This window comes from Ahaetulla prasina, chromosome 3 (genome assembly GCF_028640845.1).
Source record: "Ahaetulla prasina isolate Xishuangbanna chromosome 3, ASM2864084v1, whole genome shotgun sequence".
In the NCBI taxonomy this organism is placed as follows: Eukaryota; Metazoa; Chordata; class Lepidosauria; order Squamata; family Colubridae; genus Ahaetulla; species Ahaetulla prasina.
This window is the reverse complement of record NC_080541.1, coordinates 43,217,273-43,505,630: the sequence shown is the minus strand read 5'-3', so window position 1 is coordinate 43,505,630 and position 288,358 is coordinate 43,217,273. Positions and strand designations below refer to the sequence as shown.

The following is a 288,358-nucleotide window of genomic DNA, read 5'->3' as shown; positions in this document are numbered from 1 at the left end:
GAAGTATGAATCATTCGATTTAAGCAATATTGGTTGTTGAATCAGACCAGAGGTGATTCTTCCAAAGTATAAATGGCAACAGAAATGCTGAAAATGGAAAACAAAAAAGGAAATTTTGGAAATATCTAGAAGAACCTCAAAACTAATAACAACAGAAATAGTTAAAAACTGAGTGAAAATAATTAAACCATCTCCTGGAAATGAACAAAGGCATGGCATTTGACTCAAATATCTGACCAGCTTACATCCAATTATATCTAAACAGCTTAATGAAATATTGCATAAATATTTCATTAGTGATTGGTTAATAAGTGGCAAAAATGTATCAGATACAAAAGGACCCAGCAACATAATGCAGTTGCCAAAATGATTCACTAGCTTATCCATTAAAATTAGCACGTGACAATAACAAAAAATTGGTGAGAACATAAAGTTGAAAAAGTAGTCAAAATCAGCAGAATAAAATACTGTGAGATTTCAAAAGACAAACTGATAAAGTCTTAGCTCATAACACAACTGATTTAACTGTGATTGAAAGGAAGAAAGTGTGGATAATTGATGTGGTAATGCCAGAAGATAGAAGGAAAAGAATTGGAGAAGATGACATAGTATCAAAATCTGAAAATTAAAACTGGAAGGTTATGGCATAAACCATCTGTGGACAAAAATCCGATTGGTTCAGTTACCAAAGATCACACTGCTTTGATTTCTACATATACTATATGTAGTATACTTATATTTTAAAACATCCTAAGTTCTTAGAAAGAACTCGATGCATATGAAAGCCAGTATTGGCTTAAGAACTGGCAGCTGTGATTTTATACTATTGTGTATACAAGACAGTGGAATAGAAAAATTGGGAGGTGGGAAGAATCGTAAAACATAAAGACCTACAAATAGAAGTGGAAAGACGAATAAAGAAAATAAAAGTAATACCAATAATAATAGGTATATTAGTACAACTCCAAAATATCTGGAGCATCACCTGAAGATCAGAGGCATTGATAAAATCACTATTATTCAATTGCAAAAGGCAGCTTTACTTGAAACAACTTCCAGCCTGTGATATATATGTTTAACATCATGAAACATCGGACCATCTGAGGTCCTTGAGAAAGACTTGATATTGAGATAAAAAATGTCAAAGCCAGTCTAAACCTCTGGCTGAACGTCTAATAGTTGAAGAAAAAAAAGGACACCTTTTGAACCTGAAAGCAGCAGCCTAAAACTCTTCCAGAGATTGTTGCTGTTAAACAGTAACGTAAAATCACACTCCACTCAACAGGTATAAAATTATTGTTCATAAATGTCCATTGGATGTCACTACATCATCACATAATAGCTTGCAGTAATAATGATAAATATTGGTGCAGAGATGGGATTCTTAAATTGTAAATACTGCCTTTGTCAACTAATACTTTTAAAAACGTTAATTTTGAAGTTAGGATGATATAAAGTGAAAATAAGAGCCCACATTAAAACTGGCATTAAATGTTGTATTATGTAATATTACAGATCATGAATAAATATAACTGATAGATTAAAACACAGGCAATTTGACTCATACATAATAATTAGCTAATTATGAAAACCAGATGTAATTGAGCTGAGCAGCAACAATATACTAAATGAGGTAGTAGCACTGTATCCATATTCATTGCATTGATTTCTGCAGCAAAATTATTTTGGATCAGAATGGCTTCTTCTACTATCCTGCTCCCCAAAAAAACACTTTCAGTTTGGAATAGTACAACAAGATATGACATAAAACACCACAAAGTTAAGTCATTTTTATTTCAAAATGCCAAGCACTGAAGGTTCATTTGCAAACATATATTTACACATATTGTCCATAAAGTTTTACACAAGCTTGTACTTAAGAGTTTGAAAACTGGTCTTAAGAGATAAATATTAGTTCAAATCTTCACAAAAAAAAAAAAGAACAGTCCAAAAATCCCCATTTTATTTTTACAGATGCAGTTTATAGCTCCCTGACTGACACACTTAAAAACATTTATCAAAACTAACATTTTAACTAGTCTGCCCCTTGATTAATAATATTTTCCCTCTTTCAGGTATATTAGGTTAAAACAAAATACAATATGCAACATACTGCTATTTTCCTGAAATCAATGGAAAAAAATACACAGTCTTGTCTATATATTAATAGGGGAGTATGTGAAGTATAAAAAAGTAATGATTCAAAATTGCATATTTAAGAATATTAAGTTCAACCCTGGATTCTTTTGGAACAGTATTTTTTTTTAGATTCTTCAACATACAGTGTATTTTTAATTACACATGGTTTTGGCTAACAGTTCTGTTTTGAAAGTTTATTTTTAAAGTTCAAAAATCAAAAGGACACAATTCTTTTGTCTTTGCCACCACAGTTCAATACTAACCAAATGACTCAGGGAGACGATAATCTCGGAGTAATCAAGGGTTATCTATTGTACATTTTGTGTTCATTGAACAGGTACCATAGTCTGAAACACTGGTCATAATACCTGCAGAACAAAACCTTCCCTACTAAGCTGTTCCTCAGCTGCACCAAATTTTGATTCCTAGACTTCCAAGCCACTATAGCTAAAAATAAAACAATTAGCAACTTTGGCAGGACACTGGATCACCATGTCTTTGGCTATCGCTACGCTCTGCCAGAAAATTGTTTCCAGATTCAACAGTTAAAGATTTCCAGTAGCAAATGAGAGCCAATTCTTTCAGTTAAAATATCTAAACTAGTTCAAAGTTGTGCCGCCTCATGAATATTTGTGGAGCAAGAGTGTATTGCAAACTTACCATTAAGCTGATAGTCCTGCAAGATAAGCACATGAGCAGCTATTCGAAGTATTTTTCAGCCTCGAGGGAATTCTTTTATCCCATTAGCACCAGTTGGATCAGTTCAAAGCTAATCCATAGGGTCACTCATTTACATTAGAGGACCAATGTACATTTTCTGGTACACTAATAATACTTTAAAAAAGACTTTGGGACGACTGCACTCTCTAGAGCACTCTCCATTTTATGATTACATTGCAAAAAAACCAGAACAGTACCAATGCTTAAATGACATAATGAACTGATATGTATATGTAGAAGCTCCATTCAAAAGTTTGTCAGAATACATGGTGAGCTCAAAGCTAGGCCCACCTGTTTCCTATCTCCATAGATACAGAAACCAAGTCTGAAAAGGAGCTATACTCATATTTGCTATAATAGAAGTAAAGCTGTCAGTGTAAGTTAAGACCTTACATTACACTAAGGTACATTCAGAGAATTGTACTTCTATTTAAGCGAACATGAGCAGTGGTCCCCTTCAGGCCCAAGCAGTTCTCTGTCCTCCTCACTTTTGAGTTCTCTCTTTTCCTTCTCTTGGTAGACTACAACTAACCAACAAATTGGATAAACTGTCTGCTTCCAAATTTCAAGTATGCAATCAATACTGAACGAATAATGACACTTTTGAGGCAATGGTAGGTTTGCATAAATAATCTTAGTATTATATTAATAAACTTGTATTAGTATTTATGGCAATCTACATCCATGTCCATTATTTACACTATGAAAAGTTTTAACACTTATTCTAGGATGGAACAAAGAGATAACAAAATTCTTCAGTTATAAATTGAAGTATTACATTGGTGCATGCTCTCTACTTTCTCTTCCACAGCTTAAAAAAATGTAATACCTAAGTTAGGAATCAGAGCATGGCTAAACTTCCTATTGCTCTTTTAAGCTACTGCAGTGACATTGCTCAAAATGAAAATACATAGACATGCACAGTACTTGGAAGATGTATGTCTGAAAAGAGAGCAACTGAGGGCCTTAGCAATTGAGCTTTGATTGCATACTCATTGCCTGAAATGAATGAAATATTTCAATTTTTAAATTCCGTACTAATCAGCATTTCCTCTCATTGGATTACCACTCTAAAGATTTGAGGGATGCAGAAGGGCTTGGGACCTCGCCATATTCTCATTTCAACTTTTGGAAAGCCACACGTCAGGAGCCCTTTTTGAATTTACCCTGAACATCAAATTGGTCCTGCCTAGGGAACTGCTCTTCAATGTGTAACTTAAGTCCCAGAATAAGTCCCTTTAGTCCCAGAATAAGACAACAGAATGTAACAAAATATTTTAGATTCAAAAATAGAACAGTGCAGTTGCATAAGACATAGCACTTCCAAAACAGATCTGAGAAAGGCTTTTGTGACCTCATTAGGAATACACCCTGAGTATTACCTATGAATCTCACTCATTTAAAGTGTATTAGCATATCTATGAAATGGAAAGCTAACTTGTACTTTTGATTTTAGCAATATGTAAGCCTCAATGGCATTTTCCCTTAATGAATTTTTTTTTTTTACAAAAAGATGAAATAATTCTGGCAAGTGAAAAAAGCAATAACTATGGAATCTTTATTCTTCTTGCCATTTGACTCTTCGTAACTCCTCCTCCTCACCCCAGAAGAACAAGAGTGCTAACAATATGAAAAAACAGTTAAAATGTATAACTTTGAATGGACAGATGGCAGGATGGGCAATCTATAAGCATCTGCTTACCTTGCAAATGTTCCACTCTAGCCGGTAGATCTTTTGCATTAAAAATCCCTAGTGGCAGGACAAACTGAGCATTATAGGTTGAGTTTCAGTCTCAGGTGCTCCAGATATTGGCATCTATAAACACACCCCCATTTTTTCCCAGTAATGAAAACGTGTGATCAGATCAGGATGCCCAAGACAATTTCTATTGCTGACAAAGCTAAATAAATGTAGTAGATGCCAAATGCTGAAATATAAGCAGGTCTGTATAAGCCTTTAATATGAACTGGATTGTTAAGACCTGTAATTCTCCATTAAGAAACAGTAGGAGCTTAAGAACAGACAACTTGGCAAAGCAATCATTTGACTGTACCAGCATATGCTCAGATTGATATTTAGGGCATGATGAGGTATGTAAACAGCAATCTGAGCCATGTGTCAGAACAAATAACCACTGTACCATACCAGCAGAGGATTAGATACTAGAGTCATCTCAGTTTGCCACGCTAACAAGGTTAGTTTCTGTATGCACAGAAACAAAAGTAACCTTAAGTTTGGATTTGATGAACTCAATAGTTCTGCAGCTGATTGTTCCTTCTTGCAAAAATATGCAAATACAAACCAGTAATTATGGTTTGTCATGAAGGTTGTTATGCTTTAAGGTTATTACAAAATAGTACTGAAATCACTAATGAGTTATAAATTCGCAATTAAAATGAAAAATACACTATCGTATTAAAATAAAACTAATTATCAATAACTTATCCTGTTACTGATTTGTCTTAAAATTGTTTTCATCTCTTAAAATAAAATGCTTAATTGGATATTTTATTACTTCAAATAGCCTCTTTTCCAAGTCAGATGATTGAAAATTTTGATTTAAAAATACACAGAACCAAACAAATTATCCAGTTCATGTTGCATAGCTAAGTTGTGCTTTGAAATAGAATTAAAAAGAATTACTGATTCTCCCCTAGTTCAAGAACCACGGTTGCTTTAACTTCACCAGTGGCATACATTTCTATCAGAACTGATTTTCGCAGTAGAGAATCTATTAGCATTTACCTGGAACATGCAACTTGAATAGACATACCTAAAGGACTTGCAAACCTACTTTAACATTCCAGTTCCTAAAAAGAAGAAAGGCCTATCTAAGCTGTTTGGAAGTAACCAGCCCTCAGATATGCCCTGGCTCTATGCATTAAGCTGTTCTGGTTTATTATCAGTGGCAGATCTTATTAGGAAAAAGAAGGCACAGGCGTTTCAAAAGGCCCCATACTTAATATGTATGAATAAATAATAATCTAAAGTTACTGCAAGGGCCCCTCTATTTCAGAAGTGACTTCTTGTGAAGGCTTCTCAACTGATGTAGTTATTGCTTCTATTGTAAGGGGTCCAGGATACGTTTGTGCTGTATAATGCATTGTTGTTGTTAGATTGACATCGTTACCATGGTCACCTTGAGAGCTAAAAGTGGGACAGGATCTAGTCCTTGCATAGTTTTGCTGAGCAACTTTGTTACACATCACTTCGCTCACAGTGCTGACAGGAGCATCTTCCCACATCTGCCTTTGCTGCTTCTTTTCTTTATACTTAATGGTGTACCAAGCAAGGAAAATGAATAGGAAGCCAACAAATTTGAGACCGGCTGCCAGACCAAAGTACACAAAACGAAATGACGTCACATCATATTCCCAACATGAGCCTTGAACACCACATTCCTGTTGCCACAGCATGCAGGTAGTATCAATGACGGCACCAAAATAAATTGGGGTAGGAATGTATGCTGTAATAAATAGGAAAAGTGAAGTCAATCAAAAGTGAAGTCAATCAAAACAGTTATTGGGAATTTTTTTTGAGAAAGTACAGAGTAAAGCTAAACCTATAATATTTCTATTTTTAAACAGTTTTGGCTAGGACATACATCACATCACATACAAACAAACAAAATGAGACAGATTTTTTGTTAAGATGCTTATAAATGACTTGATTTAGAAGTGATGAAGAGAATACTTAAATTTTAACTCTTTCCAATAGTACATTTTTATTTATTTTGAATTATAGTCAATAGAGTGCTAGGTATGTCTCATACTGGTGCATGATAGACAATTGTTGAGTTTTTAAGAATTCTGTGAACTTGTTAAGAGCAGAGCCATGATGCTTGTGTGCTGATCAACTATTTGGAACCAGCAAAGCTAGCTGATAATACATTTATCACCACACCATTAGACATATCCCATATAAAACTCAATCCAATAATATCACTCTTAAAATATTAGAATTTCAAATGTTAAAATAACTTTAAAGTATTAAAATATTAATAAGATATTTTAAGTCAACTAATAAAATTATTCAAGTTTCAGAGAATATCAAGGTAAACTGGTTGGTCATATTCCATAAATCCAGAATAAGACCCTACATCAGGTTATTGGTAGTTTATTCCAAACAACAGCTACTAAATAACCTCAGTACTTAGTAGCTGTGCTTGATTTCATAGTGAGTACCATAGCTAGTACAACCTTGTGCCTGACCCTGTCCCTGTTTCTTTTACAGAACCATATATTCCATTTTAGTATTTGGTGTATACAATCTGTTATAAACGAATCAGGTTTAAAATTAAGAAAAACGTTAACAAGAACACATAAGAATTCATGGTTACCCTAAAATGAAAGTAAACATTTATGGAGTTCTCCCCTTTATTACGGTAGAGAAATATGGAAGAGGGAATGGTAATGTAGCCTCAAATCAGATTAGCATGAGTAGATAACTGATATATCCACCCCAGCCTCTGTAGAAGGGCAAGGCTGTGTGCGTGGATTTAAAAAAACTGAGAATCAAAATAAAAGAAGGAACCAATTAAAAGAGGGCCTCTTTTAATTAAGACCCCACCAAAAGTGTCAGATCATAGGCAGGGAAACTTTTTTTTAAAGTGCTATTTTCAGCTGCCTTGACAATTCCTCTACCAATTCACATAATATTTCAATATAGTCAATGTAACCAACTATGAGGCACTAGATCTGCCTCTGCACTTACCAAGAGTTCTTAATAAAACAAATTGCATGCCAAGGGCAAAAGGCCGCTCACCCTTTTCCACAGACCTATGAAAAGATACAATATATTTTAAAGTCTTGAACGGGGAAAATGGTAGGAATGACTACTTAACTATTATTTGATATAACTCTTCTCCTTAGCCATATCCCAGGAGAGTGACTCAATGCTAGTCACCAACCATGCAGAAGCCCGGTGTTCAGGAGAATCAAAATCAGAAGTTCAGAGAAACAAAAACTTTATCCAGGAAGCAACGTGAGAAATTTTCCTTACATTTCTGATGACAAATAGATTCAATCAAATCTAGATTGACAAGTAGATTTATTTTCTAAGTAAAATGTCTTCCCATTCTCCTTAGCATCCTGCAACTTACCCAATAACAAATATCCTCTCAGACACAATTACCCTCTCTGACTTCTACAATGCTAAAACATGTTGATTCATATGTTAATTATTATGCACCATCAATGAAAAGATGAGTGAAATCAAACTTTGTAAATCCATCTATCTCTACAAGTAACATTTCATCATCAGAAAAGTAAAGATGAATTATGTTCTGTGGAAGATGACAAAGAAACTCAATTATAATAAAGCATGCTATGCTAGTAGACAGAAATGATCCAGGCAACTTCTCACCTGAGAGTAACTATGATTGCTGATGGTTGGGCACATGCTGTGATAAGTGTTACTATGAAGAGAAAAATGAGGAAAGGGATGAGTGTGTTGCAGGTTCTATCACACTTTCCTGAGACAGCATAGCCGTTCTCATTGAGATATGTTTTGACGATCACCACTCTTAGCTGGCCACGCTGTCCGACTGTGGGTGGTGTGATAACTTGCCGGCTTTGGACACAGGCACAATCTGTATAATTTCTTATCTGTAAAAGATTTAAAAAGTGTAAAACAATCATGATTCCTTATCTGTATTTTTTATCAAGAATGCTTGCACCTGGTACATGTGCTTCATCTTATTTATGACTCTAAGTAAAGCACAATACAGCCAGGACAGTTACAGCAGACAAGAAATGCTCTTCATCTGAAGGCAAAATATTCTATAGAGAAATTTTTTTAACAGTATTTCAAAATATCTAAATTGAGTGTTTTAAAAGGAAGCTTTAAGAAAGGCCTTCCTGGTCTAAAGTTGTTGTTTTGCAAACAGCAAGCTAAATACTGAATTAAATGCAAAATTTTATAAATTGTTAATTACCTAGTCTTGAAGAAGTACACAGAAACAAGGAAAATGCATACATGAAAGGAGAAGACAGTATCAAAATTCTATGTCTACCGGTCCTGGATTGGCTTTAGGCTAAGGCCAAATAGGTAAAACCAAGGGCACAAAGGTTAGGGGCACCAACACTTTCCCTCCTTCTGAATCATTGTAAAAATACAAATCTTTGCATTAGTGGGGAGGTGGCACTGTCTAGAGATGGCACCATCTGTCAATGTGGCCTTGGGTCTCAGCCCACACAGTGAAATGCTTCGACAAATAATCAGGCTTTAAATGATTATTTAAAGGAAGAAGAGGGCACAAACATAAAGATCTCTACAGATTGGGCAACTCCCAAGATGATTCGTGCTCCTTTTACTTCATACAGGATAGGGATCCTCCATAACTATAGATTAAACTATAGATTAAAGAGTTACAGAAAACTTGATGAAATATTTCCATTCCTTGTAATGGAAAAATTGTTGGGTTTTAATAATTTAATTATAAAATCTTCTGACTCTAGCAGACAATCTGCTGAAAATGCTGATCATAGCAGCCATCATATTACCAGTATTTATTACATTTATTTGCCACCCATCTTATTTCGAAGTGACTCTGGGCGATGTACAACATTAAAAGCATTCAAATTGTAAGATAAATATTTCTAAAATGATAAAAATGGAGTTACAATAAAAAAAATAAAATTATAGTTAAGACATGGGAGAGAGGTGCTGTGGTCCACCAGCAGCCTGAGGAGCTGGCAGTGGAGTCGGACAGTGAGGATGCTGGGGAGGAAGAAGGGACAGTCCTGGAGTCTGGGGAAGACCTGGACGAGGGCTCTGCATCAGAGGCAGAGGTGGGGCCAGGGCCATCTGGGAGTGATGCACGGACACTAGAGCCCCCAGAGTTGGACAGCAGAGAGGCAGAGGAACAGGAGGAGCCTGTTCCTAGTGCACACATGCACAGAGTTGCCAGAAGGCAAGAGCAGCTAAAGCAAAAGAGATGACTTGGGAGTAAGGCCAGGAGATGATTGGCCCCTCCCATAAGGCTTAAAAGAGAAACAAAGGCACTTGGGCCTTTTGCAGGAAAGCAATGTTGCTAACTCTGTTTTCAGTTGGCATCTCTTGTTTGTTTCTGAACTTTGTGGGCTTTGCCAAGTAAGGCCTTTGGGAGGGTGTCAAAGAAGATAAAGGTCGATGATTATCCCAAAGGACTTCTTCCGAAGGACTTTTTTTGCAACTAATTGGGACTCAGCTGGGAATGAACGTAATTCTCAGCAGTTACAATAAAATAGGTTTTTTGAAACTAATTGTGTATAGTAATGACTCAGTAAGCCTAGGTCACAACAAGAGGGAGCAGGAAGATCGTGTGTGTGTGTGTGTGTGTGTGTGTGTGAGAGAGAGAGAGAGAGAGAGAGAGAGAGAGAGAGAGAGGTGGGATTATCTCTTAATTCATCAACCACTTCCAGTGTGATGCTCACCAATAGGGGCCCCAAGCCATCTGGCAGAGCCAGGTGTTCAGGCCCTTATGGAAGGTCAGAAGGAGGGAGGCTATCTCACCTCATAAAGTAAGATGTTCCAAAGGACAAAAGCCATGGCAGAGGCGGCCCTTCTACTGGACCCCACCAGCTGAAATTCCTTGACTGACAGGGCCCACAGCATGCCTGCTCTGCCAGTGCAGTACTGAAGTTGCCATTTCATTGAGCTATGCAAAAATAATCTCCACAAACAATTATCTTTATCGCAGTTGAGGAGAAGGCAAGGAGAACCTAGAATTCTGCAAGCCTTTCTAATTTGAGGGAGTTTTACATGCTGATATTTCCATTAGCACATGCTTTCTGAAACCGTCTCACACAAGAAAAAACTTTGATTACATAATCCATGGGAGTTCAGGGCATATAAGGACTTTTGTGGGATTTGCAAGGGACTGATCAATAGGGGATGACTATTGAATGACTATGATGTTCAGGCCCTATATCCACAGCGTCTTTGGCCCATAACTGAACTCAGTATTTATTTATTTATTTATTTATTAATCAAATTTTTATACCGCCCTTTCCCGAAGGACTCAGGGCGGTTTACAGCCAGATAAAAACACCAAACAAAATAAATATAGAATAAAATACAATTTAAAAAACTGATTCCATTTGGCCCAGGTTAAAAATGCGATTAAAAGAATAAAACCCACTCAAATTAAAACCAGATAAAATCAAAACCCTATGCCAGACCTGCGCGGATGAACAAATATGTCTTCAGCTCGCGGCGGAAGGTTCGAAGGTCCGGAAGTTGGCGAAGTCCTGGGGGAAGTTCATTCCATAGGGTGGGAGCCCCCACAGAGAAGGCCCTACTTCTGGGGGCCGCCAGCCGACATTGTCTGGCGGACGGCACCCTGAGGAGTCCCTCTCTGTGAGAGCGCACGGGTCGGTGAGAGGCAATCGGTGGCAGTAGGCGGTCCCATAAGTAACCCGGCCCTAAGCCATGGAGCGCTTTAAAGGTAGTAATCAACACCTTGAAGTGCACCCGGAAGACCACAGGTAGCCAGTGCAACCTGCGCAGGAGTGGTGTTACATGGGAGCCACGAGACGCTCCCTCTATCACCCACGCGGCTGCATTCTGAACCAACTGGAGCCTCCGGGTGATCTTCAAGGGGAGCCCCATATAGAGACCATTGCAGTAATCCAAGCGAGAGGTAACCAGAGCATGAGTGACCGTGCATAAGGCATCCTGGTCAAGGAAGGGGCGCAACTGGCGGATCAGGGAAACCTGATAAAAAGCTCTCCTGGATATGGTCGTCAAATGGTCTTCAAGACAACCGTCCATCCAGGAGAACGCCCAAGTTGCGCACCTTTTCCATCGGGGCCAATGACTCGCCCCCAACAGCCAGCCGCAATTGCAGCTGACTGTACCGGGGTGCCGGCATCCACAGCCACTCCGTCTTGGAGGGATTGAGCTTGAGCCTGTTTCTCCCCATCCAGACCCGTACGGCTTCCAGATACCGGGACAGTACATCGATAGCTTCGTTGGGGTGGCCTGGGGTGGAAAAGTACAGCTGCGTGTGTTCAGCATACAGTTGGTACCTCACCCCCAAACCACTGATGATCTCACCCAATGGCTTCATATAGATGTTGAACAGGAGAGGCGAGAGAATCGACCCTGCGGCACCCCATAAGTGAGGCGCCTCGGGGTCGATCTCTGCCCCCCGTCAACACTGTCTGCGACCGGTCAGAGAGATAGGAGGAGAACCACCGATAAACGGTGCCTCCCACTCCCAAACTCTCCAACCGGTGCAGCAGGATACCACGGTCGATGGTATCAAAAGCCGTTGAGAGGTCTAATAGGACCAGGGCAGAGGAATAACCCCTATCCCTGGCCCTCCAGAGATCATCCACCAACGCGACCAAAGCCGTCTCCGTACTGTATCCGGGCCGAAAGCCGGACTGGAATGGGTCCAGATAGACAGTTTCATCCAGGTATTGGGGTAATTGACGTGCCACCACACTCTCTACAACCTTCGCCACAAAGCGAAGGTTGGAGACTGGACAATAATTACCTAAAACAGCTGGGTCCAGGGAGGGCTTTTTGAGGAGAGGTCTCACCACTGCCTCTTTCAAGGCGGCAGGAAAGACTCCCTCCAACAACGAAGCATTAGTAATCCCCCGGAGCCAGCCTCGTGTCACCTCCTGCGTGGCCAGTATCAGCCAGGAGGGGCACGGGTCCAGTAAACATGTGGTGGCATTCAACCTCCCCAATAACCTTGTGATCACCTTCTTGTAATCTGGGCATGTACTCACAGCCAATGAAATTATAATTTATTTATAAAGTCAATTAATGTTATATGTGCCTTACCAGGAAACTATAAGATTGGTGAATGTATACAGTGCTCATAATTATATCCAGAGATCTAAGTCCCATATCAAAAGACAGTAGAGGATAATCTAACAAGAGGAATAGCTGCCTAAAAATTCTTACACACGCCTCTGTCGGAAACAGATAAATAAATAAATAAAAACATCTAACAGCTGCAAATCACTATTATATAACGATTATTTTGGTTACCCCACATATATGAATGCTTCATAACGTTTGATGCCTAAGACTTTTTTATATGCAAAACAAGCATTTTACTACAATGTTGCTGTCCAGACTATTAAGAAAACAGCTTTGTGATGTACATATAGAATTTATCTTTGGTACATACGTTGCTTTTCTAACAGCAACAAAAGTTATCACTTTGCTTGTAAGGCATACTCACTCCTGTGCTATAATTTCCACTGGTAATGCAACCAGCAAGACAAGGGTTAAAATATGTGATCCCATCTGATCCACACACAGGTTTGTATTCATGAATTTTGCAGCCACAATTAACATTACAGCTTCCAGTCAGATTCCTATGTGCCATGGTGAGAGTAGGTCTAAAAAAAAAAAGATGGGGGGATAGGTTTCATTGCAGAAGATAAATTGATGGCACAATATACAAACTCTAAGAAATATATTTTCTAATATCATATACAGTAGTGGCCAAAACTGTGGAAACATTTGGGAAAGGTGTATTTTCTAAAACTAACTAATAATACCACTTTTTTTTGCAGTAGTACCATAAAATTATATATCAATGGAAAGATAATTTAATCAAGAATGTAATGCAATAACTTTTATGAAGGATTTGTTATCAGAATAGCAGTTACAGTATAAAGAAGAAAAGTGAAACACACAGGAAAAAAAACAAGATATACAAAAATTACCACCATGTCAGTTAATATTTAGTTGGGTCACCTTTAGCATGAATTACGGCCTTACAAAATCTTCCCATGGAGTGAACAAAGTCTTTTAGTTCTGCAGCTGTTATAATGTGAAACCAAGATTGAATGATTGCTTCTATTAACTGGGTTTTATTGCTGGGTTGCTTCTGACTAACAAGTTTCTTTAGTCGGCTCCATAGATTTACAATTGGGGTAAGGTCTGGGCTATTCCCAGGCCATTCCAGCAGTGGAATATGATTATCTTAAAACTCAAAAAAAAAAAAAAAAGGTGGTGTTATTAGCCATCAAACCTCAAAAATACACTTTCTCCAAAAGGTTTTCACAATTTTGGCCACTACTGTACTTTTCTCTTAATAAATTTAATCCTATTCGGATATGCAAGTTCAAGCTGTTTAATATTTCTGGCTATGTATCCTCTTCTAAAAAATATACTTGATGGTTATTCATTATCTCTTGGTTGACTCATTTACTGTGTATCTGAACAAATCACTCTAGAAAAAGGATGTGATATGTCCCTCCTCCAGTGGTACTAACCCTGCCTGATACCCCAAACATTCCATTTGTCACATTTTTGTATGAGTACAGGCAGTCCTCAACTTACAACAGTTCATTTAGTGACTGAAGTTATAAAAAACAGTGGTGTTATTAGCCATCAAACCACAAAAATACACTTTTCCCAAAAGGTTTCCACAATTTTTGCCACTTATAAAGATACAATATACAATTTTTGTACTTATAAAGATACAAATCAAGCTATATTTTTTAGGCAGACAGTCCATATATGATGTGATGCAAGAGAAACACCAGCATTTCTTGCACTAAATCCCCAAACCATCTTTTCTGCAGCTGCTAGAATTCTATCTAACTACATTATAAATTTTAGTTTTCTAAAATAGAAAATACATAAAAACTATTATGTTAGCCTAGATAGGTTAAGCAACCTTTTAAACGGGAATCAGTCTGGTGGCGTGGTAAAACCCCCACTCACTTCAGTTGTTATTGTGGAAAAATAGGAGGATGGAGTATTATATTTGTCACTTTGAGTTGTATATGAAAAAAGGGATAGGATAAAAGCCTTTAAAATTGAGTGAGGGGGGCGAGCACCCTAATCTCTTTTTAAAAAATCTTGGTTCCTTCTATATATGTATGATGCATCCTAATCACTTGGACGCTTCATTTTATCCATTATAGCCCTGTCCTTTCTCTGACCATTAAATTCAGCCCTGATCACCATGATTTCATAGCCCTTCACTAAATACACAGGTAAACTCTAGACATCTTATCTGCTGCTTATTGGAAGATCTCTATTATGCTTTTACATTTTGTTTTGATACATTATATGAATACTGGCTTTTTATTTAAAAAAATATAACGTATTATCATACATCTACAACTTGATGCCTCCATTATTTTGAATTGTAATTCCCATCATCCCCAGCTGGCACAATCCCAACACAATTGAAAAACTAGCTGGGGAAGGTTACCAGTATATCAAAACTTTTCTAAACCCACTGCATGTTTCAGAATTCCTGAGATACTGTATTTTTCTTTAATTAGCTGAAAACTGAGTATTTCCAGCTAAATGACACCAAAGGTCATGAATACTAAGAATCATTACAAAAACTCCCACCAAGCACAGAAAAAACATTAGAATTTCATACTTATTCTATGGATGTTTGAATTTTTTAAAAAATATTTTACAATTATTTTATCCAAACATCTACGTTCAGTTAGTTATAATGGCTAAATGAGATCATAAATTTATGTTCTGAAAATATATTTCCTCATCATTAACTTAAAGTTCTTGGGCCAATGGTCATTTGCAGTATTTATATATTATGGAAATAAATATTGATGCTGTATAGGAAGGTAATAGATGTGTGTGAGGGGGGACAGGATACTGATTGATTTTGGATTCATTCAAACAAATGTCAAGATCTGTTCTAAAAATACTCAGATTAGAGAGAAAATAGAATACTGAAAGCACTAAATATCCTTCAAAATCCATGTATTTATGTTTTCCAAGGTCAACCTTTCCAAAACATTCAGCTGTGAAGGCTGGCAAGGAAATAGGGAAATGTCTTAATATCAGATTTCTTCCATTAAAATTAGCTTATCTCAAACTCAGAAGATCATAAGCCAAAAAAGACTATGATCTCCAAAACAATATCCCATGAATAATGGAAATGACCCTTAGTAGCCTTCCTTCAAATAAATAACTTAGAAGTGGTGTGCGTATATCTAAAACATTGTGTATTTTCGTATTAGGTTCTTTGCATTTTGCGTATAATACTTACCGGAGATTGTTTATTTGAACACAGCAGATGAATTGTTATTTCTTGTGGAGTATTTCAATCCATGATTATACAATATATTTCTTTGTTACTTACTTATTAAGGCACTTGTAAATTATTTAATGTTCTTATGAGAAAGATACTGCCATTTATACAGCACAAAAAGGCTGGCTTTGATGCAAAGCATAAATTATTTAGAAAGCTCAAAATATATTTACCCCGTGGTATATGGTATATTTATACCTCCTAGATTAATACTTTCACATCCAACTATAAAGAGTGTTGAAAAGCATAACAGAGATACTCCACTGCAAATCATTGCTAGTTTTGCAGATTCTCTTGCACCAAGTTTCAGCTTTTTTATAATGTAACCTCCTAAAACAATACCAACGCCAGCACTTGGAACAATAATCACACCTGGTTAAAGAAAAAGAAAAAGGGGAAAGTTAAAACATTTGTTGTGTTAAAATGTATAGTATGGAAATACTTTTTCTATAAAAGAAGTATGCCAACTCTACATTTTTATATTAACAATATTTATAACCCACCCTGAAGATCAATTGAAACTCCCAAGCTAGCTTATGAAATAGATAAATGTCATTTGTTTGGTTAGCAAACAGTTATTTAGTGCTAAATAATTAGAAAATAAATAATCACAACTGTAGTGGAACGAGTTAAGAAGCAGCTAATAATGGTTATTTTTCTTTAAAAAAATCACTGTACAACAAAAATGAAGAGGTTAAAAAATTGTAGCAGTGCTTTTATCAATGGCTAGAAGGAAAAATATGCTAGAAAAGATTTGAGAAAGGTTATCATAAAGGATAATATTGAATTAAACAGATACATGGTGATGGAATGAATGATGTAATTAGATAAAATACTAATTTGGGGAAACTTATACGAAATGAGAGAACAAAATGTTATAGCCATTGGTTAATTAAAGGATTAATTGATTAAGCTATTTGGATAGATAACAGATAGATGTATAGCAAGATTAGATAAATTAAAGAGATGTATATGTTGAAACTGTACCAAGGATTTGTAACCAGCCCACCAACACACTGTAATCGAATTGAAGATGCTTTTATGTTTGTTTGTTTTAAAAAAATAAAAAAAAATGTAGCAATGTTAATTTAGAATAGAAATTGGAAAAAAATCTCAGAGATAAAAGAGTTGCACTGAATTACACATTAGAATTAAGATTAAAAGGCCAAAGAAAGTACAATGCTATTGCTTATCACTGGAAATATACTAAGATCATTACATATGCAATAGTCCATTACTGAAAAGAGATCCTTTAAGTTTATCTTAGTTGGCAATGGCACTCATATGATGATAGGTACTTATGAATTCAGAATAGCATGAACAGATATTCCTTGACTTACAACCAGGCACATTAGGGACTATTTGAAGTTACTATGGAAGTGAAAAGGGGGAACTACGACCCAGATTCAAAGTTTCAACAGTTGGGCCCCCTCCACAGTCATGTGACCGAACTTTGGGCACTCAACGACCACCTTTATGGCCATTTGCAGTATCCCACAATCACACAATGTTTTACGGTTTAAGATTTACTTCCGTTTTTTGGCAAAACCACATCCATAGCAAACCACTGGTTCTCTTAATGACTGCCACAAAAAAGGTTGCAAAATTACAATCATCACAAAATATGACCGTAATGGTAGGCTCCATTATGGTCATATGTCAAGGACTACTTGTATGTATTTGACCGCATTATCTAAAGTCTAATTTTTATTAAGCAGGAGATACAGTGATAATTGATCAGTGTTAATTATGGAGTGCAACGTGATGGCATATTAGATGAAGTTGCAAATAACCAAGTTTATAAACTTAGCTATAAGTTTACCATTGAGGGAATAAGAGAAACTTCTTCCTTAGATATGAGAGAAGATGGTTTATCAACCTGGGAAAATTGATCCTTAACTCAATTAGAGATGCCATTGACATCAGTGAACAAGGTTTGAGAAAGTTTAATGCTACACAGACTCAAAGGCTGTGTCACCAGAAAATGCGGTGCCAATTTTTTCCATTTTTTATTTTTGAGGAAGGTTAAGTTTTTTAGAATATGAATGGGAGTGAGAAATGTTTCCTTAACCACTTCATGTAAAAAATAGGGAAAGCCTCCTTATGATTTTCCCAGAATCAAAAGAAACTCTAAACAGAGTTCTTTAAAGAAGGATGAAATACTGCTTTAGTTTTACATTAACTGGGAAAGAAATAAGCTCCTGGTATTATGAAAAACATGAAATGAAAAAAAATAAAATATTGCCTTATGTCCTTTATTTATAATATATTATTGAAGGTCATAGTTAATATACCATTTCAGAGATTTTATGGGACTACATAGATATACTAGATTTGGAATTGGGTTTTGTTTTGTTTTTGAAGTTTTATTCCAAATCTAGCCGTTCGGAAGCTGATCGGACACTAGTGAAGTCCTATACTAGGACTTACCTAGTGGCATTGAGGGAAGCGAGGCATAGCTACGCCTCCTCCCTCATTGCATCGGCAGATAACCGCCCGGCCGCCCTGTTTCGGGTGACTCGCTCCCTCCTTCATCAGGGGGAGCGGGATGACCCGTTGCAGGGACGGGCTGAGGAGTTTAACGGTTATCTATACGATAAAATCGTTCAGCTTCGGGATGGTCTGGACCAAGATTGCGGTGATGCGGGTGAGACGCTCGAGGGTGGTCTTGGCGACATTATTTGGGATGAGTTTGACCCTGTGGCTCCCGAGGACATGGACAGGTTGCTGGGTAGGTTGAATGCCACCACGTGTTTACTGGACCCGTGCCCTCCTGGCTGGTGCTGGCCACTCGGGAGGTGACACGAGGCTGGCTCAGGCGATTCGATCGCTTCTTTGGTGGAGGTGTCTTCCGGCCGCCTTGAAAGAGGCGGTGGTGAGGCCCCTCCTTAAGAAGCCTTCCCTGGACCCGGCTGTTTTAGGTAATTATCGTCCGGTCTCCAACCTTCGCTTTGCGGCGAAGGTTGTAGAGAGTATGGTGGCATATCAGCTTCCCTTGCACCTGGATGAAACTGTCTATCTAGACCCGTTCCAGTCCGGTTTCCGACCCGGTTACAGCACGGAGACGGCTTTGGTCGCGTTGGTAGATGATCTCTGGAGGGCCAGGGATAGGGGTTGTTCCTCTGCCCTGGTCCTATTAGACCTCTCAGCGGCTTTCGATACCATCGACCATGGTATCCTGCTGCGCCGGTTGGGGGGATTGGGAGTGGGAGGCACCGTTTATCGGTGGTTCTCCTCCTATCTCTCCAACCGGTCGCAGTCGGTGTTGACAGGGGGGCAGAGGTCGTCCCGAGGCGCCTCACTTGTGGGGTGCCGCAGGGTCGATTCTCTCGCCTTCTGTTCTTTATCTACATGAAACCGCTGGGTGAGATCATCAGTGGTTTCGGTGTGAAGTATCAGCTGTATGCGGATGATACTCAGCTGTACTTTTCTACACCGAACCACCCCAACGAAGCTATCGAAGTGCTGTCCCGGTGTCTGGAGGCCGTACGGGTCTGGATGGGGAGAAACAGGCTCAAGCTCAATCCCGCCAAGACAGAGTGGCTGTGGATGCCGGCATCCCCGTACAGGCAGCTAAATCCCCGGCTGGACATCGGCGGCGAGTCATTGGCCCCGATGGAGAGGGTCCGCAACTTAGGCGTCCTCCTGGATGAACGGCTGTCTCTAGAAGAGCATTTGACGGCCGTCTCCAGGAGAGCGTTCTACCAGGTTCTCCTGGTCCGCCAGTTGCGCCCCTTTCTGGACCGGGATGCCCTATCCACGGTTACTCACGCACTCGTGACGTCTCGCCTGGATTACTGCAATGCTCTCTACATGGGGCTCCCCTTGAGGGGCATCCGGAGGCTACAGTTAGTCCAAAATGCAGCTGCGCGGGTGATAGATGGAGCCCCTCGTGGCTCCCATATGACACCTATCCTGCGCAGACTGCACTGGCTTCCTGTGGCCTTCCGGGTGCGCTTCAAGGTTTTGGTGACCACCTTTAAAGCGCTCCATGGCATTGGGCCGGGTTATTTACGGGACCGCCTACTGCGACCGAATACCTCCCACCGTCCCGTGCGCTCTCACAGAGAGGGTCTCCTCAGGGTGCCGTCAGCGAGGCAATGTCGTCTGGCGACGCCCAGGGGAAGGGCCTTCTCTGTGGGGGGTCCCCCCCTCTGGAGCGCTCTACCCCGGACTTCGTCAGCTTTCGGACCTTCGGACCTTCCGCCGCGGGCTTAAAACATACTTATTTAATTGTGCAGGACTGAGCTAGATTTTAAATTTTGGGTTTTAAATTGGGTTTTATTTCTATTTTTAATTGGACGGGCTTTAGAATAAGTTTTTTAAATGTTTTATATTGTATTTATATTCTATTTATCTGTTTTTAGTGCCTGTAAACCGCCCTGAGTCCCTTGGGAGATAGGGCGGTATATAAATATGATTAAATAAATAAATAAATAAATAAATAAATAAATAAATAAATAAATTTATTTGGTGGGAGAATAGTATAAAAGGGAAAATATTAATATTAATTAATTTTGGGATTTTAAAGCCTGACCAATTATAATCCTTGATTTAAGATCACAATTGGGACCGGAATTTCTGTTGGTAAGTGATAGACATAAAGCATAATGTCACAGGATCTTATGACACATGACACTTAGCAACAGCAATCCCAGGATTTCCCATTGTCATCATAACTCCCCTGTAGCTGAGAGGGAAGTGAAATGGGGGAAGTCACAGGTAAGAAAGGGAGATGCTGCAGAGGGGTGGAGGAATCCCTAAAAGGCCCAGTTCAGTGTGGCATGAGCTCAGGGAGGCTGGGGAAAGAGGGTGTGGAACATGAGCATGCATGTGTGAGTACAAGGAGACTGGAGAAAGAATATGCTGGGCTGTAGCTCAGGGCTGCTTGGTATGCCATAAGGCTGGGGCTGCAGGAAGCCCCTGAGCCACAGCAGAGCGTGAAGGTGCAGTCTTCCTAGGAAGCTCAGAGCCTAGCCCTACTCCAGTGTGGGAAGCCCCGCCTCCTAAAAGAATGAAATATTTTGAGGAATATTAAAAAATGCAGAATATTATATTTCCCTAAATGGGAAATGGAGAAACATGTTTTACAGGCAAAAAGCAGCCCCCAAGTCTTTCTTAATAGTCCACAACAGATGCCAGCACTTAAGAGATAAAGAGCTTATTGAAAGAAGTAGTCAACTATCTAGATGACACTATTCATAAGCAAAGCAAATACTGCAGGCAGAAATTCAAGACAGGATATTTCGAAACTGCTTGCAGCAAAGTTTGACAGCTAACAAAAGCAGAGTGATAGGATTAGAAGCAGCCCTTCAACTAAGATCCAACCCAGGACAAAAGCCATTAGCCACAATAGGAATTGCCCAACACCCTTTCCGAACACAAACCCCTTCATTGCAGTCCAAACTTCAAAGTCACAGAAACCTGGGAGCTCAGATAAATAATATGCCAGAGGTTGACCAGATTAGTTCAGACAAGCACCTAGGATTTGCATTTCTTCTTTTAGCTGGCCTATAGAGCCAGCTATGACCCCTACATAACCCCTACATGACTCCATAGGAATCTGACAACAGCCAATAGAATATTAAAGGACACGTTCTTGCACAGGAACAGGAAGCTCAAATATAAAGCCCAAAGAAGGTATAAAACATACCCACTCTCAACTCCATTTTTGTCAGCTGCCATGTGGAATCACATGTGGTTCTGCTTCATCAATAAACCATATTTCCAATCAGCCTCCATGTTTCCAGTGTCTTTCTCCCAGCTTGGAACTGAACCAGATGGATATTTCTTCCAACACCAGCATGGTCCAGCAGTACAAAGGGGCTTCTTCTCACTACAGGAAGTAAACCCAGCTCACTCCCATCCATAGTTGCTCTTGCCACCCTGCACTCCATGGCCCCTGCTGATGAGGCATGCCTGCTGCCCTGGCTTTTTACATGGCCACTGCCGCCCACATAAGACCATCTTCCCCAGGTCTCGCAAGAAAACACATTGGGCAACCTAGGGAAGAAGTCAATATCTTCCCCTTTTAGGGTTCTAGGAAAACAACAATAGAATATTTACCAGCTATATGAATCTTCTTTTTAAAATGGAAGGCCTAGAAATCAAAAATCCACTTTTATAGTTTTTAATAACCAGATAAAAACCAAGCTGAACTTCTAGTAAGGTTTTTAAATATCTTATCAAAATTATGTAATTAATAATATGTATGAACTGCAAGACAAATCTTTCTAAAAATAGCATTCAGTTATGCTGTTCCTTGCTCAAAAGAAAATTCCAACTAAAACACATTGCATTTAATTTAATCATTGCATAAAGCACCCTAAAGCAAAACCAGCCTTCAGTGAGCAGATTCCTGCTTCATCCTTTGATTTGTCAAAATTCCTCAGACAGAAAACTACAGCATTTTATAAAAATTCCTTTCTGATGGCTTCTCATATATGTAACTACAATCCTTATTGTCTTTAGTACAGAATAAGGAGAATTCATTTCTTGGTAAATATACATAGGACTGGCTTCGAAAACCTATCTTAATTAGGCTGTATGTCTTTATGCATTTTAACACACACAAACATATGTTTTCACTGCAGTGGCCACTTAATACTGGTATCTGAACATGTTACAGAGCAAATCAGAAGGCTCAAATTAGCATGATCATCTTAGAAAAAAAGTGTTAAGGTTTTTCTCAAATTTCTTTTCTCCATAAAAACTGAATAACTGAATCAGCCTGTATTAATCTTATTTTAAAAGCTTTTAAAATTGTGTGTTATTGTTTAAGAACAAATTAGAACAATTTTACACTCCTACATTTCCAAACTTCCAAACTAACCATTTCCAAACTTCCATTTATACATTTTTAATCAATAAATTATAAGTCTATTTGATGTTTTTAAAAAGCTAAATACATTTGAAATAATCATACTGATGGTATTATACTGAATATTAATATTATTTTAAGACTACCATTTGGGAATAGCAAACTTATTTAATGGCAAGTGTACTGTATCGTTACCGCAAACCAAGAGATGACAAATTGTTTTTATTCATAAAACCAAAATGCCTTCAGAAAATTTAGCTTCCAGGATACAACTCCATAACCAGATTATTCAAAAAAGATTCATATTGAAATTTATGGGTTGTAAAAACTAAAGACTTTATTTTTTAATCAGAACAGTTATTTAATGATTTAAATGATCTAAGTGGTCCAAAAAACACATGAAATTACTTATTAAAATATTACTGACAATTCTATTAATTTCTTTGTTAATAAACACATTAAATTTACCTTTGTAAGGATTGACTAATTGTCTTGCCAAGAAGTAATCTGCATGAATCTTTCTTATTTACTTATGTAAATCAAATTAGCTGGCTATTAAAAACAGTTCAGGAAGTTCACATTGGATATACCTGGAACATTTTGATACTGACATATTTAACTGCTTAACTCTTTAGCTTAATGTTATTCTGTTCCAATATGTGTACGCATTTTAAGTTTTGTGGTTTTGTATGCTTCTTGGTTGAAAATAGGACAAGCATAATACATATGATTTGCTACTACATGATAACAAATATTGAAAACCTCCAACTGAAAGGCTACATCATGCTAAATACTATGGACAGCCTCAGTTGCAACTGCACCAGATATCGGATTAGCTGTTGCTAAAATAGATTTCTGGTCTCAGCCAGTTTGGCAACACTTATTTATTTTGTGTACTGCCATAATCATCAAGGACACCTGGCAATTACAAGAATAAAAACATCCTAAAGTATACTCAAAATATTATTTAAACATATATATTAAATATTCAAAGTAAGAAAATAAAAAATAGAGCAATAAAAATGTTATGATTATGTAGAGAGATCATTCATGCATGTACATTTTAGTAATAAATAAAATCCATGCAGCACTGCAAAGAGAATGAGAAAAAAACATAACTTTTAATTCTTAATATAAGAGCAAACATTTAAAGAATGTTAGTAATGGCAGAAATTTTTTCCCCTGCTACTGATGAATCTCATCCATTAAAGCACAGATCATTAGCTCTATCAGCTATTTGTAAATCTTGTAAGAACAAATCTCAGACCAAATTTTGCAAAAACGATGCCATTTTAATTTGTTAGTGTTAATAGTGTGGGTTGATCAAAAAGGCTGTTTGGTAGAAAACCAAACATCATAGTGACACAAATCCTATGTTGCTAATCCAGATGGTATCAACAACAAATTATTCATATATAAAGCGATTAAGTGTGAGACAGAGAATCTGCACATTTAAAACAATTAAGAACAGAATCCTGATTATTTTCCATTAACTTCCTTTTTATAAACTGAGGAAAATAATCCTTAAAAGATTTATTTACAGCAATATCTTACCAGTGTAGATGCTGGCATTGGAAGCTGGGATGCCAAACTGTGACTCAATGAACTTGGGGATAAAGGTAATAAAAGCAGTAACAATGGCACATTCAGCTGTGTATGACAAACTCACAAAAAGGAATGTCATGTTGCTTAAGATCCTGAAAGCTGCTCTTGGAAGTTCTATAAAAAAGACAAAAAGAAGTAAAAGAAGGACTCCTAAATGTTGTCCAGAATGGATGGGAGGCAAAGAACAATCAATGTTATCACTTAGTAAGTGGTTGCCTTCTCAAGCCATGAAGAAGTTCTTCCCAAGAATTCCACTGGATACAAAAAACAACTGCCCTCTTGTGTGTTTTCCCAAAGCATTTTGTGAGGTAGTATGTATTCCAGATTCAGAAAGTTCCAGGTTTAATTATTAGCTTCCCCACTGGAGGGGTGAGGGGTGGGGGTGGGAAGACTTTGGCATAAAGCTTCCTTATCAGTACCCTTGCCTGCCTTCCCTTTTCCTGGAATCTCTTCCTTTATTCAAATAACAATCACATACAGTAGCTGTGAGAGGATGGGGACTCCTTTAAGAAAATATATATATTAGTGACTGCTTTGACATTCCTTCTTGTAGCAAAGCAAAATGCCATGCTCAATAAATATAAAAAAATATTTTTTGCTTTCATAGTTCATGACAGAGAAATACCAAAGAATGACAGTTACATCATTCTCATTATCTCTGAACTTAAGTAGGAGAAATGAAAATGCTCCAAAAGAACAAATTCAAATTATTTCTGCTTAGGGGGAACTTTGCAGTAGACCCAGTCTTAAGTTTTATCTTACTTAAAAGTAAAGCAGTTGTTGGTCCATTTACTTATTTTTTATAGCTTTAACTAACAGAGTAGCTGGATATGTGCTATTTCAGTCATGTAACATCTCTCACTAAGACTTTTTTTAAAATCAAGTCCAATATTTCTATGTGTGGCTTAATAAGAACTGGGAGAAGCAAGGTCTTCACTATACAGAGACATATAATGTTTCATAATTAAATACAAATTCAAACAGAGATAGTCCTCAACTTACAGTTCATTTAGTGACTGTTTGAAGTTACAACAGCATTGAAAAAAATGACTTATGAGCTTTTTTCATACTTATGATCACTGCAGCATCCCCATGGTCATGTGATCAAAACTAGAGTACTTGGCAATTGACTCATATTTATGATGGTTGCAGTGTCCTGGGGTCATGTGACCACCTTTTGTAATCTTCCGACAAGCAATCAATGGGAAAACCAGATTCACTTAACAACCATGCTATTAACTTAACAACTGTGACGAGAAAGGTGGTAAAATGGGGGAAAATTTAACAAATGTCTCACTTAGCAGCAGAAATTTTGGGCTCAATTGTGGTTGTAAGTCGAGGACTACCTGTATGCATGTTTGCTTGACAAGAAACAGACTTTTCAGCTTCCTCAAATCTAATTTGACTTAGAGCTTCCTACTGTTATTTAAATAACTACCATTTCCTAATTTTATGTGGAAATGGAAACCACCTTCATGTGAGACAATTAAGAATGGTGATAAGGTAAGTCACTTTGCAAAGATTGAGGCAGACATTTGCACATTTTTTCATAGTTTATTTAAATTAGTCCAGTTGCCTTTTGGAAAAGTACCTTTAGAACAACCATGACCTGCGATGACTGAGAATCTCCATAGGTGTTGTGTCTTCAGCCCCCGAGCCAGGCCTCCTGGCAGAGAGTGACTCAGAGAGTGAGGGGGAAGAGTCAACAGGGCTTACCTCTGCAGGACCTTCCTCTCTGGCTCCGCTCCAGGTCCCAGAGGCAGACCAGGTGGAGGAGATGACGAGGCCTCTTTCTCCCGCACCTTCCCCCTCCCAGGAAATGCCTCAAGACTCAGCTGCTGACAATCAGTCCTGGTTAGATCCCAGGCATCGCAGAAAGGAGAAGCGGGAACAACAAAAGAAGGGGTGGGGCAGGCCTAGAGAGTGCTGAGTCACGGAGCCACACCCCATAGGTTATAAAAGCAGGAGGAGCTGCTCTATAGCTTCTTGTGACGGACAAAAACTGACTCTTGGAAACTTTGGCTGCAACAGTTTGAGATTAAGACTTTGGCTTCTGTTTATTTCTGAACTGCAATTACGCTGGTCTGAGGAGACAGGAGAACTTGGCAGGCAATCGCAGGTTCGTTGCCAGAACTGATATCTGTCGTCGGAGTAAATTGCTGGCAGATATAGTCAGTTCACGTGACTCTTGGTTGTGGTTGGTGGGGACAGAACAATAGGCATTGTGAAAAATAAGCAAACTATTTTTGCATATTGCATAAACCATAAAACTATGATTTATGAACAGTGCATGAGCACTGTAATGCTACCTTCTAATAAAATTAATATTGGTACATGGAATCAGGAAAAAGCAATGGGAAATATCAAGAAGGGGAGTATGATCATAGCATTTGCTTAAAGATTCATAAAGTATGTTTCTAAAACTGGGACTAATGTATGACTATGAGCAATATCTACAAACACAAATGTTGAAATTAGCCCTTCAACTTTAAGGGTTATGTCCTCATCGCTCTTCTTCTTCATTAAGCACAATTTACATATTTATCACAGAACAGTAGAGAAGCTGAGGTTTAAATGCATGATGTACACTGAGAGCCTATGCACCAAGACAAAGTCCTTGTGTGTCCAATCATACTTAGCCAATAAAGAATTCAATTCAATTCTATTCTATTCTATTCTATTCTATTCTATTCTATTCTATTCTATTATGTCCATTTTATGTTGGAGATGAAAATCTGGCTACCATGGAACCTCAGCCAGACTACCCAAATAGTTCACACAATGGAAAGAGCCCAATTTTTATCCCTACTTTTAAAAAGTGGCCAGAAAAAAGAATAGTTCAAGCTCTCTTGCACGCCACAATGAGGATGAAACTAGTGTTTCATCTTTGTTATGCCATAAATTAGCTGAAAAAGGGAGCATATGTTTTATGACTATGGTACTATATGATGAACACAGAAATTTCTATAAATATAATTTGGGGGAGAGGGATCAAAATGCAAAGCAAAACAAAAACAAAAAAAAGCATTGTAATAGTTCCCACAAAGGCAGTATAGCTCTTGACCTGGAAAAAGTTTCCTATTGTTGATTGAGGAGAATGTATTCAACCTCTTCCTTTTGTTCAGCATCCTTAGCCAAAATCTATTTTTCATAATGCTGATAAAAGCAAGAAAATAATAGATAGGATTTACATAGCTTTATGCTGAGCTTATCAGCAGTTCGAATCCCTAGTGCCGCGTAATGGGGTGAGCTCCCGTTACTTGTCTCAGCTTCTGCCAACCCAGCAGTTCAAAAATGCAAGTAGAAAAATAGGGACCACCTTTGGTGGGAAGGTAACAGCGTTCCATGTGCCTTTGGTGTTTAGTTATGCCGGCCACATGACAATGGAGACGTCTTTGGACAGTGCTGGCTCGTCAGCTTTGAAACAGAGATGAGCACTGCCCCCTAGAGTCAGGAACGACTAGCACATATGTGCGAGGGGAACCTTTACCTTAACCTTATTCAAGCTTGATAAAGGCTGTTTATAGATTACAGACTGCCCGATTAGACTTGGAGGGGCTCAATATTGATTTTTTGAGTGAAACAATTTACCCTGCAATTAATATAGAACCAATTGAACCAAAGTGTTCTACTTTAGTGCTACTTCTAAAAAAATAAATAAATATATTTTTGTATCAGTTTTCAACAACAAATGACAATTCTCTGAATTTAAGTTTCATCTTAATCTGATTTTTTTCAAGCAGGAAATTCTTTACCTTTAACATTCTTTCCAAAGCCCATTGATGTAGGAATTTCCGGGTCTAGCTCATTTTTGCAATTCACTTTTTCTTTCACAATATCATCATCACCACCTGAAACATCATCAGAGTGCATCTTTTTTTTCTTTTTCTTGTGTCGAGGTGGGAGTTTTTTGGGAAAAGCAAACATTGGAAGTATAACAAGAAGCATCACACTAGCACAAATAAGGAATCCACTCCACCTAAAATCAAAAGGTAAGAAATATCATTTACAAATAGGGTTATATTTATTACATCAAGCAGTACAATAATAGATATCACTGCCTATAAGCATACATGATGATGCAATGGTTAAAATGCATGACTGCAGGCTTCTTCTGCTGACTGCTGACTGCCAGACGATCCTGACCAGCTCGAGGCTGATTTATCCTTCCAAGGTCAGTAAAATGAGGAGCCAGATTTTTGAGGGCAATATGCTGACTCTGTAAACCGCTTAGAGGGCTATAAAGCATTGTGAAGTGGTATATAAGTCTACGTCTATTATAAACGTGAACCCTCTATAGCAGGAAGCAGAAATTTACACTTGGTGTTATTTTTTGTCCTATAAAACAATTGCCATATAAGTTATTTGAAAATCACAAAAGCTGCATCCAAAACAGATAAGCATCATATAGATGATCCTTGTTTAATGACCAGTTGCATAGCAACCATTCAGAGTTACAAGGAACATTCTATTCTATTCTATTCTATTCTATTCTATTCTATTCTATTCTATTCTATTCTATTCTACTCTACTCTACTCTATTCTACTTTATTCTATTCTATTCATCTTCCTATAATGTTGGCAAGCTGTGTCAGAAACTTACACACACAAGTAGAAACATGTAGGGTACATGTTTAAAAAATGCCAGGTGGAAAAGTAACACATCAGCTCCATTATTATTATTACTTTTTAATTTTTTTAGAGGGTAACTTTTTTAGTTTAAATATTCCCAAAATATAGAAACAGAATGATAAGTAAATGATTGTAAAGTTAGCAGCATTTGAACAATCTATACATCTGTCTTTGGCTACAACTACTCAAAACACAGCACACAAGATCAAAGAATACATGCTCAGATGTTAAATATTAGTGATCAAATGATAATCAAATGTTAAACATATTGCTCTCTTGCATATAAAACCCCCACATGGTTGCAGCTTACCAGTTACCAATGAACCGTGGGTCACTTTGGTCAATCTGAACAGTGCTTGTAGGATGTACATAAAATCCAATAAGAACTCCTCCTAATAAATATCCTGCTGCAGGACCAAGAGCTCCCATTACATACATGATAGCTATAAAAGAGGAAAGAAAATCCAAAACACATCAAACAATATGCTATTGCAATTTAACCATTTTCAAGAATAAAAGGGCAGGAGACTAAGCTGTTTCCTGGGCTTTTGTACCTCCATCACAGCTATTTGTTCTTTTTTCTGTCTTTTCCCTATATTCTAAGGAATGTTAATAAAAACCATAGTTTATAGTAAATCTTCCCTCTTTCTTAAATGCAGCTCAACTAAATAAAAAACAACAACAATTAAACATAAGGGAATAAAAACTGTGCAGTGGAACATTTAAGATTCAAGAACAAAAAGCCGCTTTGGGGGTAAGGTTGCTTAAATCAACATGTGATATCCTGGGATCCTGCTACAGTTGTGGAGGGCTGCTGCCCATTTTGGCAAATGATACAGCTGCTTTAAGGAGTTGCATACATCGTATCATTGTACCTATATTGGCTGAATACCTTTTTGCCTTAAAATCTAGAGGACGGTGCAGTCCTTCCAAAAATGGCAAATCACTGCTTGTTTATATTCCAGTTCTGTTTTGCTTGGTAAATTAAGTTGGGAAATGTCAACTGAATTTAAAAATAGCTCAATTTTTATATATGTAGAACTTTCATTCATTCACTAGCAAATGTGCCAGAAAAATTTCTTGAGCACTATAGTCATGGAAAATAAAATAAGCATTCAACTTCCAAACTCAAACTGATAGATTATATTTATGTATTATTAATAATATTTTGCCTTTCAAAACATTTTAAGTTTGGAAAAGCAAATCAACCTTCTCCAAAATTCTCAATAGCTCTGGTCTGTAAATACAGATTATTTTCCCCATTTACCCTGAATTTGATTATGTATTTTATTGAACACTGAATATTAAGTGCTATTAAGAGGTGTCTTATTAATGAATTCTATTGACAAGATAGAATGATTATCAAGTAGCATAAATAACATGGCCTTAATAAAGAAGTACAGGCGTGTATGTTTGAGTGAATAAATCTTTGTTCTAAATACCAATCTCTTTCTGTTTTACAGTACATTCTCCATCTTATACTTCCTTGTAATATCAAAAGAATACTATCATATTGACAAGAATCTGCATAATTTACATATTTCAAGTTAACCATATTTCAAGTATCATAATTTCAGGAATAAATAATACCTTGACTACCAGAATATTATTATTCATATTTATAATCAATTAAATCCAGGAGTAATTAGTGCTCTTTAGAAGGCCAGATCCTGAAGATGAAACTGAAATACTTTGGCCACCTAATGAGAAGGAAGGACTCACTGGAGAAGAGCCTAATGCTGGGAAAGATTGAGGGTAAAAGAAGAAGGGAGCGACAGAGAACGAGGTGGCTGGATGGAGTCACTGAAGCAGTAGGTGTGAGTTTAAATGGACTCCAGAGGATGGTAGAGGACAGGAAGGCCTGGAGGAATGTTGTCCATGGGGTCGCGATGGGTCGGACATGACTTCGCAACTAACAACAACAACAAAATTAACAGATAAATTGTAATTGAATGAGATACAAATTATTTGGAATAAGAACCAAATTCAAGTAAAATTGCAAATTTAAATAGCCATTGATGAAGTAATTATTTATCTACAATCGATATACAAATGTATAATCCATCTGTTAGGATGTGATTATATGTTAGATTTTAATTGTGTTTTTATATGGATTAAGAAATGTAATTAAAATCTTAACAAAGAATAACAATCCAGTCTTACACATGCTTTTGGGGAAATGAATGATAATTTCCCCAAATTGTGAAAAGAATGATAATTTTCAGCCTAAATAGAGAGATAGATTATATATACCACTTAAAAGACATGAAAAACTAACAGAATTGAGGAAAGTAATTAATAAAATCAGATATTTTCCAGACAGTTAATACAATTAAAAATTCATGGATCTAAAATAAGTTTTAAAATCATTTACATCAGGATTCAGATAAGTCACTTAAATAATATATAGCTGTACTTTGTATCTGCCACACATAACACTGCAATGTGCAGCAGCTGTTAGTCAGACATTATATAACTAAGTTTTATAGTAAGGAGAAATATTGCATAGTACTGATAAAAATAACAGATGCTGTTTCCATTTCTTTCTGTATGAAAATTATTGGGAGGTAGGTACATTCTAAATGTTCTTTTAAAATGTCCTACTAGCAATATCAGTATCTACCACTTCCCGTTAAATGAGAGTGAGCATGAGAGATATTCAACTTTTAGTGTAAAAATAAAGATTGGAAGGAGATCAGATATATTTGTCTCCAGGTTTACTGAACCTTTTTTTCAACCACCTATTTGTTGGCTCCAAGATCACCGCAGATGGGGACTGCAGCCAAGAAATTAAAAGACGCTTGCTCCTGGGGAAGAAAGCTATGGCAAATCTAGACAGCGTACTAAAAAGCAGAGACATCACCCTGCCAACAAAAGTGCGTATAGTCAAAGCTATGGTTTTCCCAGTTGCAATGTATGGCTGTGAAGGTTGGACCATAAGAAAGGCTGAGCGTCAAAGAATTGAGGCCTTTGAACTCTGGTGCTGGAGAAGACTCCTGCGAGTCCCTTGGACTGCAAGGCGAACAAACAAGTCAGTTCCAGAGGAGATCAACCCTGACTGCTCTTTAGAAGGCCAGATCCTGAAGATGAAACTGAAATACTTTGGCCACCTAATGAGAAAAAAGGATTCACTGGAGAAGAGCCTAATGCTGGGAAAGATTGAGGGCAAAAGAAGAAGGGGACGACAGAGAATGAGTGGCAGGATGGAGTCACTGAAGCAGTAGGCATGAGTTTAAATAGACTCCAGAGGATGGTAGAGGACAGGAAGGCCTGGAGGAATGTTGTCCATGGGGTTGCGATGGGTCGGACACGACTTTGCAACTAACAACAAATAAAGAAGAGCTTTTAGGCAAAAAGAAAAAAAAGATTTATTCACATTATAGAAGGGGGAAAAATGAGAGAGTGGAAAAGAGAGTGGTAAGGGAGAAATTCAGACATAAAATATCAGGAGTGAAAAGAGTATTTATATATTCTATAATATATTTAGCTTCTGGTAAGCATCCCATCAAGACAAGAAGATGGTCCACAACATAAACTCACATTGATCAGTACAGATGTAACCTTTTTTATTATTATTATAACCAGGCCTAGGCTACTGCTAGCTGAAAGTTGAAAGTCCACCTTAATGCTATTGTTTGGTGGTTGATTAATATCATTTTTTGATATTATCTGATGTTCTAAATCTGGATCTTATAAATCAATATCTCTTACTGGGTGCCAGAAAGACTATTTTTAAAACTTACATTAGTATAAAAGAAACATGCTTTCAAAAGATTACACAACTTTAAAGCAATAACAAAAATAATAAACTGGGTTTGTTTATTTGTTTGTCAAAACTCACTAAGACCTTCTGGTGAAATGTTAATTTTCCCCTTAAGTTACAATTAGCTGTCAGTAGAATGGATAAATAAGGACAGAAATATTTTTTCCCATTGGCTACAACCAAAGAAATAGACCCCAATTGGCTATTTGTCCCCTTCCAGATAAACTCTTCTTTTAGAAGAGAAGAGCAAGATAAGTTGAACTATAGAGGGAAATGCATTTAAGTATATTTGCTCTGCAACTCTAGAGGAAAAAAATATATTTTTTGAATTTGCAGCCCTCACACCTTCTTTGGTTAGCAGCTCACAAAGGTTACATTGTGAAATCATATTCTAAACAAGGGTTACAGGACATCTTGGTACCAGAAAAAGAGGTTCCGTAAATGAGGCATCTAAATTATCAAAAGGCTGAAGTCTAGATCTTGCTCCCAATTATTGTACAGCTGCTCTAAGCAGTAGACCATTTACTTTAGTCAACTATGTTTTCCAACATTCTGCATGCTTCACATAGTACAGCAGAACATTCTTGCTGACTAGATTTGATATTATGATATATAAGATCCTGGAAGACAGGTATAACAGCTTTATTCAGAAAATTTAATCAGCTGAGTTCCTCATAGTTTGCTATTCTACCCATGTATCAGTCATGACTCTTCTAATAATGTTCCTGATGGCTAAATATTGAATCTGAAACAAATAGTAAAGTTGCCGAATTCCGTACACATCAATTGCTCTACCGAGGATTATTAGATTTATATGAGAGTCATTTTGATTAGTGTTAGGGCACTGAACTAGGAGTTGGCAAGCCTGAGTTCTAATACTGTTTTAGAGAGGCTGAGTGACCTTGAGACGGTCACTCTCTTTCAGCCCTCATTACAATAAATATGGCATATGATAAAGTCTGAATATATGTGTGCAACAGAGTTAACATACATCCTTTTTTCTAGACATATCCCATATTTCATTCCTTAAATTTCCAGCTGGAGAACATTTGAAAATATTTTAAAATGCCCTGTGTTCAAGGGTAAAATAAGAACAAGGAGCACTTTGGTAAAAGCAGCCACAAGCTGCTGTGTTTTCATGTCATGTCTGTCTATACAGTAGAAGATGCTGAAAGAAGCCAGAGCAGTCAGCCCAGCAATAAAATTGTCATCCAATGACAAACAACATATATGAGTTTGTCCACGAATAGCCACCCCAGCTAATGAAGCCCTCCTTCTCTTCTATGCGTTTTCCTCACTTGCTGCCTCTAGAAGTTAGGGGAGTGAGCAAGAAATGATAATGATAGTGGCACAATTAGCTTCCAAACATTGGGGAGATGTTAAACAAGAGGTAATTCTAAAATACCTAATAGATGGGGTGTTGAGGCCATGTAAGCGCACAAAGTCATGGCAAGTAGATGGGCAACCATATTAATTCTAAATGAATGAATGAATGAATGAATGAATGAATGAATGAATGAACAATCTTCCCTTCCTTCAGTCAACACCAACTGAAATTTGTTCTTGAGACAGAAAAACCACTATTGCATGGTGCCCGCAACTCCCAAACCTTGAAACCAATCCAGAAGCACTAAAATGGATGAATCACCACAGAATTAAAATAAAATTAAAAAGTTAAAAATTAAAACAGTTTAAAAAGATGGGGGTATGCCATTAAGCCACCTCCTCCCCCCCAAGGTTGTATGACATTGTTTGTTCCTCATGCCAATTGCCAGAGCCAGGTCTTGACACCTTTCTGAAAGGCAAAAATCATGTGGCACCCCTCATCTTTGGGACAAGATGTTCCATAGAGTGCGAGCAGCAGAACAAAAGGCTTTCTTCCTGGATCCTGCCAGTTGAAATTTTGGATGGGACAGGTCAATGAAATAGGAATGTGACAGTTCCTCAATGTAACCTGGTCCCCTATGAAGAACCTTAAAGATAATAACCAACACTTCAAATTGAATCCAGGAAGAAACTGATACCCAATGCAGCAGAGATGTTACATGTACAACCCTACATACATGCCCAAATACACATACACAAACATACACCAACAGACAATAGCAGTATCAGAGCCCCTACTGCAGTATGGTTGTTAATTCAATTTTCTTGCCTAAAGTTGAAAAATGACAATCTCAGAAAAAACACCAAAAAGTCCCTTGGCATCTTACAAACAAATTTATTGTGGCATCAGCTACTCTGGCCCACAGCTATCCTTCCAGTTTTTGAAAAGACTGATCTTACTGTCTGTTTATCTTCTTCAAGCTAAATATTTATACTATCTGTTATCCTCTTCAACTTAAAACTACTGTCTGGTTTATCCTCTTCAAACTAACTGCTAGAAAGACAGTATTACTGCTACATGAAAATGATAAATCACATTAAGTGAAACAAAAGCCTAAAAAATAAAATCACTTTATGATTCTGTCTAAATTGTGAATATGTGCCACTGTGATCCTGAGATCACTGTGATCCTGAGATCACAGACTGTATCAGCATGAAAAAATAAGCATAATTAATTCTGATTTTAGAGGGACAAAGTATGATTACTTTAATCTGCATAAAAACTATAAACTCTAATATCCCTCCTTGCTGGTGTTCTGAAGGGTGTTTCTGGCTTTTGCCCAAGCCTTTAGCAAGGATGACTGAAATCCCCTTTGGATTACCGGTATATGGGTCTGTTCTTTTTCATTTCTGCATGGCTTTATAATCTTTGCTATCTTTTACTCCTTTATTTTCATTAATTGTGGTAATTTTTCTCCCTCCTGTTAATACTCTTTTAATCTATGAAGCACATAGATTTGTTCACAGAATTGGGAGTTGTGCAGAATATAAGTTATAAACAAACAAACAAACAAACAAAACAAACAAATCCCTCTTGGAAAGATCCATAATCATCCAAAACTGAAAATCATTTTTGCAGTATTGATGTTAATTTGTTCTCCCATGCAGGCAGAGTTCATGTGGATTAGCAGAAGAGTTATCCAAAGGTTGAACTCTTTTTTTATACTTTAGGAGGTTGAATTTTATATAGCCAGCCTTTTAACTATAGTTATTAATCTCTCTGTACTATGTGTAAGACTAGTAAAAAGTCCAGAAAAAACATGGTTGTGTACATGTGTCACTGTATGTGTATGTGCAAACACACACGCACATCAGCTATGGAACCAGACATTTTATTAGCATTTTCCATCTCAGTAATCCTATTTGCAAAACAAAACAAATGATCAAAATGATCAAAAAATACAGAAAAAAATAGACTATGACACTAGCAATATTTGGGATGTGTTGAAAGTTAAAGATAGAGGTTCTTAACTGAATAAGAAACTACTGGAGGTTGTAAAGGTATGTATCTATAGGGTGCTACAGTATACATCAAAATAAAAGAACCTGGTGGATATTCCTTCTTCATGAATTTATTCTTTCAGGTGCCCCAGCGTTTTCTTAGAATTCAACCTGATTCATGAGTCCAAAATATATGCAGGTAGTCCTCAACTTACCAAAACTGAGCCCAACATTTCTGTTGCTAAGTGAGACATTTGTTAAGTGAGTTTTGCTCCATTTTACAACCTTTCTTGCCACAATTGTTAATCACTGCAGCTGTTAAGTTAACATAATTAAGTGAATCTGGCTTCCCAATTGACTTTGCTTGTCAGGTTACAAAAGGTGATCACATGATCCCCAGACACTGCAACCATCATACATATGAGTCAGTTACCAAGAATCTGAATTTTGATCATGTGACCATGGGAATGCTGCAATGATCATAAGTGTGAAAAATGGTCATAATTCACTTTTTTCAGTGCTGTTGTAACTTCAAATGTGACTAAATGAACTGTTGTAAGTTGAGGACTGCCTGTACTCATACAAAAATGTGACAAATGGAATATTTGGGATATCAGGCAGGGGTAGCACCTCTGGAGGGGGCCAATATCACATCCTTTTTCTAGAGTGATTCGTTCAGATACACAGTAAATGAGTCAACCAAGGGATGATGAATAACCATCAAGTATATTTTTTAAAAGAGAATACACAGTCAGAAATATTAAACAGCTTGAACTTGTATATCCGAATAGGATTAAATATATTAAGAGAAAAGTACAGTAGTGGCCAAAATTGTGGAAACCTTTTGGAAAAAGTGTATTTTTGAGGTTTGATGCTAATAATACCGCTTTTTTGGGAGTTTCAAGATAATCATATTCCACTGCTGGAATGGCTTTGGAATAGCCCAGACCTTACCCCAATTGTAAATCTATGGAGCCGACTAAAGAAACTTGTTAGTCAGAAGCGACCCAGCAACAAAACCCAGTTAATACAAGCAATCATTCAATCGTGGTTTCACATTATAACAGCTGCAGAACTAAAAGACTTTGTTCACTCCATGGGAAGACATTGTAAGGCCACAATTCATGCTAAAGGTTACCCAACTAAGGATTAACTGACATGATAATTTTTGTATATCTTGTTTTTTCTAAGTGTCTCACTTTTCTTTATACTGTAAATGCTATTCTAATAGCAAATCCTTCATAAAAGTTATTGAATTACATTCTTGATTAAATTATCTTTCCATTGATATATAATTTTATGGTACTACTGCAAAAAAAAAAGTGGTGTTATTAGCTAGTTTTAGAAAACACACTTTTTCCCAAAAGATTTCCACAATTTTGGCCACTACTGTATGTCAAACAGTATGTTTCATGAACTCATAGCTGATAGTGAAGTTATAATGAAGAAATGAATACGGTAAGTTATTTTCTTTCCTTGGTCTCAGGACAATAACTGCTGCAGATGTTAAAAAAAAAGATTAATGCTTGAAAGCAAGGTAATGATGAAACACAGTAAGGATCAAGGCATATATATATGACAACAAAAATCAGAATTGTTAAAACAATGATAATGTAACATACAGCAAAGAAACACAACCACAGAGTGAGAAAAAGAGGCACATTTTTGAATTATGAATTGGTAATTGGCATATTTTTGAATTATGAATTGACAGTAAATCAGACATTTACTGAGAGAGTTCCATAAACTGCAATTGCTCCTGAATGAAATAAAGACTGACAGCACCACTTGGGTGGTAATTAGCAAGAAACTCACAGACTCTAGCAGATGATGTAAATAGATAACAATTAGAAACAACTCTTCTTGACAGCCTGAGCTAAGTACTGTATAGGAAATGAAAGACAACAGATAAACTTGAGTGGATGCCATCAAACAAATTTGAGGACTTGTAAAAACTAATTATTACTGTAAATAGAATGAAATGTCGGCAATCTGCCCTTGCAATCACCAGAACTAAGTCAATTTGATAGCACCTAACAAACTATATACACACCCCAGACTTTAAGTAGAAGAAAGGGAAATGGTAATGAACAGTGGCAGAATCCATGAACCTAGCTAGAGCTCACGGTCTGTGAATAAAGCTTACATTAAAATCCTTCCTAACTCTTCTGAGTGTCTGACGTAGTTCCATCTGTCCTGATCCCAAAGTATTAGTAATGTCTTGCAGAGTCATAATGAACAGGAATTTGATTCAGTGAGGTTAGAAGGCCATGGTACTTGGGAGTAAAGGAACACCAGCTAACTGGTACCAGATGGCTATAGGAGGCTTGGTACTGAATATCAGAGTACAATTTATTAGACAGGATATTGGAAACAATTTTTACAAATTACCCATCCTGTCAAGTCATGGACTGGATTCTGATTAGTCTCTTGCTTAAGGTATATTGAGTGGGACAAATCATGTTCTTCCAGTCTCAGGTGTATGAGCAGTGTTCTCCTTCCTAAGTCTGCAGAAATAATAACTCTCCTTGATTTATCCTTTAAATGTTAAACAGTTTTTAAAAATATAGACTAAAGGTAGTCCTCAATTTACAAGCAGTCATTTAGCAACTGTTTGAAATTATGACAGATGTACCTTACGATCCAGATTTGAAGTTCCAATGGTCAGGTGGTCAGTTCCAACATCATGTGACCAAACTTTGGGCACTTGGCAACATGCCCAACTCACAACTCCCAGTTTTTAGCTTGGAATCTTAAACACACCAAACTAGCTACTAGAATATTTTTTCACAAACTGCCATGGTTGCTTTACCTAGTTATCTGTACCCATTTTATTACTGCTGTTGTTTATTATTGCTTTTAAGGCTGTGCAAAAATTTAAAGAGTATTTCATGGAATGTACTGAAAAGAATGAATCTCATTTCCACTGATGAATCGATGCATTGAGGCAGCAGCATCCTATGGACAGCTTCAAGGAGCTTCTTCAAAAGTTCTCCTGGGCCATATTCACACATACACGTATATGAACATATATGTTTGACTATTTTACTATAGGTAATCCTCAACCTATGAGTATAATTGGGACAAGAACTACTGTTGTTAAGAAATGTGGTCACTAAACAAGTTATGCCCTCTTTTACAATATTTGTTGCCATAGTCATTAAGCAAATCACATGGATGCTAAGCAAATCCTGTATCCTCTATTGACTTTGCTTGTTGAAAGCTGCTTGGGAAGGTTGCAAATGGTTAGTTAGCACATGATCCTGGGATGCTGCAACCATTATAAATACATGTCACTTGCCATGGGCTCATGACTTCTGGAAACTGAGATGCTCATAGTGAGGAGCAGTTTTAAGTCACTTTTTAATGCCATCTTAACTTTTAAAGTTGTTAATGAAATGGTTATAAGCCAAAGACTGCCTGTATTTCAGTTCAAGCAGAAGTTATTTTTTTCTTTCTTTGAATATTTACAAGCAAAAAATCTGAGAAAGCTTCTGAAGCAGCTATTCCAAGTTTCAATGTCCTGCTTCAATATCCAGGGATATATATTTTGAGTACTTAGCACAGCACAAACATTGCTATTTTCTTGTTTGGAATGTTCTTCGATTCTTTTAAAATTTAAAGACTGTGTAGAAGTTCTTGAAACAAAACTAGAGCAGAATGAATAGATGTTACTATGAATTTATGATATTCAGATTGGAATTAAAGGTAAAGGTTCCCCTCGCACATATGTGCTAGTCGTTCCTGACTTTAGGGGGCAGTGCTCATCTCCGTTTCAAAGCCGAAGAGCCAGTGCTGTCCGAAGACGTCTACAGATTTGATCAGGGGGAAAAAGGAGGAAACATAGGTTGCTTTATTCCCTATCATTTGTGTAAAAACAAACTAGATTTTCATTTGTCCCCTTAAGAAAAAAAGTGTTCAAAACGTTTTTTTGTTTTTAAACAAATGTAATATTTTACAATTTTTTTAAAGGAAAGTTCAGGCGGGGGTGGGGTGGGAGATTATTAGATGAACTCAAGCATTCCATTGTGCAGGTCTTTATGTAACTAAAACTATGGTCATTATGTTCTGTACCCTTTTTAATTTAATCAATAGTGTGAATATAAACAATTATTGTGGAATGGAAGCTCAGTGGTTTAACATCTGTTTCGAAAAGTTAACACTAAATTCTTTTTCCAAGTAAAAAAACCTGGGTAGCTATTTCTAGTTGACCTTGGGGGGAAATAGAAAACTTGACAAGAATTTTCTAAGTGACTTTTAGATATATAGAGTAAGAACTAAAAAAAAATTGAAAACATTTGACTCTACTAAATATTGTTACAATTTTGATTGCTTAATCCAACACAGTAATAAAATAAATGTCTGACAAATAAATCCAACACAGTAATACGAAAAACGCCTTATCAAATATAATATCTAAACAAGAATTACAAAGATTCTAGTGGTGCATTTCATGAAGGAGGTCATAAAACTCAGAAAAACTGGTTTATAATGCTTAATTTATTGCCCATGCATACATTAACACCTTTCAGATCTAATTAACTGAATGATTATCAACGTGAAATGTTATTTTCCTGGAATAAATCCACTGAGTAGTTGTCCATGCTTCAGAAAAAAATACATACATGTATCGAAAATAAATCTCAGAAGTTAATTTCTGATACAGTTTTATATTTGATGAATACATTTTGTTCTTAAGACCAGATTTACTTTATATCACTATTGCAATACAATAGTTGGGATCTGGGACACACAGAGAGAAAGAGCTTTACCAACAGCATTTTTAACTATCTTTAATATTCCTTGCTTCAAGAGATCAAAATTCTACTCGAACAGGACTTTTATCAGGAACTACTGTATTTAAAAGTTCAGAAACTACCTAAAATTCTTCCTACTGTATTTTAAAACTCAGGATCTAAAACTCTGCGTAATTCATGGACGTTATGCAACTTACACTGTAAATTATGTGTCAACAATGTATTGAAAATTATATTACCACTCTCAGATTTTTAACCAGGTACCATAATATCTGTTATTGCATAAAATATCTGTTTATTGTTATAAAATATTATTTTATATTTGTTTGTATATGCATTAAAATACATGATAAAATTGCTTAAATATAAACTGCTTTAAACATTTTAATGAAAATATAAATATTATATGCACATATACATACATATATACATATACATATATATATATATATATATATATATATATATATATATATATATATATATATATATATATATATATATATATATATATATGGAGAGAGAGAAACACACAACACAGAGGGAGGAGAGGGGAGGGAAATGGAGGGAAATCCATTGGAAAGGAAACAATTTTGTATTCCATTCCCCTCATGAAAGAGATAAGTATCACTTCAATTGTTTCCATAGATATGGAAGAAAATACAGGGTACAAGAGATAATGGAAGTTTTAGAAGATTAAGTAACAGCTATTGAAGTCTTTATTCTGGCAAATATTAGCTACTCTGTCTGTCTATCTAAACATTCAAATATATTTAAAGCTGCTGCATTGGTTTGGGAGCTTTAAAGTAGAAGTTGGCCTCCTTTCAAAATAATAACACAAAAATCTGGACAAATAGCAACCTTACCTAGATAGAGTGATGAGTTTTCTTTCTTGACATTGTCATCCAAGTAGGTTGGTCCTAGAGTGTAGATAGGTGTGGAGCCCATTCCAATGAGAATTTGGGCACAAATAAACAAAACTACATAGAGTGAGTGGCCATTTCCACGTGAATTCTTCATACAGCCTGCTGATTCCAGGTGCCCTTTCATTGAATTATTTCCAGTCAAACACAAGCCATCATTAGAAACAGAGGAGTTTAATTCCTGGATTTGATATGGTGCAGAGATGAAATGAGGTAAAGAAAATACGGCAGCCCCAAGAGCAATAAATAACCCCCCAACAGCAAGCCACAGAGGCCTTCGCCCTTGCCCACCAAAATAACTGATGAAAACCACTACTAAAAGGCTGCCAATATCAAAGCAACTGACCAACAGTCCAGATTCCGAGCTTTTCAGGCTATATCTTCTCTCAATGGTAGTGATAACACTACTCAGGTAACCAGAGACCATTAGTGACTGAATGAAAGTCAGGAAACACATACATATCAAAAAGAATCGAGAGTCTGTCAATACTATAGCAACGTATTTTCTACCAGGCATTACTAGCAGTGTGGAAGCTGGTGACACACCATTACTTAATCTAGGAGTCTTGTTGCAATCATTTCTTTCAGTGTAATTCCCCATTCTCGAAAAGCTGGAAGGTGTAAAAGACAACACTGTCTTGGAAGAAGTAGCAGTAGCATTACTGTGATGTGCTGATATATTGGGGTCAAGGCCACACCTCTGATCAGAGTCCCCCTGCAAACTCTGTAAGAAGTTCTTTTTGGCTGCGATGAGAGCACTTTGTGTGGTATTAATCTGTGGAACAGACCCATTCAGAACTGGCAAGCTTTTGGACCGAGAATTCTTATCTTGTTTTTCTAGTTGCTCCTCTCCAAGAGAGTTTGGATGCTGGTGCTTTATTATTCCTGATAAAAGCATGCTGAGAGCAAGCTTGGTTTGGGCTGAATTACTAATTCCCTGTTATATGCATGACCTTGGTCAAATTTATGCTTTTTTCAGCTCAAGAACAATCATCCTCTATGGCTTTCCAGATCTCTCCAAGCCACTCTGGGGAAAAAAGATCCTACAATTCAACCCTATTACATGAACACATGAGAGCACATGTCCAGCAGATTTTATTGTAGTTCCATACTTCTTAACACTGCTCTCCTCTGCCAGCAGCTGACCTTTAAACAAAGTGAACTGGACCACTCCCCCTCAGCAGACTCGTTCCCACATGGCTCCTAATGATGCCCTGCCATTCTAGATGAGGGTCCTTGACTGCCTGCATCATTGGCAATAAGACTGTAGATTCTGAAGATGTACTATTCCTGTTTCCGCGTTAAAGTCTTCAGATGACATGTCTATCAATGCAGAGGGAGGGGGAGAGAAATCATGCACAGAAGGTCAGCATGCTGCTTTTGTCTTCTCACAGTAGTAGTTCCCAGCTGCTGCTCCCTGAGGCTAGAAAAGAACAGACTATAATCAGGCTCTCACCTCAGAATAGAAACACAGAATGGCTGGAATCCCTGATCTCCATTAAAATCCCTCTCCTAATTGTTTAAACCCTGTTTAAGTCTGGATCAATCTTAATATTCTAAAAAGCATGTCATTTATATACATTCATGTATAATCTGTCCTGCCACATTAAAAAGTAAGGAGATATTTGAGGACAACACTAAGTAAAGGGTTTTTTCCCCCATTTTTTATAACATCTAACACACAAACATCAAGCAATTAATACTTTTAATTTATTTCTACTACTTCCAGAGCAAAACCTGACACACAAACTGCTTTATTTTTAACAGCTAAAATTAAAAGACAGAATAAATATTCAATTATAAATATTAGTACAACAGATTGTCTGAACACAAGTCACAATTTGTTCCAGATACAAAAGGCTGGGGTTTTAGGAAACTCCCCAAAACAGGGAACAAAATAATACTGTGAAAACAAAGAGCTTCTGAACTGCATGCAAAACAACGAAATACAATTTTAAACATGTATTTTAAATGCTTGGAGCACATTCACCTCCAGCACAATGGGATGCAGAACAGAAGAAATTGCCTAAGAGAAGAAAATGAGCATTTGTATCTCCGCCTTAAAAAAAAAAAAAAAGAGGACTACCAGATCTGCAAAAAGCCAGACAATCACAAAGAAGACAACATCACATTTTCTTATTTGTTTGGGGGTTTGTTTGTTTGTTAGATAGCCCAGATCCAATAGCCCTATTAAATAAACAGCAACATTCCAGCCTTGGTGTGCATCTGCTGAGCTGTGTGTAAGACATTGTCTGGCACTGGAATTAAAAAACAAACAAACTAAAAAAAAACCCCAAACCGTCTTGGGAAACCCAGTGAAAGCGAAGAAAATCAATTAACCCAACCTCTACCATTTGCATGCAAGCAGCCGGAATAAACGCCGCTCCCCCATACAAACGCGCCTCTGCCATAAGGAGAACTGCTTATACACCCGCAGCGCGCACACATCTTATCCTCTGGGCGCTTAGACATCCCGACCAATCCCAAGCCCGTTTACTCTGAAGTAAGTCCCACAGACTTCATTGGCAGTGAAGTGAGCCTACGGCCATAACCTTAAAAAGCACCCCAGATGACCTCTATTTCCATAATCCTCTGCCATCCTCCCCATCAGCTTCATAATTTCCTCTGCCCTGAACTGCCAGTCTCTTTAAAACCTAAAGGCTCGCGAGCGGGAATGCGGAGGGGGGGGGGGGACAAACCGCTCATGTAACGACCGTCAGAGGCAGAAACTGCCTCAGTTTTCCCTTTGTTCTCCTGCCTTGTCGGTTGGACTCGCTCCTCCGAGGCAGCCCGAAGTCCAAAACTTTAAGCTTTTTTTTCCCCTAGGAAGGCAGAGCTGGGAGTTCAGGCGGACCCACAAAGGGGACGGCGGAGGCGGGAGAAGGCAGGAAAAAAAATGAAGGAATATATAATAATTACAAAGAAGAGCAATAATAATATATTTTTTTTAAATAAAAAGGATCCTCGTCATGCAAAGTATGCCAGCCAGCGGGCAGCCTTCGGTGCTGATGAGGAATTTACGAATTACTCACTCAGCTCGGTTGCACGTCTCGCAAGAGAAGCGGGGCGGGAGGCGAGCGGCCGGACCGGCGGCTCCGACTGGGTGGTTCCCAGATGCGGATAACGATCTCGACGTCAACCCACCCCCACCTCATACGCGAGCCTGCCCGGCCAGATCCGACCGAATGTGGAGCTCCCACCATTCCAAAAGCGAGGCCGTGCGGTCGGCGCAGGCGCACTTCACTTCGTTCTTGGCTCCCTAGCTCTGGGCACCTGCTCCTGCCGCTCTCTTGAAGAAGGACGCTCGCGAGCTCCCGCGAAGACGGTTGCAAGAACGGAATTCCGAGTTTAAGCCGTCGCGCGCCCGGACTCGTGTCTCTCCCTCCTTGTGGCTCCGGTTTTTACCGTGCCCGCGACCTCTCCTTGACACCTGAATTTCCCAAGGCACAGTTCAGGGAACGACCTGCGCCTTTCTGGTGGCTCAGGTTCTCAGGATGCGGAGGATACCAATTCAAATTCAAAGAGGGGATGCATAAGCGCACCAACGTGCCTAGCGTCCCTGCCCTAATGTCCCTTTTTATTCATATCCATTTCATGTATTAGTAATCATGTTTATACTTTTATCTTTTACCTTATATATGCTTGACAAATAAATAGATATAAATAAATAAATAAACAAATTCAGGACAACTGAAGGGTACCATGTTAGTCTGGGATCAAAGCCACTGGAGGGGTTTTTTTTTTTAAAAAAATATTTTTAATAAAACAAGCATTAATTTAAAAAAAAATATTGGGTGGGGGATGAAAGTGCAAACAAGAAAGATAGGGAGGGGAAGGACATTTTATACTTAAAAATAGTCCCTGGTTTACCAACCAATTCACTACTATTAAATAATACATTGTAAAGTATTGCAGAATCTCTGCCATAGTTACAAATATTGCTGCTCTTTTGATTAATAGAGACTATAGGTATAGATTTACAACCACAATTGAGCCCAAAATCTCTGTTGCTAATTGGACATTTGTTAAGTGAATTTTACAATCTTTCTTGTCACATGTGTTAGGTGAATTACAGCATTTTAATAAAACAATTGTTAAGTGAATCTGGCTTCCCTCATTGACTTTGCTTGTCAGAAGGTCACAAAAGTGGGCAACATGACCCCAGGAGACTTCAACCGTCATAAATATGAACCAGTTACCAAGCATCTGAATTTTGATTGTGTGTCCATGGGAATGCTGCAGCAGTCGTAAGTGTGAAAAAAGGTCAGTCAATTTTCAGTGCCATTGTAACTTTGAATGGTCAATAAATGAACTGTTGTAAGTCAAAGACTACCTGTATTGCCTTTTTCAAAATAGATAGAACACACATTTCCAACAGACATTGTTTGACATTTCAAATAATATCACTTTTCCAATTTCTTAATCATCTTACATTTCTGATAATACACGCATTTCAAAGATTTGGTATATACTCCCCTATTACACTAGCATCTTTAACATTTAAACATGTTCTCATAAATCTATTAATATACATTAATACATTATCTCAAGGTGCTAAATAATCACATGTCCATATAATACGGGTCAGTGACCTCTCAATTTATTACACCTCCAACATAGGAAATAGGTGTCCAGTCTTTTGAATACATTTTTAGGGAATCTAATCCACCCTAAATACAATTTTTGAAGAATTGATCTTAATCTCAAATCTATAGATAACATTTTAAAAGACATGAGGCCATTGATGTGGCTTTTTGGGAAATTCCTGTTATTTACTCCATGTCTGAAATATCCCAAAAATGTTCACTCTGAAAATATTCATGTGTTTTTGTTAGAATGCTGTTACAAGTTTTATTTATCATGCATTCCATCAAATAAAAAAAACAGTTTAGGTGTCTCTGAGCACAAAAGCATTTGATCCATATTTATCCATTTGAACATGCTTAAGCTAAAGATGAAAGGGACACGGTGGCTAAGATGCTGAGCTTGTTGATCGAAAGGTCGGCAGTTCAGCAGTTTGAATTCCTAGTGCTGCATAATGGGGTGAGCTCCTGCTACTTGTCCCAGCTTCTGACAGCCTAGCAGTTCGAAAGCATGTAAAAAATGCAAGTAGAAAAATAGGGACGACCTTTGGTGGGAAGGTAACAACATTCCATGTGCTTCTGACATTTAGACATGCTGGCCACATGACCACAGAAACGTCTTCAGACAGTGATGGCTCTTTGGCTTTGAAACGGAGATGAACACCACCCCCTAGTCAGGAACAATTAGCACATATGTGTGAGGGGAACCTTTACCTTTACCTTTAAACTGAAGATAAACTTATGAATTGGGAATATTAACTTCAATTTGAAATTAGGAGAAATCCTTAAAATAGTTTTTACATAGTATTTGATTGAAAGTCTTAATTGCAGTATCTACAATACCAGCACTTCCTGTTGATATTGTTAAGTAAATCACTATGGACATCAGGTCATCATTTGCAATCTCCTGCTGGCTCTCCCACTGACTTTGCTTGGAAGAAGCTGCTGAAGTAGAATGCTGCAATGGCTGGACCTTTGAGGATTGATTATAAGTATCACTCATTCAGTGCCATCACATGTTCGAATGATCCCTGAATCCCCATCCTTAAGTGAAGATGACTGTATCACTAATTTTCAAAGTAGAATTTTTACAAAGGGTTAGATATGGATGAACCTCATTATCAAAATTTAATATACAATATGGGCCAATATGGCCCAAGGATTTCTTATTGCTCATACCCCTGGAAATTAAACAACTTGTCCGCCAGATGCTGTTCCCAGCACTTGCGTGATTGCAAAGGAAATACATAATAAGTTTCCATCTTAGCCCATGAGGAATAATATGCAGTTATATTTTCATTCCACAACTGATAATTGATAAAATATTGGCAGAATGGCATTTTTGTAAATTAAGCTACCTTGTTCAAATTATAGTCTCAATGTACTGTAGCTAAGGTAAATCTTGGTGGTCCACTATCCCAAATAAATTTCCTAAGTAACTTTTTAATTTTATATTAACATAAGAAGACCTCTCAGAACATAAACACGGCAAAATATTCATTTTAATAACTTTAATTTTGCTCCACAAGCATAAAGGAATTTTAAGCCATCTAATACTATCCAAAGTTATTTAATAATACCCAGTTCAAAAGGTTTCATCATATTTATTTCCATGTAACGTATTTAGAAATACTTTTTGGCTAGATTGTATAAAGCACAAATATTTGAAATAATCAGTAGATTATTATTATTACTCTTTACATAATTGTATTGAGTCCACAAGAAAAAAATAAAATTAATCTCAATTTACCTTATAACCAGAATACTTTCCAAAATACTGCACAACCTTTATAAAATTAGAAAAAGAAATAAGAGTTCAGAATTGCCAAAATATCATCAGCATATAGAAATAGTTTATAATCACATCCAGCTGATGTACTACCCTTAATATTTAAAGATTGGCTTAACATGGTGGCTAAAGATTGAGGAATCAAATGAAATAACAAAGAAGAATGTGGAGAAGTTTTCTATATTGGAACGGGAATGAAATCATTTGATTTTTTAAAAATAATTCTGTACAAGGTTGCAGATAATAAATCTCGATCACTGGAAAACAATTATCTAGTCATCACTCTCTTTAAAAATTTAATCCAAACTTTCCAATAAATCTCAATCCATTAGATAAAATTCCTATGGAATACTATAGCCTTAAATTTCTAATCTGAACCAAATAAAAGGCTTTTTTTTCTGCACCTAAAAATACTAAAACAGGTAGTCTTTAACCCATGGCCATAATGGAGCCCATCCATTACAATCGCAAATGGTGACAACCATTAAGTGAGATAACCGTGCTTGATGAGCCCTGTTCTCCCTGATGTCACTGTTAAACCAACAAGCAGATTATTAAGTGAACATGGGGTACCTCATGGGTGGGGGAGGCCTAGGAGGTCCACCACCCAGCTGCATCCATAAAAGAGTCAGACAATCAGCAAAAAGACTTACAAAGCTAAAAACAGCCCAGCTAGTTTAGGGCCTAGCCTCTCATTCCAATGCCATACAGGCTTCCAAGCAAGCCTATATGTGTTTGGCCGATGAAACTCTATTTATGGGCTGGGCGTTTGCCCCAGTCAGCTGGCTATCAGGAGACTCTCCTGACTCTTATTAGATTTTGGCAAAGTCAGCCATAGTTTAGGAAGGAGCTTCCAAAATCCTTTCCCATCCTTTTAAAAACTCCCTTTCCTCCCCAGAATCCACATTTCTTCAATTAAGACAATGGGAAGGACAGTTTTGCTTATTTTTCTACCTCAATTAAATGCTGAAACTAATTTCCCATCTAAAATTGGGAAAGTTTCAGATAAAATAACATTTTATAATGGATCACCAGTTGCTATGGGATTTGGAGGGCTAAAGAAAAGCATATATATATATAAACACAAATTTGTGTTTTGCTGATAAAGAAATAAAGGGAGATCTATTTCAAGCTATTTAGTTCTCATCAGCTAGCCATACCCTTACTTGGTTCCAAGTTCAAATCCAAGTAAGGGAATGGCTAGCTGATGAGAACTCAGTAGCTTGAAATAGATCTATATTAAAAAGTAAAGGTTCCCCTTGCACATACGTGCTAGTCGTTGCCGACTCTAGGGGGCGGTGCTCATCTCAGTTTCAAAGCCGAAGAGCCAGCGCTGTCCAAAGACATCTCCGTGGTCATGTGGCCGGCATGACTAAATGCCAAAGGCGCACGGAACGCTGTTACCTTTCCATCAAGATGGTCCCTATTTTTTCTACTTGCATTTTTACGTGCTTTCGAAACTGCTAGGTTGGCAGAAGCTGGGACAAGTAACGGGAGCTCACCTCGTTACACGGCAGCACTAGGGATTCGAACCGCTGAGCTGCTGACCTTTCAATCGACAAGCTCAACGTCCTAGCCCCTGAGCCACCGCATCCCTCAGATCTATATTAGTCTCCCTTTATTTCTTTATCAGCAAAACACACACACACATATTATAACATCTTGTAATATAAACACCTGGCAAGCAGGCATTCACTTTAGATAAATCCAGTGGATTATTCACAACAACCATGATTCAGAAATCAGTGAAATCTGTTTATATTAAGCATCCTTTTAAACCAAAATGTACTTTAATTTATATTACAAAGCACAGAAATATATTTAAATTGTTAATTGTTTGGGTGGGAAATGAAACAAAGTGCTGTAATTTAATACCATTAAGCACATTTTCTGCTTTTCTTTAAATATCTCTTACTAAAATCTCAAAAGGGATGCCTAGTGAGACAATGCAGGGATTCCAGCAACAATAACAAGGATTGCGATTGGTATTTTCTCTATACCTTGTTTGCACACCTCACTTCATGTGATTCTTTTATATCTTGTAATCTATTGTATAACTCAAGTGCTAACAAGCAGATTTAACAGCCAGATGGAGCTTGAGAAAGCATGTGGAGCTGCAGGCTTCCTTCTCTCTGCTCTCTACTTTCTTCTGTCTGAAACAAAAGAAACTAAAAGCAACGGGGTAGGGGGAAATGGAAGGAAAAATGTTATAGAAAATTAGTTGTAAAGAATATTCAAAAGATAAAATATTACTTTATTCCTGTCTACATTCCGTCCACTAGATCAGGGTTGTAGAAGTAATTTTAAGCCTCAGAAGAAGAGAAGGTCATACAGATAAAGGAAAATAATCCTATTGTTCACTATGTTCAGCTAAAGCAAAACACAATGTCCATATGTAGAAGATACTAAGCCATTAGCTGTGGCTGGTCTTTAAACAAGGGAATATCCAAATAAATGAAAGCTGTTAGTTTGGCCATATGCCTTTATATGATTAACCTGAAATAAATAAAATATGGGTTTATATGTCATTTCAGAATTTAAGTTTAGTATCAATTATTTTAAAAACATGGCTGTGTCTAAATTGCTTCAGAGGCTTTCTTTTCTTCTCCTTTTTTTACAAATATTTTTTGAGTGATTGCATAACAAGCATGTGATCAATCAATGCCTGCAGACAATCTAAATATAGGTGCCCTGTATTTATTTATTTATTTATTTTAAAGTCAAATGCCATTCAATCCACCACAACTCAGAGTAGCTCATAACAGCTAAAACAAGGAAGACAAAACAATGACCAGGAAGACAAAACAATGACCAAAATAAATGTATTTATTTTCAAGAATGACAGGGTATACAAGGGTCTTCTTCTGCACCAGAGGCCTGGGCAAGGAGCCAATTCTTCAAGGTCCTTCTAAACAACTGTGCAGTCAGGACTTTTAGAGATAGGGAAATGTGAAACATCTCGTGGTTTAATTAAACACTGTCTTTTATTATTAAAATAACTACTATTCCATTTTAATGGAATAAACATTTTTCTCACATTTAAAATGACATTTTACTACTATAGTGTTTAAAATGGATAATGTGTCGGCATCTAGAATTTTAAAGGCAAGGTCTGTCAAATTCTAATGTGGACAGTATTATTATAGACCCAGAGGGAGGCATCAATGCAAACTATGTCCCAGAGTAAGAGATAAACTTCAGCACAATTGTTGGAAAGGTACCCTTAATTCTAAAGTACTTAGCACAGTTTTATGTATTAGAATATACCCAGTATTTTAGTTACTGTTGTAAGAGGATGGAGCTGAAATGGCCAGAGCATTTGATTTATGACCATGTCTCTCTCAGTAGGTATGAGATTCCAAAGACATTTTAGTGGATAATAACTACCAGAACAGAGGTGGGTTTCAGCAGGTTCTGACTAGTTCTGGAGAACCGGTAGCAGAAATTTTGAGTAGTTCAGAAAACCAGTAGTAAAAATTCTGACTGGCCCCGCCCCCATCTATTGTCTCCCTCCCAAGTCCCAGCTGATCAGGAGGAAATGGGGATTTTGCAGTAACCTTCCCCTGGATTGGGAAGGGAATGGAGATTTTACAGTATACTTCCCCTGCCACACCCACCAAGCCACATCCACCAATTCATGCCATGCCCACCAAGCCACACCACAGAACCAGTAGTAAAAAAATTTGAAACCCACCACTGTACCAGAACTACCAGGTAGAGGACAGGAAGGCCTGGAGGAACTTTGTCTATGGGGTTGCGATGGGTTGGACATGACTTTGCAACTAACAACAACAAGCTTTTTTCTTATTTCATTAATTTCATTTTATTTTATTTAAAAACCAAAAAAGAATGCAACAACAATCGTACAAAAAAATTACACATAATAGGGAGGAGAAAGAAAAGAAAAAAGAGATTCATAAGGTATCAGTATTAAATTAGTTCATTCCTTTGCCTAGATTTATTACCCAACAACAATAAAAATAACTCTTGGGGGAGTCCATAAAATATAATAGAACAATTAAAAATATTCATAGTAATATCTAAAACTGCATAAAATATTTCACAAGTGACAACAATAAAAATAGCAGTGAACAAAAACATCAAAATAGAAACAATAAAAAGAATTACAAGAATTAAATACAGTCATATAATTTTGAAACCCACCACTGTACCAGAACTACCAGGTAGTGGACAGGAAGGCCTGGAGGAACTTTGTCCATGGGGTGATGGGTCGGACAGGAGAAGGCTTTCTGAAACATTCCATCTTCAACCCTTTTGGGAATATCAATAAAAAGGGATTATCCTAATTTCTATTAATTGCATAGCATCAGCACTACCAAAGAGAAGCAACATCTTGCTTCATCACACATATCCCACCTCCTCACCCCCACTCACACAGAGACCTTCCAGAAATGTGGGATTTGTTGCAATTTCTCCCTAGTCAATCTAATCCAGGGGTCTCCAACCTTGGCAACTTTAAGCTTTGCTGGCTGAGGAACTCTGGGAGTTGAAGTCCACAAGTCTTAAAGTTGCCAAGGTTGGAGATCCCTGATCTAATCAGTACTGCAAGACCAGTTTTAGTTGGAATAGGCAGTCATTTTAAATATGAGTCCATATATAGAGACATTTCAAAAACGGGTAAAGTAAAAAGAAGTCACTCTTTCACATCAAAACTATACATTTCTTCCTACCTACATAAAATAATTCTCTTTGCTAAATCCTAAATTCAATAAAACCAATAAAGTGCCTTGATGGCAAACAAACGAAGCGTCCAATTTCCACGGCAGGAATTGATTTATGATGGATTGTAACGTGGACGGAACAGAAACTGGAGTTCTAGCATTTGTTTGTAAGAAGACTGTAAGCCCCTGAGGATTTATTTGCTGCGAAGATAGGAGAGAAGAAAGCAAATGGCAGTTTTGTGGAATGTGTATACTGAAAACGAAAGTAGAAATGCTTACTAACGGCTAGTGTTGAAATAGAAGAAAGAAGATACATAGAAATATACTGACTAAACGGAAGAAATAGAAGATACATAGGAAGATACTGACTAAATGGAAGAAATGAGAATCTTATGATTTATATTTTTTCTTCTTCCTTGGGATTTTAGTGATTTAGAAGATAAGTTTTTTTGAAACTTTCTTTTCTAATTTTTTTTTCTTTCTTTTTCTTGGTCTATTATTAAGTTATCCCCCTTTTTTTTTTTAAATGACTCTTAAGCAAATAGTGCCAAAAGTCATTAAAAAATTTGAAATTTCTTCAGCTTAGATTCAAAAATTAAAAGAAGAAATTAAAAAGGAAGTAAGAAATTCTTTATAGGAGTTTTTGGAGAGTCACTTTTTAGAAATAGATCAAAAATTTGACGAAATAGAGAAAGAGATGTTGGATTTCAAGGAAGTGGTGGAAGAGCAGAAGAGGGAAATGAAAATGGTAAAGGATGCAATTGCGCAAATATTAAGCTCTTGTATTCAGATGCAGGATGATCTTGTAGAAATTAATAAAGCTAATTTAGAGTTGCAAAGGAAAATAGAAGAAATTCAAAAAAATCAAAATAATTGGAACTTAGATAATAAGATGGAAGATATAAAGGCAAAGGTAGATAGGGCAGATGAAGAAAGAGTAATATTACAATATAGATTAATGGAATATGCTATAAGGGTGAGGGGGTTGAAACAAAATAGAAAGGAAAATTTAAAGGAGATTTTACGCAAGCTTTTGCTCAGATAAAGGGTATGGAGCCAGAAGATTTTGAGACTAATATTGAAAGAATTTATCGTGTTAATTCTTGGTGGGCAAGACAAAATAGAGTACCTAGGGATGTGGTTATTTATTTTACAACTAAAAAGGTTAGGTATGAAATTTTGCAAGCCTTTTATAAAAATAAATTTCAGATATTGGGACAAGATATAAAATGATGAAGGAAATTCCTCCTAAAATGTTAAGAAACAGAAGAGAATTTGCTTTTTTGGTGGATGAGTTTAAGAAATATCAGATATATTTTAGATGGGAAGTCCCAATGGGTTTGTCAGTGAATTTTAGAGGTAGAAAGTATTTTCTTAATTCAGTTATGAAAGCGAGACATTTTTATATTAATGTTTTAAAGAGTGGGAATCCTTTGTTGTTAGATGCTAAGTTAACTGGTTTGGAAATGATGGAAAATAGAATGGGAGAGGGGAGGAATGTTTAAGATGTGAATAGGATGATTATGGTTAATTTTTGGAATTGATTTGTTTAGGATATAAATTATAGGATTTTTGTTATTTGCTATTTGTATGGTATAAATCTATGGGATGATATTACTTAATTGTGAAGGATGGAAAGTGAAATTTATGAATTTAGATAATGTGGATGTAATGATTTTAACTGTTTACTGTTATATTGTGGATGTAGTCTAAATGATTATTTGCTTGATATTTGATTGATGGAGTAGTATTGGAAGACTGAATATTAAATCTTATGACAATTGAAGAAATATATAAGTGATGAAAATTTGAATTTGAGAAGCTGGATTGTAATTTAAGAAATGGACTTATGAAATTTGAAGGAATATACAAGTGGGCGGAAAAAAAAATTTGAACTTTAGAAGATGGACTAATTTTTAAAATGGACTGTAAGAAGAATGGACATTAAATGTTATGGCAATTGAAGAAATATATAAGTGATAAAAATTTGAGTTCGAGAAGATGGACTGTAATTTGAGAAATGGACTTATGAAATTTGAAGGAATATACAAGTGGAAAAAAAATTGAATTTGAGAAGATGGATTAATTTTAAAAATGGACTGTAAGAAGAAGTAATATGTGAAGTTGGTATTGTTTCTTTTCTTTTCTTTTTTTTATTATTCTTTCCTATCTTTTTATTTTTATTGTGAGGGGATCTATAGTTTTAAATTTTTTAAGGTGGGAGGTTATGTATATTTTGTATACTTTAGCTTGTGATTGTTGGTCATAATACCCGGTATTTGCTCTGGGAAGTCTGGGGGGGGGGAAGGGGGAGGAGGGGGGGAAGGGGGGGAAAATGAATCAACAAGTGATACATGGATTGATTATTAATGTACAGTAATTTTTGAAGATATGAAATTAAAAAATTTAAAATGATATTGGGGATGCTCGACTGCCATTTCAGGAAGAAAAGGAGAGAGGAGTAGAAGGAGGGAAGAAAGTAGGTAGGAAAGTGTAGAGAAGGAGGAGGGGAATAAGAGGGTTAGATAGGGTGGAAGAAGTTGACTTTGTAAAAAAATATACAAATAGAATGAGACTATTGCCTTATACATTGTAAGCCGCCCTGAGTCTTTGGAGAAGGGCGGGTATAAATGTAAACAAAAAAAAGAAGGGGAGGAGTGGAGAAGGAGGAGAGGAAGTAGTAAAGTGAAGGAGATGAAGGATGGAAAGTAGTAGAGGGTAGAGAGGGAGGTTGTGTAGTAAGGAAGTGGCAGTCGGGCAGGCCTGAATCAGTAATAAATAAAAAATTAATGATTAATGATGGATAATAGTTTGTACATAAATATGATGTTGAAAAATGGAATAAAAATTATTTAAAACAATAAAACCAATAAAGGTCTTCCAGGCAGAGCAAAAGGATAGCCTGGCAAGCTCCAATTTTGGAGAAATAAACCAATGCAGCTTTGGCTATCCACACTTGCTGCACTGATGCACATCTGAATTTTTGCCAGGCTGCACCCTTACTGTATTTGGACAGACAGTTGACTTGTTCAAGGAAGCAGGAAGACTGAATATTAAATCTTATGAAAATTGAAGAAATATATAAGTGATGAAAATTTGAATTTGAGAAGCTGGATTGTAATTTAAGAAATGGACTTATGAAATTTGAAGGAATATACAAGTGGGCGGGGAAAAAAAATTTGAACTTTAGAAGATGGACTAATTTTTAAAATGGACTGTAAGAAGAATGGACATTAAATGTTATGGCAATTGAAGAAATATATAAGTGATAAAAATTTGAGTTCGAGAAGATGGACTGTAATTTGAGAAATGGACTTATGAAATTTGAAGGAATATACAAGTGGAAAAAAAATTGAATTTGAGAAGATGGATTAATTTTAAAAATGGACTGTAAGAAGAAGTAATATGTGAAGTTGGTATTGTTTCTTTTCTTTTCTTTTCTTTTTTTTATTATTCTTTCCTATCTTTTTATTTTTATTGTGAGGGGATCTATAGTTTTAAATTTTTTAAGGTGGGAGGTTATGTATATTTTGTATACTTTAGCTTGTGATTGTTGGTCATAATACCCGGTATTTGCTCTGGGAAGTCTGGGGGGAAGGGGAGGAGGAAGGGGGAAAAGGAATCAACAAGTGATACATGGATTGATTATTAATGTACAGTAATTTTTGAAGATATGAAATTAAAAAATTTAAAATGATATTGGGGATGCTCGACTGCCATTTCAGGAAGAAAAGGAGAGAGGAGTAGAAGGAGGGAAGAAAGTAGGTAGGAAAGTGTAGAGAAGGAGGAGGGGAATAAGAGGGTTAGATAGGGTGGAAGAAGTTGACTTTGTAAAAAAATATACAAATAGAATGAGACTATTGCCTTATACATTGTAAGCCGCCCTGAGTCTTCGGAGAAGGGCGGGGTATAAATGTAAACGAAAAAAAAAGAAGGGAGGAGTGGAGAAGGAGGAGAGGAAGTAGTAAAGTGAAGGAGATGAAGGATGGGAAAGTAGTAGAGGGTAGAGAGGGAGGTTGTGTAGTAAGGAAGTGGCAGTCGGGCAGGCCTGAATCAGTAATAAATAAAAAATTAATGATTAATGATGGATAATAGTTTGTACATAAATATGATGTTGAAAAATGGAATAAAAAATTATTTAAAACAATAAAACCAATAAAGGTCTTCCAGGCAGAGCAAAAGGATAGCCTGGCAAGCTCCAATTTTGGAGAAATAAACCAATGCAGCTTTGGCTATCCACACTTGCTGCACTGATGCACATCTGAATTTTTGCCAGGCTGCACCCTTACTGTATTTGGACAGACAGTTGACTTGTTCAAGGAAGCAGGAAGGCTGTCCAAGAGCTGGATTTCTTAAGCCTATGGGGGACATATATAGCCCTACAAATTCACAGTCCTACAAATTTTGAGACCCCTACTTTATTTTCAAAGAGTTGTTGAAAAGTCATCACTTGAAAATTTGTTGCAATGAATAATCCCTTTCCAAATTCTAGAAAACTATTTACAACCAAGTCTTCTTCATCACATTTTTGCATGCAATGTTTACAATGCAATTATGCTAGTTAATGTCCCTCTCTGTTTAATGGGAAGAAAATCTAGTTTAGGACTGGCCTTACTGTTATGCAAAGATAATGTAGCAGCTCTATTGCTGCTACATTACATATCTGTCCCTTCTGAGCCTTCCAGCCATTTCCCTCTGTTGCATAACAAAAGTATACATTGCACATTTAAATTTGGGTTTCTACTATCAATTCTATCCAAGGATGCTATCTGATTATCAGCACTGAAATACTGTGCAGATCAAGTAGCAGTGGGAATATCATGTTGTCCTTTATTTAAAGCAGCAAGTAGGTCATTCTCATCCTTATTTCTGTTGCATTTTTGTGGTTGTTTCAAAGGTCTGTGCAGAACTGATATACAAACTCTGGTTTTCTTAAACAGCTGTTGGAAATCGAACACTAAAAACCTACTAGCACTGTCAGCTTTCATAGGTCTATTGCAGCTAAGCACAATAATGAAAATGATATGTACAGTTGTGTGCAAGTATATAACTCACAAGGTTTGTGTACATTTTGTTATTTGCTACCTCTTACCTATTCATCATTGATGCATCCATAGCAGTTTTATCCATTGTATACCAACATTTGGCAAATTGGCAGTGTCTGGCTAACACTCTGTTTTGTATATATGGACTTTCCCTCAAATATTTTTACAATTTCTCTTTAACATCAAAAGTTGTCAGGAAAATATGCACAACATGGGGTGCTTTAATAAGGAAGAACAAAGCTGTTGCACTCTATCTTTGTTTCATGTATATGCAAAATGCTGTTTTTCCTCTTATACTCTATTTCTGCCTGGGAATACCCTGGGCACTGGAATCTATGATCAGTGTGTGACTTCTCCTATCATCAGAATACATGCGTTTCTATGTACTTCCCAGTTTGAGTCAGAGGGAAAGGCCCTTTCTACCCTGCTGGATATGCTGGTGGTAATTAGATTTATTATAGCTGCCCATTCTGATAGACTCCAAAAGACTGAATCAGAAGATTAAGCAAAGGAGGAAGAAGGAATTACCCACAGAGATGTGCTTCATGATTTACAGAGAGATCTGCTATGGTTAGGGAAGTGGCAGACTACTTTTAGCTAAGAGGTGTAGGAATTTAGCACCCATCCCCCTCCTAGAAGAATGAAATATTTTAGAAAATACTTAAAAGGCAGAATATATTTCCCTGGATGAGAAATGGAGAAACATGTTTTAAAGACAAAGCAGCTCCCTGCAACTTCCTGCCACCCCCCACCTTTGCTAATGGGCCATCATCTGCATCATAATAGAACCCATCTAGAACTGAAACTCACCACATGGCACCTGGGAAGATTACATCAGCCAGCAAGGCTAGCTAAGACTCCCACCCCCTGGGAGTCTGACAACCAATCAGGATACTCTTCCTGTGCTCCAGAAAGTTCAAAGCTCAGAAAAAACATAAAACCAGGGAGCACACAGGATCTCAGCCCTTTTCTGTTCAGGATCTCAAGCCATGTGATCCTGACCACCATTAAACCATCTTTCCAAGCAGTCTCCATGTTTCCAGTGTCTTTGTCCCCACTTGGAACTGAACCCAGATGGATATTTCTTCCAACAATTGGCACCCACAGATGGGACTCCAAGCTAACCTAACCAATGGACCTGGCCCAGGTAAGCTTCCCTTGCTAGCAGCAGACCCATTGAGTCTGTAGGTAAGTTTTCCTGGACCTTGGCCATTTGGAACCAGGTTTTAAAGGGGTTTTGAGTGTTGAGCTCAAAGACTGCTTGGAAAGAAGGTGAGTACCTCTAAATTTTAATTTTAAAGCATGGAAAAGCATGGGAAATATGTGTATGCCTGCATGTGTGTGAATGAGAGACCCCTTCTCCCAATCACAGCTGGATCTTCCTCCCTCTGTGCATTTCCTAACCGCAGAAAGACCAAAAGTCTGGAGAGCATGGGGGTTTTGCCAGAGCACAGGACCTTCTGTTAGGGAAGGAGGAAGTGTGTGTGTGGGATTCCACCTAAGGAAACAGTCTGATTCCACCTCTTTGAGCAACCTCTAGCCGTACCTCTACCTACTGCTAGCTCCACCGAGCCATGACCGGTAGGATAGAGAAAGCAAGCGGGGGAAGCCAAATGTGGAACTTTGTGTTTTCAAGGAACGGAAGCTGAGTGAAAGGAAAAGAAGTGTGACGGGGGAAAAAGAAATATATAGGAACTATCGGTGTATCTAAAAAGGAAAGCAAAGCCTAAAGTGGTGCATGTAGAGTGAGAGGAGGTGCTCGTACCTGCTGTAGGGGCAGCAAGGTCCTCCGGGATCACTATTTTTTTTATTGGTGATCTTCAAATAAGAGTTCCCTTAAGGAAGGGGCCCATACTTCGATAGAAGGGAGTCGGAGTCCTTCTCGGATACCTTTTTTCCCCCGAAACTGCGGGAGTACCCGGCTATGACAAAGTGAGCCTCACATTCCGAGGATCATGGGAAGCGTAAGCTCGAGGGTAGAGGGAAATCCCCTGAGAGACATGCTTGGGGCCTGGGACGCCAGGCAGGTGCCAGTGTTGACTGGCATGCGGAAAAAGAAATTGAGGAAATTGTGTAATAAATGGGCTTTGCTAAGAGATAACACCAGGAAGACAAATTTGGCTAAATAAAGGTACTTAAAAGAAAAGGGAAATATGTAAATAGGAATGTTTGGGTTTTTGTTTTTGTTTTGTTTGTTTGTTTGTTTGTCTCTTTCTCTTTCTTCTATGGAACCACGTGGTATGTCTGTTAAGATTTGTGCCTTCCCTAATTTAACTGAGATTTATGGCGGGAATGATCAGTGTGTGTGTAAATTTTAGTTTTGTTTTCCTCTCTTTGTCCTCCTTGTTTTTTATGTGTGTATGTCTGTCTTTGTGGGCCCTTGAGGTAATTGTAACTGTAAAATGTATCTGATCTCTAGAGACAAGAATTTTAAATTGTTAGGGAAAAAGAAAAACAAAAGGTTGAAACAATGAAAATGGGGAAAAGAGAGAGAGAGAAAAAAGAAAAAAAGAGCCTTTACCCTGTTTTTGTGTGGCCGACAGAAACTGGGTACAGAGCACTTTTCATTTCTGCTTTTGTCTCCTTCTCTCTCTTTATCTTAAAGTAACAACTCAAGTTTATAAGGAAACATTTTAAGTTCACTTACAAGATAAGTTTATGAGGAAACGTTTTAAGTTCACTTACAAGAGAAAAAAAAATTCAGTCTTGCATTTACTGTGTGTTTAAATGATTTTACCTGTTCATTCCTGAAGCATGCGAATCTAGTTTTTTCTTTCTCATCAGTTGTTGAAACTGCATTTTGTTGAAACTGCATTATCTTTTAGTAACTGCAATATTGCTGTGTTGTTTCTTTTCAAACTCTGCCTGCAAGATATCTACCCCCCCCTTTTAATCCTGTTACAATGCCTTTCCTGAGAAGATTACCCACAAAAGTGGGGAGGAGATCCTGTTCTAATGTCTTTCAGCCCTGAAAAGATGACTCTGCAACTGGAAGCAGAGCACATGGTTCCAGATGCTGCCCCCAGAGGAGACCTTCCATTTGTTGGAACCAGGAGTTGAGTTTGAATCCAGCCCCCACTGAAAGCCATCACAGCAACCAGCCTGACTGACCAGCCTTTTACCAAGCATGCTACCCAGCAGACATGAAAGAAAGGACCCTGAGATGTACAAGTAAAGACTAAAAGACTCTTTTCAATCCCCAGAAGACAACTGGAAAGACTATGGGGAAGGGTGGAAATTCATTGTAAGGTCTTTCTGTCTTGTCTCCTTTATATTGTAATCAGTCTAAAGTATTCATGTAAGGATTGTATTTGAAAGTGGCTATCACAAGTTGTGAACACCTGAGATTTCTGTCTAATGGTAGGGAAATTTGTCCAGCATGTTTGTATTGTTTGTATTGCCTGAATTGTAAAGGTAGCTGCATACACAGGCACACACAGAGAGACACACCATTCAGAATTAGTCTATTCCCTTCACTTACCTCCACACAAGGCTTCCCCTAGGTTGATTTTGCTCTGTGGCACTAAAAGCCCAAGGAGTCAGATCTCCCTGCTAATTCCATGGGGGAGGGGCATCCCCCTCAGGCAATTCCTCTCTTGAAGAGATAGCAGAAAAAGTGATATCCAAAACCCAAGCCCTGACTATGACTCACAAATGATACTGCCCAGTTGCCCAGTAAAGCAAGATATGTTGCACTGGTGGTCTCATGAGTAGAAGTCCCAGGGCTCATTTAAAAAAAGAAGAAGAAGAAAGGAAAAAGCCTGGATTGCACACTGATTAACCTCAATTTGGACTGGAAAAAATCTTGGATAGACTAAAGTAAGAGCTAGGGCAGGTTCAGTAACCAACCCTTGGAAATGGGCAGCCTGTAATTTAAAGGAAAACCATGGCTGTGAAAATTTTGGGATGTGTGCTTGCTTGAAACCTGACTGGAAGCTCTCAGAAAGTGATATCTAACAGCTGAAATTAATTGGCATAGAAAATTGAATACTGTAAAATTCTTACCAGAACTTTTCCACTGGCTGCTAGACCTTCATGGTTGAAAGCTTTTGGGAGCCACTGAAGGAATCTTTTTTCTGTTGTCTCTATCAATGGCTTCCTTTGCATCAGGAAAATTAAAAGCACCCATTGATTTGATCAATTTTAATTTTTTGCCAAGAGCATGTTTCAAAACTCACATGTTTTGAAAAAAAAAAAAAAGTAGGGATTGTAGGAATTTAGCACCCACCCCCCTCCTAGAAGAATGAAATATTTTAGAAAATACTTAAAAGGCAGAATATATTTCCCTGGATGAGAAATGGAGAAACATGTTTTAAAGACAAAGCAGCTCCCTGCAACTTCCTGCCACCCCCCACCTTTGCTAATGGGCCATCATCTGCATCATAATAGAACCCATCTAGAACTGAAACTCACCACATGGCACCTGGGAAGATTACATCAGCCAGCAAGGCTAGCTAAGACTCCCACCCCCTGGGAGTCTGACAACCAATCAGGATACTCTTCCTGTGCCCCAGAAAGTTCAAAGCTCAGAAAAAACATAAAACCAGGGAGCACACAGGATCTCAGCCCTTTTCTGTTCAGGAACTCAAGCCATGTGATCCTGACCACCATTAAACCATCTTTCCAGGCAATCTCCATGTTTCCAGTGTCTTTGTCCCCACTTGGAACTGAACCCAGATGGATATTTCTTCCAACAGAGGGAAAAAACAACATGGGTTGCTATGTTAACATAACATGTTAACAGTTAGAGCATCATTCCCAGCTTCACCTTCCAGAAGCATTGGATTGCAACTGCAGGTAAGACATGGGTAGTGAAGTATTATAGATTTTAGATACTTTTTACATGAATCAGAAATAAGCAGGGAGAAAAAGTCCTTATTTGGAATTTTTTAAAAAAATAAAAAAGTCAGACTTATTACATTCTGGTTTGAGAGGCAGATTAAGCCACTGTTGCATGATCAAACCATAACTAATTTGCACTCACACTAAACTTAAAACCATGGACCAGAAATAGGGACAGTTTTGCAGCCAGTGAAAACACATTGGGGTTTTTTTCAACTTGTTTTTCAGTGGCTAGTCAGCCAGATAAAGGAGCTTTTCCCAATTATCTTTTACTGAGGAATGCTTGGAAGAAGAGTTTGTCAATATGATTTTAAATTAAAACCTCTTCTCCTTTGTAATATCCAGCTGAATGTTTGACCGACTATTCTGTTTGGGAAAAAGGACTCAGGAAGCCACATGCAGTTCATGAATTCCTTATCTCTGCCATTATCTGTGGTTTAGTCCTTCTGACTAGATTTATGCAGATGTACTTAACTTCAATGGAGAGAGGTTAGATCTGTGATGGCGAACCTATGGCACGCATGCCACAGGTGGCACGCAGAACCCTCTCTGTGGGCACACAAATCATCACCCCAGCTCGGCTCTGCTGCATATGTGCTCACACATCCCACCAGCCAGCTGGTTTTTGGGTCTCTGCCATGCATTCACAGGGGGTGGGGTGCATGTGGGAGACTGCATGCATGCACGGAGGGGTGGGACACATGCAGGGGGGTCGTATCAGGGGTGAAATCCAGCAGGTTCTGACAGGTTCTGGAGAACTGGTAGTGGAAATTTGGAGCAGTTCGGAGAACCGGTAGCGGAAATTTTGAGTAGTTTGGAGAATTGGCAAATACCACCTCTGGCTGGCCCCAGAGTGGGATGGGAATGGAAATTTTGCAATATCCTTCCCTTGGAGTAGGGTGGGAATGGGGATTTTGCCGTATCCTTCCCCCGCCATGCCCACCAAGCCATGTCCACCAAGCCATGCCCACAGAACCAGTAGTAAAAAAAATTGGATTTCACCACTGGCTCGTATGCATATGCGCGGGTGTTATGCACGCATCCACAAAGGACAAGGTGCACCTGGGGGGGGTCACGTATGCATGTGTCAGAGATGGGACGTATAACAGGGGTGGTCGTGCGTGCATTGTATTATGGGTGTGCACGCGCTTTCATGCACTTTTGGCACTCGAAGCTGAAAAGGTTAGCCATCACTGGGTTAGATGCTTGTTTCCACATAAAAAGGAGATTGGACTAAAACACGTGCAAAGTTAAACATATTAAGTTTTATCTGTGATGCTTGCATATAGTTTTAAACATAGACTGTAACAAGAATTTACAGATGAATAAATGTTCCTTAATACAGGTACTTCTTGATTTACAACAGTTCTTTAGTGCCATTGCAATTGAACTGGAAAAAGTGACTTATGACTGTTTTTCCAATGACCGTTACAGTATCTCCAAAGTCACATGATCAAAATTCAGACACTTGGCAACTGACTCATATTTATGACAGTTGCAGTGTCCTGGAGTCATGCGGTCCCTTTTTACGACTGTCTGACGAGCAAAGTCAAGGGCGAAGCCATATTCACTTTGCAACCATGATACTAACTTAAAACTGCTGTGATTCACTTAAACTGTGAATCACTGTAAACTGTGTGGAGAAAAATCATAATATGGGGCAAAATTCACTTAACTATCTCACTTAGCAACAGAAATTTTGAGCTCAATTGTGGTTGTAAGTTGAGGACTACCTGTATGTAAGGCTACGTTGAATTTCATATCTTATAAACATATTTTTTTTATTTTAGAAGTAGGCAGGCTGTTTTTTATTGTCAAAGACCATGAGGAGGGCATAACGTGGCAGAACTGAGCTTTTCAGAGATTCTGTGGGGAGCGGTTTCTAGGCAAAGCAAATGTGTTAGCCCTATTAGACATTTAACATACTTGTTAATGAGAAAAGAGTAAAAATCACATTCCCATTTTCTTTCTTCAAATTTCAGGAGCCCAATCGTGGAGAAGCTTAGGAAGCAAGGCTATATATAGTGCATGGGCCTCTATTCATTCTCTCCTTTTTGGAATGCTGCATTTTTTCTTAAACTTAAAAGAAAAATGATATATGAAACTGTTATCTTTGGATTAAACTACAAAACACATTAACTTTACTTAACTACTAAAACATAACATTTACACAAAGGACATAGAAAGTTTATCAATTAAACAACTAAACTCAATTAAAGACTAAATACAGTTTAATAATCATGATTTGAAAGCTGGGTTTTTGACTTCCGCTGGCAACGCAGGCTTCGCGGACGTTCCCTTGGGATCGTCTGCCCTGGGTTTCGTCAAACCGTCCCTGACAGCGTACATGGGCTGTCAAACGGTTTGTGATTCCCTCCCCCGGATGAAGGGGGAGGGAAGAGTGGTCAGGATTTGGGTAGAGCTCCCCGGGATCCCCTGGAATTTAACCAGGGGATCGAAGGGTGAGAGCTCCCCTATAGCCTGACGAAGCTCCGTGCCCAGGATGCTTCTGTTTACACAGAACGAGAAGCCGCGACCATCTCTGTGTCAAGATTTATTCCTAAAAGAGAATTCAACACAGACAGAACAGAGCAGGAGGACTAGCAAGAATTTGCAAGTAATAAATCTTAACTTCAGCTCATAAATAGCTTTCCTTTGAACTAACTTTCAACTTGAGTGGATTTAAAATGGCGTTTGCAATAAACAAAGGAAAACGAAACTATAAAGAAGAAGAATATAACAAGCTACTTTTACAAGAACTGTTAATAATTTTTTTCTCCTTTTACCTTTTTCTTTATCACAATGTTTAAGAAGAAAAGTTTATTGAAATTTTTCTTTTTCTCTTTTGGTAGATTTTACAGTTTATGAATGGCTCTTAAGCAAACAGAACTATTAAAATCTTGCAAACTTTTTCATTTTAAATATGGAAACTTTTATTTTTTATTTTTTATTTTTTTTAATAGAGAATTTGCAAGTAATAAATTTTAACTTCAGCTCTTAAATAGCTTTCCTTTGAACTAACTTTCAACTTGAGTGGATTTAAAATGGCGTTTGCAATATACAAAGGAAAGCGAAGCTATAAAGAAGAGCATAACAAGCTACTTTTTAAAATGAAATGAACAAGAACTGTTAATGATTTTTTCTCCTTTTACCTTTTCTTTATCACAATGTTTAAGAAGAAAAGTTTATTGAAATTTTTCTTTTTCTTTTTTGGTAGATTTTACAGTTTATGAATGGCTCTTAAGCAAACAGAACTAACTATTAAAATCTTGCAAACTTCTTTATTTTAAATATGGATCTTTTTTTTTATTCTCTTCTTCTTTTTTTTTTTTTTAATAGGAACTGTTGGAGGCTTATCTTTTCTTAATAAGTTTTAAACAAGAGATTTTACACCAATATATTAAGATTGGAAAGTCTTTATTGTTAGATGTTAGGCTGATTGGGTGAGCAGATGGAGGAGAATGTGTAAGGAAATGTGTAAGGAAATATGTAAGATAGAAGACAAGGGGAAGGAGAATGCTTAAGGTGATTTTGATGGTATTTTCTTTTTTTTAATATATATATAGGGTTTAATTTTTACAACTGACTTATTTTGGGTTTTTCACTATTTGATATATGTGAGGTATAAAGGAATGGGAAGATGGAATATTGTTTAACTTTTGGAGGACAGATAGAAAAATTTATGGATGTAATGTTGGTATTTGGTTAAATAGAATTTAATTGTTATAATTGATATATTTTGGATATAAGTTATAATTTTAATAATGTTATTTGTTAGATGTAAGGTAAATTGAAGAAATATTAATATTTGTAATGGTATTTGATTTATGTAAGTGATATTTTGGAGATTGAAAATGTAAGGAAATGTGTAAGATAGAAGACAAGGGGAAGGAGAATGTTTAAGATGTGATTTTGATGGTATCTTTTATATATATATATATATATATAGGGTTTAATTGTAAGGTAAATTGAAGAAATATTAATATTAGCAATGTTATTTGATTTAGGTAAGTGATATTAAAGATATGAGAAGATAGAATATTGTTTACTTTTGGAGATTGGATAAAATTTAAGAATTTAAGCTGGAAATATGAATTATGTTTGGGACACTGTTAAGGAAGAAAGGTATATTATAGAAGAATTTTTGATGAATACTGGAAGATGGAATATCGTTTTGGTCTTGATCGATGAAGATTGGATATATATTTGGTCTTAATTGATGAAGATATTTTATTGATGAACTGAAAATACTAACTTAATTGGAAGATTCTGAAGATTTTAGGAGTGGAATGGACTGATATATAATGGACTGGAAGAAGAATGTTTTTTTTTTGTTTTGGAAGGGAGTTAAGGTCTTGACTTATGTTGTATTTTAATTTATGATTGTTAATTTTATACCCTGTACTTTGTTCTGGGAAGTCTCGGGGTGGGAGGGGAGGGGAGATGAAGGATCAATGTAAAGGAATGATTGAAGATATGTAATTAAGAAATAGAAATAATTTGAAATGAAAGCGGGCTGCTCAGCTGCCATTTCAGAAGGAATGGAGAGGGAGAGGAGGAGTGAAGGAAGAAAGCAGGTAGGAAAGAGGAGAGGATGTAGAAAAGCGAAGGAGAGGAAGAAGAAAGGGGAAGGAGAGAGGGTTAGAAAGGGTGGAAGAGAAGAGTAGGGAAAGAGGAGAGGACGTAGAAAAGCGAAGGAGAGGAAGGATGAAGAAAGTAGAAGAAAGTAGAGAAGGGAGGAGGAAGGTTTGTTAAGGAAGGAAGTGGTAGCTGGGCAGGTCCGAATAAGTAACAAATGAAAGTTAATGATTAATGTTGAATAAGAGACTGTATATTGAATAGGTTGTTGGAAAATGAAAATAAAACTTTTTACATAAATAAAAAAAAAAAGCTGGGTTTTTAAAACTAATAAAGAGAGAGAGATTTCATGATTTGAATATACAGCAGTTGTTTTAGAGTTGCCCAGAAGGGGGCAATCTTTACTTTATGGCTTAAACAGTGCATTTTGATTTGCACTGAATATACTAAGATAAAGGAAAAAACAGTTTTTATAGAGGAAAGAAATGTTTCGAAGAGCAGGACTAGCCTGAATGTAGTTTTTTAAATTGGGATTTTTAAAAAAGGGGTTTAAATGAGGTTTTAAATTTGTATTCAAAAGTCAGAGCATCAATTGAATTCAACTATCTATTCTTTAGCTGTTTTTAATCTATTATATGTTTTCTGTTGTTGTTGTTTTTTGTCTGTGAACCGCCCTGAGTCCTTCGGGAGAAGGGCGGTATACAAATATAATAAATAATAATAATAATAATAATAATTAGCCACTAGGTAGCAGTTCGAAAGCATGCAAATGCAAGTTGATTAAGAGGAGCCAGTTTGCTGGGAAGGTAGCAGTGTTCCATGCACTTTTGATATATAGCCATGTTGGCCACATGATGACAAAAAATGTCTTCGGACAACACTGGCTCCCTGGACCAAGAAGCAGAGATGAGTTCCACATCCTAGAATCAGACATGACTGAGTAGGGAAACCTTTCTCTTTATTCCTGAGAAGTGGAATCTTATAATTACCTTCTCACAGTAATAAACAATAAACAATAATTTCTTATTGAAGAAGGACCAATCTTCACTTATATCTACATAGCTAAATTAGTGATGATCTGTATAAATCCCTAAACATCCCAATATATCTTTAGTGATTTTAGTCCATATATACTACTCTTGTTCTGCAGGTGGCACCAGTGAATCATTTTAATGAGAGGCTAGCAACTTAGCAAGAAATCAGACAAATTGAGTGACTCATATTCAGTATCTTATTTAATAACATTGAAAAGACTTGAAATATACTTCTTGGGCTCCTGGGTGAAAGAGTTATATATAATTAGGTTGCTTTTAGTTCGATTTGTGAAGGCAACCATATTTCCTAAAAAAAAATTCTGTCCAATTTTGAAAAATTTTGAGTCCATAGAAATATATCTATTTCATATGTAACTACATGTCTGAACTTTCCTCCCTAGAACAAATTAATGTCTTATAGTTTTCAGCTTCCTAAAGTGTTACTTAGAATTAGTATTTTCTAAACTCTTTTAAATCCATGAAGTTTATCAAACCAGCACTGTATTACTTTTCTTTGTTTAAGTTTCTGATGATAACTTTTTTTAATCAAGATTGTTTTCTGGTTGATTAACTAATTGATAAAGTTTCCAGCAAGAGATGAATGACAACAGTTTCAGCAATAGCCAGGAAGATGAGAATGTTGGTTAAATAGTCAATGACCGATGATATTTCTAAGTCTTATTGATTTTCAGATAGAATCAAATATGCTGTACATTTAAATCTCCCATATTTGAAACACATAATTTAAACTGTACATCAGCTGTAACTGGACCATACATTTAAGACTTTTAAAAAATATATTAACAATGCAGTTTTATTCTCAAGAGTGACTAAGTTCAGTGGGTTATGTGGCCATAGATTTGGAATTTTAAGAATTTTTTAAAAAATAAATTAAGATAAAAAATATTTGTGAAATATGCTAAATTCCACTGCTAGTCATTTAAACTGATAGCAGTGTTAAATTGTGAGCAGTCTTACATTGGACAGAAAACATGATTCAGGAAAAAAGTTGTACAGCCACTCCTTTTTAAAAAAAGAAATGTTCCCCTTCTCTTAAAAGTGTTTTATATATCTAGCTTCAGTTGTTTTTCCTATTCTCTCTTTCCATGTCTGCTTCTCCTTCTGCTTCTTTGTGCCTGAAAGGAGAGGCGGGGAGAGAGAAGGAAGGCTTCACCAACACTTTTTATTTTTCTGGCTGACAGGCAGTTGGGCCATTGATACAAAATCCTTCTTGGCTTAAAAAAATCAAGCAGGGAAATTCTATTTTGTATTGGAAAATTAACTTGTACTATTGATAGCTTATAAATGATATGACTTCTATATTTCACTAACAACCATTTAATTTCTTCACCCTAGAAACTGACTGATCTATGTATCAGAGTTGAGCAAATCACCATACTACGTATAACTAAATAAGCAAATATGCATTTCTGCAATCATGCTGATCTGATTCACTTAACTTTTTAACTTAGGCAAATGTAAACATGGTATATTGCATAAATCACGGTTGATACGGTAGGTTTTGAGCAACCTGCTGAGCCGTTCATCATGATTTACAAACCACGGTGATTTGATTCATACAAAATGCATTAAATGTTTACTTTGTTTATGGACAAATACGGTACATAGGTTTGCTTGTGTTGTTGTGTTGGTTGAAACATGAACTTATGTTACATTGGTATACAGACAATACCATCTGATAAGCTGAGAAACTGAAAGATGTTCCACCAATGTGAGGTAGATTGTACCACCCACACAAACAGAGAGAGAAAAAGAGAGAGAGAGAGAGAGATCTTGAAAGGGATTATGTTTGTGGCCCAGTATCAAATAAATATTTTATTGCAACAATAACCTTGGTAGAGTTTATATTGCCACAATACTTTATGTGTTTATTACTTTTTCATGTCAGTATCTTTTTTTTAGTAATAACTCAGTTAGCTAATTATTAATTTGTTTAAGCAACAAAAACTTTCAAGTCTATTATATGATTGCCAAGCTCTCTTATAGCATGAAGAATGCAGCTAATGAAACCTGCACAAGACTGGTTCCTCCTATATTAATTACTTACTATATTTATCTTGTTTTTTGCTGGTCTTTGTCTATAATCAAAGTTCTTATTTGGATTATCATAATTTTCTCCCTCTGGTAACAAATTATGCTTTATATTGGGGCACACTGAATGTGTTACTCCTGTTTTTTATTTTATGCTTTTAATAACTTTTTGTCCATTGATTAGTCCTAAAGGTATTATTTATATCATTATGCTAACTTTGTTTTTAATATGAATCTATAAAGCTGAGGAATTGTGTGTGGTTTCAGACAGAGCAGCTTATATACATATAAATAAATAAATAATGTTACTTATTTACTTATTAATGTTTTTTTCCTGATTGCTAAAACCTTTTAATATCAACAGAAACCTTTTCAATTATACAATATAAACTGATTCAATGTTTTCATTTCTTGCCCTCCTTCTAAAAACTTGCTTTTAAAACTGGAGATCCATATCATGGGAAAGTTAGCTGTGGTTTTCAAAATAAATTGGTGAATAAATATGCTAACCTTACACATTTCTATAAAATCAGGAGTTTTGTCATTTTCCAAGAAAGAAATAGGATTCAGCAATAAATGCTTTTCATGACCTACTACTCATGAGCTAAATCATTCAACAGCATGATTTCCTTTTGTGGAAGGAGAGCTTGCCAATAAATGATTGGGAGCTGGAGAAAAATCATAGCATTAAGGGAGTTTATACATTTTTATAATAGCTTGAAACAGTTTCATTCCAAGCTGAATGTCCATTGGCAGAAAGGTCAGCCAATATTCTTTAAATAATATTATTTATTAATATTCTCTAAATAATCTCAAATTATTTCTAATAATAAATCTTTAAATAATATTATTATTCTAAATAATAATAAGAATAATATTTGATAAAAGGAAGCTCCAGAAGGAAGAATAACTTGATTGTAAAATTCAGAATTTGAGAACAGAAATTAACAGAATTTGTTGTGATTTATGATGCAAAATATTTTTATTAATATTTTAATACCATGACTTTGTGTATTAAGAGCTTTTTAGATTCCTGTATTTGCCTAACAAAAGGTCTGATGAGGGCTTTTCAGGTTATATGTGCATAGATCCATCACAGATGGCATATTTAGGAACAGGATGCACTTGAAATCAAACAATAGCTCAGCAGGATTAAAGTGATGGCCTTCATCTGTAGCATTTTGTTAGAAAAATCTGATAGGGAGGTAGCTTTTTTGCTACAATAAAAACCTTAAGGGGCTGAATCTAAACACACAATGCAAACTGGTTTGGGCAATTAGAGAAGATTGGAGAGTAAAACAATATGAAAAGAACTAAAGCTGTTGAATCACTGTGTAGTATTTACATTTATCAGATTATAACCTAAGGTAATAGGTTAACTGTGAATGAAGTTTACTGAAAAGATCCGCCTTTCTAAGGGACCATGTTTGGGATGATGCTTCAAAAATAATTTAGAATTAATGATATAAAAAGTAATAGTACAATATTATGCATGTTTTACTTCAGAAGTAGGTATCATGTTCAATGGGATTCAACCCTATTTAAAATTGACCCCCTAGCTTGTTTACGCTTGGTATGCTAAATAGGCTGCACATTCTGAGAACTAGATTAATGAAGAAGCTGTAGGTCATACCAGGGCCTGTATTTCAAGAGACAATTTCCCAGGAATAAAGATCACTCATCCAGTTAACAGAATGACTTATACCCCAATACTAAGCATTTTTACATGAAAGTAAAACCTATTGATTTCATTGATATAGCTAGGAAAATAATATTGATAGAACTGTATATGCCGATAGGTGTGCATATATATTTATATTCCAATTTGCTAGTATATGTGTACCATATGTTTGTTCATAGAAATTTGTGGTATACCTTTAACGATACGATATGAGTACACACCCTTCAGACTTCAAGAATTACATATTCATTTTTCATGAAAGGAATTGATGAGGCAAGGAAATAAGTATGGTGATATACTTCTATAATACCCTCTTAGAATCAGAAGGCTCAGAATCAGAAAAAAGATTATTGCAAAGTCATACCTGAAATAGGGGGACGGACTTGAAAATTGATTTGAATTCTGACATAGAGTGCAAATCAAGAATTGCCACATTGCTGTGCATTCAAATATATTGTTTGTCATTTCTGATAATCCAAATTAAAGATGCAAACATTAATATATAAACCCCTATACATCTTAAGCCTAGATTACTTGCACAAGCAGCAAGTAACTTCAACTTTGTTGAAGTTCCTGTACTCTCCCAGACTTCAGCAGGGCACATTTTGCAGATCCAACCAGAGATACGATCCTATCTATCAAGAGTCAACTCCGTGGCAGCGCCCATATAGCAAAACTAATGGCTTTTGGACAAACCCATGTCTAGAAAGACATATTCTAATTGTAGTTGTAATATTTGAAAGGCTTTAGCATCCATTTTAATGCTTTATCACTTTAAATTGTTTAGAATATTAAACGATGTATGAATTCTTGAAAGCTGCTCAAGTTATTGGAACAGGAACCAATAAGTTCCTATTCCATAGTAAGTAAATAAGTAAATTAGTAAATAAGGAAGACATGGATTTGCATTGCTATCTTTCAGAATGTGGTCTGTGGACTCCTGGGGTTCCATGGCTACCAAAAGGTATTTTAATAGGGTCCATGGTGAAGGAAAAGTTGAGAACCACTGGTTTAGCCTATAACTCTGGGATTTTGTGATAGCTACCCAAGTATTTCTTTACTGCCAAGCATACAGAGGCCTGCAATTTATTATATTTTCATTAATTCAATATCCAGGCCATTCAATATTATGTTTTTGTCTCAATTATTTGTGGCTGAATCAGACAATGCATTCTCGTGTAATGTTGCTAACTTTGTTTAATATCTAGACCCGTTCCAGTCCGGCTTCTGGCCCGGTCATAGTACGGAGACAGCTTTGGTCGTGTTGGTGGATGACCTCTGGAGGGCCAGGGATAGGGGTTGTTCCTCTGCCCTGGTCCTATTAGATCTCTCAGCGGCTTTTGATACCATCGACCATGGTATCTTGCTGCACCGGTTGGAGAGTTTGGGAGTGGGAGGCACCGTTTATCGGTGGTTCTCCTCCTATCTCTCCGACCGGTTGCAGACGGTGTTGACAGGGGGGCAGAGATCGTCCGCGAGGCACCTTACTTGTGGGGTGCCTCAGGGGTCGATTCTCTCGCCTCTCCTGTTCAACATCTATATGAAGCCACTGGGTGAGGTCATCAGTGGTTTCGGGGTGAGTTACCATCTGTACGCTGATGACACTCACCTGTACTTTTCCACCCCGGACCACCCCAATGAAGCTGTCGAAGTGCTGTCCCGGTGCTTGGAAGCCGTACGGGTCTGGATGGGGAGAAACAGACTTAAGCTCAATCCCTCCAAAACGGAGTGGCTGTGGATGCCGGCACCCCAGTACAGTCAGCTGCAACCGCGGCTGACTGTTGGGGGCGAGTTATTGGCCCCAATGGAAAGGGTGCGCAACTTGGTGTCCTCCTGGATGGGCGGCTGTCGTTCGATGTTCATCTGGCGGCCGTCTCCAGGAGGGCCTTTTACCAAGTACGCTTGGTTCGCCAGTTGCGTCCCTTCCTTGACCGGGATGCCTTATGCACAGTCACTCACACTCTGGTCACATCTCGTTTGGATTATTGCAATGCTCTCTACATGGGGCTGCCCTTGAGGTGCACCCGGAGGCTGCAGCTAGTCCAGAATGCAGCTGCATGAGTAGTAACGGGAGCCACTCGTTGCTCCCATGTAACACCACTACTATGCAGTCTGCACTGGCTTCCTGTGGTCTTTCGGGTGCGCTTTAAGATTCTGGTTATCACCTTTAAAGCGCTCCATGGCTTGGGGCCCGGGTACTTACGGGACCGCCTGCTGTTACCTCATGCCTTCCACCGACCCGTACGCTCACACAGAGAGGGTCTTCTCAGGGTGCCGTCCGCCAAACAATGTCGGCTGGTGGCCCCCAGGGATAGGGCCTTCTCTGTTGGAGCTCCTGCGTTTTGGAACGAACTTCCCCCTGGTTTACGCCAAGTGCCTGATCTTCGGACTTTTCGCCGTGAGCTGAAAACGCATTTATTTATCCAAGCGGGACTGGATTAAAAGTTTTATTTAATTTTAACTGGGGTTAGTTATTAATTTTTAGGTAATGGGGTTTTATCATTTTAATTGTAATTTTAAATTTTGGCCTATTTAAATAAGTTTTTTAATTAATGTTTTACCTTGTATGATATTTGTATTTTATCGGGCTTTTATCTCCCTGAGTCCTTCGGGAGATAGGGCGGTATAAAAATTTGATTAAATAAATAAATAAATAAATAAATAAATAATACCTAGCAAAATTTGACAGGACCTCAATGGGAACAGTTTGACTTATTTGATGTGCTCCAGTTTGGTAATAATAATAACTGTTAACTTTGTTTATCTGTTTCTAGCTATGTCTGCAATGCCTTTTCATTGAAGACTTTGTGTAACAATCTCACTTTTACACGTGGTTTAGCTGATCTAATTAAGTATGTGCAGTGCTGGCTGTGTTCAAAATATTCTTTATTCCACAGTGTTTCGCATTTCATAATTTAACTTTTATCTCATTTTATTTTTGTTTCTATCTCAATTTATTTAAAACATTTATATTGCTGTCATATTAAAAAAATTTCTGTCTTGCTTAGAATTAATAAAACATGCACAAATCATAAAAATAAATTTATTATATAATAATACAGCCATATATTATTATATAAGCATGTTCAGTGACTGAAATAAAATACTTTAAATATGGAGACCAAATGATAGCCTAATTTGAGGCTATTCTGAGAATTCTGAGACGTCCATGGGTTTATGTGATGATAACAGAGGGAAGATTGTTTAGCTAATAAACAATGCAGAAATGGGAAGAGAAGCAGCCATATCACTGGGGCACCTTTTATTGCCATCCAATTGAAATAGTGAAATTCATAGGCATCTTGTATGAATCACAATGATGTCACAAGAAGGTCAGTTGCACCTTCTTTATGCTCTCTTGTTCTCATGCACTCATCCATGATTGGAAAACTATGTTTGACTTTTTGCCTACAACAGCAAATGTATGCTCTGTGTCAGGGGTGAAATTCAGCCGATCCCTAGCAGATTGCGCGATACAGTAGAGCTGACTGCACGAAGCCCCGCCCACCCATGTGGACGTCCCTTTTTTGTGACGATTTTCAGCCTCTGCGCATATGTAGAAGGCTTTGTCCGTGCACAGACAATGGCGGTGCACGCACATTTGCGAGCCGGTAGGGAAGGTAAGTGAATTTCATCCCTCTCTGTGCTGTGGAAGAATCTAATCTCTGTCACAAGAAAGATTTCAAAAACTAGCCATTTTTCAAAGGCATTGAGGTGTAACAGCTCATTAAAAAGAATGTATGTCCAGCAATTTTTTTAACATTATCGGATTCAAAGTCATCCATCCCTTGGCTGAATATTGTCAAAATTACATGGTACACTTAGAAATCCACATCTGATTTGCTCTGTGCTGAACAATCCAGATAAAGAAGCTGTCGCTTCTTTATATTAAAAGGGTTTCTTCCCCTTCCTTCCTTCCTTCCTTCCTTCCTTCCTTCCTTCCTTCCTTCCTTCCTTCCTTCCTTCCTGTTGCATAATACACTTAAAATCTCAGATACTGAGCACCTTGATACAGATGCTTCAAGGTGCTGGTTACTACCTTTAAAGCGCTCCATGGCATAGGGCCGGGCTATTTACGGGACCGCCTACTGCCACCGACTGCCTCCCACCGACCCGTGCGTTCTCACAGAGAGGGACTCCTTAGGGTGCCATCCGTCAGGCAATGTCGGCTGGCGACCCCCAGGGGAAGGGCCTTCTCTGTGGGGGTTCCCACCCTCTGGAATGAACTTCCCCCAGGACTCCGCCAACTTCCTGACCTTCGAACCTTTCGCCGCGAGCTTAAGACATATCTATTTATTTGCACAGGACTGGCGTAGGATTTTAGTTTTTAAATTGGGGTTTTATTGTTTTAATGATATTTTAATTTAGGCCAATTTAATAAGTTTTTTAATATGATTTTTATCTTGTATTTATTCTTGTTCTATTTTACCTGGCTGTAAACTGCCCTGAGTCCTTCGGGAGAAGGGCAGTATAAAAATCCAATTAAATAAATAAATAAATACTAGTTCATTTCATTCATAAAGGTTTTCTGTGCTAAGCATGTGCTACAACTATAGCATACTTCATTGTTTTCATAAATTAGCACAGAATCTGTCTGGACTAAGAAAATATGTTATGGAAAAATAATCCCCAGACACAACAGTTGTTTCAGGTGAAGTTTTGGGACTCCAACTTCAGTCCTCAATTAGTTTTTCTGTTTTTTAGTTCTAATGAAAATTGCAACACCACTCAGTCACCTAAGTTTTGTCTTCATGTGAATAAGGATGACCTTACTTGCAGTACTATAATATAACTGTACTATCCACTTGATTTGTGGGGGTAGTAATTAAAAATTGTCCAACTATTGGCAGCCACCACTGTTTTAATAATAGCCTTATTATTGGTATTGCTTTAAATTTGTTCTTTGATCAGATAGAAATAACTTATGTGGAATTTGCTATATGATATTGCTCCTACTGAGTGTATTTATAGAATTTTTGCTCAAAGGTGCAAAGAATATATTTCATCTGCATATTGTGGATTTATGACATAGTGCACTTTTGGAAAAAAAATTTTCTTGGACAGATCTCACATTTGTTTCTTATCCACTGAATTTAAAATTCCTGATTTAAATTTTAAACTCCATCCTCCATCCCTCGTAGTTTAATACATGATAGGACATAAGGCATATGTGAGGAATCCCTTCCAATTCAGAGCACTTGATTTTTAACATATTTATATCCTACCTTTCCTCTAGGTCGGAGCTCAAGGCAGTATACCTTATACTTACTCCTACCTTTCCTCCTCCATCCACAATTTTTTCTCAGAAAAGCTCCATAAGTTAGTTTGGGCTGAGAAAGAGTGACTGGCCCAAGGTTATCCAATGAGCTTCTATAACTGAGGTTGAACTTGAACCTGGTTTTACTCAGTCCTTGACCAACAGTTACTCCATACTATTTCCCATATTTCAATCTGCAAAGATTTCTTTTCTAACTTCAGAATATTGGTAAGTATCCAATGACATTATCGAAAAATACTGTAAGATCTTAATAATTGGGATTTATTTAATAAGCTTTCCCCAGGCTGGACTGCAACTGCCCTCATCTCAGTTCTTCCAGTTTAGGGGAGGATAAAATTTATTCTGCTGATTTGCAATACAAATCATATCAAGCAAAAAATTTTTTTAAAAAACTCTTAATAAATGAATTTCAATGAACATCTTAAAAAGACTTTGGAGCATGTAACAGAAGAGTTATATTTACAGTGAATAGCTATATCACAAATCTCACAATAGCTTTCCCATAAAATTAAAATAATTGTTTTTACTTAATATTTAATACTTCCAGTTCCTAAGTTGAGGATTTGTATAAAATCAGTACAGGTTCCAGTAAAAGTTAATTAAAAGATGTCTACAAAAATAAATTAACACCCTCTTTGTAGCCAGAAGGAAAAGCAAAAGATTGGAAGATAATGAGTTTTATCAGCTCTCATAATGTGAGCAAAGTGGAGTTGCCCTGAAGTATTGGCCACATAGGTACTCACTCCCCAAAGAACTCCATTAGGACCAGGTAGATCAATGCCTAATTGATCCATTTGTTTCTAGGTTTAGGTTCAGTTGGTAAGAATCAACTGATTTAACATTCTTGCCACTGAGCATTTTGATCAGTAAGATAATTCTCTTAATATGTTTAAAACTGAGTGTTTCCAAAAGAAGTTAACTGTTTTATACTTCATGACCCAAGTTCATCTGAATGGACAAAATGCAGATTGCAGTGGTTTTGCAGTGAGGACGAATAGCTATTTATTTATTTATTTATTCATATTTTTATACCGCCCTATCTCCCTAGGGACTCAGGGCGGTGTACAGCCATCTAAAAGCAACATAAATATACACAGTAAAACATTAATCTAAAAAACTTATTAAATAGGCCGAATATTTATAATAGACATAAATAATAAAACCCCAAGTTAAAACCAAATCTAAAATTTAAACAATTAAAATTTAAAAATCTAGTCCAGTCCTGCGCAAATAAATAGATGTGTCTTAAGCTCGCGGCGGAAGGTCCGAAGGTCAGGAAGTTGACGAAGTCCTGGGGGAAGCTCGTTCCAGAGGGTGGGAGCCCCCACAGAAAAGGCCCTTCCCCTGGCCATCGCCAGTCGGCACTGCCTAGCTGACGGCACCCTGAGGAGTCCCTCCCTGTGGAAGCGCACGGGTCGGTGGGAGGCATTCGGTGGAAGCAGACGGTCCCGTAAGTAACCCGGCCCTATGCCATGGAGCGCTTTAAAGATCATTACCAAAACCTTGAAGTGCACCCAGAAAACCACAGGTAGCCAGTGCAGTCTGCGCAGGAGAGGTGTTACATGGGAGCCACGAGGGGCTCCCTCTATCACCCGCGCAGCCGCATTCTGAACTACCTGGAGTCTCCGGGTGCTCCTCAAGGGGAGCCACATGTAGAGAGCATTGCAGTAGTCCAGACGAGATGTCACAAGAGCATGAGTGACCGTGCATAAGGCATCCCGGTCTAGAAAGGGGCGCAACTGGCGGACCAGGCGAACCTGGTAAAAAGCTCTCCTGGAGACGGCCGTCAGATGATCTTCGAAAGACAGCCGTCGATCCAGGAGAACGCCCAAGTTGTGTACCTTCTCCATTGGGGCCAATGACTCGCCCCCAACAGTCAGCCGAGGCTGCAGCTGACTGTACCGGGATGCCGGCATCCACAGCCACTCTGTCTTGGAGGGATTGAGCTTGAGCCTGTTTCTCCCCATCCAGACCCGTACGGCTTCCAGACACCGGGACAGCACCTCGATAGCTTCGCTGGGGTGGTCCGGTGTGGAAAAGTACAGCTGGGTGTCATCAGCGTACAGCTGGTACCTCACACCGAAACCACTGATGATCTCACCCAGCGGCTTCATGTAGATGTTGAACAAGAGGGGCGAGAGAATCGACCCCTGAGGCACCCCACAAGTGAGGCGCCTCGGGGCCGACCTCTGCCCCCCCCCGTCAACACCGTCTGCGACCGATCGGAGAGATAGGAGGAGAACCACCGATAAACGGTGCCTCCCACTCCCAATCCCTCCAACCGGTGCAGCAGGATACCATGGTCGATGGTATCAAAAGCCGCTGAGAGGTCTAATAGGACCAAGGCAGAGGAACAACCCCTATCCCTGGCCCTCCAGAGATCATCCACCAATGCGACCAAAGCCGTCTCAGTGCTGTAACCGGGTCGGAAACCGGACTGGAACGGGTCTAGATAGACGGTTTCCTCCAGGTACCGAGGTAGCTGACATGCCACCACACTCTCTACAACCTTCGCCGCGAAGCGAAGGTTGGAGACCGGACGATAATTACCTAACACAGCTGGGTCCAGGGAAGGCTTCTTGAGGAGAGGCCTCACCACCGCCTCTTTCAAGGCGGCCGGAAAGACCCCCTCCTGCAAAGAAGCATTTGTAAGCCCCTGGAGCCAGCCTTGTGTCACATCCTGTGTGGCCAGCACCAACCAGGAGGGACACGGGTCCAGTAAACATGTGGTGGCATTCAACCTACCCAGTAACCTGTCCATGTCCTCGGGAGCCACAGGGTCAAACTCATCCCAAACAGCTATTTCCCTTTAAGAAGGCTGACAAAACTGTTTCAGTTCACATTGCTTTAGGTATGGATTTTCATGTTTTTCTCCTGCATGCAATGTATTTCTACCACTGAGCTTCCTTCTGCGCATTTCTTGTTGCAGTGAACTGGGTTTTGTTATTATTACAGATGAGCCAAGAAGAATGGCCCACGCAGTTCTATTTAGAGAGCATCCAGTTTATTAGCTGAAATCATAGTATGAGGTAGTAGTTAAGGCATTAGGCTAAAAACCATGAATTCTAATCTTGCCTTAGGCACAAAGCCAGTTGAATGACCTTGGACCTGTCACTCACTCTCAGCTCTAGGAAGTAGACACTTCTGAAATCTTGTCCAAGCCGTTATCAGGAGTCAACACTGACTTGTAGGTTACGAGAGAGAGACAGAATATAATTTAACTTATTGAAACTAAGTAAGTGTCAATAAACTAGAGTCAACTCTAGACAAGATGGGCAGCATGTAAACCTAATAAAAATATAAATACAAATAAATGAAATACAATTGCCTATTATAAAAAGAATTAAAAAATAATAATCTGAAAAATAACATGAAAAAAATCATACATATATTGAAGAAACACTCAATTCTTAATGTTCAATAGCCCAAGCTAAAACACTAGTTTTAAGACTCAATGGCTAACAACCTGAGACATTGATCCTTTTATTCACTCTGTTTAAGGGGAAATGGCAAGCAACACGTTCTGATCTTGAGGAAACATAAGAAGAGGAAGAGCCATTAGTTTTTCTGAAGCAAAATAGCAGCCCCTTCAAATACTAAAACTTCCAACACATCTGTCAGATGCCACATGCAGAAGCCTGCTCTCCATAAGTCATCAATCTTTCCTTTGGAACAGCAGCACAACATCTCTACTCACATTACCTTGCGGTTCAGCTCCACTACTAGTTCTATAGACATTTGAGGTTTTCTAATATAGACATCTGTCATATTCTTAATTCCCCCTCCTGCCCTGCTAGAAGTTGATCTTTTCCCAAAAGACTTCAAAAGACTGACATATCCTTTGACCTTTCTGGTTTTGAAGACTTCAATATCTTTAAACCATGTGTTATTTTGAAAGGTGGTCTTGTTTTGTCGAACTGGATAGAGAACTAAGTTAGAGAGTATGACCGTAAATAATATATGAATGGTAGCTCAAGAGCACAATTAGACCACGGTTAATAAGCATCAATTCTAGAGGGGAAAGAATTTCTGTTTTGAAAGTAATCATCATGTAATAAATATGCCTTACTTATTGGCTGAAATACATGCTTCATAAATTAATTATATATCAACATAGAAAGAAAGAACTCAAATACAGATCTATAAGTTGTTCTTTGGTGTATCGTGCCATGAATTGTTTGTCATCAAGCATTCAGCACCATAGGATATATGTCTTATATAAGTATTCCAGACAAAAGGAAGAAAAAGATAAATTTAAAAAAATGATACATGATGCATGCTTTTAATTCTCTAGCAGAAATCAGCATGAATTATTTTCCCACCTCATATCTATTTGTTTGGGTCTACAAATCTATATACAACTTTATTCCTTAATTTTTTTTAGCATCTAGCTGTGTCATAATCCACATTCAGACAATATCATACTGACATCAGGAAAGCTGGCTGAGGAAATCTGGGTGTTGAAGTCCACAAATCTTAAAAGAGCCAAGTTTGCAGACTCCTGAGCTAAGCCAACCACAAATCTTTTTAGTGAATGCACATTTTGGTGTGTCCTTTATTGGATGACCAAAGACATAAGAAGTTCTAATAAACCTTTTATTTAAAAAAAATACTGAATTGAAAAACCATGAATAATTTGGGATTTTGAGCCATATTTGTTGTTGAGAATGTTGCAATTTTGTGATTAGCACTATTTGCTATCATAAATTGCATGTTTTCAAGTTATGCAACTATATGAATCACGAATAAATACACAAATAAATCATGAATTCAAAACAAAGCTATTGTTTGGTTCCATACTCTGATTTATTAAGACTGCAAAAATCCGATGAGCATTAGATGGTAAAACAGTGTTTTGTATTTCTGCCATCATCTAGTGGTACTCCAGAGTTCTCTAGTCTAGGCATTTGTTTGGAAATTGGTAAACATAGTTTTTCAGTTCAGAGGGAGGAAATTATGATTCACATGTTTGTTTGCTTTTGCCATACTAGGAGGAGCGAAAAAGGAATGAGAGAGATATATAATTCATTGGGGATCCTATGTTGAGCGGGGGAGGGGGAGCCAAAATAGCAAACATGGTACGGTAGCTACAGTTTGAGTGTGGATGGGTGTCATATGTACAGTGCACATTAAAAGGGGGGATTGATTATACAGTAGAGGCTATCATCTTGACTTTTTTGATATCCCATTGTTGTTGTTGTTGTTGTTAGTTGTGATGTCGTCTTTGACCCATCGCGACCCCATGGACAACATTCCTCCAGGCCTTCCTGTCCTCTACCATCCTCTGGAGTCCATTTAAGCTCACGCCTACTGCTTCAGTGACTCCATCCAGCCACCTCGTTCTCTGTCATCCCATTCTTCTTTTGCCTTCAATCTTTCCCAGCATTAGGCTCTTCTCCAGTGAGTCCTTCCCATTAATTAATGGGAATTAATGGGAATTAATGGAAGAAGAATTGAGTATCCCATTAGGGACTCCCTATCTCACTTTACCAAGTTAGGATCTTAATAATCTGATTAAATGCCTCTCGTGGCTCAACAGACTAAGTCTGTCTGTTATTAACACAGCTGCTTGCAATTACTGCAGGTTCAAGTCCCACCAGGCCCAAGGTTGACTCAGCCTTCCATCCTTTATAAGGTAGGTAAAATGAGGACCCAGATTGTTGGGGGCAATAAGTTGACTTTGTATATAAATATACAAATAGAATGAAGACTATTGCTAACATAGTGTAAGCCGCCCTGAGTCTTCGGAGAAGGGCGGAATATAAATGTAAATAAATAATAAAATAAATAAATAATAATAAAATAATTCATGTTAACTATACTTCTAAAAATCTGTTCTCTTGGAACAGTGGGCAGATTTATTCTTCCATTCATCAGCTGTATAGATTATATGTCTGTAACAATATTAAAGTCCAGGTTTTCTTTAAAAAAATAGCATCAGATATGGTACTACTGGTTCCTATGTGGCAACCCTTGCCTGAGAAATCAAAGGAAATTTCCAAACTAATGCATAATATACAAACTGGCTCTTTAAGGGAAGGAAAGACATTATTCTTCCTACCTCACATATTTCCAAGACTAATGAAAAGGTTTTCAGAGTGTGTTTAGCGTTATTCTTGAGCTATAAAAATCTCTATTATCAATCTCAATACATACATAGAAAATGGAAGCTAAAAGTTAAGTAACATCAGAGAACTGTATACAACACAGAAAAAGCAAGAACAAGGCAGGACTGCTTGTCAATAGTAGATTAGATGCTTCAAACAGCAGAAAAACAGCAATCCCTGTGGATATCTCTTGTACCATATGAAAGTATGGATCCCCAAAGGCAGTTCATTAACTCATATCCTCTCCAAACAACACAGTTTTCTAACTGGATGAAGGGAATTCAAGTCTATCTCCTCTGAAGAGCACCAAGTCAGAGAAGGTAAGGCAAAATTCAATAGGTGGACAAATGAACTCTCTGAGATAAATCCTTTGCTATTTTTTACCCAGGCTAGTCTGAATGTAAGGAAGTAAATTTTTGTAATTGCTCCGTTTCGGTATGATTCAATCATCATGATAATGATATTAGTTCTAATGTTCCAAAGAAGATTTTTCCCTAGATAATGCCCAAAGAGACCTATTAGTTATTCTGATCTGTTATGCGTTATTCTTACATCTGAAGAAGTAAATGTCATGGTACTTATTTGGATGATAATTATCACTTTCTTTTCAGACTGAATCAAGTCTCTCAGTGTTCTTAAGGCATGTAGATACATATGTGTGTACCTATTTATTTATGAAAAAAGTATTCATATTCTACTAATGATTTGTTAGCAGGGAAAAGTATGTCCCTTTGGGAGTCTCAAACACATTGTAGCTGCATGCTATGGGGAAATGGAATTGTTCTCTTTTTTAACTGAATTCTATACGCAATGCATATCTATGCCCTTATAGGCAAACAGGCTATATCAGAGTAAAAACTACAGACACTAGTATACTTATTATGCTAATTAGATGAGGTTTCATAATTATTATGCAATGACTTGGTAAGAAATTTGGAACCAACACGGTAGTGAAGAGGATAATCTATTTTGACTTTCAGGAACTTTACTCTGACTCAAACCAGCATGCCATGCCTGACTGAGGAGCATGTCTACAGTAATTATCTGTAATAAAGCCATCATTATCTATAAAAATGTCAAATTCTTCTGAATGCTAATGTATCACTTAGGTAAACATATTGCACATGCCAGATGGTGATTACATTCATGATTTATAGTCTCTGTATTTACACGTTCATTGAACAATAAATAGAAAATATCATCTATTTTTATTGGAGGGATGTGTAATCATTTCACTAATTATAACATTAAACAAATACATAATGACAATTTTAATGACTTGCAGATCTGATAAACGTGAGTTATTTTGAATGTATCATACTTTTTTTTCACCTAGCAACAGAACACCCAACTAGTTTTGGTGGATGTGGTAAAGCTAAAGAGAATTGCACTTGGATTGCACTTACCAATAATACCAAAACTCTATTCTGGAATGGAGGGTGGGGATTCCAATAGGAGGTTATGGCAAACTAAGACGTCTTCCACATATAGACGAGAGGTCGAACGACTAGCCTTGTGGTGCGACCGAAACAATCTGGAACTGAACACACTCAAACCCATAGAAATGGTGGTAGACTTTAGGAGAAACCCTTCCATACTTCCACCTTTCACAATACTAGACAACACAGTATCAACAATAGAAACCTTTAAATTTCCAGGTTCTATCATATCGCAAGATCTAAAATGGACAACTAACATCAAAAACATCATCAAAAAAGGACAATAAAGAATGTTCTTTCTGCGCCAACTCAGTAAGCTCAAACTGCCCAAGGAGCTGCTGATTCAGTTCTACAGAGAAATTATTGAGTCTGTCATTTGCACCTCTATAACTGTCTGGTTCGGTTCTGCAACCCAACAAGAAAGACACAGACTTCAGAAGATAATTAGAACTGCAGAAAAAATAATTGCTACCAACCTGCCTTCCATTGAGGACCTGTATACTATACGAATCAAGAAGAGGGCCATGAAAATATTTACAGATCCCTCACATCCAGGACATAAACTGTTTCAATTCCTACCCTCAAAACGACGCTATAGAGCACTGCACACCAGAACAACTAGACACAAGAACAGTTTTTCCCCGAAGGCTATCACTCTGCTAAACAAATAATTCCCTCAACACTGTCAAACTATTTACTAAATCTGCACTACTATTAATCTTCCCATCGTTCTCATCCCCAATCTCTTTCCACTTATGACAGTATGACTGTAACTTTGTTGCTGGTAATCCTTATGATTTATATTGATATATTGCCCATCATTTATGTTGTAAATGTTGTATCTTCATGAAGGTATCTTTTCTTTTATGTACACTGAGAGCTTGTGCACCAAGACAAATTCCTTGTGTGTCCAATCACACTTGACCAATAAAAAAATCTATTATTCTATTCTATTCTATTCTATTCTATTCTATTCTATTCTATTCTATTCTATTCTATTCTATTCTATTCTTTGTTGTCAAGAAAGGCCTAAAGATGTGTCCAGGAAACAAATGTGACTGTCCTGAAGGAAAACTTAACTTTGGCCATATTTTTTTTTCATTAACTCAAGATACGTTGGACTTGGATTGAACTGTTGGTGCAAATCAGGCAGATGTAAATGATTCTGATGAATTGGATTGTTTTCTGTTTGTACATCTTGTAGATGGTCAGGATGTTGGAATGGTAAAGTGAGGATGGCACTTTTTTACTCAATCCCTATCCTTCATAACATTACCTAAAAAGTATTGGTATCGTGTCTAACAGAACTTAATGCCTTTCTGTAGGACAGCCTAAAAGAAGCAATAAAAAGATACCGGCAGGGTAATACAATTTTTCACAATCAGAGTGCTCTGGCGTCGGTTATTCTGACATTCTGAAAGCCCTATTGGCAAGCACCTGGCAGGCTGGAAAGGAAGGAAAGAAGACTTTTGCGGGACTATTTCTCTTCCCAGCTTTGTTTGCTAAAGAACATTTGTGCCAAGGCCAGCATTCATTGTATATTGTATTCAGTAGAGGGTCATACTGAAGAGCATTAAACCTTCAACACTGAACCATGTCACTTATCAGCAGGCTTTCTTTTGGCCTTTTTCTTCTTTGTACCATTTCCAGTTTGCTGATATTAAAGAGAGACTAGCTTAGAACTGGCAAGACACAATAAAGGAATTCCAATTCCAACATCAAATCTCTGTTCTGAGGTTGCAACCTTTTTTTCTTCCAGCTGTGAAAGGGAAAAATCTAATATACTGTATAGATAATCTCCAGGTTATGTACGTTCCCTTAGCGAATGTTCCAAGTTACATGATAAGCACGCTCTAGCATTTGCGAACAACTTCCGAAACTACAAACCTTGCAGCACCATGGCACTAGTCAAGAAACGAATCCCAGCTACAAAAATTGACACCAACACACGACAGGACCTTGAACTCGGAACCAGACCAGAGCCCAAAATGCTACTTCCCACACAAACATCCACACATGACAAGACCTCGAACTTGGAACCAAACCAGGCCCCAAAATACTACTCCCCAAACAAACATCAACACATAATAGGACCTCGAACTCAGAACCAGACCAAGACCCAAAATGCTGCTTCCCACACAAACATCAACCCCATTAACCAATTAGCAACACAGCCAACCAATCAGCTTGCAACAGCTAGGCCAGCTTGTTCTGTCCTCCCTCGCCTCCCTCTGAATGATGGCTTAATTAGCTGTCACTATCAGCTCTGGCAGCAGAATAGCCAGCATCTGCCAAGAGCCTCTGTTATCTTCCACGACGCTGGTGAGTCACCTAGAAACAAACTTCAGTTCTTAATCAGTGGATTTGCCTGTTACAAAGAGACACAGCAGCTCTGGCTGCCTTTTATATCCTGTGGGGTGTGGCTTCATGACTTAGCACTTCCTAGGCCTGCCCCACCCTTGCTTCTGTTGTTCCCTCCTGTCCTGCCTACGAAACCAAGCCTGATTGCCATCAGCTGGGTCTGCAGGCATGGCCGGGGGGGGGGGAAGAGTCAGGGGATGGAGGCCTCGTTATCTCTTCCACCTGGCCTGTTTCTAGCTCCTGGAGCTGAGCCAGGCAAGCTGGTGCTCCTGAGGTAAGTCCTGACGGCCCTTCCCCCTCACTGTCCAAGTCACTTTCTGGCAGCAGGCCCGGCTCGGGGGGTGCAGACACAACATTGCTATTCAAAAAAATCCATTAACCAATCAATATGTAGCAACACAGCCACCCAATCAGCTTGCAACAGCTAGGCCTGCAATTCAAAAAAACACCCCCCCCACCAGTATTTATAGAGAAACAGCAGTTAAAATCCACACTTTGCTCACGTAAGAACAAAGCCAAAGCCTGAAGATGATGAGTGAGATCTCATCAAAACGTTGCCTAAATACTTCCAATCTTACACGGGAAAAGACCTGAACATACCAAAACCTGCATACATATACCCATGAAAACCTACGAATATATATATATATATATATATATATATGTAGGTCTTTGGTTGTTCGCGTTTTCTCCCATGTAAAATTGGAAATGTCTTGGCAACGTTTCGACGCTCATCCACCCAGAAAGCAGACCCAAACCCACACTGATCATGAAGCACGACCAAGGACCAGAAGCCAGACCACAGCTGCAACATTAGCCATTTCAAACCCCTCCAATCCATACATGCAGCAGACTGACACCCACTATGAAGATGTAGCACCACCACAAAGCCAAACAACAGCTATGCAGCTCACCAGCTCAAATCCCCCTGCAACACAGACTAAATTGAGCACAACCAAGCCCCCACCCAAACAGGACACACCCCCAGCCAATCAGAGCACAAAGAAACCTCCATCCAGAGCACAGCCAAGCTCCCACCCAATCAGTTCAAACCCCCACTAGCAGTTAAAAGGAAGAAACAGCTGCGATCACACATTGCTCCCAGAAGCACGAAGCTGAAGCCTGAAGATGACGAATGAGACTTCGTCGAAACGTTGCCAAGACATTTCCAATTTTACACAGGAGAAAACCTGAAACCCGACCTACATACAAACACCCGTGAAAACCTCAGAAAACAAATATATATATATATAACCAAAGACCTACATATATATATATATATATATAATATATATATATATATTTGTTTTCTGAGGTTTTCGCGGGTGTTTGTATGTAGGTCTTTGGTTATTCGGGTTTTCTCCCGCGTAAAATTGGAAGTGTCTTGGCGATGTTTCGACGAAGTCTCATTCGTCATCTTCAGGCTTTAGCTTCGTGCTTCTGGGAGCAATGTGTGATTGCAGCTGTTTCTTACTTTTTAACTGCTAGTGGGGGTTTGAACTGATTGGGTGGGAGCTTGGCTGTGCTCTGATTGGATGGGTTTTTTTGTGTGTGTGCTCTGATTGGCTGATTCTAGATTCTAGATTTTTCTAGATTCTAGATCAGATTTTTCTAGAGCTTGGGTTTCAAAGTGTTCCATGTAGAGGTTGGCAATGACAGGTGAGAGGGGTGATCCCATGGGTGCTCCTTCTATTTGTTTGTATTTTTGTCCGTTATAGATGAAGTATGTGTTGGATAGGCAGTGGTTAGTCAGATCTAGGATGTGCTTGGGGGGGTTATATTTGTTTTGGATAGCTGTCAAAGCTTCTTTGATTGGCACTTGGGTGAAGAGGGATATGACATCAAAGCTCACGAGTAGGTCACTGGGCTGTAAGTTTTGTTTTTTTATGAACTCTATGAACTGGAATGAGTTTTTTACGTGTGAGGCGATGGATTCTGCATAGGGCTGTAGTTGTTTGGCGAGAAATTTGGCTAGGTTTTGTAGAGGTGAGCCTATGGAGCTGACTATGGGTCTGAGTGGGGTTCCTTCTTTGTGTATCTTGGGGCGACCATAGAGCTTAGGGCATCTGGATGATTTCTCTCTGGGAATGATTCTTTGTTGGATTTCTTCGCTGATGGGGGAGGCTTTTATTTTGGATCTAGTGGTTTTTTCTAGGTAGGTGGTGGGGTCTGTTTTTAGGGGCTTGTATACTACTTAACCTGAAAACTTAACCTGCTACTTAACCTGAAAAAAGACACCAGCATAATAATCCTACCAGCAGACAAGGGCAACGCCATGGTGGTTATGAACACATCTGACTACCAAACCAAATTAACTAACCTACTCCAAGACCCTGCATACAAGCCCCTAAAAACAGAAAAATCTGATCACAAACCCAAACTCTGGCTCAGATACATAGACGACACCTTCATAATCTGGCCACACGGGAAAGAAAAACTTGACAACTTCCTCACACACCTCAATAGCCTACACCCCAAAATACAGTTCACCATGGAAACAGAAGTTAATAACCAACTTCCCTTCCTAGATGTCTTAGTCTACAGGAAACCCAATGGCTCCCTAGGACACACCATCTACCAGAAGAAAACACACACAAACCGCTATCTGCACGCACTCTCACACCACCACCCAGCACAGATCAACTCCGTGGCCAAGACACTCATCTCCAGAACAAAACGCTTAGCTGACGAACAAAACCTAAAAACCGAACTACAAACTCTCACTAACGTACTAACATCCAATGGATTCCAGAGAAATAAGATTACCAAACTAATCCAAAAAGAACCCCCCACTAAAATCCAAGACAGAGAACAAGAAAACGGCACAGCCCTCCTCCCATATATAAAAGGCACCACAGACAGAATCAGCAAAATCCTCCACAAATACAACATCAAGACAGCATTCTGCACAAACCGAAAAATATCCACCATCCTAAGAAACCCTAAAGACAAAATTGAGTTAGAAAATCAAAGAGTATATGAAATCCCATGCACCGCCTGCCCCACCACATACATCAGACAAACCAACAGAAGAATAAGTGCACGCACTGAAGAACACAAGAACTCAGTCAAAAAAGAGGAACCAACTTCTTCCCTGGTCCAACACCTTAAAGCCACAGGACACGATATTGACTTTAAAAAGACCAGAACTCTCGCCAAAACTGAACACTTTAACAACAGAATAATCAGAGAAGCCATCGAGATAGAAAAACGCCCACACAGCATGAACAAACGAGATGATACCTCCCGCCTACCAGCCATTTGGAAACCCGCCCTTATGAGTCCCTAACACGAGGAATGACACCAGACCCACACTCACGAGGTCCACACAGGATGTCACCACCACAAATCCACCCAGAAAGCAGACCCAAACCCACACTGATCATGAAGCACGACCTAGGACCAGAAGCCAGACCGCAGCTGCAACATTAGCCATTTCAAACCCCTCCAATCCATACATGCAGCAGACTGACACCCACTATGAAGATGTAGCACGAACATGAACACGAAGCCAAACAACAGCGATGCAGCTCACCAGCTCAAATCCCCCTGCAACTCAGACTAATCTGAGCACAACCAAGCCCCCACCCAAACAGGACACACCCCCAGCCAATCAGAGCACACACACAAAAAACCCCATCCAATCAGAACACAGCCAAGCTCCCACCCAATCAGTTCAAACCCCCACTAGCAGTTAAAAAGGAAGAAACAGCTGCAATCGCATATTGCTCCCAGAAGCACGAAGCTGAAGCCTGAAGATGACGAATGAGACTTCGTCGAAACGTTGCCAAGACATTTCCAATTTTACACGGGAGACAACCCGAACAACCAAAGACCTACATACAAACACCCGTGAAAACCACACTTTATTCATTAGGTTTGTAAGCCACACATTAGTAAATCAAGCTGCCTTGCAGGAAACTGGCACATGCACAAGTAGCTTCTGCTGGAGGCCTCCAAAGTACCAAAATAAATCTATTTCAAATAAACATAACTTCACTGTCAATTCGACAAGCTGAACTAAATGACTTTTCTGGACTGAGTTACGCATTTGTCTGGCACCATTTGCTAAGATCAACCTGGAAGCACTTTTTTTGTCATAGGACTGATTTATACCAGAAAGGTGCACAAAAGAAAATGAGGGTTCTCTATCTTCTTTCCTTTCCTTTGTTTTTTTTCCCTAGGCTCCTGATACTATATAACCAGCATATTTGTTTTCTCTAATTACCTTTTCCATGGCTTGAGAATTTTGATGACTTGATTAAGCCTTGCAGTGCAGTTCCAGTCCCTACCCATCTGATTAATTAGCCCAAAGCTTATTAACTTCCAATTTTCAATCAATAAAGCGGTGATGCTTAACAGTACAAGGGCATACTAAGGATAGTACTTTTATTTAAATACATATAGAACTGCTAGCCTTCTTTTCCTATGTACTTTAAGTTGTTTCACAAGAATACAGAAAATGTGGAGCATTGGTGTAATATCAAAAATAGAAAATCCAGGGAAGGATACTTTTGAGGAAAATATGACATTTCTGTATAAGGAGAATTGTAGGAAGATATTTAGCAATTAGATCCCAACAGTTGTACACAAATCGAAGACAGAATAACCGGTTTAGTTAGAAAAGCTCATCAGAATGCATACAATTGTAATGAGTTACTACCTGCTGTTCTTCAAAGCTCTGTCAAGGTTTCCTAGTTATTTCAGTGGATCAAAACAACTGACTATGGATACCAAGGCTTTTCCAATCCCATATTTTAAAAAGTCAAATTGAGCAAAACTAACAAAAGGAAGCAAATAAGTATCACAACAAAGCACAACTCTCCAGAATCCTCTTGATTTCCAAGAATGCCTATGGATTCCATCTAGGCTGCATAGATTCTGTTGCTTGATTTTCATGGCATGTCCCTTCATTATAGAGACTTCCACAGCTCCCTTCATGATAAGGCTAAGCCTGGTATTTTTATATGTAGGTATGTATGTTCATACTAGGCAAATTTTTAAATACTGAAAGGTAATAGTGAAGCCATCAAGGACTGAAAAAATCAGCTGAGAAAATCTCAAGTGCATGGCAGTATATTAAATGGGCAGGGAGGACATGACTTAATCAGCTACCAATACATGACTTAATCTACCAATCAGTATTCTAGGGAACTGGATTGTGGCAGAGAGTGTTTAGTGACTGGCTACACTTAAGTGTCCAAAATCTGATCATCTGCCTGCAGGGAGGAGGGCTGTGGTTATTGGAACTTCAAATTTGGGTCATAAGTAGGCCTAGGGAGGACGGTCAGAGCAGTTGCAAAGCAATCAGCATTAAGTCAAGATCTACCTCTACCAATTTTTTGACAAGCTATAGAGTTTGTCATGGCCTGTTTTGTAGAGCTAAAAGAGAAGTCATTGCCTTTTATTATTTTTCCTATCTGATGAAGGGGAAGGAATCACCTATACCTTTACTTTTATAGAATAAAAATGATTTTCAGTATAAACAATATAGTCGGAGGATGATTTTTTGCTGTCAAAAATTTGGTTATGTTTACACAATCTACTGTCTCATGGTTAACTGAACTGAATTAACCTAGTATCTGCATCTGCAAAATATTCTGAATCAAAAGCTAACTATACTTCTTAATAGCAGCCACCATATTTTATTACCTGATGTTGTAGTACTATCTGCAAATATTTTTCTATTCTTACTAATTAGAAATTCTTTAACAAGAGAGCCCAAGGAAATTTCTCTAATTCCTATTTTCCTCTCTCTTATCATTAAAAAAAAAACAGGTTTAAAAGTATTCCATGGTAACATTAATTGAAAATAATTTACAAATGCTCAGTGTTACTTACCTATATGGCAATGTCTGCATTAACATTACTCTAAGAAACATTCTATAGATTTTTGCTAACTAAACTGTAAAATGGATCTCATTGCAAAGATGAAACAGTATAAATGGAAGTTCCATGTAAGTCAATCTTCATAAATATTCAAGAGAGAGAATTTACGTAGGTTCTGCTTGAGGAATTGGTTTTATATGTTTCTAGGACACTTTATTTTGTAGAAATTACTGGGAAACTTAATACTAAGCTATGGTACACGAAAAGCAGAATCTAGCAAATGTATTTTTCTGACTCTGATAATCTTACTCATATCGTGCTCACTGATTTCTGTCCTTCAAAATTGTTGAGAAATAACCCAAGCTATAAAATGTGGTATGACGAACTTCCCACAGTCCTTTGGTCAGATTTTAGTTATGGTCCTGATCAATGTTGAGATTTGTTTATGAACACGGCAGGTCCAACCATGGCTTAATGGTTTTAAATTATTTTAATTTTTCTGGAAAGTAAAGTTTAGATGGGGGAAAGGCAAACAACAAGAAATTGTTTATAAGTTCCAAGTCCTCTTACTGCGTAAGCTTGGGCCTCGTTGAATCTCAGTATATGTCTCTTCCTATGTATAGAAACTAAGATTAACATTTCACTCATCTGATAAACTAAACTCTAGTCTGAAGAATAGCTTCTGAAGTGGTGGTAATTTAGGACCACACAAAATGATATTTTGCTGCTTGCTTGATATCAGGACAGAAATATTTATCTTATCTTCTTTATCCTTTGTATCCTTCACATTTTATTAACTAATTTCTTCCTAGACAAGATTTAGCCCCAAATTTCATAGTATAGATACCATAGAACATCAATGAGATGCAATCTTTCTTATTAACGCATTTCACAATGGAATTAAATAACTACAACTTCTCCATCACATTTACCAAACATTTAACCAATGGATTTTAGTGTCAAGAAGACAATAAAATTCCTTTATCTCTCATGTTTCCTGAGGGGATTTGGCTGTAGCTTTTACCTGAGGACCTTAATGGAAGCATCCTAACCAGTGTGAGATTTCTAATACAATGACAACTCAAGGTCATTCTTCTTAAAATGAAGCATGTTCAATATCATAACTAGAAAACTAGGTACAGCACACAGACATACACTTGAATATGTCAATCAGATTTGTAGCTACTTCTTCAAATATGAAATTTAATGGGGGCATTTATGCTAAAAGGCATTAACAAAATCAAGAAATCAATTTCTAGCAAGAAGCATTCAGAATGAAGAAGAGCAAATGTTCTTCCCATCTGTTTTCTTTTCCTCTTACAGAGACTATAGAAAAATTGCAGAAGGAACGTTACACCAGGTTATTGATGAAAAGTGGGCAAGGACAAAACTGCATTACTGGAACACTAGCAAAAAATTTGCAGAGCTATTCCATTGAAATATGGTTTTAAGTTAACAATAAGCAAGGTTTGTTGCATCTCAACTTGGCTTAGGAGTTGTAAGATAGGAGACAGTTTAAAGATAATGCTAAATTGAAAATGTAAAGAATCAAATGCAACTAGTAACAGCCTATTAGATCCAAAGCTGCACTTCTATCAGCTGAATAAATCCTTCCACTCATAAAGGGAGCCTAGTTTTAGTAGGGATTTTTTGCTGATATTCCTGATGCTTATAAAACAGGCTTATAAAGCAGACTAAGGCTTGCTTGGAAATGTTGCATTACAAATGTAGAAAAGAAAATCCAGACTGTATTGTAGGACAATAATGTAATGTAACTAAATAAAAAGTCATGACTCATTAGTTTTCCAGAAGTTCTTCAGGGAAATAACTAATATTTCATACTGAAATACTTTATTGTGCCTTTATCAAAGGCAGACCAAAATAGTAACAGTAGAATAAAACAACAAATAACAGCAAGGTTATCTTTAACAAACTAAAAGCCTAAGTAAAAATTCTTAGTTTTAGTTTCTGATCTTACTGAATCCCTCACTTAGAAAGAACATAGGAGCTATGTGAGATGATTGATTGATTACCATGTGTGGATGTGCATGCATGCACACATACACACAACATCCTGAGGCTATACTTGCTAAGTATCTTCTTGGAATGCAATGCTCCATGGTGCATCTACATATAAATAGGTTAAAGAGCTTCAAAAAACCATTACAACCATTTCTGGAATAATGGCTATTAAGTTGCATCAAAATGTCTGTCATCAGGAATGCAAAACAGTTTTGTTTCTCAGTTCATCAAGTTGTATGCAGCCTCCTGTCCTGAAATATTTCCAGATGAAGGAACTCTTGGCTATGGCTACCTGTTGAATTCCAAATGTATCCTCAGAAATTCTCCCACATATCATTTCTCCCATCTAACAAATTATCCCCTAAGACGTAGAAATTTAGTGAGTGGTTTCCCATGTAATTAAGAGAAGTAATAAAATAGGGCTCAGTATTTATATTGTAATAATAATCTTTACTAGTATAGTAAAGTTTACTATACTTGCATAGTAAAGTTGCTTACTATACTTGCACAATAAAGTTGTTTTCTATACTTTACTAGTATAGTAAAGTTTACTTTACTTGCAGGGTAAAGTTGTTTTTTATGTTCAGGATTACATTTTAATGTTGAGATTCAGAGTGTCACGACTGCAATTTTTAATCATTCCTAAACTATTATTTTGTGTGGAAAGGATTAAAGCCAGACTAAAGCCCTTTTATTTAATATGCTCATGTTTTATATGCAGGGAATATTATATGTGGAAAAGCATCCAATTATGGAATGCCTTTACTGTATTTTAAGGGTATTGTCCACAATGTAGCTATGTAACATTTCTTTACTGTGAAATTAAAGTTCTGTAAAATTCAAACATAAAGGATCTGCCCAACCCAGTCCAAATTATTACAAAAACTTCCCCTTTGTTCATAATTGTATTCAGTAGTGGGTTTCAAATCCTGTCGCTATCGGTTTGCTCTTGGGTGCGTGCGCACTCTCACACGTGTGACACTTCTGCATATGCACAGAAGCTTCTGCACATGCGCAGAGACATCCGGGTGAGTAGGCAGAGCCTCTTGCTGCCACCACTACCAATTCACCCAATCCGGGGCGAACCGGTAGCAACCCACCAATGATTGTATAGCATTTGAAAATATTTATATAATCCAGTCTTCCACACGCACAAAAAAAAAAAAAAGCTTTGTCATCTTTGGCTCTTTGCAATTCCTCTGTTCCAGTCAGTTTTGCCTCTATGGACACCCTGGCCCATCAGGCATCTGACAGTTACCACAAGCCTTAACAATGGTAAACCCTGCCCCAGAGACTGAGGGAATATCTGCATTTGATAGCAGAGATGATTGTGCTAAAGCCAAGAGAGCAAAGAATGTGCCTGACCTTACCCGTCAATTCTTTCCTGTAGAACAGTCAGCACAGAGAGGTCTAACTCTTAAGACTAGATAAACCTCTGAAAGAAGGCGACAACCACAGGAAAGGAGGGAAGTGCTCAAGTTTGTCTTAGGCTTCTTTTGAGGCTAACTCATCATTCCCTCAACCGGAGAGCAGCCATTATTACAATCATTGTCATGATTATCTTGAAATCTATTGCCTCTGATTCCAGGCATCTATCAGGAAAAGACCAAAGGCCTTATTAGTGTGGGCAATAAAGCTTAGCTGAGAAGGAAGCTGGTGGGAAGATAAATTAACCTTCCTTCTAGCTACACTCCCATCAAGCTTTGTTAATTCTGAGTGACATTTATTGATACCCCACATTTTATCACTCCTACCATCAATCTGATGGACACTCTCTTGCCAAACCTTTGTAATCATTTTGTGGGCAACCCTAGACTGTATATGTACATGTGTTTCCTACCTATAGGGCTCATCGGATTTGCTACTATCAAACTCCTTGCCTGCCTGCCTGCCTGCCTGCCTGCCTGCCTGCCTGCCTTAGAAAAGGCTAATCTGATATACTTGCTCTCAGCAGCACAAAAACAAAACAGTTGTTTCAGTTTTAAGGATATTTTGTCAGAAGGAGTTCAAATTGATACTCAAATTATTTCCTATCCATACTTCAGCAGCAATGTAAGTATCCAAAACAATGTTAGAAAAACTCATTGGTTCTAAGATATATCATTTAAATGAAAAAAAGGCACTCTCAAGCATGGGCATAGTCCAGGATCATTATGCACACACAAATATTATCAACGAATTTTAAGTATAAATTTGATTTACCAATACATTTTTAAAAAGTAAAATCTTGTTTTCTTAACCATCCTAATAAAATTATGAGATTTTTTTTTTCTTTTTGTTCATTTTTTAAAAAAAATTAATCTATCTCGGCAAATTTACAAGTCTTTTACTTCTGCAGAGATGATGAAATCTAAACAAAGCCAACACAGTTCTGGGCTGCATAAACAGAGGGATAGAATCAAGATCACGTGAAGTGTTAGTACCACTTTATAATGCCTTGGTAAGGCCACACTTGGAATATTGCATCCAGTTTTGGTCGCCACGATGTAAAAAAGATGTTGAGACTTTAGAAAGAGTGCAGAGAAGAGCAACAAAGATGATTAGGGGACTGGAGGCTAAAACATATGAAGAACGGTTGCAGGAACTGGGTATGTCTAGTTTAACAAAAAGAAGGACTAGGGGAGACATGATAGCTGTGTTCCAATATCTCAGGGGCTGCCACAAAGAAGAGGGAGTCAGGCTGTTCTCCAAAGCACCTGAGAGTAGAACAAGAAGCAATGGGTGGAAACTGATCAAAGAAAGAAGCAACTTAGAACTAAGGAGAAATTTCCTGACAGTTAGAACAATTAATAAGTGGAACGACTTGCCTTCAGAAGTTGTGAATGCTCCAACACTGGAAATTTTTAAGAAAATGTTGGATAACCATCTGACTGAGATGGTGTAGGGTTTCCTGCCTGGGCAGGGGGTTGGACTAGAAGGCCTCCAAGGTCCCTTCCAACTCTGATGTTATGTTATGTTAAACCGTGCTCATGAGGCACTTGGGAAATATCAAATTAAATTTAAAGCTGCTACGTTTAAAATAAAATCCCACTGTTTTCAACTGAGAGAAGTGAGGCAGGATTGCAGCTCAGTGTTTGAAGGCATTTTATTTACTTCTTCAAAGAGTGATGAATGCTGGAGGAACTTTTAAAATATCAACCATGCTTTTTATACCCCACTCTAACAAAAGGCAAGTAGAATGAAGTGAGAGAAGCTTAAGGTTATGGGAACACAGTAACCTGAAGAACTGAATGCTGAATGATATGTCCAATGTCCTTAACTGAAACTGCTCCTGACAGTGGAGGATGGAGCCCTATTTCTAAATTGCAACTCAATGCTATTTAGCTAGGTCAGCTTCTATATGTAAAATGGGCAAAGGGGTGGTAAGTAACCCTATTCCTGTGATGTGGATCAGCACTAAAGTCATGATGCAATATATTAAACCATAATCCATTAAAGAAATCTGACTAAACATTTATCTCATCAGAGTATTAATTATATATAAAATGTTAGATATTTAACAAGCCTACTATAGAGAAATTGCAGTGATAAAAAGAATGATTTGATAGCATTAGGGCTACCAAACTTCACATAACTTTATATACAATAGTAAAAATTTAACAGTTTTCTGAATAGAATCTGTACCAGATCTCAGAGATCTGAAATCCCTACATCAACATTTAAAGTTTATCTTTACTGTTAAATTGATTTCTATAGAAGTGGTCTTTTTGAGCTAATAATCTGTTCCTTCAGATCTCAGTTAAAAGACCTTAAGGAATAACTAACTTACGTTATTATTGGCCAAGCTAAAGAGCCAATCATACCATAACTGTTTCAGGAAAACTACCATATACTGCCAATTAAAGGAAAGCATTTAATCTATTGTGATTGGTTTTTAATGACTGAACACATTCACCTTTGACCTAAAGTATAGAACTATTCACCAACTGACCCTTGTTTTGCTCCTTGTAGATACCTCTAAAATTATGACTGAAAGTCTCTGTGTGATCAATACTAATACGTTTAACTAATGCATTAATAAGTCTTTTTTTACAGACTAGCCTTTGAATTTACACCACGAGTGAGCATGCCACATATGAGTAGAGTCTTTCAGAGTCTAGTATCGATGTTACTTCACAACGACAGAGTTAGACGATAAGGCTATGCCAAACAGCAGCTTTTGGGGCAAGTCTTTATATAAGGTAAATAATTCCTTGGGGGGCAAGAAGAAAACATGCCATCTTAATCAGCTGTCCCAGAAGAAGCAAGCTCACCATCTGCCATTGTTGTAAAGTCATCTGTTCCACATTCTTTCAAGCAGTAGATGGAAATAAAGAGAAACTGCTAAAGCACCCATTTCTCAATGCACAACAAATAACAAGCGTGAAATGTGAGGCGAACTAAATTGTTTTTGAAATGGAATTCAAAATGAATTGGAATAATACCCCTGGTTTAGCTGCTGTTACAGATTCAAACATTTTGCTGTAAGAGCTTTTTCACTCTCTGAAGTTAAGGACCTATATTGCTTTGCTTGTTTTTAATTTTCATTACTCCAATTTCTCTTGTACTATAGAGGAAACCAGTAGGATGGGCTACTAGACTATAAACATCAGGCTTGGGTGGTAAAGATGAGAACCACAATAGCCTCTAATACTATACAGAACAGACTTTCAGCTGAACTTTGATCAATCAAGGGGTGCTTCTTCTGTCACCCAAATTGCCAACAGCTGCCCTGAAAAGACATCTGCTACAGCAAGGAAGGAGAATCTCAGAACCAAAAACTGGTTCTGACATTAACATATCATTGGACATAGATCCTTTGAAAAATAGAGTATTGTAACCTGTATAAATGTTTCTCAAGGTAATTGTATAATGGAAGGAAAAGGTTTATCTCAAGTTTCTCCCTCCTGGTGCCCTCCAAATATATTTGATCTCATTTCCAATCCTTGACGGCCACTGTTAACCATAATATCTTGACTAGTTGCTTAGAGATTAAAGGACTTGAAATCCAACATACCTGGAGTGGATGGAGAAAGCTACATTATTACATTTACCACAAGCAGCTCAAATCTCTTTGGCTTCTCTTTGTCCTAAATGAACATTTACAGAAAGAATGCCTTTCCCCCCCCCTTTCTTTCTTGGCAGCTCTGCCCTTAAGTTGAGCAGGAGATTCCTAAGCCAGTCTGAGGAGATAGGTTTCTTTTATTATGACCCTGAGGAAGAAATAAGTGCTTTTCATTAAAGGAAATGCTTGAAAACATGAAACTGATACTACCACCATAATTTTACTCTATCGTTGCTTCCCTCTGTTATAATGGCCTTTGCATTAGGCAGCTTGCTGGGGAGATCACTGATGTCCATTTACTTTAGTAAAGATTGTTATTGAATGGAAGCTGTAATGGGGGGCTGGGGTGGCGTTTATGATCCTACTCGACTAAGAGCTCAGAGCCTCGTCTTAGAATAGTCTTTCTCTCCACCTTGACAGCTATTAGAGAATCAATACAGGTAATATGTCAGCAGTGGTCAGCACTCATGTAAACAGTAAGGTGAGGCTGAAATGGAAACTGACAGGTAGCCACTTAGAAAGAGTCTGTGAGTCAAACATATTGAAAAGTGAAGCTCCTTGAGGGACCCCCCACCAGCAACAGTAGCAGGTCCCTTGCTGCTGTGGGGTAGGAGATTAGAGGAGAATCCGAAGGCCAGACACCCTTCCAACCACACAGTGACACATACTTCTCAAAGAAAAGAAGTGACCTTACATGGCTACTGAAAGGCCAGCAGTGCAACTCTGTCGATTTCAAAGGGCTGTTAGGATGCATCCAGGACAATTCCTCCCCCTGAAGATGAGGTGAAGTAGTTGAGAAACAAACAAACAAAAAATGGCCTCTTGAGTGAATGTCCTAATGCTGGATGTTCTGAGATAGCTACTTCTGGCTATAATTTAAATGCAGTTTTGTTTTCGACTTGCTATACTAGGTGACCTTGCTGTTCTCAGAAAACTAAACAGGGAAAAGTCTAATCATTTTATGCTTGGATAAGAGGCTGCCAGGAATACCAGGGTTGTAAGGTACATTGGAAATTGACCTCAAAAAAGGCAATGGTCAAACCTCTGAGCCTCTGGTGGCTCAGACTGGTAAGACAGTCTGTTATTAACAGCAGCAGCTTGCAATTACTGCAGGTTCAAGTCCCACCAGGCCCAAGGTTGACTCAGCCTTCCATCCTTTATAAGGTAGGTAAAATGAGGACCCAGATTGTTGGGGGCAATAAGTTGACTTTGTATATAAATATACAAATGGATGAAGACTATTGCTTGACATACTGTAAGCCACCCTGAGTCTTCGGAGAAGGGCAGGATATAAATGCAAATTTAAAAAAATTGCAATATTGTTGTCCATGTTGAGAAAGCCCCCAGAGATTGAATATGACTCATGGGAGACTCTGCCTTTTATTACTCATCTATCTGTAAAGTAGATTTAAAGGGGGATGGGGAGCCTTGTCCAGGGTGTGGATATGAATGAGTATAGGACCAAAATCCACTTCCAAATTGTAAAGGCTGTTCAGGCATATCTGCAGAGCCTGGTTTTTAAAAAAGGTAATATGATAGCTTCAACGGAGCAACTGAAGCTCCAGCTGTGTTTTATATGGATGCGCATAAAAAACATGTGACACTACAATTGGCCCATCATGGCTACCATCTTGCACGCTGCAGACACCCCTTGTCTTGGATACAACTGTTCCATGCATGACTGCGCCATCATTCTGCACGTCAGATAAATCCTTTTCATTGCTTTCATATACTTGCACAACCAGACTTTGTGGAAAAAATGGCTCTCACTCAGATGTGCAAACTTGGCTTTTGGAAACTGCATTTCAAGAATGCTGATTACTTCAGCTCTGAAATAAAGTCTATTGGATTGAATGGTTTTCTTTGTTTAATGAGCAGTTTGGTTTAATCAATATTTGTTTGCTGCATTATCTGTAACTCACTAATCTCTTGGCTGCTTTCTTCCATTCCTTGGGGAGAAACAACTCTCTTCTTTTTCTTTTTTCCCTCACCCCATTCCATTAAGTACAGTAGAGCAAGAGCTATTGAAAAAGAGGTGGGGGAGAGGAAGAAAAGGTTAGACCATTTGGTGACATGCTGGAATTAGCCAAAGGATAGCAGATGTTAACTCTAGTTGCTTTTGTTTCAGCCTGAGCTTTAGGACCATATTACTGTTCTATTGTCATTCACATTACAGGGGGACCCATTCCTCTCCATTTAAAGCCCAATGACACTTCTGAGTTTGCCAAAAGCCTCTTGTCCTTTCTGTTTAGAATACTCCCCATTCAACATTTAAAATACTCTTACAGAGATCATGCAAAGCAAGTGAAATCAATTAGCTAGTCCTGCAGGTTAAATTCATTGTGGTGACCTTCTGCTGGATCTCTGTCACCCTTCTTCCTTTAAAGAGATGAGTCTTCTAAGCAAGAGATTCCCCATCCCCTCAATGGTGGAACCACAATTCCCATTATTTTCATGCAGTAAGCATACGGATTGTTCGGGTTGAGGTTTAAATAAATGCTTGTCTAACCATCTGACAGACATGGAAGTCTTAGACAAAAAGAAAACAAAAAAATCTACAAATAATACATGATATGTATTACTATTGCTGAACAGAGATTAACAATAGAACATAGTAACAATATCTTAATTTCATGTAGCTCAGTAATTCTTCATAAATTCTTTGACATTGTCATTTCCTATATTTATATCCTGTAGCTTCAGATATTTCAAATTGTATTTAATACAATTTTTAAAACTTACAGAAACTGAAATGGGAAGACTTGTATAATCAGTCTATCTCTATCATCTACTGTATCTATCCATCTCTCTTCTATCTATCACAGAGGTCTAGTTAAATAAAGTTTATCACTTAACGCTGAACATCAGTTAAGAATATGCCAGGAGGCAAGAATCAGGAGGTGGTTGCATAATTAACATTACTACCAACAAAAGACCCTCCTTCCAGTATCCATGTGCTTCATCTTTTTATAGAAAGGCCTCTAAGAGCAGTGATGGCAAACATTTTGGGCTCCGTATGTCAAAAATTTAGAAAATGTTTAACTTAGAGTGCCACATACACTCTTCTCCAAACAAAAAAGAAACCATTCTCTAACTTTCCATTATCTAGGCCATCCTGAACAGTGGCACAATAGCAGCATCAAAGCTGGGCCTGAAGTTGAGACTCAACCTTGACCCCAGACCTAGTACTACTGCTGCCACTCAAAAAGTCTGCCTTGAACCATTCAGTTGTTCCCATAGCCCAGCACCCCTCAGAATCTGGCATCACTGTTTACTTTCAGGCATTGTTCTCTTTCTGCTGATAGGTCTCTACAGCCTACCCAAGACTGTTCCAGGTTGCATGTGGTCTTTGTTCTTGAAACAGCTTTGCAAGAGGCTCTTCTGCGGCCTCTGAAAACCATTCAAAAGATCACCCCACACTCATGCAGGGACACCAGAAGTTGCATGAAAGCCCTCTTGTGCAACTTCTAGAAGGTCCAGAGGCCACACAAAAGCATACCTCCTGCAGCTCTGCAGCCTCCAAAAATCCTGCAAGAATGGAGCCTGCTTTCAAGAATAGTTGTGTTCAGGTATCAGTCAATTCTGCCCTATCACCCAAAACATTGTGATGAATCATTTTTGATATACATGCCATAGATTTGCCATCACTGCTCTAGAGATTTCAAGATCTAAAATAGGAAAAGGCAGTCTTTCAGATTTCTAATTTGAAATAATTCAGTCCTTTCAGGATAGCAGTGGTATAATGTGATCAAAATACCTAGCCCTGCAGAGCAACTAGTTACCAAACTGTTTCGGGGGGAAAAAACATTGCAATAGTCTAAACAAAACTAGCCTTCTCTGTGGGGGCTCCTACCCTGTGGAACGAGCTTCCCCTTGGGCTCCGACAACTACCTGACCTTAGGACCTTTCACCACGAACTTAAAACCTATTTATTTCATATGGCTGGACTAGCTTGATTTTTACTTTTAAATTTTAATTTAATTGAATTTGATGGGTTTTTAAAGTTTTGTAATTTTATGGGGGTGTATGTTATTTTAATATTTGGGCAAATTTAAATCAGTTTCTTAAGGGATGTTTTAACTATTGTGTATATCTGTATTTTATCTGCCTGTTCACCGCCCTGAGTCCTTCGGGAGAAGGGCGTTATACAAATTAAAATATTCATTCATTCATTCATTACCCAATTATATGAATATGCATTCAAACCATCATAATAGGAGTTTTCCAAAACATGAAAGGGATGTCACAAAGCAGAGAATGTGGGTCTATTCTTCCTTATATCCAAGGGTAAGACAAGAACCAATGGGTGAAGCTTCAAGAAAACCAAACGTGAAATAAGGAGAATCTTTCTGACTGTGAAAACTAATAACCAGTGGAACAGTTCAATGTAATCTACAGTAGCTAAAATGCCAATCTCCTAGTTGGTGATTTCCCAATACTATTTGTCAGGTCTGAGTTAAATTTGTTGACCTTTACTTAGAGTATCTAGTACTTGTTTAGGAAAGCTTTTGTCTCACTTGTCTCTGATGAAAAAAAGATAAAACTGGCTACCCATTAGACTTTCTCCTCTCACCGACCCACTGCTGCTGCTTGATTTACTGGGGAACTCAGAAAGATGACGCAGAAGAGATGCCTAAAACACCAATGGAGGGAGACCCATGTCAGGGTTGACCTACCACTGTGTTCTTGTCTACAGTAGCAAAGACTATCAAAAAGGAGATTATTTTATTATTCTGATTGCATCTGCTCAGTGTTGCCCATTTTTTAAAATTATTATTTACATTTATATCCCGCCCTTCTCCGAAGACTCAGGGCGGCTTACATTGTATAAGGCAATAGTCTCATTCTATTTGTATATTTATATACAAAGTCAACTTATTGCCCCCCCAACAATCTGGGTCCTCATTTTACCTACCTTATAAAGGATGGAAGGCTGAGTCAACCTTGGGCCTGGTGGGACTCGAGCCTGCAGTAATTGCAAGCAGCTGTGATTAATAACAGGCTTCTTGCAGCCTGAGCCACACCGCGGCCAATGGCTGTTTAAAGTGGCATTATTCCCTTTTAAGAAAATATGATAATCACTGTCCCTGTGAAACATTCTGAGACTGACTGGCTGACATAATTGTTCAGATTTTAAAGGGTTGGACTCCAAATGTGCAATGTCAATGGGTAAGATTGCAACTTTGTAGTACTTCGGTTTGTGAAGTCACTTCCTATTTGTTCTTCTGTTCCTCATTATTGGTTATACTTTGACTGACAGAGTCAGCACTACTTTAAGAGAGCCAGTTTAGCCTAGTGGTTAAGGTACGAGGCTAGAAAGTGGGAGACATGACTTCTGTCTTAACCATGAAAGCCAGACGGGTGACTTTGGGCCAGTTACTGTCTCAGCAAAACCCATCTCATGATTGTTGTTGTAGGAAAAGTAGAAAGAGGAAGATATATTGATATGTATGTTTGCCACCTTGACTTCTTTGTAAAAATAATAAAGGCAGGATTGTTGCTGTTGTTAGTTGCGAAGTCGTGTCCAATCCATCGTGACCCCATGGACCCCATTCCTTCAGGCCTTCCTGTCCTCTACCATCCCGCGGAGTCCATTTAAGCTCAAAAGGCAGGATATAAATAAATAAAATGTCCCCATTGCATCTGTGCCTTCTGCTTCAGGAACAGTTGCTTGACCCATCTATGCTGGGTAATTTTAGATCCGTTTCTAATCTTCTCTGTTTGAAAAGGTTATAAAGTGGTGGCCGCGGTGTGGCTCAGGCTGTAAGAAGCCTGTTATTAAACACAGCTGCCTGCAATTACTGCAGGTTCTAGTCCCACCAGGCCCAAGGTTGACTCAGCCTTCCATCCTTTATAAGGTAGGTAAAATGAGGACCCAGATTGTTGGGGGGGGGCAATAAGTTGACTTTGTATATAAATATACAAATAGAATGAGACTATTGCCTTATACAATGTAAGCTGCCCTGAGTCTTCGGAGAAGGGCGGGATATAAATGTAAAAAAAAAAAAACTAACTTCAGGAAGCCACGAAAACTAGATTATTTGGGCCCTTGCCAGTCAGGTTTCAGGCCAGCATATGGCATAGAAACTACACTGCTCACTTGTGGAAGATTAGTATTGGAAGAGTACAACTCTCCTAGTCCTCAACCTTCACTAATATCAGACATGTATCCTATTGTGATGGTTCCAAACACTTGGTAAGGGAATATTTTGAAACAGTTCTCCTTCCTGATGAGGAAGTTTCAGTTCGAGAAGGGGGAAATCAGCTGGAAGCTTTTTGACATCTGCATATTGATGAGGTAGGTCAACTCTGGTGGGCCAAACAGGTGTTGTGCCAGAATTGCCTGGAGTGTTTCAGGGTATGGACAGGTAAAAACAGATATCAGAGTAGATTCAAGATGGAATGGTTTTGGGTTTGTGCACCTAAAAATTCCAGAGAAATGCCAACTTTGAATGGAGTTGTACCCCCGTGATTTACAGACTGAGGATTTTCCTAGATTTACATTTTTATTTTATTTTATTTTATTGCTTATGAAGCAGGCAGCAGTTCTGGCTAGGAGAGCTTTTGCTGAATTACATCACGTGCAGCAATTGCCAGTCATTCCTAAGAGATAAGATTCTAGTCACTCGCACCCTAGTCATAGTAGACACTTGGGATTACTGTAATGTGTTCTGCATGGGACTGGCCTTGAAGAATATTTGAAAGCTACAAGTTGGTTCTGAATGCAGTTGCTTTGGCAGTGATGGCTGTATCCCAATAAACTTGGGTGATCTAATTAATAAACTACTACAGGAGTTGCTGTACTGCTTCTGGTACCTGATAGACTGCTTTCTTTCATATAGATCAACTCATTGAACAGGGACAAGTTTCTTCAGGTTGTCTCTTTGCCATCAGAAAGGGCCTCAAGAGGGCTCTTTGATAGCCATCCCCGAACTTAGAATACCATTCCTGCAGAGATTTGATCAGCCCTGTCCTTCCTCAGCTTCAGGAAAGCCATCAAAACTACTTGGTCTGGAACAGGAATGTTTTGATTGGCAGTGAGATTGCAAGCACCCTATTGTTATTCATTGGCTTATTAGTTTTTTTTATTCTGGTACTTTTGATACTTTTAGGTGTTTTTTGCATCCTTGTCTTTTTTATTGATATTTTACATTGTTAGGGAGCCTAGAGCAGAGAGAATTTATTCAGACACTTTTTAAAATAATGCCTATGGTTAATGGGATGTCTACAGGAACAGAACTGAAGGTTATTGGGGGGGGAGGTGCATGTGTTAATGACTAGCATTAAAATTAAGGACTAAAATAAAATCCCCCCCTTCATTCCCAAAGGACAGAAATTATGGGCATCCCTTTCTCAGCCTACAGTAAAACAAAAGTGGAAGTAGCCCAAGTTGTTTGGCATTTTGCAAGCTGTCTCGTCACCTGCCGAAGGGGAGAAATACAATGGGGATCTTGAGAATTTACTATTATTCTAATATCAATATTCTGCACTTAAATTTGAAGCATATTGACCCTCTGGGATCAAGCCAGTTCAAAGAGCAGCACATTCATTTCTAAGCATAAGCATTCAATAAGTGGATGTATGAAATGAATACCCGATTTGGCTACAAACCCTTGTATTCGTTTCCAGGCTTAACAGGGCAGATGTTCATTACTTAGATGATGTCCTGTTTGCAAGTATGAGGGAAGCCACATATTGCAGCAACACATTTCCAACTTTTTATCAATTAACTGAAGAACTGAGCAGATTTGTAATCCTAGAATTAAAAAGGTAATTGCAATTATTTCATCAGACTTGTCAACTCAGGTGTGCTTCAAATGTTCTACACTATTAAACACCCATTATTGCTGCCCGCTAAAGGGCTCCAAATGGGTTATTTGCAATAAATGAGCCTGAATTCATGGCAAGGATAAAACTAAATGTTTAATACAAATTTTACTTATATGTAGCTAGGTTGGATTAGAAAATGTTTGCAGATCTTATAATCATCTTGTCGCCTGTAAGGGTCTCATTTTCATACTGAAACCTGGAAAAATTAGCAAAAATTGACTCATGAAGGAACATCCCAAACTATTTTTTGAGGGGTCTGGATCCAGGTCAATGAACCTATGGACCCATAGTTCTTCTCCACATTCAAAAAAATAAGTTGCCAGTAAATAATATATTAATAATGTGTTACAACAGAATCCTTTATGTAGCTATATATGTTTCTATAAGCATTGTTTGTGTCAACAAAAATTATATCTTTGTTTTCTGTCAATTTGTTCTCCCTTCCCCTCCCAAAAAAAATCTGGTTACAAATGCGAAGAGCAACAAATCTAGAGAATGCCAAATTAGAAAAAACTGGTTCACAGGCCTGATAACATTGATTTTTTTCACATTCATAGGTTGCTTGTCAAAAGTCAATTAAAATATATTTTATTGTTTATATATGGATTATCATCCATATATGTATAAAATACATATCTTGAATTTTAATAGAATAATTCAAGTATTTGAATACTTGAATTCAAATACTTGCAAGTATTTTCAGAGTTTGTTTAAGAGAGTTGTGGTCATAAAAAAGTGTCATTTTACTACTGACATCAAGAAAGAGACATAGTAGATCAAATTGATTATTTTAATTATTTTGTATCCTGTATCTTCAGCCTACAGATGTTCTCAGGAAGAAAGCTAAGAAGTAAAAGCACAATGCTTATCAAACAAAACATGGAAAAAGCAAAATAAAAACACAGCAGAATAACTTTAAAAATCAAGGAAAGTTAGTTTTTGCAGCTATATTCTGAAGTAAACAACTATGAATCTTTTCTTAACCACCACTCTGCAAGCATATTATAACAATTCAAGTCTTTGCAGTTACACATTTATGATAAGTACAAATACGCAAAAGGAGCAGCATAAGGCTAGTGTACATTTTTGGTTCTTAAAAACTGTAGTTCTATTCAGTTATTTTTTTTACAAGCCTTAATATTCATATAAGAATTTTATAAATACACCTTTTTATAAGATTGCAACCATCAAAACAGCAGGACCGGCATAATTTCTGATAAACAATATAAAAGTTAGTGCAAACCATTTGGTAAATCATTACTAAACAGACCAATTTTTTATTTCAATTGTCAGCTATCAAACTATACTTAAACAATTCTCAATCCTTAACTCACCCCATTGTTTTCACTTGTGCAAAGAGACGATACATGCAGTTGGCTGAAATAAATATTTCAATATTTTAAAATAACATTCCTCATAACAAAATATCTTCTTCTGCATTTTAAAATGCAAGCCATCTTTACTCTAAATCCCTGTATACATGCTTATTAAATACAATTGTTTCACTTTAGAGTCACTGTTTTATGTATATTATTTTCAGCACTGGATCATAATATTCTATGACTGATCAACAAATGGCAATCACTCACTTTCCATTCTTTATTGAATGATCTTGAGCAAGTTAACGCTTTATTAAATGTGTACTAATTATGTGCATTATTTATTCCATGGGGAAAGGAAGGATATAAATATCTGTGTTGCCATATTACATATTTCAGTTTTTAGCCATCTTCTTTTAATCAGTATTTTTTTTAAAAAAAATTAACCCATTTTTATATTGATTGATCTAAGTCTTAGGAGTAAACTTGTTTTCATGCCGTCCTTTCCCCATGCAATATATTAGATCGCTTTGTATTGTTTCTCACTTAGAATTTGTGTGTGTTTACTAGTTTAGGGGTTTGCTTTAAATATTTTGTTTACAATGCTAAGAACATTTATTTATATAGCCACTATATTTCTGCTTTACTGTCTTCCTCTTATTAAGTAGCATCCTTGAGTAAGATAAGACAATGGTTATAAGATAAGACAATTGTTATTGTAACTAGTTCAGCCAGTAGATAACATTCAGTGACTTGAGGATACACTGGCAGGGGGAAGTTTTAAATAGATAATCAAGTAGGAGAGAAAAAAACCATGGAAAAACTGATTAAACTCAAGCTGTTCACAACCAGTATTCTACTGTATTGACAAGCTGTTGACAGGCCAAATGTTCCCTAGCCAACCAATGGCTTCCCTTCAAGTTTAGGATCCTTATGTGGAAAAGCCAGAGATACTAGGTTTGTAGAACTGAAAAATACAGACTTCTGCTAGATAGAAGAACAGAATTTTCTATACAGATAAGTCTTCAATTTGCAACCATTTGTTCAGCGACCATTCAGTTATGGCCTTGCTAATGAAAGAACTGATGACTGGTCCCTCGAGATATGACCACTGCAGTGCTTCCACAATCACATGACTGCAGTGTCACACTTATGGCTGCAGAGATGCTTCAACTCTCTACCTGCTTATCCCACCCTCTCTATTCCTTTTCAGGCCCCTTGCACTTCACAGCTCTTAATGCCCCAGCTGATCTTTGCCATCTTCTTACTCCTGCTGCTAACCACGTATGCCCGGCCTGGCCCTTTCAAGGCAGCTGCTGGTTGAACAAGGTTTTCAAAAGGTTTTCTTCTGCAAATCGCACATGGCAGTCTCTTCACAAGGCCTAGGGAAGGTTTCACATGGCCAGCAGCTGCCTCAGAAGGCTAGGGCAGGAACACCTTATCAGCAGTGGAAACAAGATGACAGCGAACGTCAGTGATGCAAGTAAGGGCCTCAGAAAACAGGGTAGTGTGGGTGACTTGGCTAAGGAGAGTGCACTGTTGGGCCAGGCTGGACTTTGACCTGCAAAGGGTTTTCCACTACATTGTGCCTCAGGGGCTTCTTGGAGCCTTAGAAGGGTGATGAGCCTTTAAGTCCCTTTGCACCATATTGCTGGTGCACCAAGAAGTCACAAAGACACACAGTTCTAAGGCTGCTTCTCTCGCCGCAAGGCAGGTGCAAGGTTGCCAAGAGCAGAGATGGGGAGAACAGGCAGTAGAGGGAGTTGGAGGGACCAAGCCCAGAAAGGCTTAAATTAGGATGGCTCCTCAGGTAATGACTGGTGGAATTCAGTTAACAGGATGTGGCAGGATTGCCATAGCTAAATGATGCAGTCATATGATATTATGTATTATGACCCCATCACTTAGTGATGGAAATTCTGGTCCCAATTATGAATGTAACTGAAGGATTACCTGTATCAGAGAATTCTTCAAACTTTTGCAGCCAAGGTACAATATCCCTATATACATTAATAATGGGAGTATTGAGTTTCCTTTCTTATACTATATACATATACCCATGCTACTTTTGATAGTTTCCAAATCCACACAAAGACCCTTCTCCATTGTGCTAAGTTTAAGCAATATAGAACAAACCACAACTAGCTTTATAATGGACATGAATCATACACTATGTTTTAAAGTCACAATGCCTGGTTTAGTACCTGCTAAACCAAAACAATGCCCAGTTTAGTACCTGCTAAACCAAATCTAGCCTGCTTTAGAAAACAAGCTAAGTGAAAAAAATTAAGTTAATGGATTTTGTTTATAAGGTCTGCAAGAGCAGTTAAAAAGGATGCCATTGTGGAAGAAGGTGCCGATAATGGTTTCTATTTGCATCATGAATATAAAATCCAAAAGTTACTTTAAATCAATCTTTTGTTCTTAGATAGAATATACAGGCTACTCAGGTAATAGGCAGGTCTAAACAAAAACTAAAAGCTGAAGATGAGAAATAATCAGAGAAATAATCACTGAGAAAAAAACCCAGTAGAAACTTTACCTGGATGGAAAAGGCATTGTCTGACAAAACGAAGTCTTAGTTACATATGCCCATCTCCAGTTTAGGTTACTATTGCTAAGAGTCACAGTCATTATTTCCCAGGACACATAAAGGACAACCATGATGGTCACAATAAAAAAACAAAACTGAATCTAAATTGCAGCAATATCTTTATTAATGGTTGGCAGACAAGGCCATATATTGATTGAAACAGCTGAGGTCATCATGTCCTGCATTTTGACCAGCTCATTCTGCCTACCTGTGAATGTAGCACACACAGCACATATTAAAATGTACATAACGTCACAGGTAGGCAGAGATGGGCCCAACCATTACTTTGCTGTTTTGTGGAATTTCATATGGAAGCGAAATTCTTCTGCCTCTAGGAATATTTTATCACACAGCGTACATTTAGAGCCTTTGTCTTTAGAACTGTGCGTGCGTCGCACATGACTGTCATGGGCAGCATGTGAAGCAAACACTTTACCGCAGTGCTTACACTTGAAGGGCTTCTCTCCTGAATGTTGACGGATGTGAGTACGCAGGATGCTGGAGGCAGTGAAGGCCTGCAGAGATCAAGGGAATGGATGAGAAAGTAATTAGATCCCAGAAACAGAGTGCCAGAAACATGAAATCTTTGTAATACATCAGGGGCCAGACTCAGTAACTGCAGTATTCATAACTGTGGGGATTCCTAACGTCTTGCTTATGAGTGAAAACTGCTCCTTAACCCAATAGTTTAGATGTAGCATCTTTGCTACAAACAGAAGAAAAGCAGCTGGTAGGACAAATTCAGAATGGTTCCACAAGTACAGCATTCTAGTGAAAGATGACCCAAATGGGGACCAAATATTCCAATTTATGAAAAACTGAAACATTGCAAGAGAATTGCAAGAAACATCTCCTCACCTTGTTGCAGTATACACACTTATATGGCCGTTCTCCAGAATGCACCCTCGTGTGCTTGCTTAGACTAGAGGACTGAGAGAAACTTTTACCACACACAGAGCACTAAAATGAGAAAAAATATATATCTAATCATTCCGTAATGGCAGAAGCAGTTAGATCCCATTCTGGTAGGATGTAGAAATGTGCAAACATTCATTTCATGCAGGTGAATTACCACACGTTACAGTCTTCTGTCATTGCGTAACAATATACACGTAAGGCTCTGAACTTTTCAAAACTTAGTTGGAATAAGTGCTTCAGATATCCTGGATGCAAACCATCTTTTGGGGACTTCAGAATTTGAAAAAAAGGTGTAACTACTCTATCCCTTTGGAGCATGCAAGCAACGTCCCAGTAGGAGTAGAGTTAACACTGCAACACCATTTTCATCAGCCTGATGCACATGCCGCAGACATTCCCAAGGAACATAACCGTCTTTTCCCAAATCATGCACATTAATACCTGGCACGCAGCTCTAGTTTTTAACTACATTATTTTTAGAAATATAAACAGCTGTTTCCCACAAGATACTTCTGAATTATATTCAGAATGCCCTCTTGAGGCATTCTCTCAAGCATTCTTTATTTATCTGGGATACTTAATTGCCATCAAGGTACAAAAACCAATGTCTTTCTGTGATAAGAAAGATTATCTACCTTTCTTTTCTCCCTGCCCAATTTTGGTTTATTCCCAGTCTATTTACCTGTTCAACTTATTAAAAAAATATGTAATTTCTGTGCTGCTATATATATATAAGGAAGATGCACTGAATACAGTGAAACTTCTATGTATGTAATTGCTGTCTTAAATTCAAACTGTCTTCATATGTGTTTAAAAATTATAGTAAGACAAGCAAACTAATCATTTAAATTATAACATTAATTTTAGACACTGTATGATGGTGCATATCAGTGGTGGGTTGCTCCCGGTTCTCCCCAGTTCGGGCGAACCAGTAGTGGCGGCAGCGGGAGGCTCTGCCCACCCATCAAAAATGCTCTGCGCATGTGCAGAAGCATCATGCGCTTGCATGCTACAGATAGCGAACCTGTAGCACTGGGATTTGAAACCCACTACTGGTGCATATGTGCAATGTCATGGTGTATATTCTCTCTGTCAGATGCACATGTAATTCATATATTTTTTTTAAAAAACATATACAGGTTTTATCTCCAGACAATCTGATCTCCTGTTGGCAAAATAGTTTTGAAAGGCAGCTCATATCCTAAGCATGTCTCCTCAAATGTATACCCCAATGAATTAAACTTCACTTACTTTCAACTATGTTTTGAATTGCAATCATATGTACTTTGCAGAAAAACTAATATAACAGTGTTACTTAAGCTTCTGTAGCATGAATAAAAAAAATTTTTTTCTAGCTATCTCAATAGGAAGTTCTCGGAAATCATTAAAATAATATATTTTTAAAAAACTATTGCACTTATTTCCTGCTTGATCAGACAGCTTATTGAATTATTGAAAATCTATTCAGAATATTAAATATCTAGTCTACTTCATTTCTTTTAAAGCCTCAATATTTGGAAATAAACATGCTTTAAAAATGAAGAAATCATTTTAGTGGCTTAGTTTATTTGCATTGTGCTCCTAACAGAGCTGTCAAACTCATGGCCCATGGCCGGATGTGTCACACGCTGGCCACACCCACATCCACTTTAGCGAAGGGAGAAAAAGCTGCAATACGTCATGTGACGCTGCCGTGACGTTGCAAGTTTGATACCCCTGGGCTAAGGCATCCCAGGAGATAATGCACAGGTGGTTGTTGGTGATAAATGCCTTTCATGGGGAGAGGGTGGTGCTTTAGTCCTTTATGGTGGCTATGATTCTCCCCCTTCTTAAGATGCCATTGCTTGATCCCACTTATATAATTTTCATCCTGACTCCAACCTTCCCATTTGAGAAAGTGGTTGCACTGCAGTTTCAAAGGGTCCTGGATGAATCCCTTTCACTTGGGATTCAGGCATGGATATTGGACGGAAAAGGGATTGGTCACACTTTTTGGATGGAGCGATGGCAGTAGAGTGTCTGTCTATTCTCACTTTCAGCAGCTTTTGTTACTATCAATTATTTACTTATTTATTTATTTATTTATTTATTTTTGTCACAACAATATACATAAGCATCACACAAAATGGTTATATAGTATATAAACATATATATGAGGAAATATGAGGAAGTATAAGCATATATGTATAAGAATAAAAAAAACAATAGGACCGGAAAGGTAGGCACGTTTGTGCTCTTATGCATACCCCTATTCTTCTGGAATGGTTCCAAGGATTGGAAGACACTGCATTGTCCTGGTTCACTTCCTTTCTCTGAGACTGATAAGAGGTAAGAAATGTGACCCCTGCTTTTCAGGATCCCTCAAGGGTCGGTATTTTCTCCATTCCTGTTTAACACCTATATGAAACCTCTGGAGGAGACCACCTGTCACCATGAGGAGTGATATCATCTGTATGCTGATTGTACACTAGATAACCGTATGGAGATTTCTGCCATCAATACCTTTCTTGATTTTGCAGCCCAGTCTGGTGATGTTCAGGAATCCTGGCTGAAACCAGACATGGTGCTGAAGCTCTAGCATAAACCAGCAAGAGTCACCAACATTTTTCACTTGGTCTCCATCAGTAAAATGATGACCAAAATTTAGAAGACTACGCACACACATGTACTTATCAGCTACTAAAATGCTAGAGAGCATGACTTGTGATAAAAACCTTTTCAATTCTTTGAAAGCATAATGTAAGATTACAAAAAAAGGGTACAAGACATAGTTTGGGTTCAAGCCATCAGATTAAAGCCCAGAACCATATTTAGTCTGAAATAAATTTCATGGTATTGATTTTAATTCCAAGTAAGATTGTGCAGAATGCTTCTTGAGGAGAATTCCAACAGAAAAATAATCAGAACAGAGATACCGTCTCTCTCCTTTGTCTTATGCTAATGAAGAAATAAATGCCTGTCCCAAAAGCCAACTTCTGAGAAATTGAAATGAGATGACACTGTAATTATGCTTAACACGACTCTCCTCATCACTGCTGCTTCCACTGTTGTAAATCACGGAGGACTCCCCAGAGATTCTAGTAGAAAAGCGTAAAAATACCGAATGCCTTACTTTATGAGGTCTATGCTTCTCATGAACATGGAGAATGTGAATCCTCAGACGGTCCCGTTTTTCAAAAGATCGGTTGCAAAGATGGCATGGGAATTTTCTGTTCCCTTCGTCCACACACCGTGTGTACTTCAGATGTTTGTCCCGATAGTATCTGTAGGCAAAGACTTTTTCACACCGCCCACATTCATAACCCTCCACAGATTCTACAAAGAAAGGAGGAAAAATTACCCTGAGGACCTAAAGACAAGTTATAGCAAAAGACATGGGCAGCAATCGGAAGGCAAGTATAATACAAAGTTGTTCTATGGAGGTTCTGAGTCATCCAGGTCATGGTTGTCCCAAAGATTTTCAAGAGGCAACTGGACTTTCTGGTTTTTCTTTCACTTTTCATCCAAGACATTTCTTCAGAGACTGAAGAAGCTTCTTGGATGAGAAGTGAAAGGTTTTCAAATAAAAATAAGAAAGTCCAGTTGCCTCTTTAAAAAGTACTTTTGGAACAAAGTTGTTCTGTATAACAAAAGAAATGACTAGGTCAGAAGTCTGCAACCTTAAACACTCAAAAGAACCATTTGGATCAGGTTCCAAACAAAAATACCAGGAGCCACAAAACCTGAGTGGGCGTGACCAACTCAACATCACTCCCACCCAGACACATGACACCCCCCCCCCAGCCATGCCTACCCAGGTTTTGTGGCTTCCATTGTTTTCTGTGGGAAATCGGTCCCTCTCCCGCCCATTTCTATTTTTTTTTCCTCGCCCTCTTTTTCTTTCTCATGTTTCCCTTTTTCCTCTCTCATTCTCTCCCTCTATTTTCTCATTTCTTTTTTCCCCTTTTCTTTCGCATTTCTCTCTTTCTCTCCATCTCGTTTTTCTTTTTCCTCTCCCTTTTTTTCCTCTTACTCCCTTCTCTCATTTGTTTCCCTCTCTTTCATTCTCTTCCTCCATCATTTTCTCATTTCTCTCTCTCTCTTCCTCACGCATGAGTGGAGATATCCTCCGCAAGTGAGTGGTCGGGCTCAGCCAAAGCACAGCGAAGGATCAACCAAAGCACAGCGAAGGCATGTGGGTTGACTAGCTGAGCGGCGTGAGAGTGATCCGGCTTTGTCTGAACTGATCCCCGGTGTGGGCATGCAAGGTTCAGCGGGGCCGGCTCCCTTTTCCCGCTGAACCTTGAGCTTCTTTACTCCTCTATCTTATTGCCAGCTGACTAAAGCAGCTTAGGGCAGCAGGAAAAGCCCCGCTGAACCTTGCATACCCTCCCCAGGGATCAGGCTCAGACAAAGCCGGATCACTCTCGCCAAAGACACTCGCCCATCAGCCAGTCAACTCACCTGCTCTACATGCCTTTGCTGCACTTTGGCTGAGCCCAACCACTCGCTTGTGGAGGGTATCCCCGTTCGTGTGCAATCTCCCACCCCCACAACACGAGGAGGATCAACTTTACCACTGCGTCTTGTTCTCGCTCCTCAGCTGCGGGCCTGTCCTCCTTTCCATTGTACCCTCCTCCCATATCCCATTCCCACCCCACCAGCCCTCATGTTAGCAAGGTTGGCGTCAGCCTCTGGGTTGGGCCAGTGGGTCCAGCTGGAAAGCAAGTTGTGCGACCAGATCAGCAGGGAGCTGCAGGAGAGGAGTCAAAGAGATGCATGCGGCTTCGGAGCCACGAGTTGCCGACACCCGGACTAGGTAAAGGCTAAATGAAAACATACAGATCTCTTACAACTACATTGGTGAGGTTGCCAGTATTTTAACTGAAAACCAGCTTCCCTTTATGAAAATATATTATTTGACTTAATTCACCTTTAATGTTTTTATAGGTTTTTGTGTCTGAGAACTAAGTATAGCTACTGTACCCCTTTGAAAAACATTAACCTCCTCCAGTGATCAAGAACTGTGTTGTGTCTCAACATAACTGAACACCTCAGTCCTCAGTTTTCCTAGAAAGAAGGATCCTTGCTTCCAACCATTAGCCTCTGGGACAATGCTGGCCAAATCGAGACATTGCTTACTTGCATAGTACTTAGCGAACTTAATGATAGTTTGTTCCAACTAAAGGTTTTTTTATTGTGTTTGCACAATTCCCTAAAAGATTTGTGGGGGTAGGCTCTCATAAACATGTAAGGGTCAAAAGATGACTAACTGTTTGCAATTTACTGCTATTCAGAGGGGAAAGATTTGCAAACTGACCTTCACTATGCACTGGGGTTCGCTTTTCTTCTGCTGTTCCTTTGAGGCTGATAGGGATGCCAAGAAACTGCGAGTAACAATCACCATACCAGACCAGCAGTTCTTGGCCAGGTGTAATTTCTTTGCAGCTCTCATAATAGATCTGGCCTTGGCACTGAAGGGCTGTCAGGTTTTGCTCCTCTGGGAAGCGGGCACAGTTCACTAATGACATCCAGTTTCCAGAAGAACCTCTGCCGTCAATGAAATGACTCAACTGGCCATCTTCAAAAATCTGCAAAACAAATACAAGTTTAAGGAATGTAAACATCCAGGTATTTCTTGGGCAAAGCTTTCACACACTTTGTTACGCAACATTGAACCACCTTTTAACAGCCAGACAATTGAATGGTTGACTTGGGAAAAAGCAGAAGTGATGACTGAACCTTTGATGTTCAGATTTAGAAGGTGAATGTAATTATATATATGTTTTCTTGGAAAAATTCCTTGGGGAATTTTTTTTTTAAAAAATCAACAAATTCAGGGATGGAGAGGCTGGTATCTAACCTGCGTAGCTGTACCATGCACAGCAGACACGGGAGTGGGATGTACATTGCTTCTGTTCCCCCCTCAAACCCTACCACCTTTCAATTGAGTTAGATTTTAAATGTATGGGTTTTAAATTGGGTTTTATTCTTATATTTTTAATTATTGGGCTTTTAGAATAAGTTTTTTAATTGTTTTTATATTGTATTTATGTGTTTTTTAAGTGCCTGTAAACCGCCCTGAGTCCTTCGGGAGATAGGGCGGTATATAAATATGATCAAATAAATAAATAAATAAATAATTGTTCTAAGGCAGAAGGTATAATTTCAAGTACCTCCCACATCAAAGAATTGTCATCATAAGTTTTAATCTCGCTAGTGTTGACCACTTTGCCTTGGAAAGGACCAAACCGAATACCCTTAAGAATGGTTTCTGTGCAGAAGACACCCAACTGTGGACCATCCATAAATACAGTCTGCAACACAGTCAGACCTGAAGGGAAGAAACCAAGTTGGTTAGTAAAGTCAAAGCAGAAATGTTATCAATAAAGAATTCACTGATGGACAACAAACATCCTTCCGAAATGAACAAAAATGTATTACCTTTGGGAAGTTGCAGGGTTGATCTATCCAGCAGTGGGGGCTGACTGTCAGTATCTCCTGAAAGAAAAGCAGAGATACAGTCAACAGGGCTTTAAGAAGCAACAATAAAGCAAATGTGCTCAAATTGAAAACTCTGCTAAACTAGAGTTAATCCAAAATCAGCTGCCACAAATTGCCATAATATAAACAGTTCCACCAGATATGCATCGACTACCGTATGTCCACTTTAACTACCTCAGTTGAAATGCCTACGAGATGAATCACAGAGCAAAACGGTTCAAGTTGCCACTGAACTGTGTTTTTTCTATAAGGAGAAGCTCTGGGTCTTGCAAAGAAGGTGACATGCAAAGATGGTAAGGCACTATGCAGAAAAAAAACGTTATAAAACTCTATTATACCATCCTGGTTGGGAATCAGGAGAGTTGTGAATCAATGGGTCTGGAAGTGATAAGTTAGATAAGCCCATTTGGGGCCATTTTATCTCGAAAATATTTATTGAAAATAATGAAATATTTCATGAAATTCCCCACCCAATGTTTTGTTAACAAAAACATCAATGCGCAGTCAACGTAACACACCAGAGCAATATGATCAATGTAATTGTAACTAGGACAATTAGTAGTTGCTGTATTCTCAACATAGAGACTACTGATTTTTAACATAGTTTTTAAAATAAAGGTCACTTCAGGTATTTATTTATTCCACCCCTAAACGCATCAAAGTACACAGAAGCTCTTCTTAAACCATTTCACTCTTTTCCTTCTTCTTTTTAACATCCTTCCTGCTGCAGAAAAGGGTCTGTGCTGCTGCCCGATATATAGTAGTTCTCCTGCCAGCCAGCATCCTTGATGCTTTGAATCGATGCTTGCTTTTGCCAGGAATCAGACAACTAACTGGGGGGAAAAAAACCATTACCAACCAAGATCAAGGCAGGTTCGAGAACTCCTTAGGCACCAGACCAAAGTTTTGCTCAGCCTTTCGAGGAAGGGATCCAGAGTCAGGAGAAAGCAGCCTCTTACTCTAGAAGAAAAGCTGTTTCCAACCACCCTCCTAGCAGAATTTCCGCCCGCTTCCTCCCTCGCGATCCAGGTCATCTTTCCTTGCGCTTCAGCCCGGCTGATCAAGAGACCTAAATATCGGAAGAAACTTCCTGAACTGTTTGGTTTAGCGGGGCTAAAGCTTAAAGAAATGCGCCAGTCCGTTCCCTTCTGAGAATGAAGTTCTCCCCCCCCCCCAAAAAAAACAACAACAACAAGCCACATGTGATCCAATCGAGGGAGCATCGAGAGCGAGCTGAGCAAAGGCACCTCTCTTTCAAACTCGCCCAAAGCAGAAGCGAGGCTTTCGGGGTCGAGATTGGGCGGAATTGCCCCAAGAACGGCAGCGAGAAAGCGGAGGGAAAGCGCCGGCTCAGCCGCCTCCCTTACCCGGACTGAGGCCCACCTGCCGAGAGGACGCGCGGCTGCCTCCCGCCGGGCAGGGCGCCGTAGAGGACGGCGTGAAGCTCCTGGGCCGTGAAACGGTAGCTAGGCGGGCGCTGCTCCGAGTCCGGCGTTCCTTCGAGGCTGCTCCTTTTTCTGGGCGAGGCTCTCTTCCCGGGGAAGGGCGCGGGCAGCACTGGCACAGGCCGGGGCAGCGGCCGGAGAAGAGGAAGGGTGGGCGGCGGAGGTGGCAGCGGCGGCCCCAGGTAAGTGGCGGGTAGTCGCTGGAAGGGGAAAGGCTGCAGCGGAGACGAGGCCGGGCTCAGGCCCCCGGCAGCTGACGCCGGCGACTGGAAGACGACCGTCGGCTGAAGCGTGTCGAAGAACAGCGGCGGGTGCAGAGCTGGAGCAAAGGAAGCGGCACCGGCGGGACAGCCGTGGAACAGCATCAGCATGGAATCGCCGCCGGCGCCCTCAGCAACGCCGGCCTCTTTGGAGGGCGCGGTCCCAGCCAACGAAGAAGCCATCGCTGCGCGCCCGTCTGGAAAAAACGCGGCACCTGTGAGGCGGAGAAAAGGCAGAGTTGAGGCAGCGCGCTTCGGGGTGGGGCGGCTAAAACCCGTAATCCCCGCCCAGAAGCCGATGTGTCGGCCCAACCTGTCTGGCGGAAGAGCCGGGGTTACCTCAGCGCTGGGGAGCCGGCCTCGGCAGGCGCGTGGCCACTATCTCCTCGGTGGGAATTACCCCGCCTCCCGCGCGCTTTTCTTTAAGGAAGGGGAGGGGGGGGGCAGTTCAGGCCGGAACCTTCCCGAACTTTCTTCAGAAGCTTGGCCGGCGATCCAATGGCCCTCAAGCTGGGAGGCCCCGTCGGGGAGGAGAAGCGCGGCCGCCCCCTTTTCCTGTCCCTTGGTGTCCTTCAGATGAATTAGGCTACAACGCTCAACCCTGCCGTCGTTAGCCGTATTGACTGAGATTGTTGGGTTCTATATTGCCCTTCACGGGGAGGGCAATTCTGTCGTGCCCCCACCCCGCTATATTGATGCGTTTGAGAGAGAACTATAGAGGCCGGTGCAAGGATGATCTCTGTTTCTGTCTCTCGTATCACTGGGAAACGCACCTGGAGCAATGAAAAGGGCTACCTGAGAAAGGGTGGGCGGCAATAGATTCTATAGGACTGCTATTCGCTATCCTTATAAAGCCCTAAAAATTGATAACCCTTCTCTTCGTTTCCTTCCCTTTCAGAGGTGTTTAGTGACAGGTACGTGGGTGCAGGACTTTATTCCAAGAAAATCTTCCTATTTTCCCTGGGAGGAAAATATTAATTCGGGTAGTGTGCTATACAATCGCGGTTCCGTGTGTGTGTGTGTATTAATCGGATGTATAAACACGGATATATATACAGCCTCGGTTAGTTTTGGGAAGATTTGTCTTCTTCCATCAGCTTAATTCTTTTCTGAATCCTTTCTAATTTTGCAATTACAGGGCTCTTAAAAATACATTGCTAGAAACACGAATAAAAACTTGGTGGCGCTTTAATGATGAAACCGACTGAATAATCCCCAACACAATATGATTTACTAAATGAGTAAATTGGATGGCGTTGCACTGCAAGCGTGTTTCTCGGGTGTGGGAGTGGAGGTCCGTGACTGAGCTACTTTAGACTTACAACCTTTTCTTCCTCTAAAGCCGTATTTCCAGGCATATTTGTTTGAACCAAGCTGTGACGCAATTTACTCCTGAGTAAATCTGCCTAGATGGCGGCTTAACTGCAAATGGTTTGAAAATTCATTTTCCGGAAACGATTTTGGCTCCTCGAAAGTAAGATGCATTGTTACTGAATGAGAACTGCCAGCAGACGACCGTGCCTTAAGGACCATTAGAAACTTTTATTTCCTTTACCGGCTTTTCTGCCGGTGCAGTGCGGAACACACGTTCGCACGTGTTCTTCTCAGCTGCTACAAGGCGGCTTTCCCGAGGGAAGGCGGCCGCGAGGACAATCGTGCTGGCAGACCTTGGTGGACGAGAGCTGCAGAGAAAAGGTCGCCTTGCATAAGCAACACAGAAAGCGCCTAATTCAGAAAACAAGACAGACCTAACGTAGTTTCCCGCTACGATAAACCACGTTTTCCCTTCTGCTCAGCTGCAGGAGAGCTGCTTTGTCTACGCGGGTCCTAGAGGACCTATTTTGCTGCCTGGGGAACTGCGATCGCTTGTTTGGGGCTCGCCCGTGTTTCTTCGGGAATCCTTTAAACCCTTCCCGTAATAGGCAGACCCAAAGCAAAAGGCGGAGGCTCGAGGGAAGACGCAGCGCTTCCGCGTGCAGAGCTGAGCCTGTAAGCCGCCGCTTGTTCGAGACATGGGTGGCTCTTCGGCAGCGCTCGAGGAAAGAGAGCGGGGACCGAAGCGACCCTCAAGTTCCCACTTTTATTTCCAGGGCTCTCCGGGCCACTCGAAGGCGCTCGGTTCATCTAGCCGGTATGGTCCGGTATAGGGCGGGCCCAGAGCTTTTCTGACCGATGCTTCTCTTCTGGAGGGTGGAGGCTGAAAGGTGACCGGGGGGGGGGCTATGGCTCCCCGGCGTGGCTTCGAAGGCTGCCTTCCCAAGGAAGGACAGCAGCTCACCCCGACGACTCCCTCGTCTTGCTACCGGGAGCGCGGTACTTCGTTCGCCGGCCTCTCGGCATAACCAGCGGTTACAGCTGAGGGGGAGCCGCGGTCTCTGCGTGGGCGACTAGCGCGCCTTCCGCAGGCCCACCTATAGCTCCTGCCCTTCCCTCGGGTCTGAGGTCCCAGCAGCTATCTTCTGGCGGAGGGCACGTGTCGTCCAGCTCTGCTTATCGAGGTAAATCGTGGTTTCCACAAATAATGTAGACTCTTAGGGCCCCGTGAGCCATAAACGGATTCAACCTGGTGAAAGTGATGGAGTCAGGAGGGTGCACGTGCCAGAAGCACAAAACAGATTCTGAACATCCAAGCTGCGTTCGCACAAAACCGCACACTGAAAATTTGTAGTGATCCTACTTAGTGCGTGGCCAAAGTCTGCACGCCTCGACGTCAAACGCAACCTGGTGTGGAAACAATGCCCGCTTTACTCGATGGGCTTCCCGCCCCCTCGGAATGTGGGAGTCCCACCCGGTCGGAGACAGTTATGGGAAATTACGACTCCTTGAAAGAGGAGACCCACAGGTTGGTCAAAAAAGTCAAGATGGCGGCACATAAATAAGGGAGGAGTTTCAATCTCAACTTCGTGGGCCGCCATCTTACCTTTTTGAACCACATCGTGCGGATACCCGTGAGAACCCCAATATTGCTGTAGGAGACAAAAGTGAGGAATGGTGCAGCAATTTCTTGTATAAAATTAAATCTCCTCCTTGGAGCAGAGCCCGAATTAACAGTCGTTCCGCAGCGATTCTGGTTCTTGGATGACTATCCCGTGGGGAGCTTACAAGCGGTGGGGTCCCATCCAAGACAGGCCCACCAGGTGTGATGCTGCTTAACTTCTCAGTCTCGAGAAAGCCACCTACCTGCTACGCCATCCGCTGAGCCCAAGCCTCGCAGTTTCGGGGAGGCTAAGCCCCCTAAATCGAGACGGCCTTATAGCTTCCGGCTGAGCCTTCCCTTCCCTCTGAAAACCCCTCAAGCCACTTTCCGCTACGTGAACTCCGGACGACGGTCTTGTGGCAGCAAAGAGACGCCGCCCGCCCACTCTTTGTGGTCACCCGGTGTTTGCTGCAGTGCAAATAAGCTCGTCCGAATTTCCGGGCAAGGGGCCCTAAAAAGAGAGCGGGTGGAGACAAGTAGGCCGGCCGCCAGCTCTTGGCCATCGACATTTATAGGCAAAGAGTAAATGAATGGGCCGAATTGGAAGGGGAGAGCGCTGGGAGCCGCTTTCCTTTTCCTTCGGGCTTCCTTTGCATTGAGAAGATGCGCTACGGGCTCCCCTGAAACAAAATTGGAGGACCCCGCGGGAGCCTCAGCTTTCCACCTTGGGGGTTTTCTATTGTGGGAGAAAGGCGGCCGGTTTCGACGGGCGTCCTTTGGCTCAAACATACGGTTTCCCCCTTTCCCGGCCCTCGAATCGTTTCGTAGAAAGTCTCCGACCCGAGAGCCTTTTAGGAGTTAGCACTCGGAAAACGGAGAAAGATGATTAATTTCGAAAATATCCAAAAGTGCTTCTGTCAAAATGGATAGCCCCGAGTTGCGTCCTTCCTCCAAGTGTTCCAGGGGTTCGTCTTGGCGCTTTCTTATGAAAGCAAGACTGTAATTATTCGTCTAACCATTTGTTCGTTACTTAAAATAAAAAAAAACTTGCCTAGCGGTGTGGAAAATTGTTATTACGTTGTATTTGTAAACCTCTTTTGTTTACAAAACCAGTTCCTCCGAGATTCTCCTTCGTGGTTGGAGTGTATAAAACGCTTGACTAAACGTTGACCATGAGAAAAGGGAGGGAAAGGAACTGTATTCATGGCCGCACTCGCCGAAACGCCAGCAATCGATATAAAGTGAATATTAACGGAAAGAATGAATCCATCCAAAAGAGAAAGGCTGTGCATTTCCGAAGTTTCGGGTTCAATTAATGCTTGATACCATTTCCCAAACCATGGTTGGCTAAGCCCCAAATGCCTCGTACCCCAAATATAAACCATGTTGATCCGCGAGCCACGCGGAGTTCACACAACTAGCGAAGCCGTCCATTTTCTGCCTCGATGCGATGAGTAGCCCTGCAGAAGCGTTGACCAATGTCAGCCGCCTTTCTCTCCAGCCTCTAACTGAAAATGAGCTGCCCAGGAAAAAAATGCATTTTTTTTCCTGCGGACAGAAGTTTCCTCTTAAGGTTGACCCTCCGTTAACGAATCAGAAAAAGCGAGAAAAACCCACGATGACGTGTCTAAATCAAAAGGTTCTTTAAAGGCAACTGGATCAGCTTTCCTTTGATTTTATAGTGTTGCTCGCGGGGGAGGGAGGGGAGAGAACGCTCGTGTTTCTGATTCCCACAGCCGAGTAATAAGAATCGGCGGAAAGGAGTTCTGTCCACCGAGAAGAGAATCCCCCGGGGGAAACCGGGCTGAAGATAACGATAGCCCCATTGGCGCGAGAGACGGGCGGAGTGTCGATGAAATATTAAATCTGAGCTTCCTTCAGAGGTCGGGTTAGAGACCAATCAAACCTTGATCTAGGACTATTTAAGGACTACCAGGTGAAAAGATGAAAAAAATGTGTGAAGGCAGGGGAGAAATAAAGACGGTGCTTCTGCCTTCTTTCATTAGCAGGGAAGTTGAAAGAATCACCTTCGGCACATTCTATTCGTTAACAGCGCCGCCTTATGCAGAAAGGTTCAGAAGGAAATCCTATGGAGAATGTATCCCATTGAATACATTCCCGGCAAAGTTTGTATATTAGAATGGCATTTTAAAATTAAGGGCATAGTTTTCCACCAAAGTAATTCTTACATTATTTACTCTCACTCAGTTTATACATTATTTGACCAGACTGTGTTGCTTTTACAAATACAGAAATACAACTTTAAAACTACCTTACAAAGTTTTCCATAGGTGCTATGCATATATGCTTATATATTCAAATGCAGACTCCACTGAACTGTTTTTTGCGTCATCATACTAGCTTGTCTCAAAGATCAGAACACATTTTTAAAAAGACATTCAGGTTACACTCAAGCATTATTATACACAAGGCATGCTGTCAAGAGGAATTTAACATTAAGGAATTAATGTTACATTAATGTATTAAAAATATACAGGAAAAATAGATTAAGAAACCGAGTAAGACTGCCACCCTATTAAACTTTCAGTCAAACAGAATAACAGAATAGCTACATTAAAAAAATCGTATCTACAGTAGACATATTAAACTATTTCCAGAACACCTGGAAGTTCAAAACTCAATGGATCATTTGAGAAGGTTAGCTATCTTTCGAGGTATTATACTTCCTCTTTCCTCCTCCTCTTCTTCAACTCAACTTGCATAACACCCCCTTCTCCAGATTCCCCCTTCCCCCAGCCCGCTTTGGGACTGGGAATAAAGGGCTGATCGGTTTCTCCCAGCAGCTGTGAGGGGAAGCCAGTTAAATCAGGCTCAATACCTTAAATACCCGGTTAAGGACAGATTGTGGGAGAGAAAATCTGGTTGCCAGGTGTTGCCAGTGATAACTCAATCAGTGTGGTCCTCCTTCAACACATATATATTGCTAGTTACATCAGTTCACACAATACCTTAAGCCATTGTTATGTTGCACCACTTTTATGGAATACACCCAATTGATTTAGTTTATAAAAAAAAGACTAAACTAGAAACATGTAATTTATATTTTGTCTTGAATCAACTCGATAGAGAATATCTGAAAAATCTTAGAGAAGCTAGCCAAATATCCAGGACATAAGAAACTTGATTAGTGTGCCTGAACTACGGTTTGTAAATCGGTCACAAATGGCTAGGTTCACAGAACCTTTAAGCAGTACAACCCGACTAAAGGTTGGGTTCACGCACGGCAATGAGTCCCAAAGAAACTACATTTGAGTCCGGTGAGTTGTACGAAAGCCGCACTCGTCTAAACCGAACCGCCCGCATAGCCGAGTTGGGAGGAACCCTGACTTGCTCCATTTCTTCGAATTTGGTTGATTTAGAAGAAAGTGCAACGGAAACGTCTGTTTAGGAGGACTGCGAGCATCGGGAGTTAATAGCTGGATTTTCGCTCCCCTCTCGGAAAAAAAAAAGACCGATTCCGGATCCGCTCTAGAAGTGGATTTTAGAAGCGGTCGGAAGCCAGAGAGTTCTTTTAACGTGGGGAAATCCCGAGGTTGCCGCCCGGAGCCTCTGAAAATTAACTTCCTATCTTTACGGTCGGAAGGGTCTTCCTTAACTTCCAGGAAATTGAGGAACTGTTATGCAAAACCTCCGGAGGGGGTGGGGCAGGTTCGGAAAGGGCGAATAAATGGCTTCGAGGTTCCTCCGCAATCTGCTGCAATCTTCCCTGCATCTGACATCTTACTAAAGACTGGTCGTCCTGTGGAAAAATAAAACTTCTAGAGAATTGAACGATGATAGCCACTTGTTTGCAGAAGGCACATGTTGGGAACTTATTTATTTATGAGTTGATTTATAACCTCCCTTTATTTTGTACAACTTCAGATAGTGCCTATAGCAGCTCTCATATCTCATATCTCACCTCAACAACAACCCTGCAAAGTGGGTTGGGCTGAGAGGGCGCCCAAATTCTTTGTGCAGCTTGTGTGCCCAAGGGAGGACTACTCTAGCACCTTACTTGCTGCACTAAATTGGCTTTGTTGCTAATATAAGTAACTCATGTGTAAAATATATGTTGCACTCAAGTAGAATAGAATAGAATAGAATAGAATTTTTATTGGCCAAGTGTGATTGGACACACAAGGAATTTGTCTTGGTGCATATGCTCTCAGTGTACATAAAAGAAAAGATACGTTCATTAAGGTACAACATTTACAACACAATTGATGGTCAGTATATCAATATAAATCATAAGGATTGCCAGCAACAAGTTATAGTCATACAGTCATAAATGGAAAGAGATCGGTGATGGGAACTATGAGAAGATTAATAGTAGTGCAGATTCAGTAAATAGTTTGACAGTGTTGATGGAATTATTTGTTTAGCAGAGTGATGGCCTTCGGGAAAAAACTGTTCTTGTGTCTAGTTGTTCTGGTGTGCAGTGCTCTATAGCGTCGTTTTGAGGGTAGTAGTTGAAACAGTTTATGTCCAGGATGCGAGGGATCTGCAAATATTTTCACGGCCCTCTTCTTGATTCGTGCAGTATACAGGTCCTCAATGGAAGGCAGGTTGGTAGCAATTATTTTTTCTGCAGTTCTAATTATCCTCTGAAGTCTGTGTTTTTCTTGTTGGGTTGCAGAACCGAACCAGACAGTTATAGAGGTGCAAATGACAGACTCAATAATTCCTCTGTAGAACTGAATCAGCAGCTCCTTGGGCAGTTTGAGCTTACTGAGTTGGCAGAAAGAACATTCTTTGTTGTCCTTTTTAATGATGTTTTGATGTTAGCTGTCCATTTTAGATCTTGCGATATGATAGAACCTAGAAATTTGAAGGTTTCTACTGTTGATACTGTGTTGTCTAGTATTGTGAGAGGTGGAAGTATGGAAGGGTTTCTCCTAAAGTCTACCACCATTTCTACGGTTTTGAGTGTGTTCAGTTCCAGATTGTTTTGGTTGCACCACAAGGCTAGTCGTTCGACCTCTTGTCTATATGCGGATTCGTCATTGTCTCGAATGAGACCAATCACTGTTGTGTCATCTGCGAACTTCAGTAGCTTAACAGATGGATCATTGGAGATGCAGTCATTGGTATACAGAGAGAAGAGAAGTGGGGAGAGCACACAGCCTTGGGGGGGCCCTGTGCTAATTGTACAGGTATTTGATGTGATCTTGCTTAGCTTCACCTGCTGCTTCCTGTTTGTTAGGAAGCTTGTGATCCACTTACAAGTCTGTTCCGGTACCTGTAGCTGGTTTAGCTTAGTTAGAAGAATGTCTGGAATGATGGTATTGAATGCTGAACTAAAGTCTACAAAAAGGACCCTTGCATAGTAAGGGTGCAAGTAAAAGGGTGTGTTGCAATCAAATGTATTTTGTCTAGTCGGATACTGTTCTTTTGACTCTGGGGCACACAGATATAGGCCTCAGAGGTGATTTTTTAAAAGGGAACTTTTAAAAACAACTTTATTAGAGTCTTTATGGAACATCCTGTCTACAGAGTATTAAGCTTCCTTTACTGTAAACAAATTTAATACCTCATTAAGTTACCACCTTATTTTTCCTTAATGCTTTTATTGAACTCAAGCCTTACTCAGCAGCCTGCTTAAATAAAATTAGGCAATTGCACTGATGTAGCTAGACATCCAAATAGAATCAAACTGGATTTCAAGCTTTTGAAGATTGTAACTCAACCACTAATACCCAAGTCTCCACAGTGTGTACTTGTTTTACTGTAAGCCATACTTAAACAGGTATCCACCAAAGTGATCTTTGCACAGTGCTGGGATCCTTAATGCCTTGTCTCTTAGCCAGTATCTGGAATTCTGGGAGTTGTAGTCCCGACATATTTGAAGGGGAAGACAAGCTTAGCTCCTTTTTTATATAGCTTTGCTTTGCAGATGAATCATGTGGATTGTTACAAACCTAGTCACTGCGTTTGACAGATTATGCTTTATGTCTCTTTTTCTGTGAAAAAGAACCTCTTCTTTCCCCATAAACTATGACTTAAAGTATGATACAATGTGTAAATGCATCACAAAACACTGCTGCTGAAACTGCATTCAGAGCTGCATTTTTTTTTTACTGCCCAGATGACAGCAATTTGTAACTTAAACAGGTGGTGGTCTTATTATTTCTTATTTACATTGTTATCTCACCTCTTCTCAGAGAAGTTCAAATTCCATGAACTCTCCCATTCCTATTTCCACAGCAAATTTTTGTGGGATAGGCCAGTCTTAACTGTTTCTTCGTCTTCTATCTTGCTCAGTATTTCTCACCTTGGCAACTTTTAAGATGTGATGACGCAGAGATTCTGGGAGTTGAAGTCCACGTATCTTAAAATGCTAAGGTTGAGAAACTTTGCTTTAACTATTAATGGTTGTGTAACTATTTGTATTCAAAGAGGAAAAGAAGACTTGGGGAGGATATGGGACCTCATAATCACAACAAAAACTGCCTCATTTTGTTAGTTGACAAATTCAGGTGTACCAAGAAAATTACAAAACCAACTGAAACAGTTCAAATGAGCAAGAGAGTATTTTAATGTTGGAAAATAAGTTGCTCAGTGTGAATCTTGGCCATTTTTCTTCATGTGCAAATCATAAGTTTTCATTTTTGTTGGTGTTATTTGATCTAAATGATGGTGATGAGGTGATGGCATCTCCAAGTGGTCTGGACCTGGAGTTGCAGTTAAACACAGCCAAATGATCACAAGCTCTTTATATAAGCAATTTTATGTTGCTCTGAGTAGAACTGCTTGATGGTATGGAATATGAAGCTCCTAAAGTATGTTCCTGTGTTTCTAGAAATTCAGTTGACTTTCTCTCCTGTACTGTAATCTTCTGAAAGAACTTGTCAAACTCCGGGTACATTGTCCTGTTTACCAACTTGTTCCCTTAATCAAGGATCCCCGGGGGTTCAGTTTTGATATCTGATGTAACACCTAGTCTCATGATCCATTATTATCTTAGGATAAATCAGCAGGGAGACCCATCTTCTATTTTTTCGTATTTATGAATTTCTGATTTTAATTCTATCTAATAGTTTTCTCCAAGCAGTGCCCCTCCAGATTGGCTGGTCTTTGTTTTTTTTAAATCCACTACTATGTAGCATCACCAATGAATATCTTAAGGGTTGGGAAAATGAGTTCTACCTAAGATTTTTGATCTTCTAGGGTGATGGCAGAATCATAAACGAATCTTAACGATGGAATGCCCGATCTGGGTCAACGTTCAGTGACATGGAATAATTTTTGATTCTATGTCTAACTAAAAAAGTTTTAACCTTTTTTTTTGTTAAAAAAGCATATGCAAAGCATATGATCTAGATTCTTATATTATTTCAATATATGATATTTTTAAAAAGTATAATTGCCTTTTATGCCTCTGCTACTCAGGAGTTATGAAAAGAAGACCAACCTGAAGTTCCAAGAGCATCATTGTTTCTTTGAATTTCTAGCTGGATGACCATTCAGAAGCTTACTTGCCTGGATACCACTATAAATTGAACAGATTATGTGCTATTTGCACGGTATGCTTACCAACAATTAATTATTTGCTTCATGTCATTTAATGATAACTATATAGTCTGGTTTTACACAAATTTGGTTAAACAGTTGCCTGATTTGTGGTTCAGTGCATCATGTAAACACAGCCAAGGAGAAGTAGGAATCTGTTATCCCGTTTATTGATTGTACAGGGATGTATCCCTCCAGCTTTCACTTTAAAGTTTAGAAAATCCACACTATCCAGTAGGAGTAGGCAATTTAAAAAAAAAAAACTACCATTAGGAACTGGGTTTCAGTCTCTACCATTCCCTATTAGTATGATTTTGGAACTGTTAAGATTTGCATCTTAATGTTTTAATTGTATTGTTTTTTATATTGCTAAATCTCAATCAGACTGTAGCGAGAGAGAAATTAATATCTGAAGGTTGATGTGAGTAGCCTCCATACAGGCCTGTCAACTTGCAGCCTGGATGTGTCACACACTAGCCACGCCCATGCCCGGTTTAGCGAAGGGGGAAAAAGTCCTGATACATCACATGACGCCACAAGTTTTGACACCCCTGTGCTATGAGGTTAGTGTCAACTTGATTATATAGATTTTCTCCGTAACTATCTGTCCCCAACCTGATCCTTTAGGTGTTCCAGTAGTTCAGCCATTGCTCTTGTAGATAGTCACTCCATCCTTTGCATGGATCACCTTCTTCTATTTCCTTCCATCATCCTTAGCATTATAGCCTTTTCCAGAGAGCTATGTTGAAGTACGGTAATTCGATCCTGGTTATTTGGGATTCAAGTGGTTGATTTGTTGGCTGAGAATAGTTTGCTAATTATTTGAATAAACTCTGCATTGATTTGTTTGATGATGCTTGTTTTCTTTGAAGTCCATGGTATTCTCAAGAGTCTTCTCCAACACCAAAGTTTAAAACCATCAGTACTTTTCCTACCCTGCTTCTTCAGAGTCCAACTTTCACTTCCTCAGTGTCACTGGGAGTATCATGGCTCACATTATTCTGATCTTCACAAGAAGAGACACATCATAGCATCTAAATATTTTTTTAAAGGCCTTTATGGATGGCAGCTATATTGAGTGCTAAACTGCAGTGTTTGTTTTAACAGCTAATTCCTTTGTTATTAATGCTTGGTCCTAAAGGATAGAAGTTAGCTCCCACTTTGACATCTTCAATGTCAATTCTAAGGCTGGCTGTCATTTAAAAAAAACATTTTAGCCCCATTATTTTTCATTGTACTTCTTGACCTAAGCTATTTTATAGTTAAGGAACATTGGAGTAAAATGCTCATTGCATTTTAAAAAAACTTTCAATTTACTTACAGTTTTTGAACTACTTGGCTCAGAGACCTTTAGAAATTTGTTGCTGAGCATTTAGAGATCTAATCTAGATCACAAACTACTCTATTGATTCAATGCCTATATCCTATTGGTTGTAAAGAAGTGCTCTATATTTGATTTCACTGTAAAAACTAATGTCTCACAAGATGTTTTTCAAAAGGCAACTGAATTTTTTTTTTTGGTTGTGGTTGAAAATGTTTTGCTTTTCATCCAAGAAGCTTCAGTTTTTTTCAGTAATATAACTGATATTCTTTGGGACAAGGCATACATGGAACCATGAAAGTGGCCAATTCACTGTGCCTTTTAAAGCCAATTAAATTCAAACGTGAACATTTATGACAGGTTCTGAACAGAACTAGCGATTGTCCAGTTGATGGACAGATCACCCTTCAAGTTTTTCTTGTGTGCATTAAACAGCAGTTAAAAGGGAAGAAGACAGAAGGAGGTTAGGAAGAAAGGGAAGGCTATTTTAATAGGCTATATTGTTAATTATGAAAATGCCACCTATACAGGTAAGTCCTCAACTTATGACCACAATTGAGTACAAAATGATGTTAAGTGAGAAATTTTTGAGTTTTTCCCTATTTTACGACTTTTCTTGCCACATTTGTTAAATTAATTATTGCAATTATTGTATTAATAACACAGTTAAGTGAATCTGGTTTCCTCATTGACTTTGGTCACAAAAGGCGATCACATGATTCCAGGACACTGCAAATGTTATAAATATGAGTAAATTGTAAAGCATCTGAATGTAAATCACATGACCGTAGGGATGCTACAATAGTCATAAGTGCGAAAAATGGTCATAAGTCACTTTTTCGGTGTCATTGTAACTGAACTGTCACTAAATGAACTGTTGTAAGTCAAGGACTACCTGTAACTTATTTTTTCTAAGGCATAAATTACAGTGTTCCACTACTACTCAATGTCAAGATTAGATTACTGGTTGTTGATGCTTACAGCCAAGATGTTAAAGCTACAAAGGTAGTGATTAGGATTCAGTATGGTTCCCACTCAGCTATTTATAGAAATTTGTTTAACCATTCTGGTACCAGCTGTCAACACACACAAAAGGCACAACAAAAGAATATTGCTATATCTAAAACCATGTAAAACCCGAAGGCATTAAAATTTATTAAATGATGCAATAACTGAATTCTTTATTTACAATAGCATTATTTAACATCAAATAAGCAAATAGCATCAGCAAAGCAATATTAACTTGCATAAATGTATTTAAAATTTCTCTGAATATATCTACCTTTGCATAAACTGCTCACACTAGAAATACAAACATCAATGCAGGTGAACAAAGTGATGTTCAAAGTTAACTCAGTCTTGAAAATAAATCACAACCTGAAACACTGTAAGCTTTCTCCTGAAGAACCATAGTTTATATATTGCTTAGTTTTACCCTTGTATAATCTTTTCATATACACACACTCATACACATCTCAGATGTAACTTCATGAGGAACTGTACAAATAAACTCACGAATGACCAAAAGGAAAAAAGTCAATGTTTGAAGTAATGTGTCCATCATCTCTACTCAACGACTGAAAGCTAAGTGATGATGCGCTTATTCCAAAATTGTACACAATTCACTATACAAATATAATACATCAGACAGCTATGTAGGAATATACAAGACTTAAAAACAGATCTAAGGCATTATGCTAGATTTTAGCATTTTGAGGTTCTTGCACATAGCTTTTACCTGTAGTAAGAAACTTAAAAGATTTTGTTTTAGTCTACAAAGAAACACCAGGGAGAAAAAATCTAATTAAAAACCAAAGCCACTACAGTAATTTTGTTTTGTGCAGAGAATGCTTTTGCTCTTAGGCAGCAATACTACCATACAAATACTAGAAAACTTTAAAGTCACACCAACAATTAATGGCTTAAATTGCATTTCAAAACTGATTGTGTATCTTTGGGTTTTGCAAGTAGAGCTGAACCATCTTTTCATGTGTTAAGCCCATATGAACTCTGTTTTTTTAAAAATACAGATTAAAAATGCTTTGTATAAATGGCAAAAAGCATTGCTTTTAGTTAATACAGACCAATATAAAGACTGGGAGAGGGGCAATCTTTTAAGTTTGAGAAATATTTGAAATAACTAGTGAAATGTTGAACAAGATGTTTATTATTAGCTTACCTGGACGTGATTGAATGGTTCTTTGCCCTGTAGAATTATGTATATATTTTTCTGACTTAATACATCTTGCCTTTTCACACTTTTGTATGAGAGAACACTGATGTTCTGACATAAATCCAATTACTATCTTTAGCAATTTTATTGACTGAATAAGAAATACTGTTTATAAAAAAATTAAAACAACTGACTTGGCATCATTACTGTTGTACCTAGTGTGAATGTTATACTCAGAAAATGCTTAAACCCACTGCCTTTAATTAATTTAAAATGAAAGGAAAAATCAGTGATTCCCTGGACATTGCTGATACTACAAACACTTCATTTTATACTCAGTTGAAATTATCACTAGACGGTGCTAATATACTTGGAATTGGGTATTATTTAAAATAATTTATTTGCCTATTAATCTACTAAAGCATGATTTAAAAATAATCCATTTCAAAACTATTTTTATCATCCAATTTAGAATGGTTTAATCCCTTTAATCTTCAGATAATGTGTGTGTGTTTATATTTATTGGTATTCATATTCTCTCAATAATATAGAGCTCAGGGCTTTTTATTTCCACCAGATGGCTCAGATGTTTGAATAAGTAACTTTTGAGTCTGGTGATTAGTGAGAAATACAGTTTTCCCCTCTAAGGGGTAAGAAAGCCACTCAACAGGAAACATAATTTGAAATGCATTCTATATATTCCATAACATGTTCTTTTCATCACTCTATGAAAATCAACTCCTTTGTATATTTTAACTCTCATTGCAAGCAAACACCAGGTTTCAAGATAACAAGCCTTCTATTTCCAAGGGCATGAGTATTGACAGAGAAAATATAAAATGCATTGTGTTTTAACTAACATCTAAAATTTGAGTTACAGATATGAAAGTATAGATTAAGTGGAACAGAAGAACAGGAGGTCGAAAACAATCAGTTTCCTGATATTTCAAGTCCTCAAAAACTGATGTCAGCTTATATTAAAAGAATACTCAGACCACAGCCGGTAAGAGTATAACCACTTTTAGCAGTGGTCTGCTGAACAACAGTTTTGCTAAGATTATTACGAAAGAATATAAACATACAAAAAAAGTCAAGAATTGGCTCCTACACTGGCTGCATATAAGGTTAGATAAATGACTTATGAGCAGAATTGCATTTAGAAAAAGAAGTCTCAAGCTTACAAATTAGGTCTAATCAAGGCATTGTAATCCTTTACAAAACACATTTTTGTCCCCAGGAGACACACACAGTTATGAAGATATCTAATTTAATACTGAAGTACCTCATTTGGAAATCAACTCCACAACATGTATACCTCACAAAATTATACAGTTAAAACACTAAAATCTTCAACTTAAATTATTGCTTGTTTACATAGAAACTGTTTTGTATGTACCTTACAAAACTTCCTCAAAGTCCACACTGCTTCAAAATAATTGAACACATGATGGTTACTTCTGTAGTGATATCTGCTATAGCTTAAGTCATTGTTTTCCCTAAATATGGAGATGGGAAAGTAGAAAATTTATTGTTTAAATCAGATGCCTTTGGCTCTGATATCATGCCTCAATCCTGCCACTTCCATCACCAAGAAATGCACCTTTGTTCAAATGAAATCATTTAGCAACTAATTTACCTGCAACCTAGAACTTAGGTAACAGATCTAGGACTATGATGGGGCTTATACTTTTATCTAACCTATCAGAAAGTCCAAGTGAAGGCAGGAGAACAGGGATACTAAGATTAGTTAATTTTAAGGAAGCCGAAATCAACATGTGAACTTAAATTGTGACTCATGATTTTATCCCAAAGTGATTAAAAAAGCTTTAAAAGCCCTCTCAGAAGATGTTATAACTCACTTAAACATTTAAAATTACTCAAATAGATTTAGATCTATTCAAAACCAAATAAGTTTGTTTTATAGAATAGGATATCTAGCCACTAGATTAGATACCTATTCTCATTTTATCATCTGTCACTCTGGAGTTCATACTTCGGTCTACTCCCTACTTCACAGAGTGTCCTAATACAAACCATTGATTTCCAGATGAAACTAAAATCCTTTGCACTTGACTGTGTAGCTAAGGAAAACAAAATAAAAAAAGCCCAAATAAAAATCTAAATCTAAAACAGAACAGAATGAGATCATGGTTGGTTTTCCTTAAATACATACATTTAAATACATTCAATCTGACACGTTTTATGAAAACTGGCTATCAACATTTAGTTTGCAGGAGAGATCTAAGTTGCACTAAGGTGAATGCAGTGAACAGGCTGAGCAATTGTCTGTACGCTAGCTTCAGACTGTCAAAGAAGAGACTGCTCTTCCACCAAGAAAGGTTTGATGTCACTCAAGAATGACGCTCTTCTGTTTGCAGCACTCAATTCTCATTTCTCCAGTTGACGTGCTGGCAGAAAAGATGGAGCAAACAGACATAGGCAGCTCTTCAAACTAGCAAGTAGTTCAGAATGGGGAGCCCAATCAATTGAAGACAGAGCCAATCTTCAGGGTCAGCAATATTTCTATAAAAGAAAGCACGAATATAATTATTCAATTAATTAAGCATATACTTTTATCTTTTGCTGACTTCAAATAGTTAGAACAAAAACGAGAGCTTTTTCGGCCAACGTAAGATATAATAAGGAAAAATCTTCAAACTCCATTGATCGATAATGGAATACATGACTGAATGAAAACCTAGAAGTGTAAAATTAATACTAAAATCAACAAACAAATGCTTAATGAAAAAGATGTTATCCTTTTTGCAAAAATCCTGGTATTATCCAAAATCCATCAATAAAAGTGTATCATCTGATTGGACCCAGAATTTGTCTTCTTGTTTGCCTGTCTACGGAACAGCATCCCATGCCCCAAAATCAGCTGGCTGCAATCCTGTCACCAGGGGTGAAATGTAAAATTTGTTACTACCGGTTCTGTGGGTGTAGCTTGGTGGTGGGGTAATGTGAGTGGGTGGGCGTGGCCAGCTTTTTTTTAACTTTTAAAAGCATTTTTTAACAACCTCTTCGGCTGAAGAGGTTGTAGAAAAAATGCTTTTAAAAGGCTCCTCTGACAATCCCAACTGAGTTGCCTGATCGTCAGAGACTTTTCTTTTCTTTTAAAAGCATTTTTTTTGCCTTTAAAAGAAAAATAAGGCTCTGATGATCAGGCAACTCAGCTGGGATCATCAGAGGAGCCTTTTAAAAGAAATTTTTCTACAACCTCTTCAGCCGAAGAAAAAATACTTTTAAAAGTAAAAAAAAAAACCTCTGATGATCACGCGGCTCAGTTGGGCATGGGGACGAGGCAGGGATTTTTGCTACCAGTTCTCTGAACCACCCACCGCCATCGCTACCGGATCATGTGATCCGATCCGAACCGGGAGCATTTCACCCCTGCATGTTACCCTTTAAGAATACCTAGAAGATCTGGTTTTCCCCTTAGACACTGGGACACGTTGACATAAACTGGTATAGTGTGAATATACAGGTGCCAGGTTTGATTACAATGTTATGTAATGTTTTAAATAAATGATGCTTTTGTATTGTGATTTGTTTTAACTTTGTTAGCTACTAAAGTCGCTCTGTGGGTGGGTGGCCATATACATTAAATGAATAAATAAATGACCAAATAAAAAATTATTTAACACTGAATAGGGTGCAAACTGACTTTCCAAGAAACTACATTTCATAGCCGGGGGGCGGGGGGGGGTATGCAGGAGAACTCCCTAAGATGGACAGAAATAAGTTTCTGTAGCAGCATCGTTATAGAAGAATTTTTCAGTAGATCTTAAGAATCAGAAATGTTTTTAATAGGAGGTTCAGCCCTTCAGATAGTCCTAAGACATTTAGGACTTCAGCATATATATGTGTCAAACTTTTGAGCATGTATCATATTTACATATATATGTCTTTCACTGTCTCCAGGAGTTTGCCCAAATTTATGTTCATTGCGTCAATGACACTATCTAGCTGTCAATTTTAGACAGCTAGAATGGCAATCCTTATGATTTATATTGATATACTGACCATCAATTGTGTTGTAAATGTTGTACCTTGATGAACGTATCTTTTCTTTTATGTACACTGAGAACATATGCACCAAGACAAATTCCTTGTGTGTCCAATCACACTTGGCCAATAAAAATTCTATTCTATTCTATTCTATGACTATCTAACCAGCTCATCCTCTGCTGTCCTTTTCTCCTTTTACCTTCAACCCTTTTTCCAACATCAGGATCTTTTCCAAGAGCTCCTCTTCTCATTTGGTGGCCAAAGTATTTGAACTTCAGCTTCAATATCTGTCCTTCCAAAGAACAGTCAAGGTTGACTGATTTGATCTCTTTGCAGTTAAAGGGACTCTAGAGTCTTCTCTAACACCATAAAAAAGCATAGTTCTTCAGGTACTCTGCCTACCTGATCTTAAGTCTATTCACCATCTCAACTGCATACTCATAAGGGATATTATTTAAGTCATATCTGAATGGTCTAGTGGTTTTCCCCTACTTTCTTCAATTTATTGCCTAAATTTTGCAATAAGAAGCTCATGATCTGAGCCGCAGTTAGCTCCAGGTGTTGCTTTTATTGACTGTATAGAGCTTCTCTATTTTTGGCTGCAAAGTACATAATCAATTTGTTTTCAGTATTGACCATCTGGTGATATCCATATGTACTACGTATTATGTAAAGTCACCTCTTGGGCTGGAAAAGAGTTTTTGCTATGACCAGCACGTTCTCTTGATAAAACTCTGTTAGCCTTCATCCAGGAAATAATTGAATTGAATTTAAAACAGGAAATGGACAACTTCACATTTCAGGGCTGTATCAGTTCACGAGCACCTTTTAGCTCACTCCGAATATGACTATTGAAAATGGACAGCAGTTTCCAGCCATTTGTAGTAGCAATTTCATAAAAAGACCTAGAACAGGCATAACGAGACTTAACTCCAGGGACAGTCATAAAGAAAATTCATGCTATTAACCATTTGAATAGCTACCAATTATGGTCCTTAGACCTTCAACAAACTTAAGTGAAGCCCAAGGTCAACTAAAATTAGTCCCTCTAATTAAAGTAGTGTCACAGTTGGAATATTTATTACTTCATACCCGTGATGCATCTCCCTCCTGCTTTATCATGTCCATTCCAGGTAGTTGATTTGGAAAAAGACTGCCTCCTCTCATTGCAGGATCATTGACCTGAGAAAGGAAAATGTTTTAACTCAGTCACAGAAACAAAAGATTTAACAAATCACAACCTTCACTCATACCCCTTCCTTTTAATAAAATATCCCCACTAATAGTTGAACAATCCATTTTAGTAGTATGCCTATCTTTGAATCTTTTTCTGTTTTCTACAACACATTATTATCTAACTGCATAATTTATCCTACTGTCAGTTTGCTACTTTGCAAGGAGAGACAGCAAACAGAGGTAGACTGAAAAGATGGAAAATGAGTGTATAATAAAATAACGCTTTATTGTAACTGACTCAAAAATGTTTCATAGATTTATAACTTTGCCAGGGTCTTGAAAAAAAAATGATATTTTTTGACACTGACACTATTTCACAAGACCCCCCAAGACCTGGTTTTGCCAACGGGCCTGGGAACCTGGGAAGTGGCTCATTGTTTGTTTGTTGTCACCAAGGGGATTGGGGATTATTGTTTTATTGTTTATCCCTTTTTATATTGAATTTTTTTATTGTTTGTAGGCTGCCCAGAATCACTGAGAGTAGGTGGTCATGTAAATCCAATAAACAAACAAACAAATATGCTTACAGCACACTAAAAGCATGGCTAAAACACAACATATTAAGTAAATTAAAGGGATCACACTGGAATTACCATGAACACTTGCCCTTTTAGAGTAGAACAGCATAGAAACATCAGTAATAAAACTAAACAATCATTAATTTAACTACAATTTATAAACAGAGAAGGACATTAAAGGTATATAGTTTAAGATGACAGTTGGATTCAGTCAAAAAACAGAGCCAGAAGTAGATTATGTAATACTTTTAACTACAGTTGATCCAAATCCCCATTTTTCTACTAAACTGTATTTTCTTAGATTCAACTTGAATTTCAATAAGTCAGTCGAACTAAGCCAACTGGCCCAGGTCATGTAAGTGTCCTCCAATGTTTTATGAGTATAATGCTCTAAAATCTCACTCAGTATGGGCAATGTATGGATCTTGCATCTCAGTGAGAAAGGGGTTACGTGTCACTTTCTGTTCCCTGCTTGCCACCCACTCTTTTCTTTCTGACATCATATTTTCTAATTCCCAAGCAGAATCATGCCAGAAAAAGAACAAGTAGCTCTTCCCAGAAATGACTATTTGGGCATGGATTGTAGTTGCCCATCTGTGACTTTGATGAGAGTGGTAAATATTTGGAAAATTCACTATACTGCACATTTATAAGAAAAATGAGCCATTCCTGAAATCCATACTTTTAATATAACCAGTATGATTTATCATACAACATTAACAAAAAATTTTGATGTTAAAAGTAAATCTAATCTTAAGTATGCTAGGCTGAGATTCTCACCTGCTCGGGACCCATGGAGGGCAACCCTGATGTAGGCACAGAGGTTGCAGAGGTCATGCTGATCTGCCCCGTCATCTGGTTCATGTTGTTCAACCCAGCACTATTGGCCACCATGGACACATTGATGTTCATGTTGTTATTGTATATGCTGGTATTTGCTTGCTGCCCAAAGTGTGGTGGAGATTGTTGTGAAAACATGCTATAGGATAAAGTACAATGGCCATGTCAGAATCAGAAAAATACACTTATAGGACTCACATATTCCTGAACTCTTTAAAGAATCACCTATGTGCTTGGATGCATATAAGTATCTCTTCCAATAAGAAAAGCTGATCCATCCTTTCATTTAATCAGAATCTCTTTATCTGTTTCTTGGTCAAATGAAACACTGATCATATTATAGAAGAGAGCAAGATTACAAATAATTCTAAAAGGCTCCCCATTGTAAGGGAGTTGGTGAATACAGCGTACAAAGAAGTTATGTGACAGTAATTCAGACCAGGAGGTTATAAAATGCAACCAAAATACTTTCTGAATCTTGAAACGTACCTATTTCCACCAATATTGCCTTGTCCCCATCCATTTATCTCTGTAGAGGACTGATAGGCAGGATTGGCCTGAGATTGCTGTATCAAAGGATTCTGAGAATGAGCCATTCTTGGAGACATCAGGGGACTCTGCGGAGTGGTAGCTCCGGTGAAGCCTGGATCAGGCTGCTGATTTATTCCTAGAAAATATAATAGGAACTTCAATCATGTTTACGGGACAATTAAGACTACATGCTGTAATACAAAATGTCCATTATGCATTCATCTATCTGATGAGGATTCACTAAACAAAATCAAAGCTTTCAACTGTTCCTTACTGTTGCTTTTCTATCATATATACTGTAGAGCTTGCTTACTGTTTTAATTTGCCCTCATTGTGATCAACAGCACGCAGTGACATCTGCTGGAGATATTTATTTGACTGTATTCAATAAGAATTTTCCAAAAAGAAACCCCCTTTTCCAGGGGCTGATGCCTATATATTATGTAAAAAATAGACTGAGAAATCAAGTAAAACCCAAACAATCTCATTAAATAAGTAAAAATGTCACTATGACAAAAAAGGTGTTGATATCCAATGCTTAATACCATAAACAACATGTAAGAACCATTCAAACTCATGTATACTTTTAGAGTTGCCATTTCATATAAATCATTTGTTGAAGAAATGAATACCCTTTTATTTTGATTTTAACTTAGGATTCCAAATTTGAAAAATCGGTTGTTTTCCCCAAGATGTGATATTGGGGCAATATAAAAGTAGATTAGATTAGATTAGATTAGATAAGATTAGATTAGATTAGATTAGATTAGATTAGATTAGATAGATAGATAGATAGATAGATAGATAGATAGATAGATAGATAGATAGATAGGTAGATAGATGATACAGACGGCAGGCAGGCAGAATTTTTAAAAGGCTTGCAAGCTAAAATATCTCTTTGACTCCTTATTCCACAATTATTTTCCAGACTCTCAGTGGACTAGCTTAATCTAAGAATCTTTCTTGCAATTATAAGATAAAAACTATGATCCAAAGGAGAAACTGAAACCCTGTAGGCAATAGTCTGATGAAAAATTAAAAAAAATGCCCAATACCATAATTTGGAGGAAATGGAAACTGCTGGGTGTTTGTCTGGGGAATCCGTGGGTTGCTCATGGTTGCTGGTATTCCCCCAGAGGCCACCATACTTGGCGTCATATTCATACTTTGGCCACGCATCATCAGGGTTCTCTGTTGAACTTGGTGCATCTGTCTGTGCCTCAGGTGTTGGCTTAGTATCTCTCTCTGCCTCTGGGCTAACATTTGGGAATTAATATTTCCCTACCAAGAAAACAAAATGTGTATCAGTGTAAGTAGCTGGAAGTCATTTTCAGAGTCTGATTTACCACATGCAAGATGACAGTTTTGAAGACATACATGATAAATGTATGCTGATATGCAATTGAACAAAGTAAGTAAAGCAGATTTATAATAGGACTAGCTATTAAACTGTTGTTTGAAAATAAATTCTAAAAAATCTAAGAAAATCAGTTGCACCTTGTATTTCATAAATAAATGTCTCAATTAAAAAGGTGTGTGTGCGTGTGCAAATATTTCTTAGTATTTCTATTTTATTTTTACTTATTAAAATACTGATGGATTCACTAAAATATTCCATGGGAAGGACACTTTGTTTAAAGTTATGTCAAGGAAATGTTTTTCACATGGTTTGCATATAATTGGTTCTAGTTATGTTTTAAGAATTGAAGCAAACATATTCAAAGTATCTTGTTTTAGTGAAATGGCCTTTGAGCTGTGGACTACTTTAAGTGTTTGGAGATTACTACATGCTTGAAACAGTGTGTCTCATGCATAGAACAGAGCTGTTTTAAGCTATAGAAGACTTCCAAAACACTAAAAATAGCCCATTTTGCATTAGAAACAGCTGTTTAACAGTCAAACATTTGTTCTGAACAATCTGTGTTCCAAATAGTGCACTCTAAAATGTAGATTATTCAATTAAAAACATTTTGCACAGCAGAACTATATTCTTTCATATAGTCACTACTCAAGTTGGTTTGGAATTTAAAATATTCTCTTATAAAGAAGGATGATCTAGGTAAGATAGGCCACATACAAGTTCAATCAATCAATCAATCAATCAATACTTCATTTTTTTCCTATCCAGCGAATTGCAATATTTCTGAAGAGAAATTTAGGAAAATAAGCTGATTTAATGGCTTCATACAATACTAGAACATATGGGGAAGTTGTAGAAATAATGAAACATACAGAGTAAAAATCTAAAGAGAAGAAAAATTGGCAGTACCTGTTCCCTCACCTGTGTAGGTACTCCAGGTCTTAGAGACAGGTTCATACTGGAAACATTGCCAATCTGATTGATCAATGGCTGGCGATTCTAGGTAGAAAAAACAACCAGATACATATATACACACAATAGGAATAAGAAATGGGTTTTTTGAAAGTGCCGTTTCAATAAACACCATAATTACCGGTATATCATATTTTGTTGTGCGGCTCAATCTGAATAGCTATTTACATCAACAACACTCAGTGATAGACGTGTAACACATACAGGTAGTCTTCGGTTTAGGACAACATTAAGACTAGAGTTTCCACTGCTAAACAATGCAGCTGTAAAGTGAGATTGTATTGCTTAGCAATAACAAGCCCTGAAGTCCATCATTAATTGAATCCCACATTCATTAGGCTGCATAATTTCCTGCTGGCTTCCTGCAACCAAAGTCTATGGGGAAGCTGGTAGGAAGTTGCAAATCCCAGACCTGCAGGCAGGTAAGTAACTGCTGCTGGATGGGAGACAGAGCAAGGGAGTGGGCAGAAGTGTGGGGGAGGGTGGGAGAAGGTGCACAACGGGAGTGTCATGGGTGTGCAAGAGGCGCCTTGGGGAGGGACAAGGAAGGTGGACAGAAGCACTGCAGGGATTGGGCACATGAGAGAGGTACTGTGTGAGTTGGGGAGAATGCACGAGTGGCCAGCAGGAATGCAGAAGGATGGGGGAAGTGTGCAAGTGGGGGAGACTTACCCCAACAACTTGCAATTTTTCCTGCTCTTCTTTGACTTTCTAGGGAAGATGGCATGGAACTGGTGATTATGTGATCACAGGATGCTTGGCAACCAGTCAAAAGTGTGAAAGGGTTACCAAACACCCAGACTGTGATCAAGTGGCCATGGGGGTGGAGAAACACTGAGGATCAGTTGTAACCACCATTCCTTCAGTATCTTTGCAGGGTTGCTGAACCAATGGTTTAAGTTGAGGAACGCCCCCCCCCCCCACAAATGCTGCAAAAATGGATTTGTCATCTGGAGGGAAAGAAATGTTCTTTTGTCCTATATACTATTCTTAAATTAAATTCAAGCAAGTGCTCTGATGTAATATCTTATGAACTTATGAACAGAAATACTTCTGGCTATTTCTAAAAAATGAAAGTAATATATGCCCTATGGTTTACAAGGTTAAACCACTTTAGCTTTGAAAACGTATACAAGAAATGAATACTCTGGATGAAAATAAATAAATAGCATCAGAAAAAGAACATTTACAGATATAGTCACATTTAATTAATATATAGTGAAATATTTTAGAAGACATTGAAAATCACGATGCTGGTGAAAGAAACATAAAATGAGTACCTGCTGTGCTTGAAGCCTATGCTGCAACTGCAATCTCAGCTGATTGGGAGGGTTTTGCACTAGACCAGTAGGCCTCAGACCAGGCCTAGGTTGCATCCGTAGTGCTGCATAACCTGGTCGCTGTGCCATTGGGTGAAAGTTTGGGTCTTGCAGTGGTGTATAATTGCCTTGGGCCATTTGTGCCTGAGATGCATACTGTTGTGTGAAAACTGGTGCCTTTTGTTCTAGAATGATGTTTGGTTCCTGGTTTGAGAATGATTCTGGATCTACTCCTTGGGTCTGCTGAAGAACAAAAGCAGAAAAATATATATAAAGGTTTGGAGCCCACATATGTAGAGAACACAGAGAAACATAGCTGAGACACAGCTGTGATAGAACTCTAAGCAGCCTATGGTTAAAAGTGATACATATAGGTTCGTTCCCCCCTCCCCGTTTTTCTGTAATGTATCTTGTTTATACTTATTTTCTCTGCTGAAGCCTTTTCTAGCAATTCATAATGTATAAATAATAATACATAATAATAATAAATAAATAAATACATCAAATATATTAATTAAAATATTTCTGGACAGTTCCCCATTAAAAATTTGTTAATATAAATTTTAAAAACAATATCACAAATGAAAGAGTACATACTAGCTGGGAAAGGTCAACATAAAAAGAGGTATGCGTTGTTGTTTTTTACAAAAAAATATTTAAAATATGTTAGCATTTGTTTGCTGATGTTTCACAAAAAACACTCACTGAGCAGGTGTCACTTCCAGCAATCAAGAAGCCATGATGTAAAAGACAAACCATCGGCCCCCATTCCCCATATTGTCATTACAATAACAATCATATCGGAGGACATGAAGCATATTGTCAACATTACCTGGCGTAGCTCTGTACAGCAGAGAGGGAATGGTGTTTGAAACAAGGAAATTTTCATATAGTTAATTTCAAGAAGTCTAAGTCCAGGACCCAGAAAGTTTACACATACATTTTTAGAAATAGCCAATATAGCAATACCTGGCTGACAAGTTCCGGTATCCCAAGAGCTCTATCGATTTCTTCTAGACCATCAAAATTCCTTAGTGCCATATAAAGCTGATCAAGGAGAGTTCCTTCATCACTTGGAGACTCAGAGGCCGGATGCTGACACATCAAGTCATCTGGAGAGCCTACAAATGGTTGCCTACAAAGGGCACAGCTTGATGAACAACTTGAGGGGGCAAAAACATTTACTCTTTAGACATTCCAAATTAACTGGATGTTACATACATTAGTGTGCTAGTTTGTTAAGCAGATAAGTTGAAAGCAAACTCAATAATTCTTTAGAACTCAGTATGTCTATCTAGAGCATACTTAAAATGGCAAAATACTTTTCGTCATAATCTTTCTCTCTCTCTCTCACAGACACACACCAATACACCCTTACTTTTTCCTAAACTTCTCAGAGTCAAAACCTGAATGTAATTGTACAGACTTATTCAGGAAATGAGAAGAAAAATTGCTATTGATTTGGGATTTTGTATTACAATGATTTACAACAATAAATTTTGTTCATATTTATGACAATGTATTCAATTTAACAGCTTAATTTTGTAATAAGCTACATAACTTCTAATAGCCCTAATCAAATCATTTAAATCTGTGAATGCAGAACTTTGCTTCTCATTTAAAAAATAATAATAAACAATCTATTAGGAAATCCTGATAACTAACAAATAAATAAATAACTGAAACTGAGAAATATTTTATTATAAAAGAAGATGAAATCTATAGTTAGTCCTAAAATAGAGATCAGCAAATAGTAAAAAGCAGTTGCTAATGTGATCATATACACAAAATCATATACATATTAAGTGCTGAGCAAATTATAGTCATGATCCAAATTCGCTGTTCATAAAATTCATAAATAAGAAATTGCTGACATGAAGCAATCACTACTGAGTTGTACTCAATGCTGTCCAATAAAAGCCAATGACAGAACAGGACACGTACAAGAAGAAAGGAAGATGATCATATCTGTTGCACAAATGGAAATCTACTTAAGTCATTCCTTAGCTATCGTATGTTATTGTCATTATTGCCCTTAATAAAAATTGTAACTTTTTAGTTATAACATATATTACATGTTGAGCAACAGATATGAGATAAGGTAAAATCTAGGGGCAGTTCCACTACATTGTTCCCAATTGCTCAAAGCAGTTTGAAGCTGACCATTGATCAACTCCACTGTTACTAACCTTAAAATCTGAAAATACTAATAGACAATCTGTTTTTCTATTCAGCTGTGCAATGACAGAACATGAAGTTTAACATTCAGTCAGTACCACATCCAGAGCTTAACTGAATGTTGCAAGCATTTGTTAGACTATTGCCAATGAACAACCAACCCACCAACTTGCTCTTGGGGGGCGGAGGGATGCAGAACTGTTGAGGCTCCACATCTTGTTTCATACAGTGACTGAATTTCTGTGGACTGAGATTAGAGGCTGACTGGAGCTCAACAACTGGAAGATGAGAGAGACCAAATTCTCACTAATGAAAAAAAATGGTCCATCCAAAAGATCTTGAAAGTTTTGGTCCTATAAACAGAAAGACTACTTTGTGTGTAAGTTTAGATACATCTCTACTGAGTGTGGAATACTTTATCTTATCTGCCAAACACAGACCACAATGTGAGGCCAGAAAAGTATGGACTCCCTATGTAAAAGGAGAAGTGCCCTCCTTTTACAAGTCAATAGTATGATGCTGTATTTGCCTAATTATTTTGCTTAATGCTTGACTCTTGTTGGGATAGAAATTTGTGCTTACATGGTAATTTACTTAATGATTAAATTTTTAAATCTGTTTCATAACAGATTTTATGCTACCTTGAATAATATGGAAATGGAGTTAACAAAATATTTAAAGTAATAAAATAAAATACTAAAAACATAACACTTTATTCCACTGCAATCCTGAAGGCTCATACCAGTAGGATATACCATAGGAATGTACATACCAGTAGGGGTACATACCAGTAGGACCTACCATAGGAATTAAAAGATCTATACCTCATTTGAAATTACAAACATGTAAACACATAAAACACAATCAACCTGATAAAGTAATTAATAATTAATGGTTATAACCTATGAATTGCCTGAAAATGAGATGGGTGGGATATAATTTTAAATGATAGATGACAGATAGATAGATGGAAATCTAAATACCCCCCAGAAGAGCTCATTTTAAAAAAAAGATAAAACAAGATTGCCTAACATACTGATCCTGGTATAATTTAAAAAAAAGAATAATACATTAAAATTTGTAATCTCAATCAAATTCAATTCAATTTCAAGGTACTCGTCTCTCTCATCTTGTTGGAAATCGCACCTTCCTTGCACTAGTCTAGCTAAACAGGTCATGTTGAGCTATCTGCCTGGGAAGATGATGTGGGAAGGATGATGCGTAGGTGAAGTCTTAAGTTGCCAACCCCTTTCTACTCTGCCAATCATTTGTCATAGTCTAAGAATATTCTTGGCTCAGTCAAGAGATGTTTGCTGTTTTCTTTGTGTAGCAAGTAGTAATCAGTGTTTGTGTAGCAAGAACAATCAATGAAACACCTGTAGTTCCTTACCCTATGTTCATTTATTTATAAAAACATTTTAATTTAATTGTGGAGTCCAACAAACAGTACTAAGGCAGTTAAAAAGACAAACTATACAGAAACAGAACAAATTAAATAAAGAATAAATAAATAAATAAATACAAGACAGTTAAGTATCAGCAGGTATTTACAATGATTCAACACTGACTCTTAAATAAAAGACTTACCGGTTCTGATTACTAAACGTTGCCTGATCAATGGGCAATATACTGTCGGGCCAAGGAGCAGTCTGATTAGGAGGGGCTTGCTGTTGGGTATACTGAGGAGCTCCCATATTCATCTCCAATTCTGAACCGCCTGAAGAACAACCATCACAAAATAAAATTACAGGTGTTGCAGAAGACCAACAATCTGCTGCTTATTGTATATATTTCCCTGAAGACTATATATGAGTATTTTTTACATAAACTTGGATTGGGATTAGTCAAGAGACAAATTCAATTCAAATAAGGCTGCTTCAAAAGAAAATAAAAATATGTTCTTATATAATCAGCATGTTATGCAAAAACATTCGAGCAAATCTTTTATCTACTGTATGATTGAACTCCCACAGCTGCATTTGTATCTAATTAAAATGTATTTGTCATCCCTGCTAATATCATAATATTCGGTATCTGCTGAAACTGTGCAGACTATGACTGCACTCCACCTTACCCATATTCATAACTTGAGACTGTAAAATTTGTCTTGGAACAGCTTGACTGTTAGGTCTCAAGGGCAGGCTGGATGTTGGGTTACGTATCATGCCTCCTTGGATTGGCCTGTTCATGGCACTTGTTGTTGCGGCACAAGTCACTCTCACAGCAGCAGCTTGGCTACCCCAGTCTCCTGATGACATAGTGGGCCGAGGAGTATTACCAGCAATCATTCCTATTAAAACACACACATGTTTATGATGAACTATGGCTTGAACCCAGTGCTACACTGTTTTTAATGCCAATTTTACAATCAGCTCATAAGTCAAACCATAAGAATCAAGAATGTTTTTAAAAAAGCAATTGGCATTAGTGCAACATCTCTGCCCCTCTGCTAGTTTAGAGCTATGGATAGGTACCTGAGCATATTTTTTCACAAAAATGTGCTCCAAAAATAATCCAATAAAATATGCACTCTTATAATTAGAAAAACTAAAGATCCTTGTGTTATCAGATTAACTTGATCAGATCTCAAATAATACAGGCAGAATTTATTTCTGAATAAACATCCTTAGGCTTATATTTAAAAGTGCAATATTATAGCATAACAAGTCCCATGAAAACACATCTATCTGAATTCAATGAAAGTCTCCTAAAAATAAAAATGCACAGCACTGGGTAACGGTCTCATGACCCAATTTAACATATTTTATGTTGGTTTTTGGGTACTGCTGGGGTAGTCAGATGCCTGTTCTTTCTATATTAGAAGCAATGTGTTATCACAGAAAAAACAACTGAACATTTTTTTACCTGGATTATTATTCCCAAGGTTTCCTTGATTTCCCATCATTCCTTGACTACCCAACATGCTGGGCTGAGGTATCACTGAATATGGACTATTGTTTCTTATGGGCGGAAAAGTTGCAGCACCTGGTGGGTTTTGCAAAGCGATGTCAAGCTGCAAATTCTGGTTTGGCAACATCCTTCCCAACTGCGCTTGTCTTGCATTCGTAAAAGCTGAACAATAGGAGGAAAAAAGATGAAAAGGGAAAAACTGGGAGCTTTGAAAGTTACATTATAAATATACACCATTAAGTTCTTTTCAAATTAATTTAAAACTATGTTTCAAAAAGAAATGCAGATATTTACAGACATTTAACAAAAGTTATTTTTAGACTTTCAGGTGAATTCATAGATAACTTAAAACTAAATGAAAAGTTCCACCATCTACTCTGCCTAATGTCCACCATTCAGCTGGAGATTCCTGCACTGATTTCTGACTTTGTAATCTTTTACAAAATTGTTTTCATGCTCAGCCTATGACTTGATACAATATTAATCTTATCATTTAATAAAATACTGCATTTAAAATGAATGAAGCTTAATAGAAATTACAACAATTTCTCCAAGACCTGACTTATATGGATTAAAAGCATATCCTCATAGCACTAACTCTGGATTTCATGCAACAGACAAAAATAAAAAATATGTTTGATTATCCCTTCCTTGCCTGCTTAAGTAATAGTCTCATCTGTTGAATTTTCCTCTAGAGCTAGGATGGGAATTCTTTTTTCTTAAACAGTGACACAATCATATTTTATGGATTAGTACATTTAAAGAAACACTTTTATTTTTCTGCCTTGGTAAGAATTGAACTTATAGCATGTAGCTCTTTAGTTATTTCATTGTACAGTGCAAGTCTAACCATGTGGTAATCTCACAGATTAGTGATGGAAATAAAATACATTTTTTAAAGTTTTGTTTTAGTTTACTTATTGTCATTGCACCTCGTACAACAAAATTAAATGCCTTCTTCAGTGTACATTGTAACTATAAAAATAAAATAAAATATACACACACATCCTTCAAATTCTATACAACTGAATTGAAAATAAAACTTTCAATAAAATGAAAAGCTATTTATTTCAAAGTCAAACAATATTCTATTACGTAGTTGGAACATTTCACCATGCTGTGTTTTTATAAGGAGAACAGCAGATGGTGCTGTTTGTTCACTGAAGACCTGTAAAGCATAGCAACAACCTGAAACTGGCATGGTGGCTTTTGAAAAGATCATTTCTTTTGCAACAATACTATTATCTGTATTTAAAACCTGATAAATAGTTCAGACTCACTGCTCTGAGAGATCCTCCCTGTGGGTTTCTGGGATCCAACAGGTGTGCCCGGACTGTTGTCACCTGTAATCTGCATGAGGTCATTGATGATGGCTTGTTTGTCAACTGATCCTGCTGAAGCAACCGGTCGGGCGTCTGGGAAAAGTTGTGACAACTGGCTATTCTGTAGATCATCTAGAATTTCTTCCAGGTTATCAAGCTCGCTGCCAGGCTTTCATGAAATTTGAAAAGAAAACACATGTTTTTCATAGGTCTTTTAATCTGGGCCAGACCAAAATACTAGGAAACAGAATCAATACCTCCAGCATTGAAAACACCCACCATGAGGTGGAATATCTCAAATCTGTTCCTGAAAAGAAAGAGATTACCTTGTGTCTCACTTAAACTAGTCAGGGGACACACCAGGACACACATAACCCTTTGGTGTTCCTTATCATGGTGCCTTCTGGAAGTACAAAATAAGCCAAAATATAGCTCTCTTAAAAATGAAGTAGTAAAATTCTCTGTATGTAGCTTAGCCATGGATTGGCAGAGAGATGTCTCCAAGGGGGGAGAGGATGCAGATTTCCATGGATGTAACAAAGAAATCTTTGTTCAACAAAAATCAACACTCTGTCATTACTGTAATTTTGCTTGCTTATAACAGGACTAAAAATGTTCTATGTAGTTACTTCCACATTTTATGTTTCATCTGAACTTTCAATCACTGACAGAAAAATGTGAACCGTTTAAAGAAATGAAGACAAAAGAAAATATAATAAGAGAACTTTTGCGGCTGGAAACTTGTAAGTTGAACCAATGTACTACTGCTCAACATGTAATAAATTTAAGAGGGGGGGGAACCTAGGCCGAGAGAAGTTTAGAGAAATATCTCCAAATTTGCAATTAAAAAAAAAGGAGGAAGTCACACAGTATTATGTGGCAATGATCTACTTAAACCCAACAAAATAGATATAATAGGTATATGGTAATAAATCTGAATATTTCATAACTGCATACTATCTCAGAATAGGATTGGAGCTTTGTTTCAAAAGAAGGATAATCACTGGCATAGTAGTCATTGTGCTTCTTTTGCAAACACACCATCATAAGAGCACAAACATGCCTACCGTCCCTGTCCTATTGTTTCCTTTCATTATATCCAATTAATATAGTTATCACATAGTTATGCTCATATATATGCTTATATATTATATAGATATTTTCATGCTTATGCTTATATATACTGTTGTGACAAATAAATAAATAAATAAAAATAAATAAATCACTTGTAAGATGTTAGTTCCCTTGCACATGTTACTACCATGTCCTCAATTTATAAGTAATAATTTTAAAGGATTGGGCTTTAAAAGTCTCATCCTCCAAATATGAGCTCTACCAGCTTTAGAAATAACACAGTACAAGCAAGCCAGAGAACAAGAAACTGTGCTTTACAATACTTCAAAAATCACCAAACCAAATTCTGTGAGAAACCTTTCTTTTATTTCCTCCCATGATAGAATGGCTGACAAAGTATGTTCATACACCTAGAAATCTGAAATAGGATTGGGAGGCCATGAAGCTCCCTTAGTAATTGGACTACTTGAGACTTCTCCGGTTAAATTGTGGACAGAAAACCAAAGAAATTGGGGGTGAGGTGAATCATGTCCCTAGAGAACAGATATAGAACAGGCTGGAAATATAAATAAACAAAACAAGCAAATAATCAATCCCATGTAGTAAAAGAGATTGGTATAAAAAGTAAAGTGACAACAATTGGTTGCACATAAGAAATACCACATACTAGAAACAATTCTTTTGAAAAATAAGATAATTAAAGATTACTTATAGTTGAAATATTGAAAACATTTTCTCTGAACATTTCCTTTTCATTACCTATTGTTTTTACAATGTTAAATAATATTAATTAAAAATGTAAAAGATGATTATGTTAAGAATGAGTAATTCCTACAAATGCATACATAAAAGCAACAAATATAGTAAAAGAATTGCTTCTTGTGTTCTCATGCTATACCCAGACCTTGACTAGGAAGGAGTGACAAATCAGCAGGCCAATAATCCAAAGTTTACTCAAATGCTAGTTTGAAAACACTTGGGCAGCAAGGCTGAAAAAACCTGCCAGAAATTTTTAGGACCTGCTTTATTTAGAGAAGATAATGTCTGGACTAGTGGCCAGTGTCAGCATAACCAGAATAAATCATGTTTGTGTATTTTTTTCTGGTGTTCTTTACCTAGTGGAACTGCAGAACAAATTGATAAATGTAAAAAAATCCACCAAACAAAACAAGTCACTTCTGGAAGATTAAAATTCTTGTTTCTAAGTACGGTAATTTAAAAGGGTTTTTTTTTTTTGCAATGTCTTCAACACTTAAGAAGCAGACTTAAGTGACTTATGACTCAGACTTTTTCAAAAGAGCTTTTGCCATTCGAACATAAATTAAGCTAGGACTTTCCTAAGTAATGCACATCATTTTTCTCTTGTACATACATATCACACTGATCATTTCTGACTCAACTGCAAAGTCTAGAGAAATTCTCTAGAATTTTTTTATTGATTGCTAGAAATATTCCCATCTTAATTTTGGGGGGAGGTACAAAATGCAGTATTGGGTTGCTGCCAAACACTGAAGTATCTCATAGTGTTTAGACAAACCTAACCAGTTTTTCTATATATCTTTTAGAATGCATAGTGATAGCTAGTAAATGGAATGGAGACAGGGAAATGTATGAGAATGCTGCTTTTACTAGAGGAGTGTTAATGTGAAAACTTTAATAGAAGACAGCTTTTCAAAATATCATAGCTAAATATTACCAGCCCAATATGAATAATGAGGTAAGCGTCTTCTATGGAAGACTTTCCTGTTTTGTTAAGAATTGTTCTCAAGCAATTCCAGCCTTAATGTTAGGTAGCAGCTGAAGAAACAGGAGAAATAGTCACCTCTATTTTCTGCCTTAAATTTATTTTTTATGAGCATTGTCATATATGTAACTTTGATAAAATTATGTGAAATTAAGGGATCAACTTTAGGGATATTTGTTAGTCCCATGCAAGTTCTCAGGTCTGAACATGGCAAGTTCCGGACCTGAACCTTGGTTAAAAATTGCTCTGAGTACTATGAATAATGAAGTTCATAGTCCTTGAATAGGTACACTTGATCCATCACAGTTTTTCATGTAATTGCTGCACTGTTTCCAAATTCACCTTTTTAGTTTACAATCACTTCTATATATCAAAGATTATGTAGGTAAAACCTGTCACTTGTATTTGCCACATAATCCATAAGAAAATAAACTACATCAGAAACTTTGCGCTGCTTTACTGCCTTTTTCAAACTTATCTGTCAAAAATTAAACTGCAGAGAGAACAATTATGAAAAATCATTTTTTTCTATTCTGCTTAGAATAAAGTATACACTGTGCCAGCTTTTCTTTCTTTCTTTTATGCTTTCTATGATTTTGTGTAAGTATGGGAGGAAGAGCTGGGTTAATAATTTCTCTCTGATATTTTGCTGTAATTATTTGTACTAGTAGAATATTATGACAGAGTTTTTTTCACCAAATAATGTTTAAAAGAATGTACAATGATGCAGGCAATAAAATCTGTACCAACAATGTGGAAATAAAATGGCGACGTTCAAGGACAACATAAATTATACTACTACTGTAGAAACATGGGATTCATAACAATGAACATTTTTCAACAGGAAATAGTTACGTAATTTGAAAATAAAAAATAAAATGGAAAGAAAAAAGAAACATGGGATTCACTTTGCAGTTTTAAGACGCAAAGTAAAAGCAAGTTCTGTAAACCAAGCAAATTATTTTTGAGCTAGAGAAGAAAATGTACTCAGAAATTAAGAACATTTTTTTCTTATAGCAAAACTTACTGCAAACCCAAAACTTTCAAATACATTTGTATCATGTTTCCTGTGAAAATGAGATCTCTATATAAATCTTGATTTGTACACTTTCTAATTAGTCTTTGCATAGAAGCATCCATATGCTTAAGTATTTTATGGTCAAAACACTTTGTTTGCATTTAGTTTTGCATTTTTTTCTGAACAGTACTTTGCTTCCTGCTAATTTACATTTTATGATTCTAAATCAGGTGTTAAGACTGAATGTTACATATTCCAAGTAGCTTCTATCAATGGGTGTCATTCTCATCCCACATTTATATTTTCATCTCGGAAGTTGAATGATAATATACCAAGCATTACATTTTAAATTAAAATATACTTTCCAGATCAGATTTTTCAGCCAGTGAAGTCTTGGCAATAGAGACAATGGTAGTGATTCTAATCACAAAGAACTTTGTGTCGGAAGAGATACAAAACAAGAATTGTTTCTGTACCCATCTCTGATACAAATAACATAAACGAATGAATAAATGAAATATAATCCCAACAAGTTCTTACCTGTTCATTCGGCTCAAAGCGCATCTCTTCTTTTTCAGTCTTTATAGTTACTGGCTTTACTGTGCTACTGGAAGGGTCTGTCTTACTGTCCGACCGTTCCAGTTTGGGCGTAATGTCTGGTAAACCAATTTCTTTTGTATCATCTTTATCTAGCAAGTAACGAAGTAGTGCATTTTCTTTCTTCTTGGGACTCACTGGTTCCTGTTTACCAGTTATCTCTGAACCTGGAGCTGTGCTACTGGTCTCCTGGTTCAGTTCTTTGCCTGTGGCCTCTGCTGTGAGCTTGGCCAAATCTACAGGAGAACTGCTGTCCTGCAAGAGCCTGTGCAAAATTTTATGCTTCTCCTTGAGCGAGGTTCCATGTGCTGAGCCAGAACCAGATAAGCTTCCCATGGAGTCCTTGTTAGCATCTCCCATAGTATTAGCCAAAGATGAAGGCTCCATCTGATCAGATTTGGTGGTCAGCAGCTGTAAGAGCTTTGTCTGGCTTTTGCCATCATGTAGTCTGTTCTGTCCATCAGGTCTTTCACTGCCAACTTGGGGCATGTTATCATTATTTTCTTTCTGTTCTCCTGAATGGCAGACACTTTCTGCTTGTCCAGTTGTTTCTTCCGATTGTTCCCCATGCAATCCAAAGCTATCTTTAGAATCCAGATTTCCCATTTTAGTTAGCTGGGGAGGATTCATACTTACAGGGGAATTCTGTAAATTACCCATTTTTATATCGGGTGAAGCCAATGATGACCCCAGAGAGACTCCATGCCCCTCACTGAGAGCCTGAAGTGCATTGAGGGAACTGTTGGTATAACTATGGCTATTTCCTGTGCTGCTGCAAACTCCAACAGGTGAATGCAAGTTTCCTGCAGGAGAAAACTGGTTGGGTGGGATCCGAGGACTTCCTGCCACTCCAGGACTCACACGATGCCTTGGGGAAAGCATAGAGTTTGGCTGGCCAGATGTCATGCCAGGGCTGTTTTGAGAAGGACTATTCATTTTTAGTGCATAGTTACTACCCTGAGGAGTGGATGTTTGTATACTTGACACATGGTTCATCCCACCTGAACTACTAAACCTGCTTGTTGGCATACCCATTTGTTCCTTTGGGCCATTTATGGCAAAATTCATATTGCTATTGATGGTCATATCCTGACCTGGATTCCCACTGCACATGGCTTGATGGGCAGGACTGTTAGAGCTAATTGTGTTCAATGGCTTTCCCAGTACTTGTCCAGTTAAATCCTGGTTCATTCCACAGACATTCTGTTCCCTACAATGTGAAAAAAGAAAAAAAATACCTATAATATTGTATGTGATATTAAAACAGCTTAATAAAAAGATACCATAGAATATTATGCTCATAATCAATCCCATATGCAAAAATAAGTGCAACATTTGTTTAATCATACTATATCTTAAAACCTATATTTTTATTTGCAAAAATAAACAGAGCAGAAACAATTTCTTACAACAAATATTTCTTACAACAAAGCATTTTCAGTAAAAAAGAATAGATATGCTGATTGGTGATAAAAACATCTGTTGATTCTAATATATCTATTGTCATATTATGTAAAAAAAATCTAAGTCTTTGATCTGTCTAGAAGATAGTAGGTTATCTGTGTGATGGGGTCCAAGCAGCAAAGTACAACAATTAGGCCAGATACTGGGATCATGAGATCTGCAGGAGGGTAATTGCTATAAGAAATCAGTCATTAGCTAGCTTTACTGGTATCAGATTATACAATTCTCATTTTACATAGGCAGATGAAGATGAAGAGCACTGAATTGGGAGGCTCCCAGTATTCCCAGTATAGTCAGGCTTCAAGGACTTGATGTCACAAACAAAATTAGACATTTAACAGTTGTTTTTAACAAACCCAAATCCCTTTGTCTTCTAACATGGGGACTGATATAGAGAAGTTTAGTTATTGTAGAGAACTAAAGAAGTAGGTAAAAAGTGCTATTCTGGGGTTATGCCATTTAGGTAGTGGTTCATATTTTTTTCCCTAAGTAAATCTGGATCAGTATATGGTTTGCACTATTTAAAATATCTTTTAATTCAACCTTGGAACTCTCAGATTAGCAAATTTCAGAACAAAAGAGGAATTTTTGAGAACCACAGATTCTTTGTGCCTGGAATATTAGATTCTGCACATCCCTGATAAGCAATTTAGTTTTACTTTGCTGCTTTATATACATTGCTATGTCAGGTTTCTTTATAATATGTTGCAATGTCAGGTTCCTTTATAATAAATCAAATAAGTTACTCATAGATACATTAAGTGAAATATTTAAAAACACTCTACAGTAATATAAAAAATAAATAACATTTCATACATACAGAACTATACTGTATTTTAGAATCAGGATTGTAATTTCAGTTCAATATATATTTCCATGTTGGCATTAAAATAATACCATCTTTTTTAATGATTGTTGTTCATAAATAAGGCCTCTGAAGAACGATTTAAACAGACTGAGTTTAAAATTGTAATTTAAGTTATCCCCCTTAATGGCTACAGTGCTGATTAAGCAAGCATCCTGCCTCTTCACATTATCTTTCAGTTAGAAATGTGGTGTTTCCTCAGGCATATATCAGTCCTCATCAGAGGACATCCTTTCCTTAACTACAGCAAATAATCCAATGTTCACCTGTGACTATGACAAAAATAGTGACAAAAACTAGAAAGTAGCATGTATGTATCCTCAATTCATATCAAATGTATTTCCGTTTTAATAGCTAACTTTATATTGCATACAAAAATAGAAAGATTATGGGTACACAGAGTGTGCTTAAATTTATGAGCCTTTCTATTTAGCTTTGGATCTTTTTCACAATAAATACATGAACAAGTATAACATTTTTGACTCATTTGTTTAATTTATACCTTTTTATCTAATTTTAGGACTTATATGGCGAACAGATTGTGTTTAGATCATATTTATGTAGAAATGTGGAAAATTCACAAGGCTTCACAAAGCACACTGTATTTTCCGTAAACATTATATACTTCTTTAACCAGTAAGTAAAATGGACAAATTCACAGCTCTATGAAGAAAAAAAAAGTGACAACAATTTGCTAACATTTAAATGTATGTAAATATATTTTTCTCAAATCTGTAGCTTTCTAGTAATTAATAAGACTTACAGAGAAAAGCAAGTATTTAAAATCATCTTGTAGAGACTCCCCCCTCCCAAATATTATAATAAGGAACTCTGAAAACAAAAAGCTTAGAATGAGATCCACCTAGTTTTAGGAATATTTGCATTTCTACGTGAATATGTTTGTGTGTATATGTGTGTGCGTGTGTGTACAAGCTGATGCATGCATTTTCAGAGGAAAATAGCAGACAGGAATCTTTTCTACATGACTGTTTCAACCACATTTTATCTTTCAAAAGAAAATCACGCAAGTAGCAGCATGATATTCCATATACATACAATAGATGATAGAGGGAGGGAGGAAATGATAACATTCCTGAAAGGAAACATGTACAGTGTGATTGCTCTCCCTTAATATTTTACATTCTAATGTGTAAATATTACACTCAAATTACCACTTTAATGGCAGAAAGTGATGAGGAACTAAAGAGCCTCTTGATGCGGGTGAAGAAGGAGAGTGCAAAAGTTAGCTTGAAACTCAACATTAAGAAAACTAAGAACATGGCATCCGGCCCTCTCAGATATGGAGATAGTGACAGATTTTATTTTCCTGGGCTCCAAGATCACTTCAGATGGGGACTACAGCCAAGAAATTAAAAGACACTTGATCCTGGGGAGGAAAGCTATGGCAAATCTAGACAGCATATTAAAAAGCAGAAACATCGCTCTGCCAACAAAAGTGTGTACAGTCAAGGCTATGGTTTTCCCAGTTGCAATGTATGGCTGTGAAAGTTGGACCATAAGAAAGGCTGATTGCCAAAGAATTGAGGCCTTTGAATTATGGTGCTGGAGAAGACTCCTGCGAGTCCCTTGGACTGCAAGGCGATCAAACTGGTCAGTCCTAGAGATCAACCCTGATTGCTCTTTAGAAGGCCAGATCCTGAAGATGAAAGTCAAATATTTTGGCCACCTAATGAGAAGGAAGACTCACTGGAGAAGAGCCTAATGCTGGGAAAGATTGAGGGCAAAAAGGAAGAAAGGGACGACAAAGAAAGAGGTGACTGAATGGAGTCACTGAAGCAGTAGGCGTGAGCTTAAATGGACTCTAGAGGATGATAGAGGACAGGAAGGCCTGGAGAAACGTTGTCCATGGGTCGCAATGGGTCGGACACGACTTTGCAACTAAACAGATTTTTTTTTTTACAAAATACCATAGCTTGTTAAATGCAAGTTTCAGTATAAACAGAGGTTACACAAACCTTTCAAGATTACCACTGAATAGGGAATTCAACCTATCTGCTGGGAAATGATTATTGTTGACGAAATTTACATTGTAAGGCTTATTTTAGGGAATCACAGGACAACTGTTACTTTTGTCCAGTTTGAGACACAGAAGCTATTACCTCTTCTCAATATTGCAGCTTCTTAAAAAAAGGATGTATCTCATCTTCTACCATTTCAATCTTGTAATGGCTGCAAGTTCCAGAGACTGAGCAGATGCTCTTTGGGGTATCTTATAATAGATGTAGGTGAACATTTTGTGAGAATTTGAGAAAGAAAGTTTGTTTTAAATCCTACTGGACTTTCTGACCAAAGTCTAGCTTCTTTCCTACTCTTTTTTAAAATTTCTTTTTAAAATGTCACTCTGCAGATTTTCATCATTAATGTAAGAGGGGTCTATAATATATGGAGCCATAACCAATACCAGGACGAACATTTGCAATCCTCCAGTTGGACCAGAATTGCAATTGCTAGTATGCTAACTAACCATGGTAGCAGGAAGAAAAAATAATTTAACAACTAGAGATTCCACATTTCTCTTCTAAACATTTTGGGGGGAATATTTTTTTGTCTTTCAGAGACAGGATTGTGAGGAAAGTATTTTTTTCAAAAGTGTGCTTTTTTTGCAAAGATGCATGACAAAAATATTCGAAGATCATCTATAATTTTTTTTGTTGGTAGACATCTGAACAGTCAGTTCCTTTCCTTAACAAATTACGGTAACCTTCCAATTATTTTTCCTCTCTTCCAAAGTTTGTGAAGTAAATTGGCAACAATTTATATTGATGGAAAAATATCCAGGAACTATGTTTCGAAACATTTTGGTAGTAATGTAGACATTCCTTGTAGATAAAACTTTGCATTGCAAGTTTCCCAGCTGAAATATTTAGTTTGCTGTTTGTAGCATGGGAACTTGAAGAAAATCAAGCAATGAGTGAAGTGGAGAAATAAAACACAAGAAATATAAAGGTTCACTTTAAAATCCTTTCTTAAAAAACGTTAGTATATAAGCTCAAATTGTCTAATATTTCATGTTTTACTTATCATTTCAAGAACTACCATCAAAATCTGAGGAGATCCTAATCTTTCAGTGTTATAAATCCCTTCTCTTGACTTTGTTAATAACTAAGAATATGGTGCTTTGGTTCCTATGTATTTTTATTTTTATATTATGTACATTACCTTTTTACTGTAAGCCATCTTGTATCACATATGTGAGATTCATGGATACATAAATTGAATGAATGAACAAATAAATAGCAATTTGAAATTGTCAAACAAACTGCAATTCTTTAGATGAATGTAATCAAAATAACCAGACATGTCAGTGCATTCTTTTATTAAATAATGTTAAATAATGTTTTTAATTGAAAAGTAGAAAAAATGAAAAAAACATTATTTTAATTTACCATTTGTGCGAATAAAAGACATTTTTCAACACAAAGATCATTTCTTTAGAAAGTCTAGAAGTATTTCAGTTATTTAGAAATCAATCAGATACATACATAACAAATATTTGCATATCTGAAGCACTGTCACATCAGTTATTTTTGCTGTTTGCTTGCAAAGTATCTTGCAAAATGACTTCATTAGTATATCAATAAAAATGTACAAGAGACTTTGCTAGATGCCCATTCCCAATGCAGGCCCCTGCTCTCTGATCTTCAAGTAATAGGATTAAATCCAAGTTAAAAACAGAACTATAGAAACAATGCTATCGAAAGAGTAAACTAGTCATACAAAAAGGTAAACTGTTGATTAAGCCTGAATACATATAATTACAATAGATAAAGATCTCATAGTGAAAATTGCCTTTAAAACACCATGCAGTGTTTTGAATTGCAGACACAAATTCATTTACTTATACATTGTGTTCAAGTAACAGGATAATCTTTCAAATAAATGTTTAGATCTGTGACATTAGAATTGGTTAAGAAAACAGAAGCAGTAAAAACAACTTAGCTTATTATGGGAATCTGTAATTACAGCTAAAAGATCTATAAGCTGATAATATACTACAGCTGTAATTGACAGTGACATCCAATTTTTTAAGATAAAAAAAGTTGAAAGAATTACCTGTGAAGCATATGTAAGGATATTACAAGCTGAGGTTCGCTAGTAGTCTGGGAACGGATGAGCTTGCTCTTCGTTTGGGCAGCAACTATAGTGCCATCAGACAAAGAAAATCGATACACAGGACTGAATGCTAATCCTTGCCTCAGCACTGTAAGCAAGCAAAAACAAAAACAAAGCATAAAGTCACACAGCCTACTATAGGAATAATCACATTAAAATGGTCTCTGTCCACTAATATTATTCCTTACTTTAGACGGCAAGAAGCAATCTGCAATTTCTCTTGGAAAACAAGCAAGGCAGTATTAAAGTTCTTTCGAGTTAAGACCAAAGAGCAAGTGGAGTAAAGTATTAACTGAAAGAGAAATGTTGCCAACATTGATAAAGCAAAGTACCTACACATGAACGGGTGGGCTTATATCACATACAAGAATAAGGTCACAAACTTTTTTCTTAAAAACAGAATGTTGTTTGTTATACTTGTAAAGTGAATTAAGCAAATTTGAGGTTTGCCACACAGTTTTCATATGTTCCTTTTCTCAAAATGGCTGGAAAGTGGCATTTCTCAGACAGGTTGTTAGTGACTGAGATATTAAAAAACGTGGGCTGATAGAGCCTGTACAGCCCAATGTCTACTGTTGCTCATTTCTGCTATAGATTGCCTTCGTTGTTCCGGAAAATGTTACTACTCAGTTTCCTCTATTTATTATTTAAATTTAAATTTAAATTTATTATTTAAATCTAAAAGAGCTTTTTGTTTCTTTTTCTCATTCTGTTATCTCTCCCTCCCTCCCTCCCTCCCTCCCTTCCTTTCTCCCTCCCTCCCTCCCTCCCTATCCCCACCCTACCCTACCACCACCATCTCACAATGGGACTCTGAGAGGCATACAACAAATAACCCCAAACTAACAGAAGTAATTTAAAAATACTAAAACAATGAAGTTATTAAAAAATAAAAAGCATTATCTTCAGGAGAGCACAATTAATATCACTAACAGTACAGCTATTTTGCAGACTCTGTTCCACCACTGCCAGTTCCCAGGCCAAACAGCAAAGCCATGTTTTCAGGCCACTCCGGAAGGCTGAGCTTGTTTATTTTTACGTCTCTATTAATAATTCTATTAAAGCTATAGTTCCCGAAGAGATACATTTTCCTAAAAATATACACATTTTTCTTATTGTTCAAGGTTATATACTAAACTAGCTCAAACATTATAATACAGATGAATACTTCAACAATCCAATTTAATACCCCATGATTTTTCGTATTTTGCTTCTTTTTCTAATAGAAATAAGTATTAAATCTGATTATTGTAACTTTATTTTGATACTTTATTGGAAAATGCAGTAAGTTGGCTTCTAATGCTATGGACCCAACAAACCTTCATCTATGGAAATTCTTTTCAATAATTGATTTTTCAATTGCTTGCTGTTTCTTTCTGCCAGTGTTTTAATGCTTATTTTGCCATTTTTTTATTTAGCATTGTAACTCTATTTTTATAAAAAAAGGATGTATTATGTTTTAATTGTTTTGACTTGTAGTTTTTAATGGCAAATGTGATCTTTCAATTGAAAATGCTTAGATATTAAGTCAGCACATAAATATTTTTAAATAAATAAATCATCACTAGTCTAAAATTTTAACATATAAGACTTTAGGCACTGCTAGAAAATTTTTTATCTAATATATACATATAAATTATTAGATATTAATAGATTTATCTTTGACAATGGTCTTCTCTCTTTCAGTGCAAAAAAGTCCAGTTTGAATTGTTGGCCTGTTATCAATTTGCAGTTTTCCTGTATAGATCATATCATATTTTTCTGTCTTCCAGAAGCACATTATCTGGGAAGACAGAGTTATAATCTAAAACGTTTTAAGGAAGGTTTGAAAAATCTGACAAGATACATCAAATGACGTTAAAAAGCTGACAGTTTCTTTCTTGTCCAGACTTGCCACACTGGTATTGCAGGATTTTGTTTTGTTTGTTTTTAATCTGTTTTTGCCTTCAAGTGGTCTATCCTGTTATAAAATTTATCAAGAAAAGTTTGGCAGAAGGAAATCAGAAAATATAACTTTAAAAATCATAAAAGTTTATTGTAGGGTAAGAATGAAAAATAAAGACCGTGATAAAGGCGGAATAATTTATAATGAAATTTCACATTAAGGAATGCCACTCATTCAGCCTGAATATTTGGGCAATAGTTCTTTTCATACAGAACAGGAAATTCCAATATATCCTTGTCAAGAACACTGAGGTTAAGATTGTTATAGCATTTAACAACTAAAAGGACATCACACTAACTTCAAGTAATGGAATTGTTTAAAATGCACCATGACAAATTGTTTTTATTTAAAATGAGTCAGTTTAGATTTGAATAAATACATCTGCATAATGATCTTTACCAATAAAGAAAACAAAAATCAAGCCATGTTTGTTTTCATTTCTCTCATTCATTATAAAATGCGTGATACCCCATTTTTCTGTTTGTGACCAGTAGCAATTCTACTTGAGAGTTTTGTTCAGGGCACGATCCACTTTAAGTTTACAAAGGAAAACAACCATGATTATTTCCTTGACTAACTTGAAATTCTTTATATTTGGCACTAAAGTTATAATTCATCCAACAACTAAAATACTGATATTAACAGATCAACAGAGTTGGAAGGAACCTTGTAGATCATTTAGTCCAACCCCTCGCCCAAGCAGGAGACCCTACATCATTTCTGACAATGGCAGTCCAGTCTCTTATTGAAAGCTTCCAGTAATGAAGCTCCCACAACTTCTGAAAGCAAGCTATTCCATTAGTTGACTGGTCTCACTGTCAGAAAATTTCTAATTTCTAGATTGAAATCTCTCCTTAATTAGTTTCCATTCATTATTCCTTGTCTCCCCTTCAGGTGCTTTCGAAAATAACTTGACCCCTTCCTCTCAAATATTGGAAGATTGCTATCATGACTCTCCTGATCCTTCTCTTCACTAGACTAGCTATGCCCAGTTCCTGCAACCATTCATTGTATGTTTTAGCCTCCATTCTCCTAATCATCTTGGTTGCTCTTCTCTGGACCCTTTCTAGAGTCTCAAAATCTTTTTTATATTGTGGTGACCAAAACTGGATGCAGTATTCTAGGTGTGGCCTTACTATGGCTTTATAGAATGGTATTAGTACCTTACTTGATCTTGAGTGTATCCCTCTGTTAATGCAATTTAGGATTGCATTGGCTTTTTTGGCTGCCGCCGCACACTGTTGGCTCATATTTAATTGGTTGTCCACTAAGACTCCAAGATCCCTCTCACAGTTACTGCTATTAAGCCTGGTTTCACCCAATTTATATGTGTACCTTTGTTTTTTCTTGCCTAAGTGTAAGACTTTACTTTTCTCTGCATTGAATTTCATTTTATTAGATATTGTCTCAAAGCTAGTTCCTTACTCTTGTGGAATTGGCATATATAATGCATTAAACAAGTGCAAGATCACAAGGAAAACCCTTATGGATGCATCAGGCTTCATTTTAGTCTATCATTTTTCACAGTGACTATCCAGATGCCTCTGGAATATTCTTAAGCAGGAGAGGCAGACATAACTTTTCTCTAATGTCTAGATTAAGCAAAGGCTTAATAAAAAAATACCTCCTCCTTTGGCCACAGAAACAATATATAACATGTACGTGAAGTTGGTCTTCTGGGAGTATGCTCTATACTTCAGCAGAGATGACTGTAAGGAGGGGAAAAAGGCTTTCTGACAAATGAAATCAGTAATAATAACAGCAGTAAAACTCAAATCTGTACATTATATGTCATGGCTGTTAGCTTTTATCTTGTGTCCCTTTTAGCATGTGACATACAGTTCCCAATTCCTTTCAATGTTTGACTTTACTTACTGGCCAACATAGGACAGTCTTATATAGGAAAATAATGTTTAGTAACTCCACAACCAGAATATAAACTGGATTTTCAAACAGAATGGTCAATATAAAAATATTTTCCTTAAAATCTTGCAAATACAAATTACAGTTCTTACCGCATTCTGTCAGAGCTATTTCACAGGATCAAAGCTTTGTTCTTTAACTTTAAAATTCAAATGCCACAACTTTTTTTTAAAAAAAACATATAGTAAATACTTATTTGGGAAATGTCATGATTTTACTTTAGAAAAAAAATTACAATCTAAATAAATATCCATATGTAGTTGCACAAAGTTTGCTATGAAACAACATTGAAATAATTTATCAGGGCTTTACTTAAACATTTAATTGAAATGGAGATGAGCACTGCCCCCTAGAGTCGGGAACGACTAGCACACAGGTGCAAAGGGAACCTTTACTTTTACCTTTATAATTTTCAAACATATTAGAGATAAGTTAAATGCCACTTCAGTAGATATTATGTAGCAGACAAAACATTATTTTTTATTAAATACATTGCATAAAATTATTATTTTCTCTGTGTTTACGTACTATATCTAGAACTTTTGAAAAGTAAATATAAACAAAAAATTTATATTCTCCAAATTAATAAATATATCCTTCATCCTGGCAAGTGTACAATTAACTTGTTTTAATAGAGTATCTAATATATATGATTTAAACTGTGAAAGAGTAGCACAATACTTTTAGACTAACTCATTTTTATATTCTCCAAACAGAGCTCTTGTTGGCCTTATAATCAGAATTCATTTTTTTTGTATCACAATTTGCCTTTAAAAGTTTATCCTTACCAGTTAAAACTAATCTATCCTATTATAATTCACTGGTAGAATTCTTAAGAAGGAGCATTATGGCTATACTGGTGGGCAAAATCCTGAGGATAAAGCTTCTTCAAGACCAAGAAGTATCTAAGCAGAAGGCAAACGTTAAGAAATTATTTTTGCCATTGAATATGCACTATGCTATGAAATCCATTATTGTATCCACACAGGAAATATGAAAGTAGTTTAGATAAACAAAATTTACTGAATTTATTTGAAATTTCAGATGTGATTATTGCTCTCTCTGTTTTCCTAAATAAAGTCATTTTATTCTAGAGATAAGGATATATTGCTTTAAAAGAAATTTTTCATTCAACTCGCACCTTTGGCTATATATGCAGGTAATCCTTGTGTCTCAGGATTCATGTTTTGTTAGGTACTTCATAGATTTTTTTGAGGGGAAAAATCCTTCCTCTCTAATTTCCTAGGCTGGATTGAAGGGAGGTATTCTTCACTATACTGTCTGAAGTATGTTAAGAAACACAACCTTAGTGTGTGTGTATGTGTGTGTGTATTCATTTGAAAGATCTTGGGAGAAAGAATGTCACCAATTTTACAAGTTTGTCCTGTCCCAAACTGTAAACATTAAACCAGTGTTGATCCAAACTTCTAGCAGACAATGGTATCATTCATACTATTATTAATGGCATGGGGTTCTAATATGAAAATAAGCATGTTCAGTGATTCAGTATTTGAACAAACTTTTTATATAATATTTAGTTTTTAACACTGTTAATTTCTTCTCTTACCACTTTTGTATTCTGTTTAAAATATTTCTATATTTTTTGTCAACAGCAGTGCTGCTGAAAAGTATTTACATATATAGTACCAGCCATTAATCGGTCATCAACAGACACATAGAGATAAATTTATGTATCATTCAAAAGAGGCAGTAAAAAGCTAAGAAGGAAACAAAAAGACAGACCACATCCTCTCCAGCAGCCTACACCCAGGTAAGCAGGATTAACATCAGAAAAACAATCAAACAGAAAACCTATTTCCTTGCCTATTCAAGGAACTACCAAGGAGAAAATCAAATCCCCCAGGCAAGCTACTATATACCACACCCCCTGCCAACACTGGCAGGACAAGCTACCCCACACTTACTAGCACTGATAATGTCAACTGTTCTGGTAGCGAAATGTCTGCAAGCACAAGCCAAGCTTAGACAGCATGAATGACTTATATACAGTACATCTATTCTGCCCTTTACAGTCTTCAATCTGGTTGTTGATTTATTTTTAAATTTGTCTTTATTTTATTGGTTTGTAACAATTTTGGCAATGTATATTAAATTTCATTTAATAAATTATAATTTCACATATTACAGTTTTCCATAAGAGTGATTTTTAATTGCCATGTAATGCATAACCTTATTTCAATATATCAAATAAAAATAAGAATATCCTTACCCTCTTGGTGATGTCTCTTAGCAAAAGATATATCTCCCTCATGTTGTGCATAGAATCTCTGAATGCATCTTCTCACCACATCTTCCCAACCAGGTTTCATAGCTGCTCTCATGGTACTAGTGTCCAGTGACGTTATTTTGCCTGTTTATATATACACATAGACACACACACACATACATATATGAAGACACTGATATAAGAGATTGTTCAGGTCTTGTGAATTTTTTAAAGTAAATATTTTAATGTGTTCTTTGTACCTTGTAAATCCTGACGAGTACTAAAAGTCTCTGAGGAGGGCGGAAGTGGCCTTTCCTTCATTGGAACTCTCCGTGCCACACAAATCAAGCAAGATTGCAGATCTTTAATGGAAAAAACATAATTTTTAATCAAACAAAAGTATCTGATAGTGTAATACAGAATTATTAAACAATTCTGTAATACAGAATTACAACAAGACAACAAACATGACAATGGCATGCAGAAAGGACTATTTCCCTACTGAAGCGATGTTCCTTAGTTCCCCAAGGAATTCCTAAGTTCTTTTGACTAAATTTCACTTATATGAGGATGGCAGTATTCCTCAAATCAACTCTTTTCCAAGCAGTTATTGATAAAACTCTGGTTAGAATACAAGCATTTTTTAAAAAAGATTGGAAATCTTATCTGTACTTTTTGTTGAATAAAAAAATGAATTGATGATGTATGGATTTGAATATTAAGAAAGATGCAGATTAAATAAGGGGGGATCTGCAAAATATTTAAGCAAAAAAAGGGACACTAAGATTGCAATTATCTGTTGAAAAGAATGTACGAAGTCATTTAATCTAGTTTTGTTAAAAAAATTCTTATACTTGTTTTTCTTCCTTTTATCTCTTACTTTATAAAAGTTCTTAATAAATAAATAAAAAATAAAACTCTGCAATGCTTTTTTAATTTCCTTATGTATCTTGATTATTCATGCTCTGCCATGCAGGTTAAACCAGACTTAATTCCACTAAACCCAGAGCTTAAAGTAACACAAATATACATTTGCCTAAACAATTCTTTCCTTCAATGCTAAGCAATCAGTAACACAATAGCCTTTCTTACAAATTGCAAATCATGAGTTGTTATTCCTTAATGCCTTATAACCTTAGTTTTTCTCTACCTCCCCTATAAAGTTCATCTGCATTCTAAATAAAAAATGACAGTATCTCCTTAGAGTAATACCAAATTTAAGAAACTACTAATAAGCAGTTCTCAAAGAACTCCCGAATACACATATTTAATGCTGAAGCAACTGCTTGTTGACAACTATATGCAAGTCAAATAGGTTTCTAAGTCAAGCAAAGAAAGTCAAGAAGAATCTTGCAGACTAAATCTATTCCAGTTTTTGCACTTTTCAACTAGCTAATGATCAAAGTATTCTGGTACATTTTAGCTTCAGCCTTTTAGAAGTTCATTATATAAATTAAAGAACTATGTTTAGTTTATCTTTTTCGCCTGTATAGCACACCAATCTTGAATGATGTACCTTAATTTATTTTTGTTAGATTTGTAGTCTGCAGTCAAGGTGACACACATTACATTCCTTTCTACTATTTTCTCCACAATTATGACCCAGTGATAATAATTACCTAGTGAGCTTATATATCTGAAGATTGATCTGCTTTTCCTATTATTATCATTCACTGGTATTTTAATTCAAAATACCTTATATGGGAATGCTTATAAATTTGAAAATTGAAATGCTTTTAACATTTTTTAAGAAAGACAATGAACTAACACCAACAAACTTAATAAAGTAAGTCCTACTGTAATTTATAAAAAGTAAGTCCTACTGTAACTTAAACAAATTCTATCAAGGTTTTTAGACCAAATTCCATAAAACATGTGCATTCTATGCAATCAGCTTGGAGAAGACATCAAGAGTATTCAGATGCAATAATTGCCATTGCTTATATAGTAAAGGTAAAGGTTCTCCTTGCACATATGTGCTAGTCGTTGCCGACTCTAGGGGGCGGTGGTCATCTCTGTTTCAAAGCTGAAGAGCCAGCGCTGTCCAAAGATGTCTCCGTGGTCATGTGGCTAGCATGACTCAACGCCAAAGGCGTTATATATTATATTATATTATATGATATTATATTATATTATATTATATTATATTATATTATATATATTATATTATATTATATATATATATATATATATATATATATATATATATATATATATATATATATATATATATATATATATTATACAATAAGCAAATAATATGCATCTGATCTGCATATACTGAGCATCAGCAAATGTTTAAGCAAATGTTTAATTTAAACTCTAACACTGTGTTAGTCAATAAGATAATTAGAGAGATCAGAAAATATAAAATGTTGTCTGTGTTCTTGTATTTATGAAAATAGTGATTAATTTAAATCATATAAATAATGTATGGTTCACGGACAACTCTCTCAGTTTCTGTATTATGGTTTTTGCCTGCTTTAACCTCCTCTATAGTGAATGCATTTTGGAGTGAATGTGAAACTATAGACAGACTCCTAAAAGGCTGTTAAATCAGTTGTTAGTTTGCTGTTTTGTAGTTGTATTAGTAATCAAATTGTGCCAAGAAAAAAAAACAGATGAGGAAGCCATCCTTCATACAGATAAAATGTACCTTCACCATCTTCCTTGATGGACTTTGGTTGAGAAACCGCAAAACACTGCATAGCTTCATATTTCTGATGTGCTTCCTGGTTTTCGTGACTTTCTTCTTCAGAATCAGTTAAAGGTTTTACTAACATCCGACAGTTAAAAGTATGGCTATTGCGCCTAGGAGATTCACCAGACCAAGGTCCGCCATTCACTAAATAAAACAAAAGTTCATATAGAATAAATAGGTGCTTACCAAGATGTTCTGACCAATAATATTTAAAGCCTTAAAAGTAATTTCCTAGCAATCAGTCTCTGAAATTCGGTAGTAAATTATAGTTGGTGCCAGTGCTGACATGGCTGCTGACTCAGGGCTAGTTCAAAGTTGTTGTTATACCATATTCTCTTCTTGAGCTAAATCCTTGCCACAACATAAACACTCATTCCATACTTCAGTGGTCCATATGTTTTTTATATCAATACTGCATCACAATAAGAAAAAAATATATCATAGGGAACAAGCTGATGAACATTATTTCTAGCCATGAACGTTCTCCATATTCAGTGAAGTAGTGACTGAAAGAACTCGTAATATAACAGAAAGTTAAATTCATCTGCTAAGGTAAAACAATATTAGGCATCCTGGAAAAAAACAATTTTTTCCTGTATGCTTAATATTGGGATATAAAGATGAACTCTTCTACCAGGGGTGGGTTCCACTTACCTTCACTATTGGTTCGCAACGAGAGAGAGCGCACACACACTTGCTTTGCTTACGTGCAGCGCTGCACATGCGCAGAGTATCTGTGATGATGTCTGGGTGGGTGAGCGTAGCTTCCCGCTGCTGTTACTAGTGGTTCAAAAGATCCGGACCGAACTGGTAGCAACCCACCACTGTCCTCTACCAATAACAGCTCAATGATACATAATCATACTCAATTAACAACTGTAAAAAGCGCTGGTGACCATGTCATTTTTTGTTGGTATTATCAGTGCAAAAAGAATTCGATTTAAAACCAACCTCTCTGCTTTATCGGCCAGTCAGCTGAAATGGACAATGGTGGGCATACCATTGTTATCCATCCATTTTAATTTTTAAGGATTTCACTGGATATGCTCAGAAGTGCCCATCACCATCGGTGGGTCCTATCTGACTGAGAAAGTTCTAGGCTTATGTCCATTCATTCAGTGATCATTCAAGTATGCTGAAAAATAGACTTAACGACTAGTCCTTGAAATTCTGACTGTTATGGGACCCAGAGACTGAAAAGATTACTAATCCCTGATGAATTTATACCATGAAATTGTAAACATTTGAAATCCATTCCAAGTGATGTTAAGACCAATGTACAAAAGTAAACAAAAATATATTCACTACAAAATATATCTTTAGAACACTTACCTAAAGATTTTGGTAGCAAGTTTCTGACAAATTCATTATGGTCTCCAACATGTAGGATGTTATATACACTTGTGTTCATCAGTTCTTCCTGGTTGTACCGTAAGTACTGTGTCACATTCTCTGATACAAATACCACATTACCTTCTAGATTCACTACAAAGAAGAATCCATCCAGGGCCTGAAGTTAGGAAACAACGTTTTAAAACACTGCTGAGAATCCACACAAGATGAAAGTAATACTACTAAATATCTGATGAAATCTCTTAAAAAGGAGATTTTATTCATTATAATATTAAGATTCAAGCTGTCAGTTTTTTTTATTAAAGACAAGGAGGCAATGCTTTCTTCCCTTTTTATTAAAATAATTAAAGAAAGTTTTAATGCTAAAAAAATACTATGCTTAACAACAAGATGCAAACATGACTGAGCATAGATGCAAACATGACTGAACATTAAAGTTTAAAAATAATGCTGAATTTCATGTGCTATATTGTGCTGGGAACAAGAATGGCTTAAATTTATCATGTGAATTTTCAGTAGACACACTAAAGATACAAAGTTCTAGTGAGTAGAGTAGAAAAGCTAATTCCAAAATTCTGGCACATGAATGGAAAATTAAAAAGTAACCTGGAATTTTGGGAGATCAATGGAGTTATGAATATCTCAATGCTAAAACTATTTGTTATAATATGTTTTGAATATTTATACTGAAAAATAAGCTAAATTTAAAAGCATATTTAATAATTTAGGCTGTAAATCTTAGAGAAGACTCACTGTACCTAACTAATCTTATTCCTTGGTTGATACACACAGATATGCATTATTTTAATTTAATTAGTGACTCATAGAACTAAAACTATTGTCAAGATCCTGGTAGTAATCTAGAGTAATGTATGCACAAAGTTCTCGCCATAAATTCAAATTGGTATGCATAAAATCTTTCTTTTAATCTTCCCATCCCAAATTTTAGCATAAAGTAGTATGTCTTCTCTCAATGACAGAAGTCTTTGCTCTTTTCTGTTAGGTTTAGAAATCTTGTCTTCAGGCAGAGTCATAAATATAACTGTTTTTGCAAATAGCATAGTTTTCTATTTAGGCAGAGTTGGACCGAACAAATCATTAGGTAGATTTAACTTTGCTAGGCTGAAGAAAGTTTACAATGGGGGCCTCAGTTAATGGTACAAAACTGGAAAAGGTATTAGGATGGTTTGCTGTTGGATATGGCTCTTGGGTTGTTGTTTTTTAATGTCCAAAATTCAGAAGGACATAATTACAATTGTGAGAAACTCAAACAAGAATTTAACGGATACAGCATTTGGGGGGGAGGGATGGAAAACAAAAATAAAGTCTTTAAATCCCCCCAATCCAGATCAACCAAAAATACCAGAACCACCCAACTATGTAATCTTCCTGCAAATGTAGGAAGCTACATTATAAACCGCTTGGATTATAATATAATATAATAAAATGAACAAGGAAGCAGTATCTCATGATAAATGAGTTGTGATTCTAACATTTCTTATCTCTACTTATCAGTAATGTATTTTCCATATGAATTCTGCCTTTCTTATATGACAATGAAAGATGGGATCGATATGTTTTATAAGCTCTTTTTGCTGAAGTTAACAGTCAAAGCAGTCAAAAGTTAAAATACAGAAAAGACTTAAACCAATTAAACACTTAGTGAAAGAGCTATGTTCTAGTTGATTTTCTAAAGACAAACAGAAAGGACAAAATGCAAGTTCTAAAGATGTGCATTCTGTAGTCTAGAAGTGACATAGGAGAATGCCTATCCTTTATGCCGGTTAAATGAGCTTCTGACAGCACTACAAATCTTTCAGAACTTAACTATTGGGTAGGACAAATGAGATAATAAATTATAGGAAATATTTATTTTCTTTTTCTGAATCTATGAAAACTAGGTATTTGAATTATTGGAATTAAATTTAAAGGATGTCAATTTTGCCTATTTAATTAGCTGGAATCAAATCATTTCAAACTGGAGTAAAAAAAATTCTTGAACAATGGACTGCTGTTTTCTGTATAGGCACATCTGCCCATAACATAACTTAAAAGAAAACAGCATTATTAAACAGACTTCAATTCTGGCTCATGAAGAATAAACTGAATATTTTTAGATAGTCCATTAATATATTAAGAAATATACAATTATTTGTTAATTGTATATTTGTCAATGACTTTTAATTGTAAATATAATTATTTATACTATGAATATGAAATGACTAGAGTACTGTTATTACAGCTTTATGTTATCACTGCCTTTATATTTGGTTTTCTCTTGCAGAAATTATTTACATAAGATACTGTTTTCCTAAGCATCTTTGATCGTATCTTTTACACTGTGAAGTATTATTTACTGCTACACTTTTGAGTCAGATTATTATCTAAATAGGTATACTCTCCTATAGAAAACTATAGAAAAATGCAAGTTAACTCTTAATCCTTTAGAGTGCTCTGAAGCTGAACTATAAAAATAACATGGAGAAAAATATAAATTAGCATATCATATATTCAAAGTTTTATTATGTTTGTTTGTATGTTATATTGCCTTTGAATTTTACAATCCATGCAGCCCATAATCTACTAAAAAAAGTGAACTTGCAGAAGGAACGTTGCTCTTACCTGAACGTTCATTCTATGTGCGCTACATGAGAGTCCAAGCAATGGGTGTTAACTTCGTCTGATTGGCCAGAGACTGAGTTGGAATTTGTTTAACCACGTCTCCTCCTTCCTGCTGAGCTCCTAACAAGGGTCTGGACCCTCCTAAAGAGGGTCTGGATCTGGAGAGAATGTAACCAGTAATGAAACACATACACTCCTGGACCCTGGACCCATATGGAATTAAGGAGGGGTTGGACTCTCACGCAGCACACATAAAACGAATGTTCAGGTAAGAGCAACGTTTCTTCTCCTGTGTACTGCTCAGAGAGTCCAAGCAATGGGATATACCCAAGCTAAGTATCCCTAGGGCGAGAAGCGGAGGTGTCCAGGGTCCCTTCGCCTGGAAGAACATGCTGAAAGCCGCCTCAGCTGAGGCAAACTTGTCCAGCTTGTAGTTCCTGATGAAGGGTGAGGACGAGGCCCAGGTGGCCACCCTGCAAATTTCTAGGATAGAAACTTGAATAGCCCAAGCCACCATGGTGGTTGCGCTTCTTGTCGAGTGGGCCATAATGTGACCGGGCTGTGGTCGGGCCTGATGATTGTAGCCCTGGGCTGTGCAGGCCTTGAGCCAGCAACCAATGGTGGATGGGGTCATCTTGGTGCCCATGGTTGAAAGGAGATGAATAACGCTTCTGTCTTCCTGAACAGTGCCGTCCTGTCGATATATTTGCTCAGGGCCCTGCGGATATCTACGGAGTGCCACCGTCGTTCCTTGGGATGCCTGGCGTTCAGACAGAAATCAGGTAAGATGACTTCCTGGGCTCTGTGAAACCAGATGTTGATTTTTGGCATGGACGTTGGGGAATAACTCTGTCTGGATGAAAGATACACAAGTCCTTTCTCATGAAGAGGGCCGCCAGTTCAGAAATTCTCTAAGCGGATGTTATAGCTATGAGAAAGATGATCTTGAAGGTCAGAAGTTTGAGACTGGCAGACCCTAAAGACTCGAACAGTGAGGAGGTAAGTGCCTGTAACACTAGTGACAGATCCCAAGAGGGGGTATCTGTGTCCTGGCAGAGGTCGTAGATTGGATGCCCCTTTCAGGAAGCTAAAAACCTTCTGATATTGAGAGAGTGTAGCAGCTCCCTTGCAGGTCAGGATAGTTGCCAAGGCAGCTACCTGTCTGCGAAGAGTGTTTGTAGCTAATCTTGTATCCACCCTTTCATGAAGAAAGTCCAGAATATGAGTGACGGATACCGATGTTGGGGCTAACTCCGTCCTGGTGCACCAGTGGCAAAAGGAAGCCTATGTGTGTTGTCGACAGATGTTGAGAAGCTAGGATGGTAGAGATAATTTTTCTAGATAATCAGTCCCTCTTTAGGATCTCTCTTTCAAGTGCCAGATGGCCAATTGGAGCCACTGAGGCTCTGGGTGATAATGGCCCCCTGGCTGAGGGAGATCCCACCTGGAGGAATCCTCCAGGGATGAGAAATTGATAGGTGCAGAGGTCTGCGAACCAGGTCCGCCTGGGCCAGTGTGGAGCTACGAGAAGAACTTCCACACTCTCCTCCAAGATCTTTCTGATGACTCTCGGTATTAGAGGGGTTGGAGGAAAGGCATATAATAGGCCCTGCGGCTACAGACAGAGGAGAGCATTGGTCCCCTCAGCCCCTGGAATCTGTTGTAAAACCTTGGTAGTTGTGTATTCACTGGGCTAACAAAGAGGTCTACCAGGGGTTGACCGAATTTGGTTGATAGTTGAAGGAACAGGTTTGGGTGCAGTTGCCATTTTGACTGATCAATGGTTGTTCTGCTCAACCAGTCCACCTGGGTGTTGGAAACCCCAGAGATGTGTTCTGCTTGCAAGGAAAGTAGATGTTTCTCTGTCCACAGACCTATCATCTCTGTTTCGCGAATCAGAGCCCTGGAACGTGTGCCCCCCTGACAGTTCACATGTGCCTTGGATGTGACGTTGTCCATCAACAACAGCACGTGGTGGCCCGACAGCTGTCTTTGGAAATGGCAGAGTGCCAAGTATGCAGCCCTAAGTTCCAGCAATTGATGTTGTCTTTTGGTGACCATAGACCCTGGGTCACTCGAGGTTGTACACGAGCGCCCCAGCCGAAGAGGCTGGCATCAGTGGTCAAGACTAGGCAGGAGGGTTCCTTGAGGGAACATCACTTCTCCAAGGCTGCTGACGTTCACCACTCCAAGGATCTGAGTACCTTCAGGGGAACCTTGATCTGTGTATTGGCGTTCCTAAGGCTGGCTCTTTGACTTGGTAATAGAAGCCACTGAAGGGGCCAGGAATGCAATCTCACCCAGGACACTATCGCCAGACAGGATATTATTTTGCCCAATAATTGAGAAAGAAGCACCAATGGTATCCTTCTGAGGGCTTTGACCAGTCTCACTGTGGCACGAATGCTGGATAGACATTCTCGGGAGAGGAAGACCTTGCAGGTCAGAGTGTTAATCCTTGCTCCCAGATGGACAAGGTTGGTTGGTCAATCAATCAGAATAGAGCTGGAAGGGACCTTGGAGGTCTTCTAGTCCAGCCCCCTGCTCAAGCAGGAGACCCTATACCATTTCAGACAAGTGACTGTCCAGTCTCTTCTTAAAAAATCTCCAGTGATGAAGCACCCATCTAGTCCTCTGCTAGCAGTTGGGCTACAGCTTTTAAGTGGTCTCCAATAGCAGCATAGTGCGATAATCCATCCTTGAGAGATGGGGGTATGGATGACCCTCCCAAGGGTAGTCTCTTTCAGGTAGAGAGTGTAGAAAGGTAGAATAGAATAGAATAGAATAGAATAGAATAGAATAGAATAGAATAGAATAGAATAGAATAGAATAGAATAGAATAGAATAGAATAGAATAGAGTTGGAAGGGACTTTGGAGGTCTTCTAGTCCAACCCCCTCCTTAGTCAGGAAACCCTACACCACTTCAGACAAATGGTTATTCAACATCTTCTTTAAAACTTCCAATGTTGGAGCATTCACAACTTCTGCAGGCAAGTTGTTCCACTGATTAATTGTTCTGTCAGGAAATTTCTCCTTGGTTCAAGGTTGCTTCTCTCCTTGATTAGTTTCCACTCATTGGTCATGTGGCTCTTCTCCAAATTCATGGATAAACTTCCCGTAGATCTATAGATGTTAAGAAATCTCCCTGTCTGATGCAACCCAGGATGGTATGCAGGGATTGCCTTTTGAAGCATCTGAACTTTATATGTACATTCAGCTTCTTCAGATCAAGGATGGCTCTGCTTCCACCTGATTTCTTTTGCACCAAAAAAAGGATCAAATAGAAGCCAAAACTCTGGTGTTTTAATTGTACTGGTTCTATGGCCTGAATGGCCAGCAGATGCTGGATTTCGAGTTCCATCAGAGATCTCTTGGTGGTGTCCCTTGACACTGAGCATTGACGAACTTCAGTGGGGGTTCGGAACAAAACTCTAGGGTGAGCCCTAGTGTCACTGTTTGTAAAGCCCAGATGTCATTGGTTGTGCTCTGCCATCAGCTGGCAAACCAGCCAAGACAACCGCCGATGGGACTCATGTCAGAGCAGTCTCTTGGTCTGAGGTAGGGCCGGTAGCTGGCTCCCCGAAAGGAGCGTCTGGCCTTTGTTTGTCTGGTGCGGTCCTGAAAGGGCTGTCTGTCCTGTGACCTGTCTGTGGCCTGTGGTAGACCGGGGCCTGGAACCTGGTTCCAGTCGTCTGAAAGGACTGCCTGCGGGATGAAAAGGTGGCCCTTCTATCCATCCTTCCGTGGACTTGAGGAAGGACCTTCCTGTCGTCCTTATCCTTCACTAAAATCAGGTCCAAGGTCTTCCCGAAAAGGGAACCTCCTTTAAATGGAGCTGCCGCCAGTTTCCATTTTGTTTTCATGTTGGCTTGCCAATGCCTCAGCCATAAGAGGCGTCTGAAGGTGACACTGGATGCTAGGGCCTGTGAGGCAAATTTTGCCGAATTGAGGGTTGCACCTGCAGAATACTCAGCTGCAATGATCAGCTTATTTATGTCCTGATGCAAATGAGTGTCTTCTTTGGATGTATGGGACTGCATTTGGCGAAACCAGATTAGAGATGTCCTGGTGAAGGATGCCGCCATGGGAGATTGAATAGCCCAGGCGGCCGCCTGGTGGGTCTTACGAGCAGATAGCTTCACCCTTCTGTCCTAGGATTTCAAACCCTCAGCCGAATCGGAGGGGAGGATGTTGGAAAAAGCCAAGTTGGCCATTGGAACATGTTCCACTGTATACATTTTTCTATCCATACCACTATGGGCAGAAATGGACCTAGGCTGATTCCACTGTCATTGTATGAGCTTGAGCGATGGGATGGCCTCCTGCTCGGTGACTTGTTCGGTGAAAAGAAGATTTTGCGGGTCCGAGGAGCCCTCAGAGTGCCCAATAAGTGCCTCCATATTGGCTGTTGTCTTTGCTTTGTACAATAAGGTTTTAAATAGGTAATGATGGAAGAACCCAGTGGCAGCAGGTTTGTCAGGGATGACTCTCTCATCCTCGGAAACATTATACTCTGCTATATCTTCTTCGCCTATGAGCAACATGCCACTATGCTGTGAAGCTGAAGAAGAATGAGGCTCCTGTATATATTCCCTGTCAAAATGACCTATTGGGTAAAGGGCCTGTTGACTAGACTCTGCCACCAGTAATGGGGCCAAAATACTCCTTTGAATGAGGGCAGCATCAATGACCTTTGAGATAGTCTATACAATCATGTCACTGTTGTGACCAAGGCCCAAGTAGGTAGTAATAAATTTAGTCCGTGGAAAAACAAACAAACTTTATTCGAACTTTGAGTCCTTCAACTCAAAGTAAAACAAATGCCTCTCAACACAAATTCTTCAGTTATCTCGCAAACCTTGGTCCAATTAGGCAAACTGCCAAAGGCCCTTCCTGGCAAATGTCCAGAAGCCATAAAAACAAAGACGTAGACGAAACAGAAGACGAAGCAGAAGACGCAGCTACAACATTGTTTTTTGGCAAAGCTCAAACACCAGTGCTGGTCTGTTTTAAGCCTTATGGTAGGGGTCAATCATATCTTGGTCCTACTCCCGAGTTGTCCTCTCTGCTTGAGCTGCTCTTGCCTTCTGGCAGCTCTTCTCATGCATGTATTAGGAACAGGTTCCTCCTGTTCCTCTGCCTCACTACTATCAGTCTCTGGAGGTTCTGGAGTCTGCACCTCACTCCCCGATAGCCTTGACCTCACCTCAGCCTCATCGCTGTCCAACTCTGTTGCCAACTCTGTAGGCTGCTGACAGACCACAACAGTCACACATTTCTTGTGACTGCAGACTCTTGCCCTTCCTCCGGGCAGAGCCTCTCCATGGTAGAAGTGAAAGTGGCATAGGCACAGGAAGACCAGTGGCGATGGGAAGGCCCCAGTTCTGGGTTGGTTACCTCCAAGGGAGGATCCATGTCTGCTGTCTGAAATTCTGTTTGCCAGTTGAACCTTTAGGAGACCAGCCTAACTGGTCTGGCTGAGGGGCCTGCATTAAGATCTCCTTTTCTAAGGCAATACTTGATTCCCTGCTGCATTCAGGAATGGCGGGATCCCTGCCAGCCTCTGCTCTTTTTTGGCCCTTATCAAATTGCTTTTCTAATGCACGTTGTCATCTCCTGGCATCCTTTTCTGATGCAGATGAAGAGGAGGCTAGGACAGAGGTCTGGGATCTTAGTAGAGGGTCCCTTGGACCTTATTTCCCTCTTTTAGGAGCTGGATCCTCTGAGACCTGATGCCTGAGGGAAGAGGAGACAGAGGTGCGAGGAGACCGACTGTGATCTGCCATTTTGAGAGGAAAGAGGGGCCTATGCTAAATGAAGAAAGAGGCCTGGAGTGAATTAGCCCTAGCGAGATCTCCTTTATGCACCCCAAGATGTCTCACAGTTAGACTAACCTCCTATATATAGGGCGGCTTAGTGGCTTCAACTGCGCCAAGCCGACACCACGGCTTGTAAGCATGAACAAAGCTGTGGGGAGTGATTGAAAATGGTGTGAAGCCAGCACCACATCTTTAAAGGCGCCCAGGGGTTAAACATGAATCCGACACCACGGACATGATCTTCAATGCTCAATGAGTGCAAAGCCGACATCACAGCTTCCCACCACTGTGTTGTGGCTCCACACACACACACACACACACGGGCCTGGCCCCCTGCCAGAAAGTGACTGAGAGAGTGAGGGGGAAGGGCCGTCAGGGCTCCCCTCTGCAGGGCCGGCCTCTCTGGCTCAGCTCCAGAAGCCAGAGGCAGGCCAGGTGGAGGAGGTGACGAGGCCTCTGTCTCCTGTATCTCCCCCTGCCCAGGCAATGCTTCCAGACCCAGCTGTGGACAATCAGTCCTGGTTACATCCCCGGTTTCGTAGACAGAGAGGCGGGAATAACAGAAGAAGGGGTGGAGCAGGCCTAGAAAGTGCTAAGTCACGGAGCCACACCCCACAGGGTATAAAAGCAGGAGGGGCTTCTCTACTACTTTGTGACGGACAAACCAAACTGACTGGAGAAAACTTGAGTTGAACTATTTGACTGAGCATTTGGCTTGGATTGCTGTTTGTTCCTGACTTCCTGGTTGCTCCGTTAACGAGCTTCTGAAATGCTGGCATCAAGGAAGATAAAGAAAACCTTGGCAGACGAGCACTGTTTTGCTGCCAGAGCTGATAGCTGCCGTGGACTAAATTGCCGGCTAATTGAGTCAGTTTACGTGTCTCCCGGATTGAGGTGGGGGGACAGAACATACTGGCAGTTCCGGACGCTAACTTACAGTTTCACGACTCCTCGGTCTGTTGGAGGTGGCCGACAAGTCCGCATGCCACGCAGGCCTCCCAGAATGAAAGAAACCGTTGCCACTATTTCCCGTGGCTCAGCTGATCAGCAAGGTAAGGAGCCGCTGACTCGGCGGCAAAGAAATTTTTTGATGGTATGGTTGTCTGTCTTCTCTCTTCTCCTTGAATTGCGTTGGAACGAACTATTTTAAGTCTCTCTAACTCTGACTGAGTTAACAAACTAAAGCTCAGCAGGAAGGAGGAGGCATGGTTAAACAAATTTCAACTCAGTGTCTGGCCAATCAGACGAAGTTAACACCCATTGCTTGGACTTTCTAAGCAGCGCACAGGAGAAAGTTTGTGTCACATGCTGGTTTTTAAGATGGCACAAGATTTTATCATATACAGCTTTTGCAAAAACAAATTCCAAATTTGTTTTCTTGCTGAATCTAACAGAATATTGAAAATAATTCTAAATATTAAAGCTTTCAGCACTTTACCTCAAGCATCATTGGTCCAAGTGCATCCTTGTCAATTACACTCTGACCTGTGGATGACACATCAGCTTTCTGTACTTCATCTTCATTGGCTGCTGCTGCTTTCTCTGGACACAAAAAAGAGAAGGAAAACACATACTTTATACTATATGGTATTGAATGCAAGACAGCATAGTGTAGTGTAATATGTAAGAAGATTATACTTGATACTTATTATAAAAAATGGGTATCATCATAAACCCAGATGGAATCAATCACTATTTTAAAATTCATTCAGACAGAGCCAATTCTTGCCTGCAAGATTAGTGTTTGTCAAGTACAAATAATCATGAGCAAACCAGTTACTGGAATGAAGAAAAGTTTTTTTCCCCACATAGTTTCTTTTCAGTGGTACATATTTATTACCAGGAATTCATTACAGTGAATTAATGAATACATGTTTTGTCTTTGATCTCTTATGAATAACCTTTTAGTGGCTCTTTATCTATAATTACTTACTGAATTCAAATAGTTTAGAGGTGGGATATGTGATTTTTTTATTATTGCTATGTTTTTATTAGTTCATTAATTATTACAATATACTATGATTTACATTTTTTACTTTGGAATCTAGCTTGAGGCATTTCCTCACAAAAGGCACCCCCTAAATATTACAAATAATACATTCCTTAAGTAGAGAAAAGTTTATATACATATATAGAGTATGGAGAGTATATTGAAGTCAGCCTTGTCTTCTGGTGACTGCATGGATTAATCCCCTCAGTTTTCTCGGCAACATTTCTGGAGGTGGTTTGTCAGAGCCACCTCCTAGGACTGAAAGGGCATGAATGGTCCAAAGTCATCAATTTGTTTTTTGTACCTAAGAGCATGCCCAGCCAAATGATTCCATAATTCAACTAGAACTTATTTAAACTAATTATAAATATTACTGGATCATCTAATTTTATTAGGTTTTATTATTATCCAAATTATTGGATAAAACCAAATTATTGCTATTAAAAGCAAAATAGTGCTGCTAAAAATAAATGTGAGATCCACACATCATTTTAAGACTAACTGGCAAATCAAGTTTTACTAATAATGTTTTACTTGCATCAACAATTTACACTTCCTACATCTGTGGAAAGCCAGAAATCCCACATTGATGATAGTTACTGAACTAAATATAACATTTGGATAACAGTTAAGGCTAGAAAATATAAAACATTAATCCTGATAGAACAGCTATATCACATATGAAATATGATTTATAATATATTCCATTAAGTTTATATAATTATGCCATCCTATTTACTTGTGAGTAGATTCATGGGAGGGAAAAAAAATGAGAAAGAAAGAAAAAGAGAGATTATTATCTGTATATTTATATCAGAGAGTTCAGAAGAAGTACACAACACAATTTAACATATATTAAATCTCAAAGTAAATGGTGCAATTTCTAAATATATACTTAATTTTTAATTTACATTCTGTATTTTTAATTCAATCCAATTTTATTATTAAACTAACAAGATTATAAAACGAGGGGGAAAAAGAATTTTGTACAAGTTGCAAGAAAGCAGAATAGCATTTTTACATAATTGCAATATTTATTTGAACAAATTTCAACAATACTAAGCATCCACGGAATCTAAAAATCCCTTTATTCTATTTCATAAATACATTTTACAGTGCTGATTGATTGGGAGTGAAATGGGAATGATAGAGCATACAATCATTTAAAAGATTCAGTATTGACAAGATGGCAGTTGAAGTACTGGGATTTATTTTTATTTACTAAGCTTCAAATAATTCTAAATTATTCCACCATATCGTTCAATTAAAACAAAATGGAAAAACCCCCAAATCAAACATTTTCATAAATATTTGACTCTGACCAGATAACAAACAGGTATAGTGTAATGAAATATTCAAACATTATTCATATTTTTTGTTCACTATTAAGATTATTTTTCACTGCATTAGTCACTGCATTAAAATCTTGAATTTTGAATATAAAAAGCATGTAATAATCATGTCTAAGCATTTCAATCAGCAGGGAAATGTCTATTATTTTCACAAGATTTCAGCTTTTCAGAAGAGTATAAAATTATTAGCTGCCGTTCCAATTTCCAGTCTCAGCAGGAACGCTAAGTCCTCCCTAACAATGTTTACCTTTTATTTAAAAAACAACATACCTTCTTATTACATTTTACAACACACCTTCGTAGACCTGCACACAGCAACAGGCACCCTTATTGATAAAAATCCAAAATATTGGTACCAAAAAAGATACATGACTTTAGAAGGTAAAACAAGGGAGAGAATTATGCATCTGTACTGAACTAAAATTAGAAAAGCTGCCATATGGCACTGTGAAGCAGCAGCACATTCTTATTCATTAGGAAGCATTCTGCCAACATTAAAACACAAGGCCCCTTCCTGCAATCTCCAATTGTGTTTATCTTTTCAACATTAATACACGATATATCATCAGCTTGCTGAAATCTCCTGCAGTGCATATTTTAAAAGCACAGCTGCACTATTCCCTGGTTTGTTTATTGAGATCAGCTTTAAGGGTAAAGATTTGCTTCACTCCCTTCTTTATGTACAGTCCTTCCTGTCGGCAAATGAAAGTGTATAAAAATCTGCTGAGTGATGGTTATACCAGCCAATCCTAAACTATGAATGATACTACATTTCTAATTCTTTCCTCTCTTTTTTTTTTTTACTGATCTAATGGCTGAGAATAGAAAGCAGTCTGGCTTTCGCTTTTATCTCTAGTGATGCAAATGCAAAATAGCTTGGGTGCAAGGGGTTAAATGGATTAATCTAAGAGATATGCAATAGTTGAAAGCTAGCTGGCTCATTCTTTGCAAGTCAGTGACTCGTTTCCAGTAGAATTTGCATTTGCAGGATGTGTTACATGAGGTTGTGATAAATAGGTTGACTTGACTTTGAGAAATCATAAAACAATTCTTACATTAGAAGCATGATACCAAATATTTAGAGGCACAATAGCTCATAAAATATTAGAAAATAATATTTAAAATACATCAAATTAGGGCTGGATAACCGTGGAGAGAAACTTTTAACCTATTTGGATTCTATTAGGAGAAAAAGATATCATACTGAGATTATACAAAATGCTTTCATTCAGTATACACATCTATATTGAGGTGAAATGCTCCCGGTTTTGACCGGATCTCATGCTCCGGTAGTGATCATGGCCGGTGGCTCGCCAGTCTGGTAGCGATCGACGGATCACTGGTGACACCCACCGCCCAGGTGTCATTACTTCCTGGTTTTAACTAGGAAGTAAAACCAGAAAGTAATGTGTTTTTTTACCTTCTGAGCATGCGCAGAAGATTTTGTGCATGTGTAGAAGGTCTGCGTGCGCATGTGACGCGCGGAGGGCGTGTGGACTTTCGAGCCGGTAAGGAAGGTAAGTAGATTTCACCCCTGATCTATACCAGTGTTGCAAACCAATAATGGCTAAAACTGACGCTGAACAAGTGAAATATGCAAGAGAAAATACAGGGGACCATTCCTTAAGAGTCAGGATCCAAAACTGTATTATCATATGTTGCCAGCTGTATAGACTGGAGGAAATACATTTGGATATATTAACAGTTCTAATATGATTTTAAAAAATCAGGTCTGGTATGCTCATCATGTTTCATTAATTATTTATTTCCAGAGAAAATGTTAGAATATTTAAAAATATTCAAAGGTCATGCACCAAACAAATAAGGAAGTTTTTACAAAAAATTGTGTATGCTTGCTTTGTGGCAGTTTCCCTTTTGTAGAATTCTACCTCTGAAGGTCTATGTAGCCTCTATCTTTTTAATATTTAACAAACAAGTCGTGCTATACTATTTGGTGAACCTTTGACCCTCAGTGGTTTTCAGAGATATTTAATACATATGTAATACACTACCCAGATTCTTTTGAGATTTGGATAGTTTATAAGCACTGTATAAATAGTTTCCCAAAATTGAGCCAGCATAAAATTATACTGTGCCAATACAATTTGGTCTCTTATCAGGTAATATTATTTCTGAAGATAACTTTTCTTCATTTTATGTTCCTTCAAAGAGGAAACATGCTGCCTCAATGTTTTGCTGACAATCATCTTTCAGTTTGCAAAAAATAACAAGGCAGGCATCCTCAAGTATGTTAAAAAAAACTGTTGATCTCCTTCAGTCAAATATAGTGCTATTAATTATAATGATAAAACACATACTTTGCATTCAGAAAAAGAATTTATAAAATAATGTAGTAAATTAGGATGTATTTCAAATTTCCTTGAGTGCTTTCTTTTATAATAAATCTTGATATATATTTCTTCATATCAATAATCTCTAACAAATTTCTCTAAAATATCAGTTTATTCAATTCCCAAAACACACTTCAATGTACCTCCATTTCTTCATGTTTTTCGACCATACCTCTTTAAATACCGGAGGTGTTACTCTTCTTGAAAAGCAAATTAGTGTAATAACATCTATAATTTAAAACGCTCAAGGACTACTTGTTAGTCCTTATAAACATAAATCCTACAGACTGGTAAGATTTTATTAGTCAAATTACTGAAAGTGGTCTCTTTTGCTTCAATTTTGCAAGAATTGTTCATGCTTTTATAAACAGCAACATTAGTAACAATTTAAGAATAAATTCATATGGTGTGTGGCAGAACCAACTATAATTAAAAAATGAAAGACATTGAACAGAATACATGGCACCTTCTGTTATTCAGTAAACAACCTCATAGATACTGCCTTCAAGTATGGCAACTGCCTATACAACAGAACGTATTTGTTGCTAAAAATTACTACACACTGAGCAAATCCTCAAAAATCAAGAAGTCAATTGCATCCTTATTCAATTTTCAGCCTTATTCATTTTTCCCTTAATGTTTAACTTCAATCTGTTGCCTTTTAGGAGAACAGATGATTTCTGCTTCTGTAGACATCAGCAAAAGTGATTGCCAGAAACCATTAGTGGCAGATATCTTAGATCCTGTAACTTCTGGTTTTTAAGAACCTGCTATTCTTCTTATTCTAGATTGGTGTTACATAGCTAATCTTAAAATAAAGGGGGAGCAAAATATTTGCACAGATTTCTAATCTGACAGTTCTATTAATCAATGTGCAAATGTATGTGCAACCAATGTGCATATAGTTTATTTTATGTAGTATAATACTTGTGAAAAAAGTCACGCTCTGAAAGTTATTCTGTTACTGGTATTAATGCTGGATGATTTACCTAATTCAACTTTAATGTATATATGTTGAGTATGGGACATCCCAGTAGACATCTCTGGGCATAGATTATCAGGTAATTAAGTTATCTTACTCAACATCTGGAAGTTTAGTGTAATGTAAAAGTTGGAGCTAGAGAAATAACGTGAGGTTGTGTTAGGATTACCATAATCTCACTTGATCATTGTAAAATGGAGTAGGCTTTGTAGACAAGAGAGATATGTCATTGAGTGAACTGAGCATGCTTACTGTGTAATGAGATCACTCTTGATGAGAAACCATGGGCTAAAACTATATTATACAATATGAAAAAAGTCTTCCTAAAAATTTGTTGACAATTATTAATTAACTATAGCTATACTTATTTTATGCCATATAAAGTAGTTCCAACAGCGTTCTGTACACTGCCAAAAAAAAAAAAAAGATTATTTGTTGTGATCTGTAATGAAGAACCAATTTGCAAGTCTGTTTTGCCTATCTTAGATAATTTTTACCAGCCAAATAAGAAAATAGTTGTGTTAGGTCAGTGCTTCTCAAATAGTGGGGTGCGCCCCCCAGGGGGGGCGCGAGGCTCCATAAAGGGGGGCGCGTTTGACCTCGGTAAACACTGTCATAACAAGCTAAGCCCCGTGTTTATGTCTCTGTATCCAATCAGAGAACAACGGGAGCATCTGATTGGCTGTCCAAAACCCTTGTGACACGAGCCTGTCGGAGCCATCTTTAGTGTGGGATGTCCGTAGTAATGATACTAAAAATAGTAATGATACTATTTACAGTCGCGCGGGGGGTGCAAAAAATCTTTTCTTCTTCCTAGGGGGGGCATGACAGAAAATAATTGAGAAGCACTGTGTTAGGTTTAGACAGATATCAGAAACTCACTGTATCTATTCACAAATTTGCTCATTCATTCATGATCTGAAGTCAAGGTGGAAGACTCACGCAATTATACATGCTGTAGTTATGGACCAATAAATGAGCAGATCATTCTGAGAAAAGATATTACAAAAACCTGTCAGAAATCCAATCATCATATTACTCACCTCCCATGAATTTATTGCAACCTTTGGGTTGCGTTTAAGTTCATAAAGAAGTGAATAATGGAAATGGGAAAAGCAGATTATCTTTTAGATCCACTGTGCCAAATTGAATAGTATAAATGCATAGTTGAATATACGCATTGAATTTCTTGTTAATAATATTGAATAAAACAATAATTATATTTACCCTCTCTATATTTCTCACCTACTTCAGAACTCAAGTAAGAGATACCATACTTTTCAACAAGTCACAGAAATGAAAGAAATTATTAGTTACTGCACTAGCAAAAATGCCATTAAACAAACCTATTTTAAAAATAGTTTTTTAAATGCATGCACATTTATATGCATGCATTAAAGTTTTAGCATTACCTGTTAACTGTATCACACATGACCTCAAAATGCATTAAATTAAGTTGTAAGGCAAGAAAACAACAGATCTCAAAAAAAGTGGAAATAAGATTACATTTATCTTGAACCCTATACTTGCTTCCAACGAAGGTCAAAAAAGGCAAAACACCATTCAAGTAACTACAATAACAATCAGTCTCCTGGTTATACAATCTAGCTGTATTATCAAAATCACTTGCAATTTCACACTTACAATTCTAACTGAACATACCAACAGGAACATTTCATTCTACTACTGCTAGAACAGAAACTGTGATTTTGCATTACCTAAATGATACCTCCACTGCTTGCAAATTAAGTGGTTTACTATGAAATTAGAGGGGTTGAGCCCAAGAGGAGCTATTACTTCATAATGGCAGATAGATTATGGAACAGTTTTCCCCAGGATGCTAAATTAGACCCAGCATTGTGGGCCTTATGAAAAAAGTGAAATAGAGTTCTTCTGAAGATGATAAAAGAGTTCTGAAAATAGGAATCTTTGTATTGGATTAAATTACTAGTTTCAATTTTTGTATTATATTTTAATTCTTATATTATGAATGTTTATGCATTTTGTGCACAGTTACACTCCCTTTTCTCATAGCAATAGCACTTATGGTGTAGCACGGTGCTTTTCTTACTCCCGAAAATATTTACAATCAGCATATTGCTCCCAATAATCTGGGTACTCATTTTACCAACCTCGGAAGGATAAAAGGCCAAGTCAACCTTGATCCAGTCAGGATCGAACTCCTGGCTTTGGGCAGAGATAGCCTGCAATTCTATATTCTATCCAATGTGCCACAAGGGCTCATTATAGTATTAAACTAAAACACAAATAAACAAATACATATATGTATAATTAATTTCATCCTCAACTTCTTACAGGGAATAACATTTCTTTCTGAACAAGTAGCTAGGCAGGATGTCCTTTAGGCAAAGGCATATTACACTATACAAATATACAATATATAGTATATAGTATATTAACAACTGTGGCCATGTCTGAATAAAATAGACAATTTGTTTTCCTAAGGTTGCATGTGGTTCCCCACTTTTTTGTAGCCTGAAGATACCGTTCGAACCCTACTGCTAACTTTTGATAAAAGCAAATACATGGTTTTCTGCTATTTTAAAGAAGGAAACACTTCAAAACTATATAGCAATGATGGCAAACTATTTCGGCACCGAGTGCCCAAACTAGAACGTATGTGTATGCACATCCATGTGTGTGCACCGAAGCACTGGAAACCCGAAGACCAGCTGGCCAGTGCACGTGTGTGCTGGCCAACTGGTGCTTGTGTTTTGTGCATGCCAGAGCATCGGAAACACGAAGACCAGCTGGCCGGCGCATGCCTATTTTTTGGCTGCCTATTTTTTGGCTGTTTTTCTGGCAAAGCACCCTGAAAAATGACCTGAAAACACCCTTGTTTGGCTCTCGCGAAGACCAGCTGGCCGGTGTACTGATAACTAAAGGAGCAGCTGGCGACAGCAGGATGCCCACAGAGAGAGCTCTGCGTGCTACCTCTGGCATGCGTGCCATAGGTTCGCCATCACAGCTGTATAGTATGTCCAGACATTTACTTCACAGTTAGAAACAAAATAGCACTTCCAGAAAACACCTTGCATACCAGAATGTGAAACCTGGCCATACTACCAGTGTTGAATCACCATCTCACCTGTTTCAACTCCTACCCTCAAAACGACGCTATAGAGCACTGCACACCAGAACAACTAGACACAAGAACAGTTTTTTCCTGAACGCCATCACTCTGCTAAACAAATAATTCCCTCAACACTGTCAAACTATTTACTAAATCTGCACTACTATTAATCTTCTCATCGTTCCTATCACCAATCTCTTTCCACTTATGACTGTAACTTTGTTGCTGGTAATCCTTATGATTTATATTGATATATTGACCATCATTTGTGTTATAAATGTTGTACCTTAATGAAAGTATCTTTTCTTTTATATACACTGAGAGCATATGCACCAAGACAAATTCCTTGTGTGTCCAATCACACTTGGCCAATAAAAAATTCTATTCTATTCTATTCTATTCTATTCTATTCTATTCTATTCTATTCTATTCTATTCTATTCTATTCTATTCTAAACTCTTCCCTAAGTAAATGTCATTAACTTGTTCTTCCCATTACAGGATGTTAAAACAGCCAATCCTGAACAGAGTCCCAGGCAATCAGAGCTTCAGCAATCAACTGGCAGGCAGAAAATGGGGACATGGACTACGGATAGATATATCTCTTCAAAATCTGTCTAGTAACAAAGTCATACTACAGTAACAAAAGAGCCATTCATTCTTCAGGCCAGAATATAAATCAATACTCACTGGCTCATTTTAAAAATCAGTTAGATTGACGGGCACTTCTGACAAAGCCATCTTACATTTATGGCCATACTTTTATGAACTTTGTCCCAAGGAAATTCTCTTGGCATACTTTAAAAAATTTGAATTCATTTTGACTGGCTTTTGATGAGTATTTTTATGGCTCATATGCAGATTCACTGATGTTGTTATTGTTGTGGTTCTAAATTTATTTTTATGTTGCCTGACTTATATTTTAATATATATTTTGGTTTGTATTTTTGAATTTAAAATTACAGATAGTCCTTGATTCATCAACACACTTCATCTCAAACGTTCTGTGCTAAGTGAGACATTTGTTAAGTGAATTTTGTCCCATTTTTCCACCATTCTTGCCACAGTTGTTAAGTGAGCCAAAACAGTTGTTCAGAAAATCTGGTTTCCCCATTGATTTTGCTTGTCAGGAGGTCACAAAAGGTGATCCTGGGACACTGCAACCGTCATATATATGAATCAGTTGCCAAGCATCTGAATTTTGATCATGTGACCATGGGGATGTTGCAACGGTTGTAAGTGTGACAAATGGTCAGAAGTCACTTTTTTCAGTTCTGTTGTAATGTAATGTAATGTACAGAAGAGGACATGGAAAAATCTTTCCTTTTGGAAAAGAATATCCATTTTATATCATAGAAACAGAGACTGTGAAAAATCAAAAATAGTTCCAGAAACACTTATTGCAGCTGTAACAGATAATGACTTTTTTAAATTAATCATTCTTCTTGTGGTTTTCATAATCACAGGGAGAGAGTGATTTTAAATATAAAATGAACCAAGTATAATAATCAATTTTTAATATAATGAACTGCTAATCTGCTAACTGCCATCAATGTCAGATTATATTGCATTCTTATTGAACTGGATCCAAACTAACAACATTTGAAGTATATTTAAAGTAATTAATGGATTTAATTCTGATTTATTTTAGAGAATTCACTCTAAGTACAACTAACTGTAAATACAATTTACTATTTCAAGTACTATTTAGTTAATATTTCAACATAAATAAATAAATCTGTCATCTACTAGAAGAATTATAGATTCTTTCTTAAATGAAGGATATACTTAAGCATCCCTGATACTATATGACATTTCTCCACACTAGTATTATACAGTTTGACAATATGTTGCTTCGATACCAAAATAAATAAAATTACAGGGAAATACTATTGAAGAAGCAGTCATATCTCTATCCAAATAGAGAATTTGGGAAGATATATTATGTACAAAGCATTCATCTTCTGAAATCCATTGTTAGTAATTCATACCACTGTGTTTTTCATTATGATTTTTTAGAATTAAAAAATGTTTTATTTTCCAGGAATCCACTGTGGGTTATTTGCAAGTCTACTTTTTATTTTCCCAGCAACACTGGAATTGGGCTAAGAAAATGTGACTTAAACTCACCCACCGAGTTTCTTTGATAGAGATCTACCTGAATTTTCTATTGCTTGTTTACTATGTTTACTTCTCAATTATATATAGTAGCCCTTAAGTTATAATACTAATTGGTACCAAAATTTCTGTTGCAAAGAGTTGCAGATATAAAGTGTGATGTCATGTGACCACATTTCTGAGTGACAGCAATCCTGGCATTCCCTGTTGCCATTGTTAACTGAATCCCACTAACTATTAGATGAGGACCACCCCAATCCAAGGTATTCCTGGCTTGGTCTCTGGCAGCTTAGAGCATCAGTAAGGTAAGGGACAGCCTCCACCTGAACTTCCCTCACCTGTCTATCTCCTCACTCCCATTTCTGCATTTCTGGTCACCTTGCACTCCCTCCACTGCCTCTGTCAGCCTTACTACTCTGCATTTCATGGCCCTGCCAGGGTCTGCCACCTCCAGCTAATCTTCACTGTCATTCTCCTACAGATGGTTTGGAAAACAGCCGGCACAGCCTTTTTACAAGGCTTTAAAAGGCCTCAGAAGTCTACCAAAGCATCACAGGAAAAGTTCATCTTATTTAAAGGACATAGTGAATGACCTCAGGAAAAGACTGTCACAGCCAACCCCTGCATCACATAGGACCAGGCAGGGCATGCCTTATAAGCAGTGAGATACTGGGCAGCTAGAGGTGACACGGTCAGCCAATACAGGGCAGTATGGCTAATGAGCACAAGGCAGGTTAATAGAGGTGAGTGAAATGTAGGTTGGCAGGGCTGGCAAAAGTTGGGGTGGCTGGGGCTTTGTGCTGTCCCACTGTGGTGGCTGGCCATGGCGTGGTCTTGAGGTTGCTCTCCTTGCCAGTGATTTTGCTGGAGCAGAAGTAGAGCTTGGGGGTGGAGGTGGCAGCTGGTTACACTTGTAATGATATGTGGATGTGACTTCGGAAGAGATACTGCTGAGACAAGAGTCATCATGGACCAAAAAGATGCATAAAGGGCAGAGAACGAAACTCAGAAAATAACCTCCATAATATTTCAGGCTGTGGGAGATTTGTAAGAGTTTTTAATGTAGCCTTATCATAAAGTAGAAATAGTTCATTTGGTTCATTCCAGTTTGGCCTACCTGGGAAGGCTGACAAGAATGCTAAAGGCCTTGGGCCTCTACTGCAGCCCTAGCTATGCCTCTGAGGAGAGCTGTTGTGCAGGGCAGCCAAAAAGGCAGAGATGGTGGAAGATAGGTGGGCACTGAAGTGCCCTTGAAATTGTAAATGCAAAAGGGCTGTCAAGTGTTCATGTGACTACAGGGACATTGCAATGGCCATCAGTTCAGGAACTGACATTAGGTGCAATTCATTTAGTTCTGCTATTCCTTCAAATCAGGAGTGTCAAACTCAATTTCATTGAGGGCCGCATTTGTTTGACCTCAGGGGGCTGGGGTGGGCATGGGCAGGGTGGGCGTGGCCAGCTCGATGTCAGTCATGTCAGGGTCGCCTGTAGTGGCTTCAGCACTCTGCCAGGAAAACGGGCTCCCAAGTTCTGTTTTCAGCTGCAACGGCTTCCTGCAATCCTCAGCCAGCGAAAACGGAGCTCGGGAATGCCACCTGTGCCCCTTGCAAGCTCTGTTTTTGGCTGCAACAGCCTCCTGCAACCCCCTGCCAGCTAGCAGGGGCACCACAGGCTGGTCCTTTGCTGTTTCCTGCGGGCCAGATCTAAGCATCCCGTGGGCCAGATCTGGCCCCCAGGCCTTGAATTTGAGCTTTAAATTGCCGATGAATGAATGGTTGTAATTTGAGGACTCCCTGTAATTATGATGTTGTCACATATTTTCATGCTTGTTAAAATGTATTTATGCTGTTGGATTTAAGTCAATAGCTACCACAGGCTGGTTTAACCATGTGAAATCTAAACATGATGAATGGATTTGGATTTCCCCAATCTTGTTCAGCACTTTAACTACTACAGCACAGTGCCATACATCTCAGTTGTTAATTCCACTTTATTCTTAAACTGTTTACCAGTAAATTTCCAAATCTTTCATTGAATATTCCTGTTCAGAATGAATACATCTATTACAATATGTACCAAAATTTCATTTTCACTAAATTATTTCCACCGTTTAACTTAATTTGAGGATTAATCCTATAGTTTTTCCATATCCAGCCAAATCTGGTTGCTACAGTGGTTTAGAATATTTTGAGAGCAAGCAAAGTTTCAACAATGAATATGAGGCATCTCAGTATTCTGAAATTGAAAAACCTGCCTCCAGATGTTATAGTTGCTCTACACTGGGGGTTTTAAAGAAGAGATTGGCCAACTATTTGTCTGAAATGGTATAGGGAGTTGGGTTCCTTCCAACTCTGTCATTCTGTTAAATTCATATTTATAACTACCTAACAGGTTATTTTACATTTCAATTTTCACCAAAGAAAATGAACAGTTTTATACTGAAATGTTTTTCATAAAAATTATAAAGCCCTGAATGATTTAGGAAATTAACTATAACAGATTTTAAGAGGCCAATAAGGCATCTAAGACCCAACACCACACTAAACTTTTTGTGGCCTAGACTTGTGTTAGCTTTTTTTAACCACTAAGAGCAAGCAGGTCCCTCTTTCCTTTTCTTCTCCCTCTTTCACCCATACATACACATTGTCAAAACTACTGTTGCTCTGTATGTATTCTTTTTGTACTTTATAGATATTTTTGTATCACATCTAAGTTGTACATATCTATTTCTAATCCTTCTGGGAAACTCCTTTGAATGGAAAACAGATAATTCTGCAATAAGTCTCATAATTTCTGGTTCGAAGCATTTTGAACAAAGACGTTCAGGTCTACTGTAGCTCAAGAGATTTGACTATAAAAGATAATTTAAGAATATTAACATATTCATAATATGCTAACGAGACATTAATTTTCTAAGTTCAAACTTATGTAGAATGCTGCAAGATGATATAAAACATTTCTGTGGCAATGACATCATTACACCCTGATTTTCTAAGATTATTTTGAAGATTCAATCTGCTGATTACTTTTTATTCAGTTCAATTTCTATAGAATTCAACACTGTGGGATGAAAACGTATTTCCACAAAATAATCATGAGATTAACTATTTCAAATAGGAGATACTAAGTTTTGATTTTAAAAACACATACACACACACACACACATATATATATATACACACATAGTAAGATGCTTAAAACCCTTTCCCTACCTTGTTCTTTTATTTGACGAATCTGTTTCACAGTTTCTTTCAAAATTGCACATTTGTCAGGTTTGAAGTTAAAGTTGTCAATATCATTAAAATTAGCAAAAATCAGCTCTGCAAGCTCTTCTATATACTTATTCTCTTGTTCACGATTACGTTTTTCAGTGCTTCTTTTAGGACTGGAAGAAAATTTTAAAGTTAAACTCAAAAATGTACAAGTCATTAAAGAGTCTTTGATTACAGAATAGTTTTAATCAAGGTAGCAAAATATAAGAAAAATTAATCCACTAGTACTATTTTGTAAAAATTTGGATGCAAAACTCTTTGCTTATTGCAGAACACAGTACTCCAGATGTGGATTACAACGAAACTACAGTAGGGCACTTCAGAGTTTTAACTGTTTCCTTCTGCAATCCTCACCAGTCTTCCCCAAAGTGGTCAGCATGCCTTATCAGCAGCAGGAGAAAGATGAAGTTATTCAGCTGAGGCTGGGGGAGGGAGGGGTTGTTTAGTCAGCAAAACACATGGTGGCCAAAAGGACAGAGACTGAGTGAGTTAGGAGGGTGGAGAGAGTTAAAGTTGAGGTGAGCACATCAGGGCAGAAATATGAGGTCTTGCCCTTGCCTAACAATTACAATTGGGACTACCAGAACTGCTATTGCTAACTGCAGTCATCTGATACTTTACTTAATGACTGCATCATTTACTGATGTAAAGTAGGGTAATTAAGCAAGGTCTACCTGTAATCCTCTTTTGGATTCTAATTAGTTAGCCAGCAAATTTAATTTATTGATATTACCAGCACAAATGGATAATTTCTCAAATTCTAAAACTATTTTTTTAATCACAGCCTCATAATTGTCTATTTTAATGCCTTATTTACAACTGGTCATGGAGATACAGCTTGTATATAAATGGACAATGTAAGTGTCCATATACTTTATTTCTAGGCTGCACCATATAAGGCAATTTCTTGATACATAAGAAAGTGCTTCTGCCAATTAATACTGTAGAACAGCTTGGGCTCTATAGGTTATATAAATTATGCCTTCCAGAATCTTCCAGCCAATCAACATGATCAGGACAGATAATTCCTACTGTTGAAACATACTGTTGTAAGAAGCCCAGGCTACAGTGATTGCTATACAAGCAGTGATATAGGACTAGGAGTGGTAGATCTTGGGGCGGAGTCAAAAGAGGAATCAGACTATAGTCTCTATGTAGCCACAACAGAGTAATCCAATCCTCCTTGAATTCAGCTGAACCTTAACTATTGCAAAAATAGTGCTAACTGTTAGTTGAATAGATTCCTATGCCTAGGCATGAGTTATAATAACTCGGTTTAACTGGAACTTCATGTGTGGTCCTGGTTTTTTGAACCTGACAAGACCTCATTTGTCCTGTGCTTGACCTGGGTCCCTTTTTCTCCCACCCAACCTCCACTGCAGAGCAGAGCATTGGAGAGAAAGGGATTGAAAGAGAGCAAGTTGTTTACTCTTCTTCCATTAAAAGCAACTAGCACACAATCAACCCTTGGCACACTCTATAAACAGCTTACAGTATTTCTTGAAATCTCTTTTTCTTCAATGTCTCTGATCTGCTTGCAGGGTAGGAAGAAAAAAAATTAACTGAATTGCTTTCAATGTGTATTAAGACCATAAGCTGAAACTCCATCATTCCAAAGGGGGGGGGGGATGGTTAGGACGCAAACAAAAACTCAAGGTGCGAAACTGAATAGTTTTGTCTCCTGCATACATTTGTTGTTTGCTTTATAACAGGTTGCTCACTGTTCAAGACACTGAAGATTTAATTTATTGAAGACCTGTTCCTTTAAAAATATTCACTCAATCTTATACTTTATACAAGTAGACAAAAAACCCAAATTCTTCAGAAAATAAATATTATGCTCTGGATCTACACAGCAATTGTTATATATCAAGGCAATAATGCTTTGGTAACATGAAAATGCAGACTTAACTTCACATTAAACATGTTCATATTCGAACTAACCTTGGTCCAAGTTGATCAGGACATTCCTTGCGTTTTCGCGACTCTGCCCGAGCTGGGTCAGAGGAATTTTCACCAATTCCACTCATCTTAAACACATATCAGCAACTGAAAGACACAGAAAAGTCAGTAGAAAAACACATCATTTTTCTATATTATTTTTTCAAGCAAACAGGACATGAAGACATACCTGACACATACATGTATGTACATGTGTAAGTCAATCCAAAATAGGCATTCAAAAAATGAGACAGTTTTTAAAACCAATTAATGATTTTTAAATATGTGAAAGCTAAAGCTAAAATTTTCAATGCCAATTGCTAACTTTCAAGTTGCATGTATTTCCTAACCCACAACAGCACTATTGAAACTTGTTAATTGTTATGATTGTCAATGACCAGATCCCAGATCAATATTCAACTGAAAACATTTCACTATAAAAAATTTTTAAAATTTGGTATCATGTATAACTATTTTAGATCATCTTGTGTTTTTATTTTCACGGTTCTAAATAATTTCTCCACAAAATTTTTATTTTTATAAACTTGGTATCATAGGAAAATACCAGGAACATAATTGAGATTATTCCCAGGGAAGTGGGAATACGTATTGTGTATGCCACCATTTACAACAGCCTTTGGTAAGCTGTTATGTTTCTGTTGATTCTAAGACTTCATGAAGTATTCAAGTAACACATTACAATTAGTCTCCACAGGATGCATTGGCTAAACTTGGTATTTGCTATTTACTCAATGAAAGAAGTCAGCAGAATGTAAGTTATATTAAAATGGTTTAATATAAAATGTAATGGCCTACACAGCAGCACTAAAATATACAGTATAAGACATTAAAAATATTGTAAAGAATTTAAAAGGCACATAAGAAAAAATATGATTTTGTCAACTATCTTAGTAGCGCTGATGTTCTTTTCTGATACAAGGGTAAGTTTTTAATGTTTTTAAAAAGTCAGTTTTCCTCCATCTGTTAAAATAGGAAATATAAGACCCTTTTTCATGAATATTAAACAAAATGTTATCTGGGTAACCTCTTAGGATGTAATTACAGTTATTGAGAACAATCTAGTTTCCACCAGATGTTGGGTGAAAGAACATAGCTTGTTTCCAATTCTCCTTGTTATCACTAACTCAGCAAAAGTTTCTGCTTTCATTGTGACAGCATACAATTATCCACATCCTCTATCCTCTATATATCTAGCATGAGAACGCCTTGAAATTGATCATGTAATGTAAGCAATGATAATCCTGTTGATAATCTCATTTTTTTAAAATACAGAAACTCAAAAGTAAATGAGAAAAAAGGATTGCAAAATAAAACAAAAAGATGAATGAAACAAAAACCCCAGAACGAATTAATGGTTCATATTCTCGTTTTTTAAAAATTCAAATTATGAAAATGTAATTAGGTAAATACACTCTTATAGTTTTAATCCTCAATCTTAATTGATGAATGTCACACTACAGATTAGTTGTTGACAAATTCTTAGGTTTTACCATTAGGAAAAATAAAGTGATATCATATTGAAATATGGTAACTTTTTTCAATATAATTCTTACACCTAAAAACATAGGATCCCTTAATTTTCATGTTTTGCACTGCTCCAGATTAATTCTAACTGCACATCCTCATCACATCAGCTTGTTTCAAGAGCTGAATCATCATTTTTTTTCCATTTTAGACTGCATTATCTAAGGGTAGAGCAAATATACATACCCTACCATTCTTTAAAACTATTTTTGTATTGCTTTGGTCTTTTGTTTCATGGTAGACCCCAAATTCAGGACACAAGCAAGCCCTTGTTCAGCATCCATTGCAGCCTAACTATGCTAGAGAAGGTCTAGAACCGTGATGGCGAACCTATGGTACGCGTGCCAGACTGGCATGCAGAGCCCTGTCTGTGGCACGTGCGCCATCACCAGCTGCTCTTCTGGTACATGCATGCATGCTGACCAGTTGGTCTGTGCGCAAGCCAGATCACCGGAAACCTGAAGACCAGCTGAGTGGTACGCATGCACTGACTGATGCCAGCCACCTGGTCTTTGGGTTTCCAGTGCTCCGGCACATGCATAGACCAGTTGACTTGCATGCATGCGTGCACCAGAAACCCAAAGACCAGGTACCGGCATGCGCATGCGCACCACCCAGCTGGTCTTTGGGTGGTGTGTGTAATCTAATCTCTCATCACCTATGCTCAGTGTTACTTTCCTCCTCTAATATGAACCTACAATAATAAGAGCAATTGTGAATAACACTGGGTTGCAAAAATATTGTCATATTATGCTTTCAGTATCAGTTAAAAGACTTTTATTCTAGGGTATCTCTTCCCCATAACAACTGCTCTTACCTGTTTTATTTTGTTTTTTGCAAATAACCAGACAAATGAAGAAGTACCGTAGATATTATGTGTATTGAAAGTCAGAATAAGTGGAAATACTAGCAGTGGGGGTTTTCAGGAAGGGTTGAATGGGGGGCAAAAGATTTTTGTTAATCTAAACCAGGGGTCAGCAACCTGAGGCTCTGGAGCAGCATATGGCTCTTTCACCCCTCTGCTGCGGCTTCCTGTCACTCAAAATAGGCGTCACTACTGCCAATGTGCAACACCCGCCGGCACGCGATTTATTGAGCTTTTCAACCCCTGGTAGGCCAACCATGGATAAATCCAAAAAAAGTTTCAGAAGAAAACAGAACGTTTAATGCAACTACACATGCTAGTTTTGTGGCCGCTCAAGAAATAGTTAGGCACGGGAAGGGTTTTGTGGCTCCCGGTATTTTCTTTTCTGTGGGAAACGGGTCCAAATAGCTCTTTGAGTGTTTAAGGTTGCAGACTCCTGATTTAAGCCATAGGTAGGATATGGTTCAAATTCTTCATTTAAAACCTGTTTCTCAGCTGGGAGGAAAATTGAATGGGTCACAGTGCTCCCTGCTTAGTTTTAATGCTCTGGAGCTGGCAGAAATGAAAATGTTCAAATGCTAGTGTCAAAGACTGGTGTGGGGATTGGGAATGGAAATGGAGTTAAAATTCTGAAGGTTCCATTGTAATCCAATCCATTGTAATTGTGTTCTGCAATTAGCAGACAATTTTGCATTTAATTATTATTCTTCATACCTTTATGATATTATTTATAATTATTCTTTAAGCATTCTTCTCTTTTAATTATTCTTCTCTTCGGTTTTCAGATGTACAAAGTTGCTGAATCAAATTAACATGTCTTAACAGTTTCTTTTGTAAATACACACACAATCTATTTTTATTTCAGAATATTAAAAGAATTAATTTATGTTGGTTATTCCCCAATCTAATGACAAAAATAGGTACAATTAGTGAGTTAATTTATTGATTTTAAAGGCACACCTAACTAGGACAATCAATCACATGTCTTCCTCTCTTTCAATAGTTGGCCTGGTTAAAAAGTTAGATTGGAAAACTGTTTCTATAAAGAAATAGCCTTGGGGAATGGTTGTTTTGGAACACAATTTACACAGTGCAAATTAAAGGAGAAACAATGTATTCTACAGACACCATTCTGACCACAATTATGTTGTATTGAATACTTTAACAGACCATAACAGATTAGATGAGTCAGCTGTAAAATTCTTTCACAGTTCTGACTTTGAGCACACTTTTGTAAAAATAAACAACAAAAATGAAATTTTCTAACAAGAAGCTATTTCCAAGAACTATACTGAGTGCACTTGTAAATCAGTTACAACTATAAAGACAGAACTGGATAAGACAGAGAAGTGTCTTCCTTCTCCTTTCTTTTTTTTAATATTAAAAAAATAAAAGCGAAACACATTCAACATTTCTTTATTGCAATGAACTAGATAGAGTAGGGAAAGTCTCAACTCATTATCTTCCATTCCTGGTATAAAGAATGAAGAATGCCTCATCAACACATTTCTATTTCATTATATAAGTTGTGTCCTATTTCCTATTTTTCTACACGGTGTGCAGAAGTTCAACATCACTTTTATAAGTTCAATATTTCTTAAAAATCATAAAACAAAAGTAAAGGCAAAATGAAACATTTCATTATGATTAAATGAACAGTTTTTTGAAACTAAGAAATATTCAACTATTAAAATGCTTCATTTGCATTTGAATTGTGCCATTTATAACATCATAATGTATTTTAGTAAAAAGCATAAGCATATAAGATGGTCTATATAATTTAATAATATTTTTCTGCTATCATAATATGTCAGAGTTAATACATTTCTCTTTATATTCCTGGATTGCTGACTATTTTACAAATAATTTCCTAAAAACATTGTTTTGCTCATTACTATTCATAGAAAAAAAACTTCATTGTTAATAGCTTATGTCTCTAATTACAGACTGACTTGTGTTTCTGATTTAAATATTTAAATATTAGTGAAGCCAGTTTAGGGTAGTGATTAAGATATCAGGCTAGAAACCAGGAGACTGAGAGTTCTAATCCTACCAAGTGCAAAATCAGTTGGGTAACCTTGGGCTAAGTCACTCTGTCAGACATGGAAGGAGGCAATGCCAAACCACTTCTGGAAAATTTTGTCAAGAAAACTGTGGGGTCCTTGGATGAATCCAGGCAGTTTTTGAGAACCAGAAAACAACTGAACAGAAGAAAAAAAAACACCCTAAAATATAACTGGAAGAGTTTATGCAATTGAATGTCTAGTTCACATTGAAATAATTGAGTGGTAAATATAAAATATATTAAATAAGCAAACCTACAATTAAAATAAGCTATATTTTAACTGAGTCTGATTATACTTATTGCATACAAAAATTTCTAAGCTCAAGGATGAATAATTATAATAGAGATTTCAGATAAGTGGCTATGGAAAGCATTGTTTCTACAAGTGTACAAAATTTGCCTGTGCCTGACATAGGGTTAAATTAGATGCGATTCTTACTTAAGCTATCTCAGTGGGAGTTTATCATTTTGTTAATGCATTGTCAATGGAACTGTAAGTCTGGAAATTTCAGATAGTTCAGAATACACTTTATGTTGAGAAACTTTATGCTTTAGAAAACGTGAACTGGGTTTTCTAAACTGGAGTTTTATTATATGGGAAATAGTGTTGCCTTTTATCTATGCCTCATCCTTCCAAGCCACTTTTGACTACCACGTTAGTGGAAGCTTGACAGTGGACTGAACATTCCATTCAATTGTTACTGATTTGTTTCAATAACCTCTATGTTTTTTTCATATTAACAACATTAAAGCAATATATTAGAAAAATGAATAATCTTACACTATCACACTGAAAGCCAACATTATTCATTTCTTTAAAGCATAGATGCCAATAGGAAGATAATATAATAAACACATTAGCTATAAATGTACAAAAGTAACTTTTTATCATAGGTGCACAGTTAATATTCTTGATAAGACTAATGGTATTTATAAGCATCTATCTGCATTTTTTTATATTTAAAATAATTTCAAATATGAATAACTTCAGTTCTGGTATATTTACCTACCAGTTTTCTGCTGGAAGCTACATATGCATTCAACAACAACAACAAATTTCTAGCTTGACATCTAGCTAGTACAAAATGGTTTCTAATTTCTGTGTTCATGGAGACGACTTCCGGTGTCCGGTGGCAACGGACGTCTGGAAGGCTTCTCCTGCCTCCAGTGTCCGAATCCGGCCGCCGCCGAGGCCCTTAGGGGCCAGGTGTTCCGAAAAGGACACCTGCCGCACGGACGGCTCGCCAGGGGTCTCCCAGCCGATATACAGGACTGGGGGGACCGATGCTGGCGCGTCCTAGGCTCGGCGGGTTCGAGGCCACAGGCCGCCATTACTTTGGTCGCCGCCTGGGCCGCTGTGCCCGGTGACACCGGGGCTTTGGATTTATAATTGCAGCAGCCTGGTGGTGAACAGGGAACGGAGAAGAATTGAGGAATGAAGAAGGGAAGGGAATATCGGCAAACGTGAGTGGAGTATTCCGGAGTGCGGGGGGGTTTTTTTCTCCCCTGCGACTGGAAGGAGTACGAATCACTTTGGAGAGAGGAGAACTTAAAATAACAAGATTACCGGTTTTGTGGAGCTCTGGAGAGAAGAGGTGATGGAGAAATTTAGGAGGGAGGGTTTGAGGCCCCTCCTCTGGGGAACAATGGTGGCGCCCAGCTTCCGCCTTCAGTATGAGAATCTTGATGACATCACTTCCCTTCGGCTTCCTGGTTGATTAACTGTACTCTGGACTCGTTGCTCCTGTGAGTGCCCCCTGGTGGATCCGGAGGAAATTATAAGGATACTGTGCTTGCCTGAGGATTTTGAAAATTTTTTTAAATGGCAAAAGGTCAGAGACCAACTGCTGGAGAAATGGAGAGAATTCTGGAAAAGTTATCTAATATGGACAAGAAACTGATGAAATAAGAGCAGAAATTGTGACTATCCAAAAGGATTTAAAGGATACTCAACAAGTCTCAGCAGAAAATAAGCAGAAAGTGGAAGGTCTGAGGGTGAGATGCGGGCAGTGCAGAAAAGAGGGGAGACGACAAGCAATGCTGTGCTTGGACTACAGATGGATAAAATGTCTTATTTCCTTAGGTTTCAAAATTTGGAAGAAGTGGACCAAGAAGACTTGAGAGATGTTGTGACTAAACTGTTGGGAGAATTTCTTGGGAGAGGTGTTGATTTTATGAATTGGGATGTGGATCGAGTTTATAGAGTTAATTCACAATATGCACGCACGCATGCAGTTCCTAGAGAGGTTCATGTCAAATTTGTGAAAAGAGAGACGAGAGATGAAATTTTAGAAAACATAGGAGTGGGGCACTGACTTATAGGGGCAGGGAGATAGCCATTCTGAGGCAGATTCCCAGACAGGTACGTGAAATGAGAAAGAAATATTACTTTTATCAAGCAAATTGTACCAGAAGGAGTGGGCTTCAGATGGCTGATGCCAGAGGGATTGATGATTTTCCGGGAGGGCATTACGAAAAAATTAGTACAATTGCGGAGGCTGCGGCCTACGTGGAGGAACACAAAGCCCTCCTGGATTTAGATGACCCAGGAATTGAAGAAGGGAGGTTATAGACCATGGGCGGAGGCGGCTGCCGCTGTTATGCCCTGGAATTGGGTCAGGCTGAGCCCAGAGTTCTGAGATCCAAAACTAGGAAGTGACAAAGATATTTGGTATTGTGTTGGTTTTCCTTATTCTCTTTCGTATGATATTCTGATTATTCTTGACCCTTCCTTATTGTGTATGTAAGATTGAAACTTAGCTACTTCGTATCACCTGCTTGCCATATGGCTGTTGTATGTGTTTAAAATTTTGAGTAAAATTCTTATCATGTATAAGAAAAATGAAAATTTACCATACCTGATATGTATTTGCATAAATCTTTTTTGACCAATAAAAACTTTTTTATAAAAAAAAATAAAAAATAATAATTTCTGTGTTCATATATGATAAGGTTCCTAATATAGCTATTCACTGAGCTGTTTACATATTAAAGTACGTCAGCCACCTCTAATAAGGCCCTCTAATAAGCTCCAAAATAGCAAGTGAAGGTTGTAACACTAAAACAGAAAATTATTTTCCTTAAGCAATGTGCAGGAATCCGATTCTGATTAAATCATTCAGCAACTGATATTAAGATGCTTCTTGACTGAATCATAACAATTATAGCAACAAGCTTAAATGCTATTAAAACAAGGGAAAATGAAGGTAATAGGGGCATTGGGGGCAACAAATCATTCATTTAATTAAGATCCTCATTATTCAAAATTATAATAAAGCTACAGCCAAATTATGGAACATCTTCTGCTAAAAAGCAAAGGGTTATTGAATACTGTTCACACTGTAATATTTATTTACTAATATTTATATGCCTCTCAGCTCCAAAACCTATGGGTAGCTAACATTCAAAAAATAAATTCACAAAATAGTATTAACATTAATATAAAAGACACACACAGAAAGAGATAGTTCTCTTCCCTATGAATGGTATGAATCCTCCTCCATTTTAGGTTGGGTCCTCTATCAGAAGGAGTCTGAGGGTCCTGGGCAGTATCTTTGGTGTGACTAGCTCCCATTTGGCTGACAATTTTTTAATACATAGATCCATATCCATATATATATAATGTAGGAGATGACCAGGCTGAGCCCAAGGGAGTAGTCAAGTGTGTCATCAGTTTGGCATCCCTTCATGACACAAGACATGTAAGTCCAACTATCTAAGTCCCTCAATTCCAATTACTCTTATCAACCACCAATTTGCTTTGACCTTTGACAAGAAGCAATGGGTGGAAACCGATCAAGGAAAGAAGCAACTTAGAACTAAGGAGAAATTTCCTGACAGTTAGAACAATTAATAAGTGGAAGGACTTGCCTGCAGAAGTTGTGAATGCTCCAACATTGGAAATTTTAAAGAAAATGTTGGATAACCATCTGTCTGAGATGGTGTAGGGTTTCCTGCCTGGGCAGGGGGTTGGACTAGAAGGCCTCCAAGGTTCCTTCCAACTCTGCTATTATTATATTATTATTATTATTATGGTTCATAATTCGATTCTTGTTTAGAGTAAGCATGGAATAAACTGTACTTAGTTTAGATCTAATTGGACTCCTGATTTCTTGCACCTGATTCACACATACATATGTGGTCTTTCAAAAAAAAAAAAGACACTTGTAGTTCTCCAAAAAGGTAGGCATGTATACATTTATATACTGTATTGCCTATCAAGGACTTACTGTAAGATTTCTATAACAGAATTGAAGAATACAGTAAGGATTTTTATGTTTGTAACTGTTGTGCCCACAAAATAGTATGAAACTGAACACAGATGCAATGTGTTGTTAGAAAAAAACAAATATTTTTTAATGAATTTTAAATAACATTCATCGGAAATAATATCACAGTATATGCCAGTGATGGCTAACCTTTTTGCCGTCGCGTGCCGAAAGTGGGAGGAGCGCAGGTAGGGGAGTATCACGCATAATTCAATGTGGGACCCCCCTGATGTATTTCTTGGAGCCTTGGGAGGGCGAAAACAGCCTTCCCCACCACCCAGAGATCCTCTGGAGGCTGGAAACAGCCCACTTCCTGACTTCCAGTGGGCCCAGAAGACCCAAAAATCAGCTGGCCGGTGTGGATGTGCACTGGAGCTGAGCTTAACCAATGCTCACATGTCCAGAGATGTGGCTCCATATGCCACCTGTGGCATGCGGGCCATAGGTTCGCCATCACGGATATATTCTATAGTTTACAAAAGCCAAGCAGTTCATATTGAATTTAAAATTCCCTACCTCCATATTCCACTTGACTACATGTGTAGCAAAACATAGAGCCATAGGACAGGTAAATTATATCCTAGAAAGACTAAACCATACTGCTATATAAGCAGCATACTATTATCTTGCTAAAATGACTCTTTAGAAAAACAATAATGATGAAACATTGATCATTTTAATTTGTAACAATTATAGGTCAAAACTTAGTTACATCATTTTGAGCTTTACAAACACAATATGTTCATTCTGTCCTGCTAATTACAAGTTCAATACCCTTGACCAAATAAGAAATAACGCCATACTGATTAAACTGCATATTTCTATTAATGTGGATGAACTACAACTATAGATTGCTGTTTTTAACATCCTAGCATCCAAGTATTTTAAATAAACCACATAAAGAAGTTTCATTTTCAACAGATTGTTCTATGTTGCCTAAACTAACATAGATTTTTCTCTCAGGTGAAATATTAATATAGTAACCTACATCCTCCTTCATATATAAATTTGTTCATGATGGGAATCTTTTGGTAACATCTAACAGCTACTAAATTGTCATGGAAAGAACACTGCTTATACAAAACAGTTTAAACCGTATTTTAATTGAAACAGAATAATTTGGGTGCATTCTTATTTATTAATGTAATAAACTCCTAACACTTTAATATGAGCAGTCTTCACTTACTAGCTGCAATTGGGACTGAAAACTTTATCGCAAATTTGTAAATTGACGCATTATTGCATCTGATTTATGACATCAGTACCTGCTGCAGAAGTTAAGCAAATCATCTACAGTTGTTAAGTGTGAATCATGTGACTGCAAAATGTGACCTCCTTTCTAGCTTCCCATTGACTTTCCTTGTTAGAAGGTCACTGTGAATGTTGCAAATTGTGATCACTCTTGACAGAGGGCAATAGGAAACCACCTATATACTGTTATGTACTGTCAAGAAAGCATCTACATATTCTCAGTCAATGGGAGTAATTGTGGAATGTTGTGACCATTGTAAACAAATGCCAGTTGCCAAGAAGCTAAATCATGATCACATGACATGGGGTTGCTGTGACAGTCATAACTTCTAAGATTAGATGTTACCCTTTTTTTCAGCACCATTGTTAACTTTGGCTTGTTACTGAACAGGCCAAACAAGGTAAACAAGGTCTCCCTGTATCCACAACTGACAGCCAAGGTGCGTGAAAGGATCACCAACACAAGCTGAAGGCCAGAAATAAATATGTAGAAAGGTAGTCCAGGGAACAGAAACTGGGGAAATTATAAGGTGTAAAGTTAAAAACCCATAACCTACCAGCCAGTTACACTAAAGAAGTATATTTCTAGGTAATAATGAGTTGGTGTAGAGTATGCAAACTGAGCCTATAGTCTGTTAACATTCTCCCCAATTTACAGTACTCACTAATAAGCAAGGCTGGAAAATTACTCCCCCTTCAACTTTTCATGGAACTAATGATGGAGTTCAGAGGCTACAAGTGGACAACCACTGATTAGAATCAGGGTTTGATAGATAATGGATAATCTATCAAATCTCTTCCAGAGGAGGTAGATTATTCTAGTTCCCATTAACTCCTTAAATAAGCTAGGGAAAGCATTGTAGCATGGTTTTAAGAATTCTTTTCAACCTCTTAATAACAACCCTGCTCTGGAATTAGGATGGAGCAGTCAAATGACTCTTCTATTTGGGTGATTTTTCCTAGATTCATTTTCTCCACAATATCAGCCTGATCTGGCCCATTTAAATTCAATCTTTCTTTTGCTGGCTTCTCTTTGCAGAAATAATTTGGTTCCTTTATGTTCAGAAATATATTGTGCTAATATTTCATTGCTTTTACATAATTTGATTCAAAGATTCTGCTAGATTGGAAATAACTAGTCAGAGAAAGCATCAGAACATGGTTTCTGAATTTCTTTACAACTCTTCAAAACAGTTCTACTCTAGGGCATGTAATAGAAAGGGAGGATGTGTTTCAGATGGAGGAGTTAACTTTTCAAACTACTGCCCAATTATCTGTCCTACAGGAATGTATTTGGAGGCTGGCAATTTGTTCTGTGACAATCAACAGCTCAGTTACAAATAACAGAATACTCACACTTCTAAAGAATTATTATGGATAAATAAACTAGTGAATGTCAAGAGGAAGCAAGAACCGTGCCAACACTTTGTCACTGCTCATTTCTGACTTCTCCCTTGAGTTCCTAGCTTATCTCTCAGATGTTGATATAAGTTTTCCATGTCTTAGCTACAACCAACTCAACTAAGGAGTGCACTTTCTATGGGGCTGCCCTTTTAAAATGTTCAGAAGCTGAAAATTGTATAAAATTGTATAAAACATGCTGTCCATTCTGCAGACTAGTACACAGTACTAGGATCATATCATGCCTGTACTGAATGATCCATCCATTTAATTTGTTGATGTTGACCTTTACAATCTAAATAGAATAGAGATGATGACTATAAGGCTGCCTGTCCTGATATGTGCCTGACCAGTCAGTATGAATGATCATTCAGAAGATGCTGGGAATACTTGGGAAAGAACCTTTTCCTTGTTAGTTTGAATGCTGTAGAATGTGTTCCCTAAGTTAGTGGTTTATTTCCCGCCCCGTTCCCATTTTATAAAATGTATCTTTTTCATCAAAATTTTAATTTTTATTATTATTTTAGTAACTGCTTTTTAATTCTGGCTGCGTAAATTGTGATTTGCATTTGTTACTGCTACCCTGAATATCAGAACAAAATGAATACATGAAATATAACATGCATGACCATCCACACCAAACAACCAAATGATTCATCTAGACCATTTTTTATTTATTTATTTAAGACAATGTGTAGTATGTATAGCTGCCCACTCACTCTCTCTTTTTTTTTTTTTTTGCATTTATATCCCGCCCTTCTCCGAAGACTCAGGGCGGCTTACACTATGTTAACAATAGTCTTCATCCTATTTGTATATTTATATACAAAGTCAACTTATTGCCCCCAACAAGGCTGAGTCAACCTTGGGCCTGGTGGGACTAGAACCTGCAGTAATTGCAGGCAGCTGTGTTAATAACAGACTCTCAGTGACTCTGGGCAGCTTAAAAAAATAGAAACCTAATATACAATCCATCCTAATATTGCTCAATTAAAAGATGTTAATGTTTAAATTCATTGCATTGAATATTACAATGTATTTATTTAGTTTATAACTTATAACATTGGACCGTTTTTTCCACTTACTACTTCTTGATGAAAATCTGGACTACAACTTCATAACCTCCAACTCATTCTTTTTGGGATGAGTTAATTTCTGAAAGGACCCATTGTACCTCATAAGCTGCTAGGAAGATGTGGCTACTGCAGACAAAATATGGTGATGTCTGGGACTGTAACCTACCTATCCCTCAATAAAGAAGGAGGCCCCATGACCGACAAGCTATAATTAAGTGAATTTGATCATGGTTACTGGCATGTGAGTAATGTATAAATACTTGTGGAAAAACTCAAATCTGGTGACACTGCATTGGGTGATGAGTGGACCACATGTTTTAGATAGCTAATCTGCACCATAATTGTTTGGGCTGCCCATACACATTTTTAGTGCTGTCATTAGGTACAGTATACTCCACAGTTACCTTTTCCTCTTGGATGTCTTCTGATCCTCATCAGGCAATGATATTGTAGAAGAATATAGGCTGTTACAATTATAACATACATACCTGATGTCTGTTAATCAGGTTAAAAACTTAAACACGAGATCAAATTGTATCAACATATTGCATTTTTTACTCTGTAAGACACATTTTTCGCCCCGCCAAAAGTGGGAGAAAATGTCTGTGCATCTTACAGAGCAAATGCTGCCGAAGCCCCGCCCACCCACCAGTCCCCAGCCTTCGGCCTCTGCTTTCCAGCAACTTGCCTCCTTGCAGCAAACAGCCTGGTCATCTTCAGCACAGCCTAATTTATCACAAGAACCTGATTGGCGGTTGGATTGTTGTCCTAGAATACCGCCGATCAGCTGTTCCAGGCTGCAGGGATTGCAGCGGCCCATTGCTGCCACTTATTGCTGCCTCCATGCACCCCATTTGTGGCCTCCACGTGTCCCATTTTTGTCCCATTCCAGGTAGCAGGGATCACCGCCACTACCGTTGAACAATGGTGGTGGTGGCGACGATCCCCATCACCTGGAATGGACAGAAAATGGGATGCACAGACGCCAAAAATGGGATGCACAGAGGCTGAAAATGGGATGCATGGAGGTGGCGATAGGCGGTTGCAGTGATAGCAGTGATGGGCGGCAGTGATTCCCGCAGCCTGGAACAGCTGATTGGCAGTATTCCAGGAGGCCAATACAACTGCCAATCAGCTGCTTGTGCTAAATCAGGCTGTGCTGAAGTTGACCAGGTTGTTTGCTGCAAGAAAGCAGATTGCTGGGAGGCAGAGGCAGATTTTTTTTCTTGTTTTCCTCCCCAAAAGTTAGGTGCATCTTATGGTCCGGAGCGTCTTAATAGTGTGAAAAATATGGTAAATATCAGCAGTTAAGCAGCAGTTAATTTATCAAAGCCCAGAATCTAATACAAGAAGAAAACATTATAACAACCCAATTTCTTCTGTTTGGAAGCAGGCAGAAGGGAGACCTGAAGCATGAAGCAGCCACAAGTGGTCTACAAGTGATCCCCCCATTCCCTTAGAACCTTATTTATCTGTTCTCGGTCCAAGATTAGCAATCTGCAGCGATTCCTGTATTATTGGCAGAATATAATAAAGTAGTGAGTCATTAACCTTACACAATGGAGAAAAAACTTTACTATTACATACAATAAGAGATTGGTGCATAACTATATTTTCAACCACATCTCTTGGTTGGTCTGCTTCTCCATGATCCAGACTAAAAGGTACTTAGTCCTTCTAATGTAAGAGTGGACAGAGAAAGCATGCAGGAATACTTTCAATGGTGTACAGGGGTGTCAAACTCAAGGCCCATGGGCCGGATTCAGCCTGCAGGGTGATTAAATCTGGCTCATAGGATCAGCCTAGAAATAGCAATGGACTAGCCCGTGGTGCCTCTGGCAGCCAAAATGGGGCAGAGGTGGGCCATGCGCCGGTCCCCCATGCCCCGTTTTCAGCCTGGATGTCCTCCTGTAGCACTCTGCCAGCCAAAATGTGTGGGCCCTTCCACACTCCGTTTTGGCCGACTGGGTGCTGCAGGAGATGTCCATCCCATCTCCCCCCCCTCCCCGGCCCACGGATGAGAACTACAATGCTGTTCTGGCCCTCAAAGAAATCCAGTTTGACATCCTTGGTGCAGTACTTTAATTTCAAAGGCAAAAGTGTGCTTCATATCACTTGGAGGAATGTATGTAGAATTTATTTGCAATATCTTAAACCAAGTGTATCTTTTTCTAAGTATATACTATAACTGCAGCAAACAGATTTACCATCTCAAGAAAGAATCAAGATGTTTTAAGAAATTACAGCAGGTGTTGAACATCTACACTTCAAAGTATAGTTTTGCTTTCAAACAAAATCTGCACATCTAATAGCCATTTATGAAAGAAGAAAGAAGCTTATACAAAACTTTAAAATAATGGGGATTTGATGCTAAAAGTGAAAAGCAAAATAAATAAAAATAATGAAAATCACTTAAGGATTTATGCAGTACATTTTGTTCAAATACACTGAAACACTGATAATTTTTTCACTGTAAACTCTTCGAAAATAGAACGTATAACATATCTAAGCAATACACATGTATAGCAGTATATAAAGCTAAGTTCTCATAAAAAGATATATGAACTTTCCAAATATAAATATACCACTTTCACCCAGAAACAAATAAGCTACACTAAATATTCTTGTGAAAATGATAGAATTTTCATAGTTATTATATTAATCTCACATATATATTCAATGCATGGTGGTGAACATACCTAAAGATCTGAATAGATCTATCCTTGATTTTCCCACAACATTATTCAGCTCTATGAGATAGGTTGGGTTAAGAGAGAATAACTGGTCCAAAATCACCCAACTGGCTTTCCTTCCTAAAGGGAGGCCTAGCACTCGGCCTTCTGTTTCAGCCCTTTAACCATTGCTAGGTCTGAGCTGTGCAGCTAAAATAATTTTAGGAGTGGAAAAATCACACATTGATATAGTGTACCATAGTTAATTATCATTCTTTGTTCTTAAGGGCTTACAAGGGGACCTTCTTTATATACCCATCACCCACTGATGTCTTAAGGTAAGTGATACCCTTCCCCATTTGTTTGAAAATTAAACAAAATATTTGGGTTAGCACCATAATATCCCAAGATAATCTTAAAAGCACCTATTTGTATTATAGTTGTATCTGGATTTCTACTCTTTAAAAATACAGAACTTAGTTTAGTTGCAGTAAAAAAAAGTCAATCATGTAAGAGTTCAATATTAAAAATGTCTACTATTCTTTTAGAAGAAATTAACAAGCATTCAACGCTATATAGCTATTAGTAACTTGACAACGCCCACCTAGTAATATTTGAAAGGGGGGGGAGGTTAGCAGTATAATACTATGCATATCTACTGAAAAACAAGTTCCATGAGTTCATGGGGGGCTTATTACTCATATTAATAAGCATACAGGATAGCTGATCAAGAATAGCATTTCACGTTTAAGGATACAAAATAAAAAGATTTGCAGAGAAATATTATCTAATAATATTTATCAAGCTATTTTTCTCTTCAAGGTTAAAAGAAAGGTAAGGATTGTCAGTAAGGTTAAATGCATCAAAATATTCAGCATCATATAGATACATAGACTGAACTTTAAGTGCTATTGTCCATATAGGAGCAAAAGCTTAAAGCAATAAGGATTAAAAAAATGAAGTTACTAAAAATGAGTAGTAAATACTCATATTTACTACTACAGTATATGACCGATTTTAAGCCCTGGGTCAGAAAATACAAGGATAATAAAATACCTATCTTCCTTTTATCTTAGAATTCGCAGTCAAAACAATACAAGTACTGCATTGTAATTATGTAGCAATTTAAGCATGCATATTCTTCAGCCTTTCTTCATCCTGAAAAACAGGGCTTATATATAAAAAAGCTTTTATTTTACTTGGCTTTATTACAAGTGCTGGGTTTCGTGTTCAACGTTTTCTATTCTACACTTTATACATATATATTTACAAGGGAATACATAATACATAAATATTAACAAGGGAATTATTAATGAAACTATAATAGTTTTTAAGAGAGAAAAATGGGTAATGAATATGCTAGACACACTCCCTCTATTTGCTAAGGAATGCCAATGATCAATTGTCATGATCTGCATCTTCTACATTATACAAAAGACATGAACATACCAAATATGAAGTCATTGTACTTCTGAAAACACTCCTTGTAATCTTCCACAGACTCTGCCATTCAATGAAAAATGTCAGCAGCTTTTCCTTTATTGTCAGGCTATGGTATTTATTTACACACGTCGCTATACTCTTGTTTTATTAAAGCAAGCAACAATGAATAGAAACCTATTAGAAAATAAGTCCTGTGTTAACTTAAACTATCACTGTCTTGCCCTAAACTAAAACACATGCTGAGTGAGGATGTGCGCACATAGCAGCTTATCTCCTTGCTCATCTGCTTCTAATGACAGCTGATAAACTAGCCACAACTAATCCTTTTTTAGCTGCTGATCAAATAGACAATCCAGCATGGTGGAGCACTCGAAAATTCCTCTTGCTTCTGTTCTCCTGCTCCTCTAAAAGGCAGTTTCCTTTTCATTGAGATAATAGCCTTTTCTGCAGTCACATGACTCAGAACCTACATTAGCACAGCGTTATGATAATAGATCTCCCTCCCCCTTTCTACTGCTATTAAGAAGGGCATCTCTCTAAAACCCACTTAAACATTTTGCAGAATAAAGTGCCAACATCGTATATCTCTTAGAAGAAGAAAAAAAAGGGGGGGGGAAGATAACAGAGACAGAAGAAAAAGAGAAAGCATTCTGATGCTATTCCTTTTCAATAATGCATATATCCTAGCTATAACCAATTAATGTAGAATGAAAACAATATTATACATGAGGTCTAGAAGACATAAGTAATTATTTGGTTTACAGACTCTAGATTTTCAGCCTTAAGCTTAGTTGAAGCATTTTTTTTTGCTCCGTAATATTCTCCTTTGTCCTGCTCACATATAGTAAATAAATGTGTATTATTTTGTTCTTATCTCTGATTTTTTTCATCTTTTTTGTGCAACGAGTGTTCCAAAATCTTATACCAAAATCTTATACTTAAATAATACATCATGTAAGTACAATGGACAGAGCAGATCCCTTTCTGATTAGAAGTATGTAAAATTCATTTTTTTTCCTGACAATGCATGCTTTAAATATAACTCACAGAAAACATGCAAGCTTTAGACTGGTTAAACACTTTCCTTCAATTATTAACATAAGATACAAGGTTTAATATACAGACTATATATGTTAGTAAGTCTGACATTCTACTGTTTCAAAATGTCAGAGAACCACTAGGATGAAAACTGACATATTTTTGTTGTCAAACTGCTATAAAAAAACAATTCAATGAAATACATTTAGTCTGTGATCAAACGCATGACAAAATCTAATTTTGTCCTAAGAAAACTTGATTTTATTTGCTGGCATGAAAAAATCCTAAAACTTTGCTGTAAAGTTATATTCAAACCATAATAATAGCAACAACAACATCTGCTTATCAACTCTATATTGTTTTGACCGTAAACATCACAATTTGCATGGATTTTGCAAAACAGAATTTTGGAGTAATACTACAGTAGTTTAAAATGCTGGACTAGGTGACTGTTAGCTTTAGTCCTCCCTTAGGTGGAAGCTGATTGGGTGACTTTGGGCCAGTCTCTCTCAGCCCAATGCACCTCTCACACAGCTGTGGTAGGCAACACAGGAGAAGGAAGCATTATGTAGTTTATGTACAAAATAAAAGGGGAAGGAGGGAACTCTACAAAATAAATCACTAAAATTGAAATATCCAAATAATTTCATAAGCATTATCTTATTAATAACAAACCAGTAAGATATATAAATATTATCTCTATCTTGCATGGGCTACATAAAGACTCAGAATACTGTAGAAGATTCTTAAAAATCCATGGCATAGATATAGAACAGGATTTAAAATAAATAGCTTAGGAAACGATTATCTGAAGGATCGCCTATCTCAATCTGAATCAACCTGCACATTAATATCAGCAGGAAAGGCCCTCTGAAATATACACTGGCTTCAAGATTTATTTCTTGGCCACCTAAGAGGAGGCCATCTCACCTGCAGTTTCCAAGTGATGGAATGTGGTGCTGAAGGAGTTGCATTCAACCCCGAATCGTGCAGGTCCCTTCAATTTGAATTAGTTAATACATACAGGTAGTCCTTATAACCAATTGAGCCCAATATTTCTGTTGTTAACTGAGACATTTCTTAAGTGAGTTTTGCCCCATTTTATGATCTTTCTTGCCTTGGTTGTTAAATAAATCACTGCAGTTGGTAAGTTAGCAATCCGGTTGTTAAGTGAATCTGGCTTCTCCACTGACTTTGCTTGTCAATTTATGCAGTCATAAATATGAACCAGTTGCCAAGCATCTGAATATTGATCACATGATCATGGGGATACTGCAAAGATCATAACTGTGAAAAACGGTCATAAGTCAATTTTTTCAGTGCTGTTGTAACTTTGAATGGTCACTAAATGAACTGTTGTAAGGGAAGGACTATCTAGTGCAACATACTTTTTAAATCTGTTTTAAAATAATTATTTTGCATTTATTTTTGTTTTCTGCTTTGGGTGGTTTCTGGGTAGAAATTTGAAATATAAATGTAATAGTAAAATCTTAATTCATAGCCATTATTTTTTATTTTTTGGGGGGTTGTTTCAAAATTCTCAATTGGGGATGCAAACCGTATCAAAATGATATATTCCAGTATCAAATCCGAAGCTCTGATTTTGGATAGTTCTTTAAAAATTATAACACAGAATTAAATTGTGCAAAAAGAAAAATTATCAGATGTTACTTAAGCACTGCATGTCTTAAAAAATCAATGCCAATATTATTTAAATGCAATTTAAATATTGCAATATATATGATCTTTAAAAAGAGGCAATTGTGAACGAGAAACAACAAAAGGCTATATTACCCTACTTAGCAATATTAACTGTCATATTTCTTTATTCATGCAAAGCACTTCCTTTACAGTCCACCTCCCCCCTCCCTATTAGACACACATATTCAGAGGAATGGGTGGCAAGCCCACTGATTAAATTTGCAGACAATATGAACATAGGTGGAATAGTGAGCACTGCAGAAGCAGAGCTAATGTTCAGAAATAGACATGCAGTGAGAAATAAAATGAGCTTCTACAAGGACAAATACAAAGTAACCCACTTGGGAAGTAAAAATTAAAGGAGCATGTACAAAATGACAGCATGCTGGCTAGACAGTAGTACTGAACTGCAGATCATTTGAAATATACTACAATATAGTAGTAAAAGGTTTTTAGGCAATACTGCAACAGAAAAGAAGCAGAAATAATATAAAGAACTAGAATTACCAGCATTGTTAATAACTAACACAAATAAAAAACATAGTATTCAACAATGTACAACTGAGACTACAGCATCAAATTGAATTAAAGGAAAAGGATGCTAAAAAAAATATTACTCTATATCACTATCTGCCTAATTTGGCATAAAAGTATATTAGCAAAATAATTTTTCAGCTACACTTTAACATTTTCAATGAACAGTTTCAGTCTCTGCCTAAAATTAGATGTTGGAAATTAACAGCCCTAGGGCTGCATAGAACCCCTAACTCATTTTTTGAGGTGTCAAGATTTCTAAGAATATTTCATCTGAACTTTTTTTATTTCGAAATGTGAATCTTTGTAAACATTTTAAGGGGGGGGGGGCTAATATCTTCTTTCTGAAACAATGAAAATTATGACCCTGCTTCATCCAGTTTATGTCCTTGATCCACTTATTTTCGCCCTTCTGTTTCCTTCCAAAAAGCCCAATCCTGTGTCAAATTATTAGAATTTGAGTATCTTAACAACTACTTCAAAGTTGTTTGAATTTATACATAATACATATTACAATAGATTATATTAGACTTAATATGTGAAGGAATCTATAATGAAACAATAGCCCTATGTTGTATATAATTTTAATAAGCTCAGATAGTAGATCACATGGTATTACAGCTACAATGGTCTGCTGACACTTCATTTTGTCAACAAGGTTGTTTCCTTAGGTAAGAAATGAAACAAGGTGTCTTAGGATATATAGCCACTTATCACAACTATCATGACACAGACCTGATGATAGCAAAGTTAACTGCAAAATACATCCAAGGGGCTGTACTTTATAACTCCTGATTGTTTTGTGTTCTAGAACACCAATCATCTATTTGTTCATAAATATGTATTAAACCAGAAAAACAAGGTTCCCATAAACATCTTACTTAACATCTCATGCTCTATACTGCACTGGTGAGGCCACATTGAAATAGAGATAGTTCTCAGCTTACAACCACAATTGAGCCAAAATTTCTGTTGCTAAGTGAACGTGAGCTTTGCGCCATTTTACAACTTTTCTTGCCACAAGTGCTAAGTGAATCACTGCAGTCGTTAAGTTAGTAATACGGTTTTTAAGTGAATATGACTTCCTCATTGATTTCGCTTGTCACAAGATCACAAACAGTGATCACATGACCTTGAGTTGCTGTTATGGTCATGAGTCACTTGCCAAGCATATGAATTTTGATCATGTGACCATGTGGATGCTGCAATGGTCGCAAGTGTGAAAAAGGGTAGTAACTCACTTTTTCTAGTGTCATTTTAACTTCAAATGGCACCCTGGAGGTCTTTTAATTCAATCCCTTGCTCAAGGCAGGAGTCCTTATACAATTCTTTTACAACTGTTGTGAACTGAGGTCTACCTGAACTGTGTCCAGTTCTGGTCACCATGGTACAAAAGATTGCTGAGACCCTAGAAAGAGTGCAGAGAAGAGCAAAGATGATAAGGTATCTGGGGGCTAAATCATATGACGAACGGCTAAGGGAAATAGATATGTTTAGCCTAATGTAGCGAAGGATCAGGGGAGACATAATCTTCCAATACTTGAAGAGCTGTCACAGGGAGAGGGTGTCGATTTAATTTCCATACCACGTGAGAGTAGACAAGAAGCAATGGATGGAAGTACGTCAGAGGAAGATTCAGCTTTGAAATAAGAAGGAATTTCCTAACAGTGAAAACAATTAATCAACGGAACCAGTTTGTTCTGGAATTGTGGGTGCTTCATCACTGAAGCTTTAAAAAAAATTATCTAGATTGATATAAGGATTCCTGGCTTGGGCAGGGGTTTCGACTAAAAAATCTCCAAGGTCCTTTAGCCTTATGATTCTATGAAACTATATAGTAATTTCTGGGTTTAGGATAAATAGGTTTAGGAATGCATGGATGTCCTACACATCTATAAAATGTATTATTTTAAGTACATAGCTTTGCATTATTAACACATGAAGTGCTGATCTATTTTAGTATAGCTTTGAAATATAAAGAAAATTTGTCCTGCATTTCTAATTCTCCTAACCTGAATAGATCATAGCACTATTTTGATACTGAGTTCATTCTATACTGCTATTTTCAACTTTGGATTTAAGCTGTATCTGAATGTGGAATCCCTGAAATAACATGTATGTATGTATGTATGTAACCAGCACAAGATGCTCTTAGAAGTCAATAGTCGTCCTAAAAGCTAATAGTGTCATGAACTTAACATAAAGCAAAGCTCCATGTAGTTGTACAAGTAAAGACAAAAATGTTGACAAAGACTCATTTTTCTCTTCAAATATTCTATCAAAATATTTGGAATTTGACCAATTATTGCAATAAGAATTTCATGAGGCATATCCATTACTTTGAGAGGTAATGCAACAAAATTTACACAGCAACATAGATGAAACTGAGAAAGGCAAAAAAAAATTACGAATGAAGGCAAATATACATGTCCCAGGATAATGTTGCAGGGTCCAATGTGGGTCGGCCACCAGGATCAAAGATTTTGTCTTCAAAGCTTTTGGACTCATGTTAGCCTAGACAGAAGTTCCCTGAAGATAGGCTCCAGCTCGAGTCAGAAAGCTCAGAAGACAAAACCTCTGGTCCCGATAACCAACCCAGATTGGATCCTGCAAAATTTCTTTAATCCATGAAAAAAGCTTGCTAGATTGTCCAATTTTTTTCATTTTGGGTTTTGATAATAATGGCCTTTCAGAAATTGTGGATATCCAGAATCCGCCTAAAAGTTGCTGTACTCAGGCTACTTATAAATGACAAGAGTTGGTTTTTTTAATTGCAGGTATCTCCATCAGATGACATTCCTCAAATAATCCTTTAAGTAATAAATATCCAGCTCCTTGTGAAGCAAGGTTGCTGAATCTCTGGAACCTTATTAAAAATTTAAGTAGTTTTTTTATATACACCTGTCTATGTACTTGAATATATGTAATCTACTGGTATTTTCAAATAAAACATTAAAATGCAATATAAAAAGCTAAAATCTTACATTCATTAATATGAAACTAAGGTAACTGATGTTGAAAGACTTTCAAGAAAATATATACAGATAGTCTTCAACTTACAACCATAACTGAGCCTAGAATTATGGTTGTAAATCGTGGTGATCAATAAGCAGGTATGTGAGTTACCCAATTTTATTTTTTTTGTGATGGTCATTAAGAAATGTGCTGGTTGTTAAATGAACCCATTTTAGCCAATAGGCAATTTTTTGTAGAAACCAGAAGTAAAAACTGGTTTCTGGCAAAAAAAAAAAAAATGCCAAGAATTGTGGTCATGTGACAATGAGATACTGAAAATGGCTGCAAATGTGAGCTGGTTGCAAGCATCTAAAATGCAATCATGTGTCTGTCCCACTGGAACTTCAAAATTGGGTCATAAGTAGCTATGGGGAGATCTATCATAACTTCAAACTTAAGCGATCTGTCGTAAGTCAAGGACTACCAGTAATAGTAGTAGCCTTTTTGCCACATCTGACAAAATAAGACAAAAGCTTTCCATAAAACAGATATCACTTCTTTGATTTTATGAAAAACAATTTACCATTTTAGTTGTTTGGTAATCTGTTAAAATACTAATGTGAATCCATCTATTAACATTAGAAAATGAGAGCCAGTTTAGTTAAGGTGTTGGCTTAGAAAGTAAAAGTAAGTCAAAGTCACTCTCTCTCACCTCACAGGGTTATTGTTGTGTGGAAAATAGGAGCCAGATATTAGGTATGTCCACAGCTTTGTGCTGACAAAATATAAATGAGATAAAAATTTAATAATAAATAAAAATAAAAATTAGAAAATGTCTTCAACATTCTCAACTGTATTGTTGAAAGCTATTAAGTAGTTAACAAAAATCTGCAGAGATATCCATAATGGACTTTGTTCTTTGTTTTTGCTAAGTCAGAAGTTCTGTTTACTATGTTTTGAGTGGATGGGACTCTGATGTTGAAACTCTAATTAAGGCAAGGCTACTTCTGCAAAACAAGGGAAGTGTCAATTACATGAAACAGTTTTCAAATCAAAACTGTCTTCACTGTAAAATGAATTTGCAAGAACATTTCACCTTTTTGGAATTTAACATGTAGGTTTACATAATTTCAGCTTTAGATATATGTATGACCGCTGTATTTTAAACAGTTTTCTGGATTTTTCCTATCACTTGCAACAGATTTATTCAATTGCAAATTTTTTTCTGCTTTAAACTATTATAAAACAGAGTTTTTGTAAAGGAACTGATTTTTGTCTCCAGAGTTCATCTAGAAGCATACATTAAGGAGTGGTTACAATCCTACCGTTCTAATAAAAGTCACAGCAAAAGGAAGTTCAATTTTAAAAACAACGTAGCTTGTAGTAAGTAATAGGAAACTTTTCTAAATATTGCACATTTGAAAATCTTTTACCTGAAGTGATAAATATAGAGGATATGAATTGTTAAGTGCAAACTTTTGTAGATAAGTATTCTAAAGCTTTGTGAATATCTCTTCACAAAATTCACAAAACTTCACTGACAAATGTTTTGATGACATGGAATCTGCACAAACTTATCATTCTTTACTAAAAACTTATTTTATGCATCCTAAACCAGATATAGGATGCATCCTGTGCCGGATATAGGACGCATTATTTTATGCAGCTGGTATAGGTTTACAAAATGCCACAATAAACTGCCTGAAATTTCAAATCATCTCATTTGAAACAAGATTGGTCACATAGAAGCTCTTCAAAGGACATGCAGATCCTTATACAGGCTTTTAAATATTTTATATTTTAAATTTAAAAGCCTTTAAAATTGAAATATCATACATTTAAGTACTCCTACCTCATATGCTGATTTTTATGGCTACTGTCATGCTGAATTTTTTTTCAGATACATTTGAAATTAGCTAATACATAGCCCCCAAATATTACACAAGTAGATTCATTCCCAAAAGTAAACATGATTATATTCAATATATTTCTGTCAATGTATCTGTTGAATGAGAACATATTTATTTACTTAAATATACTATACAAATATTTAAAATTTAAATATGTATTTAAAAATATGTACAGTGCATTCATAAAGTATTCAGACCTCCATCACTTTTGTCAATTTTGTTACGTTGTTGAAGTTCATTATTTTTCTCATTAAACTACAATCAGTACCCTATGACAACGTGAAAACAAAATTTTAGAAATGTCTGTAAATTTATTAAAAAGAAAAAAAACCCTGAAATATCACATTATGCCCAGGTTGTGAAGGATTTTTTTTTTTTGTAATCATGCTGTATATGTGAAAGATAAAATTATATTCCATCTGTTCACACTTTGAAAAAAGCCTTTCAAATAAGGCAGAAATCTTTTTTTTTCAATAAAAGTCATCTTAAATTTTCAACAGTATAATTGAGTATATAAAGAACTCTACTAGAATTTTGCATTAAAAATTAAACTGAAAGCTACCCTGCCCTACCCAAACTGTATAGGCCGATATACACTTCAATTCTAGTATCCTTCAGCCTGGTAATTTCACCTTTTTAAATGGAAATAAGCATCACCAAAATTCATGACTTTTAACCAGGAGACTGTTTAGAATTATTTGAGAAATCTGAGTTTATATTACATTCCTAGGACTAGTATTTCTTTACATAAGTCTTCTAGTCACAATAAGTGGTTGTCTCATCAAGATTCTCTGGACAAGCTGTCAAGCTATTAAAATTTATATATAACAAAGAAAACATTCAATATAACAAACATAGTTAATAACATATTTGGGGGGAGCTCAGACTTTGATAATCATAGTTCCAACTATCTATCATAAGCAGGATTTCTTAGTTATTTAAATTAAAAACATTAAAAAGAAGATTCTATTTGCGTAATCTCACATACTTTATTGTAAAAAGTTACGATATTCCTATATTAAGTAGAAAACATAGACCAGAATAAATGCAGCCATTTCACTTTTCAACAGAAAAATCTAAAGAACTTACATTTTTCTCTGACTCAGAAATAAGAACCTGACTGTTGTGTCTTGCCTGCCCTCAGAGCAGCCGGGGCCTTCTTACCTGCTCCCGAACACTGAGGAATGTATGCCTCCCGGCCCAAGTCCTGGCTCCATGCCCACACAAACTGCAGAAGAAGGAGCATCTCCCGGCCCCAGCCCTGACTCCATGCCCAGGCAAACGGAGCAGCTAGACCCCTCCCCCTCCTCCACAGCATGTGAGCCTGAGGAGGGTTTATTCCCAACAGCTGCTGATTGGTGTGACCCTAGCATCAGAAGACTGGATAGGCGGAGGCAACAGAAGGAAGGGAGGGGCAGGCCTTAATGAGTGCTGAGTCATGGAGCCACACCCCATGGCCTATATAAAGGATCTGCTTTCTGGCAGTCTCTGAGTCAGGCAAAAGTCGAACTTATCTTGCTGAAGTCACTTACTGGTCTCCTGCCTGCTCTGAGGACTTTGCTAGGACTTTGGGCAGAGCTGCAGAGGCAAGCCTGATTCGGATTTCCCTGACCCGGCCGTCAGCGGAGGAGTGGGACACGACACTGACATTTGACTTTCTCAGGGGCCAATACTAGTCTGTAAGGTGAACAAGGTAATAAGGCACAGATGAACTATTATCATATTTATTCAAAAGAGTCTTACTATATAAAAAGGGTTTTCTTTTTCACGTGATAAACAAGCTTATTGAGATGACATGACTGACTGCTCCTTGGGGCAATTATTTCAAGTACTGTGCCCTGGAAATGCACGGCTGCACATAAAATCGCCAATTACTTAATGGCGACAACTTTTCACTGGGGGATATCTTCCCTTGATTTTTTTTGTGAAATACCTCTGATGAACATATTAGAATAAGAAGTTTGGACTTATTTATATCATAATTTTCCAGCCTCTGGCGGACAGTGAGTAAAAAGAGACAAGTGTGCTTTAAAAATGACCTGTTTTGTAGAAATATTATAGGATATAATTTTTTGTTTCAAGAGCAGAGAAAAAATTAAATAATGGAGGGGTCGGAATGACTCCAACAGCCCAGGCAAGGAAAGTCTAATCCCTCTTTGCATAACTGGGCGAGTTAGATGACAGGATTATGATATTACCACAATGACCTGGGGAAGTTAGATGACAGGATTATAATGTCTCTACAATGATTTAATTTCCTCTTGACTTCAATATGTCACATGAACAGTGTGATGCAAGTCCAAAGGAACTTAGTGAAGCATACTCTGGAGTAGTCTTATATTGGAATAAGCTGAAAATTAAGTATTTTTTAGGGCAAGGACATTAATAGTTTTAACTATTATGTACTTTTGCTTAGATCATATGTTATGGTACAAAATTATGATGCTAAATATGAGGTTTTAAATAATCTCCTAGAAAATCTTCAACATTTATAATGAATTTATAACAAAAGAACATACAGTGTACACAAATGGGTTCTAAAAATTTTCAACTAATAATTATTTGGTTTGGTTACCTTTTTTTTTAAATCAACCAAAATGCCTCGGTAGGATGATCAGTTACAAAATTGAAATACTATAAAAGACAAACCTTTAATGGTCTCTCTCCAGATAAGGGAAAATTGCTTTATCAGAGGGAAAATAACAAGCTGTTTTTTAACTTTTAGGCAACCTTAGGCATGAAAGCCAATTGGGTAATTTTGGGCCAATCATTCTCTTTCAGACTAACATCTTCACAAGGTGGTTGTTGTGGTGAAAATAGGAGGCAGGAGTATTAAGTATGTTGATAAAAATATGTAACAGTCAAGATAAAAAAACCTATTGTGAATAATAACACTAATAATAACAGCAATAACTATAGCAACAACTATGCACTCAAGTAATCCAAAGTACATGTAGATACTTAGAGCCCTGTGCCAGTCTACCAGTAAGCAATCTGTAACTTTTGCCTGAGATCAGAGTTCCTCATAAATGCTACCAAGCACTTGATAGAAAAATCAAAACATATATACTAAGATTTATAATTCTCATTCATTTAAAATTCTAGACTGCCTCAATGATAGAAATCATAGGAAATGTAAAGCACTTTTTGTAGCTGAAGAAGGATTCTATATTATAACTATTATCTCATTAGGAAATATAGCTAGCATAAGGTACCATTCCAGATTAGAACGTATATAATTGCCTAAAAATGTTATGATCTACCTAAAAGACTGCATAGAACAGAACTATAAATGCAGACTCACAACACTGTTCTTATTTAAATATTTTCAAGCACTCCACCCAAAATAATCTTCTGCTGGCCAAACTGATGTGTATTCTCACAGCAGTTATAGAACACTGGCAAAGGTACATTTAATATACAGATGCAGAGTTCTAAAAAAATGTGCAAAGGAAAAAGAATACTACTGCCACTCCTATTTCTAAAGTATTTTCAAATAAATTTTTACTACTAGTAATCAGAAGCTCTTTCTCATATCATATCTTTCTACTATATATAATCCTAATGCACTAAACAACTTTCACAATGTAAGTTTGTAAAGAGAAGTGCCTAGTTTTAATTGTTTTTCCAACTTTTCCAACTTTTCTCTATAAATCCACAATATTTATTTTCCCAATTGATCTTGTGTAAATCCATTGTCTTTTCCCCAATCTATCTGCGTATATTCACTATCTTTCATGTTCTTTGTTTTGTATCTTCAATACTTTGTTTTGCATTTTTTAGGACTTTCTTATGATATCACCATAAGTGTCTGGAAGTTTTCAGCTGCTCTCCTAGAACAGGTATGGACATGGCTACCATGCACTTAGGACAGATGCTTACAATAATTAAATTAAGTACAAGCTTCAGCATGTATTGTTCAGTGTGTTTTACTCCACTAGCATCTGAAAGTAGTTCATCCAGTACAAATTAAGTTAATTTTATTAAACAATGTTTATTAGAAAGAATTAATGCACTGCGTTTTTCTTATTCCCCAATGTCTCAGAAAAAATCTTGATTGCAACTGGGGTTGCAATCAACTGGGTGAAACTAAATTAGTCACAAACAGAAAAGAATGTATAATTTGACAGGTAAGTGAACCTTTTACTGAGATATATTTATTTATCATACCTCTTGCTACGTGAACAACAAAATAAAGTGAATATCTTTGAAATCAGATAATCAATGTTTCTGAGTAGAATATATCAAAATAAATAAATATAAAAATGTCATCTTTAATTAACAAATAGCAAAAATACTTTTTTATTTATACTTTTTCCTAGTTCTTAGTGTCTATACAAAAAAAATACAAGATGAAAATACAAAGAAGTATGGTATTAATGATTTTTCTTCAGTGCTTCTGAGTTCCAAAAGTACAGGAGACTAATGATATCCTAAGATCTGTAAGGACTACATATTTCAATTGCAGACATAGTATAATTTTACTTTCTAGTATAAAAACCTGTTCCATGTATAACCTCTGCTACTCCTCAAAGTCACGAAACTATTAGAAAAATTCCCTACAATTTTAAAATCATGTATTTAATTTGTGTAATCAAATTAAATAAACTACATAAAATAATTATTTTTCATTCTGCCCTTGAGGCTCAATACCACCATAGGTGGAACAATGAGTCAAGAGCTTCAAGCAACAGCTTTTGACAGCGAGTGATAGTAAGCTGTTGAAGGACATAGCTGTATACACAAATGGGTACAAAAATTAAAAATGATACTGAATATATCATGACATTATCACACAACTACTGTATGTTTGATATAAAATGATATAACATGTATAATTTGTATGACATGACACAGATTGGCTCCTCTGCAGTTGTCTGTAGCTGCTGCCCCATGGACTGACATGCTTAAGATGGCCTACTGCCCATGTTTAAATAAGAGTGAGTACCTTGAATCATTTTTTGGAATTGGGCTGTCACCATATTACAAATACTCTTCCAGATACGACCCTAATGGGCTTGCTCTTCGCTCCACCATCGTTGGTGAAGCAAGAGGCTAGACAATTTGCAGGGCTCCCCAGCTGAAGCTTCTGGAGGGAATGTTGTCCGCCCAACAATTGTTCTGGCAAGACTAGGTGGCCCTCCATCTCTACCCTACCACGAATGCAGACAGGTGCCCAGACTGAAATTGGGTTGGGTGGATGAATTTACAGCGCTCTGGTGGAGCCACCTTCCTTCCGCTGCCACCCGTCCATCAGCTGTTCTACATGCAATCTTCAGTAGCATACACTAATTCTCAAGGCAAAACAATACAGGAGATTGCAGAGCATTTTTCTGCAAGCAATCTCAAACTACATGCAAATATACAGGACAGTAAAGGATCTTTCAGGGAAGCAAAGGATCTTTCTGGAAGCAATCTCAAACTACATGCAAACAAATAGTACAATGCAATACAAAAGAACTTCACAGTACTAAATCTGCTTTCTGTGGACACCAGCTAGAAGTTCTGTCAGGCAAATGTAGACAAACATACTAATGAAAAAATGTTATCTTTGTAAATTACTTACAAACAAGCACAGTACTATAATGAAAAAGAAAATTTTAAAGTACTTACAAAGGCAACTACAGTACTCCAGTCCTCAAGGCAACAGCAACAAAAGAAGCAGTAAGGACAGCAATGAGTGATTTATTCCTCAATAGGAGAAAAAAAAAAGCAGGATGGCTGCAAAGACTCCAATCTTGATTGGTCATGTGACCAGGGAAGGAAAAAGCAAGCTGACCATATGAGCCTCAAAAATTGCCTGTCATAATACCAGAAGACAAGGAGTAGTCACAAAATTAAAAATGGCCCACACTTCAGAAGTGATAAATCCAGGTCACATGACTGTAAAAAGGCCTCTTGTTGGCCGTAATTTTGAAACCTGTCATAAGTATATTTTTGGGGTACATTCGTAACTTTGAATAGATGTTAAACAGATGTTCAGAGCTTGAGGACTACCTATATTCTCCCTCAAATAGCAAGCATCTCACCCAGTCCTGTTCTCACTTTAACTAACTATAAATTCACAAATTCCTGTGAATTCTATGGGATTTCTTTCTAAATAGATTATTGAGCTATAAATTGACCTACACGAATGATGAATATAGCCTTTATTCTTATATTTCCTTTGAAAAATAGTTGACTTTAGTAATTTAATATTAAGATGATGGACACCATGGCTCGATGGTTAAGACGCTGGGCTTGCCAGCTAGAAAGTTCACAACCCGGGATTCAAGTCCTGAGTACAGGATAAGCTCCTGTTACCTACCCCAATTCCAGTCCATCAAGCAATTTGAAAGCATGCAAATGTGAATAGCTAAATAGGTACCATTTTGGTGGCAAGGTAACAGTGTTCGGTGCACCTCGGTATATAGTCATTCTGGCCACATGACCACAGATATGTCTTCAGACAATGCTGACTCCCTCGGGTAAGAAATGGAGACATGACTAGACAGGGAAATCTTCACTATTAAGATGACAAATATTAGACTGAATCCAGGTCTAAAACAACTTGGACAGAAAGCCTTTTCATGGCTTTTGTATGTCCATTCATAAATAGGTATTAAGTTCCCACAAGCTACACTGAGGCCACAGTTACATATAAACTAAGGCTCAAATGAAACTATCAATGAAAAAAGTATTAATACCTAAGAAAGTTGGCATTTGCTCAAGAGAGGTTTATACGGATACTTAGCCGGAAACATTCACTCAAGAAACACAGAAATACTTTGATATAAATCAGGCAAATTACTTCAGGATTTATTTATATTTAGCCCATTTATATGGTGCCATATATTTAAAAAACTCAGATAAGTATATAATTAAAGTAATAGCATTAGTAAATAAACAATCATAAAATATAGTCAACATAAGAAAAAAATATGCCAAAGCAATTCAACAAGCAGAACAATATAACCAGATGAGTTGATAAGGTCACCCTGACCCAATGTCTGGGGGTAAAAAAACAAGTCTTCAAAAGTAGGCAGGCTCAGGGCCATTTGGAACTCCGGAAGGAAAATGTGTAAAGTTGGTATAACAACTATGCTTCCTGGTTCTGTAAGATGACATTGTATAAGAGATGGGATTCACAGCATCCTGGAGATAGTCAGAGATAATAACAGGCAAGCTGTCCTGCAAATACACAGGCCTTGTGCGATGAAAAGCATTTCAAATTATAATAAATACACTGAATTACATCTGGAAGTTTACTGGCAATGATATAGCTTGCATAGTATTACAGGGACATAGCAATCTGTGCCCATAACTACCTGTACCAATATGTACTGGATTAGCTGTAGTTTCCAAAGTCTTCAAAAGCAAACCGGTGAACAAGCATGAGGTACAAGTGACAGAGGAATTTCCATGAGCAAGGTCTCCAAATGCATAAATGAGAACAAATGGTCCATAAAATGGATTTAGACAGAGGTCTATCAAGCCAGTGCTGCTACCAGGTCTTCAAATAGGAATTGTGAATCTAGAATGATTTCCAGATTGTTTACCAGATTTGCCTGGGGGATTGCAGCCCTATGCAGAGCTAGGGGTCATGAAGAGCTGGGATGCAAAATTTCCAGATCCAGGAGGCCTTAAGATCCTCAGCTACTTCATCTTTAAGGTTTATTTTTATAAAAACACCAGGATGACTCAAAATGATTACATTTTCCAAATAAATGGCAAGGAGATGTTATGTCCAGGATGTCACTGTATATTATTTTGGAGGTTTCCATGGACAACTTTTAATGAATAAAGTATAGTATTTTTTCAATGCAAACAATTACCAATCCAGATTGGTAAATTATTTAATTTGAAAAAGTTTTCAGTTATAGTTCATTAATTCAAAAGACGACAATGTTTTTGTCCACAAGACATGCTCAACTACCAAGACCATTTTTTTCTAAGTATTATACATCAGCTCTTGAAGAGTTATTTCCCAAGATTTAATGGCAAACTATAAAGAGATTTTTTTCATTTTTTTAATTAAAGGAAAAAAGGTCATAAATCCAAATTTTAACATATAAAGACAATTGCCATAAGTACCAGAAAATTGTTAGATTTTTTCTTTCCTGTTTTTTTAAAAATATTGGTCCCCTTAAGATGGTGAACAAAGTTCCTGCCTTCTGCTATTTTCCTAGAACAACAACCCTGTGAGATAGGATAGGTTGGAGAGTGTGACTGGCAAAAAGTCATCCAGTTCGCTTGTATATCTGAGGAACAGATAGAAATCAAAGATTTCTGGTTTCTAGCCCTAAACTGTCACCATTACACCAAAGTGATCACACAATTATACCAATCATGGTATAATTACACCATAATACTTTATTTTTGCCAGCAGCAATTACTATTTGTAAGTCACTCAGAGTTATACAGTGAGATGGGTGTTGTATATATTAGATTAATAAATAAAATTATGTGGTAGGGTGCCCATTTCTTGTTGGAACAGAAGGAATTGTGGGTTTGATTCAGCAGACTTTAATTCATCCACAATACATTTTAATAGGCTTGCAAAAAAATTTCTGTGACATTTAGTGATTAAGACTAGAAAGATTTGTATGATTATGTAGAAGAAAACACAGTTCTCAGTTTAAATCAAATTATCATAATCAATACATTAAAAATGAAATAAATATGTAGATGAATAAAAGAGTTTTCAGGTCAGTTTGAGAAAAGAAGTCCTTGAGCATAACTGTTTTTGAAAGGGCGTATTTTATGCGAAAGAGCTAGTCTTTGAATAATCCTCCAAAATAAAGCAAATTATCTATAAACTTTTTTAAAAACTACTTTCACGTATAGATTTTTAACAAATCTAAAGAAAGAAAAAAGATGAAAAGAATAAAAAGAAAATTGAAGTTCTAAAATATGACCTTCTCTTCAACAGATACTGACAAACTCCTCTTTCCTCCCTCTTATATCTTCCAGAAATTTCTTCAGCCCGTATTAAATTCTCATATTTTTCAATCATTAAATCCATAAATCTTCATTTCACTTTTTTCTTGTTTTAGCAAGTGTTCTGAAGCAATAGCAATAGCACTTAGACTTATATACCGCTTCACAGTGCTTTACAGCCCTCTCTAAGTAGTTTACAGAGTCAGCCCCAAATCTTCTGGGTCCTCATTTTACCAACCTTGGAAGGATGGAAAGCTAAGTCAACCTTGAGCTGGTGAGAATTGAACTGCTGGCAGCTGGCAGTAAGCAGAAGTAGTCTGTAGTACTGTGTTCTCAACTGCAGCAGTTAGTCATGTATGATTAATATCGTTTTTAGTACTACGAATTCATTTATGTGCTTATTACCAAATCTGTACAATCAAACGTATAATATAATCTAAGATGTTAATGTGGAAAGACATTGATGTAAGAAACATAAAATAAAGGATTTGTGGCCTTTTATACGTTCTATCATGCTAAATAATTCAATTTAGCTTGCACTGGCTTCCTGTGGTCTTTCGGGTGAGCTTCAAGATTTTGGTTACCACCTTTAAAGCGCTCCATGGCTTAGGACCCGGGTACTTACGGGACCGCCTGCTGTTACCTTGTGCCTCCCACCGACCCGTACGCTCACACAGAGAGGGCCTTCTCAGGGTGCCGTCCGCCAAGCAATGTCGGCTGGCGGCCCCCAGGGGAAGGGCCTTCTCTGTTGGAGCTCCTACGCTCTGGAATGAATTTCCCCCCGGTTTACGTCAATTGCCTGATCTTCGGACCTTTCGGCGTGAGCTGAAAACGCACCTATTTATTCAAGCGGGACTGGATTGAAATTTTATTGGGGTATTTATGTTTTAAGATTTTAAATGGTTTTAAAATTTCGACCACATTATAATATTTCTTTTTAACCTCTTTTTAATGTTTATATATTGAATTTTTACACAGCCCTGAGTCCTCCGGGAGAAGGGCGGTATAAAAATCGAAATAAATAAATAAATAAATAAATTTATCTCAGATATAATAAGAATTACATTCCAGTAACATTTTATAAATTCCCAATATGGTAGACATTTCAATTAACTTTTGTTGATATAATTTGTGCATTGACTTGCATTCTTCAAAAGCATTCTTATTTTAGAAAAGGCACAAAGGTGATCTGGATGCATTGGGGAGGAACTTTACCAGATTATTTCATCTAAATGGTTTCTTTAGAATAGCCATTTGGTAGCTATTTGATGTGACCATAACATGTTTTCAGTTTTCCAAATACGTCCATCAGCTTAAAGTTAGAGAGCACTTATCTCAAAGATTGTTTGGATTTTATTTTTATATCAATGATGATTATTACATACAAATCAAAAGTATCAAATGGACCAGGATGTGACACACTTGGAAATCAGGTTGTAAATTTTCTTTGAAAATTCCACTTAGTTTTACCATAGATTTTTTTGATCACATGAAATAAATATTCTGGTTTGCTTATTGAGTATGACACAATAACCTTAACTGAACTTAAGTAGGGGTCCTTGGTGCTTTCTAAGCTTGTTTTCTTGCAGATGTTTCATTACCATAACTAGGTAACATCATCAGCACCCTCATTTTAACCCTGAGCTACAAATATTCTCCTTTATTAAATTTGTCCAAGTTGCAATTCAAGCAAATCTATAGAAACTCAGATTGGGGAAGATCAGTTCAGACTTTTAAGAATCCTAGTTAGATTTTGGTGTTTAAGCATGCTGAAAAATCTATGGATCTGTGTTGCAACAGGTGGCAACACTTCTATTTTTTATTTCATAATACCTAATATTTTATATTAAGATATTATAAAATAAAAGAATTTTAATATTGATTTATTTATGAATTTATCACCTATTGCAACATAGATCTTATATGACAACTAACATCACATTTTAACATATTCTTTGAACTTAGATCCATAACCCCCCCACAAAGTAAAAACACAGTCAACACGTCTTAAACATGTGACTCACAGCAATCTATCAGTAATATATAACTTAAGAAAACAGCTAAAGAGTTAATGTACTTAAGAATAATTGAAAAACATTGTTCAAATAATAATAATAAATCCAATCACAATAATAATGACATATAAGTAGTGACAATGCAATAATAGTGACATATAATGACATTTTTATAATAGTGTGTTCTTCATCTAGAAAGTATAAAAATGTCAAAGGTTGCCTACAATATTAGTAGTAGAAAAGACAATAGCAATTGCTTTCATTTATGTTGGGTGATGATTAAAGAAGCTCCATAATTATATTGTCAATCTACTGGACTGGATTTTATTCTTTCTAATAATAAAACAAGGATATTTATCTTGCTTCTTAAACTGCTGGAAGAGAGTGGGTATCAAAACCTGTATTGTCATAAATGTTCCAATACCAATAGTCATAGGTGGGCAGAGCATGCAGCAATAGCTTCCAAATGTGTTATCAACAGTATTAGCATCAAGTGTATTTCTTTCAGTAACATTCAAATGAATTATTCAAAACATTCAGCAAATATCAGGGGAAAGGATGAATCAATTGAAGAAGAGGTATGTATATATGCATGTATGTATGTACGTATTTACGTACGTATATATTTATGAAATTTGCTGTCCATCTTGTACATGACTCTGAGTGGCTTACAGCATATACATCTTTTATGTGTACAGACAATGTATAAAATAATTATACCAAAAACTAGTTATGTCAAAAATTACTATTGATGGTCTCTATTCATGCTGTCTTACAGAACTCACTTCAAACCAAATCTTGTAAGCTTTTGCTCAAAAAATAATTATTTCATAGAAAATGTTTTTGGAATTCCAATATATTTCTGAATTACCCGTAATATAATTTGGTGATATTCCTCATATTTTATATATACCATAGTACAACAATAGATTCAATGGAACTACATCCACATGGAGGGAAGTATGCAGTGGAGTACCCCAAGGCTCTGTTTTAGGCCCAGTACTCTTCAACATCTTCATCAATGACTTGGATGAGGGGATAGACGGGGAACTCATCAAATCTGCAGATGACACCAAGCTGGCAAGAATAGCCAACACTCCAGAAGATAGGCTCAAGATACAGAAAGATCTTGACAGACTAGAACATTGGGCGCTATCTAACAAAATGAAATTCAACAGTGAAAAAAGTAACATTTAGGCCAAAAAAACAAAATGCACAGGTACCGGATACGTGGTACCTTGCTCAATAGTAGTAACTGTGAGAGGGATCTTGAAGTCCTAATGGACAACCATTTAGATATGAGTCAGCAGTGTGCAGCAGCTGCCAAAAAAGCCAACACAGTTCTGGGTTGCATAAACAGAGGGATAGAATCAGGATCACGTGAAGTGTTAATACCACTTTATAATGCCTTGGTAAGGCCACACTTGGAATATTGCATTCAGTTCTGGTCGCCACGATGTAAAAAAGATGTTGAGACTCTAGAAAGCGTGTAGAGAAGAGGAACAAAGATGATTAGGGGACTGGAGGCTAAAACATATGAAGAACAGTTGCAGGAATTCGGTATGCCTAGTTTAATGAAAAGAAGGACTAGGGGAGACATGATAGCAGTGTTCCAGTATCTCAAGGGTTGCCACAAAGAAGAGGGAGTCAAACTATTCTCCAGAGCACCTGAGGGTAGAATAAGAAGCAATGGGTGGAAACTAATCAAGGAGAGAAGCAACTTAGAACTAAGGAGAAATTTCCTGAGAGTTAGAACAATTAATCAGTGGAACAACTTGACTGCAGAAGTTGTGAATGCTCCAACACTGGAAATTTTTAAGAAAATGTTGGATAACCATCTGACTGAGATGGTGTAGGGTTTCCTGCTTGGGCAGGGGGTTGGATTAGAAGACCTCCGAGGTCCCTTCCAACTCTGTTATTATTATTATATTGTTGATTTTATAATTATAATGATATTTTTTTTACTTTGTTCCAGGGGTAAAATGTAAAATTTGTTACTACCGGTTCTGTGGTTGTGGCTGGGGGGGGGGGTTAATGTGACTGGGTGGGCGTGGCCAACTTTTTTCTTTTTTTTTTAACTTTTAAAAGCATTTTTTCTACAGCCTCTTCAGCTGAAGAGGCTATTTAAAAAAATTGCCTTTAAAGGGATCAGGCAACTCAGCTGGGATCACCAGAACCCTTTAAAAGCAATTTTTTTAACAGCCTCTTCAGTCGAAGAGGCTGTAGAAAAAGTGCATCTAAAGAGTTCTGACAATCCCAGCTGAGCCACGCGATCATCAGATTTTCTTCGGCCGAAGAAAAAATGCTTTTAAAATTAAAAAAAAACCAAAACTCTGATGATCGCACGGTTCAACTGGGCATGGGCAGGGAGGGGCAGGGATTTTTGCTACCAGTTCTCCGAACCACCTGCTGCCATCGCTACTGGATCAGGCGATCTGGTCCAAACCGGGAGCATTTCACCCCTGCTTTGTTCCCTGCAAAAAATTGCTTTGGTGGGATGGGTAGCTATATAAATTGAATAAATAAATAACTACAGTAATAGACAGATTCTTGTACAGAGAGATAACTATACCTCATTTTGATTTTTAAGTCAATATTCATCCTTTGTGGCATATATTTATTTTTAAAGGAGAAAATATTAATACCCATTAAATATACTACTATGAGAAAAAATAGTCATCTGATGCACAGATTTGAACAATTTCTTTTTTCTAAAAAGAAAATACGCACTTCTTAAATAATACTTGCCCTTTGAAGTAAACTGGCTTTTTCCCAAACCCTGGAACAAGAAGCAATTTTGATTTTCTTGTTTTTTTAAAAAAATAATTTTATCAGTTGGGCATTTTAATTGGATATTTTTATTATAAGCCACCCACAGCAGTGGTGAAATCTAATTTTTTTACTACTGGTTCTGTGGACGTGGCTTGGTGGGCATGGCAGGGGAAGGATACTGCAAAATTCCCATTCCCTCCCCACTCCTAGGGGAAGGATAGTATAAAATCTCCATTCCCACCCCACTCTGGGGCCAGCCAGAGGTGATATTTGCCAGTTCTCCGAACTACTCAAAATTTCTGCTACTGGTTCTCCAAATTGCTCAAAATATCTGCTACCAGTTCTTCAGAACCCATCAAAACCTGCTGGATTTCACCCCTGACCCAGAGTCAATTGATTTGGATGGTTGCATAAATTGATACAATTCATCAATCAATTAATCACATTGACTTTGGGAATACTGGTGTCTTCATTCAAAAAGATACAAGCAAAAATACAAGCAAAATAATGAAAGTAAGTTTGTTTCAGCTTTCAATACTAAAAGGGAAGACTAAAAAGCAGCACATAATCAAGAAAGGAATAGTAAAAGGTCAACAATCAGGGAAAATGTTAACTTTTTAAAAAGTTTATTTTTCCAGTCAATGAATATATATTTCAAAGATAATAAGATTAACAAGACCCTACAATATAAAGGCTACCTAAACTGAACAAAGGGCTACAAAACTACAGTACTGTAAAAACAATAAAAAGGTAATTAATTCAACCCAAAATTTGATCAGGAGATAAAATGACACCGATATTTGATAAAATGACAATCCTTGCAGTCCAGGTTGTTACAGAATTCAGGCCAAATTATTAATCATAAGTAGGACATAAAGAAAACTCTACACAAATGTATGTGAGAAAAAAACACACCAAGGGAATCCTTCTCTAGACCAAGAGAATGCTGCCCAACTAGATTCCATATAAAAACATTTTGTTCACCCCACCCATAGTAGCAAACAGTAACAATTAGAGTCTAGAGCCACTACCCTGAAACTAGGACACAAGGCCATTTTGCAATTAGGGAATGGGGACACAACGTAAATACATTCCTCAGTAGTATAAATATAAGTTGTATTCAAAGCCCATATTACCTGAATATTATACCATGTCAAGAGATTAGGGGAAATTAAATGAAAGAAAGGGAAGAAATATTACTGGAGGGAGAGGGGATTCTTAATTAAAAGGCTATTTACCTTTTATGAATACATTTTTGTTAGCATTGCTTTTACTGCAATGTTTTTTCCCCCTGCAAGAAGATTAATTATGCTTCTTTTGAATTAGAGATATTCAGAATGATTATGACATTCACTGCTAATCCTCCCCCCTCCCCCCGCACCCCCGGTCAAAAAAATCTGACAGAAAGCAAGATTGACTTTTTAGGATGAATCATTCTGGGTATCCCATTCTCACAGCAGGTAAGCCCATCTTAAGGCAACTGTGTTGCCTGTAAGGCCAGCTACACAGATGACAAAGTCGTATTAAAAATACATTCCATTCAGAGGAAGGGCTATACATTTATTTATTAATTTAAATATCACATTTATAAATCTCATACAAATGAATACTACAGTTGTCAAGAAAACAAACACCCACTGTTCCTCTAGTGACTGAATTTCATTCCAGTGACCAGGTTGTTAAGTAAAATGGTGAATGTGTGCATGGGAAGAGCCCCCTGAAGATTGCAGGTTGCTGCAATCATTCAGATAAATTGTCTTATTTGATTTCTCATACAGCTGGACAAGTATTATTCTCACTCCAGTATGTGTTCTTTGCAGAGACACAAAATTTGGTCATAAATGTGTACACAGGTCAGAGAATGACCAGTTTCATTAATGTTAATTACCTTTATACAGTGGTGGGCTGCAACCGGTTTAACACCCAGTTCGGTGAGTGCACGCTTTATGCACGCACGCGCACCTAATGCACTTGCGCACAGCATTCAAAATACAGCAATTTGAAGCTCAACTGCTTATCTTCGAAGGCACTAGAACAGTGGAGGGGCAGAAATCAGCTGTGCTGCGTGAATCAATTGAGCTAGAAAGAAGGAAATATAGGACAGGATGGGCGGGGGTGGGTGATCAGGGCCAGCTGATCGTTGGAACTACTGGTTCACCTCAACCGGAAGCAGCCCACCACTGCCATTATATTTGCAAATGGTTGCTAACAGAAGTAATCACTAACCCAGGAGGGATGTAGAATATATGAAAATAATGAAAAACAGTAACTAAATTTCAATAAAGGAAAAATCCAAGTACCGTATATACTCGAATATAAGCCGATCCGAGTATAAGCCGAGGTCCCCAATTTTACCCCAAAAAACTGGGGTAAACTGGGGATTCGAGTATAAGCCGAGGGTGGGAAATGAGGCAGCTACCGGTCGGGGAAACCCTCCCTCCCTCAGCCGAGAAGGCTGGCGGCTCCCCCGCCCCGCCCTCTCACTGCACCGGCAGGGCTTCCCCGCGCTAATGCAAAAGCCCGCCAAGTTTGCACCATCCGGTATAATGTGAAAAAAAGAAGAAAAAAAAAACCTCGAGTATAAGCCGTATATACTCGAGTATAAGCCGAGGGGACGTTTTTCAGCACAAAAAACGTGCTGAAAAACTCGGCTTATACTCGAGTATATACGGTAAATGCAATTTATATAGTATCAACCATTTCGGTTACAAGTAAGGTGTAATAGTTTGACCGATAGCTAGATAATTAAATGCATCTGATTTTGACATAAGATTTTTTTTCTTAAAAATACAGATTGAAAATCTATTTTTGTTTTTTAATTCTTACAACAGCAGTAATAATAGTTTTATGTATAAATATGTCTCAAAATAGAATTTTTGGAATGATAAATTAAAAACTCAGATTTAATATTGATTTTTTTAAAAAACAAACTTGTTATAAAAATTCAGATGTCCTCTTATTTTCTACATAACAAAACCTTACAATCTAGAATGCAATGCCTCTGAGAATAATAATTAAATTGCCTTTTTCTTTTATATAGACTAGTTTTTCTCCAGTAACCAGAGATATCTAGTCCTATTGTGGGAAAAATGTCCACTCATCTTTTAGCCTAAACAAAAAGAAAACATTCACAATTAAGCAATAATATTTATATTGAAAAACGTTGGATTTTTTGTTCATAGAAAGACATGAAATCCAAATCAGAGAGGTAATGCTATGGCTAATAAAAACTCTCTGCATAGTTTAAAGTTAACTCAATATTTGCTGAAGTACACCACTAAATACCAAATCCACTTTGGGACAGTACTATATTGCCTTCCACACAATCATTGTGGATTGCCTCATCCATATTTATAAAAAATAATTGCTACCAACCTGCCTTCCATTGAGAACCTGTATATTGCACGAAACAAGAAGAGGGCCGTGAAAATATTTACAGATCCCTCACATCCAGGACATAAACTGTTTCAACTCCTACCCTCAAAACGACGCTATAGAGCACTGCACAACAGAACAACTAGACACAAGAACAGTTTTTTCCCCGAAGGCCATCACTCTGCTAAACAAATAATTCCCTCAACACTGTCAAACTATTTACTAAATCTGCACTACTATTAATCTTCTCATAGTTCCCATCACCAATCTCTTTCCACTTATGACTGTTTGACTGTAGCTTTGTTGCTGGCAATCCTTATGATTTATATTGATATACTGACCATCAATTGTGTTGTAAATGTTGTACCTTAATAAACGTATCTTTTCTTTTATGTACACTGAGAGCATATGCACCAAGACAAATTCTTTGTGTGTCCAATCACACTTGGCCAATAAAAATTCTATTCTATTCTATTTGGCAGCAAACCCAACCATACAGCAGCCCAATTCTACTCACTATGCTTTAGTCTGGGGAAAATGTGTGTTGAATTATTTCCTAGTTAGTCTCAGCAAGTCACAGAGAACATTAAAAACACGCTGATTGTAATTAAATGAACGTATTCTCTTAAGAACTGTCTTAGAACTTGAAACCATAACTGTATCAGATTCCCACTCAAGTCTCAAGGCTAACTGAATTGTTCTCAAACAAGTTTCTCTCTCTAGCCTACATCACAGTATTGATAAAAATATTCACATCATCAATTTACACCAAGATTTTCCGAAATATATTACATACGGATACTGTTGCCAATACAATGAACTGATTGCTTCAAGTTCCCCTGTTATGTGGGAAGCTGTCAGTCATAGAAACCTATTGAGCTGTATTAAATAGCGATTTTTAATATACAGTATTAAAATAGATAAGAAACAAAAAACTACAATTCAATTGGGTTTAAAAATAGACAATGAAACCCCTGGTTCAATTTTGTTGTCCTTTTTACCTTAGTAAAGTCACCTATTGAAATATAGTCAGTCCTTGATTTAAAACCACAACTGAGTCCAAAATTTATGTTGCTAAGTGATATATTTAAGTGAGTTTTGCCCCATTTTATGACCTTTCTTGCCACAGTTATTAAGTGAATCACTGTAGTTATTAATTTAGTAACATTGTTAAGGTTTCCCATTGACTTTTCTTGTATGAACCTGTGACGTTGCAACTGTCATAAATATGAGTCAGATGTCAAGTGTCTGAATTTTGATGTCGTAACCATGGAAATGCTACATAATTGTAAAAAATGGTCGTAAGTCCCTTTTTTCAGTGCTATTGTAACTTCAAATGATCACTAAGTGAACTGTTGTAAGTCAAAGACTATTTGTAATTGCTTCAATGTGATGGAAATTTACACTTCATAGTACTTGAATATTAGCATTAAACAATTGAAAAAAATGATAAAAGGAAAAGGATTCAGTCAGAAGGAATCTTTTACATAAACATTCAAGCATCTCAATTTTTATTTTTAAAGAAGTTTAAAAGGTTGAAAATGAGAGCATATTATTTTCTGTTTAGTAAGTTTTCTAAATCCCAGGAATGCTATCAGTTTTGCCAAATGTCCCAAAAACACAAGAAATGCAGTACTGGTCCCTTATCAGTATATTTTTTAAAAATGTTTCTTTTGTCATTCGTTTTAGTTCATGATCAGAAAGATAAATCATTACAATGTAGAGTGCCAACTTTTTTATTAATTTTGTTTTAAGATAAACAGAAAATAAGAATTCAAGCGTGTAAGTCTTCAGTAACACAACTGCATCTTTGTCAAACCCAAATACAATAGTATTGATTCTTTGGCTACAATTTGTTTCTATACCATTTTACTCTTTTAGGATCTATCAGTCCCATTTATACCACCGAGTCCAATTCTTCACCAAAGGCAAGAATCCAAAATAAAGAGTTCCAGAGTGGCTATTTTACATTTCAACACATTCAATGAAAGGGAGTCCACATGATAATTGGCTCAGTAACTGATAGGATTCCAAAGGTATCTTTTATAAATGGTAAACATTACTCTTGCAGAAAAACATAGGAAGGTTAGAATAACCATTTTTCCCACAAGTTCAGCGTGACCAGTGGGTTAGAAGTCCATTTCTCGTCATGCTATCAGGAAATGTTGACACCAGATAGCAGCAAAAAAATCTAAACCCAGCTAACCACAGGTAAGAGTTAGTGTGAAAGAAAAATAAGTTATACTCCCATCTCTATCCTAAATTATATATACCTTTGCATGCAATTAAATCCAGTTTCTTTCAGATTCCAAAAGATTATTACCAGATATGGAGATGTTCTTTGTAGTTTTAAAAATTTTTTAAAGGAGGAAGAACGTCTGGATAAGAGTCAGGAGAAATAAAATGGGAACTACACAGGTAGCCTCAACTTATAGTCATTCATTTGACAAATGTTTGAAAGTTACAATAATGCTGAAAGATTTGACTCAGAACTGGTCCTTGCACTTATGACTTTGCAGTGTTCCTGTTGTCATATGGTCAAAATTTGGTAACCAGCTTGGCAACCAGCATGTATTAATGGGCTCGCATTTGCAACCTTCAGAAAGAGGGGGTTTCTGACAAATGAAGGGGAAAGCCGGATTCACTAAGTAATTGCATGATCCACTAAACCCAATAGACCATCATTATGAAGAAACATGCATAAACTGATCTGTAAATGACCCAAAACAAGATTTGAAGACAGTTTTTAATATTAACCATAGTTAAGACTAACAAAACTGCATAGGTTAAATAACAGCAATTTAATGACAACAGAAGGAAAAGCTTCCTATTTTATTCCTGCAATTAAATCACAGGAGGAAGAACACTCATTCTTAACATAAGTTCTTATAACATTTGTTTATGCATTGTTTAGTGTTGTGTTTGCACTACCGCTGTGAATCACAAGGAAAACTGGCTAGCACAACTTGAAAGAACTGGCAACAGGAAGAGATAGGTGATACTTCCTTGGCTTCATTACTAAAGATTTAATAAAGGTTAAATATTATATGTTGCGTGGTAGAGAAAAAGATTAAAATAAAGAGTCAAAACCTAATGACAGGTCCCACATAATACAATTTATATTATAGAAATAAAAATTGTATGGGACATCTTTTTTTCTTTCCATGAATAAACCTACTAATGAAACATGTTATGCTTAAAGTACATGCCAGATTTCAACTATCAAAAGTTACTTCTAAAATGCACACCTGAATTTTCAAAACATTTATTCCTACACAGACACAAGTTAAAACATGGCTTAATTCTCTTTCATACATTTCCTCATTATTATATTGACTTTGCTTTTAAGCCTTTTGGCATTTTAGTTATCATCATAATAGCAAACAATTAACTGATTTTCTCTAATCAGTCGACTTTTTGTTTTCTTTACAAGTTAAAAGCCTTTTAGGCATTTTTAGGCCACCTCCTTATTCAATCCTAAGGATTCTTTTCTTAAAGAAAGGCATATGGAGCATAACTCCAGAGATCACTTATATTACTGTTTTATCTATGTTAATCCTTTGAAAAGAGTTGCTTCACAACACATAGCTCTACATACAAAGCACTGAAGCAGCCATCTCTTTTCCTAGGCTTTACAAGTGCTCTCATATGCATGTACACAACACAACAGCTCTGATGTCACTGTTTTATTGATCTGAAGAAGGGTGCTTTGTATATGCTCCTGTGTGTTGCAAAATACCTCTTTTCAAGAGATTTGCACAAGCCCAGTCACTGATGCTTTTGTTTGATAGCAGCAAATACTGTTTAAAGTTTAACTTTAAAATTCAGAAAATTATTCACTGCAATGAGACAGATTCTACAGGACACCTTGAACAAAAGTATCAGTATGAAGGAGGAATCCTTCTTTGGAAAGACACGTAAGCAGTTTTAAAAATCTAGATGATCAATACTTTTGATCACTTCAAGACGGATTAGGAATGCAGGTAGTAGATGGCAGGACAGAAGCTGCCACTTGACATTAGTGGGTTGTTATTATTCATATATATACTATTAAATTCTTGTTATCATGACCTTTAAATGGGTGAAATGGCGCATCATGGGGCAACAATTTTTGAACCAAGGTATCTCAAACTTACAGACTGTGTCCCAAATCCAGGACCCATGACTCCCAAGGGAATGAAATTTGGGAAAGTTTTGGTTGTATAAATTTAATGGCTGCTGCTAGACTCTGGCTTCTTAATTTTTAGTATTCCGTGACAGTTTCCCAATCCCTTAGTACTTCCCCCACCCATCAATAACCACCTACTGAAGGGAAGGGGAGGGAGAGCAAGGGAAGGTTTCCAATATTCCCTGCCAGATTCTCACAAGGAAACTCAGTGAGGAAGCTGGAAGGAAGATGGAAGTTGTTTTTGTTTACCCTTGGTCATTCTGTTTCCCTGTTTAGGTAATATCTCTGAAATGGTAACCCAAAGGGTCTAGTATTTTTTTAAAAAATGACTGTGCCACCAAAAAAAAGCAAAACATTGATGTTTAGCAACCTCACAGGTTGCTATTCTTTTTATGTTTATTTATATTTCCCTTCCTTTCATACTTTAATTTATCCACTGTTTGTGGATACATGGATGCTTTATGTGTTCATGCAAACTCATGCCTTAAAGACTTTATACCCTTTGCATTGCCTGGATTTTCTTTTGTGCAAATCTAGAATATATAATACACATAAGTGGTATTTGTTTGGAAAAGAGCTAAAAAACAGGCAAGCACAGATACAAGTCAAATCTAACCAAGTCACAGGAAAGATATCAGGGACACTTAATACTGAGGAATGGAAGTGGACATGCTTTAAAGCAGGGGTCCCCAACCTTTCGGACATTAGGGATCACTACATTCATAATTTTGAATCCCATGGATCACTAATATGATCTGCCTAATGACCGGCTGTATGGGTGTAGCTAGGTGTGTGTGTGTGATTGGGTGGGCGTGGCCAACTCACTGTCATTCACATCGAGGGGCACCTTGCCAGCCTCTACTCACCCCTCCCCTGCCAGCCACTCCTCACCTCCCAGGCCCAACAGGAAGCAGTTGTTGGAGCTAAGCAGCCACCACAAGAAAGCACAGCAAAACAGCTGGCTCAGTTCAAATTGGATCTGACCGAGAATGAGGTTCAGCAAAGCACCTCACTGAGAACTATGAGCATAGGCTTTCCAAGCCAGGTACCAGCGCCTGGAGGCTCAGCAGGCTGAGATGATCAGCCAGTTGCAGGCCATGATGCAGTCCCACTGGAACAAGGCCCTCTGGCTCTTTGCCACCAGTGGCGCTTCCCTACAGCCTTCTCCCAAAGCCCCGCACCAGGAAGCTGAATTAGACTCCAAGTCGGAATTTCTGCCCCCTCCAATCCACATCAAAAGACCACAAGGGGGGAGACTGTCTGCAGCAACACAAATGTTCATTGCACGTATCCAGCCCAGAGGCCATAGTTTGAGGACCCCTGATTTAGTGCAATATAAAAAAATGCAAATAATTTGTCTGTGGACCACCACAGTTGGTGACCTCTGCTTTTAAGTATATCCATTTTGACTGCTTTTAAGTATATCCATTTTAAAAGTTTTGCTTTTCTTTTCTATGTAAGAATGCTCATGAAGGAAAATTAGCCTTCTATGTAGTCTTCACTTTTTCTCCTTCTCCATTCTTCTTTTTATGGGTATCTATTTTCTATGTTAATAAAAAAGCACAATAAAAACCACATTGAATTATGTATTTTATCAAAGAAAAGCTGAATAAATTACAATAAATGTTATTGTTCTGTGAGGAAAGTCACTGTACCTTATTTCAACTTCAGATGAGAAAATAAGCTGTAACTTAAAATGCTTGCACACAATTCTTTTCTTCTATATGGAAAATGTAGCATAAATACAAGATATTCATTTCTAAATATAAATATTTTGCATAGTATTACTAAGGCTATTGAGAAACTATTACAGTCAACGGGAACAATGCCTATTGCCCCTTCACTGAAGGAACAAACACATCACAGGATTCCTCTTTTCTATACAATATTCTACTTTGATATATTCAAGCAAATAAAGGTAAATAGGAAGGTGTTGACACTTAACTCGCTACCTTGTTATTCTCATTCTACAAAAACCTATGCACCACAGTTACAGTACATAATAGTTTACTCTAATAGGAGTTCATTCCTCTTGAGCACTGGACTCATGAAATATATAAAGCCATTACAAATTATATCTGAGTGCAATACATGAAACCAAGCAGTTCACAATTTTAATGGATAGTGACACTATTCCAGTGTGAAGTTAGATCACAATTTCTAGAATTCTCATCCAGTATGAATTAACAATGCAATATGAGGAAAAACTAAATGATATAAATTTGGATTTGTTATTTTATAATACCCTGACTGTATTGTCTGAGTAAAGGGAGAAATGACCATATCTTTGCAAACATATACTCCACCTACGGTGAATTAAACGAAAATTCATTCTTTACCAATCAATGCAGCATCTCTATTAATACAGAATTCTGTTCAATACCTTATTTTGCTGAATTATGCTAATGCTCAAATAAGACTAAGCTTGTTTCATATTTTCAGACAGCTTTAATCATGTTTTTCATCAGTTTGATGTTTAATCATCAGTTTGCATAGTGCAATAAAATTTTGCATAGTGCAATAAAATACTTACAAGTTTATGAACGGAATTGAAAGACTAACACATTTTATCAAAAAGCATAAGCTTTTGTGCACTACAGTTCATCAGATGTGATGGGAGTAGCTGGACTGATATAAAATTTAAATTGGGCAGAATAGGGGGAAAAGAAGGCATAGAGAGAAGACAAGTTGGATAAAAAATATAGATTACCTGTGAAACAGATTGTAACTGCCTTATCAATTAACAATTTCACTGTGTTAAAATCTATTGTATTTGTTCAGGCCTCCTGAGATATATGCGAGCTCAACACTCTCTCGCTCTATTGTGCTGTAAAAGTGTTTTTTTTTCCAAGATGGCTGCTCAGAGGTCTGTAATGGAATATCCTGGAAATTTGAAATACATAACTAACCTGCCTTTTCTCTTTTCCTCCTCCCCCCCATCCCAATTTAAATCCTACATCACTGTAAAAGCTTCACTGCATCTGATGAAGTGAGCTATAATTCACAAAAATATATACTTTTTAATAAAAATATGTTAGTCTGAAAATCTGCTGTTACTAAACTAAACATAAACATAGTTTTCGCTACCATAGGCTACCATAAACTACAGTTATTGATTCTTTATGAATAGTCTCCCAATATCAGCCATCAGCCTGAGCTTCAATAACACAAAGCTGTCTATATATAGAGCTATTTTGCTATTAGTTTTGCATTACTACTAACTTCAGTATTAGGTAATAATAAGGCAAAAAAAATGTGTGAAAGCTATATTGTTTGAGTATACTTTTGTTTACAGATCTTAATATGCCAGAAGTGGTAAACAGCTCTTCCCTTAAGTCATGTTGAAAGTTTGAGGGTTTCAATTTCCATATGCACACTGTAGTTGATTGTAGTAGAGTAGACGCTCTTCATATACTTCATGTATTCAGAAGGAATAGAAACATGTCAATTCCCCACAGCAGAAATCAAGACATACCATAGACAACTCTCTATTCAGTTACACTATTATGTATCAAAAAATTAAACATGATTATTCATGTGTGGTACTCTACATATGAAAGTCTTTTTAAATTTTATTTTCATAAAATCTGCTTGACTATTCCTTCTGGAAGGAAAGATATTAAACTATACAAGACTGATAACTCTTAACACCAGCTTAAAATGAGTTACTTAAATGTGATTTGAAGCATTAAATACTGAAGTTAAAGAAACTATAAAACTGCTTAGAATGGAGTGCAAAATGAATCTTCTAATTGGCTTAAGAATCTAATTGGCGAGAGTAGCTTTTGCTCTTAAACTAATGTAAATGCTTAGAGCCCTTAAAGAGCTGCAAAATTTGATTAATGATTAATATAAACAAATGAAATAATTCCAGTTTTGAAAGCTACAAGCAATATAATTCAAAGGTTATTCATTGAACCTATGTTAAGGGAATTGGTGAACTTTATTAAACAATTACTACTGTATATTTAAACTAGTTCCTCAACATATTCCCACAGGAATTACAGGCTATATGAAATTCAAAAATGTGCTGTGGTGCATTTTTTGTTTTTGTTTAATGGGGATAGTGTTTGCTCTCTTTTGGGAAATAAACAGATTGCAATTTGTGTTTGAATAGGCATAGTTGAAATAACAAGACTAAAACGTTTTACTGAATAAATACATTTAACTGAACTGGAAACCAGGACTGATTGATCACTGATTCAACACTTATTAAAGCACACAAAAAATGCAAATATTGAATATTTTTGATAACAACATTATTAACTTAGAGAATGACAACCTGGTATCTTTAGATATATTGAGCTACAATTTCTACTGTCACTGGTTATTATTCATGCTATCTGAATCTGATGATATCTGATATCCAAAACATCTGGAGTGCACCACAATACCTAATTTAACAGACTGGAACTTCACATATCCATTTGGCATACAATGCAGATATACATTGCTTCAAGTTTACAATTAGCTTAAATATTTTCAAGACAACAGCAGTACTGTCAAACATAGCCAAGTCTGTTTTACAGATAAAAGTTATCCTGAATATTATTCTTAGTTAAAACCTCATGAGTTCAGTGGAATTCTATGAAAGTACATTGGGTTATTTTATAAGAGTTATAAACACAGAAATCAACTGAATGTTTGTAAAGAATTTTGTGCAGATGTGTTAAAAACAGGACTAATAGTATTGTTAGATTGGAAAGAGAATGAAATACTTAAGTATTTAAATTATCATTCTTAGGAAACATGACAATATCCCAGTATTTATCCATTCTCCTTGAATAATAAGCTATTATCAAATGTATTGTAATGAATTCACTAAATAATTATGCAACTAGGTAAATCTTTGTTATTCTTTTTATTGGCAATTTTTTAGATTTTAGATGACTTTTATTTAATCCTAAAAGTTATTTAAAGAATACTTTACAAAAATATGCTTTGAAACTAAAATATTTAAGAGTTTAAATTTTTTTAGCTATTACAGTTTGTCATAGATAAAATTATCATTTGTTAGTAAACTGTATTATCATTATGAGAAAATCTGCAATACATAATGAAACAAGATTTAAAAAGTATAACCCAAAGTTTTAAAAAGAAAAAAAACCACCTTTAAAATAAATATTTAAAACAACAGGTTTCAGCTTCATTTTGATCATCCGCTGGATATAAATTAATATTCTAGACATTGAAACTGCAATTTCCTTCACTGACATTTGGCTGGGACTTAGATTAATTTAGGACACTGGAAGACAACAAACCATCCTATGTTCTCACTCACTCTGATAAAGAAGTATCACATAGCATAATTTTAAAGTAATTTTGCTATTAAAACATTTATCAGTACTAATATATTAATTAATTATACTAATTTTTTAACTACAAAACTTAAAACTGAACAAGTTTGTGGTATTTTCTTAGCATTATTTTCAGTAGTAATTTGCCATTAATTTCTTCCTAGATCTAAGAGAGAGTGATTAGCCCGAAGTCACTCACCTTATTTCAAATTAAGGCTGGGCTGGAACGCCTGGTCTTCCAGCTTCTAGCCTGATGCCTTTAACCAGTACTGTATGGCAAATTAGTTCCCTCTGGAAACTAGTTCAAAGTGATTTTCTATTTAAGAGAAAAAATATTTTGCACATCTTGCACTGATAACCTTCACATGTTACTTAGATAGCCAGCTGTTTTTGAAGGAAAAATGCTATGACTTATGGAAAGTAGTTCTCAACAATCAGCCTTGCCACTATTGTTGCAGTTTGTAATTAAATTACTACATTTGACAGTCCTGACAGGTCTACAATCAACCCCTGACATCTCTAATGCAGTGAACAAGATGAGGAAGGAGCGTTTCAAAAAACAGTTTTTGCTTATGCAGCCACAAGTATCAGAGACATGACTAAATGAATTGATGCAAGATAGCTCAATGTAAAATATCTTTTAAAATATTACTTTTAAAGCTAAATAAATATGTAAAATGTGCAAAAGTAGTTTGAAAAACATTAATATCAGTGTCAATTAAAGAATGTACCGAGAAAGTTAACTTTTTTGAAATTATATTGTTTTTTGTATCTTCTAGGTCATATTTATTAAGCTTAAAATAACAAATAAACATGTATTTCAATATTAATTATATTGAATTTATATTATTGAATATTTGAGAACAATATGTCAATACTTTTCAGCAGAAACACAAATATCTCTTCATTTCTGAGTTGCTCAGAGAAGAGGTACTATTTCAGATAATGATCTAAATCAAGGACACACTAAATGTTTCCTTCTTTCATTTTCATCTAAAAGACTAAGAAGACAAAACAACTGCTGCCCAGATTTCAGAAGTGGTGTAATTTCACTCCTGAACATACTTTTTATATTCTTATTAAAAATTCTTACATATTATATAAGTAGATTTTCTTTTACTGCGGATAAATGTATGAACTTAACTACTATAACTTATAAATGGAATGATGTCAATATTTGAAATGTATTTGCAATACATTTGAAAAGTGTAATTTCTAGAGGAAGTTTTTGAATACCATGTTATTAAACCACCCATTGTTATAGATTACCATATTCTTAAACTTCCCAGTACTTTATTTTAAAAAAGGTAGTGGGTTTACAAGCTATATAAATTCTCATTTAAGTCTGATTCAACATCTTTCGGGGTAGACACAGATTTGGATTTGCTTTAGTAAAAGAACCAGGATGGTTATTAATTACACTTGCAGTTTGACCAGTCTAATATTGAATAACTCCTTAGATTTAGCCTACATTTAATATATATTTATGCATGAAAAATGGCTCATTTATCTGCTGAAGTTTCTTGTATGATTATTATGCTTTCTTTTAAAATCTCATAGCATAAATCCTGCATGTTTTCAAACTTCAATATTCCCACATCAGAATTTCTAGACACCAATTCCATCCAAGTCCAAACCAGCATCATTATCCAAGTTCCAATATAAAACTTTACAGGGCTCTAAAACAAAAGACCAAAGCTTTTCCAGCAAAGTTATGGAAAAATTTACAAAATTAAGATATTAAAGCATTCATACATATTGCTGAAACGGTATGACATACTTGATTTCAGTTTAGAATGTGAACTATGTCAGTGGTCACCAACTGGTGGTTCGTGGACCACTGGTGGTCCGCAGAAAAATTATCTGCATTTTTTATATTGCATTAAATCAGAGGTCCTCATACTACGGCCCCTGGGACAGAAACGTGCAATTAACATTTGTGTTGCTGCTCCCCCTTTGGGGTCTTTTTGTGAGGGGCAGAAATTCTGATTTCGGGTCTGCTTCAACCTCCTGGTGTGGGGCTTTGGGTGAATGCTGGGGGAAAGTGCCGCTGATGGCAAAGAGCTGGAGGGTCCCGTTCCAGTGGAACTGCCTCATGGCCTAGAACTGGCTGACCATCTCAGCCCACTGAGACTCCAGGTGCCGGTATCTGGCCTTGCACTCCCGCAGGTCTTCCTTCTGCTTGGAAAGCCTATGCTCATAGTCCTCAGTGAGGTGCTTCTGCTGAGCCTCCTTCTCAGCCAGATCCAATTTGAACTGAGCCAGCTATTTTGCCACTTCGAGGCACCCCTCGAAGTGAGTGACACTGAGTTGGTCACGGCCACCAGTCACATTACCACCTAGTCATACCCACCCAGCCGGTCGTTAACCAGATCATATTAGTGGGCCAAGGGATTTAAAATTATGAATTTAGTAGTCCCTGAAGTCCAAAAGGTTGGGTACCCCTGATCTATGTTATAGTCAACAAACCATGAAGATTTGCATAATATGAATCCAGACATTAAAATGTTATAGAAATACGTTTAATAGGGAATTTTTCAGTCACAATTAGCTGTTAAAAAGTACAGCAACATATAATAGGAATAAATGTAGACAATGACTGAAATACTAGTCACTGTTATTGTTTGTTCCAATAACCTGACCATCATTCTTACCAAATGTTTACCAGATGTAAACTATTTAAAAAGTCATTGCTGGCAAAACTATGTTACAAATTACTTTCTTATCTGAAATGTGAACAAAATGCCCCAAAAGCAGGGGTGAAATGTAAAATTTGTTACTACCAGTTCTGTGGGCATGGGGGGTGGTGGTAATGTGACTGGGTAGGCATGGCCAACTTTTTTTAACTTTTAAATGCATTTTTTCTACAACCTCTTCAGCTGAAGAGGTTGTAAAAATACTTTAAAAAGCTTCTGATGATCCCAGCTGAGCTGTGCGATCATCAGAGGCTTTTTTTTTTACTTTTAAAAGCATTTTTTTGGCCAAAGAAAAAATGCTTTTAAAAGTAAAAAAAAAAACCTCTGATGATCGCGCGGCTCAACTGTGCATGGGTGTGGGGCAGGGATTTTTGCTACCGGTTCTCCGAACCACCCGCCACCATCGCTACCGGATTGGGCGATCCGGTTCAAACCGGGACCATTTCAACCCTGCCCAAAAGGCTGATATAAACATGCCACCATTCTATAAATATATTTTGGATATTGCTTTTATAAATTATCAATATATTTTTGAGTAAAGCAAATAAAATTAAAGTAAAAAATGAGCAACAATGTAAGTTTTAAAAAGTGTTTAATTTTTGAAAATTGAACAGGTGGCTAAGAAGCTATAAATCATTAATACATAGCTGCATATATATTGCCAATAATGCTCTAGGCCCCACAGATATATGGAACTGAAAAACATTAAAATAATCAAACCAAAATAGTTATCATTATCATATAAGAAGTCTTCAACCTATGACTATTTGTTTAATGACAGTTCAAAGTTACAATTGCCTCTAAAATGGTATTTATGGCCTGCAGTCACACTATGAACGTTCCACTACCCCCATGGTCACAGAATCATAAGAAGGGTACGTGGCAACTGGCTAATATTTACAACCAGTTGTATATCCTGTAATTAAATGGATTGACAATTTTTGGATAACAATACCCATAGGGGAAGGTGGATTAACTTAACTTTGTGATTCATTTAATGATCACTGTAAAAATAGTTGTGAAATCAGGCCTGACTCAACTTATGACCACAACAACTTATGACTGCAATTCTGGTCCCAACTGTGGTCCTAAGTGAAGAAGCACCTCTATTTATGCACATTTGTCAGTACTATTTTATATATATATATATACCAAAGTAGTAAACACCTAGATGTAGCCCAGACTATCAAAAATTCATTTCCTTGGGATCGAATATGCAAATCCAAATCCAAACAGGGCAGCTATGTTACCCTGTTGCAAAAATATGCATATTATTATTATTAGTTATAAATTTTAGCAGACTGTAATCTACTTCAGAAGGTTTTGAAATGTTCACGATATGTTGTGTGATTGGCAATACATTAATTACAATAATTTATGCAATCTTATTTCACCTATCCTCTGAACTCCCTAGTTCTTATTTCCTTTAATCATGTATACTTATGTATAATTCAGGCTAAGATACATGTTTATGATTAAAGAAAACTGAGCTACGCAAGCTTGTATTACGAATTTGCTAGACTTTACCATTCCACAAAATTCATCTGTTTTGTTAGGCATGCTGTTTGTGCTGAAACAACCCAAATGAAGAATTTGAAACAAATTAAAAACTAACGAACATTTTGATAGTTTCTTGGCGGCAAGACCTTGCTTTTTACAGATGTACTGGCTTGTTTTTTGGCAAGTTTGTGAAACTTATTGAGATGAAATAAAGTGGCTCTATCCAAAATATTTATTAAACTTAAAAATCAAATTTTAATTTAGTGTTCTTTTTTGTAGACAACTGAGTTTTAGGTATTTTGATTACTTTCATCAGATGTCTATGATATTCCTTATCAAACTGTGAAACTGCAAAATATTTACCTATATTCAGTAAATGAGTTGTGGTAGCACCATGGATAGAATCCAGTATTGCAGGCTAACTCACTGCTCACTACAGGAGTTTGATTCTGAACGGCTCCATATTGACTTAGCCTTCAATCCTTCCGAGGTTCCAGATTGTTGTGGGCAATATGCTGACACTAAACCACTAAGAGAGGGCTGTAAAGCACTATTAAGTGGTATAGAAGTCTAAGTGCTATTTTACTTATTTTACAGCCCACTCTTGAACTCTGGGCAGTGAACAGTGGAACAAAGACAATACAATTAATATAAATCTGTAACTACTACAAGAAATCGTATTAAAACTATTTAAGGGACCCTATTAGCTTGATCCAAACTTTGAACTTTGAACTTCCAAAGCTTCCAGAAAAATGGGCTACTACATATGAATGTACTTCATGGAGAGAGACTGAAATAGCATACAATGACCAACTTGAGAAGGCAAATTCTATTCAGACAAGGTATTGCTTGATATAAACTAGTGTTATACTATGTAGTGCTTGCATTGGGTCTGGAAACCTATTAGCTTATCAGTAAGGACTTTCCTTTCAAAAGCATTTCAAAACAGTTACATTGCAGGGACATCTCCTGTGCATGGTTCTCTTCAGCTCACCCCAGATTTTCAGCGGGATTCAAGTCTGGGCTGTAGCTAGGCCACTCCAAAACTTTGATCATCTTCTGGGGAGGGCATTCTTTTGGTGTTTTTTGGGAAGTATGTTTTAAGCTGTTGTCATGTTGAAATTCCTCTTCATCTTCAACATTTTAGCAAGTTTTGTGCTAAAATTGACTGATATTTGGATTATAATTCCCTCTATCTTAACTAAAAGCTAAAGCTTTTTCTACCTGAAAAAAAGCAGCTCCAAAGCATAATGCTGCCAGTACCATACTTCACTGTGGATATGGCATACTTTTGGAAATGCACAATGTTGTTTATGCACAAAACATACCGTACTTTTTGGAATTATTGTGAAAAAGTTCAACCTTGGTCTTATCAGACTGTAACACATTTTCCAACATCCTTTTGTCAGACTTCAGTGGTGGGTTTCTACCGGTTCACCCTGGTTTGAAACTCCTGCCAGGACATCATCACAAACACTCTACGCATGCGCAGAATGTTCTGCACATGTGCAGAAGCGCCACATGCAAGTGAAGCGCACGTGCTCGCACACTCCCGGTTCCGAACCGGTAGCGAAGGTAAGTGGAACCCACTACTGTCAGACTTGATGTAAGTATTTGCAAAATGTAGTTGGGCTTGGATGTTTTCTTTGTTAGAAAAGGCTTCCGTATTGACACCCCATATCCCAGAAGGATACGGGAGACTGTTGTCACATGTAATATACAACCAGTACTCATTTAGGGTGCTTAGGCCTCTTGGACCAGTTTTCTTCTTGTTTTTTTCAAAAATCAATTTTGAAGGCATATCCAGTTCTTAGTAGTATCACTGTTGTGCCATATTTTCTCCACTTATTAATGTCTGTGTTCCAGGGTATATCCAATGCCTTGGAGCATTTTTTTGTACTTCTCCTAACCGGTATCTTACAATGAGATCCCTTTGACGCTTTGTAAGTTCTTTACAGACAATGGACTTTGCTGTAAGAGGCAACTGAGTAAATGCAAAAAAAACAAACAAACCCCTTCTGGAACAGCTGAAATTCATATGGGCTTAATTAGAGTCAATTTAATTGATGGCAGGTGTGTACTAACTATTTAGCATCAAATTTAATATGTGGTTAAATCTGAACACAGCCATATCCCTACTTATAGGAGGGTGTGAACATTTATGCAGCCATATTATTCTGTTTTTTTATTATGTTTTCCCCTCTAAAATATTTTAGTTTGCTTTCAATTGAACTGTAGTTTATACATTATATTAAAGGTGGAAAGAATTCTGAAGTGATTTACCTTGATCTGATTTTTTTACATCTCAAAAAACTGGCATTTTAATTAAGTGTGTGTAGACTTTCTATATCCACTATTATGTTCTTCTGGAATTCACAACATATCCTCACTTGATTTACAAATGCAGATATTAAGCAAAATATATACAAAACTAAAACCCTTTCAGCAACTTATATTGCTACCAATACAATATTGAGTTTGAACAACCATACCTCAAATACATGAAAGAAAGCTGAAGAGCAACTTTTTCATATAGGTAGTCTTCAACTTACAGCTGGTCACATAACTATTAGAAGTTATGACGGACTTGAGAAAGTTACTTACACCTGTCCTTGAAGTTACAATTGCTTCATCATCCCTACTGGTTACAGCATCTCACAATCACATTTTGCAACCTTTTGCTGTTTTTAGCAAAAAATATCCATTGGATAAACTGGATTTGGAGTTACAACCTTGTGAATCCCTTAATGACCAAGTGACTTACTTAATGACAATGACTTTCTTAATAACATTGTAAACATGGTCATGAAATCAAATCCATTCACATGATGACTTGACTTATGATTGCAACGATGTACAACCAAAATTCTGGGCTCAATTGTGGCTGTAAATTAATGATTACCTGCAATCCTTTGTGTAACATTTGTGGTGCAATTCTTACACAGTAAATTGTATCAGCAATGCAAACCCCAAACCTGGAGACTTAATCTTGGGATTATAGTTGCAGAGAAATAATAGAACGTATTGATCCTCAAACATTAGACAATATACAAAACCAGTAAGCATTTCAGAGCATATAAAATACTTTTGTATGTGAACATAGCATAATTTCAACTGGTGATTTCTAATCAAACTATTAACAAGCCATGTACAAGAAATATTGGGATGGACTGGAACACAATGATACATCATTATTAAAAAATACGAACAACTCTTTGCTCAATACATTGTCAAATGCATAAATATTAAATTAACTAATTTCATAAAGAAGATACTCATTGTTTTCACTATGAATTCTAACTCAGCTGCAATATCACACAAAGCTGACAGATAAACAGAGCTAGAAAATTAAGTTTTCTGAAAGCCTGGCTTTCTTCCAGGAATCAGTGTCATTATCTGACTCTGTATTTAATTAGCACCAGTTACTGTCAAGCAGTCACTTGGGTAGCTCTTTCACTATCTTCATTCAGACACTGGAGACAAAACTGTCTTCATCTAGTCCTTTGGAGATGGTAGAGATGATTGCCAATTTTTGATATCACCCGCTCTTCCAGGTAATATAATACCACACAGTAGAAATTAAGCAATAACAATCAGAATCCTGTATATCAAAACACATACTTGAAAAACACTGTTATTCATAAAATTAAAGCTCATTTTCTAAAAATTTAAGACTGATGTGCAAAAAAAGTATAGGCTTCAAATATCTACTTTAGGTGGTTCAAGAGTTTGATCTTTCTTTTAATGGAATATTTTAAATATCAGAAAATCTCTGATTTTTAACATACTGCTTTCAATACTACTTTCAGATTCAAAAATAATGGGAAACAGGCAAAATATAAGACGCATTTGTTTAGATATGAAGATAATGTAACTCAATGTAAAAAACAAATAAAAGAATTTTTTGATGATAATTTGAATAGGGGAACATCAATAGAAATGGTTTGGGACACGAGTAAGGCTTTTATGAGAGGAGTCTTAATATATATTAATAATAAACAGAGAAGTAAACAACAAAAACAGCGTAGGTATTTAAAAGAGGAAATCCAAAAGAAATAACAATTATTAATACATAATCCACATGATCAAAAACTAAAAGATGCAATAAAGATACTACAGAGTCGATTTAATATGATAATAGCAGACCAGACGGCAACAAACATACAGTATGCTAAACATAATACTTTTTGTAATGCAAATAAATTTAGCATATATCTTATGGAAAAAACAAAAAGCACGTATTATAGAAAAAATAGAATTTAAAGGTAAGGAGAGATATCAACAGGATAAAATTAAAAAAGCTTTTTTAGAATATTATACAAATTTATATGCTAAAGATACAATCTTGAACATGGATATTGATAAATATTTGAAAGAGTACAAGGTTAAAAGTTTAACCTTAGAACAAAGGGAAGAATTGAATCGGCCTATAACTTCTGAAGAAATTATTTTGACAATAAAACAATTAAAAATGGGAACAAACCCCGGTACGAATGGACTTACAACGATTTATTATAAAAATTTACAGAATGAGATAGTAGGTCCACTTAAGGAATTATTTAATCAGATACAATTAGGAGGGGGAATAGCCCCATCATGGAGAACTACTTTCATTTCATTGAAATCTTCAAAAGAAGAACAGGATTGCTCTAAACTTGTGAATTATAGGCCGATTTATAGGCCGAATTATAGGCCGATTTCACTTTTGAATAATGATTGTAAGATTTTTGCTAAAATAATAGCGAATAGATTAATGTTAGTTCTGCAACAGAAAATTCATACTGATCAATCTGGATTTATAAAGGGGAGGCAGATGAGGAATAATGTTAGACAGATTGTAAATTTATTGGAATATTTAGAAAAGAACAATATTTTTGCAGCATTTATTTTTTTGGATGCAGAGAAAGCCTTTGATTGCCTGCATTGGGAATTTTTATTCAAATTAATAGATAAAATGCAATTTGGAGAATTAGAACGATTTATGGAGAGCAAACAGCACAGATAATAGTTAATGGTAGTTTGACAGAAGTTTTTAAGATTGTGAAAGGAACAAGACAGGGGTACACCCTATCACCATTATTGTTTATTCTAACTCTGGAGCCATTACTGGATAAAATAAGAGAGGTAAAGGAGATAGAGGGAATTAAAATTAGACAACATGAGTATAAAGTGAGAGCATTTGCTGATGATTTGGTGATTATTTTGTCAAATCCTATAAACTCAAGTGTATGTTTGTTGGAAATAATTGATCAATATGGAAAAGTTTCAGGGTTTAAAGTAAATCAGAATAAAACAAAAGTGATAACAAAAAATATGACTAGACAACAGAAAGAAAAATTAGACGAAGCAACAGGATTTGAAATTGTAAAAAAGGTTAAATACCTAGGGGTTTATATTACTTCTTCAAATGTTAAATTGTATAAGAATAACTTTGAGGTATTATGGCAAAAAGTTCAGAAGGAAATGCTCGGTTGGAAAAAATTACAATTATCATTATTGAGGAGAATAGCAGCCATTAAAATGACTGTTTTACCTAGATTTTTATTTTTGTTTCAGATGATACCAATAATTAAGAAAGATAAAAATTTGGAAGAATAACAGATTGGAATTAATAAATTTATATGGAAAGATAAAAAAGCGAGAGTTAAAATGAAAATAATTCAAGACATACGGGAAAGGGGAGGTTTAAAAATGCCCAATCTTAAATTATATTATGAAGCAGCTGCTCTTTTGGTAATAAGTGATTGGTTTAACCTAACGGAGGAAAGGATTTTGAATATAGAAGGTTATAATTTACTATATGGATGGCATGCATATTTATTGTATGATTAAAAAACTGGATAGAGCCTTTAAGAATCATGTGTTAAGAATTGCTCTTCTGCGTGTCTGGAAAAATACTATTACAAGTTGAATTACAAAATTCCTATTTGGGCAAACCCCAGGCATGCAATAGAGAATATAAATATAGAACAGAAACAGGAAATGATTACTTATAAAGAACGTTTATATTTTGAGAGAGGTAATTTACAATTAAAATTCTTGCAACAATTAAAAGAAGAAGGGAGAAACTATACTTGATTCCAATATGGGCAATTACGAGCTAGGTGGAAAGAAGACCAGAAAATTGGTATCATGCAGAATGAAGAAAACTTGGTAAAACAAATTATATATCAAACTCAGGCGCATATAAAAGGATTGTATAATGTGTTGATAGAAATAGACTCTGAAAGGGATCTAATAAAGGATTGTATGATAAAATGGACACAAAATATTCAAGAACCAATATTTTTGGAAACTTGGGAAAAAAATTGGGTTAGAAATGTTAAATTTACGCAAGCACAGAACTTGAGGGAAAATTTTTATAAAATGTTTTATAGGTGGCACTTAGACCCTAAGAAATTATAATGTATTTATCCAGATCTGCAAGCGAAATGTTGAAGATGTAATTGTGATGATGTTACATATTTTCATATTTGGTGGACTTGTAAGAAGATTAAGGCTTTTTGGATAAGGATCTGGTGGATTATACAAAATGTTTTGAAAACACAAAATGTTTCCTACCGCAATTTTTCTTATTGGGAATTATTACGGACTGTACAGTAATTGAGACTAAGTTGATTTTAAATTTAATAACAGCAGCAAGACTACTGATAGGACAATACTGCAAGAAAAAAAATTACCTACAATAGAAGAATGGATATTGAAAGTTGCTAATTTGGCTGAGATAGCTAAAATCTCAGCCTTTTTGAAAGGCACTACACAAGAAAAATATCTAACTGAATGGGAAAAATGGATTGAATATACGCAAAATAGATATCAGATTAAGAGATATCAGATTGCTTTTGAATGATTAGGATGTATTTATCTTTGATTTGTATGGGGAAGTTAGGATTTGAGAAGAAGGGAAGGATTATAATTTGTGTTAGGGAAAATTTAGTGAATGATTGTTTTTTCTTTTGAACTATACCTTGTGTTTGTTCTGGGAAGTCGGGGGGGGGGAGGGGTGTTTTTGAAGGGGGGGGAGGGGATGAAGTGGGGGGAGGGGAAAATTTTTTTGTAAAAACTTCTTTAATTAAAAAAAAAAAGACTCAGGCATCCTGTGCTTTATATACTGTGTTTTATGTATCATAGCTAATCGTGTTTACATTTGATGGAAAGATGATGATGATTCAAATATAAAGACTGAGTAGTAATAGAACCCATTAGAACAGTGGTTCCCAACCTTTTTTTGGCCATGCCCACCTAAGTATCTTTAAAATTCTGATGCCCGCCCCCCCATGACATATAATTCTTACTTTACTCAAAAAGTGAACTCTACTTACAGAGAAGGCTAAAAGCCCATTAACTTGGTTTAAACAAGGTTCAAATTGCCCCCATTCAAAATCAAATTGTTCCCCTGTGGGGCATGGGCCCCATGTTGGGAACCACTGATTAGAAGAACAAAAAAAGACTAAGCTAAGGGAAGCAACCTGAGGCAAAAAAAAATCACTGAAGGTATCAGAAAGCCAGTGGGAAACACTGTGCAAAATCCCAACACAGCAACCTAAAAATGTGCTGTAGTAATTGTGAAAAGGATAAACAATTCCTGAATGCCTATGCCACTACTCCTCTGAAGCTTTTTTTTATTCAACCATAAGCCTAATGAATCTTACCTTGTTTTTAAGTGGAGCTGGGAAAAACAATAGTTTGGAAAAGTGATGTAAATTCTATACCAGGCATGTTGATGGTAGACATTGGCCTCTAGTTAGATAGGCAGTAACCAGGAGTGAAATGCTACCAGTTCGCTCTGGTTCGGGCAAACCGATAATGATACAATTACCGGTTCAGGCGAACTGGTAGTAAAAAAAAAAAAAAGCTACCGGTTCAGTGGAACCGGTAGTTTAAAAACGCTACCGGTTCATCGAACCAGTATTTCCGACAATCAGCTGTGCTGAACGGTTTAGCTTCACTAGAAATCAGTAAATCCTGCTTTCTAGCAAAGCTAAATCGTGCGGCATAGCTGTCCCCCCCTACACTGTTCTACTTACCTAGTGAAGTCTTCTTTTTCTGTGTGAAGCACGTTTTTAGTGCACACTATGCATATGTTCGCAATGTGCTTTTGGCGCGTGCGCACGTGCAGCGAACCAATAGCAATCCGAGGAGGATTTCACCACTGCCAGTAACCTATTTCTAACTAAACCAAGTCATTCTCTCTCAAGCCACATAAATTTATGTAAAGGAAATTGTGCAAATGTAAACAAAAGTGATCTGACTATATTTATATTTAAATAGTTATTGTTTATTGTTTTTTCTATATTTTGTTTCTGATTGAACCATTTTTACTCTTAATCCATCAGATATAACCCCAAAACAAGGTCATTATCTTTGAAAAAAGGGTGATACATTTTTATGTGGTTCATGGTCTGCCTGTAGAGTTTTAAAGATTTACAATTTAAAAAACGGTCTGAAATGAAACTGAAATTGTAAAACTTTCAGAATAAGGCCTCATTACATAAACTCAAAATACAATTTTGAGGAAGTCAATGCAAGCTTTTAAAAAAATGCCTCACTTCAAACAAAGCTGCCAACAAAGCATACCTTGATGCTGTTGTCAGACTTCCAGTCCAACAGGCAGGACTGGAACCAATTAGCCAAGCTCACACGATATAAGACTTTCTGATAAGTTATTTGTACTGAAGAAAAGATTCAAAGCCATAATGAAATATATCTAATAATTGCTATGTTTCAAGAGCAAGGTCTATGAAATAAGCTACCCACCTCCTCTCTTGTGTGAAAAGGTTTGTTTTCATCTGTCCCTTGTTTTTGCAATGGTCAGATTTGATTTCATGTTATTTTTCACCGCCTGTGTAAGAACTAACTTTTACACCTGATTTGCAAAGCAAAAGCATTTTTTTACTGCTAAAACCAAAACAAAATACTTGTAATATTTTGCTTTGGATTCTGTTTCAGCATTCCTTCTTAGAGCTTCCACTACAGAAAACAACTGATAGGAACTTTCTTTGGTAAGAGAAGGATAATGGAGCCAGGTACTGCATCATTAGGGTCTTAAGACTGGATATCTCCACCTCAGACTCCGCAAGGTGAGGAAAGGTGGCCAATCCCAAGCACTCCAGGCATGAACCAAAAGGATTCTTTAGTGGGAAAGTCCAAACATGTGGTAGGAAATATGTTTCAAGGCCTGCTTTTCAATATGACTTAGCTAATAAGCCTTTTTATTATGTGAACATATGAAACCTCTTTTCAACAGAAAAAATCTAGATAAGAATGAAAACACAATATGAACTATTTTTGTGCAACACTTCATTGCATATGCTTCATTCCTGATAATGATAATTTAATAAAGATAACTTACCAAGACTCAATGAGGCAGTTAAATCAGTATTGGTTGTATATTTGAAAACTTCAATCTTCAGATACATCTCAAGCCTGCTATAAACAAAAAGAAAATAAACATTCATATCAAATTATATTGCTTATTTTATATTGCCACATTAATTTTTTTGTCATTCTAAAGTAGCGGTCCTCAACCTTTGTGGCTTGGCAGCCTGGCAGAGGAGGGATGGGGGAACTAGGCAGTGAGAGCGGTGGGCTGATGCATGTGCCTGCCACTTGCACAGTCCGATTGCAGATAGGCCATAGCCCCATAGTAAACTGCAGTCCAGAGGTTGGGGACCCCTGCCCCAAAGTGCTATAAAATGACCCTTTTCTTTATTATTTAAGCCACCATTTCTAAAGGATATTATTCTTTTTTTTCCAAAGTTTTTTGTGTGGAAATCATTTACATGTAAAGAAATTTTAGCTTTGAAAAGCCAATCCAATGCAGGGTTCCATATTTCAAGCAGCAATGTCTCTTCAAAAGAGCATTTGAAACAATGATGTACAAGCATCACTTGCATCCAACCAGCTACATTCTGCTCTAATAAAAGCAAGATATATTGATGCAGTTGAGTATATTTATCATATTTAACCTGCTTAAAATCAACTCAGAAAATAGACTTAATCAAATCATTCTCCAGATAAACATTTTATGACATCAAAAAGTTAAATATCCTTCAGTACAGAATATCTGGAAAATTTAGTAGATAAATATTGGTGAAAACTAAGAGCCTAATTTCTAACTATTAAATGCAAGTTCCTATAATCACAGTATTTAGTAACAATTTTAGAATTCCAATTATTGTATGAAGTACATACAAATTATATTATTTTAAATGTTTCAGAACAAAATTGGGGCATACTAGCAAGTAACTTTTCTAAAGTTGTCTTATAGGCACTAAAGCTAAGTCAAAAATTCATGAAATTTCAGTAATTTCATTACCAAAATTTCAAAAAATACTGCTGTCCTCTCCAATTTTTCAATAGAGAATACAAGTTATTTATTTTTTAAAAATATGACTTTCTAAAATTTATATTTAGATGGAGACTCTACAGATTGTTAGAGATGTTATATTGATAATCTTCCCATGGCACAATGGGAAAAAAAAGAAAAGTTATATTCTGTTCCTCAAAGATATGCACAAGCATGAAAAGATGTATAGTAAGACATGAACCAAAGAAAAAAAATGTGGAATCTATGTTTTTCTAACATAAAGCAGACAAAAATCATTCTATGTGCAGAAGCTAGCCTTCATGTGCAGAAATGTGAGATCTAACAAAACATTAGAATCAGTAAGTAAATGACTGTAACTCAACTACACTTTAAGTATACTGTAAAAGTCCTATTGAAATAAGTATGGATAAGATTGCAGCTTTGTCTATATTCAGATCAATGGATTACGGAAACTATCTATCTCTAGAACAGGCTGTAAAACTTGTGGCCCATGGCCCAGATGCATGACACGTTGGCCACACCCATGCCCAGTTTAGTGAAGGAAAAAAGTCATGATACATCACGTGATGCTGCCATAACAACGCAAGTTTGGCACCCCCCTCTAGAACTTTTCAGGATTCTTAATACATACAGCTCTCACATAAGCAGAAAGTAAGAAGAATGGAAGTATCTTTGGCTGTTTTCATCATCAAATTTTGCATAAGTTATTTAAAATAAAGAAGTAATATATGCATTATTGTCCTCTCATTCATTTTTACAGCTCGCTTCCGTAAGGTAGCTAACATATTGCCATCAACAATCATGGCCCATGGTGCCTCTGCCAGCAAAAACAGGCTCCCGAGTTCCTTTTTTTGCTGCAGCTCTGTTTTTGCTGGCAGAGAGTTGCAGGCCATTGCAGCCAAAAATGGAGTTCAGAAGCTGTTTTCCCTGGCAGAGTACTTAGGCCACCATAGGTGCCCCTGACACAAGTGATGTCGAGCTGGCCACGCCCACCCCGGCTTCTCGAGGTCAAACCCTCATGCGGCCCTCAATGAAATTGAGTTTGACACCCCTGCCCTAGAACCTGTATTTGTGAATGGACAATACATTAATAATTAAACAAATAATTAACAAAGAACAAATTCTAATAACTCCTCAGATACAGATATTTTGTTTTCACTTCATGCAAATAAGCTAGTCTATGTTGTTCTATAATTATTTATTTTATTCCTTTCCAAAATGTCACAGACATTTCATTTTCAGTGATTATTCTGTTGTTTGAAAGCTAATGGTAATAACAGAGATAGAAATATACCAAATGTGCATATTTCTCCCATATATCAATATTTATTCTGAATATAGAATTAGAATATAGAAGTAAATGTATTATATATAGAAGTATATATATAGAAGTATTGTAAGACATTTTTAGGATATAAAAGAAATGTATGACAAGGGAATGCAAATTTTATAAAAATTAAAAGTAATTAAAATATAATAATATATTAAATATATTAAAATATTATTAAAATATTTATACCACTGCTTAGGACATATATTTATATATATTTAAATTTATATAATATATATTTACATAAGTCCCCTCTGACCCTTTATATTCAATCCAGCAATGTAATGTTTCAATGAAGAAGAATATTTGTAGTTCAAGATTGAAATGAGGAATCCTCTATGCTCTCTGAGCTTGGCTAATTCTACATGGAATCAATGTAGCACAAGTTAATTAAAGCCTTTCAAAATATCCTAAGCAAACCAAAAGACCCAGCAGCTCCAGAAGAAAAATCAGGAGTCATCTACAACATACAGTCAGGGGTGAAATGCTCCCGGTTCGGCAGTAGCAATGGCAGCTGGTGGTTTGGAGAACCGGTAGCAAAAATCCCTCCCTCCCCACCCCACCTATACCCACACAATTGCCTGGTTGCCCGCTTGCCAGTTCTTTAAAAAAATGCTTTTAAAAGGTAAAAAAAAAAAAGCTCTGACGATCCCAGTCAGAGCCTTTTTTTTAGTTTTCAAAGCACTTTTTTTACAACCTAATTGACTGAATAGGTTGTAAAAAAATGCTTTTAAAAGTAAAAAAAAATAAATCACGCGCCACAGCTGATCACACACATTCTCGCACGCTGTTCTACTTCCCCATGCCTCCTTTTGGCTTGCACTGTACCCGCGCACCTTGCATTTGGTGCATGGTGCGCATGCGCAGCCAGTGAACCGGTTCAGATTTCACCACTGCATACAGTGTAATGATTGCAACAATCACTATGTAGGACAAACAGGCAGAAGATTGGCAGAACACATCCATGAACACCAACTAGCAGTCAGAAGATATGATGAAAGCTCTTTAATTTCACAACATATGGACAGAATTAACCATAGTTTCGATTGGGAGACTGGGAAGTCCTAGACCAAGCCAAGTCCAAAAGTCTAGAAGCCTGGCACTCTGACAAATCAGTCATCAATAGACACAGACATAAACAGTATCTATAGAATATGCAAAAGAGACAATCAACAAACCAAAAAGGGAACAAATAGACCTAAGCACCTCTCCACCAGCAATCAGCATCCAGATAAGTATAGATTAACTCCAAGATTAACATCAGACCAACAATTAAGTAAACTGTCTGCAGAGACTCTCAGTCATCCAGGTCATGGTTGTCCTAAAGGTGCTTTTTCAGGAAGCAACTGGACTTTCTTGTTTTTTCTTTGAAGACTTTTAGCTTCTCATCCAAGAAGTTTCTTCAGATCTGACAGGATAGTGGGGAATGGAAGGATTTATATTCCTTGCAGACAGCTGGTCATTTGCATACTTTTAGAGGGTCTTTGAAGGTTTACCTGAGTAGTGCTCCTGGTCTTCCTGGTGCAATTTTTTCTCTGGAAATCCATTTATACTCCCACACCATTCAAAGGGTGGTCCATTCCCCACTATTCTGTCAGAGCTGAAGAAGCTTCTTGGATGAGAAGCTAAACGTCTTCAAAGAAAAAAAAAAAGAAGGTCCAGATGCCTCCTCAAGTAAACAGTATACCGATCAAGAAACTAAACTAACAGTAAACAGCCTAACCAAAGTACTTCTAAGACCACCCCCGCCAGCACTGACAGAGCAAGCCATTATAATATAAGCTGAGAGCAAACCCCACTCCTTACTAGCATTGATGATCTTACCCTAATTTGGGTAATTTGGAAGAAAAAAAATCAATTTTAGAGACCACCAAGCAAGGAACCCTCATTATAATGTGTACAATATGAACTTTTATATTAAAAACATTGTTTAAAAGATAGGCTGCTTACATGTCACATGGTACATAAGAAAAATGTTATACATTTCCTAGTCGGATGACATGAAAAGCAGAAGTAAACTTTTTTGAATGGGAAAAGAAAGGAGATGGAACTGCAGTTGACTATAGGTAGTCCTCAACTTACAAGTTCATTTAGTCATCAGTTACAAGGGCGCTGAAAAAAATGGCTTAAGACTATTTTTCACACTTACAACTGTAGCAGCAGTCCCATAGTCACATGATCACAATTAATATTTGTGATGGTTGCAGTCTCCCAGGGTCATGTGATCGCCTTCTGACAAGCAAAGCCAATTGGAAAGCCAGATTCAGTTAACAACCATGTTACTAACTTAACTGCCCTGACTCACTTAACGAGGGTGGCAAGAAAGGTCATTGTAACATGCGGCAAAATTCACTTAACAAATGTTTCGCTTAGCAACAGAAATTTTGGACTCAATTGTGGTCGTAAATCGAGGACTACCTGTATATAAAAGTCTAGAATTGCCTGTTTCAACAGCAACATTTGATCCTGTTCATCTGAATTTCCAACAGTTTCTTTGGAATGTGTTACAAAAGTATCTGGTGCTGAACTGGACTTTACCTGGCTTACTCTTTTTGATACCTCCCAAGTACCCTGGAAATAATACAAGTACATTCACACTTTATTAACATGTGCTCAGAATACTTAGTAAAGATTTTTAAAATATTTAGTGAGTTATATAAGAGGAAAACAATATAAAATGTGACCAAAAGTAATATAATCAGCTCACCCACATAATCAACTGTGGTTATAAAACAAAATGCACCTTCAATGTTCAACAGGAAGCAGCTTTATGCAATATTGGTAGCATACAGGTACACTTCCTCTTTCAAGTTCAGCTGAGAATAGAAGTTTTTTCTGCAGTATTTTTAGGTGACAGCTCATTCTATGCCTTCCTATGAAAATAAAGTAATAAAACCTTTATATTCCTCCACAAAAGATCCAACAGAATATATTCCATAATGACTAGTGAGTACAACTGAACATAGCGATACTGAAATGAAATGGAAATTAGCCACAGAATTCAATAGAATTGTGTTATTTTGATTTGTCACGACATGCATCCACATTGCATTATGAAAGGTCAAATATATGGAAGCAATTATTTTATTTCAGTTTGAACAGCTCTAATTTCAGTGGTTACTTATGAATCTGATGTTTCAGTGGTTACTCAAGTGTACTTACTACCTACCATTGTCCTGAAAGCACTACAAATATTATGACAGAAAGAGAGAATCCTGAACTTATTTAAAACAATATTTGTACCACTTAAATGGCATAAGCTTCTAAATTGCAGCAGCAGCAACTTATTAACAAGGCTTACTTTCCTCCCAAATGAGTAAGGCTATTTACAGTATCTTTTAATTTACACGTAACTGCTAAGAGATTCACTTTCATTTCCTAAATGAATAATATTTTGGAAGAATCAACAGGACATATTACTAGTATGCTACACTTAAAATTTATTATCTTTATTTCCAAGTCAAAACATTTTTGGTAAAATTGAAATCGCCCACTGTAAAAAAGCATATGCATCTGAGAGCAAATTATACAGTTATAATCAACCACTCATTTTTCTATAGATACACATATGTTCAAGTAATTCCTTTTTACTGTAGCCATATTTCCTTCACCAGCCTAGTATCTGCAACTATCCACGGTGGTCAAAGAATATAATCAGATAGTGGATGTTCTGTTTCATACAAATAGTGTTAACCTAGTAAGATTTCATTATATGGTGCAGATGAGGAAGCCTTACTTATCTCACTCACTCACACACATACACAGGCACACTCACACATATTGTACTATTGATTAAATTTGTGTGCTGCTGCAATCACAGAAAAATCTTGGTGGCTCACAAATTTGCTATAATCATATTATTTTAAAAGCATGTTCTTTGTCTCTTCAATGCTTGATATGAAAGCAATAAAATATTTATGAACCATAACTGGAAAAAATATCTAGATTTTAATTCTCAAGAAATGTTAGCAAATCTAGTATTATTGGAATCTTTCTTTAATACAAGAAAAAAACAGAGAAAGGAACACCAAAGACTTGCCAAATAGACAAATGGATTTTAGACTGTTATGTAAAGAAGATTAAACATGTGTAAGTCAATTCATTTAGAGCACAATATTTGTAAAATATTTCCGAACACCTACATTTTCCTTGCGGATCAAATCTCAAAATTTCTGCATTAGGAATCCACCCTGGGAGAGTCCATTATAGCTACAAACTACAACAGATGTCAACATGGAGGCAAGATCATCAACAAAAGGTGACAGAAGACAATGAACATTTTAGAACAGCTACAACGAAGTCTATTTTAAACACATTTTATCAACTTCATTTAGCATGACTATCACTTATATTATTTTTCCACCCAAACACTGGAATTATTGTCCCATCACAAAAAGCATGTTTTTAGCATTCTAAGATGGCCAAACATTCCACAATTATCTAAAGGTTAAAGTGAATAATGACTACAGCAAATGTTAAAGATGTTAGAAGCAACCTACAGGTTATCACTCATATAATAACTAAGCATATAAATGCAATATGTAAATTTGCAATATGTAAGTTAATTTATGGCAGGCTATGCAAAGTATTTAAAGTATTTAAAGAAGAGTTTTCTGAAACATTTGTGTGTAAAAAAAAAACTGCACTCCTTGAAGCTTTAAAGCAGCTGTGTTCTTTGAAAGGTTCAGCACAGCTCTTCCCCAATCATTTCCATATTGAAGTGCCTGTATAGCCACTTCACCAACATCATTGAAAATATTATCTGTGCATAGGGCTTTAAGAAACCAAGGAACACTTTTGAAGCAAGTACCAAACCGGAGCGTGGGGGCCGGAGCACCAGAAACCCAAAGGTCAACTGGTATTTGGGTTTCCAGTGCACTTATGCACACCCACCAGCTGGTCTTCGGGTTTCCAGCGCTCCAGCACACACAAAGGGACCAAAAACCAGAAGAGCAGCTAGCGATAGCGGGTGGCCACAGAGCTGGCTCTGCCTGCCACTTCTGACACGCTTGCCATAGGTTCGCCACCACGGTCCCAGATGGAAGGCATGATATAAATTAATAAACAATAAATAGAAAGATATGACACTGTCATTTTCTTAGTCAGACCGCAATGAATACAATCAAATTTAATTATTGATTCCATGTCAGCTATTCCCCACTGGAGTCCTTTTCTGAAATAAAAGATAGTATACAGCAGGTTTGTCCAACCCACATATAACCCTGGACAGCTAGTAATGAGAGCTCAGTAGATCATAAACTTTTAAAGGAAGTTTGTTATTTATATACATTAACTATATTATATATTTTATATGTGGCACATGACAATTCTTCTTCACTCAATAACACCCAGGCAAGCCAAAAGGTTGGACACCCATGATATACAGTATCACAAAAATCCTAGAAACTGTTTTATTGAATTTATATGGCAACTTGTAACACTGAGCATGTTGGTTACCCAAGAAACTTAAGAATCAATGAGAGCATCCTTAGTAAGCCGCAAAGAAACAGATTTTGCTTTACAGTTTAATCCTCATTATTGAAGAGGAGTTTTAATAATGAGATTCATGAGTTAAATTTATAGATACTACCTATAAATCGATATACAAATCTAAAAAGATAAATCTATCAACATAAGGTCTCTGACAATTTAGAAGCAGGTAATTTTATTATATAATCATCTTTCATGTACTACTGCACACTTAAAAAACAAACAGCAAGGGAAGTGATTGTTACTGCCACCAAAATCATTACTATACAAAAAAAACAACTTCTGAACAAGAATGTTGGTACTTTGCAGCCACTAGAAAAAAGAGTCTTATAGAGCAACACTTTTACTGATCAGTTTTTGTAAATTTTGTCATTGCATTAAGAACCAGAGTAAATCACAATGGAACAAGTAATTAAGAACTGGTTATTCGGTAATCCAAGTATCAACAGTCTTGTATGCCACATAATATATTTGTATTGGGTAAAGTTGAGCTACTGCCTTAGAAGCCCAGTAGAATGATTTAGTGTAGATAAGTAGCTTTTACATATACAAATTACAAATAAAGTTGTAAATCTATTTTATTTTTTAAAACACCTTTACTGTCCAGCTTTCCTTTTAAAAAAGGATGTTTATAGCATAATGAAACCAGAGTTACTTGAACACAGTGTTCTATGTTTATTTTCAAAATCTGTACTTTTCTTCACATTCACTTAGAAATTAGTAATTTAGGATATTCAGACTTTTGATATAATTTCAGAGACTGTCCCAGACAGTTAAAACTCTAAATTTTTTATTATGCACATCAAATCAGTGTCAACTCTTTAGTAACCATTAGCAGCCTTTCTTATGAAAATTCTAAATTAATGAACTGCTTTTAGTGAAGAAGTTAAAAAAAATGTTAATATTATCTTTTCATGAAAGTTTCAGAATTATATTAATAATATATTCATTTTTTGTTGTTAGTTGCGAAGTCGTGTAAGACCCATCATGACCCTGTCCTCTACCATTCTCTGTAGTAACATGTTTACAGTCCCCTAAACAAATCTGTCATTGAAAGAACTGTAAGTATGTGATTTATAGGTAAACAAGAATTGTGAATTTATTATTCCATTTTTATTATTCAACTTTGCTTTAATCTACTTTTATACAATACAATGAGCCTAAGAAAGCCACAGTATCAGGCTGATGACAACAATATGTGGAAAGTGGCATAGATGAAAAATAGATACTACACGAACAAAGTCAAAGTTACCAAGACAACCAATAACCCTGGATGCCTTTGCAACAGCAGGAGCAAGGAATAAAAAAGCTTCTGCCTATCAGGAAGCAAAAACGCCATCGCCCTGCTTCTTGAAATCAGGGCCTTAGGTACTGCGTGCACCATAAAAAGCTACGGCAAAATTGTGCTGTTTGTGTCCAACACCCTCCCTTGCACAAGGAAAGCTCAGGGAGCAGGTGGAAAAGGGATTAGGCGCACATCCTCACTGCCACACGGGAAAAGAGGAGGCGTACGCAATTCTCCAAATACAATTAAGAGGAGGGGAGGTCGAAATACGGTTTTCTCTTTGACCCATTAAACCAAACGCGTCCCAAATAGAAAGCAAGGTGACGCTTCTCCCCGCGCTTCCATCTCTATTCCCACATAATTGTACACAGTGCGATCGATTCCGCCCAGACAGAGAGGGGAGAGAGAGGAAAGAGGCGCCGAACACCCGGCTGCTCCGAAAGCCGAAGCGCCCAGGAAGCCTTCGACCCACCGGCCAGCAACCCGGCTGCTTAGGCCGCCCAGCGGAGAGGACGACAGCGCAGCCGAGGCGCTGCCGGAGCCGCCTCCGCCACTACTACCGTCGTCCCCTCCCCCACCCACCCAGGCACACGAAGCAGCAATGCGGCTCCCCAGGCTGCGCTCGCACCCAGCGGCGAGCAGGCAGGGCCTAGTCGGGTTTCGGGAAAGGGGGATTGCGAAGGCCGCGCACAAAGTTGGAGAAGTTAACCACAACAAAAGCCCGGGGAGGGAGCAGAGTTTTGTCGCCCCAACTCAATTTTCCGCCGAGGCAACTTGCACCGCGACAGCCCGTCGCCGTAGCCTCCCTTACACACCTCCCCTTCCTGGAGAGGTTCGGTCCCCCTCACACTTGCCGGGGACGGCAGGATATTGGGGGGGGGGGTGCCTGGGTAAAGCCTTCGGAGAGAGGCGGGCGCGCTTTCAGCTGCCACCCCTAAAATCTCTTCTGCGCGGAACGACCCTCCCCCGAGAGGAAGAGGAGGGAGGCGGCGGCGCAGCCAGCTCTTCCCCTGCCAGCGGCACCCCCGTTTCCCGAGGCGGCTCCCCTATTCTTCTCCCACCCCTTCGAGCCAGACGGCCCCCGCTTCTCTTTAAAGAGAAAGCAGGAGAGGAAGATGTTAAAGCCCAACTTCAGACCACTTCGCTCCCCCTTCCATTATTCATTCCCCGCTCGAGGGAACCGCACGCCCCTCATTAAGAAGCAGCAGACAACCAGACGGACACCTCCCCCTTTCGGGTGCAGAGCCCCTCAAGTTGCCTCTCGGGGAGGCAGCCGGGGGTGGGGGGGACAGAAGAAGAACCAGTCTGGCTGCCAGGTCGTTCGGTCTTCCCGGCATCAGCTCCGCCAGTTCCTTCGCCTTCCCCGGCAGCGCAGCGCGCAAGCTCGGGTTATCAGACAGCGCACAGCCGGGAGCGCCCCTCTTGCTATCCACCACCACCACCACCCCGCGCCTGTTCCGCAGAGAAGGCGCTTCTATTTACCGAGGTCAGTAAAGTCTCCGGCTCTTCTCGCTCAAGCTGCCGCCAGCGCTAACCTTTGCTTTGTAAGAGGAAGCTGGAGCTGCTGAGTCTTCCGCGGCCGCCATGTTCCCGTTTTAATCACTGGCTGCTTGTTTATTTCAATGGAGACCCTCCCACAGCTCACCCTCCTCCTCTCCGCAAAGCTCCCAGCCAGAGAGGAGGGACTGGGAGGGCCGCCGCCGCCGCCACTCCCTGCGACGGAAAGAGGGCGCGCGCACCCCAGCCCGTCCCCGGCCGTCGTCTTGGCGGGGCGGTTCGCCGAGAGGAAACTTCCTTTGCGACTTAACGCTGGTCCCCGGGACGTAAACCGGTGTCTTGGAACAGGGGTGGGGGTGGCGGGAAAAAGCAACGAAAGAAGCCGTGACCGAAGCAAGAAGGCAGATAGGAAAAGGATGCCATTGTACGTATCGTTAACAAAAGAGAAATGGAAACCAATCGGTGTGATTCATCCATTTCCTTTCCTTGGACGGCTAAAGAAAACAAGGCGCTCAGTTTTGCCGAATCATTTAAAAGACCCGATGATCATAAGCACATTGGTGTTCAGTCTGTCTCCCTCCCTCCCTCCTTGTCTGTCTGTCTCAAGATGAAACGCTTTTCTAACTAAGGGAACGCGAGTTCTGTCACTATAAATCTGTGGAGGAATAACATTACGCCGCACATATAAGCTGGGTGAGAAGGCATGCCGCGCGGTTTGAAAGTAAATCCTTGCGGTTTTGAATACAGAAAACAATGACACCTTTCAGCATAGACACAGCTTTACAGATGAGTTATGTACTTTGGGGAGTATTTGAAAGTTCAGGATGTTCCAGGCCTATCAGGTATGACACCAAAACTGCATGATCTTAAGTCACGATCACTTCCATTTAGTTTTTTAGCTGTTGCGTTATTGGCATTTGAACTAACTTTTCCTGTTCATCTTGATATGGCTATAGGGTGGTGCATTTACTAAGATATGCTTTGAGTAAGGTGCCTTATTGGCTGAATTCACACAAGATTTTTTTAAATCGGAGCTTGTTGCATAAATCATAGATTTAGGCAACCCTAAGCTAAGATCAATAATACAATGATTTAACATCTGTAGAGTCATAGTAAACGTTAGCAAGCCTAGGATAGAATGAGCAACAGCATTTTTAATCAACGTTTTCCTGTTAAAAATTACCTTATAAAAATGCAGAAATGTGCAAAGAATCTTCTATTTTATCTGTGGAAACTGTATATCAAATTGATATTTTTCATACTGGTTTGCAGTCAAGTAAATTTCAATAATTTGAGTTTATATTGCCTTAATACTCAGAATATAACAATAAAATTAAGATCAATTACATACAAGTAGATAAACTTCGTATGGATTACATGTTTCTATATTTTTGTATAGCATATTTTACTCAATTAGAATTAGAATTAGAATTTTTTTATTGGCCAAGTGTGATTGGACACACAAGGAATTTGTCTTGGTGCATATGCTCTCAGTGTACATAAAAGAAAAGATACGTTCATCAAGGTACAACAAGTGATACTCTAGGGATTTCACAGTAAAAGTGTTACAAAAGTGGGGGGGGGGCAATTTAAATAGTTTAAGGCTTAGAACAGGGGTGTCCAAACTTGGTCCCTTTAAGACTTTTGGACTTCAACTCCCAGAGTCCCTCAGCCAGCAAAGCTGGCTGAGGAACTCTGGGAGTTGAAGTCCAAAAGTCTTAAAGGGACCAAGTTTGGACACCCCTGGCTTAGAACAATAATAGCCTAGGAAAAAAGAAGCCTTAGCCCAGCCTTCTCTAAATAATAAAATATGCTTCCTAAATGTGTAAACTGCAATGGCCAGGATTCCCCAGCCAGTTGCAAGTCCTAGAATTCCTCAGCCAGCAAATCTATTGCTGAAAGTAAAGTTCTCCATTTGCGACCACAATTGAGCCCAAAATATATGTTGTTAAGTGAGACATTTGTTCAGTTAGTTTTGCCCCATTTTACAACACAGTTGTCAAGTCAATCACTACAGTTGTTCAGCTAGCAACACAGTTGTTAAATGAATCTGTCTGCCCCATTGACTTTTCAGAAGGTTGCAAAAGGTGATCACATCACCCTGGAACACTGCAAGGGTCATGAATATGAGTCGATTGCCGAGCATCTGAATTTTGATTACCTGAATATGGGGATGCTGCAATGGTCACAAGCGTGAAAACCGGTTATAAGTCACTTTTTTCAGTGGTGTTATAACTTCGAACGGTCACTAAATGAATTGTTGTAAGTGGAAGACTATCTGTACTGTGGTTGAAGTCAGCATATCTGGAAAATACTGAATTTGTGGAAAGCTGCCTTAACCTACACCAAAAAGGTTATCCAGTAGAAATTAGTGGAAGAAAAGTCAGAGGCTAAAGTCTTTTTTTTTTTAATGTCCCTAGTTCTTTTCTTCATCTTGAGTGTTTCATAAACCTGCAGAAGATCCTTCTGTCATTGACTTCAGTTAAATAGAATCAATTATTTTTTGCCTGTTTTTATATGAGATACGACATTTTAAAAGAGGTTTTAAAATAGAACAAGCTAGTGTTTATTAATAGGTTTAAAGTGAAAATTAACATTTGAAGGAAGTAACTAGATTAAATTGGTATGTGCAATTTAATCTAGTCAAGGACCAATTTAATTTTCTACCTCTCCTTGTTAGTGTGATAAATAATTTTATTTCATAAAGTATTTTAAATTTTGTACCTAATCGCATGTATATAATTTTATGGAAATAAACCTTGTTTAGTTCAACTAGAAATCTTTCCAAGAGAGTATTATTTAGTGTAACATATCTGGTAGGGTTGTGTTCATTTGGTTATTTTATTTTTACAAGTGGATATAAAATGCTATAGTTATTTCATAAAGGTGTGAAATGTGTTGCTTACTGTGTTGTTTTTCAAACTATCTGCTATATTCCATAACCACTGATCAGCTTACAGACAATGACTACATGAAACCAAGATTTTTTTCTGTGCCACTACAATGCCATTTGTCATCTGTAGATCTGTAGGCTGCTCAATTACTGCTCTGGAATAAATACTGTAAAAAAAGATATTCATTCTCTCTCTCTCTCCCCCTCCCTCCCTCTTTCTGTTTTTCTTTCTTTCTTTCTTTCATTTATTCCTTCAATTTGTACAGCAACTCATCTCAACAAATTATTTTGGGCAGCAAACAAAATAAAAATAAAAATAAAACAATGTGGGAATGACCTTGGGGAAAAGAGGGAAGACATGCTGCCTAGGAAACAATCAAGACAAGAGAGGCAACCCTCCCCCCTTAACAATCAGGGGGAAAAAGTTATAAAGGACCTGCCCTAATGGATCAAGCAGTTAAAAATAACAGTGGAAAGTTTGTCCTTTCAGACTTAGCTTGTAAAAGCAGACTTAGCTCATCAAGTCATTTTCCTTTCTTGTTTACCCAGGAGGGATGACATACAACAATGCAAAAATTAAAATACAGGTAGTCCTTGATTTAAAACAGTTCGTTTAGTGACTGTTCAAAGTTACAACAGAACTGAAAAAAGTGATATATGACTGTTTTTCACACTTATGACCATTGCAGCATCCTCATGGTCACATGATCAAAATTCAGATGCTTGGCAACTGGTTCACATTTATGACAGTTGCAGTATCCTGGGGTCATCAACTTTTGCGACCTGACAAAGTCAATGGGGAAGTCCGATTCAGATTAACAATCATGTTACTAATTTAAATGCAATGATTCATTTAACAACTGTGGCAAGAAAGGTCATAAAATGGGGCAAATTCACTTAACAATTCACTAATCTTTCACTTAGCAACATAAAGTTTGGACTCAATTGTGGTCATAACTCGAGGACCATCTGTACATAGCAGCTAAGAAAAAAAATACTTGTTTTGAAAAACACACACTTATGCCACATGATAAACTGCTTTCAAAATTATCCATAGTTTCAACAGCAGTTTGCCATGATGGAAGGGCTGGTAGTAAGAACATGTTTGAAGCTTTTATGATGCAAGCAGGCTGTTCTTTAGATCCTATCCATTGTGTTTAAAAATAGTATTCGCTTGTATAACATTTTCAACAGTATTTAAAAAAACGATTTATTTCTTATAGTACATTGAACTACTGTAATAATGTAAGTTTTAGATGCTTTCTATGACCAGGTGATTTTTAGCTTTGTTTGCTAATATTACATGTAAATCAGATTCAGTTTAAACAATACAAGCATGAGATTGGTGGCCCCTATGATGCTCCTGTTATAGCTTCTGGTTTCAGTCACTGTCAGTCATCTGACTTCCCTCCAAAGTAATGAGAAATAAGGCCTAACAGATTCTTATCCACTATGAAACTGTGACTGCATTCTGTCCGTGTAAGGAGGGAAATGTCACCTCTGTGCAATTTTTTAAAATGATTTTTTTGGGGAAAAAAAAGACTTAAGGTTTTATGCAAGCTTCACACTGTAGCCTCTCTTTTTTTCAGATTACTGCCTAAGACTAAAATGAGTTGTGGCCAATTTATAAATCATAATCATCTTCTTTAGCCTTTTACAATTTTTTCACACTTCTATGGAAGCCCAAAACAATGGTCTATTTCAATGATGGCTAACCGTTTTTTCCCTTGGGTACCAAAAGTGTGCATGCCCCTGCGTGCCCACACCCATAATGCAATGCCCCCACATGCCCCGCCTCCCACGCCTGTGCACGCAATCCCCCTGTGCTGCCCCGCCCCTCTGCGCAGGCACATGCGATCCCCCCCCCCACGCTCCCCACCCCTGCACATGCGATCCTCCACACCCTGTTTTGGGACTAGCAGGCCACCCTGAAGCCTCTGGAGGCCAGAAACAGCCTGTTTCCAGACCCATTCCAAAAATGGGTAGGTCCATTTTTCACCCTCCAAGACCCTCCCTGTACTTACCTGGCATCCAAAACAGGTGGAGACTCCTGGGAGAGGCGGGGCAGCATGGGCATGCACGTGTGTCTCCCACATGCGTGACAGAGACCCAAAAATCATACAGTGGTGGGTTGCTACCGGTTTGAGCAAACTGGTAGCGATGGCAGCTCCGCCCACCCACCCGGACGCTTATGCGCATGCGTAGAAGCTTTTGCACAGAAGCACTGCCCACACGTGCAAACGACCCAGAAGCAACGGGATTTGGAACCCGCCCCTGGTGCCACAGGATCGCAATCATGGGTCTATCTTAATAAATAGGAGTGGGATTTAATAAATAGCAATAAGACACTGTGCTGGATAATTTTCAAAACATTCATCAGTACAGCTAACAATGTAGATTTTCTCACTTTTCTTGGGCTGAAGAAGAAATAAAAGCAATATCAGGAAAACTAATCTTTGCCAGGGCATAGTTATACTGTGGTTATATTAAGTAGGAACATAGCATTAGGCTGAGTTGCACTAACAGAGTATTTCCTATCACTTTCAAATAACATCATATGGCATTTTTATGTTTTCTACTTTCCTTCTACTTTTAGTTATGCTGTATGTTAATTGATTCTATTGAATTGAATCTAAAGATTTGGATGTAGTACTTTAAAGCCTGAAAAATTGTTTTTCTCTTTGAGAAACAGGATGTTCTGCTACTTCCTGCTGTAGACTATCAACACAAATATGTTCTGAGTGAAGATATTTAATGTATGACACAGCAGTCACTGTCAGTTTCACTCTTGCAAGTTATATCCAAATTTTAAATATGCTAGTAGTATTCAGAAACAAGATTCTGAAGAAGCTTGAGCTCCAAATCTATTTGTAACAGTTTTCCTTACTGTAGACATCGTTTGCATTTTAAAAAGGAACTATTAAAAAGTACAAATTACTACAGTAAAATTGAACTGCAAAGTATAGGCTATTCTAAACTTGTATATCACACTCACTACTATATTTAGAGTTAAAATCAGAGTGATATGGTGTGCGCTTGGACCATGATACCTTGGATTTGAGTATTGACTTGGGCCAAGGAGCATTCATATCAGCTTCTTAGTAAAATCATATGGCCTTGACCAAATTAGCCTCTCTAATAAAAATCTGCCAGATCATTAACATAAAGGAGGAAAGTTTCATGTGACCTTAAACTTTTTAAGATAAGGTAGTTAACCTTCAAACATCTGTGGGATGCAACATTATTTAATTGGATTGTATTTCAAGCCCCCTGAAGTTGGGGGAGGGTGGGAGAGAGACAGAAAGAGAGAGTGATATTGGAATGTGTGTTATTTTCAGCTAGTAAATTCTAATTATTTTCTACTCTGTAAATAATGCCAGAAGTTGTAATCTTAAAAATAGTGCAATATTATTCTAAACGAATGTCTTGTATTTGAGGGCTATTTGTAACCCACCTGAATATCATGACAATCATGTCAGCATTCTTTTTTCTGGAGCAAAACACATTTGATTGGCTTCACTACATGGTTATTTTAATTAGACATTGCCAGATGTGGTTTCAGACCTATGCAGATAGCAAATTGAGTCCCCTGCCAATCAGTTGATGATGTCATTGGTACTTTCTATTGTGCCAGGTCCTAACTTGTCATGCTTTTTTACTTTTATTATTATGTGATAAAATGTTATCATCCCAGAAGGAAGGTAAGATCTGGCATTATAAAAACTGGCCAGTGATATCATTGAATAATCAACATGGGACTCAATTTTTTTCTGGAGTGGTTTGAAGCTTGTTAGACCCATGAATGGTACTAGCTATGAGATCTATTCATATATAAATGGATTTCATACACCTTAAGGCATGGACAATGTTGCTTCATCAATTTTTGCTATTTTTACCAACTGTACCTTAAGAAGTACATAGAAAAAATATGATTGCAAGCTTATTAGGTTGTTTTTTCTGGATAACGTTCACACAACTATAGTTAATGCTTTTTTGTTTAATTAACAGAAGAAAAGCACACATACATATAACAGAGAAAATGAAATAATATAGTTTCAGACTTACAATAAGAAGGCAGGGAGGGAGGGAGGAAGGAAAACATATTAACAGAATTCCAAGAGCTTTGACCATATTATTCAAAAGTCTTTGTCCTTTCCCTTTGTCAAAAAGACCTTCATAGGTCATATATCAATGATCTCCTGGGCCAGAACAGGTGTAGGTTTCTCTTTCTAGTGTTGTACGATAATTCTTTTAGTCAGCTTCTCACCCAAACATTAATACATTGCACTAAACCACAATATGCTTTGTTGTTTAATGTGCTTTGCTAAATGTAATGTGCAAAGCTATCTCTTGTGTTTTGCAAATCACTGTTTATGTTTTAGCATGATATATGAGCCCAGCCAACTGTATCTTACTTAGAGAACAAACAATGGTTTAAAAATTGTACCTTAGTGTGATGTATGAATCCCCTTGTCAACTACAGTGATGTCTTGTACCACCTATTCTCAACATTTTCTTTTTGTTTACAGAATATTCTGTAAGCAAACATTTTTCATATAACACTAAATTGCTAGAAATCAAGCTTACATAACAAGAGGCATTTAAAAAGCAATTAATATTTTTCTTATAAACAAGCACACTACTTTTTACAAGAAATAATGTAATACCAAATATGAGTTGCCATGCACGAGTTGGTGGCTATATAAATTTTCTAAATAAATAAATAAATGTAAATGGTATATGGAATTATTTTACTATTTCAAAAAAATCCCACTTACCAAAGAATATCTGCTGATCCCTTTGGACCTCCAGTTCTCACCCCATAACAGGTTGGGTGTCACCTTAAGCCTCAGCTAAAATTTTGTGCGCAGGTAAAATCTCATTGATTTTAAAAGCAGCAGGCTGGTGATTCAAAAACACACATACACTTTGGAATTAAGACAGTTTAGGTTTTGGGGATGGAAGAGCAACAATGATTTGTGTTGGAAAGCTCAGCCAAATACACTTAGCTCCTTGCTTTCAGACTAAGCCTTTGACACTGTGGAGTAGTGTTTCATATTTAATGAACTGCTTGTTCTCTACTTCAGAACATACTCTAATTATCTCACTAGCTGCTGTCTCCTAAGGCTTCTTAATTACCAGGAGTATATATACTCAACCTTGTACTTTAAGTAGATAGATGGTTCTCCCTTATTGTTTCTGCCTGGTATAGATCTTGAGACAAGTCAAAACATAGATAAGATTTTTTTAAAAAATAAGAATGAAAGAGCCATTGGCAAAATTCACAGCTGATGCTGATATTATCTTATTTTGCCAGACATTACTTCTCAGATAATTCTGAAACATGGCTAAACAAATAATTATTCTTACAAAGGCAATGTCCACAAAGATTTTTTTTTCAAAAACAAAATGATTTCAGATCACTCTTGGTCTCAGTAGCTAAAATAGTGGAGGAAATGGATAATGGATCTGAAACATAATTATTCTTCTAATTCAGGAGTGGGGTTGTTGTTAAGAAGCATGACCATTAGCCAGGTTGATAGAAACAAGAGTTCAATGATATCTGGAGAAACACTAATTTTTCATTTGCATTTTAGGTGCACAATTCTGAAAAAACCTTCGGGTTTGTTTTTGAAAGGCAGTCCGTCTTGACTTGAACCTTCCAAAGGTTCAAACCAATACTTGCATATTTATTCAGTTGTACTTATCCCAAATAAATGGCTATATAATGTGCAACATAGAGGAAGTTTAAGATTTGCATTGGATATAGTATAGAGTAGATAACGTCCCACATGGCGATATAGCAAATGTTCTAGAACAGCAAATCAGAAGAAATGAGCTTAATTTTGTTTTTACTCTGACTTTTACTTGCTAAGATTAAGGTCATACTACATCAGCCTAGATTCATCTTGCTTAGTACGTAGTTGCTACTAGTAGGCAGCCAGAAAATGAATACAGGTAGTCCTCAACATTGCAAGAGTTCATTTAGTGACCATTCAAAATTACAATGGCACTGAAAAACGTGATTTATGACCCTTTCTCACACTAATGACCGATACAGCATCCCCATGGTCATGTGATTTACATTTGGATGCTCAACAAATGGTTCATATTTATGACAGTTGCAGTGTTGCTCATGTGATCCCCTTTTGCAATCTTTGAACAAGTTGAGAGGGAAACCATATTCACTGAATAATCGTGTTACTAACTTAACAGATGCAGTGATTCTTAACAAATGTGGCACAAAACTCACTTCAGAAATTTCTCACTTAGCAACATAAATTTTGGACTCAATTGTGGTTGTAAGCTGAGGACGATCTGTACAACCAGACTAACATTACATCTGGTCATGGAGTTCCTATTCAGTCTTCATGACAAAATAGATAATGAAATAACTATTGTTTGTGAATTTGTGGGACACGTCAATGTCATCTAAGCTGACCATCATCTATTTATCTAATATTACTAAAAATTTCATTGTAAAGTGACATGTTTCCTTTGGTTTCTTCTATGCTTTAGTAGTAGTTTAATTGGGTGCTCTTTGAAACTTTTGCGCACACTGCTATTTTATATGCAGAAAATATGTACAGTAAGTACTTTGGTTTTATTGTATATTTGTAATCTGCTAGGAAATAGTAAAAAGAAAATATGTAAAAGAACATTACAAGAAGTAACTTACTTCCTCCCTCCCTCCCATATACCCATTTATTATAAGAGCTGATTAAACAAGTCAAATAAACATACACTTTATTTAATTTTTTTCAAATATTGCATACTTCTGAAATAATTCAAAAGGAACATTCAGACTGCTTACAGAGGGATAGATTTGAGAAAATGTTTCTTGATTATTCAATAAAAATATTATCAATTCTTCCTTGAGTTGTCCCAAAGTAATGCCAGGACAATATCTTCTCTCCCTACTGCCAATATTTATCCTACTTTTACTGCATCGCTCTTGAGTAATTGTTGAATTATATTTTTATTATCTAGCCTGTACCTCATCATAGGCATGGAGACTGGTATTGTCACCTGCCTTTTCAGCACATTATCAGCCACGAAGAAAACATCCTCAACCCAAAACCTTTCAGTATAAATAGGAAAGGACACATATCTCAGGACTCTTATCTGTTTCACAAGGCTCGTTGATTTGTTTCTCCTCCAAAACTTCATTTGAGATTAACCTCAATTTTAAATAACGTAACCTGGGGGGAAAAACAGACAAGAGAAGAGTGGCAGAACCTACCATAATTGTGGAACCAACTAGATCAAGTGGGGTTAAGATGGACTAACTGCTGAGCAACCACCTGTCAAGGAAAGGATGGAGAAAGTGACTGAAACTGTCTACTACAGGAAAATTGGCAAAGAAGTAACAAAGGACCAATTCAACACCCCACATTTTCTGGTCACTTCAGTGATGAAAAGAGGGAATACAAAATGACAAAAAATCACAGTGTCATGATGCAAGCTCCACCCCATTTGAACATGTGTATGATGTCATGATACTTGTATGAAAGGAGTGAGCCTTGCATCATAACACTGTTTTTATCAGTCCATCCTCCTCTCCCCAGCATATGCATTCTAGGTATAATTAGGAGAGAATAGCATAAATATTCCTCTTCTTTTCCAAATAAAATAATGGAAATCTTCTTTTCTGCTTTGTGAGAAATATGGAAAGAATAAAAAACGGAGTGATGATGATGGTATGATACAGATATGGGGAAAAGAGTCTCTCTCTGCTTTTCATATTTTTAAACCACCTAAATCCCGCGGACCACTAATACGAATCCAGCACACCGCTTGCTGAAACGCCTAGCCTCCCAGTGATAGGATGGACTCCTTCAAGCATTCTCCCTCCTCTCCCTTTCTCTCTCTCCCCCCCACTCTCCTCTCTCTCTTTCTCTGTCTCTCCCACTCTTTCTTTCTCATTCTCTTTCTCTCCCCACTCTCCCACTCTCCTTCTCTCTCCCCCCTCTGTCTTTTTCTCTCTCTCCCCCACTCTCTTTCTGATTCTTTCTCTCTGATTCTCTCTTTCATTTTGTCTTTTCTTTCTCTCTCTCTCTCTCTCATTCTCTCTGATTCTCTCTCTCTCTCATTCTCTCTGATTCTCTCTCTCTCTCATTCTCTCTTTCATTCTTTCTTTCTCATTCTCTGTCTTTCTCTCTCTCTCTCCACTCATTCTCTCTTTTTCTTATTCTACTTCTCTCATTCTGCTTCTCTCTCTGCTTCTCTCTTTCATTCTCTCTCTCTTTCTCTCTTTCTCTCATTCTCTCTGATTCTCTCTCTTTCTCTCTCTCACCCTTTCTTTCTCTCATCTCTTTTCCCCTTCTCTATCTCTCTCATCTCTCTCTCTTTCTCTGTCTCTCCCCTCTTTCTCATCTCTCTCTCACTTTTCTCTCTCACTCTTTCATTCTCTTTCTCTCATTTTCTCTCCCCCTCTCTTTCTCTTTCTCATCTCTATCCCCCCTTTCTCTCTCCCTCTCCCCCTCCCTCTCTCCCTTTCCCCCTCCCTCTCTCCCTCTTTTTCATTCTCTCTCTCTCTCTTTCTTTCATTCTCTCTCATTCGCTTTCTCTTATCTCATGGACCACCCAGTGTTTTGGGGCTGAGTGGAAGTCAAGGGATGGAGATTCGCTCCATATTCCAGAGTGGAAGCGAAGCTTCATACCTTGCTGGTTTTCACGGGCTTTTCTTTCGGCCCTTGTTGGTGCCCGAGAGATCAAGGTGCACGGGGCACCAACAAGGGCCGAAAGAAACGCCTGTGAAAAGCAGCAAGAGCTGAAGCTTCACTTCCACTCTGGAATATAGAGTGAATCTTCATCCCTTGTCCTTCCCTTCTCAGGCCAGGAGAGGAGTGACTAGGAAGGGAGGGCGAGGGGTGGGGACAGCCACTGGTGGCTTCAGCCGACAGGAAGCTACAGCAGGGGGAAGAAACAGCCCAGGGTTGCCGCCACCCGTTGCTTCGGCCTGCCTGAACCACCACCACCCCTTGCACCATTACTTCATTCCGGCCAGCGAGGGCTGCACTGCGAAGTTGCAAATTGCACGAACCTCCCTCTACGGCAGAGATTTACAGCTCCACCATGAGCTGCCTGGCCAGTTCCATATTCCAGAGCTGTAGTCACAGGACTGGCCATTGCTTATCCCGAAGCAGCTCCTCTACCCGTGTGCTCTGCAGACCACCAAAATTTTCTTGCGGACCACCAGTGGTCTGCAGATCACCAGTTGGTGACCACTGGTTTAGACGGTTCATTCACATTTGTGTGTCCATTCATAGGAAGGCAAATGATGAGATGTCCATTATGACATTGTGATTCAACTTCTGTCCCTTCATGCATGTACAAAAAAACCGAGTGTCAACCCTGAAGCAAACCTGGCTGAGACCATCTTGGAGGCTTCAGAGTTGCCACAGGGAAGAAGAAGGGACAGGGAGGGGGGAAATAGATAGCTGGGGTTTTATAGTCAAAACAAAAAGTTTTCCTGTGGGAACCAAGGACATTCCAACATGTGGCTGGGTAGAGGAGGAGTGGAGTAACCACGCACCAATGTGACTGATATCTTAGGGAAGGGGAAACTTTCACTTTTTAATGGAGTGAAAACCACGGGAATCTTCAGAATTGTTTTTCACCAGTTGTGCCAATATGATATATCCAATAAATGGTTTTTGAGGAATCTACCTGCCTCGGATTTCTGCTTACTTGGAACGCTGATACAGAAATTGTGTCATGATATCATGACACATATTTCATAATTTTGGTTACATGCAGACATCTATGCAGACCGTGACTAAAGGAGAAGCTTTGTGTTAACAAAGGAATAAAGGACAAGATGGAAATCTAGTTCTCCAAACGTATTAGGGGAAATATGATTTTTCCTTACAATGAAAAAATGCTAGTCAAGTGTCTAGGAGATTCTCACTCATTCAGGTCATGGATGTCCAAAAGTGTTTTTCCAAAAGGCAAGTGGACTTTCTTGATTTTATCCTTAAAAATGTTCTGCTTCTCAACCAAAAGTCAGAACTGAAGAAGCTTCTTGGATGATAAGCAAAACATTTTCGAAGAAAAAATCAAGAAAGTCCAGTTGCCTTTTGGAAAAACACTTTTGGGTTGCTAGTCAAGATGAAGTTACTGAATACAGACTACATGGAGTAGACTTATGGCAATACAAGTATCTTGGCTTAAATGGACAGAGAGTTAGACATGCTCAGTGGCATTCAGCTGGATGTCTAACCATTTTTTCCTGTAGTAATGAGAATATATTGCTAGTGGAATACTAAGCAAGAAGGATTATTTAATTCACAGGCTACTGAAAAAAAATCATCCACTTTGTACCAGAAACAAATTTTGCATTTTATTTGTGATAAACAGCCAACAGCCTAGGCAGCCTTATGTTATTATTTGTAAATATATATTGACTGTTCCTTGAATTGTGGAAAAAATGATAAGTGTTCATTCAGTAAACATTCTTTGCCTATATGGCTGTGTTTGAGTGAAAGAGAGAGAGAAAATGTGATTCATCATTAAGAATTTAATATACAATAAAGCCCAACCAATATGGCCAATGATGAGGGATGGTGGGGCACTTGAGATCCCAAAGGGCCCAATCAGCATAGTCAATGATCCAGGATCCAGTAACTTGTCATTCAACAATACATAGAAGTCTAATCTGAAAGGCTCCTCCCTGGAATTTAAAATGCTTGCCCTTCATGCAGCTTTCTTAAGATTCCTACATGATACAATCATTCTAAAATTATATTTGTGTTCTGTTTGAAGGGATCTGTGATAATCACCAAATATTTTTCAGGTAGCAAAAATACTTTGCTACTTTTGCTACAAATTGTTTTTGCTACTTTTGAAACAAATTGTTGTCGAATGAAATTACAGTATAGATTGCATAGGGTTTGACCAGTGTTTAATCTGGATTATGGTCACTGCAAAACTTGATTCACCTTGCACTCAATGTTCCTATTTTGTTAAAAAGGGAAGGGAAGGGGAGGCAAAAGGAAAGGAAGCTTTCCAGTATTCTAGGCAGGAGATGGGAAAATAAGGGTAGCGTGGACAGAAATGTAAAGGGAAATGTAAAGGTTGAATGGAGCTTAAGCTTTTAGGGCTGAGGATACTTCAACCATTGTTGAATAATTATTAGATTATATTTTTTTTTTAAAAAACCCACCAATCAATTGCAAATATAGCGGCCTGGCGCTACAGGATGAACTGGCTGCATAAAACAAAGTCACTGGAGGAAAGGAGGCATGCAGCCAATTGGACCAAGGACTGCTACTAGAATATGAATAGAAGCTCTGGGGATGATCTACTGAAGGGTTTAAAATTACTTGAGTCAGAAAACAGCACTTTTGAATCATAGCTGAAAAATATGGCTGCAAGTTATTTTATAACAGGTTCAAAGTGGAGGAAAAGTGGAGAGTGTTTCAA

General features: G+C 37.3%; 3 protein-coding genes across 13 annotated transcripts; all 3 read right to left on the bottom strand.

Annotated features, from left to right (window-relative positions):
- Positions 1-1,881: 1,881 nt before the first annotated feature.
- SLCO5A1 (solute carrier organic anion transporter family member 5A1) lies at positions 1,882-44,912 on the bottom strand. The gene is made up of 10 exons (XM_058177238.1): positions 44,753-44,912; positions 41,664-43,143; positions 29,261-29,393; positions 28,074-28,297; positions 24,268-24,432; positions 16,067-16,265; positions 13,047-13,206; positions 8,225-8,466; positions 7,574-7,638; positions 1,882-6,326 (listed from the first exon to the last, which is right to left on the bottom strand). Exons 2-10 carry the CDS (start codon positions 42,616-42,618, stop codon positions 5,851-5,853), a joined length of 2,619 nt encoding a protein of 872 aa, XP_058033221.1. The 5' UTR covers positions 42,619-43,143; positions 44,753-44,912; the 3' UTR covers positions 1,882-5,850.
- A 67,197-nt stretch (positions 44,913-112,109) lies between these two features.
- Positions 112,110-121,117, bottom strand: PRDM14 (PR/SET domain 14). The gene is made up of 8 exons (XM_058175186.1): positions 120,597-121,117; positions 119,384-119,530; positions 119,170-119,258; positions 118,902-119,059; positions 118,046-118,316; positions 115,859-116,061; positions 112,687-112,788; positions 112,110-112,343 (listed from the first exon to the last, which is right to left on the bottom strand). The coding sequence occupies exons 1-8, from the start codon at positions 121,115-121,117 to the stop codon at positions 112,110-112,112; spliced, it is 1,725 nt and encodes a 574-aa protein (XP_058031169.1).
- A 12,693-nt stretch (positions 121,118-133,810) lies between these two features.
- NCOA2 (nuclear receptor coactivator 2) lies at positions 133,811-274,269 on the bottom strand. Of its 11 annotated transcripts, none has more exons than XM_058175202.1 (24): positions 274,024-274,268; positions 268,474-268,639; positions 263,459-263,535; positions 198,644-198,748; positions 196,640-196,812; positions 182,980-183,083; positions 173,079-173,256; positions 171,702-171,890; positions 169,306-169,407; positions 169,049-169,189; positions 162,891-163,038; positions 156,431-157,697; positions 152,013-152,223; positions 150,688-150,894; positions 149,897-150,112; positions 149,410-149,539; positions 146,614-146,806; positions 145,606-145,887; positions 144,263-144,352; positions 143,049-143,274; positions 141,952-142,129; positions 141,403-141,601; positions 139,961-140,050; positions 133,811-137,380 (listed from the first exon to the last, which is right to left on the bottom strand). In XM_058175202.1, the coding sequence occupies exons 4-24, from the start codon at positions 198,727-198,729 to the stop codon at positions 137,369-137,371; spliced, it is 4,422 nt and encodes a 1,473-aa protein (XP_058031185.1). In that variant the 5' UTR covers positions 198,730-198,748; positions 263,459-263,535; positions 268,474-268,639; positions 274,024-274,268; the 3' UTR covers positions 133,811-137,368. The 11 variants fall into 11 exon arrangements, with proteins under 11 accessions (XP_058031185.1, XP_058031183.1, XP_058031186.1 ...); XM_058175200.1 differs by having other exon boundaries at positions 268,510-268,639; XM_058175203.1 differs by having other exon boundaries at positions 263,459-263,532; positions 268,510-268,639.
- Between the last annotated feature and the right edge of the window lie 14,089 nt (positions 274,270-288,358).

What these genes read in the sequence shown, in the direction of transcription:
- NCOA2 (XM_058175206.1), bottom strand. Translation starts at nt 198,729, where the DNA reads ATGAGTGGAATTGGTGAAAATTCCTCTGACCCAGCTCGGGCAGAGTCG. An exon ending in CATCAAGGAAGATGGTGAAG is followed by an intron (nt 169,408 to 171,701) that starts GTACATTTTATC and finishes TTTCCATTAAAG; the next exon opens with ATCTGCAATCTTGCTTGATT. An exon ending in GGCAATATTGGTGGAAATAG is followed by an intron (nt 141,602 to 141,951) that starts GTACGTTTCAAG and finishes TTTATCCTATAG; the next exon opens with CATGTTTTCACAACAATCTC.
- SLCO5A1 (XM_058177238.1), bottom strand. Translation starts at nt 42,618, where the DNA reads ATGCTTTTATCAGGAATAATAAAGCACCAGCATCCAAACTCTCTTGGA. An exon ending in CAATGCCAGCATCTACACTG is followed by an intron (nt 16,266 to 24,267) that starts GTAAGATATTGC and finishes TTCTTTAACCAG; the next exon opens with GTGTGATTATTGTTCCAAGT. An exon ending in GCAATCATAGTTACTCTCAG is followed by an intron (nt 7,639 to 8,224) that starts GTGAGAAGTTGC and finishes ATCTTTTCATAG; the next exon opens with GTCTGTGGAAAAGGGTGAGC.
- PRDM14 (XM_058175186.1), bottom strand. Translation starts at nt 121,117, where the DNA reads ATGGCTTCTTCGTTGGCTGGGACCGCGCCCTCCAAAGAGGCCGGCGTT. An exon ending in AACCCTGCAACTTCCCAAAG is followed by an intron (nt 119,060 to 119,169) that starts GTAATACATTTT and finishes TCTTCCCTTCAG; the next exon opens with GTCTGACTGTGTTGCAGACT. An exon ending in AGTGTGTATACTGCAACAAG is followed by an intron (nt 112,344 to 112,686) that starts GTGAGGAGATGT and finishes TGATCTCTGCAG; the next exon opens with GCCTTCACTGCCTCCAGCAT.